The 215,902-nt window shown below is 38.3% G+C and overlaps 3 protein-coding genes and 2 pseudogenes across 19 annotated transcripts; 3 read left to right on the forward strand and 2 right to left on the reverse strand.

Annotated features, from left to right (window-relative positions):
• Positions 1–4,671: 4,671 nt before the first annotated feature.
• LOC101712420 (sperm flagella and cilia-associated protein 2-like) lies at positions 4,672–18,985 on the forward strand (annotated as a pseudogene).
• Positions 18,986–24,708: 5,723 nt separating this feature from the next.
• Positions 24,709–60,618, reverse strand: Dck (deoxycytidine kinase). 2 transcript variants are annotated; one of them, XM_004871743.3, is made up of 7 exons: positions 57,234–60,618; positions 54,618–54,733; positions 38,631–38,824; positions 32,036–32,183; positions 29,183–29,298; positions 27,596–27,686; positions 24,709–26,115 (listed from the first exon to the last, which is right to left on the reverse strand). In XM_004871743.3, exons 1-7 carry the CDS (start codon positions 57,325–57,327, stop codon positions 26,089–26,091), a joined length of 786 nt encoding a protein of 261 aa, XP_004871800.1. In that variant the 5' UTR covers positions 57,328–60,618; the 3' UTR covers positions 24,709–26,088. The 2 variants fall into 2 exon arrangements, with proteins under 2 accessions (XP_004871800.1, XP_087040694.1); XM_087184568.1 differs by having other exon boundaries at positions 57,123–60,618.
• Positions 60,619–60,755: 137 nt separating this feature from the next.
• Positions 60,756–147,580, reverse strand: Mob1b (MOB kinase activator 1B). 3 transcript variants are annotated; one of them, XM_004871742.4, is made up of 6 exons: positions 140,023–140,255; positions 95,398–95,564; positions 83,779–83,872; positions 79,560–79,693; positions 70,615–70,778; positions 60,756–66,605 (listed from the first exon to the last, which is right to left on the reverse strand). In XM_004871742.4, exons 1-6 carry the CDS (start codon positions 140,034–140,036, stop codon positions 66,528–66,530), a joined length of 651 nt encoding a protein of 216 aa, XP_004871799.1. In that variant the 5' UTR covers positions 140,037–140,255; the 3' UTR covers positions 60,756–66,527. The 3 variants fall into 3 exon arrangements, with proteins under 3 accessions (XP_004871799.1, XP_021105466.1, XP_087040708.1); XM_021249807.2 differs by lacking the exon at positions 140,023–140,255 and adding an exon at positions 108,856–109,314; XM_087184582.1 differs by lacking the exons at positions 60,756–66,605; positions 140,023–140,255 and adding exons at positions 66,620–68,610; positions 147,474–147,580.
• On the forward strand, positions 119,400–120,117 carry LOC147830279 (protein lin-28 homolog A pseudogene; annotated as a pseudogene).
• A 46,022-nt stretch (positions 147,581–193,602) lies between the features above and the next one.
• Positions 193,603–209,379, forward strand: LOC147830280 (endogenous retrovirus group S71 member 1 Env polyprotein-like). 14 transcript variants are annotated; one of them, XM_087184536.1, is made up of 4 exons: positions 193,603–204,232; positions 204,352–204,508; positions 204,585–204,676; positions 206,894–209,379. In XM_087184536.1, exons 2-4 carry the CDS (start codon positions 204,433–204,435, stop codon positions 207,362–207,364), a joined length of 639 nt encoding a protein of 212 aa, XP_087040662.1. In that variant the 5' UTR covers positions 193,603–204,232; positions 204,352–204,432; the 3' UTR covers positions 207,365–209,379. The 14 variants fall into 14 exon arrangements, with proteins under 14 accessions (XP_087040662.1, XP_087040667.1, XP_087040659.1 ...); XM_087184541.1 differs by having other exon boundaries at positions 193,603–203,015; XM_087184533.1 differs by having other exon boundaries at positions 193,604–204,508.
• Positions 209,380–215,902: the final 6,523 nt, after the last annotated feature.

Raw genomic sequence — 215,902 nt, forward strand, 5'->3', positions numbered from 1 at the left:
AAAAGGATGGAAAATGACTCTCCATGCGACAGGAACCCAGAAAAAAGCAGGGGTAGCAATCTTATTTGCAGACAAAGTAGATTTCAAACCAAAACTAATTAAGAGATGAAGATGGTCACTACATCCTTGTGAAGGGAACAACCCAAGAGGAAGACATGACAATCCTAAATATATATGCACCAAATACTAATGCCCCCAACTGTACAAAACAAATATTAATGGACATGAAAAAGCAAATAAGCACTAATGCAATTGTAGTGGGGGAACTCAATACCCCACTATCACAAATAGACATTATCTAGACAAAAAATTAACAATGAAATTCAAGAACTGGACCAAGCTATTGAACAAATGGACTTAATCAATATTTAGAGTGTTCTACCCCACAAAATCAGAATACACATTCTTTTCAGTTGCATGGGTCATTCTCCAAAATGGATCACATGCTACCTCATAGGATATGTCTAAGTCAATGTAAAAGAATTGAAATTACCCCGTGTATATTATAAGACCATAGTGCAATGAAATTGGAGATCAGTAACATGAGAAACTGCAAAACTCCTACAAACACCTGGAAATTGAATAACACCCTCCTGAACAACCAATGGGTCACAGGGGAAATTAAAGAAGAAATTAGACCGTTTCTACAAGTAAATGATAATGCCAGTACAACATACAGGAATCTATGGGACACAATGAAAGCAGTTCTATGCGGGAAATTCATAGCAGTGAATACTCATACTAGGACAACAGAGAGAACTCAGATAAATAACCTAATGCAGAACCTCAAACTCCTAGAAAAAGAAGAGCATAACAAACCTAAAGCCCACACAAGAGAGGAAATTATAAAGATCCGAGCAGAAATCAATGCAATGGAGACTAAGAAAAGGATCCAAAATATTAATGAATCAAAGAGTTGGTTTTTTGAGAGAATAAATAAAATCAATAAACCTTTAGCCAGCCTTATCAAAAAAAGGAAAGAAAAGGCTCAAATCCATGCAATTAAGAATGAAAAAGGTGAAGTCACAACAGACCCAGCAGAAATCCAGAGGATCATCCATACCTACTTTGAAAACTTGTACTCTAATAAAATGAGAAACACAGAAGAAATGGACAGATGCCTAGATACATATGAATTTCCAAAGTTAAATGAAGAAGATATAGAAATTCTAAACACCTCTGTTACAATGAGTGAAATTGATAATGTAATAAAATATTTACCAACAAAGAAAAGCCCAGGTCATGATGGATTCACTGCTGAATTCTACAAGACATTTAAAGAAGAACTAATGCCATTACTCTTTAAACTTATCAAGAAAATTGAAAGGGAAGCAAGTCTTCCAAATTCATTCCTGGAAGCAAGTGTAAGTTTGTTTCCAAAACCAGGGAAAGACCCAACCCAAAAAGAGAACTACAGGCCAATCTCCCTAATGAACATAGATGCAAAAATCCTCAACAAGATACTGGCAAACAGAATACAGAGGGTCATCAAGAAGATCATACACCCCGACCAAGTTGGATTTATCCAAGGGATGCAAGGATGGTTCAATATTCATAAATCAATAAATTAAGTACACTATATTAACAGAGTCAAGAACAAAAACCATATGATCATCTCAAGAGATGGAGAAAAGGCAGTTGACAAAATCCAACACCCATTCATGATAAAAACCCTACAGAAAATTGGAATAGAAAGTCTTTATCTCAACCTGATTAAGGCTATCTATGAAAAAACAACAGCCAACATCATACTAAATGGTCAAAAACTGAAAACTTTCATGCTAAAACCAGGAACATGACAAGGATGCCAACTATCACCACTCCTGTTCAATATAGTTCTGGAAACATTAGCCACAGCAATTAGAAAAGAGAAAGACATAAAAGGAATAAAGATAGGAAAGGAAGAAGTTAAACTGTCATTGTTTGCTGATGATATGATACTTTACATGAAACACCCAAAAAACTCTACCCAAAGACTTTTTTACTTAATTGACAGATTCAGTAGAGTAGCTGGATATAAGGTCAACACTCAAAAAACAATAGCTTTCTTATACACAGATAGCAGACTCACTGAGAGAGAAATTAGGGAAACAAGCCCTTTTACAATAGCATCCAAAAAAATGAAATATCTAGGAATCAATCTAACAAAGGAAGCAAAAGACCTCTATGCTGAAAACTACAGCACCCTGAAAAAGGAGATCACAGAGGATATAAGAAAATGGAAGGACATCCCTTGTTCCCAGGTAGGAAGAACCAGTATAGTGAAAATGGCCATACTTCCAAAACTACTGTATAGATTTAATGCAATGCTGATTGAAATTCCAACAATATACTTCACAGAAGTAGAGAAAACAATTAAAAAATTCACTTGGAACCAGAAGAGACCTAGAATAGCAAAAGCAATTCTGGGCAACAGAGATATGGCTGGGGGTATCACAATAGCCAACTTGAAGCTATGCTACAAAGCTACTGTGATAAAAACAGCACAGTACTGGCAAAGAAACAGACCCAAGGATCAGTGGAATAGATTAGAAGATGCAGAAACAACTTCAAACATACTCAGCAACCTCATCTTTGACAAAGGAGCCAACAACCCTCATTGGAGGAAAGATAGCCTATTTAATAAATGGTGTTGGAAAAACTGGATTTCAACCTGCCAGAGATTAAAACTAGACCCATATCTATCACCATGCACTAAACTAAGATTGAAGTGGATTAAAAATCTAAATATTAAGACAGAAACACTAAACTTGCTGGTAGATAAGTTAGTTAGAACTCTCAAGGACATTGGCATAGGAAAAGACTTTATGAACAAAACCTCAATAGCATGGGAACTAGCAGAAAGAATCAACAACTCTGATTTCATTGTATTAAAAAGCTTTTGCACTACAAGAGAAACCACCAACAGAGCTAACAGACAACCTACAATATGGGGAAAAAATTTTTAGCAGCTGTAACTCAAAGGGATAGAATATATAAAGAACTGAAAAAAATCAGAACCCCTAAATTCAAAGACCCAGTTCAAAAATGGGCATCTGAAATGAAAAGACATTTCTCAGACAAAGAAGTAAAAGCAGCAAATAAACATATGAAGAAATGTTCAACATCACTGGTCATTCGAGAGATGCAGTTGAAAACAACACTGAGATTCCACCTCACCCCACAAAGAATGACTGCTATCAAGAAATCAACCAATAACAAATGCTGGCGGGGGTGTGGAGAGAAAGGAACCCTTCTGCATTGTTGGTGGGAGTACAGACCGGTGCAACCACTGTGGAAATCAGTTTGGAGATAGCTCAAAGAACTACGGCTAGAGGTCCCATTTGACCCAGCTATTCCCCTGCTGGGTATTTTCCCAAAAGAATTAAAAGAATCATACCACAGCGGTATATGTGCAGCCATGTTTATTGCAGCACAGTTTGTAAAAGCTAAAGCTTGGAAACAGCCCAAGTGCCCATCAACTGGAAAATGGATAAAGCAGATGTGGTTTTTTTTTATAAAATGGAGTACTACTCAGCCATAAAGAATGAGAAACTAGAGTCATTTATAGCTAAACGGATCCATATTGAGGCCATACTCTTAAGTGAAATAAATAAGACACACATGTGTAAATACCAAATAGTTTCTCTAGTGTGAGAAACTGAGAGTATAAATAAGGATTTAAAGGATTAATAACTAATAATTGATACTTTGAAATAGGAAAAGGTCCAAAGGGGTAGGGGTGGTGGGAGGAGATGGGGAAAGGAAAGAATGGACAGGAAAAATTACGAAAAAAGAAAAAAAATGGAAATGAAGTCTATGTAAATAGGGCAGGGTGGAGGGGGTGAAGGGTGCATAGGTAATGGGGAAAAAATAAGAACCAAGATACATCATGTAGAGGTACAAGCAGCCAATGATTAATGTAAACATATTGTATACCTAAAATGTACCAATAAAAGAATTTAAGCAAAAAAAATAAAATCACAAAAATGGATAGAGTCATAGGTAGGATATGTTAAAAATTTTTTTTAAAGCTATAGCAAAGGATAAAACTCCCAAAAAAGATAACATTTAAAAAATAGGCAAAGCTATAAGCACCAAAGATACACATTTTATCTTGTGGTTTTTAGTCAGTTTTTATTATTTAAAAGCTCTTTTTCTTTTCTTTTTTTTTTTTTGCGGAACCAGGGATCAAACTCAGGACCTTGTGGTTGCCAGGCATACGCTGGCACCACTGAGCTAAACCTCCAGCCCCAAACAGTTTTTATTTTCAAGTGAAAGGGATATTCAAACAATACATAGTCCACTTGTGACTAACTCACTCTATTTGTTTATAGATAACCCACAGTGGGTGCGCTCACAAATCAAAGCAGATTTTGTGTACTGCACTACATAATATAAAGAATTGTGCTGGCCTAGGGATAGTGGCACTAAAGTTAGGTCCATACCTTCAAAGAACTTGTAACCTAGCTTAAAAGAGAAAGGAGAAACAAATAATTTAAAGCTACAATGGATCCTTGAGTTATGACAGCCTCATATACGAACAACTTGGGTTACAACTGGAATTTTAATTTTAACTTACAACTAAAGTCTTGAGTTACGACCCAAATGCTGGCCACTTGGGTGATTGCAAGCAAAGACTCATGGTGCCAGAAAAACATGTAAGGTATGTAAGTGTCAGTCTGAGCCCAGATGCATGTGTTTGTGAACGTGATTTTGGTCAGTGCTTTACATAATCGCTATGATTACTGCTATCAGAATGACCCCAAAAAAGCTATAAAAGAAGCTAAGGAAGGAAGAGAAGGTAAAGAAAGTAATCGCAATCTAAAACGAAAAGGAACTTGTGGAGAAATATGAGTGTGACGTTCATGTGACTGATCTGGCTAATATGTACACCATGTTGGAATCCACCATCTTGACAATCTTACAGAGAAACGATTTGTATAAAGAAGCTAGTGTTGCTAAAGGTGTTACTCAAATTAGTCACAATCAACAGTATTAAGACAAGGTAGAAAGGCTACTAATAGTGGGGATAAATGAAAGGCAGATGGCAGGTTATAGCCTGAGTCTATAATTTGTGAAAAAGCCAGGGCTATAAATGTAGATCTCATAAAAGATAATCCATCAATGAGAGATAATGGTGAAACATTTCATGCCAGCAAGGGGTGGTTTCACAATTTTAAATTGAGAACTGGGGTTCTTACCATAACTAGGCTTGGTGAAGCAGCCACTACTGATAAAAGGGCTGCTGAAAATTGCATACACCACTTCAAAATGATGACACAGAGAAATGCTTCTTGCTCTCATCAAGTTTTCAACTGTGATGAAACTGGCCTTTTCTAGAAGAAAATGCCCAGGAGAACATACATTATCCATGAAGAGAAGAAAATGCCAGGCCACAAGCCTATGAAGAATAGGCTAACCTTATTGCTATGTGCCAATGCGAGTGATGACCTCAAGATAAAGCCTCTCTTGGTTCATACTCTTAGACCCCTAGAATGTTCAGAAAACATAAAGTCATGAATAATAGGCTAGGGGTCATGACAAAATCTAACACAAAAGTCTAGGTAACAAGAGTACTTTTTCTTGAGTGGATCAGGGAGGCTTTCTGTCCTACTGTTAAATATCTAGAGGACAAGGGTTTACCACTCAAGGGCCTTCTCATCATGGACAATGCTCCTGCTCACCACAAGATTTAGAAGAATAAATGGCTGAAGAATTCCCATGGCTCTCAGTCAAGTTCCTCTCATCTAATACAACTTCTCTACTGCAGCCTATGGAACAGCAGGTTATAGCTAACTTTTTATGAAGCTATACATCAAGGAAGTGTTCCTGAAGTGCTTCCAGATGGTCTCAGATACAGATTTAACCCTTAAAGAGTTCTGCAAGGAATGTTACAACATTCTTTCCTGTGTGGGGTTGAGAAATCCTAGGCCAGTGTCTCTTTAAGGACACTGAGATGTGCCTGGAATAAAGTGAGTCCTAAAATTATACAGGAAGGAGACTTTGAAGGCTGTGTGGAGGAGCCTGGGCCTTCAATTGACCCTGTGACTAATGACACTGTCACTATACCAGAGTCCATAGGCTTGCAAGTAGACACTGGTGATGTTGAGGAACTGGTGGAGGAACCCTCAGAGGAAATGCCTGCAGAGGAACTTCAGGAACTTCTGTCTAAACAACAGAGAATGGCAGCTGAGGAGCTTTCTGAAGAGGAGGAGGAGTACCAATAATCAGTGCAGCAAATTTCTTCTTCTGAAATAAAGGGAAGCCTGAAAAAATGGGCAGACCTACAAACATTTGTAAAGAAGACACCCCAGACAGAGAAAAAGGCAATTGATGCATTCACTTGCTTAATGACAATGTCATGTCACACTACAGAACAGTGTTAAAGAAAAGACAGAAACAGACAAGCTTAGACCAATGTTTAGTTCTAAAAAAAAAATTGGGGAAGGATGGTTACTGGGGATTTAACTCAGGACCTTGCACTTGCAAGGCAGGCACGGTGCCACTGAGCTAAATCCCAGGCCCTAGTTCTGAAAATTTTGAGACCTAATGAGCCAGAAGCAGGTCCTAGTGGACTACAGACTCTCCCAAGGAGAGAAAGGAAACCAGGAGCCAGATTCCTGATGTTCTTATGGAAGGGGTCTCTCCTTCCAAACAATAACCACCTTCCATTTCATCTTTCCTTCCTGCAAGCCAAAGATGTCAACTTGAATGGTGAGGACAGTATGAAATTGTTATTTCTGGTAAGCTAGGCACATTTTATAACTTTTTGGTGAATATACTAAGAAAATTATTGGTGTTTCTGGCAAATTACACACATTATACAACCCTTTTTATTATGAAAAAGTTAAGGGTTGCTTTGGGAGGTTCAGAATACATTATGAGTATTTCCACTATTATGGAAAAATAGTGTTGACTTACAACCAACTTGAGTTACAACCAGTCCTCATGAATGAATTGAGTTCATAAGTCAAGGGTTATGTATATGGTAGTGACTGGTAGACATTTGAGTAAAACATTGTGCTGTAACAATGAAGAAAGTAACCAACTGCATGGAGACATAGGGGAAGACTTCATCAATGAAGGGAACTTTGAAATTGATCCTGAAAGTGAAGCAGAAAGTAGCTGGGAAGGAGTAGAGGTAATGAGGCACTCTAGGAAGATAGAAAAGGTTTTGTAAAACCTGCAATGAACAATAAGCTCAATGTGCTCTGATTGTGGGGAAAACAATCAGAAAGCAGGCAAAGAGAGTTGATGTAGAGAAGCTGAGGGGAGCATACCATAATAATTATATATAAGTACATATAACCTCTGCATCCTTAAGTATATTTCTCTCCTACTCTTCTTTCTCATTATTACCTTCCCTTTGCCTAAAAGCAAAAACAGAAACTCAAAAGCCTACTGGACAGGAAAAAACATGAATTAAACTTTCAGTTTTTTATGGTCTCTCAAGAAATAAAAAAGCCAAAGGCTGAGGTAGAGGTGAGAAAGAGTTGGAAATCTTCTAAGTAAGCTTCAGGACTGGGGGTAGGGGTGGTACTTGAAAAACAAGAAAGGTAAAGGTCCAGGAATATAGAGAAAAACACTGAGTGCTGATTAGTCTCAAGTGAGGACCCCACAATGATGCCCTGCCTGTGGACATTAGCTAGTCAGTAAAGTTGGTCAGCTTATAAAGTGTCCCTTGAAGACAGAATGGGACTGAATATAGAGAGTTTGGATGTCCTGTGTGGAGAAGGACAGCTAGAGGACCTCTCCAACAATGTACAGGGAAATGGAACCCAGCTGGAAATGTCTGTCTTTGGGAATGCTGTGGACACACCACAACTGTCATTCATATATATATTATTCATATATAATAATATATAATTATATATATATACATATATATATGTATATATATATATATAATATCATGCCAAGGAATTTGAAGTGATCCTCAGTTCCCAAACTTTATATCAATTGCTCCTATTCATGATGTTCTCAATGAAAAGCACTGTTAAAAATAGCTGTGCTAACCAGACATGGTGGTCCACACCTCTAATCCCAGCACTCTGGGAGGCTGAGGCAGGAAGATTGAAATTTCAAATCCAGACTGGACAACTTAGTGACTTACCAAGACCTTGTCTCAATACAAAAATTTTTAAAAGGGTAGGGCAGCAGCTCAGTGTCAAGGTCCTGAGTTGAAAAAACTAAGCTATGATGATGGATATTAGAATAGTAGCTATGCTTGGGAGTAGGTAATGCCCAAGAAGACATATCTAAGAGCTTTTAATATGGTGCTGGAAATATTTTGTATTTTGAGCTGTATATATATGTTTGTGCATGTAAACTTTTAAATGTTTGTAGTAGATCTACAATCTCTATATAAATTATATGCCAATTTTTAAAAAGCTAGCCTGAACTTTTCTTCTATTCAACCACAACCTCCTTGGACCTACACTGTTCACATTCCTCTTTTTTACTCCTCCACAAACAAACTCACAGATTCAACAAAATTCCAATGCCAGATACCACATATGCAAAGTCACAGGAAACAGAAACACAAGTATTTTTAACTGGTGGGGAGATCAAAGAAAAGTAAACAATGAACTGCAGCTTCATCAAATATTTACAGAACAGTACAAAGCAGAAGAAAATAGCCAGTAATCAAGATATATGTTAGGATTATATTTGTTTTAGAGCAATTTATTTTCATATTTGCAATTGGTTTTTAAGTCTTTAAGTCTAACATTTTGTTAAGAATTACAATAGAATCTTGGTTAATGGTAGTTTTAGAAAACTATAATTTGTTTTCTAAAGTATTTTTGGAATTTCTTTCTAAAATACTCTTTCCTTTTGAGACTTTGTATCTGTATTGCCTGGTGATCTATATGTGTTAAAGCATTTGCCAAATATCCAAAACACTAGGAAAATATATTTGAGCTCCTTTCACACTTTTCTTTACTCTCACATGTGAGGGACTTCTTTGTTTTGGAAAGGCACTGTGGAGAATTATCTTGCTCCTACTCCCTCACCTCTCAGCAGAAGCACTTTTTGTGGAAGGGTAAAGAGCACCATAGAGTCATAGGCCAATGGTGAGTAATATCAATGACCTGTGAGGAAAAATCCATTAAGCAACCTTCTGCCAGAACCTGCACTTTGAGGAGTTTGGGGTTAGCAAAGGAACTAAAACCAGCTGCTGCAAGACAGGTCAATTGTTATAAGGGCCCATGTCACATTCACCAAAGAGCACCATTTGGTCCCATAACCAATGGCTCTTCTGGAGGGATTCTATAAATGATTAGCTTGTAGCAACATAAAGCCAAAGAGACATCAAAGAGAGGAACTTGATAGTATTCATAGAACTTAATCCCAACTTTATTAATTTCTCTTAGAAAAAAGTGACAAAGAAAACAAAAATTACTCCATCCCTTCTAAATACATCAATCTAGAATTGCTTCTGTTATTTATAAATTTAAAACTCTTTGCCATCTCTTATCAGCTTATCATCTTAAGCTCTTATCATTTCATTACGAGTGCTCCATGACAGAAGAGGTGTGTTATCATGGATAGGGACACACTGCATCCAGAACAGCTAATGTGAAAGTCATGGCTTTCAAAACTGGATCTAAAACAGAGGAAAACATCTAGCTCCCCAAGGAGTTGTCAGGCTTAAAGATGTCTTGCAGCCTGGAATAACCTATACAGACATAAAGTGTGAGGAAGGCAGTGTCACTAAGTGGAAAGATCAGAGGCACTGGATCCAGAGAGCGTGCTTAAATCTGAGCAGTGCTGCTTTGACTAAGTTAAGTCCTTTGAACCTCAACTGTCTGGTCTAAATTGTAGCAAAAATTGAATATTAATATCTGTAAAGGCCTAGTCAGTTAGCAGATATCCAAACCAGATATCCAAACCATGATGGCATACACCTACAGTCCCAGTGCTTGGGAGGCTGAGGCAGGAGGATTACCACAAGTTCAAGGCCAGCCTGGGCTACATATCGAGATCCTGTCTCAAAACAACAAAAACAGATATCCCATAAATGGCAACTTGTCTTGAGGGTTTTTTTCTTTCCTCATTAGTCATTTTTAATTCACTTACTTAACAAATATTACTGAGCACTCTAGTCTCTTTATCTCTCCATCAGGACCTTATACTTACCAGGGAGGCATGGGTTCCACTGAGCTACATCCCCAGTCTCGGGGATGGAACTCAGGACCTTCAGAGAGGAAGAGAAGGGGAGAGAGGATCAAACTCAGGACCTTGTACTTACCACGCAGACGCCAGCTCCACTGAACTACTTCCTGGTCTTGCTCTCACTTTCTCCACTGAGCTACATCCCCAGCCTCTCTCTCACTCTCACTTAATTAGTTTCAATTGGAAGACTGTGGCTTGAGCTCATGCCAGAAGATTTGTATCAGATGCAGGGCTTCACTTGATTTCATGAAGTTCCAGAAGAATAGAAGATGGCATCCTCTGGTATTAGGTGTGGGGCTTGGGTACATGAAGATCTCATGCCAGAAGAACTGAAGACAACATTCTCCGTGATTAGCAGATCCCAAGCCATTTGCAAAGGTGTTTTCCAGTGGCTATCTGAGTGGAGAAGTTCTGCACAAATTTGAACTTCAGGGTGATTTTTCAGAATTTTCAGACAGCAGGATTTCAACAGCCATCTCTCCTGCTTGGAGCCAAGGCTTCACCTTCTGGGGGTGGAGTTTGATAAGAATATGGCCCAAAGCATCATCACAGAAAAACCTGAAGCAGCAACAAAACTCCTATATCAAGTGTTCATTGCTCTTCAGAAAAAGAAGAGTGGGCTGACTGGAGTATAAGTACCAACCACACAAAGTCTGGCAAGCTTAAAATTTCAAAGCATGAAAAGTGAGGCTTCCCAATAGAAGATGACAAAGTGAAATAATGGCCCAAATCCAAGCAGCTATCATACAAATTCCTAAACCTGCACCAAACCGCACTCTGAAAGCACTTGAGGCTCAAAAAATGATGAAAAAGCAACAGGAGGCACCAGGTGTCACTGAAGAGACCATGAAGTTTGAAGCATTAAAAAAAAAAAGATCTCCAGGCAAAAGAAAGTGCACTCAAGACTGGTTTAGATATAGCGGACCATACAACCACCGACTCCACCTACTCAGATGATACTACGTTAAAAGAAAATCCAGAAGCCCCTAGAAGATGCTTTTGCACAAGAGCAAAGGGAGAAAAGATGGTGGAGGTTGTTAATGGACCAGTTCATTGCCCACAAAGCACAGGAGGAGGCTTACCATGAAGAGCAGCTGATACACAGGCTCATGCAACAGTGCCAACAGGAGTACAATTCATGCATGTTCAGCCTGAAAAAGTTTTATGGCAAAACAGAATTTTCAGAGAAAAACAATATGAGGAAAAATGGCTTAAAGACTTCCAGGATGCTCTTAATCAAGAAGCAGCTTTGGCAAAAGAAGCCAAGATTGATTTTGAAGAACAAATCCTCAGAGAGAAAGAAGTTCATGAACAGATTGTTGTAAAAAGAGTTCAGGCTCATTACAGGAAGTATTATAAAATATGCAGAGAAATTTTGGATCAAATACTTGATTTGTCCACTAAAGTAGGAGGCTATTGAATGTTGACAAATAATCTGATTCCATTTAAAATGTGTGTAATTGGAAGGAATTGTTTTTTCATGGAAAGCCCATATATGGAGAAAACTTTATTAAGCATATGCCTGCCAATCCCTCTAAAGAACAACTTAGAGAACTGGATAAAAGAGGCTTGCTAGATAGCAAAGATTAGGAAGAAGATAAGAACATGGTTGGAGTGTGAGCTGTACCAGAAGAAATGATGGATAATTTACCACCCACCCTCCAACAATTCCATACTGGGCCATGCACTTCACAGACTCATTGAAAAAATCTCTTCCTTCTCCTCAGGTTGAGCCAACAGAGCCTGAACTGCCTTCACTTGCTATTAAAGGATGCTTATTGGGGAAAACACTTAGTGGGAAAACTATCACTTTAAAGAGTCTACAAAGAGAGTTGTCTATTCAGGTAATTTGTATAGGCACTCTTGTCCAAGAAGCTATCCAAGCATTTTATGACATTGAAAGGTCAGTGATGAGCCGGGGATTTAGCTTGGTGGTTCCACTGCCTGCCCTGCAAGCAGAAAGACCCGAGTTCGATCCCGGGTAACAAAAAAAAAAAAAAGAAAAAGAAAAAGAAAAGTAAGTGAGGACCTACCAATTCAGAAAGAAGGTAGAGAGTTTCCATCAGATCTGCAGGAGAACAGTAAAGAAAGCCAGGACTCACACAATGTATCTTCAGATGTTCCAGTTTCAGGTAAGCCATTACCAGAAATGGAAGGTAAAACTACATCTAGTACACATACTAATAGAACACCAAAAACTGAAAGAAGTCAAATCAGGTGATAGTGATCATTTCTCTAAACTCACTGTACATGCCCAGCTTGGTGCAAAACCGTAATTGCTGAAGAAAAGAGCGAGCATTCCAGACAGGTTATTAGTTAACATCAGAGTAAATGCTATTAATGAGATGCCTGTGAATCAAGGGTGGATTCTTGATGGTTTTCCAATGATATTAAACCAAGCACATCTTCTAGAGGAAGCTCTCAACGACTGCAATAGAAACCTCATAGAAATGGAGGCAAAGAAAACACAAATATCCACATTGGCTGTGGATCCTATGGCTTCAAAAGAAGTACCTCTTCCCTCTTCTGCATTTGATTTTGTCATATTACTAGATATTTCAGATACTTTCTTGCTGATTCACATGAATGATATCATAGCTGAAGAATTTTCACGTGAAACGGCTCATAAAGATGTTGGTCAGCATGGTGCTGCTGAAACCAAGATAACCATGGGTACCAGAACTTAAAAGATCATATACAAAAGAGAATTACAGGCTTCTTGGACAACTGGCCTTTGTTGGAACAGTGGTTTTCAGAACCAGAAAATATTTTGAAAAAAATCAATGCTGAAATAGAGCCTTTATGCCAAAAACTAAAGAAAATTTTGCAATTCAGAGAGTGAAGAAAGAGAATAAAGGTAATTGTATTTGTTATAATTTAAGCTTATATTACCAAAATATATGCTTCTAATGACTTTAGAAGGAAATTAAAGTGTGACTGCAAAGTTTAAAAAATACTCTGATAGGTCTTCCTGTCTTTTCCTTGACCATTAATATCATGTCTTTTAGCCTTTCACCCAACGAATATCAGTAGAAGAGAATACCTTCAACCAAAATCCTACCATCAAGTATAAATTTTCTTCACCAATCACCATCATCTAGTATAAATTCCAGTAATTCATAACATACATTCTTATTCCAATCTGTCCATACTACCAGCCATTCATACCAGTGATCCAGTCTCCTGCTAAAATCTTGGCTTGTCACATATAAATCCTAACTTGTCATGTAGCCTTCACAAAAAAATACTACTATTTACCTGGCAGGGTTATTGTGAGGACTAAATGATAAAAACTGTAAAGGTCCTTTGTAAACAATAAAACCTTTTACAGATACTCCCTGAACTGTCTTTACAAGCAAGTTAGGCCTGGGAAACAAAATTTATCTTCGTTTTTAAGTCATTCTAAATGTGTATTCCTTTATATATCACTGACTTCATAATCACAAATTTAAATAGAAGAATATATCCATACTCTTTCCTAGTGGCAAAATTATTTTCTATTACTATTATACAAATGACCAAATTTACAATATAAGTTTTTCTCAAACTCTTGGAAAAGGAAAAAAAAAAAATCAACTTTGGGATAGCTATGAAACAGTGAATTTCTTCTTTAATGCAGTTATGTAAAATAATTATATGGCTTAAAATATGGCTGGCTTTAAATGAATTTTCTACTGTAATTTTTATAATTTATATATATATACATTAAAATATATAATCAATTATAATAAAATACTGAGCATTTACTTAACATTTATTAACTTAATTCTTCAGTTACAGAAAAATGATAATTTAACAATAAAGAACAATTAGCGCAGAAAGCTACTAAAATTATAAAGGCAAAAACCTCCACTTCATGGCACACAATACCTGACAATGGATTTTGCTAAGTTATTTTACCCAATAACAAAAATGTTTTAGAATTCTTTGTATAAACTACAAATACTGTAAAATTGGTTAAATTTTATAATCTGTCTATGTGTATGCTCATTTAAAACTGATCCATATTCTCTAACATTCACAAATAAATAGATAACTCATCTAACTTAATTAACTCATCTAACTTAATACATTAATCTTAAAATCTGTCATTCCCAGGATTATTTCTATGTTCCTCTTCCCTGAGCATTCATATTGTTTTTTTTTTCCTATGGATTTTATTCTAAGGAACCATAAAAATCTGTGCATAGAAACATATGCATCCGTGTGGAGTCTGTACAGTGTATGCGCCCTTCTCTGATTTGTTTCTCTTGGTAATGGATGGGAATCAGGACAGAAGACCCATCGCTTCCTCACCCCTATCGAGGCAGAGAGAAATGCATCCTGCCTCTTGTGCTGCATGTACCCACCACATTAAATGAAAATACACACTGTTTCACTTACAGTAGGTGTCCTTCCAATTTTCTTCTCAGCAATGAAGTCTGGAAAATCAAAGAAATCCTCTTTTCCACCTTCTGAGCACCTTATATTTTGTGAAAGATGCAGGCGCAAGAGTTGCCAAATCAGATGGACAGAGAGTGCCAAATAGGGCTTCCTGGCCAATCTAAAAATAGCAGGTGGTAGTAGGCAGACACACCATTCTCCTTGCTTCCCCTAAGAGTGAGGCAGATGGCTTGTTCAAAGTTAATAGAGAACACAAAGAACCATAGCCCCTCTTGCCCTTACAATCTAGAGAGGTGCTCAAGTAGAAAATGTTTATGTTAAGGATGATGTGAAAGTCACGGTGAAGTTATCTCTACATTTCATATAGAAAGGTTCCCATACGTGATTTACATTTGTCCTGAAATAAAAACTGACCACAACACAGGCATCAAGAGATGCTTTTGCTTTCTATTCCTTTGCTGGAGCTCTCTGAATACTATTAACATTTGTATGTGTCATAATTTACAGAGTCCTTTCACAGATTTTGTTACTGGCTCCTTACAACAAGCCTGAACCTTGGGAAAGGTTCTAGCATTACAATTTGAAAAATGAGGAAACAGGCTCACAGCAGTGAAAGCTACCCAAGGCCCAGGTATACAAGAGGCTGGCCCATGATCACATCTCACACTGTCACACCCATCTCCCTGAAGAGTCCAACGTTAAAAGTCTCTCATGGATTAACATTCCTTTCTGCTATTGGGGAGCAACTCCTAAGGCCTTTCTATGAAATGACTTGAAGTTCTGCTGAAGCACAAATTTTGACCCTACAATGTAAACAGCAAGATGAGGAAGCAAGCAATTTATAGTGTGCTTAGCACAGCTCCTGTGTATTAAAATGTCGTTAGCTGCTGGTCATCTTATATTAGACAACTTTATGACATAATAAAAATTTCCTTAAACAAAATTCAGAAGAGAAAGTGAATTGCCTCAACTTGTGATACAAGAACAAAAGGATAGGAGCTAAAAAATAAATGTTAAAATGGTAAATAAGAAAGAATAATAAATGGTAAATAAGAAAGTGAAATGCTAAATTCAGGAATGACTTAGGCCTATGCTTCAAATAAATCATGGCTACTATTCATGGCTAGAAGCCACAGAAAACCAAGCAACTGCTCCATCTAACAGACAAATGCAAACACGTGTATCTTGTATATTTTAGGGGAAAATGTTAACGGTAAAATTTCTGGGTCAGAGTCCTTTGCAACTACAAAATTTCTACAAAGCCGGGCATGGTGATACATGCCTGTAGTTCCAACTACTCAGACAGGAAAGGCAGGAAGATCACCTAAGTCCAGGAGTTTAAGGCCAGCCTGGGCAACATAGTGAGATCCTGTCTCTCTTAAACAAAAAACAAACAAAATCTCCAATATATGAATTTCTTAGTCTGGTGTGGTGGTGCATGCAGGAGGATCACAAGTTCAAGCCCAATCTGGGAAATTTAGCATCTTAGCAAGACCCTATCTCTAAATAAAAGTAAAAGTAAAAAAGGGCTGGGGATGTAGCTCAGTATAGGGGCTCTGGGTTCAATCCCCAGTACCAGAAAAAGTTTGCCTAATATTAATTATATAATGATAATTTCTTTATAGAGATTCATCTTTCAAGATCATTATTTGTCTAAAGAAATCAAATAAGGAGTTGCTATGAACACTCAGTTTTGTTATTTTAAAGGTGAGTAGCAAAGAAACAGCTTAAAAGGCAGTAATGTGTAAGTGGTTTTCTCTAAAGGTAGCTTACAAATTCATTTTCTTCTCATATTTCCTGTACTTGTCAAACTTTACGGAATCTAAAAATGGAGTTTTAATTGCGCTCAAAGGTAACTGAGACATACAAAAATTTGCACCATAAACTTTAAAGGAAGCTGGGTGTAGTGGTGCACAGCTGTAATCCCTGCACTCAGGAGGCTGAGGCAGGAGGTTCGCCACTATTAAGTAAGAGTCTTGCCAGGTATTACCTGCACACTTCCCCCAATGGCATTCTTTAACTATCCGAAGAGTTCTAAGTCCTGAGCAGGTACGAGGTCAGTACAGGAAATCTGCTTGCAGCCGACAACCATGCCCTGGCAGGAATACCCAGGTAACTGTTGGAGTGGTGTTAGGAAACAAAGTATTCTACCCTTTCTATCACCTCTCCAGGCAGAAATATTGGACTGGTGACTAATCATAATATTCTTTTACCAAACGACAGAATAGGCTTCTCACTTTTGCAAAAACAGAAAGAACAAGAGCAATTTCTAAACAAATATAAAGATAATTTTTATATATTGAGAATTCTCTGCAATGCAACCTATCTTTCATAGATTAAAAAAAAAATCCTTAGCTACCTTGCTTACAAATAATACATAATAATCACAGCCTGTCAATCCATGTACTTCCCAAGATAAGGAAGGTCTCTTGGTGTGAGGAGTATCAGCACCAAATTCTGAGGTTTTTCTGTAACAAGTATTTATGATTTATAATCAAAGAACAATAAAGCTACTTTTTTTAAATTAGCAGAACTTTTAAATTTAGAAACAACTATAATTTTTAAACATAAATGGGGACATGAAAAGCATTTTTAACATCATTTGAATGAAAATACAGAAAAGGAAAATGCTAAGAACATGGATAGCAATCTGATCTCCTTTATATAGCTTTACACTTCCTCCAGAGGGGATATAATTGCTAACAACTTAGTCTTTCTTTTATCAGTCCCTATATGCAGTAGGAGCTTAATAAGTAGCAGCTAAATTAATAAATTTAATATTCAATGAACTGTCTGCTTCATTTTTATGCCGAAGACATTCTCCCAAGAATTTCAATCTCCACAATAATCCCACTCCCCAGGGGTAACCACAATAGATTGAGGAACCTCATTCTACACATATACTCTGCACGCTTAAGAAGGGAGGAAAGAAGGGAGGGAGGGAGGGTGAAGGAAAGGAAGGAGGAATCATACCGTAGCTATTTCCATTTTAAAATATAGTATCTTACTACAGATAATTATACCTAATTTATTATTTACAATAACTGCACAAACTTACCAGTTATCCAGATACTTTCACCAATCAAAACATTAAATGTAAAGAAATAGGGCTGGGGATTTAGCTCAGAGGTTCCAGCGCCTGTCTCTCAAGCACAAGGTCCTGAGTTCGATCCCCAGTACCAAAAAAAAGAAAAAAAAAATGTAAAGAAATAATGTACTAATAGTAATGGCTAACATTTATTGAGCACTGTTCTAAATGCTTCAGATACTACATGTTTAAACTGTGTAATTTATAGCCAGATAAAATTACTGATGGCCCTCTTATAGATAAAGAAATTAAAAAACATTCCTGTCCAAGATTATGACTTTCCCAGTGTTAGAACATCTGTAGCAGCACTTTGTTTTAGGAGCCTATGCTCTTAACTACTACTTCAGTGATGTCAAAAGTATTAAAGGTAAATTTGGGCTTGATGATGACTGCTGGTGTACTCTGAATATACACACAACAGGACATGTTCCTTGAAATTCCCCCAGAATCTTTTGTACTGAGAAGTGGCTTCAAAGTAACCATACTGAGAGGTTTTAGGTTTAGTTTAAGAGTAGGCCATTAGTCAAAAAATTTTGAATTAGTGAAAGATACGAATTTCCTTCACATATATTTTATAAGCTGAATAAGAAAATAGATTTAAGTGTCTACTGTTACTTTTATGACCAAAGCAACTTTTTTTCAAGTTTGGCTACCCAGCTTATCCATTAACTTGTCACTAAATGATTTATGGACATTTTTTTACAAGTACAGTATCAAGGCGCCAGGGATTTTGCTCAGTCGTTTCGCTGCCTGCTGTGCAAGCACAAGGACCCGAGTTCAATCCCCAGTACCAAAAAAAAAAAAGAAAAAGAAATGGTGCAAATAAAAGTACAGTATCTTCACATACACAATGTGCATCACATTTAAAATATGTGGCTCAGACTGTAACTTAGATCTGAATGTTTTGAATAATGGTAAAATGTAGCAGCTGTTCTGAAGGGGATAAACTCAGTCAGCAGTGTGAAGTTAGCCTGTTATGAGTCCCCTACTTTACAAGTGCTTCACTCCTGCCGTGGTTCAGATGTCTCTGTGCTCCCACATGCACACCAAGACTCAGTCCCCAACACAGCAGGGTGGGGAGGTGGGGCCTCTGGGTTCAGCCCTTGTGAATTGACTTATGTGCCACAAAACATGCTGAGTGGGTTTGTACCCTTTTGTGCTGCCAAGTATTCCTCCCGAATGGACAGTGGGGTTCACAGGGCCATCCTTGAAGTGGAAATTGGGCCCTTACAAAACACCAAACCTGCTACCACTGTGGTCTTGAGCTTCCCAGAACCCAGCACTAAGAAAGTAGATATGTTCTTTATAAATTGCCAAGTCTGCAGTATGCTGTTACAGAGACATAAAACAGACTAAGACAATTTACTAATCCAGCAACCAGTTCACATTAAGCATTAACAATAACTTTTGCCTGTACTGACAATTCTGTTCCCAAGCAAGTGGTAGCTAGTATCATGAGTATTGCATAACATGTCAACATCAGACAACATTCAAATTTACTGTTAACACAAAATGATTCCACTGTGGTTGACAGTAGCAGCAAGGACAAAAATGGCAGATTTAGGAGACGCTTAACCTTTGACTGAATCTTATTAGAGGATAATGGTAAAAACAAATAGTGCAAATGCACACATGCATCCACACTCACACATATAAGTACATCACCACCACCAAATAAGCAGCACCACAGCAACATTTTGAAGTCATTCTAAGGAATATTAAAAGGTATTATGTTTCAGAAGATATGCTTGGATCAATAAAAGACCTGGTTTCACCTACCTCTGCTACTGAATAATTTTCTAGAGCATGGTTTCAAGTAAACTTTTATCTTGAAAAAATAATCATCTGCCAAAGCTTCATGTAGTTCCACAGAATAGTATAAATAAATGTAAGCTCCTTTGCACACATGATTGCTAAGCAAATGGTAAACAGTCTTGCAAGACAGCTCTTAATGTTCAGTGTAATGAGTGAGCAGTAGAACATTAAATTTCCTGGTCACCAGTTAAGCATAATTACCTCATCTAGTACTACATCATAAAACCCCAACAATTAATATTATTCAATCAAATACCTACAGAAGCAACTGGAGTTTTGTAGACATTATTATATTAAAATAACTTTAAAGGTACTACTTTTGATTGTTTATATTTAATTCTACAGCTCATTTTATTTTCCCCTGCACCTGTTCACATAAAGTCTTATTCAATGCAGGGCCAGGGATTTAGCTCAGTTGGTGCCGCTGCCTGCCTCACAAGTGCAAGGTCCTGAGTTCAATCCCCAGTACAAAAAAAAGTCTTAATGCAGTATTTCTTCATTGATGAGGCAAAGCAAAAGACCTCTCATAAGCTCCCATCTTTCCAAGCCACTCATAATCAAAATGATGCTGCTTGGATTACTGCCATAGCAAAGAATCAAGTTTTGGGTTTTTTTCCTCTTAAGTTCTTTTATTGGTACATTTTAGGTATACAATTTGTTTACATTTATCATTGGGTGTTTGTACCTGTACATGATATATCTTGGTTTTTATTTTTTTCCCCATTACCTGTGCACCCTTCACCCCCTCCACCCTTCCCTATTTACATATATTTCATTTCCATTTTTTTTCTTTTCTCATAGTTTTTCCTTTCCCTCCTTTCCTTTCCCCTTCCCCTCCCTTTCCCCTACGTCTTTGGACCTTTTTTCCTATTTCAAATGATCGATTACTCATTTTAATCATTTTAACCCTTATTTACACTATCAGTTTCTCACACTAGAGAAACTATTCAGTATTCTCACCTGTGTCCTATTTATTTCACTTAAGAGTATGGCCTCGATAGGCATCCATTTAGTCATAAACGACTCTAGTTTTTCATTCTTCATGGCTGAGTAGTACTCCATTTAAGAATCAAGTTTATAATAACCTCATGTGGCAAATGACTACAACTGCTGATTTTTTCCTGTTAAATTTTATTTTTTATTATTATATATATTTATGGGGTACAAAGTGATGTTATATATATATATATGTGGGATGACTAAATCAACTAACATATTACTTCAAGTACTTTTTATAGTGAGATATTTGAAATTTATTCCTAATAATTTTGAAATATACAATGCATTATTATAGTCACCACGCTGTGCAACAGATCAAAAAAATGTATTCTCCTGAATAAATTGAAAAGTTTTATACTCTGAACAATATTTAACACTGGAGGGCCAGGGGTTTAGCTCAGTGGTTCCACCACCTGCCTCACAAGCTTAAGGACCCGAGTTCAATCCCCGGTACCAAAAATATATATATTTAACACTGGAACTTTGTACCCTTTGACCAACATCTTTCCATTCTTCCTACCTCCCAGCTTCTGATAATCATTCTACACTCTACTGTTTGATTGCTTTAGATTCAACATTATAAATGAGATTGTGTGGCATGTTTGTCCTTTTGTGACTGGGCTATTTCAAAATGATAGGATTTTATTCTTTTTAAAACTGAAATTAAAGGGCCAGGGATTTAGCTCAGTGGTTCTGCCGCCTGCCTCAAAAGTGCAAGGTCCCGAGTTCGATCCCCGGTACCAAAAAAACAAAACAAACAAAAAATTGAAATTAAAAAACAAAACAACAAAAGAACAAAACAACCTGAAATAATATCCCATTATCTATGTATACCACATTTTCTTTGGTTCCTTATCTTGGTTACCATGAATAATGGTGCGGTGAACATGAATGCAGAGATCTTAACATACTGACTTTACATCCTTTGGACATATAACCACAAATAGGACTGTTAGGTCAATGTGATAGACCTATTTTTTTTTTTTAGGAACTTTCATATTTTTTTCCACAATACTTTCTCACCCACAGTGTACACAGGTTTTCTCTCCTCAGGTACTAACTCTCCTATCTTTTTGATAATGGCCTTTCTCACAGGTGTGAGGTAATGTCTCTTTTGGGTTTTAATTTGCCATTCTCTAACAATTAGTGGTGATAGCATGTTTACTGTTGGCCATTTGTCTTCTTTAGAGAAATGTCTACTCAGGTCCTTTGCCCATGTTTTAACTGGGTTGTTTTCACATTACTGGATTTCTGATTTATTTTGTATATTAGTCCCTTTCAATATACAGGTTGCAAATATTTTCTCACAATCCCTAGGCTGTCTCTTCACTCAGCTCTTTCTTTGCTGGGCAGAAGCATTTGAGCTTAAAGTAATCATGTATCTATTCTTCCTTTTGTTGCCTGAGCTGTTGGGGTCACATTCAAAAATTCATTGCCAAGATCAATGTTGTCTTAGTATGCTATAGAAGTAACTAAATTGCTTTGCTAAATTGTTACCTGGTGTATTGTAACCATATAAGTGGCAAAATCCATGATCCTCTTGGTGGATCAGTCTTGCTCAAAAATGTGTTATTAGATGGTACAATAGACATTAGTTTGCACACTATATTAAAATTTTTAATAGTTCTGTATGTATACTGAAAAAATTCTAAAGATGTTACTAAACTACAATTCTTGGTTTTGGCATTACTAAATTATGGGCTTTCTCCCAAGTGGTTAATCACATTGGCTTATAAAAAGAGGGGACTCTGTGTTTGCCTCCTGATATACCTTCCTGGTAGAACTAAGCTTCTTCACAGAAATATTGACCTTTTAGGGGAGGAGGCTTTTTTTAATTACCTTGGTCACTGTATTTTAGTCAGTCTTCTGTACAATCTGGATTTGCTTTGCTCTCGCTGGCTTGTTCTATGTCTGATTATAAGCTTTATAACTATTTGTCAAAGTTCTAACGTTTTAGGGTGCTGCCTACAAAATAGGTTTGCACTTCACAGTGGACTCTAGATAGACTCAGCCTAAGAGCCACTGTCTGAATCACTGATGTTGCTGACTTGGCAAGAAGTTTTTATGACACTGACTTTAATGCTGTCACAACCCCTCCTACATGAGACATGTTCTGGTTGACCAGCACCAGGGAAAGCTACTTCACACAGCCAAGGGTCAAGGCTAAGTCCACACAAAAACTTGCACGAGTTATAGGACACTGTGGAAAATGGCTGAAATTTGGCAACAACCAAGATGTCCTTCAGTAGGTGAGTAGATAAATTGGTATATTCAGATACTGAGATATTTATTGAGCCCTAAAAGGAAATGAGCTATCAAGCCAGGAAAAAGGAAGAGAAAAAAACTTAAAATGTCTATCACTAATTGAACAAAGCCAATTTGAAAAGCCTAAACACTATGATTCCAGCTTCTAGAAAAGACAAAACTATGGAAACTGTAAAAAAAAAAAAAAAATTAGTGTTAGGCAGCTCCAGGGGAATGCAGGGATGAGCAAGTAGAGCGCAGAGGACTTCCAGGGCAGCATATATTTGTCCAAACCCACAGAATTCAGAACACCAAGAATGACACCTAAGGTAAAGCATGGGCTCTGGGTGAATGATACCACAGGCTCATCAGTTAACAAGTGTACCAACCCTGGTGGGAGATGCTGCCAAGTCTAAGGGGGATGCAAAATGTGAGAATGCTTCATTTTCTGCTCAATTTTGCTATGAACCTAAAACTGTTCTAACAATAAAGCATTTTTTAAACATCTACTAGTTTGAAAAAAACGGGTAAAATCCAAATGAGGTCTATAGTTTAGTTAATAATAGTGCAGTTAACTTCTAGTTCATAACATACAATAGTTAAATAGTGCTATCACTGCAGGAAGCTGAATGACAGAAAAATGTGATATTTTACATTTTGTGAGTCAAAATTTTTCCAAAATAATTCCTTATAAACGAGATAAAAAGTTTGTCAGATGGTTATTTACCAGTATTAACAAACATTTTTGTTTTGTTTCATTTTTGATGCTAGGAACTGAACAAGGCTCTACACATGCTAAGCATGTGCTTCACCACAGAGCTTCAGCTCCAAGATCTGTAAAGATATTGTTTTAAATTATCTAACAATTTTCTGGAGGCATTAAATTTTCTATTTTTAAATCACATTGTGACTCTCTCTGTCCTTCAAAATCATAGACCTAATTTCTAGGTGGCTCAATATATAACTGCTACAAATTTCAGGCACTGCAGAAGATAAAAGTTCTGGATGAAAAAAATGTCTATTAATTACCTTCTTAGGAGACTACATTATAAAGGGCAAAACATAAACTCTGATGGACGATAATATCTGAGAAATGGGATCCAAGAAATAATGCAGACCACTAGACTCAATTCTTATATGCCCACCACACTAGCACAACTTTTTAGTCATGACAAATAAAAAATAAACTTTTATTAGCTTTGCAATTCTACAGATTAAAAGTCGTGAAACAACATTTTTAAAGATCACTGAAAATCAATGGCTTTTGTTTCCCTAATAGAATCAATGTAATTTATGTAGAACATTTTTATCTTTTTTTATTAACTTTTTACACAAAAATACTTTTTTATCGTATAAAATATTTAATCATTTCAATGAGTTTATCTCCATGGTACCATAGTTCATGAAACTGAACTTATTTGTTGACATATTTAATTTTAGACAAATCCATTTATACCAAAAAACCAAAAAGCTACATAAGACAATTTAAATATTTAAGGTTATTACACATCTGCAATTAAGTCCTCCTTTCAAAGACCAGTGCACTTGGACTGGTTAACCCCCTAAGTTATCATTTTTTAATAAGAAACCAAAAACAAAAGATATTTTAAAGAAGTTATAAAAAATTAAAAATAAATAAGTTATTTTCAACACAGAAGTGATTCTCTTATTTCAAAAAAATATAAAACTTTTCTAAAATGTAAAATAGCAAGGTTAGTTACATGGAAAAACTATCGCATACCTCAACTTTTAAAAACTAGGAAAAAGACCTCTTTAATTATGTAACCAAGACCTAGGATAAATCCTTGCAAATTTTTACAACTCCTCAAACAAGTAGTTCAATGGTGAGTGCACTGTATTAATGGGAGCTTTTAAAATTTTATTTCCTAGTTCAACAAAAAATAATGTTTTGTGATATATATGAATCAAGGTCATTTTTATCAGTTATATGTTTGAAAAAGGGGAAAAAGGCAAAATCCTACAAGGTAAAGCAAACTATGAAACAAAGAGTGACCACAACATTCTCAAAGTAGAAATGTGTCCTTTATTTATTTATTTTTTGTACCAGAGATCAAATCTTGCGCTTGCAAGGTGAGTATGGCTCCACTGACCTAAATCCCAGGCCCTTTTATTTTAATTTTAAAATAGTGGGCTCCTAATGGACCCAGACAACAGGGAAAACAGAATGAGGAAGGAAATGAGGCGAGAGAACACAGACTAAAGGGCCAAGAAGACACTCCACCTCAGCTTCAGGTTCTCTTTTGACTTCTCACCAAGTATGAAGATAGACTCTTCATTCTGAGTACAGGAATAACAGGAAATAAAATGGAGAACTATCACTATGTCCCACTAGCATATCCTATAAAAATGGAAAGAAGTTCAGGGATAACTATACTTCCTCCTCAAGCAACCTAAGGGAAATCATAGTTTAAACAAATCTTTTAACTGTAATAAGAATACTCCGTTTCAAAACAAGTCTAAGAAGGGAAAAGCAGGAAGCTATTTTAAGTTGCATGCAAATTGAATATATTCATGTAATAACTTTTCAACTACCTTTTAAATATAGAAAAATTTCCCCCTTAATCCTCCAAAAATCTCATATAGAAGGATGAAAGATATCACCCATATTGCAGGTGAAAAATCAAAGTAGAGAAAAGATTAAATGATTTATAAAATAGGCTTTGCCAATACCATACTGGGAACAAAGCCTAACCTGCTCCTCCACAAGTATGTTAGATACATTAATAAATATCGGTGAAGTCGTTAAATATTAAACTTGGTCTTATCTTCAACATAAATTAGAGGAATCAGGGGCACTTGATAAAAAACACTTGAAACCACAGAGGCCAGAAGTCTAACGAAGTGGTAGAATGCTTACCTCCCACACATGAGGCCCTAGGTTTGATTCCTAGCACCTCCAAAGGAAAAAGAAAAAAATTCAGAATCCTTACTCTAGAATTCCTTAAATTCTACTTTTCAACCTTTAATAGGTATACTAATTTGAAGTTTCCAGTTAAGAAACCGGTCACTAATAAGGTGAGATGCATCATGGGAAAATGTCACCCTGCTGAGGTAACTAATGAAGGGCAAAGACAGGAGGTTGGGGCTTTTATAACACTGTTTAGCCACTATACTGATTCTGGGGCCATCTACCTCCAGACTCCCTGTTGGGAGTGGTTAGTAAGTATCTGGCTTTCTATGTAAAAGAAGGGAGGAAGCAAAGTAGAGAAATAAGTCACAAAGTTTTACACAGGATTAATAAAAATATCTTTTCTTTTCCTTGGAACATAAATGATTGAAAACTTGAGCCTTCTAAAGACCCAGGTGTGAATACTGAGCTATGAAGATACACAAAGCTGAAGTATCTGGAAACATTTGGCTGCCTGTAGTCTTCTGCAAGATCACAAAGTGCTCAAAAATTCTTTGACCTACAGAAAGGAAAATAATATTTATATATATCCTTGACAAATTTAGGGTACTAATATTCATCTTCACTTGAGTATACAACAGTTGAAGACCCATTCTATCACAATGTCATGCATAGCATTTACAGAGCTTTCCACAGAAATATCATCAAATACTTCAGCAGAAAAAAGAATGACCTAAGAGCCCATGTAAGGAGCTATTTAATTTATATCTAAGACTGATGCTATCCTAAAATAGCCATAGTTTTATAATCTATTTAAATATCATACACCAGTTGTACCTGCAGCTTTAATACCGTTAATAACTACTTCAGTATAAACAACTTTGCAGATTAAACATGGTAGATTTGTAATGTTCCTGAGCCACAAATTTAATCATATACTCTAACAATGTAAGTGTGTGGGGAAAGTTATGTAACTTGTGACTGAACCTAGGCAAAGACCAACACCACAATGCAAGACTCTTAGAAAAAAATTACATTGAAAAGACAAAAAGATTATTGCCTTGTGACATTGATAGTTGCCTGTTAGTACAGTGACAATTTTGTTTTAATAGTATTATAAGTGAATTCTATATTTTTAACACCATTAATAGTAAAGAGGCTGCTTGACACATGAATTTTCTAGATATGCCTTACATGATGGGGAAAACAACCGTTTATTATAGTGGTGTAAAATGCTGAGGTCTTCAAACTATCCAGCTATCTCTCTTACAAATGGATGTCAAGTCCTTACTGTAATAAACAGCAGACATTTTGTAAAAGGACAAGGAAAAAAATCAAGTTTCTCTCAAAACTGAACAAAAAATTAAGGCTCTTCTTTAGACCTTAAATCACAAAGTTAATTAATGCAAGTATAGGGATATTTGTTATATAATTCCCTTTACTGCTGTCTCAAATGTTCATCAACATTCTCTACTTATGCCTTTATCAGTATGGTACCATTCAGAATACGACCAACTCCCAATTATTGGAGGGATAAATTAATTTTGATTAAGACAATGATTCAATGACTAAGCAGTTTCAATTCATCTTTGACATGTTCCCAAACAAAATTCAAAAGTAAAATCTCTTAATCTCAAAGCCTCAGCTAAAAACAGAAAGCCTTATCCTACAACTTTAAATATATTCCATAATGAATTTTTAGTTTATTAAACTGTTTATTATTAAAGTTTACCATTAAAATATTTAGATAAGAGGGGAGGAAGGGAGAACAAAGCAAGAAAGAAGGACAAGAAAGAATGTATTACTGTAATTATCCCTGTCTTACAGATAAAGAAACAAAAGGATAAAGAAGGTCCTTATTTTAGCTCAGGCCACAAAGCTGGAATGTAAAATCAGGTTAGAATCTAAACAGTGTAGTCTTCCACAGCTTTTAACCACTTCTTAATGTAACTTTTGTAAGCTTTTCTGTCAGATAATTTTCTCACAAGTTAGTATACCTTTTACACAAAACAAATACTAATTTATCTGTCTACCTCTACCTTTTCAACTAGACTTTCATGATTGTCTTTGAAGTCTTCATTAACATCCAATGTTAAAATAGGCACCTCTTGCAGATACTCAAAGTTGGTTCTGTTTAAAAAGAAAGAAATGAACAAAATTAGACAAGCAATAAACAAAACAAAAACATTAAAAACTCATTCGTATTATCACTGGAAAATCAAAATGCTGTCAATCACTAAAGTTACTTTGCAAGTAACACAACAGACAGCCCCTTCTCATGTGGATTTACTCTATGTAAATGAAAAATCTTAGACACAATAAATATGTAAAACTAGGCACTGTAACATGATGCTCCTCAAAGAAAGAAACCATATGAAATGGAAATTGCATCTTAAAGGTGGGGTGGGCTGAAGATGTAGCTCAGTGGTAGAGCAGTTGCCTAGTATGCACAAAGTCGAACTCAACTGCCAGCAATGCCAGAGAGGTGGCACACTAAAACTCAGAGAAGTCATGTGAGGCTCTGAGGCTGCCCAAGGTTACCCACTAAGAATGAGACTACACTTGAGCCACGAGCTAATGACAATCCACATGATTAACTCAACAACTATGCAACCTAACTCTCAGTCATGATCTAAGAAACAAGTCTGAAATATACATATTCTAAGGTTTCCTTCCAGTAATGCCTGAGACTGCACATAGATAAACCCCATATGTACTATACTGGTTTGTTCCTGTATATATACATACAAATTTAATGGCTCTTCTACATTAAAAGTGATTTTTTAAAAATTAGGTTGAGAATGTTTACTTTTCCACATAAAGGAGGAACTTTATGGCCTCTCTTTGGCAGATGTGAATTCCAGCACTACTCACTACTCCTGCGCTTTGGGACCACTGTGAAGGAAAATCAGGGTGACCTGATCACAAGCACTGTACTCTGTGACAGTTGATCTGATACAGAGAATGCTGCAAGTGACTCTCAGATGGTAGTTATACAGCATGTATACGCTGGACAAGGGGTGATTCATATCCTGGCTGTACCAGATAGGACAGGTTAGGGCAGAACACAGGATTTCATCATAATACTCAGAATGCTAAGTCTAACTATATTGCCCAGTCTCAAACTGCTAGGCTCAAGTGATCCTCCTGCTTCAACCTCATAAGCAGCTAGGACTATAGATAAGCCCAGCCTGGTGAACAATTCTAAACTTATGAATTGTTTATTTCTGAAATTTCCCACTTTCTATTTTCACACCAAAGTTATTGTTGGGACTTAGAACTGTGGAAAGTGAAACTGCTGGTAATAGAGGACTACTGTATCACAGTAACTCCTCTGACAGAGTACCAACACCTAATGTAAACAGATACGCTCTTACTCATCACATAAGTAAATCCATGTGTTATACTCTCAATACCACTAGGAGATACTAGTTATAAAACCCTGGGAAAAAAATGAGATTTTATTGCACTTCACTCAAAATCCATATCTAATTCTAGGAGACATAAATAAATAAATGGCTAAAAATAAAAAAAATTATATCTTGCCATTCACATCTTCAAAATGTGAGATTAGAACCTGATAAAGGTGTTGAGAATGAACAGCACATAGGAAGGAGCAGGCTTACTTCAGTGTCCTATGCAGGAGCCAGCTTTCGTGCTTATAGTGAAGCTTCTCTAAATATTCAAGAGGGATGCCTTGCTCTTCAGTTCTTCCTCGTGAATGTATCCTATTCAAGCATTTCTAAAGTAGGAAAAATAAAAACACAGGAAACAATTATTTGCCGTTTGCTTGTTTGCTGCCATCAAAAGTTTCTAGTGTCTTTAGTTAAGCTAGCCAAAATATATTTCATTCCTTCCAAAATAATGAAGTAGTTTATTTTCCCCTCCAACTGCTTTTTCTGTAATTTGGTGGCTAAGCAAAATTTGGTGGCTTCTAAAAGAAGTCAAAATAACTTAAGTTTTCAGTATCCACACATAAAACATACTAACTGACGCAGGTTTGGTAGAAAGACAAAGAAAGTTCATAAAATATCTACTTAAAATTTTTATAGGACAGCTAACAGGTGTGTTAATCTTTGTTGCTAACCAAACTTGACTGTAAAATGTCTGTGTTCCATTAATGTAAAACCACTAAAGGCTGTGGCTCCTAATATGGTGAAAGCTCTACACCATCATGACCATAAAGAACTTTGGGGGCAGGGATTTAGCTCAGTGGTTCCGGTGTCTGCCTTGCAAACGCAAGGTCCCAAGTTCAAACCTCAGCACCAAAAGAAAAAAAAATAACTTTGGGATGTTTTATACTATCCTGACCTTGTATTATTGTGACTTTTAAGCACTACAATACAGCTAGCAGGGTAACCAAGGAACTGAATTTTAAAATTTTATCTGATTTTAATAACTGTAAATTAAATAGGCACATTGGACAAGTGGCTCTAGATCATTTCCCTCAGAAAAGAACATATACAAATTTATGCACAATTTGTAGGAGTTCATAGACTCTTAAAACTTTATTCATGCATCCAAAGATATAAGAACCTCCAAGTAGAGAAGTGGTTGGCTAGCACACAGAGCCATGAATGGAAGAAAGAGGAAGAAGAACTTGCAAATAAATAACATGCATTATTTATATATCACAGCGTATAAGCTGTGCTTCAATGTCCACATCATGAGATCAAAACATACTGTTTAATTTTTTTTAAGTTTATTACAGCAAAAGACTCACTGCCATTAATGTCCCTTAAAATACCTCCCCTCACTTCAAACACAACTATCATCCTAGTGTTTTCTAAAGCAGCTCTGGAGTCCTCTTTCATGTCTTGAGTTGCACTGCCCTAGCTGTCTTGAATTGTTCAAAACTTTTCCCTTTCACAGTCTTTTTTGACTTTGAGGAAGAGCCAGAAGTCACCAGTACCAGATCCAGTGAATAAGGAGGATGAGAAGACACACCATCCTGTTTTTAGGAGCTCCCATTCCATTAGATGGCACTTGGCAACAGCAGTCACCATATTGTTTATCACCTCATCGAGGTATTCACAAAACGGGACTCCAGAACTCCTTCAGAAAGTAGCAAGGATGATGGGATAAATGTCTGCAAAGTGAGGGAGAGTACTTTGTAAGGGATTTAATGTGTCTTTTACTGTACTAATTTTTAAAAATGTAAACATTCACCCTTATATTCTGAGAAAATTTATATTCTCATTTCAATAATTAATCATCTAATCAAAAAATATATAAAAAACAATACTGATGAAATAAAATAGTAGTTTTGTGTGAGTTTATAAGGTATTGACTAAATATTTCCAACAGAATGAAATCATTAGTGCTCTTTATGTTCTTTTGCAACATCTGTAGTTACTATTTATGTAATTAAAAATAATTCTTTTCAAAAATAAAAATGAACCTCCAAATTATTATAACTGCTAAATTCTGGCTTACTTGACATGAAAAATTGAACAAAATCATCCTAGTTTCTTTGCAAATTTAGTTTCAATAGTAACACAGTATTCTAACAGATTTTGGGCTAAAAGTTACGACATTTACATTCATCAGAGCCTACCTTGTGACTTACCAAAGAAACAGAAATAAAAAATCAGAGAAACAATGTCAATGCAAGCATCAAAATCAGAACCTTCCTATTAAATGCAAGATTTTACTATTCAGATTAGTCTTATAAAAGGAATCCACTTGATCTTCCCAGATTCATTACATAATATAATATATAGTTATTGTTACAACCCATCACTGAAAGGGAACTTCCCTGAACCTATCTGTGTCTGTCTATCTATCTCTCTCTCTTTGTAGTGGGGATTGAGCCCAGGGCCTTTGCACTAAGACACATCTCCAGTACCCACCTACACACACTTTATTTTGAGACAGGGTCTCACTAAGTCAGTTTCCCAGGCTAGGCTTGCAATCCTCCTGCCTCAGCCTCACAAAGTGTCGAGATTATAGGTGTGCACCACCAAGTTGAGGTTCTAAGTCTCTTCGTTACTGTAGCTGCCACTATCCCCTTGTAACAAGTTACAAACAACCTTTTATAGTTGCTTTTATGCTTTCTGGAAATGAATATTCGCCAGCTTTGCCATTCATTTAGCAAATGTTTACCAAGTTTCTACTGTGCATCCAGACTTTGTTGTAAGTACTGCAAATTCAACAATAATCAAAATATCCAAGTCCTGCATCATGAAACCTATGCTTTAGAAATTGCTTAAGAATGTTCCTTAGTCTAGCTATGACACAATGAGAGCCTAGAAAAGTCAGGAAGAAATAAAAATGAAAAATAAAACAGACCTGAGGAAGAACATGGAAGGGCCTACAGGAGCAACTTGCCAATCTGGGCTTCTAGTTTGCTGAGAAAGTACAATACTTCTACATTCAGAGTTGTGGGTCTAGCAGCATGGAGGTGAAGGTGGTTTCAAAGAGTTCTAAATATTACTTTAATTTTTCAAAGGAGCAAACAAATCTTTACAGGGCCTCACCTCTGGAGCAGCTCGAAGATAAATGATTCCGTCCAGTTCAAGACTTTGGCCAAACTGGTTATTCATCCAGTCATGCCAGTCTTGATATATTGTCCACTCTGTCTCGTTCATGCAGTCAGATTCATACAAATTAGATGCAAAAATGTACCTGGAAAAGAGTCTTCATTAACACACACACCATTCCAGCCCAGAGGAAGGGGCTTCCGGGCCACCATTCCACAGCTCCCAGCCCAGGGGAAGGGGGTTCCGGGCCACTGTTCCACCAATCCCAGCGCAGAGGAGATGGGCTGGGCAGGTGCCAAAAGCAGCCCCCCCCACACCAATGAAATGAGAAAACACATAAACAAGTCTCAAAACCAGACATTCAGATCACCTACAGCAACCCCAAAGGAAAACAAGATGGAACACTCTGATACTCAACCACCTGGACTCCCTGAACTAGCAACAAAAGAAGATCTGGAAAAAATGAAATCAAAAAAATTTCTCAGATAACAGCAGAGATTGTGCCCATAGTGCAAGACATGAATAATAAATCTAGAGAAGACACAGATAAAAAAATAGAGACACTGAGGAACATGATGGAATCCCAACACAGGAAACAAATGGAATCTATAAAACAGATGCAAACAGATTTCCAGGAGATTAAAAACTCAATTGAAAGGCTACACAGCAGAACGAGCCAATGTGAGGACACAATTTCAGATATAGAAGATAAGATTGCAATTAGTGACCAGGAAAAGAAAAACTTCTTCAAAATTGTAAGGGAACACGAGAAATCAATCCAGCAGCTGCTAGGCGATGCAAAGAAGAATAACATAAGACTGATTGGAGTCAATGAAGAAACAGGAGAGAGTGCAGACGACATAAAAAAAACTGTTCACAGAAGTGATGGCAGAAAACTTCCCAAGCAGGGGAAAAGAACTTGACATACAGATAAGTGAGGCATATAGTACTCCAAATAGTCTTCATCAAAAATATCAACACACAGGCATATAATTGTTAAGATTCCAGAAACCAAATAGAAGAACAAAGTTCGACAAGCAGTTAGAGAAAAGAAACAAATCACATACAAAGGAAAGTCCATCAGAATCACAGCGGACTTCTCAACACAAACCATCAAGGCAAGAAGAGCTTGGAGTGACATATTCCAAGCCCTAAAGGAAAACAGCCTCCAACCCAGACTGATGTACCCTGCAAAACTCTCTTTCAAAATTGATGGAGAAATAAGATACTTACATGACAAAGAGCAACTTAGGAACTTCATGAATACCAAACCAGCACTCCAAAAAATTTTAGATAATATCCTAGGAACAGATAATGAGGATCACAACCCCAAGAAGCACAGCAGAATGAATCCATCAGGCGCAACAAGAAATTAAATGTAAAGTGGGAAAATCCAACAAAAAAAGTCATGACAAGGATAAGTCAATATGTATCAGTTATAACCATCAATGTTAATGGTCTCAATTCACCAATCAGAAGAAACCGACTGGCAGAAATGGATCAAGAAGAAAAATTCAACAACATGCTACATACAAAAAATACCCTTAATTCAAAAAGAAACTCACAGATTGAAAGTTACAGAGTGGAAAACAATACTCTATGAGACGGAAACCCGAAAAAAAGTAGGTGTAGCTATCCTCTTTGCAGATCAAGTAGATGTCAAACCAACACTGATTAAGAGAGACAAAGAAGGACACTACATCCTTGTAAAGGGAACAATCCAACAGGAAGAGATGACAATCATAAATATCTATGCACCAAACACTAGTGAATCCAACTATATAAAACAAATACTAACAGACATGAAAAGTCATATAGGCACTAATACAATAGTAGTGGGGGACCTCAATACCCCACTATCACAAATAGATAGATCAACTAGACAAAAGGTAAGTAATAAAATACTAGAACTCAATTGAATGCTTGAACAAACGAACTTAACAGATATCTACAGAGTGTTCCACCCCACAAAATTAGAATACACATTCTTTTCAGCTGCACACGGGTTGTTCTCCAAAATAGATCACATACTCAATCATAGAACGAGTTTAAATAAGTGCAAAGGAATTCATGTTATCCCCTGTATATTATCAGACCATAGTGGGATGAAATTGGAGATCCATAGCAAAAGAAATGGCAAAAATTTCATAAACACATGGAAATTGAACAACACACTTCTGAATAACCAATGGGTCACAGAGGAAATTAAAGAAGAAACCAGACAGTTCCTTCAAATAAATGACAATGATAATACAATATACTGCAATCTATGGGACACAATGAAAGCAGTCTTATGAGGGAAATTCAGAGCAGTGAATATGCATATTAGGAAAACAGAGTGAGCCCAATTAAACAACTTCATGCTGAAGCTCAAGCTTCTAGAAAAAGAAGAGCAGGACAAACCCAAAGCTCATACAAGGGAGGAAATTATAAAGATCAGAGGAGAAATCAATGCAATGGAGACTAAGAGAACGATATAAAAAAATCAATGAAGTCCAGAGTTGGTTCTTCAAAAGAATCAACAAAATTGACAAACCCTTAGCCAACCTTATCAGAAAAAGGAAAGAAAAGGCCCAAATCCATGTAATTAGGAATGAAAAGGGTGAAATTACAACAGACCCAGCAGAAATCCAGAGGATCATCAATACCTACTTCAAGAACCTATACACCATTAAGATGGACAACACAGAAGAAATGGACAGATTCCTAGATACATACAAATTACCAAAGTTGACCGAAGAAGACCTAAAAATTCTAAACAACCCAATAACAACCAATAAAATTGAAAACATAATCAAAAACTTACCAATTAAGCAAAGCCCAGGTCCTGATGGCTTCACTGCTGAATTCTACAAGACATTCAGAGAGGAACTGCTGCCACTACTGTTTAAACTCTTCAATGAAATTGAAAGGGAAGCAATACTCTCAAATTCTCCTGGAATACTCCTGGAAGCAAGCATCACCTTGATCCCCAAAGCAAAGAAAGACAATCTCACTAATGAACATAGATGCAAAAATCCTTAATGAGATACTGGCAAATAGAATGCAGAAGATTATCAAGAAGATCATAAACCCTGACCAAGTGGGATTCATCCCAGGGATGCAGGGATGGTTCAACATATGAAAATCAATCAATGTAATACACTATATCAATAGAGCCAAGGACAAAAACCATATGATTATCTTCATAGATGCAGAAAAAGCATTTGACAAAATCCAACACGCATCTATGATAAAAACCCTACAAAAAATTGGAATAGACAGTCTCTATCTCAATCTGATAAAAGCCATCTATGAAAAACCAACAGCCAATATCATACTAAATGGTCAAAAACTGAAATCCTTCACACTAAAATCAGGAACAAGACAAGGATGTCCACTATCACCACTCCTGTTCAGTACAGTTTTGGAAACATTAGCCATGGCAATTAGACAAGAGAAAAAAATAAAAGAAATAAAGATAGGAAGTGAAGAAGCCAAATTGTCATTATTTGCAGATGACATGATACTCTATACAGAAGACCTCAGGAACTCCACCAAAAGTCTTCTAGACTTAATAACCAAATTCAGTAGAGTAGCAGGATACAAGGTCAACACACAAAAATAAACAGCTTTCCTCTACACGAACAATAGACTCACTGAGACAGAAATAGGGCCGACAATTCCTGTCACAATAACATCCAGAAAACTGAAATATCTAACAATCAACCTTACAAAAGAAATCAAAGACTTCTATTCTGAAAACTATAGCACTCTGAAAACAGAGATTGAAGATGATATCAGAAAATGGCAAGACATTTCCTGTTACTGGGAAGGAAGGATCAACATAGTGAAAATGGCCATACTTCCAAAACTGCTATATAAATTCAATGCAATCCCAGTTGAAATCCCAGCAGCATACTTCATGGACCTTGAGAAAACAATCCAAAAATTCATTCAGAATACGAAGAGACCCAGAATAGCAAAAGCAATTCTAGGTAACAGAGACATGGCAGGGGGTATCACAATCCCCCACTTGAGACTATACTACAAAGCTACTGTGATAAAAACAGCATGGTCCTGACAAAGAAACAGACCTGAGGACCAGTGGAACAGATTAGAAGATGCAGAAACAACTCCAGACACACTCAGTCATTTCATCTTTCATAATGGAGCCAAACACCCTCACTGGAGGAAAGATAACCTCTTTAATAAATGGTGCTGGAAAAATTGGGTTTCAACTTGCCAAAGATTAAAACTAGACCTATATCTCTCACCATACACTAAACTAAAATCAAAGTGGATTAAAGATCTAAATATTAAAACAGAAATGCTGAACTGGCTGGAAGAGAAGTTAGGTAGAACTCTTGAAGACATTGGGATAGGAAAAGATTTTATGAACAAAACCTCAGTTGCCCGTGAACTAGCACAAACACTCAACAAGTGGGATCTCTTCTTATTAAAAAGCTTCTACATGGCAAGAGAAACCAACAGTGTGAAGAGACAACCCACAAAGTGGGAAAAAAATCTTCACCTGCTGTTCCTTAGACAAAGGTCTATCTCGAATCTATAAAGAACTTAAAAAAAATCAGACCTCCCAAATTTAATGATCCAATCTGAAAATGGGCATCTGAAATGAACAGACATTTCTCACACAAAGAAGTAAAAATAGCAAATAAACATATGAAAATGTGTTCAACATCACTGGTCATTTGAGACATGCAAATGAAAACAACTCTGAGATTCTACCTCACTCCAGAAAGAATGGCTGCTATCATGAAATCAACCAATAACAAATGCTGGTGGGGCTGTGGGGAAAGAGGAACCCTGCTCCACTGCTGGTGGCAGTGTAGACTGGTGCAACCACTGTGGAAATCAGTATGGAGATACCTCAAAGAACTAGGACTGGAAGTCCCATTTGACCCCGCTATTCCCCTGCTGGGGATCTTCCCCAAAGAATTAAAAGAATCATACCACAGTGATATATGTGCACCCATGTTCATAGCAGCACAATTCATAATAGCTAAAACTTGTAAGCAGCCCAAATGCCCATCAACTGGAGACTGGATAAAGAAAATGTGGGTTTTTTCTAAAATGGAGTACTACTCAGCCACAAAAAATGAGAAATTAAGAGACATTTATAGCTAAATGGATGCACACTGAGGTGATACTCAAGTGAAATAAACAGGACACACATGTGTAAATACCAAATAGTTTCTCTAGTGTAAGAAACTGAAAGTGTAAATAAGGACTAAAAGGTATAATAGATAATATGAAATAGGAAGAAAAGGGGCAAAGGGGAAGTGGGAGGGGTAGGGGAAAGGATAGAAGGGAATTAACATGAGAAAATGAAAAAATGGACACAAAGTGTAAATAAGGAGGGATGGAGGGGTTGAAGGGAGGGCAGTGGAAGGGGGAAAAATAAGAACCAAGAGAGATTATGTAAAGGTGCAAATTTCCAATGATGAATGTCATTATATTGTATACCTAAATTGTACCAATAAAATAAAATTTTTTAAAAAATACACACATCACTCCAGGGGCGGGGGAATCTACTAACTGAACACGAACATTCTCCTAAACCCCACGTCAGACAGTCCCTCAGACAGCAGAAAACACGAGAGCCTCTCCACCTACAGGAAGAACATTCTTGGCTGGCAGCTCTCAGACTGTGAAGACTCCTGAAGTCCTCAGATGCCTCCTGAGGTTCTGGAAAGCCAGATTACTTCATATACTACTATATTTCAAGCATAAAAAAAGACTGAATATGGGAACATAAACCCAGCTTTCCTTTATTAAGTCAGGCATTAAAGAGATCTGCAAACATGTACAGTAATGCTACTTGTCTCACGACCCTTTGTTTTGAAAAACATAACTTTTTGTCAAAAGTAGATTATCTATGTTAACATGAATTTTGTTTTCTTTAAAACAGGGTCTCCCTAAGTAGTTCAGGTTGGCCTTAAACTCACTATGTACCTAGGCTGTCCAAAGCCCAGTCTCAAACCCACAAGCCTGCAGCCTCAACCTTCCAAGTGCTGAGGTTACAGGTGTGTACCAGCAGGTCCAGCTTCCATGCTAATTTCTACCAACATAAATATCAGCAAGATAAAAAGTGCTTTGAACACAATAATTTAAGAATGGAAAGGGGTCCTGAAACCAAAAATCTGAGAAGCCCTACTCTGAACTCCACTGGAGGTCAAAAGAATCCTGGCATATCCACAGCAATTCTAAGACCCCCCCCCAAGAAATGTTTATCCCCTTGCTCCAGGCAACAGTTTAGGGTACATATCCAGATTTAACCAGAGCAGATGAGAATTTTAAAAGGGTTGGAGAAGGAAAAAATTTTCTGCAAATTTTAATTAAACAATCATCTTACTCTTCTTTAGTTTCCATGGAAGCTAGAGGTTATAAATGCTAGAACTTCCCAATGCCATTAGTATAGAATGCTGAATGTATTAAATGTAATTTCCTATCTTAAGTCCCCAACTCCTCCTCTAAAACTATTTGTGGTTCCCAGGAAACAAGAAAAAAGGAAAGAAAGGAGGAAAAGAAAAAAGATGTCCAGTTCTAAACCAAAACCCCAAACAGCCAAATATAAGCCATTTATACATACCTGTCACTATACACAGATCGCTCAAAAAATAACACAGGTTTCTCTGCATCTTTGAGCTTGCCATTGACAGAGGAGAGCTGAGCACGTATTCGACTGAGACAAGCATAGGATTGGAAGGTAAAAGACCATCGTTCAGGTTTTGCATACATCATCTGAAGAACATTCCCACCACTTTTCTGAGAGGTTGTCAGTTCCTACATTGAATTTTCAAAAGGAAACAAGAAGCAAGTTAATGATCAATAGTTACTTTAACTTTCTAAAGGTTCAAAACCAGAAGTTACACAAATGCATCATGGTTAGTAAAACCAAGATGATTAAATTCCCTTTCCTCATTCTCTTTCCCAGTGTATTTTTCAGGTTACCTGAGATTGAACAAATCTTTAGCTTTTTCTCGCAAGAGGTCACAGATGACCCACGGAAAAAATTATTTGGTCAAAATAAGACTTTTTACAAGTTTTATTAGTAGACAGGCATGGTGATGCACTCCTATAATTCCAGCACTCAGGAAGCTAAGACAGGAGGACTGCCACAAGTTCAAGGCTAGCGTGGGCTACACAGTGAATTCAAAGCCAGCCTGAACGATATACTGAGACCTTGTCTCAAAAAACAACAACAAAAATTTTCAATTAGTTGTCAATATTTAAAAGCTAAATAAAAATAACTGGATTTATATATTCTTTTAAAAATAGAAAAATCAAGCAATATGGTGCTTGCATTTACTCATGGAAAAACTGGCTAGTCAAGTGAGGTGTATGCTCCCATTTTTCAGTCTCTGCCATTCCCTACTGATTCTTTAACAGATCCTCAGAGAGGCCAATGAGGGGGCCACATCCCGATGAACAAATGATAAGTTAAAAATAAGCTTGAAATGAATTGATGGCACAGAATCTATCACACATCATGGCTCACTTAGCAACACAGGGCAGGAGGGCAGGTGCTCACCCTCACAATCCTGTGGCTGGTGTGGCTCACTGCTGGCACCTAGCACCATAAGCAAGTATCACACTACATTCTGCTCTCTGGGAAAAGATAAAAAGTAAAGAATCGAAGTAGTTTCCACTGCATGTACATCACTTCTGCACCATCAGAAAGTCAGAAATATCATAAATGAAGCCATTATCCGTCAGGGTAAGTGGGGCCTCTCTGTATTCAGTTAGCGCCCAGACCTTTTAAGCACTCAAGTTTATACTCCAATCTTCTGATGTGACAGAACAGATCCCCCTCAAAATTTTATAAAGTAGTAATCGTACTGTTAGAACTAGTATTGTGTATAACTAATATTTAATAAAAATAATTACACATTAAAAATCATTTTCCTGGGGCTAGGGATTTAGCTCAGTGGTGCTGCCACCTGCCTTGCAAGCGCAAGGTCCTGAGTTTGATCCCCGCTACCAAAAAAATAAAAAAATAAATGATGTTTGGGAAAACTGGTATCTACATGCAGAAGATTAATCTAGACCATCTCACCATTACTAAATTAAAACCAAAATGGATCAAGATCTAAAAATGAAAATAGAAACAATTTGCTAAAAGATAAAACAGGTAAAACTATTTGCAGGCATGGTGGCTGACACCTATAATACCAGTACTTGGGAGGCTGAGGCAGGAGGATTGCTGCGAGTTCAAGGCTAGCCTAGGCTACAATATGAGCTCAAGGCCAGCCTGAAAGTACACAGTGTGAGCCTGTCTCAAAAAAAAAAAAAAGATAAAGCTCTTTAAGACAGGCATAGGCAAGAACTTTCTGAACAGAACCCCAATGGCACAAGAAATAGTACCAACAATCAACAAAAGAGATAATGTCAAATTAAAAAGCTTCTGCACAGCAAAAGAAATAACCAACAGTGAAGAGACAGCCTACAGAATGGAAAAAAAAGTGTTTCCAGCTACTCCTCAGACAAAGGACTAATATCTAGAATATATAAAGAATTTAAAAAACTTAGGCCCTCCCCCAAAATAAAAGACCCAATCAAAAGTGGGCAATTAAAATGAATTGACATTTCTCAGAAGTATAAACGGCCAATAAAGATGTGAAAAGATATTCAACATCTCTGGCCATTCAAGAAACACATACTAAAACAACACTAAAATTCCACCTTACTCCAGAAAGAATGGCTATCATCAAGAAATCAAATAATGGGCCAGGGATTTAGCTCAGTGGTTCCGCCACTTGCCTCACAAGTGCAAGGACCAGAGTTCGATCCTTGGTACCAAAAAAAAAAAAAAAATCAAATAATAACAAATGAATCAAATAATAACAAATGGTAGCAAGGCTGTGGAGAAAAGGGAACCCTTCTACACTGTTGGTGGGAATGTAAACTAGTAAAACCACTATGGAAATCAGTGTGGAGATTCCTCAAAATACTAAAAGTAAAAATTCCATCTGACCCAGCAATTCCCCTTCTCGGTACCTTCCCAAAAGAGTTAAAATCATATTACAATGAAGTATACATATTTGTGTTTATAGAACAACTCATAATAGCTAAATCTTGGAAGCAGTCTGTATGTCCATGAGCAGATAAATGGATAAAGAAAATGTGGTATTTATACACGATGAAGTACTACTCTGCCATAAAGCAGGATAAAACTGAGTCATCTGTTAAGACAACGGATGCACTTTAAGACCACTTAGTTAAGTGAAATAAATCAAACAGCTTAAATATCATATGGTTTCTCTTACATGGGAAATCCAAACCATAAGTAAGTTAAAAAGAAAAATAGAAGATAGATAATAAGAAAGAGAGAAAGAGAGCTTTTGTAAAAGGGAAGGGAACTAAGAGATAGAGGGAGGGAGGAAGGAGAGGGGATGAAAATAGAATTAAGACGTGTTATTCACATGTATCAACTTCCCATGATGAATGTACTCATTACATACTGTAAACAAGTGCTAACAAAAATAGAAAATTTTTAAATGAAGTTATTTTTATTAGAAAAGAACTTTTTTTTTTGGTGCCAGGGATTGAACTCAGGACCTTGTGCTTGTGAAGCAGGTGGTAGAACCACTGAGCTAAATCCCTTACCCTTAGAAAAGAACATTATTGTCTTGGTTACTTTTTCTTGTTGCTGAAACAAAATACCCAATACCCAAAGTTAAAGGAGGAAAGGTTTATTTTGGCTCACAGTCTGTAAAGGTTTCAGTCCATAACTGGCTGGCTCCAAGGCATGGCAGAGGGGCATTTCAGAGGAGAATCAGTTCATGGTGGGAAAAGGCAGAAGGCAGAAGGCCCCAAGCCACAAGCAACCAACTATAAGTAACTAGCAGCAAGCCTTTTTCTGTTCCTTATATCCAGGCTACCTTTCCTTAGGGCAGGTAGCACTCACACCCTTAATCCTAGCATTCTTAATCCTAGCATTGCACCATGAATCAATCACACACTCTAGATCCAGCCACCCCTGAAAAGCCTACCAATGACCACATGAGGCTTTTAGGGGCCATCTAAACACAAACCATAACAATTATGTATTTTGTTTTCCTATTCTACTAAGCACTGAATTTTAAAATCAATCTAAAGACAAGTTTTTGTATATGAAAAAAAGCGAACATAATCGCACAAGCCTCTGTTCTACATATAAAAATGTCAGGTATGCACATTTAAGCTGCTCTTTGATCTTATGCTATTTATTTTCAGTTTTGACATACCCTGTAGTTTTTCCATCTCTTCTTTTGGTGTCCAGTATTAAGTCCCTTCCTTGCCAGCTACTTCTAATCAGAAAATTAAGTTCACTAGACATCTGTGTGGAAGTATCTTGTGATTAAACTACACTAACTTTAACGAAATGCTTTGCAACCTCCATTTTGGCCAAACAACCTGTATCCTACCTTATTTCTCAGCTATTTGCGTGTCCTTTACCCAGCACTTTCAAATCCTGCAAGTATTGCCTCCTCAAAGGAAGAGTTAAATCAGTTTGATAAGCACATTTTCCCCATGTTCCCCAGCCTCCCTTGTAACTAACTGTGGCCTTCTAATTAACTGAGCCATACTGAGTTTTCGCTGATGGCAGTGGAGCAGTATAGCACTTTCACGGCTGACGCACACAAACCCCTCAAGTATGATTATTTCATCTTTTTTGACCAGATAGAAGCAAAAGGACACCAGAGCCCTAGAGCAGCAGCTATCAACTTCAGTTCTAGATCAGAGGTCCTCAATGTACAGTCACCCTAACAACTGGGTGTGGTGGCACAAGGCTATGACCCCAGCAGTCAGGGAGGCTGAGGAAGAAGAATCAAGTTCAAGGCCCGCCTGGGCAACTTAGTAACTTAGCAAGACTTTTCTCAAAGAAAATTTTAAAAAATTAAAAAGGGAAGGGGATGTAGTTCAGTACAAAAGGCCTGGTCCGGTCCCCAGCACCAAACACACACACACACACACACACACACACACACACACACACACACAAGCAGACCTATTAAATTTTCAGGCTACCTCAGACCTATTAAGTCAGAAGTAGATAGGGTGCAAACCTGTGGTTTCCCAAGTCTTCCTGGGGATCCTAATGCCATGAACACGTAAAGCAATGGCCAAAAGTGAGAAGGGGGTAGGTCCTGAAGCCCTGCACTATACATGATCCAACAAACTTGTACTGTTCTCTGACTGAAAAACAAACTTTTAGCATCTTGAAACACAGATTTATAGTTTATTATAACAATAAGTGCTACCTTAAATCCACCTGTTCAATACATTCAATAAAATCCATCAGGACTGAATTTGGTTCAACTTGTTTCATTTGAAAGTACAGGTAATATGTCCCTTATCCACGACACATGGGACTCGAATATCTCATGTGCTAGGATGTTTTTGGACATTATGTCTTGGGGATCAGAACAAAGTATAAACACAAAACTCACTTGTTGCATATACATCCTTATACACACATAACCCACGTGTTACACATGTAACCCATTGGCTTATGTAGTGAACAGAAGTTTGAAACTTTTTGTGAAGCCAGAATAATTCAACAATCAAAAAGATGATGAAAACATTTTTTATTTTTTTGAGACAGGTCTTGCAATAGATAGATAGATAGATAGACAGACAGACAGACAGAGTTCAGGCTGGCCTTGAACTCACTATGTAGCCCATGCTGGCCTCAAACTCATGCCAATCCTCTTGGCTCAGCCTCCTAAGTACTGGGATTACAGGCATGTGCCACCACATCCAGTGAAAACAATTTATTTGATAATAAAGAATACTAGATTCAATTCCTCAGTTATATATTCAAAATACCGCTTTACTATGTTATTAACTGTAACTATGTATTTTTTCTTTTGGCAAGGAGTTGAGACAGGGTCTCTCTGTGTAGCCCAGGCGTCCTCAAACCTGTGGTGACCCTCCTGGCTCAGCCTCCTGAGTGCTGGGATTCCAGGTGTGCGCCACCATGCCCAGCTCATAACTGTAACTATATATATTTTCTTTTCCAATGTTAATTTTCACTTTAAAAATCTGAGTTCTTTATCTCTTTACATCCACTCAAATAAGGACCTTTTAAATTTTAAATAAGTATATTTTTAAAACCATAGGATATTTTGCTAAGTGACATATAAGTGACACACAAGGACAAATATTATCATTCCACTTCTGTGAGGTATCTAAAATCATCAGACTCATAGCAAGTAGAACAGTGGTTACCAAGGGCTGAGAAAAGGGGACAGAGAGAGTGGTTGAATTGGAATAGAGTTTTAGTTTTGAAAGATGAAAAGGTTCTGGAGATCTGTTTCACAACAATGTAAATATACTTAACATTAAATTGTACACTTAAAAATGGTTACAATGAGGGCCAGGGTTTTAGCTCTGGTTTCGCTGCCTATTGCACAAGTGCAAGGACCCAAGTTCGATCCCCGGTAACAAAAAAAAAAAAAAAATGGTTAGAATGGTAAAATTTTATGTTAATAACAAAAAATTAATAAAAGCCATGCCTCATGTCTATAATCTCAGCACTTGGGAAGCTGAGGCAGGAGGATTGCCTTGAGTTTGAAGTCAGCGTAGGCTACATAGTAAGTTCAAAGGCAGCCTGAACTACACAGTGAGACCTTGTCTCAAAAAGAAAAAAAAAATAATAATAATAATAAACACGGGCCGGGGATTTAGCTCAGTGGTTCTGCCACCTGCCTCGCAAGCACAAGGTCCCGAGTTCGAGCCCCAGTACCAAAAAGAAAAAAAATAATAATAAACATCATATACCTTCTTTTAGTTGAATTTCTCAATAAATGTAATCTGTCTTAACAAGACAATTTCAGTCTATTAAAAGAACTCAGAGGTTCAATCCTGACTTATGACCTCATTATAAAAATAATAATCAGCTAATTCTAAAACTACATTAATTAAAACTTAAGCAAAAATCTATAATAGAATTTTATACATCTGATACTTCTGGAGAGCAGTTTAATGACATTTTTTTCCCTAAGATCTATACCATTTGGTCCAATTAACTCAACTTTTAGAAACTTCCATTTGGCTCTAAATCATATCCATTGTCACTTCCTGGTAGAGTATTTTGCCATCTTACAGGAATCATAGATTATTGGTAAAATAAGTGAAAAATATAAATATCAAGATACAAAAATAAAAGAAAAAATATGTCATTGTTTCATAGACAAGTATATTCACAACTTCTTTCTCAGTTACTAATTTTGTAGTGTCTTCTTGGTGATAAATAACACACATGCTAAGGACTCAGCCACCCAATAATGTATGCATATTTCAAACATCATGTTGTATACTATATGTTTCTTCAACTTAAATTTTTTAACATTTAAAAACTTAAACAATACTTCAGAATTAATAGCAGTGATCCTCCTGAACAATTTAGCTCAGGTGGGGCTGGAGATTTAGCTCAGTGGCACCACGCCTGCCTTGCAAGCACAAGGTCCTGAGTTCAATCCCCAGTACCAAAAAAAAAAGAATTTAGCTCAGCAAAGAAAAAAGGACAGAAAGATCTCCCTTAACAGTCAGGTATCTCAAAAATAAGCTAAAAGGAAGCAATTATATGAAAGCTTTAGACCTAAGTGACAAAAATCACCAAATAAAGGACATTCTTATTAGTTTTTTTAAATGTTTTAATATAAAAATTGATAATCATCTAAGTGGTAGGTTTTAAATATCTTCTTTACCAGAGGAGAGGAAAGGAAAAAAGAAACTATATAATCTTTTAAATACCTTGCCTGTTGTTATTTTACCAAAATTAGTGGTAGCCTATCAAGAGGATAGCAGTATTTCAGACATTACTGGGGGGGGGGGGGGCAGGGCCAGGGATTTAGCTCAGTGGTTCTGCTGCCTGCCTCCCAAGCGCAAGGTCCTGAGTTCAATCCCTGGTACCAAAAAAAGAAAAAGAAAAAGAAAAGAAACAGGCAAAACAAAAGAAAACAAGCTAAGCTTGCGGTACATATTTAGTTGAGGAAAGAGTGAGAGGTACCAATAAACCAAATCTTCCAGCTCTACCCCCACGAAGTACAATCAAATAGATGACATCTAATGTAGGAATGGCCAGGGTCACTGTTCACAGGGTTCTAAGAAAGCTGGGATTTGGACAGTATATAATTCACATTGTAATTCCAAGGCATAGATCAGGGTGGGTTTGAGGAAGAAGGCTTCAGGGTGAAGAAGAACCCACTTCTTGAGTTTATAATAGAGTCCAGAAAAAAGAAAACATCTTAAGATATAGGGCAGCTAGCCAGCTGCCCACCCCCTCACATTCTATAACTTATCCCTGAAAACACTGCTCCCATAATGTATGAAAGTCCGCCAGCAAGGACAGGAAGACCAGCAGTGTAACAGCCCTCTATACACTCAAAAGATAAAAGCTACCCTCCAAGAATTTGTATCAGAATGCAATAAAGATAATCACACTATGACATCACCAAGACAAGACCGGAATGCAATGAACTGATGAGAGAATATGCTGTGGTATGCTAGTTATAAAGAAAAGCCAGTTTGAAACTCTGATTCTAGTACATGAAAAAAATGTCCCAGCACACTGGCATGAGTACAAAGCCATAAGGTTTAAAATGAAGACAGATATATCAAATGTGTCATTGCCTAACAACATGAGTCATTAACATAATCTAACTCTCTGCACTCTGACTCCAAGTTCAACAAAGCTTACAATATATCTTCCCAAATGTATTAATACAAACAATCCTTTTCACCCTCTCCTCTGACAACATAACTAAAGGGCTCAATACTGATGAGGGAAGTAGTTGACTAGGGCAATGATTTTAATTAGGAGGCATCTCACAAATTTGAATCTGGTTGAAGGAGACATGACTGGAGAAAGATAAGCAGAAATTCCTATAATAATGACAATGTTCATTTCTTGACCTGGGTAATTGGTATAAAGATATTAGCTTTAAAACTGTCCCTCTGCCAAGTAAGGTGGCTCATGCCTATAGTCTCACCACTTTGGAGCCTGAGGAAGGAGAACTGCCTCAAGTTCAAGGTCAGCAGGGCTACGTAGTGAGTTCAAACAGCCTAAACTACTTAGTGAGACCCTGTCTCAAAAAAGCAAAAAGCAACAAAATTGTTCTTCAAACTATATAGATTTCATATACACTTTTCCACAGCTATTATCACAGCAATTAAAAATGCTGAATGAAATAAAAAACAAATATATTCACCCACCTTAAAATTCTAAAGCTAACCCTGCCTTTCCCTAAAGAGCAGAAATATAAATTTCTTTTTTTCTCCTTAAATTCTTTTATTGGTACATTTTAGGAATACAATACGTTTACATTTATCATTGGGTGCTTGTACCTGTACACGATGTATCTTGGTTCTTATTTTTTCCCCCATTACCTGTGCGCCCTTCACACCCTCCACCCTTCCCTATTTACACAGATCAATTTCTTAAGAAAATGTGGTCATGTAGGGAGAAAGTTCTGTTAAAATTTAGTTCTAGATCATCTAAAGATTGGAGTATATATACTTAATTGGGCCCCACCAGACCTAAATTTAACTATATTTGGCAAACAGAAGCATGTCAGAAAATACGTTCACTTATTCAAAATAATATCTCCTATCTTGCTTTCTCCACCAGCTTTCCACCAGCCACCAGGACAGGGTGAGGAGGACCTCCCCTCCCTCCACCCACCACACAGGCCCACCAGCTGATGGCTGGGCCTGGCAGGCACCTCCAACAATACTCCCCCCCACCCCAGGCCTTTTGGCTGTGCAGCTACTTGGTTACACACTGCAGAGGCACAGGGGGACAAAAGCCATTGTCCTGAGCTCCAGAAGTGAACAACAGAGAAGAGTGCCTGTCTCAGGCTCCCTGATGAAAACAAGCCCGCTGGAAAAGTGAAGGGCATTTCTGCAATAAAGGCACACCAGACCACCGTGATTGGTAAATTGGAGGGATTATCAGCTCCCAACGGAAACTGAACTTTCTTCAGGGGAAAAGCAGCTGAAACATGCAGTAGAAAATTGCAGAGTGCAACCCTGCAGGAGGACAGGGAGCTCAACTGGGGACTTGCAACCAGAAATCTGCCCAATCTCACGGGTCTGGGACTAGCTTACTGAGACTCATTGACTTATAACTGCACACTGCTGCCCACGTTGTCTACTGTTACAGGAGAGATACACCTTGAAGGAGGTCCTTTATTTTTTAAAGGTGATAGATTAATAACTACCACAAATTGTCATTCTTTAAGAGGTATTTGATGCTATGGTGTTGCTGATTGTATGGCTTGGGCTAAGATGTCGTGATTGATCTAAACAGTTTTCCTTTCTGGTATAATGAACATGACATAGCCTCAGAGTCATTAGAAACTCAAAACCTGAAGACCAGCTGTATCTGGTAGACACCTCTGATAAGCAATCATTCCATAAGGGTTTTAAATAAACCAACAAAGATACTTACAAAAAACAACTTCATAATATCAACCCAGGAACTAAACCAGGGACAGTACCAAAAACAAAAATGAGAAGACATTTAAGCAAGTCACAAACCCAGACTTGCACCCTACAAAAGGCAATTTCTGGGGGAAATAAGGTGCAAAAGTCTGATAATCAACCACCTGGACACCCTGAACTGATAGCACAGGAAGGAACAAAACAGATGAATGAGGCTCTAGAAAAATTCAAAGCAGAAATAATCTACCAAATAAATACAGAGATGGTGAGCAGAGTAAAAGACATGATTAGAGGCTCTAGAAGAGAAACTGATAAAAAAAAATAGATGAGCTCAGAAACATGCTGGAAGCCAGGAATGCCCAGCATAAGAAAGAAATGGAAACCACGATCGCCAACATAAGAAAGAAATGGAATCCATGAAACAGATTCAAACAGATATTCAGGAGAGTAAAAACTACATTGAAAGCATGCAGAGCAGATTAAAACAATCTAAAGATAGAATATCAGATATAGAAGACAGGATTGCGGTGAAGGACCCTGAAAACAGAGATTTCTTAAAAATAGTAAGGGACCAGGAGAAATCAATTCAACAGCTGCTAGATAATGCAAATAAGAATAATATAAGACTGATAGGAGTCCATGAAAAAACAGAAGAAAGTACAATTGACATAAAAAAACTGTTCACAGAAGTAATAGTAGAAAACTTCCCAGACAGAGGAGGAGAATTGGACATACAGATAAGCGAGGCATATAGAATTCTACCCAGCCATGATCAAAAAAAATCTACACCTAGACATATAATAGTCAAGATCCCAGAAACCCAAAAGAAGAACAAAATCCTACAGGCAGTTAGGGAAAAGAAACAAATCACCCATAAAGGAAAGCCCATCAGAATCACAGCAGACTTCTCAACACAAACCCTCAAATCAAGGAGAGCCTGGAGTCAAGTATTTCAAGCTCTAAAAGAAAACAACTTCCAAACTAGACTGTTGTATCCAGCAAAATTATCTTTCAAAATCGATGGGGAAATTAGATACTTCCATGACAAAGAACACCTGAGAAATTTTAGGAACACCAAACCAGCACTCCAAACAATTCTAAGCAATATCCTACAAAAAGGCAGCAAATGTTACAACTCCATGAGGCTCAACAGAGGGAAGCCACCAGACAAGGTAAGAAATTAAAGGGAGAGGGGGAAAAAGAAATAAGAGCCAACAACAGTAAAACATCATGACAAGGATGAGTCAATACCTCTCAATTGTAACTATCAATGTTAATGGCCTCAAATCACCAATCAAAAGAAGCAGACTGACAGAGTGGATTAAGAAGCAAAATCCAGCAATATGCTGTATACAAGAAACACACCTAACTCAAAAGGAAATCCATAGACTGAAAGTAAAAGGATGGAAAATGGCTCTCCACACGACAGGAACCCAGAAAAAAGGAGGGGTAGCAATCTTATTTGCAGACAAGGTAGATTTCAAAACAAAACTAATCAAGAGAGACAAAGATGGTCATTATATCCTTGTGAAGGGAACAATCCAAGAGGAAGAGATGACAATAACAAATATATATGCACCAAATACTAATGCCCCCAAATATAAAAAACAAATATTAATGGACATGAAAAACCAAATAAGTACTAATACAGTTGTAGTGGGGAACTTCAATACCCCACTATCACAAATAGACAGATCATTTAGACAAAAAATTAACAACGAAATTCTAGAACTGAACCAAGCTATTGAACAAATGGACTTAATCAATATTTACAGAGTGTTCCACCCCATAAAATCAGAATACACATTCTTTTCAGCTGCACACGGGTTATTCTCCAAAATAGACCACATCCTAGCTCACAGGACATGTCCAAGTCAATGTAAAAGAATAGAAATTACCCCCGGTATATTATCAGACCAAAGTGCAATAAAACCGGAGATCAATAACATGAGAAACTGCAAAACTCCCACAAACACCTGGAAATTGAATAACACCCTCCTGAACAACCAATGGGTCACAGAGGAAATTAAAGAAGAAATTAGACAGTTTCTACAAGTAAATGATGATGCCAGTACAACATTTAGGAATCTATGGGACACAATGAAAGCAGTTCTATGAGGGAAATTCACAGCAGTGAATGGCCATATTACGACAACAGAAAGAACTCAGATAAATAATCTAATGCAGAACCTCAAACTCCGGGAAAAAGAAGAAAATAACAAACCCAAAGCCAGCACAAGAGAGGAAATTATAAAGATGAGAGCAGAAATCAATACAATGGAGACTAAGAGAACGATACAAAAAATTAATGAATCAAAGAGTTGGTTTTTTAAAGAATAAATAAAATCGATAAATCTTTAGCCAAAAAGAAATCTTTTTCCTTATCAAAAAAAGGAAAAAGACTCAAATCCATGCAATTAAGAACAAAAAAGGGGAAGTCACAACAGACCCAGCAGATATCCAGAGGATCATCCATACCTACTTCGAGAACCTGTACTCTAATAAAATGGGAAACACAAAAGAAATGGACAGATTCCTAGATACGTATGAATTGCCAAAGTTAAATGAAGACGATATAGAAATTCTAAACACCCCAATACAATGAGTGAAATTGAAAATGTAATAAAATGTTTACCAACAAAGAAAAGCCCAGATCCTGATGGCTTCACTGCTGAATTCTACAAGACATTTAAAGAAGAACTAATGCCATTACTCTTTAAACTCATCAAGAAAATTGAAAGGGAAGCAAGGGTTCCCAATTCATTCCTGGAAGCAAGTGTTACTTTGATTCCAAAACCAGGGAAAGACCCAACCCAAAAAGAGAACTGCAGGCCAATCTCCCTAATGAACACAGATGCAAAAATCCTCAACAAGATACTGGCAAACAGAATACAGAGGGTCATCAAGAAGATCATGCACCCTGACCAAGTCGGATTTATCCAAGGGATGCAAGGATGGTTCAACGTAAGTAAATCAATAAATGTAATACACTATATTAACAGAGTCAAGGACAAAAACCATATGATCATCTCAATAGATGCAGAAAAGGCATTTGACAAAATCCAACACCCATTCATGATAAAAACCCTACACAAAATTGGAATAGAAGGTCTTTATCTCAACCTGATTAAAGCTATCTATGAAAAACCAACAGCCAACATCATACTAAACGGTCAAAAACTGAAAACTTCCACGCTAAAATCAGGAACAAGACAAGGATGCACACTATCACCACTACCGTTTTATATAGTTCTGGAAACATTAGCCACAGCAATTAGAAAAGAGAAAGACATAAAAGGAATAAAGATAGGAAAGGAAGAAGTTAAACTGTCATTGTTTGCTGATGATATGATACTTTACATGAAACACCCAAAAAACTCTACCCAAAGACTTTTTTACTTAATTGACAGATTCAGTAGAGTAGCTGGATATAAGGTCAACACTCAAAAAACAATAGCTTTCTTATACACAGATAGCAGACTCACTGAGAGAGAAATTAGGGAAACAAGCCCTTTTACAATAGCATCCAAAAAAATGAAATATCTAGGAATCAATCTAACAAAGGAAGCAAAAGACCTCTATGCTGAAAACTACAGCACCCTGAAAAAGGAGATCACAGAGGATATAAGAAAATGGAAAGACATCCCTTGTTCCTGGGTAAGAAGAATCAATATAGTGAAAATGGCCATACTTCCAAAACTGCTATATAGATTTAATGCAATGCTGATTGAAATTCCAACAATATACTTCACAGAGCTAGAGAAAACAATCCAACAATTCATTTGGAACCAGAAGACACCTAGAATAGCAAAAGCAATTCTGGGCAACAGAGACACGGCTGGGGGTATCACAATACCCAACTTGAAGCTATACTACAAAGCTACTGTGATAAAAACAACATGGTACTGGCAAAGAAACAGACCCGAGGATCAGTGGAATACATCAGAAGACGCAAAAACAACTTCAGACATACTCAGCCACCACATCTTTGACAAAGGAGCCAACCACTCTCATTGAAGGAAAGATAGCCTATTTAAAAAATGGTGTTGGCAAAACTGGATTTCAACCTGTCAGAGATTAAAACTAGACCCATATCTATCACCATGCACTAAACTGAGATCTAAGTGGATTAAAGATCTAAATATTAAGACAGAAACACTAAACTTGCTGGACGATAAGTTAGGTAGAACTCTTGAAGATATTGGCATAGGAAAAGACTTTATGAACAAAACCTCGGTAGCATGGTAACTAGCAGAAAGAATCAACAACTAGGATTTCATCTTATTGAAAAGCTTTTGCACTGCAAGAGAAACAGAGCTAACAGACAACCTACAATGGGGGAAAAAAATTTTTAGCAGCTGTTCCTCAGACAAAGGGCTACTATCTAGAATCTATAAAGAACTGAAAAAAATCAGACGCCCAAAATTCAAAGACCCAATTCAAAAATGGGCATCTGAAATGAACAGACGTTTCTCAGACAAAGAAGTAAAAGCAGCAAATAAATATATGAAAAAATGTTCAACATCACTGGTCATTCAAGTGATCCAGATGAAAACAACACTGAGATTCCACCTCACCCCAGAAAGAATGGCTACTGTCAAGAAATGAACCAATAACAAATGCTGGCGGGGTTGTGCAGAGAAAGGAACCCTTCTTTGTTGTTGGTGGGAGTGCAGACTGGTGCAACCACTGTGGAAATCAGTATGGAGATACCTCAAAGAACTAGGACCAGAGGTTCCATTTGACCCCTCTATTCCCCTGCTGGGTATCTTCCCCAAAGAATTAAAAGAATCATCCCACAGTGATATATGTGCACCCATGTTCATAGCAACATAGTTTGTAATAGCTAAAACTTGGAAACAGCCCAAATGCCCGTCAACTGGAGACTGGATAAAGAAAATGTGGGGTTTTTTATAAAATGGAGTACTACTCATCCATAAAGAATGAGAAACTCGAGTCATTTATAACTAAATGGATGCATATCAAGGCCATTCTCTTAAGTGAAATAAGACACGTGTAAAAACTGAACAGTTTCTCTAGTGTAAGAAACTGAGTGTAAATAAGGACTAAAAGGATGAATAACTAATAACTGATACTTTGAAATAGGAAAAGGTCCAAAGGGGTAGGGGTGGTGGGAGGGGAAGGGGAAAGGAAAGAATGGAAAGGAAAAATTAGGAGAAAAGAAAACAAAATAGAAATGAAGTATGTAAATAGGGGAGGGTTTAGGGGTGAAGGGCGCACAGGTAATGGGGAAAAAATGAGAACCAAGATACATCATGTAGAGGTACAAGCACCCAAAGATAAATGCAAATGTACTGCATACCTAAAATGTACCAATAAAAGAATTTAATAATAATAAATAATAATAATAATAATATATCCTGAAAGTCTATGATCTTCCTAGCAACTCCTTCTTGTGTATGTGACTTACCTTCTAAATACTGAAGTACCATATGCAGGAAACCTCATAATAGCTCAAAATAATACTTTTCTTAATCTTGTCTTTCTTGGATTAAACACAGTAACTTTCTAGGACATGTTTTCATTTTTAAAGATTTCTTCTTTCAATTTCAATTCTCATTTTCTCAGAAATAAAAATCTTAGCAATCACATTCTGATACAAACACAATCAAAATTTCTACTATAAAAAATGAAATTTAACTGCTATTCCCTTCCTTTTTCACTTCCAATGCAGTATGCACAAGTTCTGGGAAAATGAAAGTTGGTGCCTGGAATCACAGTCTAGTAAGAATGGCAGTACTATACAGAAAAATGAGAGAAATGCTTTTCCCTAAGACAAAAGGTTAGAAAGATAAACTAATAAAAAAAATTCAGCAACCGGGATAGTGTTTTTTGCTTTGTTTTTCTTGTTTCCTTGTTTTAAAAAAAATGAAAAAAGCCACTCAAGAAATTTAATTGGCAATTTAATTTATAAAAACTTTATTAGTGCTTTTAAAAATCTTTTTAAACTTTACTTATATTTTGCATAAATCTTAAATGCATCTTTACATATATATTCATACACCCAGATGAAAATCCAAACTTAAAGCCAGATATAAGTTTTACTGAAAGAGGGATAAAAGCAAAGCGATTAAATATGATCCAAAAGGTTTTTATTTTATTCACTTAAGTTTTATCTTCATACCTCAAATTCACCTTGAGTGCTCTGAACGTTGCACCATCTGGCAACAGGCTCAGGAACCACCTCCCAGTCCTCGCAGACTTGCTTTAGGATATTCACAAATGTTGACTTTCCCGCAGCTGTTGCAAGAGGAAAGGTAAAATTGAGGAAAGAAACCAGGAAAAGAAAAGCCAGACAGACAGTCATCTACCTTGCAAAAGATAAAGAATAACAAACAATATAAAAACAAGAAAAATAAAACCAAATGTCCAACTTCCTATACTTCTTCCCTTTTTCTTCCTCATCCTCCCCCTCTCAACCCTTTCCCTCCCTCTCTTTTTCTTAATGAAAACTGAAAGAGGTCTCTATCCAAATGGGTGGAGCACATTTGTTTGTTATTATTTTTAGCTTAGCAAAGCCATGGAACAGAGGAATTAAAATCCCGGTGAGATTTTAGGAAACACGTTATGGTAGGAGAAACAATCCTCCTAGGCCTGAGGGAGAACTTCCTGGGAAGCACTTAACTAGCTGAGTGACTTCGGGCAAGTCCCAGAACCTCTCTGACCCTATTTTCTCATAATACCAGGAAGACAGCAGCACTATTCTCAAGGAATGTTATGGCTTGTGTCTTGATATACTCCCAAAGCCTCAGGCAGTCATAGGTGGTGCTTTTTCAGAGTTGACTGGATCGAGGGTGTGTGACACTGGGATTGATACATGGTGCAATGTTAGGCTAAAGGGCACTAGGATTAAGGCTGTGAGTGCTACCTGCCTTAAGTAGCCTGGATAAGACAGAGGGGATAGAAAGAGCTGCGGTTGTCCCTTGTTTTGCTACCTTCTGCTCGCCATGAGCTGTTGACCCTCTGCCACCACCACCCCCTCCTCACCCCCCCACTCCCCCACCTCCCCCTGGAGCCAGCTGATTATGGACTGAAACCTCTATAAACTGTGACTAAATAAACCTTTCCTCCTTTAACTTTGGGCACCAAGTATTTTGTCTCAGCAACCAGAAAAGTAACTATGACAAGGAAAAGTGTGTGAGAATCAGTAAACTATCACTACAATGGCAGGGATTCCAGGCTCTTGCATTTTCAAACACTGCCTCTCTAATGGCTTCATTCTTTTAGTCTACAAACACGATCAGTTCTTTTGTACCTAAGACTAATGAAGAAGTAAACAACTCTAAAATCAATATGAAAACACTTCCAATGCCTACAGTTTTAGGACGAGAAATAATGTGATTATTCGTACTACATGGCACACAGAAACCATGGCGAAGAGAACTTATAACACAACTGCATTTGTATAACTACTGACTGCTCTGGAAACAGTTAAGACAAACTGGAGATGGAATGACACATTAAAAACTTATCAGCCAGGCATGATAGTACACACCTGTAATCCTAGCACTCAGGAGGCTGAGGCTGGGGGATCACTGAGAGTTTAAGGCCAGCCTGGGCTATATAGTAAGTCCGGCCTGAACTACAGAGTGAGGCCCTCTACCAAAAAGCCAACAGAGAAAGACAGAAACAAACAAAGAAAAATTATTTCAGGAGTTGAGAAGATTAAAGATGCTTGGGAGAAAATGGATTTCTTTTTTTTTGTTACTGGGGATCGAACTCTGGTCTTTGAACTCTGGTCTTTGTGCTTGCGAGGCAGGTGGAGGAACCAGAGCTAAATCCCCGGCCCTGGATTTCTAAATATGATACGTTGCCTAACTGGGGTTATCTGTTCACATTTCCCTTTAAGATACTTTGTTTACTAGTTTCTCCTGTTTACATATGGTCTTAACCACTAAAAGGCTGTGAGAAATCATAGCAGTAAACACGCATCCTCAAAGAACCTATACTGCTAAAAGGAAACAGGGATCTTTCCCAGTGGGGCCTTTAAACTGGAGCAATAAAATAGGCTTTCTTTGAGGGAGTCTTCAGCTTTCTTGTATTCTTCGGAACGCTTAAAGCACCTGCTTGCTTTGCCTTCTCAAAAAAGCGACTGTGCTTTGAATGTGCCAAACTGTCTGCTGTAATGCATGAATGGCCAGTACTCACGTTGCAGCCAAAAGAGTAAAAATTCTACCAAAACAGGAAGCGTCAAGAGTAGGTTTCCTGTAGTAGGGAATATACAAAAATAGGAATTCGTGTTCACCTTGCAAAATGACATCCATGGTGCAGCATGCGCCCATGAAGGTTAGGAACAGAAACGTTAGCCAGTTAGACCCAGAGTTTACTTGGATGTGGGTAAGGGGATGAGGAATCCTTGCTATTAAGACCAGCAGAAACCTCTTTTCATGTATTTGAATGCTCACATTACTTGTATTAACAATGATTAAAAACTGGAAATAATCCCAAAGCTGCAAAACTGGGGAATAAATTGTGGCAGATCCATGCAATGGAATACTGTCCATCAATAAAAAGGGGAGCTACAGAAACAGGCACATCCACAACGATGCTACAGGAGATCAACTAGACAAAGGCCCGCGTCTCCGCGCGTCCTAGGGGCGCCGAAGCGCGCAGCGCAAGCGACTCTCACCGGAGCGACCGGATGGGCGGCCGGCCTGTGCCCCCGGCCGCACAGAGCTGCAGCCACAGGGAGGCCGGGAGGCGGCGGGGAGTCCGGGTCGGAGGGTGGCGGGCTCCTTACCGATGTTCCCTTCAATGGAGATCTTCGTGACGCCGCGGGAGCCCTCGGAGCTGGGCGTAGGGGACGGGCACACTCTCTTGGGCGGAGTGGCCATTCTTGTGGTGCGGCGGTCTCTCGCGTCGGCGGCGCGGAGGGCAAGAAGAGCGAGGCGCCGAGCTCGCGCGCTGAACCTGCTCAACACTCCAGGGTCGCTCGGCGCCGCGGCCTGGTTTGACTTTGGCGCGCGGAGGCGGCTGCGATGGGGCGGGCCTGGGCGCGGCCCCGCCCACAGGGCGCGCTTTCTTTACCGCCCCACGCGCTCTCCCGCCGGCTGGCGGCACGGCCGTGCGTGCGTGGCCACGTCAGGTCACGTGGGTTTAAAGGGCGGGAGTTCGACAGTTCCGTAAGCGCAGGCGCGGTGGTCGAGCGAGGAAGTAGGAGAAGGGTATTCTGCTGGCTCGTGGGAAGGAGAGGGCCAAGGATGGGACTAGACTCACAGCTTGAGTCCGTGTGGTGGAGTCGGACGGGGTGGCACTGGGGGCTCAGGAGGGGCAAATTGTCTATCGAAACGAAAGGGCTTGCTACTTTTTACCTTGTAACTATCCTCAGTCCTGAAATGCATCTTAAAACTGTTGCCAAAGAAGGGGAAAATGGTGACTTCATTTTCAAAAATTAAAAGCAAAATATTAAAATGAGCCCATGGGAACTTCCATATATTATACGGTTATTTTATGAATATTACTGGTTGTCCCCGCAGTGATTAGCAGCTGGACCCCTTAAAGGCTCAAATAATTGTCGTCAGGTCTGGCAATGGATTGGGGGAAAATGGGGGGGAAGCTACTAGATGTCATATTCCACACCCAAACTTGGGGGACAACGTATTAAATGAAATTTCAGCAACTAGTGAGCGAAGTAAGGCAAACTTCTGAGAACTTTAATAGGGACAAATCTCACTCTGTATCTTTTGAGTTTTGGAAGTGTGGAGTAAAAATTCCACATGATTCACACAAGTCACTAAAGAAGTGTAACACCCTACCAAAGAAGCCCGGCGAGTGGCACATGACTTTGATCCCACAGGAGGCTGAGGCAGGAAGATCTGTGCGATTTCGAGGCCAGCCTGGGCTACATATGGAGTTGAGGGCAGTCTGAACTACATAACGAGGACCCTCAACCCCCAGAAAAAAAGTTTAAGCCCTGGAAAATCAAAAACTAGTTTTAAATCCCAGCTCTGCCAGTGTCTAGTGAGAACGTGAGTTCCTCTCTTAAAAGTATACTTCAAAAATATAAAGGAAGCCAGGCGCAGTAGTGCACACCTGTAGGAAGATCGCCGTGAGTTCCAGGCCAGCCTGAACTGCATAGCGAGACCCTGTCCCAAAAAACAAAACAAATATAAACGAAGCAAATGAAGGGAATAGAGAACCCAGCTAGCTCTCTTAGCGTTAAATCCAATATGATGTCCCATTTTCCTACAGTCTGATATAGCAAGGAAGAGACTCTAGAAAAGCACTTTTCAAGACACCTTCCACCATAATCCCTTACCTGAAACCTTTATAGGCAGATGTTTTGGAATTCAAAATCTTACCAAAAATTACAGTGCATATGTTGCATATAAGTAGCCACTTACAGAGGTGTTAAATGTACTGATATTTTGCAGTGAAACAGGGTTTTCACTTTAAGTGAGATAGACTTACAGTTCAGTTTGCATTGAATTCAGTTGTTTCCTAACCTCCAGAAAATATTTTCAACTTGGTGTGATGGTGCATGCCTGGAATCCCAGCACTCTAGGAGGATAAGGCAGGAGGATCACAAGTTTGAGCCCCGCCCAGGGAACTTTTGAGACACTGTTTCAAACTTTTAAAAAGGGCTAGGGATGTAGCTGTGTGAAGGACCTAGGTTCAGTCACCAGTACCAAAAAAAAATTTCCCCCCAACTTTGTAGATTTTAGAACTGCAGATAAAAGAGTATTAAGCACCCACCCAGTCAGAGGAGTGTTCCTTGCCAGAAATCTTACTACCCCTTCAGTTTGGGAATTCTTCCCTTGTTCAAACTGTAAGGAAAATAGAGTTGTGTATTGGGGAGGCTGAGGCAGGAGGATAGCTTGAACTCAGGAGTTGCAGGCCAGCAAGACCCCATCTCAAAAAAAGTCTTGTTAATATAGATTTATTATGAAAACTCTAAACCAACCCACTCAGAAAATGAAAACAAAGGCAGAAAAAGTAAAAGGCCTTTAACACTGATTATAGTAATAGACAGATACAGCCTATCATTTGTCCATACCACACCAATACTTCTGTGTAGCATTTAGCAGCGTAAGCGTAGTTATAAATTTCCCCTTGCAACTTTCTTTATTGTCTAGAAAACAAGGATTCAGAAGCCATCATAATAAAACATGAGTGAGAGTCAGGATGCTTCTAACAAATCTGAAATGTGAAAGCAAAATAACATACTAGAAGAGCACAAGAGCCATAGCTTAGCGAAGGAAGATATATTTTGCTGCATGCTTATAAAGGTAAACCGAGCTCATTAGGAAAATGTGATGCTGAATTCATTACTTTGAAACAAAAACAGCCCAGCATGGTAACACATGCCTGTAGAATGTGTTACCCACTTGGGAGGCTGAGGCAGGAGGGTCACCTCAAGTTCAAGGCCAGCCTGCACTACATAATGAGTTCAATACCAACTCTAAACTACATAGTGAGACTGTGTCTCAAAAATCAAAAAAGGAAAAGTATGTACAGTCTTTTGGTAAAATTTCCATTAAGCACGGTTGTTTAAAACTTTAAAAGAATAATCACTTAGACCTTATGTGTTGCCAAAAATGCATCATTCCAAGCACTGTTATATGAAGAATTAAAAATTTACATTCAAGACAATAGAGGTAAGTTAACCTAATTACCAAAATTAATTTTTACTGTACACGAGTATGTATTTCTTTATATACAGCACTTTGTAAATACTGTTAACAAGCAAAATAATGAAGTGATTTTAAATCATGCAGACTGTCCACATCAGCATGGACTGGCATTTCGACTCCCTGTCTTTTCCATAAATACCATTAGTGACTTAAGACGGGAGTGGCCACTACCATCAAAATATAGTTACTCTGAAAAGTCCAAGCACAAGTGCCTCTGAAATACATACTTCTAATAATGCTCTAAATACACATTTCCTTTCAGAATTTAAGTATCAGGGTGATTCTCCAGTATTGTTCATTAGTATTTAATGATAAAGACGAAGTATTAGATATTATCTTAGCTTGAAGGAAATATCCACAAATCATTGTTTTGCCTCATTAACTTCAAGTTCAGGCATTTTAAGGCTTTTTAAACCAAGATCAAATCAATGATGAACAATTTCTAAGCATTAGTTTTCTAGTCTGTAACACAACAATACACTAACATCCAGAGTTGTGAACACTACAGAAAATAATGCTGAAGAGCTCTGAAATGCTCAGCATATCCCATACGACTTCAGTTTCTCATGGAATGGGCTTACTGTGGGACTACCTATTGTAAAATATAAATAACAGCAATGCAGTCAGGATTCATGACCAAACATAACTTTATTGATTTTTTTCTTATAAACATTGTTTCTTCCTTTTAAAAAATCTAGAATTTAAATACTTCCCATCCCAAGTCTGTATACAGTATTTACAACTTTCAAATAAAACATATTACAGATACGATATTCAGATCCCCCTTTAAAATAAAAATGATGACAAACTTTGATCAGTAACTACAATTTATGTAATCTTGGCACAGCTTAAAATAGAGCAACCATGTTGCATTTCATATTTTAGACTATTTCTCCCCTTCCAGCTATGTACTTTTTCTCCTGGTGGTATTGGGGATTGAACCCAGGAATCTTGCGTACAAGACAAGTATTCTACCACTAAGCTACAGCCGCACCCCTTTTTATTTTTTATTTGACAGTGTCTCACTAAATTGTGCAAGCTGGACTCAAACTTAGAATCCTCCTGCCTCGGCCTCCTTAGTACCTATAATTACAGGCAGGCACCACCATATCCAGCTTCCAGCTATTAATCTCTGGGACAGCAGGATCTTTATCTTTGTGCACTCTCTTAAATACCTGCACAATGTAAATGCTGTCCCATGCTACTAACACTTGACAGCAGCATTATGCCTCTTCTTTTCTCTTCAGAAATGATTCCTATTTAAAATGTAAGTGTTCTCATATTTAGTGTATTCTCTCTCAACCTAGATTTCATGACACTGCTTCTAGTGGTGATTTTAAGTAACGAAAGTATAGGAAAAATTCAAATAGAACAAAGTATTTCTTAAAAGGTTAGTGTCCTTACCACCCTGGTTATGCATGTACAAAAATAACAAATACAATTTAGTGGGTGTAAAAAGCTGTTTTCCCATAAACAGTCATTTCTGCAGACCAATTAAAGGAGAAAAGTTCTCTCATGAAAACGCACTGATCTATTCTAAACATGCACAACTAAGTGTTTCAGAAATAAATAAAAACTAAACTTGTGCAAAACTTTAAGAATCATCCATGTATGGTATATGAAAGTTTATTATATCACTAATAAGCTCAGTTTCGGTAACACATTTAAAGAAAGTTATCAACCATAAAAACTGATGTGACAATAAGTACTTCAAAATCACTAACAATGAAAACCTACCATATCAACCTAAATGGTTTATTTCCATGTGTGTGCACGTGTATGTGCACGCACACATTAGTCCCTCAAAGGGAGATGAATAAGAAAACACAGCTGGAAAAGGTCAATGATTTTACTACTGTTCAGAATAGAAATATATGCAAAAAGAGAAACTTGCTTTACAATTATAAAACACAGAGCACCCAAAATTCTAATCTGTATTTTATCTTTTGCAAAAATAAATTAACTTAAAGTGGCAGACTGGGAGGGCATTTTAACACTTTCAGAATGCTTATTATTATGAAATCCTGAAAATTTCAAATCATCTGCAGTCAGAATTTTGTTACATGTTAAACTTTTCCATTAAATCGTGAGACAGCTGTACCTCTATCATCTCAAACACAATTAAGATGATAGCTGGACCAAAGTCATTCTTACAGTAAATCTTAACATTAGGACAAACCTTGAAATTTCAATTATTTTAAGAGGTCCTCAAAGTATAGATCTGTTCATAGGAATTGGTATATTTTTTAAAATCCCAGGTAAGTTTCAAAATAAGAGAACTCTGCAAAATATGCAGACATATTTCCGATTCACAAATAATTTTTGGCCCACATTTTTCTGAAAAACAAATTTTAAAGTTTTAAGTGATATATGAAATAGTTATAAAATTCTCAGTATTTTGTGGTATCTAGGCTTAAAACTGAGCATAATTAGTACATAGAACTTATCCCAATTTGCTTGTGCAACAATCCCCAGTCTTTAAAGTCAAATTGTTCATTTGAGAAAAAGTATGTTTTAAAAAAGGATGGAGGTAAAAGCTTTGTTTCCTTAAAACTATTTTAAATATTGAGTCTATTTTTCCATATTCTCCAACTCAAAACTATCATACAGTAGTCACAGGTAGAATTCAAAAGTTTTCAGGAAAGAGGATTAAAAACTAGAAAACAAGTTCTAGAGAAAAAATTAGGATTTTAAAAAAAAGTTTAACTGTAAGACAGTTAAAAGAAAATTTTTTAAAAAGCCTACACATCCAAATGGTACTGTCCACTCGAAAATAGTGACACCAAGAAACCAATGATGCAAATAATGCTTAAAACATTCTCTTCTACCGATTCAGAGGCTATGACATTCTTTTTAATTTCCCTAGTGGCTTCTCAAAAAACAACCAAGTTACTAGATTGGGTTTGATGATTAAGATAGGTTGTATTAAGCTGCCAAAAAATTTTCTGTGCAACTAAAATGATGAAGTGGTTGTCTTGCATAGTCACAAGCTAATTCTCATAGCATCTCTAAAGGAATTCTAAAAGCATTAAGATTTGCAGGATAGCTGTAATGAGTAGTCCTTCCAAGGGAACTACTCTGAAGATCAACTGATTTGGATGTTAAGGTATGACATACCCATTTTAAAATAAAGTTCTACAACTTAAATACATTCATCTCATAGTCTACCATTTTAGTGGTTATCAAAACCTCTCTCAGAGAGGGTGTAGACAAAGCTATAAAAGAAATCTGTCATTTTCCCATATGCAGGAAAAATGTTAATACATAAAATGGAATCTGAAGATTACATATGTAAAATATAAATACCCACATCATCTCTATTTCCTGGTAAGAGATTTTAGTGCTTCATCTATCCTGATTAGCCATGCAGTAACACAGTATGAAATATATTTTACCCTAACCATATCTTCTACCCCAATACATTTTATGCTGACCATTTAGAATTTACAAACGATTAACAGGGAAAGTAGAGGTAAATTGTGCGATACATTATCCTCCAAAGCCACCAACTAACTAATACGTGCTTAATTGTTTCAGTGTTGGTCTACTGCCATGGTTTTTATAGGAAATGGAAGTCGGCAAATGAAAGCCAGGAGCACCATCTACTGCTGATTTTAAAAATCTCACTCTTTCTGGTATTAATTTTTCTCCACCACCACTAGTCCATCATTTAAAGTAATTTCTCAAACTTCCATCAATTCAACATTTAAGCAAGTTGCTATGAGTGCTAATAATACCTTGTTAAATTACTACTTTACATTTCACGGGATGCTGTAATCAAAAAAGGATGAGAAAACTTCTGCTTTACAACTCTGTATAAAGAAAAGGGGGAAAATAATTTGGTTATAAATTAAAGATCTGAAAAGAATCTAAATAGACATTTATAAGCAAGCTCTGCACTAAAGTCTAGCTTTGATCCTTATTTTGTAAAGGGCATCTTCCTCTTACATGTAGGAACCAACCAAAGCAAAGCAACTTTATTAAGTCAGTTCTTCTCCTCTGCTCTGGTGAGAGTTTCCTTTCTTGCAACAACCTAACACCATGTACGATGCCAGGCATCTCCCTACTCTTTGTTACCACATATAAACACATACATATATACATACATATATATATATATCCATATATGTGTGTGTATGTGTGTATGTATGTATATGTGTATATATATATATCCTTGCTTCTCAATAACTGAATAAATGAATACTCAGAAACAGGCACCTGAGATTCTGGCAAAGTAAAAGCAAATTCCTGTCCACATACAGCGGGAAAGTAAATCCTACTACCAAATATTAATTTGTGGAAATATTTTCCCATTTCTACAGTGTACTACTATATAAGGGTTAAATGAACAAAAACAATTTTCTTATTCTCTCTATATTTGGCTACTGCAATCCTTTTGTTACTAGACTGACAGGAAACCATTTGATATGGAAGACTAGTTGAGGAATTGTGTTTCATTTCCCTTATATAGATAGGACTCAAAAATCATGATATCAAATGTCTGAACCAGCCCACAGTGGTTACTATTATCTATTCTGTGTTCTAAAAGGTTTGTTCTAAGAAAATCAGCTAGCTTTTGTTGCCACGTATAATTAAACATTACTAGTAAACATTTGCTTCTGTTAGGCCCTCCTGTTACTTCTACTGTTGATACTTAGTACATTAACTGCTAGAAATGAAATGGAGAAAAAGGCAGTTCCTAGTGATCCAAATTGTAAAAGTGTTAAACTGTATCACTCACTGCTCTACTTATTGACAAAAACAAACTTACCTTCTTTTCTAGCATTTTTAATCTATTCAGAGCAAGGACTTCTGTTCTACAAGCATGTTTCTAACTGGAGGAATGGTACATATTTCTAACTGAAGAAAGCAAATTTACCAAAAATGATAAAACTAAAACTGGAAATCTGAAAGGGTATTTCTCAAGAACAAAACTGAAGTGAAAAAATTACTATTTATTTTTAAAACTAAGTTTCTGAACTTCTTATTGGTAGTACTAATCCAGTAGGAAGTCCTGGCAACTAAAATTTTAACTACTGAATTAGCATTTGCATTGTTTGATATCAGTGCAAAGAAAAAGATTCATTTCACAATAGAAAAATCAGAAGTCAAAATGCTTCAAACTGGGCCTATAATATGCAAAGAAGGTACTATATATCATTTCAAAATGACAGGAAATACCAGATCCATTCACTGAATGGAAATGCTGAAAAAGTGATCAGTTTTCTCAAACAGTCCTTAAATCCATGCTTAATGTCTTTCCCTAAAATCAATAATGTATTTTTAACTTCTCATGGAAGTTGATTCCTAAAAGAAAGTAACTGATTAAAATCTTAACATCATTCTATTCAAGAGTTTTAAGACAAAACTTTCTAGAACTTAATTCCACATATTTAATTCCATCCCTAACTCCCCATACAAACTAATCCCCTTCCCTAGCCAAAAACACTCTTCTACCCCCTACTCTTCAAAGTAAGTGGTTATTCTGCAGACTTATGGCTCATTTGGAAACTGCTAAGAAGCCTTACAGTTGAGAATCACCTCTGAAGATGGCAATCCTGTACATAACCTGAAGTTTAGTACCCACAGTGCAGTTAACATGCAGAAAGAAGCCAAAATGCAATAGATATTACATTTTAACATCCTCAAGTTTCAATATCACAGATATTAAGAATGGAAAAAGACCTGAATATAGTATTTTAAGCATTTGTTGAATAGAATATATTACTGTCAATATCAAAAATAATTAAGAAATACTAATTTTTTTGTTTTATGCATACCTTTACAAATGTTTCTTCAATGTAGTAAAAGCTGGAGAACACCAATTTAGGTAAACTATGGCTTTTTATCATAGATTATTTTACAGTATGCACCAGTAAGTGCCCTGGATAGTAATCTTAATATTGTTTCAAGCCCTGTTCAGTTTTGTCTGTGCTTTGCATCTCAGAAGTGAGCCTGCCAAGGCACTTAAAAACAAGTCTCTTGGGGACTTCACAATGTGCCAAGATTTATACAACACAGAATCCCATCCATCAGCATTTTCTTCCAGCACACAGTATTATTAAAACTCCTTGGGCCAGGGATTTAGCTCAGTGGTTCTGCTGCCTGCCTCACAAGCGCAAGGTCCCAAGTTCAATCCCTGGTACCAAAAAAAAATCCAAAGTCATGTTTAAAAAAAATACTGTAAGCCACTAAGACAAAAACTTACTCCTTTCAAATGGAGAGAATGGTTCTTGGCTTCCTCTACCAATAGAGTATGTTTTAAGATATTCAGAACAAAGAAAAGAGAACCCAACAAGCCACCCAGACCCAAGACAAAATCCAGATAAAATATGACAAACACCCCAAACACACTCCACACAGCTTCATTTGAGGAACAGTTTGCATAGCTCTGCATGCTTTTATCTATCCTTTGAGGTGAGCTTTTCAATCAGTTCTTGGAGTGGTGCAAGTTCCCTTCTATCAATAAGGTTGAACTCCTATGCAGAAAAAAGACAAAAATATTATTTGCCTCTCATTCCACAGCAGATTACAATTGACATCTGTTGAAGATTAGCTTTTGAAATAAAAGATTTGAAAAAAATTTTGAGTATTTGCTCTGTGTCCAATGAAATCACTCAACCTCTCCTGATACTATGTTTTTACATCTAATATTAAGTCCTAACAGCAAATAAATACATGACAATATGTTCAACATCACTGGTTATTCGAGAAATGCAAATTAAAACTACGCTGAGATTCCATCTCACTCCAGAAAGAATGGCTGCTATCAAGAAATGAACCAGGCTCAGGATTTAGCTTAGTGGCACCATGCCTGGCAAGTGCAAGGTCCTGAGTTCAATCCCCAGTACCAAAAAATGAAATCAATAACAAATGTTGGAGGGGCTGTGGGGAAAAAGGAACCCTTCCCAACTGCTGGTGGGAGTATAGACTGGTGAAACCACTATGGAAATCAGTGTGGAGATTCCTTAAAAAACTAAAACTAGAGGTTCCATTTGACCCAGATACTCCTCTTCTTGGTATTTTCCTGAAAGAATTAAAAGCATCATACCACAGCAATATATGCACATCCAATGTTTATAGCGGCACACTTTGTAATAGCTAAGCTAAATCTTGGGAACAGCCCAAATTTCCATCAACTGATGAATGGATAAAAAAGCATATGTTTTTTATACAATGTAGTACTACTTTGCCATAAAGAAGGATGTGCTTCAGACATTTATAGCTAAATGGATGGATCTTGAGACCATACTCTTAAGTGAAATAAATCAGACATACATGTTTAAATACCACATTGTTTCTCTGATGTGAGAAACTAAAAGTGAAAATAAGGACTAAAATGTGTAACAGATGTTGGGAGATGGGAAGAAAATGTTCAAATGGGAATAGGAACAAGGAGGGAGGAGGCAGAAGGAGGGGGCAAGAAAAAAAGTGAAAATAGAAGGAAAAAAATGGAAACTAAGCTTTTGTACATAGGGGGGATGAAGATGGAGGGGAGGGGGGGAAAGACACGGATATACCATGTGCAGGTGCAAATTCCCTATAATAGGTATCATTATGTATGCTTAAAATGCACCAATAAATGTTTTGTTATTTTTTTAAAAAAATATTTAATCCCACCCTCATGACTAAGGACGAAATGTAATCATTGATGTTAACCATGTTATGTAATTCCTGGCACAAAGTAAAATTTAATACATGGGAGTGGCTGCTCATCTTTTTAAATAACCTAGGCACCATTTAAACATTATCAACCAAGTAGGGATTTTAAAAATGTAGTTTATCATGCAAACTTGAGCATTACATGAAGAGTAAAAACTTGATTATAAATAAATATATCTGAGGAGGCAGGGATTTAGCTCATTGGCACCACGCCTGCCTCGCAAGCGCAAGGTCTTGAGTTTGATCCCCGGTACCAAAAATAAATAAATCCATAGGATCTCATAAAATATGGTATGAGAACAACACGAATAAGTAGAATACACAAATGACAAAATCCTGCAAAGAACAAATGAGAACTGCCAGGTTAATTTGTGCTTTGGGGTGATTGTGCTTTGTTTGGGGTACTGGGGATTGAACCCAGGGCCTTCCAATGCTAGACGTATGCTCTATCACTGAACTACAATTGCAGCAATTAATCCGTGCTTCTTCTGAAGTTCCACCTTAGTACCAAAAAAAAAAAAGAAAAAAGTCTCACCCTTGTGACTCTCACCTCCTGATTTAATTCATTTATTACATGTGCCGAACAACTCAATAAGAACAGAGAAGCATTAAGGTGCATTAAATTAGCAGGCTCACTCCTAAGATTTGTGGAGTATGGGCCAAGAACACAAAGGGACACATATCAAGTGACTAAAAGTATTAAATTTACATTAAGCTGATGTTTTAAATAAATCACTCTGTGCTCTTACCTTGACAAAATATACCTTCATAGTGATCAGGAAAACAAATTCAAATTTATAATTCTTCAGATTCCTCGGATTACTACACAGAAAATAGTAACAGAAAGAGACCCCTCAGGAAACCTTCCTGCTCTTTTTTTTTTTTTTGAGTCAGGGTGTCACTAAGTATCCCAGGCTGGCCTCAAACAATCCTCCTGCCTCAACCACCTGAGTGCTGGGATTACAGGCATGTGCCACCATACCTGGCTCTCCCTGCTCTTCTAACACCTAGCTCCATCCTGAACCTCAGAGTGCCTCATGCAAGCAATTATGGACACCCTGGCTGACATATCTGGGTAATATCCACATATCCTTACAAAAAAACCTGTCATCTGGCTACTCTTCAGGCCTATAAGTATACCTATCAGAGATGTGTTCTATCCTCCAAAGAATAAACTCAACGAAAAGCATCATAGACCCTAACGATGCACTTGGGACCTCGGAGGCAGAGAATTCCCGGATCTCAGGTATTCCAGGATACCCTAGAAGAGATCTAGGTAAGTATTTGGTCGGAGCTACAGCTAGAGAAGGACCAGGGCAAGATTTTCTAAGTTACTGGGCCCAGAAAAGGTACCATTCAATCAAAGAGTGATACTATATAACTAATAAATTCACAATTTCCTGAAATGTCGTTATGATCAGATACGGTAAATGCTATGTATCAATCCCCTACTACTTGCTAGGACTTAGAAAACATAGTGCACTCTATGACTATAGAGAGCAAAGTAAAACTAACCCTTGTACAGGGAAAATATACTCTTCTAAACCACTAAAACCCCATCTTTAGCAATCATGTTCTACCCACGCCATAGCACAGATACAAATTCTAGGATGTTTCTTGTGTTCCTGGAAGCCCACAGATGTAGTATTCTTCAAAGCAACAGTTTTGGCAAATTATAACATCTTAAAAAGTGTTTCTATGATGAAAGTGAGATATAAAATATTTGCCTTCAGTGTGAAAAGTATGTATAGAGGGAAAATGGACACTTTTTTTAGTGTAGATGGGAAGTAAAAAAGGCATTTATACACATATGCCCACAGATACACATACACAACATAACTTCAAACTTTGTGTTTCTTCTGGTTACCCACTCTCAACCTCTACACCAAAATAATAGATACATGCATACATATATACACAAACTGGTCAGCTCATCCATTTCCAACACTTTCTCATTTTTGCTTATTATTTCTCTAATTAGAGAATTAGGTAAGAATATTCTCACTAATCTTAGTCTACATGTGTAAAGCCAGTTCTTTGAGGTCTAAACATAACTTGCAAGATCGATCAAAGACTAATGGACCTCTAGAACAGAAATACACTCTGGGTTTTTCTTCCATCATACTTAAAATTACTTAGAATGTGGTTTGAAAAAGGAGAACAAAAGAGGTACAATATTCAAAGTGTCCGGGACAGATACAAATAAATGGAGGGTTAAAGAGCATGGAATTAGTACTGAAGGGCTCATGAGATCAAATTCATCTCCAGATCTACCCAACTACTCAGATTCCTTATCTAGCCCTGCACATGGCCTGGTAACTGAAGCAAACACAAAGCAAGACTTCATAGAGCCATTTTAGACTTGCTTGCCATCAACCTGAGGACTAATGAAACTCAGAATCAAAATGCCAGTCTTTCTCATCCCAGAAAGCATAGGAGATGCAGACAAAATGGCAAGTTCTATCCTGACAGTGTACACAGTCATCACAGAGCTCTGAAGGTAAAGATATACACTGAGCTGTGATGGCGAACCTTTTAGAGACAAGTGCCCAAACTACAACCTAAAACCCACTTACTGCAAGGATCCAACACTACAATTAGTTTTGTTTTTTTTTTTTCGTACCGGGGATCGAACTTGGGACCTTGTGCTTGCTGTGCAGGCCTTGGAACCACTGAGCTAAATCCCCCCTGCCCCCAAATACTGAAGTTTTAGCTTAGAAAACACAACTCACATATTAACATCTTTTGCCTTAAAAACAAGTATCAGGCATGCCATAGGTTCACCACCATTGCACTAAACAGTAAAGGCTTCTTAATCCAACCTACCTGGACAAAAAATATAAAGTGCTTGAAAGATGTATTGAGATGTGCTTCCTCCTGAAGCTGGATCACAGGGTCAAAATGTTGATGATAAATGTGAGCATAAACCCTAAACAGACGTTTGAGTATAGTTTTTGCCACAGACATGAAGTTCTTTGGGAATGGAACACCTGGTAAAGAGATAAACAATGCCCTCTATTAAATAAAAGAACAAAGCACCATGATTTTATTATTGGCATCAAATCGCAACATAAATTGATAAGGCTGAAAAGAAGCGGTATTTATGAATTACTATTTTATATACCTGTGATGCCTTTCAAAAGTTCTCAACATGTAATGAAAATAATTCTGGTTTCTGTGGCGTAACAACTAGTCTTTATCAGAGCCTGCTGTACCCTAACATACTACTACTTTACTAAAATGAAATGTTCTTGCCGTCAAGTCATAATACAAATATGTGCTCAATAGGAATGCACTGTGTTCAGTTCTGTTTAAAATGCTTGTAAGCTATTTCAGACTTTTTCTAAACAAATTATTGCATTACTACTCCAGGTTTATATTGGTCCCCAAGTTAAGTGCAATCTCTGTTCAATTAGGCTATTTTGTGAATCACAGCATTTTTACAGCCTTAAAGAGATATAAAACTAGAAAATATATAATCCCTGTGGAGAAAAAAGGGTCCTTATACATTGTTGTTGGGAATATAGACTGGTAAACCATTTTGGAAAACAGTATGGGGGTCCTAAAGAAATTAAAAACACTGCCTTGTAAGTGCAAGGTCCTGAGTTCAATCCCCGGTACCAAAAAAAAAAAAAAAAAAAAAAAAGAAGAAATGAAAAACAATTACATGATTCTGCAATCGCATTTCTGAGTGGTACATACCCGAAGGAAATTAAAACACCACATCACTAATATCTGCACTCACATGTTCACTGCAGCATTACTGACAATTGCCACAACATGGAAACAATCTAGGTATCCAACAACACATGAATAGATAAGGAGTTGTGAGATACTCACCCACACAGAAATAATATTCATTCAGTGTTACAAAGGCAGAAATCTTGCCTTATATCACAACATGGATGGACTTGGTAAACATTATGCTAAGTATAAGCCAGGCACAAAAGCAAAAATTTTGCACAATCTCACTGACATTGGAGAAAAAAATATTAAATAAAACTGTAGTCATCCCAGTACCAAAAAAACAAGACTGTAGTTATCAGAGGTGGCAGGTGGAATATGAGATATACGTCAAAGGATACAAAGTAGCAAATACTCAGGATGCGCAAGTCTAAAGCTCTAATGCACATGATCACTATATTTAAAATAATGTATAAAATTTTTTAAAATTAAAAAGTCATATTCTTTATTAAACTAGCTAAAAGTTCCAAACTGGCATAACAGCCAAATACTAGTACTGCTAGGTTTCATGTCTTAACTTTGCCCACTGCTCATTTAAAAATATAGGTCACAAGGGAACACAAGACAAACCAAAATGAGAGTATTCTATAAAGTAATGTGCACTTTTCAAAAATATCTTTATGAAAGACCAAAAAAGACTGCAGTACACATATTCCAGAAGACCAAGGGAGATATAATAGGAAAAAAAAAAAATCAAAGATTTTCTTTTGTTATTAAAGGATATTATATCTAAAACCTGAAACAAATGAATAACATCTACAGATTACAGAACAGTATATTGGTGTTAATTTCCTGATTTTGGAAGTTATACTCTGATTTTCTAAGGAAATACATATTAAATTACTTCTGGATAATGAACTAGAAGTAACATTCTCAAATGAGTCAGGAAAATTAATGAATAGTGGAATGGGGGAGGAAAAAGTAAAATAATATAGATGAAGAATCTATAAATCTTTGTAGGACTCTTGCAAATTTTCTGAATGTCTGAAATTGGTTCAAAATGATAAGAGATAAGGTGAGGACAATTATTCAAATCCACTAGTTTATATATACATACATATGTAAGACAAGTCTTGAAAACTAGCTCATTCACTGTAAAAGTTCCAAAAATGGTTAACATATTTTTAAATGTTAAAATACTTCATAACTATATTGTTGTCTTCTCTACCACACCCCTCTTTCAAAAACTGAAATAAAATGTAGTCAAAAAAGTTGTCTTAATAATATTAGAAGAGCAAATTCTTCGCTTTCTTCAGAAAACAGTTGTAATAAGTTTGAGAAGGTAAGAATATATAAACTGTCTAGAAGTGAACAATTTCTACTTGAAAAATCTCCCCTTAAAAATAAATGTAAAAAAGTAAAAGTCAGGCCAGGGACTTAGCTCAGTGGTTCTACCACCTGCCTTGCAAGCACAGGGTTCTGAGTTTGATCCCTGGTACTAAAAAAGAAAAAGTCATTCAAACTTAATAAAAAACCAACCCCTCAAATCTTATTTTCTTTTTGTTTTCAAATTCCTTAAGATTCATTTTCTGGGTCATAAAATCAAAACTTTCTCTTTGCCACAAATATAAAACTATATACAAGCCATATAAACTTGTTCCAAAAGTAAGAATTAAATGGCCCAAGAACCACTGCACTGAAGCCAAGACTGCCCCCAATGCCCTAGAATAACCACGTGGAGGCCAGCTGCCCCCAGGGCACACAATGGGGGGCGTGGGGGGGCGTGGTTATGAACTCCAGAAGATAGAGCAGAAGTAAAAAACACAAAGGGCCTCTCTGAGGCTCCTCAATGGAAATTGAAGCCCACTGGGAAAGTGAAGAAAATCTCTTCAATAAAGGCACACTGGACCACCATGGTTGGTAAGCTGCTGCAATCAGCACCTCCCATAGAAACCCTGACTCACTTACAGGGAACGGCAGCTGGAACCTACAGCAGAACCTTACAGAGTTCAATCCTGCAAGAGGTCAGGGACCTCAACTTGGGCCTTGCAACCAGAAATCAGCCTGAATCTCAGTGGACTAGAGCTGGCTTGCTGAGACTCATCGACTTACGTCTGCACACTGCTGCCCACGTTGTCTACTGCAACAGCAGAGACATACCCTGAATGAGGCCCTTCTATACATATCTATATATAGATCTCTATATATCTTATTTTCTTGTATTTTTCTCTCTCTATCCCTTCTTGTTTTACATTTCTCTCCCTCTTTGTTCCTGTCCTATTTAGGATTGTTTTTCTCTCTCTTTCCTTCTCTCGATTGTCATTATTCTCATAAGAAGGTGAATACATTTTCTAGCTTCCCTATTGCTCTTAGTTTGTTCTGTTCTTGGCTTTGTTTCTTTGCTCTGTCTTTTCCTCTTGTCTTCAACCGTTTCCCAAAATTTGCATAATTTTCCTTTGTCCTCTAGCCTCACTTCTAACATTTTCCTCTCCTTCTATCTCCCTATCCCTCCCTGCCCAACTCCTTCTAAGTCCTCATCCTGAAGGGTAAATTTACAATACTGAAGGGTTTATTTGGGCTTGCTTCGGCAACAACTATACTAAAATTGAAGGGTCTATTTACTACAAACATATTTTGTACTGGTCCTCAATTATAATCTAGTTCATCTGGATAAAGGTAGATTACTAGCTACCACAAATTGTCATTTTCTAGCCTGTGTTTGATGCTATTGTGGATGCTGATTGTATGACTTCGGCTAAGGTGTTGTGATTGATCTAATCAGATGTCCTCCCTGGTATACTGAAAATGAGACTACCTAACAGGCATTAGACACTCAAAGCCTAAAGACCAGCTATACCTTGAAGATATCTCTCAGAAGCAATCATTCCATAAGGGTTATAAATACAAGCAATGAAGATACTCACAATAAGCAATATTGAAGTATAAGCCTAGGTATTAAACCAAAAACAGCACCAAAAACAAAAATAGAAATGAGAAGACACTTAAACAAGGTACAAACCCAAACGTCCAGCTCACCACAGGCAAATTCAGGGGGCAACTAAATGGAAAACTCTGATAACCAAGCACCTGGACACCCTGAACTGATAGCATAGGAAGTAACAAAACAGATGAACGAGGCTCTAGAAAAATTCAAAACAGAAATAATTTCCCAGACAACTACACAGAGGGTGAGCAGAATGAAAGATACAATTAGAGACTCTAGAACAGAAACAGATTTAAAAAAAGATGAGCTCAGGACAATGATGGAAGCCAAGAATGCCCAGCATATGAAAAAATGGAAACCATAAACACCCAACATAGGAAAGAAATAAAAACCATGGAATGGATTCAAACAGATATCCAGGAGATTAAAAACTCCGTTGAAAAGTATTCGCAAGACCATGAGGAATCGATCCAGCAGCTGCTATACGATGCAAAGAAGAATAACATAAGACTGATAGGAGTCCACAAAAAAGCAGAAAAAATAAAAATAACATTAAAAAAACCTGTTCAAAGAAGTAATGGCAGAAAAACATCCCAAGCAGGGGAAAAGAATTTGACACATAGATAAGTGAAGCACATAGGACTCCTACTGGCCATGATCAAAAAAATCCACAACCTGGACATATAATAGTCAAGATCCCAAAAACCCATCAGAAGAACAAAACCCTTCAAGCAGTTAGAAAGAAACAAATCAAATACTAAGGAAAGCCCAACAGAATCACAGTAGACTTCTCAACACAAGCCCTCAAGTCAAGGAGAGCCAAGAGTGAAGTATTTCAAGCTCTAAAAAAAATAAATTCTAACCTAGATTGTTGTATCCTGAAAAATTATCTTTCAAAATTAATGGGGAAATCAGATATTTCCGTGATAAAAAACACCTGACAAACTCCATGAATACCAAACCAGCACTCCAAATAATTCCAAACAATATCTTAGGAAAATACAATGAGAGTCACAACTCCATGAGGTCCAACAAAGTGAGGCTATCAGACAAGGCAAGAAACAAAAGGGAAAGCGGGTAAAAATTTTTTTAAAAAGAGCCAACAAGAAGAAAATATGACAAGGATGAGTCAATACATATCAGTTATAACCATCAACATTAATGGCAATTCACCAATCAAAAGACATATACTGGTAGAATGGAATAAGAAGCAAAATCCAACAATATGTTCTATACAAGAAACACACTTGGTTTAAAAAGAAATTCATAGACTCAAAGTAAAAGGATGGAAAAAAAATTCATGCAACAGGAACCTAGAAAAAAAGCAGGGGTAGCTATTTTATTTGCAGACAAGGTAGATTTCAAAGCAAAACTAATTCAGAGAGACAAAGAAGGTCACTACATACTTGTAAAAGGAACAATCCAAGAGGAAGAGATGACAATCATGAATATATATGCACCAAATATTACTGCTCCCAACTATATAAAACAAATATTAATAGACATGACAAACCAAATAAGCACTAACAAAACTGTACTGGGGGACCTCAATACCCCCCCGTCACAAATACACAGATCATCTAGACAGAAAATCAACAACGAAATACTAGAACTGAACCAAACTTTTGAACAAATGGATTTAATAGATGTGTACAGAGTGTTCCACGCCACAAAATCAGAATATACATTCTTTTAGCTGCACACGTCATTCTCCAAAATAGACCACATGCTAGCTCATACAACAAGTTTAAGTAAATGGAAAGGAATTAAAGTATCCCCTATATATTATCAGATTACAGTGCAATTAAATTGGAGATCAATACCCTAAGAACACCGCAAGAACAAACACATGAAAATTGAATAATATTCTCCTGAACAACTAATGGGTCACAGAGGAAATTAAAGAAGATATTAAAGAGTTTCTACAATTAAATGATAATGCCAATACAACATTCAGGAACCTATGGAACACAATGAAAGCAGATCTACAAGGGAAATTCATAGCAGTGAATGCTCATAGCAGGAAAACACAGCCAGCTAAAATAAACAATCTAATGCTGAACCTCAAGCTCTTAGAAAAAGAAGAGAAAGACAAGTCCAAAGCTCCTACAACAGAGGAAATTATAACGAGCACAGAAATCAATGGAATGGAGACAAAGAGAACAATACAAAAAATATCAACAAATCAAAGAGATGTAACTCTATCTTCACCTCCAGTCACACCTAAAACCTCAATGGTCCAGTGATGCTGTGTGTGATGCTCCAGGACAAGATTACACCAGCTGAGGGCTGGGGATTTAGCTCAGTGGCACTGCGCCTGCCTCACAAGCCCAAGGTCCTGAGTTCAATCCCTGGTACCAAAAAATAATAATAATAATAATAATTCCACCAGCTGAAGACACCCTGGGAAGAACAAAATCTTCATCTGAATAGTTCCTCATTGTTCTAGGATTTTTGCTGCCAGTGCCACCTCTGCCCTTTGAGTCACCTTTTATATCTGGCACTCTCTGGATGTACTAAACTCTCTCTGCCCTGAGTCATCTGTTACATTTGTTTCTCCTAAAGTACTGACTAAAAGTGTTGCAAATTCAGGGACTTTAGTCTTTGCTCCCCAGAGCAGCACTCATCAGGCCCAAAGCTCAGCTTCTTCTCTAAGTCTTATTTCTTCTATCTTTTCTGTCTATATATCAATTAATACACCTTGTGCTGTTGTGGCTTGCAGGAGACTTGGACTTACTGTACCGTTTCTAGTAATGGGACCTTTTCCTCTTCCCTACACAACTTTATCAAAAAAAGAAAAGAAAGGCTTAAATCCCTGCAATTACTAAACAAAAAGGGTCAAATCACAAAAGATCCAACAGAAATCCAGAGGATCATCAATACTTACTTTGAGAACATATTCTCTAATAAAATAGAAAACACAGAAGAAATGGACAGATTCATACATACATATGATTTACCAAAGCTGAATGGAGATATAAAAATTCTAAACACCGCAATTTCAATCAGTGAAATTGAAATCATAATTAAAAACTTACCAACAAAGAAAAACCTGGATCCTCATGGCTTCACTGCTGAATTCTGAATTCTAAGGAAATTTAGGTAAGACCCAGGGACCAGTGGAATAGATTAGAAGATGCAGACACAACTCCAGACATACTCAGCTACCTCATCTTTGACAAAGGAGCCAAACACCCTCACGGGAGGAAAGATAGCCTCCTTAATAAATGGTGCTGGAAAAACTAGATTTCAACCTGCCACAGATTAAAACTAGACCCTATCTTTCACCATGCACTAAACTAAAATTGAAGTGGATCAAAGATCTAAATATTAAAACAAACACACTAAATTTGCTGGAAGATAGGTTAGGTAGAACTCTTGAACATTGGCACAGGAAAAGACTATGAACAAAACCTCAGTAACATGGGAACTAACACAAAGAATCAACAACTGGGATATCATCCTATTAAAAAGCTTCTGCACTACAAGAGAAACCACCAACACAGCTAAGAGACAACCTACAATATGGAAAAAAAATTTTTACTAGCTGTTCCTCAGAGAAAGGATGACTATCTAGAATATATAAAGAACTTAAAAAAAAAAAATCAGACCCCTAAATTTAAAGACCCAATACAAAAACGGGCATCTGAAATGAACAGACATTTCTCAGACAACGAAGTAAAGGCAGCAAATAAACATATGAAAAAAGGTTCAACATCACTGGTCATTCAAAAGATGCAGATGAAAACAACACTGAGATTCCATCTCACCCAAGAAAGAATGGCTGCTATCATGAAATCAACCAATAACAAATGCTGGCAGGGTTGTGGGGAGAATGGAACCCTTCTCTATTGTTGGTGGGAGAGTGCAGACTGGTACCACCACTGTGGTGATCAATATGGAGATACCTCAAAAAACTAGGATTAGAGTTCCCATTCAACCCAGCTATTCCCCTGCTGGGTATCTTCCCAAATGAATTAAAAGAATCAGATCACAGCGATATATGCATACCCATGTTTATAGCAGCTCAGTGTGTAATAGCTAAAACTTGGAAACAGCCCAATTGTCCATCAACTGGAGCCTGGACAAAGAAGATGTGTTTTTTTTTTATAAATGGAGTACTACTCAGCCATAAAGAATGAGAAACTGGAGTCATTTACAGCTAAATGGATGCAAATTGAGGCCCTACTCTTAAGTGAAATAAAAAGGACACATATGTGTAAATACCAAATTGTTTCTCTGGTCTGAGAAACGGAAAGTGTAAATAAGGATCAAAATGTATAACAGATAATGTGAAATAGAAAAGGTCCAAAGGGGAAGGGGAAGTAGGAAGCATAGAGGAAAGGAAAGAAGGGAAAAGAATAAATATGAGAAAAGGAAAAAATGGAAACAAAGTCTTTGTAAATAGGGAGGGGCAAAGGGGTTGAAGGGAGGGCTGGGAAATGGGGAAAAAAATAAGAACCAAGATATATCATGTAAAGGTACAAATTCCCAATGATGAATATCATCATATTGTATACCTAAAATGTACTAATAAATTTAATGAGAGAAAAAAAAAGAAGTATGAGCTAAATATGATGTGGTGCCGTCATTAGTTGCCTACCTAATCTTTTTATCATTTAAAAATATAGGTAGGTTTATCTCAGTGTTTATAATAAACTTGGTATAAAAAAGATAGGACATTCTTAAATGCATAACATCAGAACTATTTTGAAAGGTACACAAACCCAGTGTGATTCTGGAACAGGAACAAATCTCTACAATCTTCTACTGAGAGAGTTAACTTGATCTTCACAATTCTTAAACAACAAAATGTAGTAATATTTTACTTAGGAGAATCATGAAAAACTTAACAAATAAAATGCTTAAGTCAAGAGAAGTAGATCATATTTTTCTAATAAACCTATTCTTTCAACTAATACGCATTTAAAAACATTAAAAGATGAGAAAAAGTATTTACACAAGATAGCCTGCTTATTTTATGACTGGGTTAACAAACTTTGTGCCTTGCTTGGAAACTGTAACATATACAGATGTCAATGCAGCTTTGTAGAGTTCTCCAACTAGACAGGGAGGGAAAAGTGAGAGAACTCTAGAAATCAGATAAACCATGATGGATACTAATTACATAAAATAATTATACCAATTTTTGATGGAAATAATGTCTCATCATCCAACTGATCCTGGACCCAAGTCATAAGGTAATCAATATACTTCGGTGCAGAACACTTAATAGGTTTCTTTATGTTTGTTCCATCTGCCCAATGATATTCATATCTGCAATGGAAGGAGAAAAAGCAAACAGAATATCAGATACAGTACACATGGGGCCAGGGATTTAGCTCAGTGGTTCTGCCGCCTGCCTTGCAGGCTCAAGGATCCAAGTTCGATCCCCCGTACCAAAAAAAAAAGAAAAAACAAAAACAAAAAAATACAGTACACATACTTTTACATTCTCTATATACAAATACTATATATACAAATAAGTGTTAAACAATCCAAATAAAGCCATGTAGTATTTTTAAACTGCCAATGAGCTGCTTTGTATCTATTACAACCCAAGCTAAGCAAACATCGCAGACTTACCTTTTACATTTGCACACTTTCTTTGTGTTTGAACTTTTCTCTTTTTTTTGGTACCAGGGATCGAACTCAGGACTTTGCGCGCCTGCATGGCAGGCGGCAGCACCACTGAGCTAAATCCCCGGCTTCAAACTTCCTTTCTCAGATTTCCCTCATATCAAGTTGTTATGGCTTGTGTCTAGATGCCCCCCAAAGCCTGATGTGGTTATAGGTGGGGCTTTTCGGAGGTGGGTGGATCTAGAGTGTGTGATACTGGGATTAATTCATGGTGCAATGCTAGGCTCAAGGGTACTAGGATTAAGGGTATGAGTGCTACCCACCCTAAGGAGTCTGAATAAAATAAAAGGGGCAGAAAGATGGCATTAAGACCTTTTGTAGCTTTGCTACCTTCTGCCCATCATGAACTCATGTGCCACTCTGCCTTAGAGCCTTCCAACTATGGACTGCAACCTCTATGAACCACAAGCCAAATAAACCTTTACTGCCTTAACTTGTGGGTCTCAGGTATTTTGTCTCAGCAATGAGAGAAAACTAACTAAGACATGAGTAGAATCATATATTATTACAAGAAAAAAATTTGCTTACTTCTCAGTTGTATGATACCCTTGAATTTAATGGTCTGCTTCCTAAAAAGCATTTTTTCTTATGCAATACAATTATTTTTAACTTGGAGGGCCAGGGATTTAATTCAGTGCTTCTGGTGCCTGCCTTGCAAACAAGCACAAGGACCTGAGTTTGATCCCCAGTACCAAAAAGTAAATAAATAAATAACTTGGAGCTTTAGTGTAAAGGATGCAGAATGACACAGAAACTCCAAAGATTAATAAAAAAGAGAATTATTCAATATTTCAGTACAATAAACATGCACTTAAAAAATCTGCAACTCAAAGATGCTCCTAGGTTTGGGTATTAACAGAATATGATCTTTTGACTTAGTAAACATTTAATGTGCACCTAGCATGTAAGGAAAATAATATTAAGAGCTAGGCACACTTAAATGAAAGACACTTCCCTACTCTCAAGGAGAATTAGTTTAGTAGAAAATTTTTGACAACTAAAAAGCTGGGCATGGTGGTGTACCTCCAGTACTGAGCGATCTGAAGCAGGAGGATCACTGCAAGTTCAAGGCCAGCCTGGACTACATCTCAAAGGAAAAAAACCAAACCCAAGATAAGAATTCATCCATGTTTATGAAAGAAACCTTAGTATTCCACCCTCACAATAAAGTTTTTTATCATGTTAATGATTTTCAGGTGTAAAAGTGAAAAGTAGACACATTAAACTGAAGAATCATATTCAATACACTGAAGTGGTTTTTTTTAAAGAAATCAACTTTCATCTTTATTTTTGAAAAACATCTGTTGCTGATGCTTCTAGAGTTGACAACTATGATTCCCTAATCTTTTTCTTGTTTATACTTGAGACACTTTCCTTCATTTTGTAGTTCTATCTTCCCTCTACCCATTTGTTTACTCTAATTTTGAGAGAACTTGTCTTTGAAATTTTTCTGTTATCACTGTATGAACTTGTAAACTACAACTTCAACACATTTACCATATTTTAATAATAATAATCAGTAACTGAGAACCAAGCCCTGTGAGCCATCATTCAATACTACTTTGTAAGGGGCTAGTGCTAAGTACAAGATGAGCACACCTAATCTAAAATCTGAAATGCTTCAAAATCTTTTGAATGCTGAAAAGCTCTCACAAATGGAAAATTTCACACTTAATCTCATGTGATGGGTCAAGGGAAAATGTCAAGTGCACTAAAAATACTTAACATTACTGTACTTAAAATTATAATAAAATTACCTTCAGTTTATGTATATTAGGTTATAATAGTTTCTGTTGCTGAGACAAAATACCTGACATACAAGAAGGCTTTATTTTGGCTCATGGTTTCAGAGTTTTCAGTCCATGGTCAGTGGACTCCAAGGCAGAAACATCATGGCAGAACATCAGGGTGGATAAAAACTGCTCAACTTACAGCAGCTGGGAACTAGAGAAGGCTGGAAAGAGCCAAGGAGAAAGGAGCCACAGACCAGATATGCTCCCCAACGTCACACCTCCATAATCCCCTTAGATATACTCAGGAGTGTGCTTTCCTAATCCCCTAAGCATCTCTCAAGCCAATCAGGATAAACCATCACAAAGGTTTATATGAAACATAAAATTATTTCTATCCTTAGACTTTGAGTTTCATCCCTGAGACCCCATGTACATGCAAATATCCCAAACTCCAAAACAACTCATATCCCAAGCACTTCAGGTAAGTGATACAGATCTCAAATAAATCTGGAGGAACCTGCTTTCCTAGAAGGCACTGCTGTTTCATTCCTCAATGCGTACCTAACCATATATAGTGACAGCAAAATTGAAAACACCTACTTTCACTAGTGAAACTTAAGTATCTGAAGTAAATACCAGTAACACTAACCGGAATTAACAAGTACTAAAAGGCATTTCATTTTTAAATGCCCCTTTTCCTTTAAGAAATTTTCCCAAAATAACAAGTAACAGAAATTCATATTCTTTGATGAAATGAGGAAACTCTTGTCTCTGAACCACTATATTTAAAACTGAAAAGCACTAACAAATTCATGTAAAATCAAATGGGATTAGGAAAGACAAAAAGAGGCACCTGCAACAATGACCAAAGAGGACAGTTCTCTAGAATAAACACCCAACTACACAGGAAGATGTCTAGCAGGAACAAGGGGGTTGAGAGGCACTGGATTTTGAATAACTGCAGCTGTCCATCCCTGGGGCCTCAAAAGAGAAGAACCAGACACAGCTTTGTGCCTTTTTCTTTACTGAGAAGCTAACTTATGTTTGAACTCTAAATATGGTATCTCCATATCTTTCCAGACTTCTTATACAGTACCTCTGCTATGAATTCCTTGATTGTTCATTTGACTAAATTCTTTACATTCATGACAGTTCAGAAGGCAGTATTTTTGTGGTGAATGTTGTAGTATGAAGTAATATATAATGCATGAAAAGTCTTTTATTTAGTTATCATTTAAAAGAACAGCAGTTGCCATTGTTATTATTAGTAACAGTAACAATAAAAGCTAGTTTCAAAAATGTATTAAGTCCAACTAATATTTATTGTTAACTAGGTGGTAATATCCTTGCACAAGAGATGAACAGAAAAACAAATCTAACAGGATAAATAAGGCAAGTATGGGCTAGGAGTATATAGATCCATGATAGAGCACTTGCTTAACACACAGAAGGTCATGGGTTCAATCTCACGGGGGGGAGGGAGGACAAATGGCATAGGAAGTATAATGTAGTAAAAAAATGCAATCATTATAAAAGTAAAAAACCTAAAAAATAAATAGATCACATCTATTCTGAAGAAATCAGAAAGCTTCAAGGAGAACCACTTGATATGGGACTTGAAGATGGATAAGACTTGATTTTATATGCTAACAAGATAGAGAAATGCAAGACAAGAAAATGTCCAAGAGAAAAACAGATTAAACAAGTTTTCAGAAAGTAAGTAATGGAGGGAACAGCAGGTATTTTTCATAATCTAATGTAGATAGACCAAAGAATATACAAGAGTGTACACAAAAAAGGCAGGATGGAAGACAATACAGGGAGGGTCATAAAACTCAAACTAAGGTATCTAGACTTGATATATCAAGTCAGTGGCAAACCACTAAAGGAACTGCTAAATAGAAAAAAAAAATCACAGTCAGAAACTTCCTTCTTATCTAAGAATTCATTTAAAATAAAGATAAGAACTGATCATTAACCATGCCTTACTTTGGTCCAGCTGACATGACTGGACAACTCTCTTCTGTACAGAAGTCTGTGATGGTTCCATAAAGCATGTTGATCTGATTGAAGAAATCCACAGCTGCAAAGCAAATATCCGTTACATGTAAAACAGAATGGTTAGGATTAAATTTTAATTTTATTTATGCAGAATCTAAGGCTTATCAGTATTCTCTCTATAAAGAACAGATGAAAAGCACACACAACAAAAGCTTCATTATGTACTACATTGATATTAGGAGCCTGTGTTGATCAAGTGATTTCACTGAGAGTAAAAAGGCAAGCAGAAATTATTCGCTTCACATATAAAAAACAAAAATCTTAGAATATATATAAAAAAACTATAAATAAATAAGAAAAAGACAGCAGATTTGAACTGTCATTTTACAAAAGAAGTTTCTAGATGGTCAAAATTCCTATGAAAAGATGTTGGCAATCATGGAACTACAAATTTAAATGACAGTAGGATATCATCCCATAGTCCCCCAAAGGGCTAAAATGTATTGGAAAATACAAGGAGCCATATCAAACACATTCTTAAACAAGCACATATCAAAGTTCACAAAACAGTATGGTCTTAGCAGAGCAATGGGACAAAATAGATCAGAAGCAGATGTAAGCATAGATGAAACACTTGACTTATGACAAAGCAGAATAGCAGGCAAAGACAGTCTTTTCATAAAATATATGATATGAGTCAACTGATTATTGCTATAGAATATTTTTTATTCACTTACAACATATCCCAGAACTAATTCCAAGTGGACTGTACTTCTCAATGTGAAAAATAAGACAAAGTGTAAATGAGCATGGAAAACTATGTCTATGCTATGGCACAGGTATAATCTTAAGAAGTGCACAAAACCTACTAAACATAAAGGAGTAGTTTTCGTGTTCATAGCTTTCATAGTTTCACTACATTTATTCCTAGATTTTCAATATTTTTCATATTCAAAATTTTTTACATTTACCTCAGAGCAAACCATCTTACTAATTTACCTGTTAGTAATAACAATCGTGGTGCAATAGCAATTATGGTCTTTTAGATTTTCAATATAGTACATATTCACAGTGGCTATATATGAAAAGATCAGCCTTTTTCCTGCCTCACTGGATTAGTTGAGTCCATTGAAATGGTGGTATAGCCTGGGCACAGTGGCACACACCTGTAGTCCTAGCACTCGGGAGGCTGAGCCAGGAGGATTGCTGTGAGTTCGAGGCCATCCTGGGCTACATAGTGAGTTCAAGACCAGCCTGAAGTACATAGCGAGACCCTGTCTCAAATAAATAAAAATAAGTAGTGTGTAATATCCTTGACTCATTCTTAATGTAAGAAAATTCTTTAATATTTCACTTATTGTTGCAGCTTTTTGGGCAAATAAGCTTGAAAAGTTCTCATCTATCAAGTTTTTTACACTATGAATTTTGAATTTTATCAAATGCTTTTTCTGCATGTATTGAAATAAACATTTTTCCTCCTTCATTTGGGAAAAAGTCATGAATTAGAATGATTAATTTTCAACTGTTAAACCAACCTCTGTGTTCCCTGAAAAGCTTAAGTTGGTCATAATGTGTTATATCTTGAAATGTGTTATACTTTTAAAATATTGCTAGATTGAATTTGCCATTATTTTCTATTAAGATTTTTATACCTCAGTTCATTTCAAAGGTTTAAATGAACCAGTTTCCTTTCTTATAATAGCATGTAGCGCTCATAAAATATTATTTTTTTCTACTCTGTGTTAAGAGTCAAAGGCTAGGTTTATCACTTCCTTAAATTTTTGATGGAAATTTCTTTGTAAGAAAGTTATAAATTATAACTTTAAAAAAATAGTTATAAGACTATTCAGATTTTTTCATTTTTGGTACCAGGGATCAAACTAGGGTCCTTGCACTTGCACAGCAGGCGGAGAAACCACTGAGCTAAATCTCCAGCCCTCAGATTTTTAACTTTGTTAAACAGTGTTACCTTTTTGAACAGTGTTAACTTTGATAAATTTTATGAGTTATGGAGTTTTTCTATTTTAAATTATTTGCTGATAGGGGTTATTTGTCCCCTTTTACTTCTTGATTAGTCTTACTGATGGATTTCAAATTTCATTAGGCTTTTCAAAGCATTAACATTTTTGTTTTGTTCTCTTTTTGTACCTATGTTTTCTATTTTACTGATGTATGTTCTTATCTTTACTGACAACTTTTTCTTAACTGTGTATTTAATTTGTTGTTGTTTTCTAACTTTGGAAATTCATGCTTAGCTCATTTCTTTTCATATTTTCCTAATATATATATATGAGGGTCTAAATGTCCCCCTTACATAGTGTTAGCTACATGCACAAGGATCTACACATAGTATTTTTATCATATTTTAATACAAAATATTTTCTTCTTTCGACTGAGATGTACTCTTTCCAAACACATAGATTTGCTACTTTTTGGTACTGGTTTCTAGCTAAGTCTATTATGGCCAGACAGTGTATTCACTTTAAATTTTGAAAACGTGCATGTGTGTGATCTGAGTTGCTTGGGTCATATGCCCCTCGGGTCAAGTCTTAACTTATGTTGCTCAAATTTTTCAAATTCCTTACTGATTTTTTTCTTCTACATTTCTTACCACTTACTGAAAGTGTTAACATTTCCCACTATGACTACAGATTTCTATTTTGCAGTAAGACCCTGTCTTATATATAAATAAAATAAAACGGAGGTCTGCGGAGGCCTACTGAGGTCACGAGTCGCGTGGAATGTGCCAAAACGGCCCACTGCAGACAGGCAGCCACCTGGTTCCACACTAAAAAGACAGAGAGGACACCAGACCACCAGACCATGGTACTGGGTCCCACCACTCCCGGCCCAGAGGTAGGGGCTTCTGAGCCGCCATCCCACTGCTCCTGGTCCAGAGGAAGGGGCTTCCTGGCCACCATCCCTCCTGTTGCTCCCAGCCCAGAAGAAAGGGTTTTGGGGGCACCTTCTGTCCCACCGCTCGCAGCCCAGAGGAAGGGGCTTCCAGGCCACCATCCCTGCCGCCGTTCCCAGCCAAGAGGTAGGGGCTTCTGAGCCGCCGTCCCACTGTTCCTGGTCCAGAGAGGAAGGGTCTTCCTGGCCACCATCCCTCCCACTGCCTCCAGCCCAGAGGAAAGGGCTTTTGGGCCACCTTCTGTCCCGCCGCTCCTGGCCCAGAAGAAGGGGCTTCTGGACCACCATCCCTACCGCTGCTCCCAGCCCCTGTCCCACCTCACCCAGCTCAGAGGAGGTGATCCTCGCAGGCACCAACAGCACCCCCTTGCTCCCCCAGTCAAAATGAGAAAACACGTAAATAAGTCTCAAAACCAGACTTCCAGATCACCTACAGCAACCCCAAAGGGAAATGAGATGGAACACTCTGATATGAAACCACCTGGACCCACTGAACTGGCAACAAAAGGGGATCTGGAAAAAATGAAATCAGAAATAATTTCTCAGATAACAGGAGAGACTGTGATCCTGGAGCAAGACATGATTAATAAATCTAAAGGGGAGCTGCGGAACATGATAGAATCCCAACATAGGAAACAAATGGAATCCATAAAACAGATGCAAATAGATTTCCAGGACATGAAAAACTCCATTGAAAGTCTACAGAGCACAATGAGCTACTGTGAGGACAAAATTTCAGACATAGAAGAAAAGACTGCAATTAATGACCAGGAAAAGAAAAATTGCTTCAAAATTATAAGGGAACACGAGAAATCAATCCAGCAGCTGCTAGGCGATGCAAAGAAGAATAACATAAAACTGACTGGAGTCAATGAAGAAACAGGAGAGAGTGCAGATGACATAAAAAACTCTTCACAGAAGTGATGGCAGAAAACTTCCCAAGCAGGGAAAAAGAGCTTGACATACAGATAAGTGAGGCATACAGGACTCCAAATAGCCTTGATCAAAAAAAATCTACACATAGGCATATAATTGTTAAGATTCCAGAAACACAACAGAAGAACAAAGTTCTACAAACAGTCAGAGAAAAGAAACAAATCACATACAAAGGAAAGCCCATCAGAATCACAGCAGACTTCCCAACACAAACCATCAAGGCAAGAAGAGCTTGGAGTGACATATTCCAAGCCCTAAAAGAAAACAGCCTCCAACCCAGATTGATGTACCCTGCAAAACTATCTTTCAAAATGGATGGAGAAATAAGATGCTTTCATGACAAAGAGCACCTTAGGAACTTCATGAATACCAAACCAGCACTCCAAAAAATTTTACACAATATCGTAGGAACAGACGTTGAGGATCACAACCCCAGGAAGCAAAGCAGAATGAACCCATTTGGCACAACAAGAAATTAAATGTGGAGGGGGAGAACACAACAAAAAGAAAAAGTCATGGCAATGACAAGTCAATACATTTCAGTTATAACCATCAACGTTAATGGTCTCAATTCACAAATCAAAAGAAATAGATTGGCAGAATGGGTCAAGAAGAAAAATCCAACACTATGCTGCATACAAGAAACACACTTAATTCAAAATGAAACTCATAGACTGAAAGTCAAAGGGTGGAAAACAATACTCCATGTGACGGGAACCCGAAAAAAGCAGGAGTAGCTATGCTCTTGGCAGATCAAGTAAATTTCAAACCAACACTGACTAAGAGAGACAAAGAAGGACACTACATCCTTGCAAAGGGATCAATCCAACAGGAAGAGATGACAATCATAAATATCTATGCACCAAACACTAGTGCACCCAACTATATAAAACAAATACTAACAGACATGAAAAGTCATATATCCACTAACACAATAGTAGTGGGGGACCTCAACAACCCACTGTCACAAATAAATCAACTAGACTAAAAATAAGTAATGAAATACAACGCAATCGAACTCTTGAACAAATGAACTTAATAGATGTTTATAGAGTGTTCCACCCCACAAAATCAGAATACACATTCTTCTCAGCTGCACATGGATCATTCTCCAAAACAGACCACATACTCACACATAGAGCATGTTTAAGTAAGTGCAAAGGAACTGAAGTTAACCCCTGTATATTATCAGACCAGAGTGGGGTGAAATTGGAGATCAATAGCAAAAGAAACTCAAAAAATTTCATAAACACGTGGAAATTGAACAACACACTTCTGAATAACCAATGGGTCACAGAGGAAATTAAAGAAGAAATCAGACAGTTCCTTCACTTAAATGACAATGACAATACAACATATTTCAATCTATGGGACACAATGAAAGCAGTCTTACGAGGGAAATTCAGAGCAGTGAATACGCATATTAGGAAAACAGAACAAGCCCAATTAAACAACCTGATGCTGAACCTCAAGCTTCAAGAAAAAGAAGAGCAGGACAACCCCAAAGCTCATACAAGGGAGGAAATTATAAAGATCAGATGAGAAATCAATGCAATGGAGACTAAAAGAACGATACAAAAAAATCAATGAAGTCCAGAGTTGGTTCTTCAAAAGAATCAACAAAATTGACAAACCCTTAGCCAACCTTATCAGAAAAAGGAAAGAAAAGGCCCAAATCCATGTAATTAGGAATGAAAAGGGTGAAATTACAACAGACCCAGGAGAAATCCAGAGGATCATCAATACCTACTTCCAGAACCTACACACCATTAAGATGGAAAACACAGAAGAAATGGACAGATTCCTAGATAGATACGAATTACCAAAGTTGAACGAAGAAGACCTAAAAATTCTAAACAATCCAATATCAACCAATGAAATTGAAAATGTAATTAAAAACTGACCAATTAAGAAAAGCCCAGGTCCTGATGGCTTCACTGCTGAATTCTACAAGACATTTGGAGAGGAACTACTGCCACTGCTGTTTAAACTCTTCAATGAAATTGAAAGGGAAGCAATACTCCAAAATTCATTCCTGGAAGCAAGCATCACCTTGATCCCCAAAGCAAAGAAAGACAATCTCACTAATAAACATAGATGAAAAAATCCTTAATGAGATACTGGCAAATAGAATGCAGAAGATCATCAAGAAGATCATACACCCTGATCAAGTGGGATTCATCCCAGGGGTGCAGGGATGGTTCAACATATACAAATCAATCAATGTAATACACTACTTTAACAGAGCCAAGGACAAAAACCATATGATTATCTCCATAGATGCAGAGAAAACATCTGACAAAATCCAACACGCATCTATGATAAAAACCCTACAAAAAATTGGAATAGACAGTCTCTACCTCAATCTGATAAAAGCCATCTATGAAAAACCAACAGCCAATATCATACTAAATGGTCAAAAACTGAAATCCTTCACACTAAAATCAGGAACAAGACATGGATGTCCACTATCACCACTCCTGTTCAATACAGTTTTGGAAACATTAGCCACGGAAATTAGACAAGAGAAAGGAATAAATATAAGAAATAAAGAAGTCAAGTTGTCATTGTTTGCAGATGACATGATACTCTATATAGAAGACCCCAAGAACTCCACCAAAAGTCTTCTAGACTTAATAACCAAATTCAGTAGAGTAGCTAGATACAAGGCCAACACACAAAAATCAATAGCTTTCCTCTCCATGAACAACAGACTCACTGAGAAATAGGACAGACAATTCCTTTCACAATGGTATGCAGAAAACTGAAATACCTAGGAATCAACCTAACGAAAGAAATCAAAGAACTCTACTCTGAAAGCTATAGCACTCTGCAAAGAGAGACCGAAGATGATATCAGAAAATGGACAAACATCCCCTGCTCCTGGGTAGGATCAACATAGTGAAAATGGCCATACTTCCAAAACTGCTATATAGAATCAGTGCAATACCAATTGAAATTCCAGCAGCATACTTCACAGATCTTGAGAAAACAATCCAAAAATTCATTTCGAACAAGAAGAGACCCAGAATAGCAAAAGCCATTCTAGGTAACAGAGACATGGCAGGGGGTATCACAATCCCCAACCTGCAACTCTACTACAAAGCTACTGTGATAAAAACAGCATGGTACTGGCAAAGAAACAGACCTGAGGACCAGTGGAACAGATTAGAAGATGCAGAAACAACACCAGACACACTCAGCCATCTCATCTTCGATGAAGGAGCCAAACACCCTCACTGGAGGAAAGATAGCCTCTTTAACAAATAGTGCTGGAAAAATTGGGTTTCAACTTGCCAAAAGACTAAAACTAGACCTATATCTCTCACCATGCACTGAAATAAAATCGAAATGGATTAAAGATCTAAATATTAAAATAGAAACTCTGAACCAGTTGGAACAGAGGTTAGGTAGAACTCTTGAAGACATTGGTGTAGGAAAAGATTTTATGAACAAAACCTCAGTTGCCCGTGAACTAGCACAATCAACAAGTGGGATCTCTTCTTATTGAAAGGCCTCTACACAGCAAGAAAAACCACCAGCAGTGTGAAGAGACAACCCACAATGTGGGAAAAAATCTTCACCTGCTCTTCCTCAGAAAAGGTCTACTGTCTCGAATCTATAAAGAACTTAAAAAAATCAGACCTCTCAAATTTAAAGACCCAATCCAAAAATGGGCATCTGAAATGAATAGGTATTTCTCAGACAAAGAAGTAGAAATAGCAAATAAATACATGAAAAAATGTTCAACATCACTGGTCATTCGAGAGATGCAAATGAAAACAAAGCTGAGATTCCACTTCACTCCAGAAAGAATGGCTGCTATCATGAAATCAACCAATAACAAATGCTGGTGGGGCTGTGGGGAAAGAAGAACCCTGCTCCACTGCTGGTGGGAGTGTAGACTGGTGCAACCACTGTGGAAATCAGTACGGAGATACCTCAAAGAAGTAGGACTGGAAGTCCCATTTGACCCAGCTATTCCACTGCTGGGGATCTTCCCCAAAGAATTAAAAGAATCATACCACAGTGATATATGTGCGCCCATGTTCATAGCAGCACAGTTTGTAATAGCTAAAACTTGGAAACAGCCCAAATGCCTATCAACTGGAGACTGGATCAACAAAAATGTGGTTTTTTTATAAAATGGAGTACTACTCAGTCATAAAAAATGAGAAATTAGAGACATTTATAGCTAAGTGGATGCATATTGAGGTAATACTCTTAAGTGAAATAAATAGGACACACATGTATAAATACCGAATAGTTTCTTTAGTGTAAGAAACTGAAAGTGTAAAGAAGGACTAAAATGTGTAATAGGTAATGGGAAATAGGAAGAAAAGGGGCAAAGGGGAAGGAAGTGGGAGGGCTAAGGGAAAGGATAGAAGGGAATGGGATTAATATGAGAAAATGGAAAAATAGGAACAAAATCTTTGTAAATAGGAAGGACTGGAGGGGTTGAAGGGAGGGCTGGGCAAGGGTGAAAAATAAGAACCAAGAGAGATTATGTAAAAGCACAAACTTTCAATGATGAATGTCATTATATTGTATACCTAAAATGTACCAATGATAAGAATGAATAATCGATAATGCAAAATAGGAAGAAAAGGTCCAAAGGGGTAGGGGTAGTGGGAGGGGTAGGGGGAAGGAAAGAAGGGAAAGGAAAAATGCTGAGAAATGGAGAAAATGGAAATAAAGTCTTTGTAAATAGGGAAGAGTGGACGGGGTGAAGGGAGGGCTAGGAATGGGGAAAAAATAAGAACCAAGATGCATTATGTAAAGGTACAATTCCCAATGAGAAATGTAATTGTGTTGCATACCAAAAATATACCAATAAAAGAATTTAACAAAAAAAAATAAAATAAATAAAACAATCATCTGTATTCCTATAAATATATATCTTCTCAAATTCTCAAGCAGAAGGGAATGCATATTTGTGAGTTTAAGGCTCAGCTTTATGCACTCCTTGCATTAACTATCCTGAGCACTGCCATCCTTTATAAAACCAAATTTCCAGAGCAGCAAAAGAAAAGACTATAAAAGATATCAAAGTTCGTTATCAATCAAAGTAGGACAGGATTGAGCATTACATTAAATTTAATCCCCAGTTTTCTTCTGCTCTTTTACCTCAGTGAGCCAAGATTTACTAACGACTCTACAACAATAATTCTTATATTATCTTCCACATAAGTGAGAACTTATGCTTTTTGAAACAGACACACAGGTCTGAATTCCAACTCCTAAGCTTATCAGTTGAGTTACTTAATCTCAGTGAACTTCACTTATCTACCTTCAAAACCAAATTTATCATGGAGCACTAATGTGACTACCATAAAATAGGAATTAGTTTCCTTCTCAAACTAAGATTCAGTCTCAGAATTCTGTGGCATATCATCTTTATACGCTATCCACTCTGCTTTTTGCAGAACCCTAACCCTGCTTTCTGTCCTCTTTAAAAGTTATAATTTCCTTATCTTTCTTCTAGTAAAATGTCTAAAATCAGACCTCGGCTTAGACAACCTACTGAGTATGTACATTTACTATTAATGTACATGCAGCAAGCATACTGAAGCCAAAAGGCCATTAAAATATCAATCTTATCAATAACTCCTTTACTCAATTATGCACTCAAAGTGTTTTCCTAATAAGTCAGTGAGGAGAAATAACTGTAGTCTCAAACACTAGTCAGATGATGAAATGTAATTTGGAAGCATTATGATCAATAAGGAAAATTTTAGAGTCCAACATTTTACTCAAACAGTATTTTTTCGAAACAGAATTATACATTCTAAGTAGATATTCTACAGATTCAGTCCCAAGTAATTTTTGTCCAACTAGAACTGTGAAATGCCTGTAAAATTTTAAATGTTCTCAAAGTTCTCGGCATTTCAGTAGTATAGATTCAGATCTAGCAACTGAGACAGAGAAAATACAAGCAGAAAAATGATTACTTGCTTTTATGCTTAAAAATGAGAATCTCTTGTACAGAAGCTCCATTCTTACATGTTTTTCTTATTATTCATTAAGTTTATTGGTACATTTTAGGTATACAACATGATGACATTCATCACTGGCAATCTGTACTTTTACATGATACATCTTAGTTCTTATTTTTTCCCCATTCCCCTGCCCTGCCTTCAACCCCTCCACCCCTCCCTATTTACAAAGACTTTGTTTCCTTTTCTCATATTTTTTCCTTTCCCTTCTTTCCTTGCCCCTTCCCTCCCATTTCCCCTTCCCCTTTGGACCTTTTCTTCCCATTTCACATTATCTATTATACATTTTTTTTTTTTTTGGTACCAGGGATCGAACTCGGGTCCTTGCGGTTGCACAGCAGGCGGGGAAACCACTGAGCTAAATCCTCGGCCCCTATTATACATTTTGATCCTTATTTACTTTCAGTTTCTCACACCAAAGAAACTATCTGGTATTTACACATGTGTGTCCTATATATTTCACATAAGAGTGTGGCCTCAATGTGCATCCATTTAGCTATAAATGTCTCTAGTTTCTCCTTACATTTTTAAAATTAGTAAATGAACTCTCAAACAAGTAGTACACATACACAAGTAAAAAAATTGTTTTAAATGTATGTGCATATTAGAAATTTATTCTGATTATTATCTTTGAAGTGCCACCAAACCATCTTACTCATCAATAAAGCAAACAAATCACTTTATTTCAAATAGCTACTCTCTTGATCTAGGAGGAAAATCATATTATAATAATACAGCTCTTGTGCAAATGTTGTCACAGCAAAGTTTTATGACCTATCAATAAGATCTGGTTCCTAAATGTTATTAGTGAGTAGTAGCTCAGTTTATAAATCACTGACATTTCAAATTACAAGATACTATCAAGTGTTTAGAAAAATACTGTTTTTCTTTTCCTTAATTAAAACCTACACATTTAGAAGTTTTCAATTAAATATCATTTTAATTTAATTCATATAAATTTCCTTCAATTATAAAACTCATCAGTTTTTCACTGATGTTTTAAAACTCTGAACCTTTTATTCCCCAACTTACTCTAGCTTAATTCCCAAGAATGTATTTTACTTACATGGTTTTTTCCCCCCTAGGAGTTAAAGATTATCTCATATCTTACTAATTGCACAAAATCACTGCTGAATTCTTTTAAAAAATAAGTTGAATTTAGACAAATAAATATGCTGAGAGAGGCAATTTAACAAAATGATTAGACTCTGAAATCTATACCTATATATGAGGCTTGCCATTCAATAGCTGTATAACTTATGCAAGCTACTAATCTTTCTGTCTTAGCTTCCTTTATCTATTAAACTAGTATAACTACCTACATCACAAGGTTATAAAGATGAAATGAAATCATACATGTAAAAAAGACAACAGAGTGCCAGACATGTGTCTGGCAAATATTACCCCAGTGAAAATAATAAATCTGCTTTATAATACACTATAACAGCAAACAATTTCTTAAAACTTCATTTTTAGCCAGACATGGTAGTAAATGCCTGTAATCCCAGCATTTAAGAGTCTGAGGCAGGAGGATCACCATATGTTCAAGGCCACCCTGGGCCTGGAATACATAGCGACACCCAAAAAACAAACAAAAAACATTTCATTTTCAGAAATTAAATACCATAAAGCCTCAAGATGGATTATGGTATGACTGTATTGCAATACTAGGTTGCTAACATATCCTGCAATAAAGATCACCTTAGCACTGTCCTGCAATGAGACTACTAACCTAATTCAGAGAAACAGGAAGGCTACTTACTGTTAACTGCAACCCACTCATTCAGATCTTCTCCCTCAGGAAGCATGACAGCCATCCTGAGGTTGCCACTGCCAAGGGTAGCTTCTGCATGTTTTAAGAGCTCATACTGGTGAGAACCCTCTGGTATATTTTTCTTTGGTTTAAAAGTTTTAGAAGAGCGACTGCCACTATAAACAAAAAAGAAGAAACATAAAGATATTTCAATTTTTAAGGCAAGATCATCAGAGTCCACTATGCTATATCACCAGATACAATAATATATAGTTGATCTTAAATAACAGCAAATATACTTTTAGCATTCAACGTAAACTGTATTGGCTACTTAAATTCTGGTAATATAATTGCTATAACTAATGCATTCTCTACTCAAAAGACCTATAAACTTTCTTCTACATTCCCTACTCTAACTCAGAAGAAAAAAAATAACTTTGCTACAATTAATCTAGCTCTTCACAACAAATTGATGACCTAGGATTATTAACTGTAAACTACAAAGACAACTACTTCCATTATTATCATTTTATTCCTTCTTCACTCCTATTCTCTCATTCTAACAACAAATAAATTTATATTCTTATAAGAAACATAGAGATATAATGCTCTATCTGTAAACAGAAACATATAGCCAGCCAGGGTGATGCACGCCTGTATCCCAGCATCCTGAGAGACTGAGACAAGCAGATGGCAAGCAGGAGCCAGCCTGAGCAACTTAGCAACTTGGTGAGACCTTGTCTCAAAATTCTACAGGACAGGGCACACTGTGGGATGCAGTTCAGTGTGAGACATTCTTAAGCTTGGACAGCCTGGGCAATATAGTGAGTTCAGGGCCAGCCTGAACTATATAGTGAGACCTGTCTCAAAAAAAAAAAACAACCTCAAAACAAAACAAAAAAATTAGTTAAAAAAAGATTAAAGGGCTGGAGACTTAGCTCAGTGCTCTCAGTCAACCATGTATGCCAAAGGTGTCTGTATCATGGTGGGGCGGGGGCCGGGGGGTTAAGATATATGAATGCACAGCTTCAAAATTTTTCAGAAGCATAAAGCTGGCTTATCACCCCACTCTCAGAAGAGATAACACTTACTAGAATCTTATATTTCTTCCCACTCTATGGCTGTACAAACTTAAGAATGTTTGCGCATACTTCCGTGTCTTTTTACACAACAGGAGCACACAGTTGTATACTAAATAATGTTTTTCATTTAATACATCAAGGAGATTGTTGTACATTAAGGCATAATTACATCTACCATATTCCTCTTGAACATTCATAAAACTTCCTGCTCTGCCCATATCACAATGTAGTTAACCAGCCCCTACTGATAAACATAGAAGTCATCTCCAGTCACTGGATACTGTAAACCATCCTGCACGAAGCATCTTTATGCACATGCATATATGAAAAGATCCCTAGACCTGCTGCTAACTGGCAGGTACACTTTCAAATTTTGTAAAATGTTTATTTTTCCCCAAATAAATTACATCATTTCAGGGCTAGGGATTTAGCTTAGTGGTTCTGCCGCCTGCTTCCCAAGAGCAAGGACCCAAGTTCAATCCCCGGTACCAAAAAAAAAAAAAAATTACATCCTTTTAAAATCCCAGTAACAATGTATAAAAATAGCTGAGCTTTAAGGACAGTGATTAAATTGCTAATTTCTTTTTCCAGCTCCCAACACAGCTCACAACCATGGGGAATTTAGGGCTTTCTGCCTGAAAACTGAGTATCACACTGTGTATAAAGGGGTAGTGTATTAATAGGTCACAGTATAACCTGAGGCCATTGCTTTTCAAATAAACATCCTAGACATTCAGGTTTGTTTTCCCTGGTCCTTTTGCTCCTACTTGAAGGCAAACCAATTTTCAGAGCAAGACAGGGTGGCCTATCTAGTAAATAACTCAGGCCTAGAAACATCTCTGAACATGTATCTCTTATAGTCTTCCAATTTAATTTATCTTTTATAAATTTAAACATCATATGATTCCTCTTTGAGATCATACAGAACATGTCAGGTTCCATAATGACACCAAGATTAATTCCCATAAACCATTTCCTACCATCTCACCTATCACAATGCTTAAACTCTTTCACTCCAACTATTAATGAAGTTATTTTCTAAGTTGGAATGCAGAATCTTAAGGTTGAAGGACAGAAGGGTAAGAGGAGTATATTTACAAAGATCTAAAAATCAAGACACACTAGTAGTGGTTAAAAGAGATGTATGTCAGATATGGTGGTGCACACCTGTAATCCCAGCAGTCAGAACGAGAGGCAGGAGGATAGCTGTGAATTTGAGGCCAGCCTGGACTACACAGTGAGTTCAAAGCCAGCCTGAACTATATAACAAGACCCTGCTGCCAAAAAAAAAAAGAAAGAAAAATAGATACTTGTATAAATTTGATACTGAAGAGTATGACAACTTATTCAAAGTCACAATCAAATTAACATCTATTAATTTGTATCAACAGTTCCATGCCTTTAAGGTTAAGTGATTTTCTGACAACACAGCTAATTACATGGCAGAACTGGGATTCAGTCAACAGTCCATTATTTTGAACAGCTGAATCTCAGCACTTTACTGAGTCTTACTTAGCTTCCTCATCTATAAAATGGGAGTGGTAACACCTACATTACTAATGAACCCTGTGGCAAGAACTCTATCAATATTAGTTCTCTTTGTTCTGCCTCTAGGTACAGAGCTGATACTCACATCAGTGGCTCCTCTACAAGTCTAATACTAAAGAACAGGCACTGGATAAATATTTGCTAAATGATAGTTCCAAGGATCTTCAAGTTGAGGATTTCTACTTGGGACAGTAATGACGGTAATTATTGTTTATATTTCCTGAAGGATTTGTGCTCAGAAGTATTTTATATGCAGCATCTCATTTAATCCCCATTAACTATGATATACATGCTACTATTTTCTTTATTTTATAACGTGAAATACATAATTTACCCAAGATTATAAAAGCGGTACATTAAAGAACTTAGATTTACAATAAGCAGGATCACTTTTTATTAAAAAGCTTCTGCACGGCAAGAGAAACCACCAACAGTGTGAAGAGACAACCCACAATGTGGGAAAAACTCTTCACCTACTGTTCCTCAAAGGTCTACTATCTCAAATCTACAAAGAACTTAAAAAAAATCAGACCTCTCAAATTTAAAGACCCAATCCAAAAATGGGCATCTGAAATGAACAGACATTTCTCAGACAAAGAAGTAGAAATAGCAAATAAACATATGAAAAAGTGTTCAACATCACTGGTCATTTGAGAGATGCAAAGGAAAACAACTCTGAGGTTCTACCTCACTCCAGGAAGAATGGCTGCTATCATGAAATCAACCAATAACAAATGCTGGCTGGGCTGTGGGGAAAGAGGATCCCCGCTCCACTGCTGGTGGGAGTGTAGACTGGTGCAACCACTGTGGAAATCAGTATGGAGATACCTCAAAGAACTAGGACTGGAAGTCTCATTTGACCCCACTATTCCCCTGCTGGGTATCTTCCTCAAAGAATTAAAAGAATCATACCACGGTGATATATGTGCACCCCTGTTCATAGCAGCACAATTTGTAATAGCTAAACTTGGAAGCAGACCAAATGCCCATCAACTGGAGACTGGATAAAGATGTGGGGTTTTTTATAAAATGGAGTACTACTCAGCCATAAAAAATGAGAAATTAAGAGACATTTATAGCTAAATGGATGCACACTGAGGCGATACTCTTAAGTGAAATAAATAGGACACACGTGTAAATGCCAAATAGTTTCTCTAGTGTGAGAAACTGAAAGTGTAAATAAGGTCTAAAAGGTATAATAGATAATGTGAAATGGGAAGAAAAGGGGAAAGGGGGAAGTGGGAGAGGTAGGGGAAAGGAAAGAAGGGAATGGAATTAATATGAGAAAATGAAAAAATGGAAACAAAGTCTTTGCAAATAGGGAGGGATGGAGGGGTCGAAGGGAGGGCAGGGGAAGGGTGAAAAATAAGAACCAAGAGAGACTATGTAAAGGTGCAAATTTCCAATGATGAATGTCATTATGTCGTATACTTAAAATGTACCAATAAAATAAAATTTTGAAAAAAAAGAACTTAGATTTAAATCTATAAAACCCATTTTCAACTCTGGGACTCTGGTACAACATGTACTTAACAGTTGTTGAGGGCCTGGGTTCAGTCCTCCTCACCTAAGTAAACAAACCTCATTCTCTTACCCACCATGCAATACTAGTCAGGGTTTTACCCTTATTTTATTTTCTATTCAATTTTTTCTAACAATTTTCTTCATGTATTACCATATTTTAATGAAATTACAATACAAGACTAATTCACACTAAGAGTATGACACATTTTAAAAGCAATCTTCAAAATGTCTAATTCTGGGGCCAGGGATTTAGCTCAGTGGTGCTGCTACCTGCCTTGCAAACACAAGGTACTGAGTTTGATCCCCGGTACCATAAAAAAGTCTAATTCTGTTTCCTTTCCTCACACTCTAATTTACATGAATACTTATCATGTACTTTGCCATGAGGGAAAATTCAAACTCCATCTGATAATAATTTCTACTTAATGTTTGCCAAATACATTCATGCTTTCAAACAGGCTGATATACACTTCAAAACGTGTTAGTTGTTCAAAATGGAATGTGTCCTAGAAATAAGTCTAAAAGCTCTAACTAATGAAAAGAATTTTTTTTTTTTTTTTTTTTTTTTTGGTAACAAGGATCAAACTCAGGACCTTGGGCTTTCGAGGTAGGCAGCAGAACCACTGAGCTAAATTCCCAGCCCCTGAAAAGATGATTTTAATTTAAGAAAGACAGCAGTGTGAATAAGCATCCTCAGTACTGATAGGTAGTGCTATTATTTTTGTTACTGTTAGAAAAGTGAGAAATCCTTAACCTGGCTGGAAAACAATAAAGAACAGTATCAGCAGAACAGAAATTAAGAAATTCTGGTAAGACTTAAAAGCTTATAATATGTGGTGACAGGGAAAGAAATCTTTAAACACCTAGGGTTCACATACCTAGTAGAGGTCAGTGTGAAGATAAAAGTGATTACCTCCAAATTCATAATTTGGACTATAGGAGAGAGACACTGGGGTACTTCAGGAGAGACTTTGTGGCAACTTGACCAGAGTTTGCTGAATCCCAATAATCTCCTCTGCTAATCTTTTACTTAGAAGTAGGAAAGTGTCAGTGGCTTTATAACATTAAGCTAGCTTAGAACAGGGGACATGGGAAGACTGCAACCTCACCATCAGGGTCTGGGACCCCAAAAGCGAGAACCTACAGCATTCCTGTGTAGTCAGCCTCATACTCCTTCCTATTTCCAAAAAAAATCTCTTGTAATAAGACTGTGTTTACCAAGAAGGAAACTAAAAGCCAAGAGTATAAAACACACAAGTGAGCAGACAACTCCAAATCATCAAGTATTTCTATACCATGAAAGAGCTACAGAACTATAATACCTTTAGGAAAGAGACGCTATTATTTCCTTGAAACATAGGCAATTACAAAAAGAAACATCGTGGCACACACTTGTAATCTCAATTTGCAGGAAGCTGAGGCAGGAAGATAAGTTCAAGGGCAGCCTCAACACCTGAGATTCTGTGTGGAAAAAAAATTAAAAGGGATGGGGATGGGGGCAATGCACTTTCCAGTCCCCCTTCTGTCTCTCTTAGACAGAAAGCTACCTTTCTCTCAATAAATTCTTCCTACTCAAAAAAAAAAAGGATGGGGATGTAGATCACCGGTAAAACAATCTTGGGTTAAACCCCCAGTCCTGAAAAGAACAAGAAAAACAAAAATTTAAACCCAGGGAAGGGTAGAGGGACTGAAGTTCTTTAACAAGGGAGGTCAAGTCAAAAGATAATGTCTCTGGGTCAGTTAATAAAATAATCTGTGTTTCAAATATGACTGATTATAACAATGGCTGCACAACCCTAGAAAAATACTAAAACACATTGAATTATATACTTTAAATGGATGGTTTGTGAATAGTATGAAAATAAAACTAGTGTTTATTTACAGGGCACTAAAGAAAGGTAAACATTGACACAAATATGGTCAACTGATCTTTGACAAAGGAAGAAAGGCAATTTTCTGGAGAAAGTGGTCTTTTCAACAAATGGTGTGGAAATATTCAAAAATATGAATATGCAAAATATTAAAATATGCAAAAAATAAAACAAATCTAGACCAGATCTTACACTTCTCACAAAAATTAATGTGAATACAATCTTATGTCTAAATATGATATACATATTTATAATGATACACATATTATAAAAATACAGTATTATAGAACTTCTAGGAGAAAATCTATACAACTTTGGATTTGGTAGTAAGTTTTTAGATACAAAACCATCGTGAAAGGAAAAAAAATCAGTAAACTAAAATTTACAAAATTTAAACTTCTGTCAAAGACACTAAAGAAAATTAAGAAAAACCACAGACTGGCAGAAAAACTTTTGCAAACTATATAGATTATTATATAATAAAGGATTTGTGTACAAATATACGAAAAGCACTTACAATCCAATATTAAGAAAACTACCCGATGAAGAAATGGGTAAAGGAGATGAACAAACTCCAACAAGGATGAGCAGATGGCAAATAAGGACATAAAAAAGTGCTGACCATCATTAGTCATGAGAGAACTGCCAATCAAAACAATGAGCTAGCACTGCATGTTTATTAGAATGGTTACCATTCAAGTGTCAGAAAGTATAAATGCTAATGATGGGGAAAAGTTTTAGGCTGCTTAGTAGATTAGCTGTTAAAAGTAGTTGTAGAAGCAAAATAGGTAGTGTATCCCTTCAAAAACTTGTCTTAGCCCGTTGATTTTGTTGTCTAAATTGAAGGTTATATAGCTCCTTTGATCTGTAGCTCTACTATAGATAATGTCTTAGAAACAAAGTTGCAAACCTTGAGTCAATTTGTGATATATGTGCCCTAACTGTCCTGTTTGTGCCTGTAATCAGTGATAGAAACCACCTGTAACCATTAAGCAGAAACTGGAATTTTGTTTGCTCAGCAAAGACCACTAGGGATGAGATAATGGATAAAAAAGATATAAGAAGGCAACACTGAACAAAGGGTGCACGGAAAGACCAGACTGGTTTCTGGGGGTCCCACCTGCTTGCAAGTAGAACTTTTATTATTTTACCCGAATTCTGTGTCTCCATGTATTTCTGTGATTTTCTGGAACATTTGGTTTCCTGACCAGGAATCGGGAATGAAATAGCCCTTTTGGGCATCGGCCGGAACCCCACCAGAGGGAGCGGCTGTCTGTTTCAAGAGGAAAGGCACGCGCCTGGAACTAATTTCCTAGGCTCCCCAACAGAACATGGAGACCCGCTCACCAGCTGCGGATCATTCAAACCCGAGACGGAGGACGACAGAAGGAGGGTTGCTGCTGTTGGTGTCTCGTCTCTCTTTCCTTTGCTGGGTGAGAAACCCGGGGAAACCCCCTAGTCATTAACATTTGGTTTCGCTTTGATTTCACTTTGTGAATTTGTATTTTGTAACTTTGGGCAAATACAGCACAGGGGCCTGATCACCCCTTGTGCTTTGCCATTTGGAAAGATAGCTCCTCCCATTTGTTTTGGTTCACTTTGTGAACTTTGGGCAAAAATAGTGCAGGGGCCCAATCACCCCTTGTGCTTTGCCATTTGGGGAGGTAGCTTCTTTCATTTGTTTTGGTTACGGTTAGGGGGTCACCAGGAGGGAATGTGATAACTTCTGAATAAATGTGTGAGTGAAAGAGTTCTGGATAGCAGAGTGAGTGGAACGAGCTGTGGTACCAAGACAAGGGGGAAGCGCTTGCGCTTAAAGAATCCTCCCCGAGTCGCGGAACTTGTATGTGGTCTGTCACAGAACTTGTGTGTGGTCGCATTTAACAAAGGCACAATGGTGAGCTTAGGCGACAGCCCACCTTAGCCTGAATGGACCTTAAAATGGCTGAGAAGCCTGCAGCCAGGCAGGAGAATGAGTGATTTCCCCACCTTGGTTGTCGTGCGTCTCCATACAAGGATACCCATACACACCAACACTCTGATCGGCCGATCGTGGGGACAGAAACGTCTCGTCCTACTGTTCTGAAATGCAGGCTTAAGAATTTTAAGAAAGGTTTTACTAGAAATTATGGTATTAAGATGAAACCCCAAAATCATAGAACCTTTTTTGAGTTAGAATGGTCCACACTTTGCCCATCTTGGGCAACTGAGAGATCCCTAGATGAGGGTCTCGTCTCATCCATCTGGCTAACAGTCACCGCCCCTGGACAGGAATATCCAGATCAATTTCACTATATTGATTTATGGCTCAAATTGTGCCACAGAATGCCTCCTTGGCTTCATACATGCACCCTGGAAGCAAAACAATATCCTGGTCCTCCATCAGAAAGAGAACAATGCTGCAAAGGAACTGGTCCTTTCAGATCCAGACTGAGAGAATTTAGACTTTCCCCCTTCTTTTGGGTTGCTAAATTCACAAGTACAGAGGAGGTAGGGACAAAAGCATGAGAACTATTTGGCTTTGGAGCACCAGAGGGTACATGCTGTGGTCAGACTCAGAGAGGATCGAATAGGGCTTACACTCAAATTGGGAAAAAAAACTGAAAAGAGAAAATAAGTAATGGATTGAAAACAGCTAAGAAAGCTCTGAAGGCCATAAAATAAAGCCAAAGAAAGTAAGAAATTTTACGAGAAATCAAGTTACAAATTTTAACTAATTGATAAATGTATCTGTGTTTCAGTTTGAGTTGATGTTTAGTTGGTGTGCTTAAAATATTTATTGTACATTGCAAATTCTTCAATTGTAATTACAGGGTTAATTTGCTCTTTTCTGCACTTTGTTGATAAAGAACTCAAAGTTACTAACGTTCTATTGGCACCCAAATTTGAAGTGTAACAATCTGAGAACAAAAAAGGGACACTTTAAAATTTTAAGAGCTAAACACAAGTTTATGATAAAGTCTATAGTGAGATAAAAAATATTAAAAGCTATACAATTTTGATATAAAAAACATTTTTGCATGTTTGCCTTGTTAGAAAAATAGAGATACACAAGACCAGAAGGCTTATGTATGTCAAAAGATGAGTGAAAGTGATTTATCAAGAAATTATATATGTTTGTTGGTTTCAAGTTTGTTAAGAAAAGTTGAAATATGTTTATATTGCTTGTCATCAAAGGGTTAAATTCTAAGTATGTTACTATAATATGTGTACATTGGTCATCTTCAAAGAGTTTAAGCCAGGGATGTAGCTCAGTGGTTCCCGTGCCTGCCTCCCAAGCAGAAGGACAGGAGTTCAATCCCCAGTACCAAAGAGTTTAAGAGCCAACAGGTTACAATATGACCTCCTCCTTTAGAGTGAGTTAAAAAAAAAAGACTGTTGGGAAAAGGCACAAATAGACCAAGGTGTGGTATTTGAGATTTGACTTTAAAAAAAAACAAAGGAGGCTAGGTCCAGAGAAAAATAAAGTCATTTATTCTCTGCCAAGACCCCTCTAAAATACTTCAATTATTTGATTCCATCTTTGCTATCCATCGTCCTAATTGGGAGGACTGTAAAGAACTTTGTAGAACACGAGAAATCCAGATGCTTGGCATGAACAGCAGTTTCCAGTAAATGTGTGGCCCGACTGGAATCCCAATACCACATGCAGGAAAGCTTAAGCAATTATCGGATGGCCCTCCTGGCAGGGATAAGAGCTGCCAGTAAAAGGCCTATAAATATGATTAAAGTGCTAAAAACACAGCAGGAGCCCGATAAGAGCCCTGAGAGATTTTATGAGCGGCTCTTCGAAGTTTACAGAATATATATACCTTTTGATCCTGCTGTTTCAGATAACCATCAGTTAATATGACTTTTCTGACCCAGTCAGCTCCAGATATTAGAAGGAAAATTCAAAAGCAAGAAACTTGGGAGGGTATGAATGTAACACAACTGTTGCAATTGGCTAGGAAAGTGTATATGAACAGAGTCAGTGTGAGAGAAGGAACGAGTTAAAAGGGAAGATGAACGAGATAAGAGGCAGGCCAAGTACATAGCAGTGGCTATGGGAGCCAAGGTAGAGAAAGAAAAAGAAAGGGAACAAAATCAGAAGGAAAGCAAAAGAGAGGTTTAAACATGAGGACTTAAGATTGTGACCAGTGTGCATACTGCAGAGAGAAGGGACATTGTAAGAACAAGTGCCCATAGCTCAAAGAAAAGAAAAAGCAGAAATTAAAGGAAATATACTGGTACGCTGTTACCTGTGATGGAAGATAGTGTCTGACACAGACCAGGCTTGATGGAGTTAGGCCCCCACGAGCCCATGGTCAATATAATGATTGGGGCCCAAAATATGTCCTTGATGGTAGACAGCGGAACAGAGCACTATGATTTACTGTTATGCAGCCTGACCCAAAAACAATGCTGGGAAGGCACAAAAGGATTGTTGCTGCGCTTACAGGAAACTGAATATAAGGTATCATGGAAGAAAGCCCAGATTTGTGTACAGCATGTTAAATATTTAGGATTTCAAATAACGCAGGGCATTGGCTATCTAGGAAATGGAAAAAACAGGTTATTAGTGCCATTCCTGAACCCCAAACAAAGAGAAAGCTGAGGGACGTTTTTGGGGCAACAGGCTTCTGTAGAATTTGGATTCCTGGTTTTGCAGGGATCACTAAACTTCTTTATGAAGCCTTAAAGGGAAAAGAAGAAAATCATTTACTTTGGGCTACAGAACAAAAAGATGCTTTTAAGAAACTAAAACTGACCTTAGCAGCCACCCCTGCTTTAGGCATACCGGATGTAAAGCGGCCTTTTACTCTGTATGTGACTGAAAAACCCACATGCCCCTTGGAGTGCTGACCCAAGAAGTAGGCCCATGGAATCAACCAGGGGCATACCTGTCTAAGAATTTAGATCCAATAGCAAAAGGATGGCCTCCTTGTCTTTGGGCTTTAGCAGCCTCAGTTCTGCTGATTCAAGCAAACAAGTTGACTTTAGGTCAGGAACTGATTGTGCAGGTTCCACACGCAGTACTGGAACTGCTGAACACAAGGGCACATCGATGGCTCTCAAACAATTGGGTTACTCAGTACTAAGCCCTTCTCTGTGAGAAGCCCCACTTGCAGATTTTCCTGTAAAATCTTTAAATCCTGCTACTTTTTTTTTTCGGTACTGGAGATCGAACTCGGGACCTTGTGCTTTGCAAGGCAGGCAGCAGAACCACTGAGCTAAATCCCCGACCCTAAATCCTGCTACCTTCTTGCCAATGGAGACAGGCCCTCCTGATCACAACTGCTTGAGTGTCACCTATGAGCTCTTTTCCTGCCACCCCAACCTGCAAATGACACCCTTGTCCGATGCTGACCTCGTTCTGTCCACAGATGGGAGGAGCTTCGTGGAAGATGGGGTTCATCATGCTGGATATGCAATAACCACAAAGGATGAGGTGGTCCTAGCTGGGGCTCCTTCCTAATAGCTGGTTGACCCACCATACTGAGCTCTGGATGCTCATACAGGCACTCCAATGGACGAAGAGTAAGAAGGTAAATATATATACAGACTCTCGCTATGCATTTGCTACACCGCACATCCATGGCATGATTGAGAGCAAGGTCTTCTCACAGCAGAAGGAAAGCAAATCAAGTATACACAGGAAATTGTACAGTTGCTAGAGGCAGTGTGGGTACCTAGCAAAGTTGCAGTAATACATTGTTCAGGACATCAGAAAGGCAGAGACTTCATTGCACCAGGTAATAATAAAACAGACCTGGATGCTGGATGTCAGTAAAGACAACACACTCAAAGCCCTGTTCTCACCACTCTGGAGGCTGGTCAGTCAATGCACGAAGAATGGGAGCACTGACAAAGACAACATGGACCATTGTGCTATGCCAGATCACCATTGCTCTAAGTTTCTCTGTTTTTGAACTGCGGATGTTTAAGCCTAGTGCTGAAAAATTTCATGAGCAATATGTGACTCTTAAAATGGTAGAATGGGAACCGGAAGGCTATCCATTTACAATGTTCTTTGATGCCTGCCCAAAGGAACATTATGGGGAACCTAGGGTAACTTCTGACTGTGGGGGCTATTCTAATGAGAAATTACATTGCAAAGAGAAAGCAAAAGTTTGGATCAATGGCTCCCTTGTTGGACGAACCACTGGTAATTGTGACAACTGTAAACAAGGTCAATGTAATCCTATATCTATGTATATGCCAGCCCTATGGGATGCTGTTTGGCTACAAGGAGTAATATATCAAATTTATATAGGAAGCTATGCATTCACTTCTGAAATACCCCTCCAGGGTTACTGAAAATGGTACATGTTTCCTTGGAGGACAAAGGGACAATGACATAAACAACACTTGTACAAATCTAGTCTTGTTAAAGGAAGAAAACAATATGTTTCATTAGGACAAAAGAAATTAGAAAACATCGTGAAAAAAATTCAAGACACAATTCAGGCTTTGGAAACCCAACTAGATTCACTGGTTAATGTCATATTACAAAATAGAGGTGCTCTCGATTTGCTAACAGCCCAGAAAGGAGGAATTTGCTTATTTGTCAGTGAAGAGTGTTGTTATTACACTAATAAATCTGGTATAATACAGGAATCACTAGACAAACTGAAAGATCAGATCATGGATCTTGGTAATGAATTTGGTACAGGAGAACCATCCTATGGAATTAACTTTGACAGGGTGGAAAACTTGGATAGGACCTCTTTTAAGTCCCCTTCTTGTTATAATATTAATATTAATTGCCGGGGATTTAGCTCAGTGGTTCCACTGCCTGCCTCGCAAGCTAAGGACCCGAGTTCGATCACCGGTACCAAAAAAAAAAAAAAAAAAAAAAAAGAGAGAGAATATTAATGTGTGGTCCCTGTGTCATTCAGTGGATTTCAAAATTTATATAGCAGCGTACTGCTGCCACTCAACCCTACCAAATGCTAGTGCTAAGAAATGTAGATAAACTAGATAGAATATATTATGGATAGAAGAATTATCCTGAAGTAAACAGAGGGAAGAATGATGGGGTAAAGTTTTAGACTGCTTAGTAAGTTAGCTATTAAAGTAGCTGTAGAAGCAAAATAGGTAGTGTATCCCTTCTAAAACTTGCCTTAGCCCATTGCTTTTGTTGTCTAAAGTGAAGGTTATATATAGCTCCTTTGATCTGTACCTCTACTATAGATAACATCTTAGAAACAAAGTTGCAAAGCTTGAGTAAATTTGTGATATATGTGCTTTAACTGTCGAGTGTTTGTGCCTGTAATCAATGATAGAAACCACATGTGTCTAACCATTAAGCAGAAACTGGAATTTTATTTGCTCAGCAAAGACCACTAGAGATGAGATAATGGCTAAAAAGGAAACACTGAACAAAGGGCACGTGGACACTGACTAGACCAGCTTCTGGCAGTTCCACCAGCTTGCATGTAGAAATTTTATTATTTTACCTGAATTCTGTGTCTCCATGTATTTCTTTCCATGATTTTCCGAAACACTGATGCAGAAGCAGAGCAGCCTTAAATCTCATTCGCTCTTTGCAGGAATGCAAAAGTGGTTCTGTCAAGGTAGAAGACAGCTGGACTGTTTCCAAGCTAACATAATCTCCACTCAATCTAGTAATCACGCTTGTAGGCACATTTCCATTTGATTTGAAAACCTATGTCCACACAAACACCTGCAAGCAGATGTTAATAAGAGCTTTAATCGCAATCCCCAAAACTGTAAGCAACCAAAAGGCTCTTCAAAGGGAAATTTGATGAACTGTGCTACAACCATTCAATGGAATATTGTGTTCAGTGATGGAAAAGAAAAGATCCATGAAGTCAGAAAAAGACAGACTTAACTGAATACTGCTAAGTGAAAGAAACCATCCTGAAAAATCGATATACTATATGATTCCAAATATATGATATTCTGGCAAAATAAATAGTAAATAATAGTTGCCAGGGGTTCAGAAAGTGGAAGAAGACATGCTATACTCCCAAGGAAACTGAAAACCTATGTTCACATAAAAACTTGTACATTTTTATAGCCAGCCACATAATAGGCAAAACATAGAAACAATACAAAAGTCCACAATGTGATAAACCGTTAAGTGAAAAGTGGTATATTCACACAATAGTGTTCAATCACAATGAATAATGAAATACTAAAGCACACAACATGGATAAATCTTACAAATATTTTGCTAACTGAAAAGAACTTAGATAAAATGGAGCCCACTAAAAACATGTATATATCAGGAAAAGAAAAACCTGTACAAATATTTTAATACTAAATGAAGCACTTTAATACTAAACGAAAAGGTATATAATTCTTTTATTCTCTCTGCAAAAAATAGCAATCCCTAGCCAGGCCTGGTGGTGTATGCTTATAATCCCACTACAATGAGAGGCTGAAACAGGAGAATTTGAAATTCAAGCCCAGTCCAGGTAATTTAGTGAGACTTTGTCCATCAATTAATCAAACAATAAGGACTGGGAATGTAACTCACTGTGAAGCCTCTGGGTTCAATGTCCACTACTGCAAAAAAAAAAGAAAAAAAGAAAAAGGGATCCTATTTTACTAACTCACTGACATATGTACTAAAAAAAGTATGTAGTTGCCGGGGATTTAGCTCAGTGGTTTTGCCACCTGCTATGCAAACGCAAAGACCCGAGTTCGATCTCCGGTACCAAAAAAAAAAAAAATGTACATAGTCAAAAAAAGGAACAAATTGACAGTGGACGGGTGAACAGCGGAGAAATAGTCTCTCCAAGATTTGGTGTCCAGCTGCTGAAATATAGCAACATGAGGGAAAAAAGGAGGGAAGTGGGTACCCAGGGCCCAGCAAAGATCTGAAGCAAGAATTGAAGCCTATGGGGAGAGCAAAGAAAGAGACTTTAATTGGAGAGAAGTAAGTGGCATGTGGCGCTTTCTACCTGAGCCTGGACTCACTGTGTGGGGAAGGGCAGCTCAAACCTGCAGACACACACTGACTGACTACTGACGACCCCAAAAGCCTCCACAGAGAAAAGCACCAGTGGAACGGAGCAGTGGATGCAGCAGACTGGAGTGGCTGGTGAGTTATTCCATTTCAGATATTCCCCAAGAGAGGGTGATTAGCCAGTAGCCATTTTGGAAAGGGGCCAACTGAGCTCAGAACTCAAAGTAGCTGAAGACTGGCTCCATCATGGTGAGGCAAAACCAAGTTCAAGTCAGCAGGAGGTCAAGGAGCTGAGTTCAACCCAGCAGGAGCCACACGGAGTGTTGCAAGCTGAACAAACTAAGTTCCAGCCTTACACCCAGAAACTAGCCTGGACTTCAGAACTAAAGGTACAGCCTTGCTGGGATTATCCATTACCCCACTATAAATCTAGGGCTGGCTTGTTGGGGTTAATCAACACGGATCTGGGCTCTGTGTGCCCAATTTGTCTACCAGTGACAGCAGAGACACTCCTTGAAGTTGACTTTTCTTCCTTTTGTTTTACTTTTCTTTTTGTTCTTGGCTGTTCTTGTTTTTTGTATAAGTGTGAACTCTGATTCTAGTTTTTCTTTTGTTCTGTTCTGTTATTTCTCCCTTCTCTCTTTCCCTCCTATCTTATGCACCAGTTTCCCAAAGTTTGTGTATATTCTTTTGTCCTCCAGCCTTACTTCTAATCCCTTCCTCTATTTCTATTTCTCTATTTTTCCCCCAACCCCTTTTAAATTTTTTCAGCTGAGAATAAAACCACCATGCAGAGGGCATGTTTACTATACACAATTTTCTGGTTCATTTTAGATTTTGTTATATAACCACAAATCTAATTAATGGTTAAAGGTGGCAAATTAATAGTTACCATGGTTTGGCAGTTTCTAGGCTATGATTGATGCTATTGTTATTGCTGATTGTACTACTTTAGTGGAGGTGACATAATTATTCTAATCAGTTGTTCTATCCAGTAAGCCAAGACCAAGACTGCCCAAGAGTCACAATACTATAGGCCAGTGCCAAAGAATGAGGGGCTAGGCCAAATAGGCAGCAACTTTCATCCCCAACAAATTGAAAAGGTAAGCTCTTGCAAAAAAAAAAAAGATTTAAAAAAAGATACAGATTTTTAAAAATAGGAAAATGATGGACACCATGAATGTTCAACATAGGAAAGAAATGTAGTCCATGAAACAGATTCAAATAGATATCCATGAGATTAAAAAAAATCTACTGAAAGTGCAGAATAAGCCAATCTGAATACAGAATATCAGATATAGAAGATAGGTCTGTGTTAGCATCCATGAGAAAAAAAGATTTCTCAAAAATAGCAAGGGATCATAAAAAAACCAACGAACACCTGCTAGATAATGCAACAACAAACAGTAAGATTGATCAAAGTCAATACAAAAGAAAATAGTGCAAACGATATAAAAAAACTGTTCACAGAAATAATGGCACAAAACTTCTCAAGCAGAAAAAATTATTTGACATGCAGATAAGTAAAACATATAGAACTTCAATTAGCAATGATCAAAAAAATTTATACCAAGGTATATATAATAGTCAAGGTTCTTTTCTTATACTTTGTTTTGGTGGTGGTGGTGATGGTGTTGGCTTAGTATTTATTTTACTGCTTGCTTTTAAGTATAAACACTGTTGTTGTTTATTATTATTGTTTATGATTTTTCTTTCTTTCTTTCCTGTCTGTCTTCCTGACCAGTTTCTGAAGGCTTGGGTTATCTTCCTTTCCCTTCAGCTTTGCTTCCAATCTCTATCTCTTCTTTTATTTCTCTATTTTTTCCATTTATCCTTTTTAAGTTTTCTCCACCATTGAGTAAAATCACTCTACTGAGTGGATATTTATTGTATATAATTTCCTGATTTGTCTTAGATCTTGTTGTATATTGAGCAAATATTTACTGTACATTATTTTCTAATTTATCTTAGACCTTCTTATATAACTTAAACCTTGTACCTATAGCTAAAACTGGCAAATTAATAGTTATCACACTTTGACATTTTGTACTCCTTGCTTGATGCTATTGTTGTTACTGACTGTACTACTTTAGCCAAGGTGACATGGTTGTTGTGACCAACTGATTCTCCTTGTATGCCAATACCCTGATTGTCTGGGGCTCATAAACAATACTATAGTCCAGTACCAAAGAAGTGAGTGCTAGGCCAAACAGGCAGCAACAATTCATCGCTAATAAATTGAAGAGGGAGGATCTTGGGACAGGCTCAAAAGCAAAAAGCTAGATGTGCCTATAAGACATCTCTGAAAAGTAGCCATTTCACTATGAGGTCTTGATACTAGTAATAATGCTACCTACCATAAGCAATTTACCAGCCTCATCTCAGAAAACAAACAACAGAAAATGAGAAAATACGGAAAGAAGATACAACCTACATATAGCCCCCAACTCACACAAGGCAAATCAAGGTGGCATTGTGGTGGAAGAAATCAAAAACCTTCCAGATGAATCCTATGAAATGGTGGCAGTGGAAGTAACAAAACAGATCTGTAAGTCTCTTGACAAAAACAAAACAGAGATAATTAAAGAGATGATAACCATTATGAAGGAAATGATTAGTGATCTAGAGTAGATACAGAGTTTTAAAATACAGGAGCTTAAGGCCGGGGATTTAATTCAGTAGTTTTGCCGCCTGCTGCGCAAGCACAAGGACCCAAGTTTGATCTCCGGTACCAAAAAAAAATTAAAAATTAAAAATTAAAAATTAAAAAATAAAATAAAAAATACGGGACCTTAGGAAAGACATGAAACCATGAATGCTCAACATAGAAAAGAACTGGATTCCATAAAGTAGACTCAATTAGAAATTCCAGAGATTCAAAATTCTACAGAGTCAACCAATGTGAAGATTAAATATCCGATCTAGAACACAGAGTTGTGGTTGGCGATCATCAAAGAAAGACTTCTTAAAAATGGCAAGGGACCACAATAAAAAAATCAATCCAAGAGCTGCTAGATGATGCAAAGACAATATAAGACTAACCAGAATCAGTGAAGAATCAGAAGATAGCACAAAGAGCATAAAAAACCTCTTCACAGAAGTAAAAGAACTTGAGACACAGATAAGTGAGGCATGTAGAACTCCAAACAGTCATGATCAGAAAAAAAAACAAAACTATACCAAATCATATAATAGTAAAGATTCCAGAAATGCAATACAGGAACTGATTATTAAAAGCTGTTAAGAGAAAAGAAACAAATCACCTATGAAGGAAAGCCCATCAGAATCACAGCAGACTTCTCAACAAAAGCCATCAAGTTAAGGAAAGCTTGGAGTGAAGTATTTCAAGCTTGCCCCCCCCCAAAAAACACAAACTTCCAATCCAGATTGATGTACCCTGCAAAATTATCTTTTTAAATTGATGAAGAAATAAGGCACTTTCATGACAAAGAACACCTAAAGAATTTCATGACTGCCAAACTAGCAGGCCAAAAAGTTCCAAAGGGTATTCTAGAAAAAGACAAGGAAGACAAGAATTCTAAGAATTTCAATACAATAAATAAATAGAAACAACAACAGGAAAAAAACATGGCAAGGATAAGTCAATACATATCAGTTATAACCATCAATGTATGGTCTCAGTTCACCAATCAAAAGAAACAGACTGGCAGAATGGATCAAAAAGCAAAACACAACAATATGCTGCATATAAGAAACACATATGATTCAAAAAGAAATTCACAGACTGAAAATCAAAGGATGGAAAACAATACTCCATGCAACAGGTACCCAGAAAAAAGCAGGAGTAGCTATTTGCAGACAAAGTGGATTTCAAGCCAAAACTGAAAGAGAAAGTCACTACAAGCTTGTAAAGAGAACAACCCAAGAGGAAGAGATAACAATGATAAACATATATGCAGCAAATATCAGCATACCCAACTATATAAAAAAAATTATACGTGAAAAAATCATAAAACATGAAAAACCAAATAGTACTAATACAACTGTAATGGGGGACCTCAATAATCCACTGTCAAAAATAGATCAACTAGGCAAAATAATCAAAGAAATTCAGAATTAAACACAACTTTTGATCCAATGGCCTTAGTGGATGTCTACAGAGTGTTCCAACCCACAACATCAGAATACACATTCTTCTCGCACACAGGACAGTTTCCAAAACAGATCACATACTAGCTCATAGAACATGCTTAAGTAAATACAAATGAATTGAAATTATCCAACCATATTATCAGACAATACTTGCAATGAAATTGGAACTCAATGGCAAAAGAAAAAACAAGAACTTCATGAACACATGGAAATTAAATAACACCCTCCAGAACAACCAATGGGTCACAGATGAAATGAAAGAAGAAATTAAACAATTCCTACAATTCAATGATAATGCCAATACGACATACCAGAATTTATGGGACATAATGAAAGCAGTCATACAAGGGAAATTTGTAGTGGTGAATTCCCATATCAGAAAAACAGAGCAACCTCAAATAAACAACCCAATGTTGGGCCGGGGATTTAGCTCAGTGGTGCCACCACCTGCCGCGCAAACGCAAGGACCCAAATTTGATCCTAGGTACCAAAAAAACACAACCCAATGTTGAAACTCAAGCTTCTACAAAAAGAACAGCAAGGGTCCAGGGATTTAGCTCAGTGGTTCTGGAGCCTGCCTCCCAAGCTCAAGGTCCTGAGTTTGATCCCCAGTACCAAAAAAAAAAAAAAAAAGAGCAAGTCAAGTTCAAAGCTCATATGAGAGATGAAATTATAAAGATCAGAGCAGAAATTAATGCAACAGAGACTAAGAAAACAACACAAAGAATCAATTAATCAAAGAGTTGGTTCTTTGAAAGATTAATAACATTGACAACCCTTAGCCAATCTTATCAAAAAAAGAAAAGAAAAGAGGGTCAGGGATTTAGCTCAGTGGCACCACCTGCCTCGCAAGTGCAAGGTCCTGAGTTTGATCCTTGGTTCCCCCAAAAAAGAAACACGGAAAGAAAAGACCCAAATCCATGCAATCAGGAATGAAAAGGGTGAAATCGCAATGAATCCTGCAGAAATCCAGATGACATCAATACCTAATTCAAGAACCTGTATTCTATTAAGATAGAAAACACAGAAGAAATGGACAGATTCCTAGATACATATGAATTACCAAAGCTGAATCAAGCAGATATAAAAATTCTAAATAACCCAATATCAGTCAATGAAATTCAAGAAGTAATAATAATAATTTAAAAACTACCAACAAAGAAAAGCCCAGGGTCTGACATATTCACTGCTGAATTGAGAAGATCTAATGCCACAACTCCTCAAATTCTTTAATGAAATTAAAAGGGAAGCAATACTCCAAACTTATTCCTAGAAGCAAGATTTACCTTGACACAAAAATGAGAGAAGGATCTAACCAAAAAAGAGAACTATTGGCCAATCTCCTTAATGAACATAGATGCAAAAATCCTCAATAACATACTGGCAAACAGAATGCAGCAAATCATCAAGATTATATGCCATGACCAAGTAGGATTCATCCCAGGGATGCAGGGATGGTTCAACACAAGCAAATCAAAAAACATCATATACCACAATGACAGAGGAACAAAAACCACGTGATTATCTCAACAGATGCAGAAAAAGAGTTTGACAAAGTCCAACACCCATTTGTGATTAAAAAAAAACTCTACAAAAATTGGAATAGATGGTCTTTATTTCAAACTGATAAAAGCCATCTATGACAAAGACCCAATCCAAAAATGGACATCTGAACTGAATAACACACTTCTCAGAAGAAGTAGAAACAGCAAATAAAAAGATGAAAAAAAAATTCAACATCAATGGTCGTTTGAGATATACGAATTAAAACAACACTGAGATTCCATTTCACTTAAGAAAGAATGGCTGTTATCAAGAAATGAACCAATAACAAAAGCCAGCAGGGCTATGGGGGAAAAGGAACGCTTCTCCACTGTTGGTAGGAGGGTAGACTGGTGCAACCACTGTAGAAATCACTGTGGAGATTCCTCAAAGACCTAAAACTAGAGGTTCCATTCTACCCAGCCATTCTCCTTTTGATATCTTCCCAAAAGAATTAAAAGCAACAAACCACAGTGATATATACACATCCATGTTTATAGCAGCACAGTTTGTAACAGCAAATCTTGGAAATAGCCCAAATGCTCATCAACCAAGGCATTGATAAAGACAAGGGTTTTTTATACAATGGAGTACTACTCTGCTATAAAGAAGGATAATAAGCTTGAGACATTTCTAGCTAAATGGCTACACTTCGGGACATGCTCTTAAATGAGACAAATCAGACACTCAAGTTTAATTACCACACTGTTTCTCTAGTGTGAGAAAGGGAAAGTGGAAATGAGGACCAAAATGTGTAATAAATATTGGGAAATGGCAAGAAAATGTTCAAATGAGACAAGGAAGGGGGAGGGGAAAAGGAAAGAAGGGACAAAAGAAAAAGAATAGATGGAAAACAAGGAAGGGAAGAGGGGTCAAGGGAGGGGAGGTGAATGGGAACAAAAAGAAGAAGCAAGATATATCATGTACAGGTACAAATTCCCTATGATGAATGTTATCATTATATACGTCTAAAATGTGACAACAGATGTTTTCCTTTAAAAAAAAAAAAAAAAAAAGTAAAAGAGCTAGGCATAGTGGTGCATGCCTGGAATCCCAGCACTCAGGAGACAGAAACAAGAGGAACAACACTGCAAGTTTAAGGCCAGCCTGCACTACAAACCAAGTCCCTATCTCAAAACAAACAAAAAGTAAACCCCCCCAAAAAGTTTACCCTAATCTATACCTTTTCTCTCAGGCTGTCATAAGAACTTTAATTTTCTCCTGAAATCTTCTATTAGCACTGTATTTATTTTCTAATCATAATGATAAATCCTGTTGGCTAAAACCATGCATTCAGGATAAACGGAAGTTGTTTATTCAATGGAAAAAATATAACAGCTTATATTCTACATAGTTTATTCTTTTTCTATTACTAACAGAAAGCTTTTATCATATTTGTGAATGATCTAAAGTTCAACTGGGCATGGTGGAGCACACCTGTGAGCCCAGCACTTGGGAGGATGAGGCAAGAGGATCCCTGCAAGTTCTAGGTCAGCCTACACAGTAAGCTCAAGGGCAATCTGAACTACATAGTGAGACTTTTTCTCAAAACAAAAAAAACTGATTTAAAGTTCAAACCACTGTACTTATAAGAAATGCAATGCATTAAATATTTTTAAGAAAATAAAAAACCCATGCTAATGCTTATAAAAACTGATAAAGTATCTCAAGAGCTACCTTTATTTCTTTTGTGTTTTTTGTAGTACTGGGATCAAACTCGAGACCTTTCACTTGCAAGGCAGGCGCTGGAACCACTGAGCTAAATCCCTGGCCTACCTTTATTTCTTTTAATAAATGGCAATGTTGCCAAGCATGGAGGCCCATGCCTATAATCCCAGCACTGGGGAAGCTGAGTTAGTACTGCCTCAAGTTCAAGGACAGCCTGGGCTACATACTAGACCCTGTCTCAAAAAATAAAAACATAGGCCAGGGATTTAGCTCAGTGGTTCTGCCGCCTGCCTCGAATGCAAGGTCCTGAGTTCGATCCCCAGTACCAAAAAAAATTTTTTAAATAAAAACAACAGGACTGGGGATTTAGCTCAGTGGTTCCGGTGCCTGCCTTGCAAGCACAAGGTCCTGAGTTCAATCCCTGGTACCAAAAAAATAAATATAAATTTTTAAAAAAGAAAATTCCTATTATAGGATCAATATCAAATCATTCTGACAGATACTTATCAATCAAGTTTTACCATGATAAGATAAAAAGTACTAAATAATCTGTCATCTCTGTGGTTAGTTTAACATCAAAGGTATTAAGTTTTCATTTGAACAAGGCCAAGGATTTAGCTCAATGGTGCCCTGGCCTGCCTCAAAAGCCCAAGGTCCTGAGTTCGATCCCCCCAGTACCAAAAAAAAAGTTTTCATTTGAACAAAAAAGAGAGATATCAAAGACAAATGTCACTATCCAAAGAAAGGCAGAGAGAAGAAAGAGGGAGGACAGAAGGAACAAATTTTGTAAGTTGCAGCACATAATGTCAGAGTAACTAGAAATTAAAACCGGGTACTGAGACTACATTTCATATCCAAAAGTGGGATTTCAAATTAATCTACTAAGAAACAGAAAAAATGGTTAGGATTTTATAATCAGATATCAATTAGAAAGGTAGACAACATACATGTGGTAGTAAATGTCTACTACTGCAGTTAGAGTGATATAAAACACAATAGTTCTATTTAGATAACCAGATACAAAGTTCAGATACTTTTAAAGGCCAATTAATGCTACTGCAATGCCCTAACCTTTTTTATTAATTTGAAAACAAAAATTATTCACTTACAATTAGATGTCAGAGACATTTCTAATTGATACTCTAGCAAATATTGATCCTCTGTGGGTGTATAATATCAACATTTTTTCTTTAGAATATTTTGATGAATTATTAATTTCAATTTTATGAGTTTTATTATACTAAACAATGAGCACTTAACAGGTAAAAATGAAAGATAAAATACTGAATTTTAAGTTATTATTTAGTGTATATAAAAGCGTCAAAATTTTCAACATTGACTTTTTTGTATAGTCTAAAAAATAACAAATAAATTCCTATATGAACTACAATGAAAATACCAATAGAACTCTACAAAAAAAAATCTTTACTTCAATTATCACACCTAAGGCAGTCTTCATACATAAAAACTGCATGTCCATGCACACATCTCACTAACACAGACAACATATGTGCTTATTTTCCTTTCTTGTGTGGCAGGCGATTCTTATTACCTCTCGTCCTGTTTTGTCAGGAGCTTCCTACTATACTGTACAATGTGCACTTAGTGGGAAAATAAGATATTAATAAAATATCAAACATATAATAAATGCTTAGAACAGACATCAACATTTTCATATCAGCTGTTTACTTGCTTACCAAACCTAAAAGATGGAGCCCCCCCACTGCTATTGTGTGGGGGAAGATGCAGCAGCCTCTTCTCCAAGCTACCCCTTTGCCTCCGGACTTCACTGGGGCTAGCAGCCGCCCAACCAAGGGCCCGGGGCCACGGGCTCAGCGGATGACCACGGGCTCAGTGTCCAATCAGCAGTTTGCAGGTGGCTGCGCCAAGGTGCCCGAGGAGGCGCCCAAGGAGGCGCCAGTGGACGCAGCCCGGGCGGCAGACGAGCCCCAGCTGCTGCACGGTGCAGGGCATCTGTAAGTGGTTCAACGTGTGCATGGGGTTCGGCTTCCTGTCCATGACTGCCCGCACTTGGGTTGTGCTTGACCCCCTGGTGGACGTCTTTGTGCACCAGAGTAAGCTGCACATGGAGGGTTTTCGGAGCCTGAAGGAGGACAGTGGAGTTCACCTTTAAAAAGTCTGCAAAGGGCCTGGAATCCATCCGTGTCACCGGTCCCGGTGGGGTGTTCTGTACTGGGAGAGGTGACCCAAGGGGAAGAACATGCAGAAGCGTAGATCCAAAGGAGACAGGTGCTACAACTGTGGTGGTCTAGACCATCATGCCAAGGAATACAAGCTGCCACCCCAGCCTAAGTGCCACTTCTGCCAAAGCATTAACCATATGGTGATCTCATGTCCACTGAAGGCCCAGCAGGTTCCCAGCTCCCAGGGGAAGCCAGCCTACTTCCTCGAGGAAGAAGAGATCAACAGCCCTGCCCTACTTCCGGAGGCCCAAAATTGAGCACAATGGGTGGGGGATATTCTTTGTTATCAGGAAGTTTCAAGAAGCAGGCATCAATCGGCAGTGGAGAAAGTGGGGTTAGGGTGGGTTGGGGTAGCTGGCACTGCCATGTATCCCAGGCCAGGGTTCCCAGCATCACCATCTTCCTTCAGTGGGGGGAAGGGGTGAGGCAAAGGAACTCCAACCATGCTCTATCCAAGTAAAAGTGAGGGCTTTGGGAGAGCCACCCTAGAACCTGCGTGCTGTATCTGAGGCTTTACCCCCACAAGGATAGGGAAGTTGTTTTCCTTTTGAAGAAGGATATGTAATAATATTTCCCTTGCCAGGGAAATCAATTAGGTATGAGATCAAATTAATGGACCCAACCTACAAGCTACTACATTCTGTGGGAGGGAATCTCGGGAGCAATGTGGGGTTTTTAGCATCTTTTTTTCCCTCATAACCCAATCTTGGGACGTGGTGCTGGGAACTGTTCCAAGCAATGTGTTATGATGACAGGCAAAAAGGGTGGTTGGGAGAACAGTTGCAGATCTGCTGCTCCTCACTCACTCTCATCCCTTCCTGGGCCAATGTGATTTTATTTATTTGCTCCTTTAGATGACTGCACCTTGGGTCCCACTTTCTCCAGGATGCCAACTGCACTGTGTGCGAATGACGTATCTTGTGCATTTTAACTTTTTTTCTTAATATAAATATTCTGGCTTCGTATTTTTGTATATTTTAATCTAAGGCCCTCGTTCCTGCACTGTGTTCTCAGGTATAAGAGCAATCTCAGGGATAAGTCGGCAGCAGCTCCGGGTCTGCACAGCAGGAATACTTTTTGTTTCTATCACTACGGAGAGCAAACATTTGGAGTGCATAGCCTATCGAAGTGAACTACCTCATTTCTGCCAATGAGAGCTGAGTCTTCTGCCATAGTACCTTCTTGAAATCCCCTCCATTTTTCATAGGAGGATAGGTTTTAAAGGGTCTGCCCCATGACTTGATCTTCTACTGGAAGACTGAAAATTAGTCCAAACAGGAAAAGGTGGTGCAGAGAAGTTAAGAGAGGCTGGGCCAGGTAAAAGGCCCAGAGAGGAAGCTGAGGTTAGGTGATGTGATGGTTGTCTAATCATACGGCAAGGGGCTAGCTTTACATATCTGATCCATTCTTCGCTAGATAAGCCTAGCTCTACAATGCACAAAAGGGTGTGTGTGTGTGTGTGTGTGTGTGCGCTTATACATTTAAAAAAAGTGAGTTGGTAATGCTGTTTTAATACCAATACCCTTGTGCCCATTATGTGCTGTGCAGGAATGGCTACACGAAGCAAGGACTAAAATTCGGAACCATTCAACATTCTTGGCTTCCAGCGAGACCCATAAAAGAGGGCCTCAGTGGTGCTGGGAGCCAGTGTCCTGCCCTGCTGCAGTAGCGACTAATAGAAGAGAAAAGGGGGGTTTCGTTTACGTGCTGTGAGATCACTGCAAATCTACCTCACTGTGTTGAGACGAGACAAATGCAATAGAACGCAATGGGTAGTGTGTGTCTGATCCTGGTTTCTTGTCTCCCTCAAATGCTGTCCTCCTCTTAATTATTATATTTGTCTGGGCTTTGTAGGACTTTACTGAGTCTCTGAGTTGGTGATTGCTAGGTGGCCTAGTTTGTGTAAATATAATGTGTTGGTCTTTTCTCCATGTTCTTTTGGGGTTTGTTTACAAAATTCTTTTTGTGTTGAGAGAAAAATAGCCAAATCATCTTTGACAGAAGGTTCTGCACCAGGCAAATGGATCTGAAAAATAAGTTCGGGGAGGCTCTTTTTGAAGTGGGGATCATGAACCATCTTTTCTTCTGTAGTCCCCTTTTCCTTATCTCCTATTTGGGACCAAATCTGTCCTAAAAATCTGACTCCTACCTTTTTCTCTCCCCTAAAGAAAAACTACACACCCACACACATACATATTTAATTCTTGGAGTATCTCTGCAACTCTTAAGAGACTTATGCAGAAACCTTGAAGGAGCAAGGAGCCTCTACCTCTTGTTCCCAACCTCCTGAGTCAAGACGGTTATTTGATACAATTCATGCCAAGCACCTGCTGTCTGGATGGATCAAACCTACTGAGTTTGTAATCCTCGAGAAAAGGAAGTGGGGGCCTTGGGGGGCCTTCTATGTTAAAGTGGGGTCAGGAGACCAGGAAAGGGAGTATGAATGTATATTCAAGTCACTCAGGAACTTTTATGCAGGTGCAAGAAACTTATGTCAAAGTGGCCTCAAGATTGTTTAATAGGAGACAGACGAATGTAACTCCATGTTTACTGCTAGAAACCAAAGCTCTGTGTGAAATCTTGAATTTATGGAGAGGGATGGAGGGGGGAGGGGGGGAAAGTATGTACCTGTCCTTTCCCTGAATCCTTCATGCCATTCCTGAACTTCCCAGGACCAAGCCACCTTGGGCTTTGGTGACCCCATCACCAGGGTGTCTCTTTGATGGTTGATTTTGCTGTACCCCTTTACACTTACTTCCTTTCCTATTTTCTAATCATTTCCTAACACGAGTGCTGACTGTTCCTTCCCTTCTCCTTTCCCCAGGAAAATACAATGAATAAAAAGTCTTATTGGTACTTAAAAAAAAAAAAAAAAAAACCTAAAAGATAACATCAGAAATAAAAACCTATGTGAACTACAATGTAAATACATATAAAAGTCTATCACAGAAATCATCTTTGCTTCAACTGTCACAACCAAGGCAGTCTTCACACATGAAAACTGCATGTTCCACACAAGTATTGCTTATACTGATAGCACATGTTTTGTTTTCCTGTCCTCTTTTGTAGGGCACAGTTGAATATTTCTGGTTTTCCTATTGTTGTAGTAGGTCTTTGTGATGCTGTGCCTGCCTGTTCACCTGTCAGCTCACCAGTGTGCTCCAGAATATATTTGCGTAGTTCCTGGGACAGAAACATTTTGGTTTTCCTATGTTGTAAATGATCTCTTATGAGTTCCAGTTCCAATCTGCTAAGAAAATGTCTCCATAGTATTTTGCACTTATTATTTTCTTTGTAAACTATGCCACAGATATTTAAGATCAAGTAAAACATAAACATTGGCCAACAATCTGTGTTTTGAGTGACATCATAGTTGCTGCATAACTCATCAACAACATCTACTCCACCTTGGTTTTGTTGTAGAAAGTTTCCATCTCAGGCTTCCACTTTGTTGAGGTTTCTCTATCAATATTTCCATCATGGTGCAATGCTGACATCAGCAGTACCAGTTTGTTTTTCTTTGCCATATATGAGGTCAACGTTCTATCTTTCTGAAATCCAAAGACTGTACTCTACAAGTCTCTATTTTAAAACTGTTAACATTCATTTGGAATTTCTGCTTTGTTCCTGTGTTCAGTTCCTACGCTGGTTAACTTGTGCTATTAGCAAATGTGACACTGATTGGAAACTGGTGAATCAATTGCTGAATGTCACATTCCAATTAGTTTGGGATCCCGGGGATTTAGCTCAGTGGTTTCGTCACCTGCTGCCCAATTAGTTTGGGAGACAGGAGCAACAAGTCTGTTCACAACATCATTTTGTTTATTAATATATGAATAAGGACCTGGTGGCTGAGTTTCATGATAAATTTCTAAACTGAAAGCATAAGTCTTCACATCCACAAGAGTATATATTTTTATGCCATATTTTGAAGCAATTGTTTTGCATATACTGCCTGAAGCTACAGCGACCATGAAATGCTGCAAAATGTTCATCAATAGTCATGTACTCAGATGATAAAATTGTTTAACAACTACTCACAAATCTCTCAAACAGCAAGCAGATAGCAGCCAGATTATCAATTCTTTTTCTTGGGGTGGGGGGGTTGTTTGTCATCAAGCCTCAGGCAATTTTGAAGGAAACCAAATCTCATTGTCACTGTTATTCTACAAATCTCATGCCCATACCCATTGCTTCTATATTCCTGCAATTACCAGGAAAAAGCCCTAAATACAGCAGATCTATGAAATGCTTTCAGTTCAGCTAGCAAGGTGTCATAATGAATGCATTTCTGAGTACACCTACTGGTTCATACAAAACCTTTTACTTGTATTTCATCATTTGTGTATTGAACATCTTGAAGCATCTGGTCTGTTACAATTTCCAACAATGATTGGCAGTGCTGGCATTCTGCCCAATAGGTATCACCCCAGTCAAGATCCTCACTATGTTGTCGGACCTAGTTCTAACACTGGATCATTCCGTTTGGTTGCATGACCACTTTGTACCATTTCAACTAGTCAAAATATATGCTCAACATTGCTGTTTTCTTTGTCATCTGAATCAAGGAAGTCTGCATTCCCCATGTCTGTATCAGTTGATTCTTGCTCCATTTCACTGTCACAGGAACTTTGGCTCACATGGTCAACATCGAAGTCATTATCATCATCCACACAAGAGTAATCTGATGACTCACTTTCAACCTCCTCCAAAACTTGCAAATCTGTTTTTTCATGGCCATTGTCCTGAATTGGGCTACTTCTACCAGAAAAATCAAAAGAAAAGTTTTTTAAAACAAATCCTAAATGCACAGAAATTTACCAATGAGCATCTCATGGATAAAATCTGTTGCTGCTTTGGAGCTCTTATACACTCCTTGCTGTTCTGCCAAATGGTGAAGGCACAGATGGGTTTTGCTTTCCCCAGGTGCAGCTACTGTGAGTCACATCCATATTCCATTATGATAAGGGCCAGGGATTTAGCTCAGTGGTTCCGCTGCCTGCCTCCCAAGCGCAAGGACCCGAGTTCGATCTCCGGTACAAAAACAAACAAACAAAAAATTACACATATTCCATTATGGTGAAATATATTTGCATAACAGAAGTGGTGTGGGTGTATTTTACCCCCTGTGATGCTCAGGTAAACATGCAAAACCTGTTAGCCAAGCATTATGTAGGTAAAAATCCTGGTTTGCCACATTTGCACACATACACACACAGTGCCATTTGTTCTAACAAGTGGGTAAACACAAAGATTGCTTCCTATATCCCCCCAGGCACAGCTACTGAAGATGCACAGCTGGCTACTATTATGCTAAAGTACAAATTTAAAATAGAAAAGTATGGATGGGTTGTTGTAACTCAATGTTATGCTCTATGGGTTTAAGAAGTAGTTATATCCCCAAACCCCCTCTACAGTATACACAGATGGCATCTGTACTACCACCATCCTGAAAAAAGACCAGAAGCTGAAAACTTATTCTGTGAAAAGAGCAAAACACAATGTCTTTGGCTTGATGGACACTGATGAAAAGGTGAATCTGAGTAACCACTGTTGAGACCCCTTTTCTCTTCCCCCAATCAGGATTCCAAAAACCTTCAGCAAGGATAACAACCTCCAAGCAAACACCAAAAAATTTTCTCTGGAAAATCAGACTATATCTGATACAAAGACCTAGAAAGCTATTTATACAGGAGTTCTGCAAAGAAAACAGCCTAGCCATACTGCCTTCAGCAAAGCCCAAAGTGACATGCACAGAGACCCAACTCTTTTTTCAGCTGTTCTAATTGTAGACAAAATCAGAAAGCAAAAGCATTACTAGACATATGAACAAGCTACTAATGTGAAAGACACCTAAATAGAAAAGCAACTTCGAGGACAAACTGCAAAATCAAATGTAAAGCAAACAAACCAAAAAAATCTAACAATATCCTCAACAGTACAAAATAAATTGCTTCATGAAACAAGAACGTGATATTACAAAAAAGAATTTAAATAAGACTCCTAAAATTTTTGAGACACAGTAGCAGATATGAAAAATATAAGGAATAGAAAATAAAACTAATCTTCCACAACATAAGGCATAAAATCAAATAGAAAAAGAAAACCAGCCAGGTGTGGTGCACACACCTGTAATTCCAGTGATAGAGTCCTCCTACCAGACAAAATGGTCCCAACGGTCCTATATTCTAAAATGGCTCCCATTCCTAAAATGGTTCCTGATTACAGAAATGAGCCACTTCCGAAAAGTGAAACCTACTCCCTCTGGAGAAGCAAAACCTAACTTGTTGCTCCATCCTGCTACCCATGTGATCTTCCCCTTCCAATCACCCGGCGTCCAGTTTCTCAACTCTCAGATACTCTTCCCGCTGCACCACCCTATATAAACCTCACACCAGTGAGTCTCACCCTCTCTTGCCATTGTTCGAGGTAACCTGGCAGCTCCTTCCCAATAAAGCCCTGCCTAAGGTGCTCCTGTTTCGGCTCATTTTCTTCCACCCAATACCTGGGAGGCTGAGGCAGGAGGATCACTGCAAGTTTGAGGCCAGCCTAGGCTACATAGTGAGTTCAAGGCCAGTCTGAACCACACAGGGAGACCCTGTCTCAAAAAAACAAAAAAAGAAAACCAGAAAATGAAGGCGTCTAGAAAAATGAAAACTAAAATCTGTGGGAAAATGATTTCAAATCTAGAATTCTACTGTCCTCTAACATACTGTCCAGAAAATATAAAAGTAGAATATATTTTCAGATACATGAAGTCTCAAAATATTTATACTCCTCTTACTTCTACAGAGCTTTTAGAGGTACATCAAGAAAGAAAACATAGGCTCTAGAAAACAAAAAAGTCTGTAACAAAAGGAACCTTCAGGATGAATTCAAAGGCAATTTCAAAAATGACAGCTATGTAGCTAGACTAGGTAATATCATCCAATACATACAGGAGTAGGTCAGAGAGCTCTAACAAAGACTTGATGAAGATGATAAAGTGAAAGAATGTGAATGTATGTGAAAAACATTTGGGGATGAAAGAATGAGTATTCACTAAATTGAGAAAAAAAAATTCCAGAGACAGCCTAAAGTTGTTCAGGAAAAGGAAAATAAAATTATAACACAGTACTTGGCTCAACTGTTCAAGTTTATATATGCAGTATAATTAAAACATATGGTAAACTTTTTAATTTTTATTTATTATAATAAAAGATACATTGCTATTAATACCCTCCCTCAGTTCAAACACGCTTAGTCCATCATTCTTTCCACTTTCTGAAGCAGTTCTAGAAGGCCTCTTTCATGAATGTCTTTAATTGTACTGTTCTGGTGGCCTCAATGTCCTGAATGGATTCAAAACATGTATCTTTCATGGTCACTTTTCCTTTGCAGAAGAGCCAGAAGGCCCAGAGTGCCAGATCTAATAGATAAGGTGGATGAAAACACACCTGTTTTCACAAGCCTCTACCCACTGGGTGGCACCCAGCAGCAGCATTTGCTATACTTTTAATTGCACCTCATAAACTTACACTTAATTGCTTCAGCAAGTGGCAAAAATTCTGGGGTGAGTGTATTTGAAGTGAGGGGGCATAATCTGCGGGGATTGATGATACTTGTCATTTACAATGATAAAATTTTTTAATATAAACATCTACTGCATATTTTGATCCTATCTCATAGTATTAACTATGTATACTGAGAAGGTGGCAAGAGGCATCCATCCACATGTACCTCACCTACAAAAGGGAGACTATGATGCTGCAGAGACCAAAAGGTGAAATATTAGTGCAATGCCTGGAACAAAAAAAAAAAAAAGAAAACCATGTATTACTGCTTATCTCAAGCCATCATCTATTTCATATGACAAAAACTTTATTTCTTCAATTGAGCAAATGAGGTTGAAATTGAGGAATTGAACTTATCAACTAAGAAAAGTCCAGGCCCTGATGGCTTCACTGCTGAATTCTACAAGACATTTAGAGAGGAACTACTGCCACTACTGTTTAAACTCTTCAATGAAATTGAAAGGGAAGCAATACTCCAAAATTCATTCCCGGAAGCAAGCATCACCTTGATCCCCAAAGCAGAGAAAGACCCAACCAAAAAGGAGAACTATAGGCCAATCTCACTAATGAACACAGATGCAAAAATACTTAATAAGATAATAGCAAACAGAATGCACAAGATCATCAAGAAGATCATAAACCCTGATCAAGTGGGATTCATCCCAGGGGTGCAGGGATGGTTCAATATACGAAAATCAATCAATGTAATACACTATATCAATAGAGCCAAGGACAAAAACCATATGATTATCTCCATAGATGCAGAAAAAGCATTTGACAAAATCCAACATGCATTTATGATAAAAACCCTACAAAAAATTGGAATAGATGGTCTCTACCTCAAACTGATAGAAGCCATCTATGAAAAACCAACAGCCAATATCATACTAAATGGTCAAAAACTGATATCCTTCACACTAAAATCAGGAACAAGACAAGGATGTCCACTATCACCACTCTTGTTCAATACAGTTCTGGAAACATTAGCCACGGCAATTAGACAAGAGAAAGAAATAAAAGAAATAAAGATAGGAAATGAAGAAGTCAAATTGTCATTATTTGCAGATGACATGATACTCTATATAGAAGACCCCAAGAACTCCACCAAAAGTCTTCTAGGCTTAATAACCAAATTCAGTCAAGTAGCTGGTTACAAGGTCAACACACAAAAATCAATAGCTTTCCCTACACCAATGACAGACTCCCTGAGAGAGAAATAGGGCAAATAATTCCTTTCACAATAGCATCCAAAAAACTGAGATACCTAGGAATCATCCTAATGAAAGAAATCAAAGACCTCTTCTCTGAAAACTATGGCACTCTGAAGAGAGACTGAAGATGATATCAGAAAATGGAAAGACATCCCCTGCTCCTGGGTAGGAAGGATTAATATAGTGAAAATGGCCATACTTCCAAAACTGCTGTATAGATTTAATGCAATTTCAATTGAGATCCCAGCAGCATACTTCATAGACCTCGAGAAAACAATCCAAAAATTCATTTGGAGCAAGAAGAGACCCAGAATAGCAAAAGCAATTCTAGGTAACAGAGACATGGCAGGGGGTATCACAATCCCCAACCTGCAACTCTACTACAAAGCTACTGTGATAAAAACAGCATGGTACTGGCAAAGAAACAGACCTGAGGACCAGTGGAACAGATTAGAAGATGCAGAAACATCACCAGACAGACTCAGCCATTTCATCTTCGATAAAGGAGCCAAACACCCTCACTGGAGGAAAGATAGCCTCTTTAATAAATGGTGCTGGAAAAACTGGACTTCAACTTGCCAAAGATTAAAACTAGACCTGTATCTCTCACCATGCACTAAACTAAAATCAAAATGGATTAAAGATCTAAATATTAAAATAGAAACTCTGAACCAGTTGGAACAGAGGTTAGGTAGAACTCTTGAAGACATTGGTGTAGGAAAAGATTTTATGAACAAAACCTCAGTTGCCTGTGAACTAGCACAAACAATCAACAAATGGGATCTCTTCTTATTAAAAAGCTTCTACACAGCAAGAGAAACCACCAGCAGTGCAAAGAGACAATCCACAATGTGGGAAAAAATCTTCACCTGCTCTTCCTCAAAGGTCTACTATCTCGAATCTATAAAGAACTGAAAAAGATCAGACCTCCCAAATTTAAAGACCCAATCCAAAAATGGGCATCTGAAATGAACAGACATTTCTCAGACAAAGAAATAGAAATAGCAAATAAATACATGAAAAAATGTTCAACATCACTGGTCATTCGAGAGATGCAAATGAAAACAACACTGAGATTCCACTTCACTCCAGAAAGAATGGCTGCTATCATGAAATCAACCAATAACAAATGCTGGCGGGGCTGTGGGGAAAGAGGAACCCCGCTCCACTGCTGGTGGGAGTGTAGACTGGTGCAACCACTGTGGAAATCAGTATGGAGATACCTCAAAGAACTAGGACTGGAAGTCCCATTTGACCCCGCTATTCCACTGCTGGGGATCTTCCCCAAAGAATTAAAAGAATCATACCACAGTGATATATGTGCACCCATGTTCATAGCAGCAGAGTTTGTGATAGCTAAAACTTGGAAACAGCCCAAATGCCCATCAACTGGAAACTGGATAAAGAAAATGTGTTTTTTTTATAAAATGGAGTACTACTCAGCCATAAAAAATGAGAAATTAGAGACATTTATAGCTAAGTGGATGCACATTGAGGCAATACTCTTAAGTGAAATAAATAGGACACACATGAATAAATACCAAATAGTTTCTCTGGTGTGAGAAACTGAAAGTGTAAATAAGGACTAAATGTATAATAGGTCATGTGAAATAGGAAGAAAAGGGGCAAAGGGGAAGGAAATGGGAGGGCTAGGGAAAAGGATAGAAGGGAATGGGATTAATATGAGAAAATGGAAAAATAGGAACAAAATCTTTGTAAATAGGGAGGACTGGAGGGGTTGAAGGGAGGGCTGGGCAACGGTGAAAAATAAGAACCAAGAGAGACTATGTAAAGGTGCAAATTTCCAATGATGAATGTCATTATATTGTATACCTAAAATGTATCAATGATTAGAATGAATAATTGATAATGCAAAATAGGAAGAAAAGGTCCAAAGGGGTAGGGGTAGTGGGAGGGGCAGGGGAAAGGAAAGAAGGGAAAGGAAAAATGCTGAGAAATGGAAAAAATGGAAATAAAGTCTTTGTAAATAGGGAAGGGTGGAGGGTGTGAAGGGAGGGCTAGGAATGGGGAAAAAATAAGAACCAAGATGCATTATGTAAAGGTACAATTCCCAATGAGAAATGTAATTGTGTTGTATACCTACAATGTACCAATAAAAGAATTTAATAAAAAGAAAAGAAAAGAAAAGAAATATAGGGAACAGAAATTGTCTGGAAGAATATTAACTTGGCATTAATATAAGAGGCCAAGACACTCCCATGACTGTTCTTAGAGGTCCAATGCTGATGGGAATCCAAGGAAGTGAGCAGTCTCTCACTGGTGTTGAAAACACAGTGTACAAGGCAGGGAGGAACACATGCCTGGCATAAGCCAGTGCTTCAAAGAAAGTCTGTACAAGGTATCCACAAAACTGTGATAAAGATCTAACAAAGAGGTACACCAAACCTTTCTGTGTATAGTAACCACCTTTCATATTTTCTCTAAAATTTTTAGAAGGGAAAAATCAGAGTAGGATAAGGGGAATCATTTACATCCCACCTCCCTCCATGAAAATACTTAAAAATATCACTGATTGTTTAAAAAAATTGTTTTTGGTTACTGAGTATTAATATATACTAGACACCATGCTAAGTGGCAGGGATTAAAAATAAAATTTTTTTGCAATTGCCCCATCTTCAAAATCACATTGTGATGGGAAGTATACTCTTTTCAAAAAGGGATATGTATAACAAGGACTATAAAGGGCCCTGAAGTAGCATCTAACAAACCGTGAAGGTGACACAAGCAAGGGGAAAAGTGTTAGATCCTAAACTAAAGAAATGAGTGTGGCAAGAAGAGCTGTCCAGCCAGAATATCAAGAAGAGCACTTAAAAAGGCAGGCCAACCTTCAGGGAGAAGCGCAAGTTGAGAGAAAAGCAAGTGAAATGGCCAAGTCCTGTGGCAGGGGAAGTGGTCAAGGTGGAAAGGCATAGCTGAGGCTGGGGTCGTGAGGAAACACATCTCCCAAGGAGTCTCCTCAGCAGCTTCCAGCACACTCCACTCTCCATCAGACAAGCCCAAGTGAACCACAAAGAAGGGGGAGGGCCAAAGCTCCCAGCCACTTCCTCTCTGTATTAAAGATACAATGCTACAGATGAGCAGCAGAGGCAGCAACACCAAGAACACAAGAACAAGAACAAGCAAGGTAGGTCCCTAATCCACCCAACAAAAAACAGCCTCTGCCAAAAAAATACAGAAGCACAAATCTGCAAAGTTCCTGTTGTTTTAAATAAATGAACACAGTAAACACATTTTTATAACTGTTATAAATATTGGCTGCAACTTTCACATCTACATCCAAGTAAGTTTGTATACTCAAGGCAACATCAAGGATCTTTTTTCTTTTTTTTTTTGAGACAGTTCAAGGCTGGCCTTGAACTCACAATGATCCTCCTGCCTCAGCTTCTCGAGTGTTGGGCTGACAGGTGTGCGCCACCATGCCCAATCAACATCAAGGATCTTTAACCATTATAAGTTAGTGGATTTGGATCTAATGAGTTAAAAATACTAAGGAATATATCTATGAAACACGAGGGTCTTCAGTTTTAAGATTCTTAAGGGGAGAGAGAGCACATCCTAATTATTTCTGGAGCCCTATTTTTCTTCCTCAACTGCTAGTGCCTAACACTGTAGGAGTTGTCCAATAAATGTTTCCTGTATTATGCATTAATGCCATGCATTTATAAGATGGCTAAAATAAATGTGGAATGTGGAAAACTTTCAGACACTGGGCTTGGAAATTTCACAAACAAGGATAACAGTGTTTATACAGGACTCTGGTGTATATACATTCTGCCATTCAGTTCTCACATTAATCCAGTGGAATAAGCATTCCATTCTCCCAGGAGACAGAGAAACAGAGGATAAGAAACTACGCTGTCATCTGCCCAAGGTCACATCACTGGTAACAAACCAAAGAACTTGAAAGCAAAGTCTCCTCACTCCTGGCCACTGTTCTCCCCAGGACAACCTTCAGTTAATCTGTACATGGATATATTCTACACACATATAAAATGTATTTGCCACAAAGTATACAGTACTAACATGCTGGGAAATATAATGAACAAATTTAAGAAAGAGAAATCACAAGTATTTACAAGTATGCAAAGACAATAGAGAGGCCCGGTAAGGGGCCTCAAACAATCTCTGAAGAATAGAGGATGCTTTATATCACATCCCAAAGATTTTTCATCTTTACCTTATAATTCCAATCATTTAAATCAATACCCAGGTTGCAACCCATTTAAAAAAAGCTTCTGAAACCGGAAAGTACTTTCAAATCACTTCAAGATCTAATTAAAATATATTCTAATCCAAGAGTTGGGACTTGAACTATTTATTTCATTTCTAACATGCTCCTAGGTGAAACGGAAGCTCCACATTTTAAGGACCTAAGGCAGATTCTTAAGGGTTATAGTTATGTAGAGATAGGAATCCTCTTCATCCTGAAATTACTTTCTATTGCCAGAGGGCCAAGAGGAGCTTTTTTCTGCCCTATAAAACAGCAACAGAATTTTTTTTCTAAATGCTGAATGACATATCATTTTCCAAATAAAAAACTAAGAAAGGACCAGGCCCAGTGGTACATACCTGCAATCCCAGATACTCAGGAGGCTGAGGAAGGAGGATTACAAATTTAAGGCCAGCCTATGTAACTAATACAACTCAAAGAGACCTTGACTCAAAATACAATATAAAAAAAGAGTTGGATGTGTGTGCATGCCTGTAATCCCAGCATTCTGGCAGGCTGTGGCTTGAACATCACAGGTTCCAGGCCAGCCTGGGCAACCTGATGATTTTGGAAGACCCTGCCTCAAAGTAAAAAAATAAAAATAATAAAAGAGGGGGTGCTCACTGCAAAGGCCATGGATTCAATCCCCAGTACCACAAAAAAATTAAAAGGGCTTGGGATATAGCTTCAGGGTAGAGTACCCCCGAGTTAAATCCCAGTAACACATACACTTTTACACACACACACAAACACACACACGCGCGCGCGCGCACACACACGCACACACACACAAAACCTGAAAAAGTTCTCGGTGGTGCATATCTGAGGCTGAGGCAGTATTACTGGAGCCCAGGACTTTGGGCCAGCTTGGGAAACAAAGCCAGAGCCAGCAGGATGGAAGAGAGACTCTCAGGGTGCCACCGGACAAGGCTGACCAGAGACTAAGACTAAGTCCAGGGTTGAAAGACCTTGACTGATGAGGGCCCTTCCGAGTCCTTAACAATAGGACATAGACACAGGCAACAACAGACCTTAGGTAACACTGCGCTTGGCACTGGCGCCCTGTGGACTGCACCGCTTTTCCTATTTTTAAGTGACCCACACTCACTCTGCACACCATGTTTCTTTTCTTTTTGTGCCTTTAATAAATGTGAAGTCTCAATACCTGTAAAAAAAAAGGCAACACTGTGCAATCTGTTTGCTGTTCACTGATTCAAAAGTACCATTTCTAGGGCCGGGGATTTAGCCCAGTGGTTTCGCTGCCTGCTGCGCAAGTGCAAGGACCCAGGTTCAATCCCCGGTACCAAAAAAAAAAAAAAAAACCCACAATATCTGGCAGGATGTAAGGAATGACACTAAGCATATGTGAACAAATTATAACCACATTTATTTTTTTAATTTAAAAAAAAAATTTTTTTCTAGACAGGGCCTCACTATGTAGTTCAGGCTAGCCTTGAACTCACTGTGTAGCCCAGGCTTGCCTTGAACTCCTGCCTATCCTCCTGCCTCACCCTCCCAAGTGCTGGGATTACAGCCATGCACCACCACAGCCAGCTATAACCACATTTAAACAGAGCTATTTCAATAGTCAAATTTAATGTGCCAAGGTTCTGGCAAACAAATGGACTCTCTAAAGAGTAAGTGGGTCATGCTGCTGCTCATCTGTTTGAAACATGAACCAAAAAACAAGGTACCAGAAAAACTACCTTAAAATACTTTCCTCCTACTATTTCTACTTAACTACTCTTCATGCACACTGAGTTATACGCTTACACTAAATTATACCATTACCTATTTCTACAAAGAATACATTTTAAAATTTTCTTTTAATATCCAATACTACAACTATTGAACTATTCTCATCAAATTCAATTTGAGAACAACAAAAGGATTTAGGCCTGGTGTGGTGGTGCACACCTGTATTCCCAGCACTCAGGAAGCTGAGGCCGGACGATTGCTGCAAGTCTGAGGCTAGCCTATGCTATCTATTGAGTTCAAAGCCAGCCTGGACCACACAACAAGGCCCAGTCTCAAAAAAAAAAAAAAGGATTTAGGCAGGAAGATAGAATAAGAAGGGCAATAAAAGAATCTCAAAAAAATATAATAAGGGAAAAAGAAGGCTAGAATGAACACCATGATGTTTGGCTTAAAATTGGTGGATGGTATGAATTCACTTAACATATGCAGTTGATAGATTTAAAACCTGGATGTAAATGTGTGTGGGTATCTATTTTCTACCAGTATTGCCATGTTTTAGGTGCAGAACATCTCCCAAAGGCCTCATATGCTCATCGGCAAGGCTTGGAAAAGGTGACTGAATGAATCATGGGGGCACGGCTGACTTGAAAAGGCAGCACTGTGGAGTGACCTGGAAGGGTAATGTCCCTCAAGGCTCCTCCCTTCTCTCTCAGTTTGCTGGTTGCCAAGATGTGAACAGCTTTCCTCTTCCCAGGCTCCTCTGCCATTCGGTTCTGCCTTGAAGCCAGCAGAACAGAACTCTATGAGCCCAAATAAACCTCTAGGCCTTTAAATTGTAGATGTTGGGCATTTTGCTCCAAGGATCAGGAAAGCGACTAGGAAAAGTATCCAATGAGATGGTCTAGGGATAACACATCTATAATGATGAGCACACAGATCATCAAGATTTTCATGGGGTTTTTTTTGTTTGTTTAGGTACTAAGGATTGAACCAAAGGCCTTCTCACTGAGCTACATCCCCAGCCTTTTTTTTTTTTTTGAGACTAGGTCTCACTCGGATGCTAAGCTGCCCAGGCTGGGATCGAACTTCCAATCCTCCTGCCTCAGCCTCCCAGAGTGCTAGGATTACAGGTGTGCACCATATAACTCAGCTTAAGAGTTTGGCTTCTAAATACCATTCTCCACTGAATGGAACCAAGGACCTAGGAGAAATGACCACCCCCTGGGCTGAGGCAGAAAGTTTAAGATCAATCTGGAACATCTTGTGACAGGAAAAAGATGTACCCAGAAAAAGATGGGGAAAAAAATCAAGATAACTTACAAGTCGTCCTATGGCCAAACCGCCCTGAACATGTGCAATCTTGTCTGATCTTAGAAGCTAAGCAGGGTCAGGCCTGGTTAGTATTTGGATGGGAGAACACACAAACCAGTATGAACAAGGGTTCCTACCAGCCAAAACAGGGGCAATCTGAGAACCAAAATAAATACTAGTTACAGATTCTAGTTCTCTGAGTAACACAGAAACCCAAGTGTCCATACTGTCTTAATCAGTCTGGACTGCTATGCCACAACACCTCCAGCAGGCTAATAGAAAACTGAAACTTGTTGTTCACAGTGACAGAGAGAGCAGACCAAGACCAAAGCATCAGCAGATTTGGTGCCTAGTGAGATAGTGCCTTCTTAGATCCTCATGTAGCAAATAGGAAAGGGTCTAGCAACCACCCTCAAAATAAAACAGCTGGGGAATGTAGCTCAGGGGTCAATCCCCAGGACTGCCAAAAAGCAAACAAACAAAAGTCTACTGAATAACACCTTTTAAGAATATATAGGTCTGGAAAAAAAATATATAGATAGATAGACAGATCTGGGCCGGGATTAAGCTCCGTGGCACCACACCTGCCTTGCACATGCAAGGTCCTGAGTTTGATCCCCAGTATCGCAAAAAAAAAAAAGAAAGAAAGAAAGAAAGAAACACAAGATCTAGATGTCTAGGGTTCAAATAAGCATTTACTGGCTACATGACTTTGAGCACATTATGTAACTTCTTTGCCAATTTCCCTACCTGTAATATGGGATTCCTACTGGTTATTGAACTGAGTTAATTATTTAAAGCACTTAGTGTCTGGCATTAAGCAGTCAGCAAGGTATTATCTTATTACTTATTAACTTATTTTACAGATGAAGATGCTAAAGCACTAAAATTAATTAAATCATCTGCTTGAAAACAAAGATGTTGGTTAGGGGAGGAAAGGGTACAGAGGGAGGGAGACAGACATGAACATGGCTGGAATCCTGGGTCCAGTTTCCCAAGTTGCCACTGCTATGAAAGACAGGTGAAGGTACTTCAAACAGTGCTCAGTAAGTATTTCCTTCCTTTCCAAAGACCTGGTTTATATTCACTCACATCCCTAACCTACTTTTTCTAAAAGATTCCATTTAAAAGTGAACTGTATTCAGGGTTGGGGATTTAGCTCAGTGGTTCCAGCGCTTGCCTTGCAAGCGCAAGGTCCGGAGTTCGATCCCCGGTACCAAAAACAAAAAAGTGAACTGTATTTATTGTACCTCTAATCCATCCAAGTAGCCTTACACTAGGAAATTACATTAGAAAACCAAGTAACCTTACATTCATAAAGTGTTCTTTTCCAAGACAACTATTTTTGTAGATCCCATCAGTCAGAAGAGAACTTAAAAGTAACAGAAACAAGAACACTCAATATACCTTTTGGTTACTGAGAAGTCACTTTTATCCTAAATTTATCTGCATAAATTTTCTATACATAAAATACCAGGAGAGGAAAACCACCAAGTCAAGACTTAAATTCCAATTGCAGCCAAGCCAATAATCAGGTTAGCAGTAGACTAGCAACATGAAGTTGGTGGTTTTCTCTTCAGAAAAAAGGTAAATAGGCTGTTATTGCTAGCTCCAAACTAGCTCCAAAATTCTACAGCTTCTTGCACAAACTTGAAAAGGGACAATTCACGATTTCATGTCTCAACGTTTCCTCTGCCTGAACTCTCCTAGTTCCCCTGGCTCTTTTAGAGAACTCTTATTCACCTTTCACTAAATATCACCCATTTCTCCGATTAAAAAAACCTTCCTACAACTTAAAACTGCTCTCTAGAATTGTAACACATCATTATAGATGCTTTTGACACACTGTCTACCCTCTCTGGAGTCCCCACATCTTGCACAGCACCTGACACACAGCAGGTGTTGAGGATATGTTTAGAGACTTGAGTCCACAAAGTTGAGTGAGGTTCCTATGGAGTTTACCCACCATCTGTGAGTCTCACTGACAATATAGAGGCCAGTGTCCAACACAACCCAAGCTTCATCTCAGCCATTTACACATATGCAATGTAAATTTATCCTGAGCCTCTATACAAAAGCTACACAAAGATGTCAGATGATCTGGGCACCCGTGAGGATCATCCAAAGCTATGACTCCCCACTGAAAAATCTCCTTGCTCAACTGTTCCAGAGCAATTATGATCTTCCACACTGCAAAATTTACTGATCTTTAGTAAAGCTCTACTAAAGAAGGGATTTTTGTCTGTCTTGTCATAAACGATACCCGGTGTCTGCGTTAGTGCCTGGTACAGTGAAAGCTTTTTTAATCAATAATTATTTCCTTCTGTCTTCTGAGTCATGACTCATCACCTTACCACCCTATCTCTCCAAACCTTGTTTCCTCTGCTCTTACCAACTTAAGAGTAGCCCTCCCCATAAATTTCCAAGAACTAGAAGAAAATATTTGTTCATAAATCTTAAACTTTCTTTCTCTGCTTTCTATTAGTTCAGAATAATACTTAGGAGAGCCGAGGATTTGGCTCAGTGGTTTCGCCGCCTGCTGCACAAGTGCAAGGACCCGAGCTCGATCTCTGGTACCAAAAAAATAAAAAAATAAAAAGAATAATACTCAGGAAACTATACCAACAAACAAACAAAAAAAAGATAAGATAACCAAAACTTTGTTCTTTCACTTTGATAATGATTATTTCTTTGTGGTCTTCACTTTGGATTTTAAACTACTCATGGACAAAGATCAAAACTGAAAGTGTTTAATTAATGTTTTTGGATTGTCATACATATGGACTTAATGTGTTGACAATGTATTAACTGTAACATGTGGCCTGGCTGAAAATTGTGCCTCAAATAGTGCAAACCCTCGAAGGTGCTATCTACACTAGTTACAGCAAGATGTTCTTAACTAGCTAATATCCTTCAGGAGCAGTGAACTAATCTGCCACATTTCTGAATCTGTTAACTACTGAGCCACATTAAAAAAAATAGGACAGTACTGTATTTGTATTCAGAAAAAAGCACCAAAACCTTCTCCATCTCCTAGCTTCAGCCAAATATGGCTCTTTCCTGCTTCAACCAACTTAGTTTGAGTTCCAAGAGACACAAGCCCATCAGTACAGTCTTGGATATCATCTACAATGCTATTTCAAAGACAGCTTTTAAATTCTTGAGAATAGAACATGAGCAATGTAAGATTACACTTAAGATGAGAAGTTTTAGGCTGAGATGCCCGGATATGCAGATGAGAATTAAAATGTGGAACAGACTTGAAAGTCATTCAGTACTCTCATCTAGGTCTATTTCAATGTGACAAACTAAGAGTCAACTTTTAGGATGAACCAAAGAAAGAACAGCTCAAATACATCAAGCAGGTCGACACAGCCAAGCCCCCCAACCCCGCCCTGCAAGCATACTGGAAACTCACAGAAAGTCTGCCTGGTAGTTTGCTTTCTGTGATAGCTCTGCTTTGCTTAAACACCCTAAAAAGAATTAATATTCTAGATATAAAAATATTCTAGATATGAAAATTAATATGATATAAATTAATATTCTAGATATGATGAAAATAAGGATGAATTAAATTCTGAGGCTTCAGTGACCGATGTAGTAGCTAAACATTACGGGAGGTGGGGAAGGACATCAGAACAGAAAATCTTCAAATGCTGCGTTCTCCACATGAGTAAAGGAGGGTATGCGGTGGGTCTCAACTTGCGAGTTTTTAGGAGCTTTCTAAACATGAGTGAGTCAGGAAGTTATTCTTCGGGATGGAGCCCTTTTGGGGAGGCCCCGAGGCTCATCTGCTGCCCTGCACCTTCGTGTGCCCGGTCTTCTGCCCTTCCCCGCCTGCCGCTGGCCCCAACCACCCGGGCCGCTCCCGGACCTCCGAGAGGTTGAAACCAACTCAGTATGCGCGTTAGGCGATGGCGAAAAGACGGCGCCCACGCCCCGAGAGGCCTACCGCCTGGGCTTCACAGTCAGCCCCATGGCGCTGTCTTTACAATATGAAACCCGTCCTCCGCAGTTTGCGAGGCGGCTTGCGGACCGCCAGTGCCCTCGTCCCTGGGCGGTCACCGGGCGGTCACCGGGCCCAGGCCGGGCGGCGGGGCACCAAGGCCTGGCATTTGCCGGACCGACAAACAAAGGCGGCGCGCCCTGGCTACTTACAACAAGAAGCTCATGTCGGCCACGGGCAGACTGCGCGGCGGGCAGGCGAGGCGGCGGCAGCCGGGAGGCAAAGCACGGGCGAGCCAACGGCGAGGAGCAGCGGAAGCAGCAGCGGCGCCCGGCCAGAAACGGCTGGCCTTGCGAGCTCGGACCACCAGCGCGAGGTATGGAGGGCCGGGCCAGGCGGGCTCTCAAGCCCCGCCCCCGCGAACTCTCGCGAGAGCTGAGGCCCCGCCCCAAGTCATGTCGGGGCGATCGGTGGAGCTCCGCGGGTCCGCTGCTCTAGGAGCGAAAGAGAGGGCTTCGGCTCCCGGGTGCCGGCTCAGAGGCAGAGCCCAGCAGAAGGTCCGGAGGCTATAGAGCCGCTTTCTCCGCTGGCGTTAAGCTGGAGGCGGTTCTCTGGTTGGAGCAGTGTGGCGTTGCTTTGTGGAGGACAAGACAGGAAAGGTGCGACCGATCAGGCTCTGTCCCGGCCGGAGGAGCCGAGCTGGAGGCGGCAGGAAAGCGGAGGGAGCGGGGGCGACACGGACCCCGCGCGACGAGGAACCCGCGCGACGAGGACGGAGCCACCGAAGCTTCTGGAAGCCGCTGACTGCTCTCCCGCGCGTGCGCAGACCTGCAGGCTTGTCGGGTCCGGGAAGGATCGCTTAGGAACGCGCTCCTGCGTGAGTCCCTGCGGCGGTGTCCGTGGGGACAAGAACTGTGAAAACGGAAATGGCCTCCTACACTTAACGACAGCCTCCAGATGCACGAGGAAGGTTTCAAAAACCAAACCAAACTACGCACAGGTCTTACCCAACTCGGGCTTGTCACTCCAAAGGGCAAATGCTGTCGAAGGAGATGCAAATAAGAAATATATTTTATTGCATTTATACACTGTTAGTTTGGTAAAATGATATAAAAATTTTAAGAAATACTGGACTCTTGTGCTACCTCAGAAACAGCAGAGGACATTGGAATACTTTGAAACTTAAAGGTTCAAAAGATACCAGGAAAGGAGGAGAGACGACTTAAAATAATGAAAATAATAGATTTATGGTGTAAAAGTCCTGTGCTCCAGATCTGGATATGGTCCTATTATTACAGTGTGCGATCCTTTAAGGGCTTCTAAAAGAAATTATCATTACCAGGTTAGGAAGAGTAAGTGTGTAATATGTCAGAGACTCCGTTTAGACCCATTGATGATGAAGATTCTGAGCCAGGCATGGTGGCACATGCCTGTAATCCCAGCACTTGCAGGCTGAAGCAGGATGATTATAAATTCAAGGCTATCCTGAACTACATAGTAATACCCTGTCTCAAAAAAATCAAAATAGATAAAATGAGTGTTTGGAATTATTACGTGATCCATAAGATACCTTCCTATTATAAAGTTACATCCTTCAAAAGACTGGTCCACAGTTCTCAGCTGCTCCATGATTAGGCAAAATTCACGTGCATCCCATCACACTGCATCAGGAAAAAGGAGACTGCGGACATCCCTGTTGAGTACTTCTTTGTGACACCACTGGGTAATAAAATTCACATATATTGATTCTAAAAATGTATCATGTTAATAGTACAGTGTCCTAGTAGGTTAGACTTTAAATCAGCAATGACTATCATAAAATTATTCAGTATATTGATAATATTGGGAATTTCAAAGAGGTTATATGCAAATAAAAATTTCAGTATTCTTGCAGTGCAAGGGATTGAACCCACTAAAATTTCAATTTTAAAAAGTTAATTCTTGCCTGGGTGTGGTGGTGCATGCCTGTGATCCCAGCACTTGGGAGGCTGAGGCAATAGGATTGCCATGCCTGAACTACACAGTGAGACCCTGTGTTAAAAATATATATATATATACACACACATTCTGATCAAAATCTCATAGTCCTTGTTTGAGAAACAATATTATTAAAATTTGTATTCTGTCCCTCAAGTTTTTAAAACCTTGAAATTTGACATGGACAGAATAGAATACATGTTCTCAAACGTTTTTTTTTTAGACAGCCTCTCTATGTACTCTAGGCTGACCTTGAATTCACTATATAGCCCAGGGTGGCCTCAAACTCAGCAGTCCTCCTGCCCCTGCCTCCCAAGTGCTGAGATTAAAGGTGTTCAACACCTTGCCCAACAAACATCTTTAAATATTCATTTAAGTTACTTTCTTGTCAAGTTTATTTACATAAAGATAAAAAAACATAAATGTCATACAAAGCTATGAAATAAGCACAATACTGTTTAATGCTGAAAGACAAGAGCCTTAGAGCAGATGAGGTTAAGAACAACCTCTCTGGAGCCAGGGATTTAGCTCAGTGTTTCCGGCACCTGCCTTGCAAGTGCAAGGTCCTGAGTTCAATCTCTGATACCAAAAAAACAAAAAAGAACACTCTCTCTAAGGAGATAATATCTTTACTGAGACTCAAAAGAAGCAGCCAGCCATGCAAAGAGGTAGGGGAAGAACATTTTCTGGTATAGAGAATAACAATGCAAATTCACTAAAACAGAGAGGGCCGGGGGTTTAGCTCAGTGGTTCTGCTCAGTGGTTCTGCCGCCTGCATCTCAAGTGCAAGGTCCTGAGTTTGATCCCCAGTACCAGAAAGAAAAAAAAAAGTCCATAAAACAAGAAGGAGCTTCATATGTCCATGAGGCCAGACACAGAAGGCAGACTGGGACTTCCAGACCTACACAAGTCATTTATATTTTATTTTAAGAGCAACTGAGAAGTCATCAGAGAGATCAGGTAATAAGATAAAATTAAGCAATCCAAATAACATTTTGTTGTTGTCATTCTGAGACAGGCTCTTGCTGTGTAGTTCAGGCTGGTCTTGAACTTACTATGCAGCCCAGGCTGGCCTTGAACTTGTGACAATCCTCCTGCCTCAGCTTCCCAAGTGCTGGGATCACAGACATGCACTACCTTGCCCAGCTAAGAAATTTTTAATCTTGACGTAAAACCAACAGCACCTGGAATTGATTGTCAGCATTAGAGGAGTCAAGCATGATGCCTATGTTTTTGGCTTTAGCAACTGAGGATGATGCTGCCATTGTTGTAATAGGGAAGATGTGAATCATGAATTGAGTAAACCAGAAGTTCTGTCTTGGACATGTGCACTTAGGGATGTCTTTTAGACATCAAAATAGTGATTAAAGGTAAAGTTTTGTCCACTTCATGAAGCCATAGAAAGACCTGAGCTAGACGCATAAATGCAAGAGTCAGCAAGTTCAAAGCCATCAGAAGAGCTTTTTGTTTTGTCTTGTTTTTGGTTTTTGACTCAAAGTCTTGCTATGTTGTTCAGGCTGGCCTTGAACTTACTGTGTAGCCCAGGATGGCCTTGAAGTTACAGAGATCCGCCTGCCTCAGCCTCCCTAGTGCTGGGATTACAGTCATGTGCCACCACATCCAGCTATGAGCTTTTAAAAAGGAATTTATATCCCAAATAAAAGTAGATGAGCAAAGTATAACCTTTAGACTTATGTGTTTCTTCTTTAGTTCTCTTCCCAGAGTAGGACCAGAATCTGATAAAGCCTGAAGACATAATTTACCAATTTATAGGAAAAACAGAGAACAAAAGAAGGCCAATGTGGTGGTACATGTCTGTAATCCTAGCCTCTTGGAAGGATAAAGCAGGAGGATCACAAGTTTGAGGTCAGACTGGGCAATATGGTAAGGTCCTATCTCAAAAAAATTTAAAAAGGGCCAGGGATTTAGCTCAGTGGTTCCTCCGCCTGCCTCATAAGCGCAAGGTCCTGAGTTCTATCCCCCGTAACAAACAATAAATAAAATTTAAAAAAAAAAAAGACTGGGGATGTAGCTCAATGCAAAGGCCCTGTACCTAAAGGAAGAAAAAAGGAAAGGAAAAAAAGTGTAAGAAACTGTTAGCTTTCCATTGCTCTGACAAAATACCTGAAAATTAATTTAAAAGAGGAAAGGTAGCTGGGCATGATAGGACACGCCTGTAATCCCAGCACTCAGGAGGTTTAACCAGGAGAATTGCTGCAAACTCAAGGTCAGCCTGGGATACATAGTGAGTTCAAGGCCAGCCTGCACTATTCAGCAAGACCCTGCCTTAACACCCACTCCTCACCCAGAAAAAAAAAGGTTTATTTTGGCTTGTGGTTTTGGAAGTCTCATTCCATGGTTACTTGGGCTGGTGGTGAACCAGGGCATCAAAAGTCTACAATAGAGCAAGATGCTCAACTCCTGACAGTCAGGAATCGAAAAAGACAAAAAAGTGCCAGGGTCCCAGCACTCTTCCCAAGGGTGTGCCCTCTCTGACCTAGCTTCCTCCCCCGGGGCCTCAACTCCTAGAACAGAGATGGCGAAACTTTTAGAGATGAACTGTAACCTTCTTGCAAGGTGCCAACACTGCAATTAAGCCTGAATACTCAGGTTTTAGTTTAGGAAAGACAACTCACACACTAACATCTTTTGTTTTAAAAGAAAAACAACATGTGTGCCATATGTTCACCAGCACCTCCAGATAACACTAAATTATCTATGAACCAAGCCAGGCCCACTATTAGAATCCTAGAGATTGAAAGAAACATAAGAGAACATTACCTAAGTGCTGTGTGTAGTCTCATTTGCACCCTGATCCAAATAAGCTCCTGAAAAACGACAGTAACCAATGTTTATGCTGTTTATGACATGCTCGAAATGAGAACACTGCATTTTTATTTGTGTGATTATGATGTTGTAGTTAGGCTTTTTAAAAGTCCTTCTTTTAAGGGCCAGGGATTTAGTTCTGGTTCCACCACCTGCCTCGAAAGCACAAGGTCCTGAGTTTGATCCCCAGTACCAAAAAAAGTCCTTCTTTTAGAAAGACATACTGAAATATTTACAGATGAAATAATATGCCTAGAATTTGCCTCAGAATAATACAAGAAGGAAAAAAGAAAGTATAGATGACATAAGATTGGCTGCAAATTGATCACTGTTGAAGCCAAGTAATGTACATGTAGGCAGCATGAGACAGTGCTGTGCACCTCTATTTGGTTTAATGTCCCATGACAAAAATGAAATCAAAAGGCCCTGATTTGAAAAAAACCTAGAGATTCTGTTAGTGATTGGGCATTTAAAAGCTTCTGGAAATGAAGATAATCTTTATGCCCTCACATTAGGCCAGCGTTTTTCTGCCTACATGCAAAAATACTCTTTTGCCTATAAAACTAAAAGTAGAGGCTATTAATGTCAGGGAAGAAATGCCAGTTCAAACCCTCGGACTGAACTAGCCTTAAAAGTTCTTGTGTAGCTGTTCTTTTCTGATTCAGAAACATGATCCAGCTGTGGCAGAGTAGATATATGAACAGCAAGTACTAGAAAAGGTGTAACTGGGCAATAAATCCTCAGGAACGTGATGAAATGCAGTGTGTTCTATAGGAATGTTAAATAGCATAATTTTAGATTAGTGCATTACTCCATCTAATTAGTTCATGTGTAAGATTGTTTTTCTAGCCACTAATGACTGAATATTTCTATGGGCCAATCACTGTAAGAGTTCATATATTTTGTTTTTACATCAGTTATTGCTTGTACTTCCCTATGAGGTTGATATTAAGTATTTTTCCAGTTTTATAGACAAGGAAAATAATGCTGCAAGATTATGTAATTGGCTCAAGATCACAGCTAGTAAATACAATCTGAATGAAAAAACTAATATTTCCCATCTTTCTCTCCATTCCAGAGGGACTGAATTCGAATGAACATATTCTAAGTAATGTTTGGTATGCCATACAATCCCACTTTATATAGCTAGCAATTTGACCTGACCCTAGGTTCATGGACTTTGGTGTATCTCTTTATTACCAAAACCCATAAAGCTTCAAAATAAAAAGGTTCTTATTTATAATAACTCTTTATTTAAAATGGAAGAAGGGGGCCGGGGATTTAGCTCAGTAGTTCTGCCGCTGCCTGCCTTGCAAGCGCAAGGTCCCAGGTTTGATCCCCACTACCAAAAAATAAATAAATAAAATAAAATGGAAGAAGGAATCTTTCATTGACCACAAATCTAACCCAATAGCTCCTCTTCAAGCTATTTACTGTTTGAAGATGGGATTCATGCAACAGAAAGGCTATATTGAGAAGAATAAGACTGATTTATCCACTCAACAAGCATTTGGTGAGGGTCTGCTATGGGCTTCTATGAGAAAAAATAAAAAACAGAAGGAGGGTGGTGGTGTGGGTGCCATAGTCCATGCCTCGTGAGTCCTACTGGTTACTGGGAGATAAAGCAAAATTTAAAGTTATATAAATGTCATATAGGGAACACCCATGTCGTATGTGTATATATATTCCAGGGACTCCAACTGTTTTGGTGGTCAGAGAATTGGATCATAGGTATTCAAAATCAAATTGTGTGTACTTACTCCTTGCATTTAAATTCTTGTTACATTTATAAACTGCATAACTTAGTAAAACTTTTGAGTCTGTACTCTTTGCCAATTCATTCTCAGTGTTAAAGAACCACAACATAGAAATTGATGTTTGTTTTCTAGAAGCCAGTCACTTCCAACTTTTTAGCAAGTGCTATATTCAGTATCATTCTGAGGATCTCAGTCCAGAAGATATACATTATGAAAGGCTTCTTGCATGGATTTGGTACTTGCTCAGTAAATACTGAGTTGTCTTTCTTGATCTGTCACTTTTGCATTGCCCATAATTAATTGATTGACTAAACATAAAACCTCATAGCTACTTCTTCAATAAACTGCATGCGGAGAAGCAAGTGGGAGGACACCTTTTGAACCTGTTCAAAGCTGTTTCTCCCAAGCCAAGGACACTGTCAAGGTCAGAAAGTCTAAAGTTAACTGTTCCAACTGTGTTTGGCTTGCTTCATACAGCACACGGGCTCAAGACTCAATCGCAAGCTGCTTGACTCCACTGTGCTCTCCCTAAGTGTGTTTGCCTCCAGTGTGTGTTGTGCACAGGACATGGTAACTAAGCAGCTTGAAAGTGTATTTGGAGACCAAACAAGTCTCTCCTGGCATCTCATGAAAACCTAGGAACTATGTGGGGGGGGGGGGGTGCTGCTGAGTTTGTCAGATAAGAGGCCTTTTAACCTTGCCTAAGTTTCCCAGAAAGCAGGCTACTTATGTGCTGTCAAAGATCAAGAGATGCTGTTTCAGGAAGCCTATGTTTTTATCCTAACCATCCCCCACAAGGTCCTTTAGCTTGAAGGACCATATATAGGCATAGAGAATATCTCAACTGGGTGCAACTTAAAAATATCCTAAGAATCGCCAGCTGTTCCTTTCATCCACAGAAATCCACAGTTGCTTTCTTTAAGTAGTGCCTGCTCCCCAGAGCTGCAGCCCTTTGGGCTGTGCCCTAGGCACTTCCCCCATTCCTGTTCCCTTCCTCAAAATAACAAAAAGCAAGATTGATAAATGATAGTTATGAATACTTTAGGGTTTGCATCACTGTAAATAATGTCATGAGGAAGTCAGACCTTTGTAGGAACCCTTACCTATCAGACTGCTGGCATTCAAGGATCCCAGGCAGTCCCTCCTCCTGGTCATTTGCTCTTTCTTGCCCATGGCCATTACACTCCTCCTTCATGGCATTTTTCATGTGTTTTCCATAGTTGTCATAGTCACAGCCATAGCAGCCTGATTGGGCCACAATGCACTTACAGCTGGAGACAGGAGATACTGCTTCTTACAACACAACACAGTTACCCAGTCCTGTCCGAACAAGAATCTGGTCCCAGAAAGTCAAACTATTGGTTTCACATCAGGAGAAATATTCTAGCCACCCCCAAGTATCACTATACTTGAAGTTTCTATGACAAAAAAGCAACCAGGAAACACTCGTGGGGCAAAAAACCAAGGTAATCAATCCTAAGTATTTCTAAATCCCTTATTTACAGGCTGTACTCTGTGTTTTCACATTAATCATTTCATATGAACTAAAAATAGATTTAGCAGTAGAAAACCTTAATGTGCAGGAATATCTTCTGCCCAAAATAGAGCTTTTTTGTGTTTTTTAAATTTGTACATTTTAGCAATCCCCCACCCACCCCACCCCAGGTACCTGGGATCGAACTCAGGACCTTGTGCTTTCCAGTCAAGCACTGTACCACTGAGCTACATCCCTGGCAATTTGTATATTTTAGATATACATAATGATAACATTCATCATAGGGAATTTGTACCTGTACATGATATATCTTGCTTCTTTATTTCCCCCATTACCCTCTCTTCCTTTCAACTCCTCTTCTGCTTTGTTTCCATTTGTTCCATTTTTTTTCTTGTCCCTTCCTTTCTTTTCCCCTCCCTCTTCCTTGTTCTTCTCATTTGAACATTTTCTTTCCATTTCCCAATATCTATTATACATTTTGGTCCTTATTTACACTTTTGGTTTCTTATGCCAGAGAAACAATGCAGTAATTAAACATGTGTCTGATTTATTTCACTTAAGACTATGGTCTCACAGTGCATTCATTTAACTAGAAATGTCTCAAGCTTATCTTTCTTTATGGCAAAGTATAAAATTTTATTAACATTTCACCGGGGATTTAGCTCAGTGGTTCTGCCGCCTGCCTCGAAAGCGCAAGTTCCCAAGTTCAATCCCTAGTACCAAAAAAATAAATAAATAAATTTCTTTTTTATCCATTGATCAGTTAATGGACATTTGGACTGTTTCCAAAATTTAGCTATTACAAACTGTGCTGCTATATACATGTGTGTGCATATATCGCTGTGGTATGATGCGTTTAATTCTTTGGGGAAGATACCAAGAAGAGGAATGGCTGGGTCGAATGGAACCTCTAGTTTCAGGGGCGTTTTTTTGTTTTTTGTTTTTTGTTTTTTGTTTTGGTACCAGGGATCAAACCTGGGACCTTGCACTTGCAAAGCAGGTGGCAGAACCACTGAGCTAAATCCCCAGCCCCTCTAGTTTTAGTTCTTGAGAAATCTCCACACTGATTTCCCCAGTGGTTGCACCAGTCTACACTCTCACCAAGAGTGGAGAAGGGTTTCTTTTCCCCCACAGCCTCGCCAGCATTTCTTACTGGTTAATTTCTTGATAATAGTCATTCTTTCTGGAGTAAAATGGAATCTCAGTGTTGTTTTAATTTGTATCTCTCAAATGATGATTGATGTTGAATATTTTTTATATATTTATTTGCCATATCTACTTTTTCATCAGAGAAGTATCTTATTCATTTCAGATGCCCATTTTTGGATTGGGTGTTTTAATCTGAAGGGTCTGATTTTTGTTGTTGTTGTTCTTTATATATTCTAAATATCAGGCCTTTGTCTGAAGAACAGCTGGCAAAAATTTTTTCCCACACTGTGGGTTGTCTCTTCACTCTGTGGTGGTTTCTTTTGCTGTGCAAAAAGCTTTTTAATAAATGAGATGTTAGTTGTTGATTCTTTGTGATATTTCCTGTGTGATCAGAGTTTTGTTCATAAAAGTTTTTGCCTACACTTATGTCATCAAGAGTTTTACCAGCAGATTTAGTGTTTCTGTTTTAACATTTAGATTTTTGATCCATTTTTATTTTACTTTAGTGCATAGTGAGAGATATGAGTCTAGTTTTAATCTTCAGCATGTGGAAAGTCAGTTTTTCCAGCATCATTTATTAAAGAGGCTATCTTGATTGTCCTATAGTTCTTTTTTTAGGTTAGCTCCTTCTCTCATTTTTGTGTTAGGGTAAATCTTGCTTCCAGGAATGAGTTTGGGAGTATTGCTTCCTTTTTAATTTCATTAAAGAGTTTGAGGAGTTGTGGCATTAGGTCTTCTCTAAACTTCTTATAGAATCATCAGATTTGTCAGGACCTGGGGTTTTCTTTATTGGTAGTTCTTTGGGGTTTTTGTTTGTTTGTTTTTGTTTTACTTCTTCAATTTCATTGATTTATATTGGATTATTTAGAATTTTTATATCTTCTTGATTCAGATTTGGTTATTCACATGTACCTAGGAATCTGTCTATTTTTTTGTGTGTGTTTTTCATCTCATGAGAATACAGATTCTTAAAGATGATCTGGATTTCTGCAGGATCCATTGTGATTTCACCCTTTGCATTCCAACTTGCATGGATTTGGGTCTTTCCTTTTTTTTTGATAAGGTAGGTTAAGGTTTTGTCAATGTTATTTAATCTTTTAGAGAACCAGCTCTTCAATTCATTTATTCTTTGTATTGATTTCTTAGTCTCAATTGCATTAATTTCTACTCTGATTTTTATAGTTTCCTCCTTTATACATGCTTTGGGTTTAACATGCTCTTCTTTTACTAGAACCTTGAGGTTCAACATTAAGTTATTTATTTGAGCGCATTTATTGTTGGATCTTGTTTCTTGATCCATTCTGCAAATCTTTTTTTTTTTTTGGATTGGTGAATTGAGACCATTCACATTGATGGTTATCACCAATATGTATTGACTTATCCTTGTCATGTTATTTTCCTGTTGCTGGCTTGCCTTGCCTGGTAGATTTATTTTGTTGGGATTCTTGTCTTTGTTTTTTGTTTTTGTTTTTGTTTTTTGGTACCAGGGATCAAACTCAGGACCTTGCGATTGCGAGGCAGGCACGATGCCACTGAGCTAAATCTCCTTTGTTTGTTTTTTTGTTGGCTTTTTTTTTTTTGTAGAATATCCTTTGGAACTTTTTGGAGTACTAGTTTCATGATCATGAAGTTTTTGTCTCCCCACAACACCTCCTCTGGGGATTGAACACAAAAACTTGAGCTTATGAGGCAGGCATCCTGCCACAGAGCTAAATCCCAGCCCTGGTCATGAATTTCTTTAGGTGTTCTTTGTCATGAAAATAACTTATTTCTCCATTAATTTAAAAAGATAATTTTGCAGGGTACATCAATCTGGGTTGGAAATTTTGGGGGGGTATTTTTTTTTCAGGGAGTTGAAATATTTCACTCCAAGCTCTCCTTGACTTAAGGATTTGTGTTAAAAAGTCTCTTGTGATTCCAACGAGTTTTCATTCATAGGGTATTTTTTTCTTTTCTCTAACAGCTTTTAATAATCTGTTCTTGTGTTGAATTTCTGGAATCTTTAGTATTGTATGCTTTGGGGTAGTTTTTTCTTGATCATGACTATTTGGAGTTCTACATGCCTTATTTATTTGTATCTCAAGTTCTTTTTCCATGCTTGGAAAGCTTTCTGCTACTACTTCTGTGAACAGCCTCCACCCCCAACCTGTATGGAGGATCAACTCAGGACTTTGTGCTTTTGAGACAGGCACAGTGCCACTGAGATAAATCCCCAGCCCTGTGAACAGGTTTTTTATGCCCTTTACGCTGTCTGCGGATTCCTCACTGATTCTAGTTAGTCTTATTTAAGTCTTCTTTGCATTGTGTAACAGCTGTTGGATTGATTTTTTGTGGTCCTTTGCTATTTTTAAGAGGTCTTCCATTTGATGATGACCAGTCACAACTCTGTATTCTAGATCTGATATTTAATCTTCACACAGATTGATTCTGCTATGTATACTTTCAGTAGAATTTTGATCTCAGATTTCTAATTGAGTCTACATTATGGAAACCAGTTATTTTCTATGTTGAGCATTCATGGTTTCGTGTCATTCCTAAGCTTATGTATTTTTAAAATCTGTATCTACTCTATATTCACTAATAATTTCCTTTATTATGGTCATCATCTCTTTAATTATCATTGGTTTTGGGGGATGTTTTTGGTACTGGGGATCAAACTTGGGACATTGCACTTGCGAGGCAGGTGGCAGCACAACTGTTTTGTTTTTGTCAAGAGCCCTCAGTTTTATTTTTGTCAAGAGACTTATAGATCTGTTTTGTTACTTCCACTGCGACCATTTCATAGGATTCATCTGGGAGGTTTTGTTGTTTTTTTTTTTTTAGCAGCATGTAGAAAGTGGTTTTATTATAGGGATGGCTGTGTTGGTTCAGCATTGGAAGATCCACCCCCAAAAGTAATCATTTTAACAGAGGAAAGGAGAAAGCCATATGATCCTGTCACTAGTTGGAGAAACAGTATTGGACTAAATTCTACAGCTGTTCATGGTAAAAGCTATCAGGAGACTAGAAGTAGAACAGAACCTTCTCAACAGATCAAAGACATGTACTCCATACTTCCAACAAAAGCTCCTTCTATGAATGGAGATGATAACAATGCTTTCTCCCTAAAGTGGGGAACAAGGGCATATATGCCTACTCTTCATCTGTCCATTAGACTTTGAAACAGGTCTAAATGAAAATAGTCTGGCAATAAAATGACACAACTAGGATAGGATTGGCATGGCAGAAGCAAAATCTTTACATGTAGATGAAATGATCATCTACAGAGAAAATACTAAGAAATCTCTAGGAGCCCTTAGAACTTGTACTTGAATTTAGCAGGATTAGAAAACACAAGGTATATATAAAAATTCAGGTCTGTGTATACTTGCTATAAATGAAGAACTGGATATTGAAATTTAAGTTATGTAGGAGTACAAAGGACCCAGAAAAGCCAAAAACAGTGTTGGAAGACATTTAGCACCCAATTTTAAGACTTTTTCTAAAGCTACAGTAATCAAGGCAGTGTTGGTGTAAGGAAAGACATACAGATCATTTGAATAAAACAGAGAATCTAGAAATAGAACCACACATATATGGCCCACGGAGTTTTGAAAGATTATTTAACATTAGCATTTTATAGAATATAAACTCAATTCAAGAGCCGAGGAAGAGATAGTGTCTTCAGCAAACGGCACTAGAACACCCGGTATCCGTATATAAAAAATTAACCTCAACCCTTATTTTCCATACATGAAAATAACTTGAAGGGATCTATGAACCTAAATAAGAAAGCCTAAAAGTATAAAACTTTAAGAAGAAATTATAAGGGAAAATATTTATGAATTCAGGGTAGGCAAGAACTACCTAGGATACAAAAAACATGATGTATAAAAAAAAATTGATAAATGAGATTCCATCAAAATTGAGAACTTTAAATGACATCATTAAAATGAAAAGTAGTCCTTAAACAGACCATATTTACAATGCATATAACGTATGACCAGAATATATAAAGAATTCTTAGAGCTCATTAATAGACAACCCAATTAAAATGTAGACATAAGAAGATGATAAATAGCCAGTATAGCACAAGGAATGGTGTGCAATTGTAGAATCAGAAAAATACTAATCAGTACAATAATAAGATTGAATTGTACACTCAGGGAGATGAAGTCAAAAGTTTTAAAAGCCTTGTCATGAATTTTTCTTTTTGTTTTATTCTCCCCCTTTGCATTTAATTTGTCATGCCCAATGGATTCATTCTGCTGGGTTTCCTGGGGTTGTGATCCTCATTGCCTTTTCCTAGGGTATTGTCCAAAATTTTTTGGAGTGCTGGTTTGGTATTCATGAAGTTCCTGAGGTGCTCTTTATCATGAAAGTATCTTATTTCTCCATCCATTTTGAAAGATAGTTTTGCAGGGTACATCCATCTGGGTTGGAGGCTGTTTTCCTTTAGGGCTTGAAATACATCACTCCAAGCTCTTCTTGCCTTGAGGGTTTGCATTGAGAAGTCTGCTGTGATTCTGATAGGCTTTCCTTTGTATGTGATTTGTTTCTTTTCTCTCACTGCTTATAGAATTTTATTCTTCTTTGAATTTCTGGAATCCTAACTATTATATGCCTATGTGTAGATTTTTTTTTTGATTAAGGCTAGCTGGAGTCCTATATGCCTCACTTATCTGTATGTCAAGTTCTTTTCCCTTCCTTGGGAAGTTTTCTGCCATCACTTCTGTGAACAGTTTTTTTATGTCATCTGTACTCTCTCCTCTTTCTTCATTGACTCCATTCAGTCTTATGTTATTCTTCTTTGCATCGTCTAGCAGCTGCTTGATTGATTTCTCATGTTCCCTTACAATTTTAAAGCAATTTTTCTTTTCCTCCTCACTAATTGCAATCTTATCTTCTATATGTGAAATTCTATCCTCACATTGGTTCATTCTGCTGCACAGACTTTCGATGGAGTTTTTAATCTCTTGGAAATCTATTTGCACCTGTTTTATGGATTCCATTTGTTTCCTATGTTGGGATTCCATCATGTTCCTCAGCTCCTCTATTTTTTTATCTGTGTCTTCTCTAGATTTATTAATCATGTCTTGCACTAGGGTCACAATTTCTCCTGTTATCTGAGAAATTATTTCTGATTTCATTTTTCCCAGATCCTCTTTTGTTGCCAGTTCAGAGAGTCCAGGTTGTTGACTATGAGATTGTTCCATCTCATTTCCCTTTGGGGTTGCTGTAGGTGATCTGGAAGTCTGTTTTTGAGGCTTGTTTATGTGTCTTCTCATTTCCATGGGGGGGGGTGCTTCTGGCGCCCACACAGCTTACCTTCTCTGCCCTAGGAGCTTGGAATGGCAGCAGGGGAGCTTTCTTCCGGGTGCTGGGACCCGCTGCGCTTCACTGCCCTAGGAGCCTGGGATGGAGGTGGGGAGCTTCCTTCCGGGTGCTGGGACCGGCTCACCTTCTTGGGCCTAGGAGATCTGGGAGGTTTTTGATTTCTTCCACCATGGTTCTACCTTGATTTGCCTTGTGCATGTTGGGGGTTATATATAGGTTGTATCTTCCTTCCGTTTTTTCTATTGTTTGTTTGTTTGTTTTCTGAGATGAGGCTTATAAATTGCTTATGGTAGGTAGCATTATTACTAGTATCAAGACCTCGTTGGGAAATGACTACTTTTCAGAGATGTCTTATAGGCATATCTAGCTTTTTGCTCTTGAGCCTGTCCCAGGATCCTCCCTCTTCAATTTATTAGGGATGAATGGTTGCTGCCTGTTTGGCCTAGCACTCACTTCTTTGGTACTGGACTATAGTATTGTTTATGACCCCCAGACAATCAGGGTATTGGCAAACAAGGAGAATCAATTGATCACAACAACCATGTCACCTTGGCTAAAGTAGTACAATCAATAATAACAATAGCATCAAGCACGGAGTACAAAATGTCAAAGTATGACAACTATTAATTTGTCAGTTTTAACCATAGTTGCAAGATTTAAGTTATATAAGAAGGTCTAAGATAAATTAGAAAATAATGTACAGTAAATATTCGCTCAATATACAACAAGATCTAAGACAAATCAGGAAATTATATACAATAAATATCCACTCAGTAGAGTGATTTTACCCAATGGGGGAGAAAACTTTAAAAGGATAAGTGGAAAAAATAGAGAAATAAAAGAAGAGATAGAGATTGGAAGCAAAGCTGAAGGAAAAGGAAGATAACCCAAACCTCCAGAAACTGGTCAGGAAGACAGGCAGGAAAGAAAGAAGGAAAAAACAAAGACAATAATAAACAAACCCCTAAAACAGTGTTTACATTCACAAAAAACAAACACAAACAATAAAATAAAAACCAAGCGATGACCAAAAACAAAAACAAAGAAAAACAAAAAAGAAATTTCTCTGTGATTTCAAGCCTATGGTAATCTTCTGAAGTCTAACATTTTATGGGAGTATGCAACTCAGGGTGTGATTCTGCTCTTGATGGTAAACAAAAGAGGCAGTCAGAGTCTAGATCTGTGCTGAATAATTCAGCAAGCTTGAAGTAAGAATCAGGCAGAGTGCTGGTTCTGGTACACTACTTCAAGTCCACAGAAGTTCAGGCTGATCCTGGCCTCAGGTTGTGGGGTTGAGGTCGGAGTCTTTTTTTTTTCCATTAAGTTTATTGATACAGGCAGAGGAGGCTTCTGGGCTGCCGAAGCACCACTCCCAACACAGAGAAGGCTTCTGGACCGCCTTACCACCACTCGCAGCACAGAGGAGGCTTCAGGGCCACCTTATCACCACTTCCAGCTCAGAGATGGTGAGACATTTGGGCTCCAAAAGCACACACACACCAAAGCCCCCCTCCCTTGTTTGAAAAGACAAGACAGGTAAAAAAGTCTCAAAACCAGACTTCCATATCACCTACAGCAACCCCAAAGGGAAATGAGATGGAACACTCTGATATGAAACCACCTGGACTCAGTGAATTGGCAACAAAAGAGAATCTGGAAAAAATGAAATCAGAAATAATTTCTGAGATAACAACAGAGATTTTGCTCATACTGCAAGACATGATTAATAAATCTAGAGAGGAGCTGAGGAAGATAATGGAATCCCAACATAGGAAACAAATGGAATCCATAAAACAGATGCAAACAGATTTCCAGGAGATTAAAATCTCCACTGAATGTCTACACAGGAGAGTGAGCCAATATGAGGACAGAATTTCAGATATAGAAGATAAGATTGCAATTAGTGAGGAGGAAAAGAAAAATTGCTTCAAAATTGTAAGGGACCATGAGAAATCAATCCAGCAGCTGCTAGACAATGCAAAGAAGAATAACATAAGACTGATTGGAGTCAAAGAAGAAAGAGGAGAGAGTGCAGATGACATAAAAAACATTTCACAGAAGTGATGGCAGATAACTTCCCAAGCAGGGGAAAAGAATTTGACATACAGATAAGTGAGGCATATAGGACTCCAGCTAGCCTTGATCAAAAAAAAATCTACACATAGGCATATGATTGTTAAGATTCCAGAAACTCAACAGAAGAACAAAGTTCTACAAGCAATTAGAGAAATGAAACAAATCACATACAAAGGAAAGCCCATCAGAATCACAGCAGACTTCTCAACACAAACCCTCAAGGCAAGAAGAGCTTGGAGTGATGTATTTCAAGCCCTAAAGGAAAACAGCCTCCAACCCAGATTGATGTACCCTGCAAAACTATCTTTCAAAATTGATGGAGAAATAAGATACTTTCATGGCAAGGAGCACCTTAGGAACTTATGAATACTACACCAGCAGTCCAAAAAATTTTAGACAATGTCCTAGGAACAGACAATGAGGATCACAGCCCCACAAAACACAGCAGAATGAATCCATTGGGTGTGACAAGAAATTAAATGCAATGGGAACAATCCAACAGAAAGAAAAAGTCATGGCAAGGATAAGTCATTACGTATCAGTTATAACCATCAATGTTAATGGTCTCAATTCACCAATCAAAAGAAATAGATTGGCAGAATAAGTCAAGAAGCAAGATCCAACAATATACTGCATACAAGAAATACACTGTCATTGGAATATATGGGACACAACGAAAGCAGTCTTATGAGGGAAATTCATAGCAGTGAATATTCATATTAGGAAAGCAGAATAAGTCCAATTAAACAGCCTGATGCTGAACCTCAAGCTTCTGGAAAAAGAAGAGCAGGACAAACCCAAAGCTCATACAAGGGAGGAAATTATAAAGATCAGAGCAGAAATCATTGCAATGAACACTAAGAGAATGATACAAAAAAAAAAAAATCAGTGAAGCCAAGAGTTGGTTCTTTGAAAGAATAAAGAAAATTGACAAACCCTTAGCCAACCTTATCATAAAAAGGAAAGAGAAGGCCCAAATCCATGCAATTATGAATAAAAAGGGTGAAATTACAGTGGACCCAGCACACATCCAGAGGATCATCAATACTTACTTCAAGAAGCTATATGTCAATAAGATGGAAAACACAGAAGAAATGAACAGATTCCTAAATACATATGAATTACCAAAGTTGAACGAAGATGACCAAAACATTCTAAACAATGCAATATCAATCAATAAAATTTAAAATGTAATCAAAAACTTACCAATTAAGAAAGGCCCAGGTCCCGATGGCTTCACTGCTGAATTCTACAGGACATTTAGAGAGGAACTACTGTCACTACTGTTTAAAATCTTCAATGAAATTGAAAGGGAAGCAATACTCCTAAATTCATTCCTGGAAGAAAGCATCACCTTGAACTCCAAAGCAGAGAAAGACCCAACCAAAAAAGAGAACTATAGGCCAATCTCAATAATGAACATAGACATAAAAATCCTTAATCAGATACTGGCAAATAGAAAGCAGAATATCTTCAAGGAGATGATACACCCTGACCAAGTGGGATTCATCCCAGGGAAACAGGGATGGTTCAACATATGCAAATCAAAAAAATGTAATACACTATATCAGTAGAGCCAAGGATAAAACTAATATGATCACCTCAATAGATGCAAAAAAAAATCATTTGACAAAATGCAACACACATTTATGATAAAAATCCTAAAAAAATTGGAATAGACAGTCTACCTCAATCTGATAAAGTCATCTATGAAAAACCAACACTATATATCATACTAAATGGTTAAAAACTGAAATCCTTTACACTAAAATCAGGAACAAGACAAGGATGTCCACTATCACCACTCTTGTTCAATATAGTTTTGGAAACAGCGACAGCAATTAGACAAAAGAAAGAAAAGAAATAACGATAGGAAATGAAGACGTCAAATTGTCATTATTTTCAGGTGACATGATACTCTATATAGAAGACCCCAAGAATTCCACCAAAAGTCTTCTAGACTTAAAAACCAAATTCAGTAGAGTAGCAGATACAAGGCCATTGAACAAAAATCGATTGCTTTCCTCTACATGAACAACAGACTCACTGAGACAGAAGTATGGCTTTCACAATAACATCCAAAAAACTGAAAAACCTAGGAATCAACCTAACAAAAGAAATCAAAGAACTCTTCTCTGAAAAATATAGCACTCTAAAAGGAGAGATTGAAGATGATATCAGAAAATGGAAAGACAACCCCTGCTCCTGGGTAGGAAGGATCAACATTTTGAAAATGGCCATACTTCGAATACTGCTATATAGATTCAATGCAATCCCAATTGAAATCCCAGCAGCATACTTCATGGACCTTGAGAAAACAATCAAAAAATACATTTGGAACAAGAAGAGACCCAGAAGAGAAAAAGCAATTCTAGGCAACAGAGACATGATGGGGTATCACAACCCCCAACTTGAAACTGTACTACAAAGCTACTCTGATAAAAGACGGCATGGTACTTGAAAAGAAACAGACCTGAGGACCAGTGGAACACATTAGAAGATCCCAAAACAACTCCAGACACACTCAGCCACCTCATCATGCACAAAAGAGCCAAACACCCTCACTGGCAGAAAGATAGCCTCTTTAATAAATGGTGCTGGAAAACTTAGGTTTCAACTTGCCAAAGATTAAAACTAGACCTGTATCTCTCATCATGCACTAAACTAAAATTGAAGTGGATTAAAGATCTAAATATTGAAACAGAAACACTAAACCAGCTGGAACAGAGGTTAGGTAGTACTCTTGAAGACTTTGGAGTAGGAAAAGATTTTTGAACAAAATCTCAGTTGCCCGTAAAGTAGCACAAACACTCAACAAGTGGGATCTCTTCTTATTAAAAAGCTTCTGTACAGCAAGAGAAATCACCAGCAGTGTGAAGAGACAACACACAATGTGTGAAAAAATTTTCACCTGCTATTCCTCAAACAAAGGTCTAGAATGTATAAAGAACTTAAAAAAATCAGACCTCCCAAATTCAAAGACCCAATCCAAAAATGGGCATCTGAAATGAACAGACATTTCTCAGACAAAGAAGTAGAAATAGCAAATAAACATATGAAAAAGTGTTCAGCATCACTGGTCATTTGAGAGATGCAAAGGAAAACAACTCTGAGGTTCTACCTCACTCCAGGAAGAACGGCTGCTATCATGAAATCAACCAATAACAAATGCTGGTGGGAGTGTGGGGAAAGAGGAACCCTGCTCCACTGCTGGTGGGAGTGTAGACTGGTGCAACCAATGTGGAAATCAGTATGGAGATACCTCAAAGAACTAGGACTGGAAGTCCCATTTGACCCCGCTATTCCCCTGCTGGGGATCTTCCCCAAAGAATTAAAAGAATCATACCACTTTGATATATGTGCACTCATGTTTATAGTAGTACAATTTGTAATAGCTAAAACTTGGAAAGAGCCCGACTGCCCATCAACTGGAGGCTGGATAAAGAAAATGTGATGTTTTTATAAAATGGAATACTACTCAGCCATAAAAAATGAGAAATTACAGTAGTATGAATCCCAGAAATATCTGGGAGCAAACTAGTGAGAGTGGAGGGGTATGCCCACCAGCTACCAGCTTGGCCGTGTGGATAGAGTGGTTGTGGTCTGACTGCATCCAGCTCGCTCTGCCCACTTGTGTCCAGGACAGTGACACAGACATGGTGAGTACTCCCCTGGGAATGCCGACCAGCCGCCAGCTTGGCCACATGGGCGCCTGCAAAAACAGCCCCCATCCCTGCCTGCCCCCCCGGGGCTCTGGCCTCTTGCCTGTGCAGCTAATTGGTTCCACACTGTAGAGGCACAGGTGACATAAAAGCCATTGTCCTAAGCTACAGAACTGAACAACAGAGAGAGGGCCTCTCTCAGGCTCCCTGATGAAAACAAGCCCACTAGAAAATTGAAGAGAATCTCTGCAATAAAGGCACACAAGAACACTATGCTTCGTAATTTGGAGGGATCATCACTTCCCATCCAAACCTGGACTACCTTCAGGGGAAAGTCAGCTGGAACCTGCAATAGAACCTTGCAGAGTTCAACCCTGCAGGAGGACAGGGAGCTCAACTTGGGATTTGCAGCCAGAAATCGGCTTGAATCTCGTGTCTATGACTTGCTCACTGAGACTCATTGACTTATAACTGCACACTGCTACCCATATTGTCTATTGTGACAGCTGAGACATACCCTGAAGGAGGCCCTTCATTTGTATCTTTTATTTGTTATTTTCAAAATTACAACTATTTTTTTGCTGTTATTTTTAATTTTTTTCTTCTTTTTTACTCTTTTATAATTTTTTTTTTTTTTTGGTACTGGGGATCAAACTTGGGTCCTTGCGCTTGTGGGGCAGGCAGCAGAACCACTTAGCCAAATCCCCAGCCCTCTTTTATAATTATTATTTTTCTTTTTTCTTTCTCTTCTCTGCCCCCCCCCTCGGTCTCTCTCTCTCTGCCTCACTCCCTTGTTGTCCCACATTGTTCTTCATCTCCCCTTTCTGTTCCTGTTGTGGTCCTAACTTGTATTTCTTCTTTGTCATTTCTTCTCCTTCTTTCTTTTGCCTGTGCCCTCTGACCTTACTGCTAACCTTCCCCTATCCATATACTTACCTATTCCTCCCTGCCCAACTCCTTCTAACTCCCCATCCCAAAGGGTAAAGTTGCTATATTGAAGAGTTTATCCACCAAAAACATATGTTGGGTTGGTCACACAGTTAATTCACACAGTAAAAGGTCATAGATTAATAATTACCACAAATTGTCATTTTCTAAGACATACTTGTGCTATTGTGTTGCTGATTGTATCACTTGGGCTAAGGTGTTGGGATTGATCTAATCAGTTGTCCTTCCTGGTATAATGAAAATGAGATTGGCTCAGAGCCATTAGAGACTCAAAACCTAAAGACCAGCTATATCTGGAAGACATCTCTGAGAAGTAATCATTCCATAAGGTTCTAAATACATCAACAAAGATACTTACAATAAACAACTTCAAAGTATCAACCCAGGAACTAAACCAAGGATAGTACCAAAAACAAAAATGAGAAGACATTTAAGCAAGGCACAAACTCAGACTTCCACCCCACAAAAGGCAAATTCTAGGGGAATAAGGTGGAAAAGTCTGATAATCAACCACTTGGACACCCTGAACTGATAGCACAGGAAGTAACAAAACAGATGAATGAGGCTTTAGAAAAATTCAAACCAGAAATAATCTCCCACATAACTACAGAGATCGTGAGCAGAGTGAAAGACATGATTAGAGGCTCTAAAACAGAAAGAGATAAAAAAAAAATAGATGAGTTCAGAAACATACTGGAAGCCATGAATGCCCAGAATAAGAAAGAAATGGAAAGCATGATCGCCCAACATAAGAAAGAAATGGAATCTATGAAACAGACTCAAACAGATATTCAGAAGATTAAAAACTCCACTGAAAGCTTTAAGAGCAGATTAAGAGAATCACAAGATATATTCTTATCAGATATAGAAGACAGGATTGCAGATAAGGATCATGAAAACAGAGATTTCTTCCAAATAGTAAGGATCATGAGAAATTTGTCCAGCAGCTGCTAGATGATTCAAAGAAGAATAACATAAGACTGATAGGTGTCCAAGAAAAAACGAGAGAAAGTACAATTGACATAAAAACTGTTCACAGAAGTAATAGTAAAAAACTTCCCAGACAGAGGTGGAAAATTGAACACACAGATAAGTGAGGCATATAGAACTCCAACTTGGGGCCAGGGATTTAGCTCAGTGGTTCTGGCATCTGCCTCGCAAGCACAAGGTCTCAAGTTCAATCCCCAGCACCAAAAAAAAAAAAAAAAAAAAAAAAACAAAGAACTCCAACTAGTCATGATCAAAAAAAGATTGTACACCTAGACATGTAATAATCAAAATCCCTGATACCCAACAGACGAACAAAATCCTACAGGCAGATAGAAAAAAGAAACAAATCACCTACAAAGGAAAGCCCATCAGAATCACGGCAGACTTCTCAATACAAACCCTCAAGTCAAGGAGAGCCTCAAGTGAAATGTTTCAAACCCTAAAAGAAAACAACTTCCAACCTAGACTGTTGTATCCTGCAAAATTATCTTTTAGAATGTATGGGGAAATTAGATACTTCCATGACAAAAAGTAACTTGAGAAATTTCATGAACACCAAAACAACACTCCAAGCAATTCTAAACAATATCTTAGAAAAAAACAATGAAGTTCACAACTCCAGGAGGCCCAACAGAGGGAAGCCAACAAAAAAAGTAAGAATTGAAAGGGAAAGGGGGAAAAATTAGAAATGAAAGAGGGAATAGCAGGAGGAGGCTCCCTAGCTGCCATTCCACTGCTCCCATGGCAGAGGAGGTTAGCAAATCCCAGCACCCAGGAGGAAGCTCCCCAGCTGCCATTCTACCATTACTAGTGCAGAGGAGGGAAGAGGAGGTGAACCAATCCCAGCACCCAGGAGGAGGCTCCCCAGCTGCCATTCCACCACTCCCCGCTCCCAGGGCAGAGGACATGAGCCAATCCCAGTGCCCAGGAGGAGGCTCTCTGGCTGCCAATGCACCACTCCCAGGGCAACAGAGGTGAACTGCATGGGTGCAAGCAACACCCCCCCATCCCCCATGGAAATGAGAATACATGTAAACAAGCCTCAAAAACAGACTTCCAGATCACCTACAGCAACCCCAAAGGGAAATGAGATGGAACACTCTGATACTCAGCCCCCTGGACTCCTTGAACTGGAAACAAAAGATGATGTAGAAAAAATGAAATGAGAAATAATTTCTCAAATATCAGCAGAGATTGTGCCCATAGTACAAGACGTTATTAATAAATCTAAAGAGGACACAGATAAAAAAATAGAGGAGCTGAGGAACATGATGTAATCTCACCATAGGAAACAAATGGAATCCATAAAACAGATGCAAACAGATTTCCAGGAGATTAAAAATTCCATTGAAGTCTACACAGCAGGATGAACCAATGTGAGGACAGAATTTCAGATATAGAAGATAAGATTGCAATTAGAGACCAGGAAAAGAAAAATTGCTTCAGAGGTGTAAGGGACCATAAGAAATCAATCCAGCAGCTACTAGATGATGCAAAGAAGAATAACATAAGACTGATTGGAGTCAATCAAGAAAGAGGAGAGAGTGCAGATGACATGAAAAAAATGTTCACAGAAGTGATGGCAGAAAACTTCCCAAGCAGGAGAAAAGAACTTGACATACAGATAAGTGAGACATATAGGACTCCAACTAGCCTTGATAAAAAAAAAAAGATCTACACAAAGGCATATAATAGGATTCCAGACACCCAACAGAAGAACAAAATTCTACAAGCAGTGAGAGAAAAGAAACAAATCACATACAAAGGAAAGGCCGTCAGAATCATAACAGACTTCTCAATGCAAACCCTCAAGGCAAGAAAAGCTTGGAGTGATTTATTCCAAGCCCTAAAGGAAAACAGCCTCCAACCCAGATTGATGTACCCTGCAAAACTATCTTTCAAAATGGATGGAGAAATAAGATACTTTCATGACAAAGAGCACCTTAGGAAATTCATGAATACCAAACCAGCACTCCAGAAAATTTTAAACAATATCCTAGGAACAGACAATTCAGATCACAACCCCAGGAAGCCCAGCAGAATGAATCTGTTGGGCATGACCAATTAAATGCAAAGGGGGAGAATACAACAAAAAGAAAAAGTCATGACAAGGCTTTTAAAACTGTTACCTTCATCTCCCTAGTGAGTGTATAATTCAATCTTGCTATTGTACTGATTACTATTTTTCTGATTCTAGTGTTGCACACCTTTCCTTGTGCTGTACTGGCTATTTATCATCTTGTGTCTACTTTTTAATTGGGTTGTCTATTAATGAGCTATAAGAGTTCTTTATATATTCTGGTCATAGGTTATATGCATTGTAAATATGGTCTAAGGATACTTTTCATTTTAACGATGTCATTTAATGTTCAAAATTTTGATGGAATCTCACTTATCAATTTTTTTCTTTTATACATCATATTTTTTTGTATCCTAGGGAGTTCTCACCTACCCTAAATTCATAAACATTTTCCCTTATAATTTCTTCTTAAAGTTTTATACTTTTAGGCTTTCTTATTTAGGTTCCTAGATTTTTTTCAAGTTATTTTTATGTATGGATATAAAGAGTTGAGGTTAATTTTTTTAGATACGGATACCAGGTGTTCTAGTGCCGTTTGCTGAAAACACTATCTTTTCCTCTGCTCTTGAATTGAGTTTATATTATATAAAATGTTCATGTTAAATAATCTTTCAAAATTCAGTGGACCATATATGTGTGTTTCTATTTCTAGATTCTCTGTTTTATTCAAATGATCTATATGTTTTTCCTTTCACCAACACTGCCTTGATTACTGTAGCTTTAGAGGAAGTCTTAAAATTAGGTACTACACGTCTTCCAACACTGTTTTCTTTTTCTTTTTACTTTTCTAGGTCCTTTGTACTCCTACATAACTTTTAAATTTCAATATCCAATTCTTCATTTATACCAAGTATACACAGACCTGAATTTTTATATATACCTTGTGTTTTCTAATCTTGCTAAATTCAAGTACAAGTTCTAGGGGCTCCTAGAGATTTCTTAGTATTTTCTCTGTAGATGATCATTTCATCTACATGTAAAGATTTTACTTCTACCTTGCCAATCCTATCCTAATTTTGTCATTATATTGCCAGACTACTTTGGTTTAGGCCTATGTTTCTAAGTTTAATAGACAGATGAAGAGTATGCATATCTGCCCTTGTTCCCCACCTTGGGGAGAAAGCATTCTATCTTTTCCATTCATGTAAGGTGTTTTTGCTGGAAGAATGGAGTACATGTCTTTGATCTATTGAGAAGGTTCTATTCTACTTCTAGTCTGCTGATAGCTTTTACCATGAAGAGCTGTACAATTTAGTCCAGTACTTTTTCTCCAACTAGTGACATGATCATATGGCTTTTCCCTTTTCTCTGTTAAAATGATGGCTTTTGCAGGTGGATCTTCCAAAGCTCAACCAACACTGCCATCCCTATAATAAAACCACTTCCTACATACTGCCACATCTGACTTCTAAGAGTTTGTTTTGTTAAACAAATTTCTATCTATGTTCATACTTTTTTCTTCTATTATCTTTATCCAGTTTTAGGATTAACACAATGTAGATTTCCTAAAATGTGAGAAGAAGTGTTCCTTCTTTTTTTTGCTTTAATGTCAGATATAATTCATCAGTTAAAATGTATATAAGCCTGTTGTTGTTATATAGGTAGGTTTTCAAGCTAGGAATATACTTTCTTTAATAGGTGCTTTTCAAATTTTATATTTCCTCCAGAGTTAGTTTCATTGATTTGTCTTCCAAGGTACTTCTTAGGAGCTGTCCAATTTATTGCAAAAAAGATTTTTGTAATATGCTTTCTATATCCTTTTGAATTCTGTAAAATCTGTGGTAATGTCTCCTAGATCTTGATATTATAATTTTAAAAATGTACAATTGATATTGTGTAATAGGCAGAAAAGGTGTAAAGGAGCAGGCAAAGTGGGAGGGGTGGGGGAAAGGAAAGAAGGGAAAAGAAAAAATAAGAGTAAAGGGAAAAAATGGAAACAAAGTCTTTGCAAATAGGAAAGAGTGGCGGGGGTGAAGGGAGGGTAAGGGAGGGGGAAAAAATAAGAACCAAGATACTCATGTAATGGTACAAGATCCCAATGATGAATGTAACTGTATTTTATACCTAAAATGTACCAATAAACAATGGGAAAAATATAAATAAAGTTCAAGGGAACTATTACAATAAATTCAATCAAATTAAATTTTAAAAGCCAATAAAAGTAAAACATCATGACAAGGATGAGTCAATATCTATCAATTATAACCATCAATGTTAATGACCTCAATTGACATATCAAAGAAATAGACTGGAAGAATGGATTAAGAAACAAAATCCAGCAATATGCTGTTTACAAGAAACACACCTAACTCAAAAAGAAATTCATAGTTTGAAAGTAGAAGGATGGAAAACAGTTCTCCATGTGACAGGAACCCAGAAAAAAGCAGGGGTAGCAATCTTATTTACAGACAAAGTAGATTTCAAAGCAAAACTAATTAAGAGAGACAAAGATGGTCTCTACATCCTTGTGAAGGGAACAATCCAAGAGGAAGAGATGACAATCATAAATATATATGCACCAAATACTAATGCCCCCAACTATACAAAAAAAAAATTAATGGACATGAAAAACTAAGTAACCACTAATACAATTGTAGTGGGGGACCTCAATACCCCACTGTCACAAATACACAGATCATCTACACAAAAAATTAACCACAAATGAATAGAACTGAACCAAGGTATTGAACAAATCAACTTAATAGATGTTTACAGAGTGTTCCACCACACAAAATCAGAATACACATTCTTTCAGGCTGCACATGTATCATTCTCCAAAATAGACCATGTGCTAGTTCATAGGACATGTCTAAGTAAATGTAAAAGAATTGAATTTACCCCCTGTATATTATCAGACCATAGTGCAATAAAACTGGAAATCAATAACATAAGAAACCACAAAATTCCCACAAACACATGGAAACTGAATAACACCCTCCTGAACAACCAATAGGTCACAGAGGAAATAAAAAAGAAATTAGACAGTTTCTACAAGTAAATGATAATGTCAGTACTACATACAGAAATCTATGGGACACAATGAAAGCAGTTCTATGTGGGAAGTTCTTAACAGTGAATGCCCGTATTAGGAAAACAGAGAGAACTCAAATAAATAACCTAAAGCAGAACCTCAAGCTCCTAGAAAAAGAAGAGCATAACAAAACCAAAGCTCATAGAAGAGAGGAAATTATAAAGATCAGAGCAGAAATCAGTGCAATGGAGCCTAAGAGAACGATACAAAAAAATAATGAACCCAAGAGTTGGTTTTACAAAAGAATAAATAAAATCCATAAACCTTTAGCCAACCTTATCAAAAAAAGGAAACAAAAGGCTCAAATTCATGCAATTAAGAATGAAGAAGTTGAAGTCACAACAAACCCAGCAGAAATCCAGAGGATCATCAATACCTACTTTGAGAACCTCTACTGTAATAAAATGGAAAACACAGAAGAAATGGGCACATTCCTAGATACATATGAATTTCCAAAGTTAAATGAAGAAGATACAGAAATTCTAAACACCCCAATTACAATGAGTGAAATTGAAAATGTAATAAAACATTTACCAACAAAGAAAAGCCCAGGTCCTGATGGCTTCACTGCTGAATTCTACAAGACATTTAAAGAAGAACTATCACCATTACTCTTTAAACTCATCAAGGAAATTGAAAGGGAAACAGTACTTCCAAATTCATTCCTGGAAGGGAGTGTTATTTTGATTCATAAACCAGGGAAAGACCCAACCCAAAAGGAGAACTACAGGCCAATCTCCCTAATGAACATAGATGCAAAAATCCTCAACAAGATACTGGCAAACAGAATACAAAGGGTTATCAACAAGATCATACACCCTGACCAAGTTGGATTTATCCCAGAGATTCAAGGATGGTTCAGCATTCATAAATCAATAAATGTAATACATTATTAACAGAGTGAAGAACAAAAACCATATGATTATCTCAATAGATGCAAAAAAGGCATTTGACAAAATCCAACACCCATTCCATGATAAAAACCCTACAGAACATTGGCATAGAAGGTCTTTATATCAATCTGATTAAGACCATCTATGAAAAACCAACAGCCAACATCATACTAAATGGTCAAAAACTGAAAACTTTCATGCTAAAATCAGGAGCAAGACATGGATGTCCACTATCACCACTCCTGTTAAATATAGTTCTGGAAACATTAGCCACAGCAATTAGAAAAGAGAAAGAAATAAAAGGAATAAAGATAGGAAAGGAAGAAGTTAAACTCTCATTATTGGCTGATGATATGATACTTTACATAGAACACCCAAAAAACTCAGCCAAAAGACTTCTAGACTTAATTGACAGATTCAGTAGAGTAGCTAAATATAAGGTCAACACTCAAAAAAACAATAGCCTTCTTATACACAAATAGCAGACTCATTGAGAGAGAAATTTGGGAAATAATTCCTTTTACAATAGCATCCCCAAAAATGAAATATCTAGGAATCAGTCTAACAAAGGTAGCAAAAGACCTCCACACTGAAAACTACAGCACCCTGAAAAAGGAGATCACAGAGGATATAAGAAAATGGAAATCCATCCCTTGTTCATGGGTAGGAAGACCCAATGCAGTGAAAATGGCCATACTTCCAAAACTACTATATAGATTTAATATAATGCTGATTGAAATTCCAACAATATACTTCACAGAGCTTGAGAAAACAATCCAAAAATTCATTTGGAACCAGAAGAGACTTTGAATAGCAAAAGCAATTCTATACAACAGAGACATGGTGCAGGGGTTGGCATCACAATCCCCACCTATACTACAAAGCTACTGTGATAAAAACAGCACAGTACTGGCAAAGAAACAGACCCAAGGATCAGTGGAATACATTAGAAGATGCAGAAACAACTTCAGACATGCTCAGCCACCTCATCTTTGACAAAAGAGCCAACCACCCTCATTGGAGGAAAGATAGCCTATTTAATAAATGGTGTTGAAAAAACTGGATCTCAACCTGCCAAAGATTAAAACTAGACCCAAACCTATCACCATGCACTAAACTAAGATTGAAGTGGATTAAAGATCTAAATATTAAGACAGAAACACTAAACTTGCTGGAAGATAAGTTAGGTAGAACTCTTGAAGACATATGCATAGGAAATTCTTTATGAACAAAACCTCAGTAGCACAGAAACTAGCCAAAAGAATCAACAACTGGGATCTCATCTTATTAAAAAGCTTCTGCACTGCAAGAGAAACCACCAGCACAGTTAAGAGACAACATATGATGTGGGAAAACATTTTTAGCAGGTGTACCTCAGACAAAGTACTACTATCTAGAATCTATAAAGAACTAAAAAAAAAATCAGACCCCCCAAATTCAAAGACCCAATTCAAAAATGGGCATCTGAAATGAACAGACATTTCTCAGACAAAGAAGTAAAAGCAGCAAATAAACATATGAAGAAATGTTCAACATCACTGGTCATTCGAGAGATGTAGTTGAAAACAACACTGAGATTCCACCTCACCCCAGAAAGAATGGCAGCTATCAAGAAATCATATTGAGGCCATTCTCTTAAGTGAAATAAATAGGACACATATGTGTAAATACCAAATAGTTTCTCTAGTGTGAGAAACTGAAAGTGTAATTAAGGATACACATGGATGAAATGGCCTAATAACATTTCTTGGATTGTGTTTCCATTGCATGTCATATGACTGTATAGAAATTTAAATTAGGGTGGGGCCGGGGATTTAGCTCAGTGGTTCCCCTGCCTGCCTCACAAAAGCAAGGATCCAAGCTTGATCCCCAGTACCAAAAAAACCAAAAAAACAAATTTAAATTAGGGAGAAGCTTGGCTTATGTGGAGTCTCCTAGCTAACTGGAGTTTTTTTCCAAACCACTATTTGTTCAGTGTTGAGCTTTGGGATGTTTCTGAAGCAAATCATGTCCTCTGGTTTCTTGTTGTTGCTTGTGGTGCCTTTTTAAGTTATAGGGGAAAACGTTTAAGTGCTTTTCAGTTTTGTTTTGGTTGAGTTCTACTGTATTTGAATATTATTGTAGTTTTTTCCCATGCATTGTTCTTCTTTGAATGCTTTTAATTTTTGTATGTGTGTGTGTTTGATAATAAAGTTATTTTAATTTTTTTAAAAAAAGAAAACAAATAACAAATGCTGTCGGGGGTGTGGGGAGAAAGGAACCCTTCTCCATTGTTGGCGGGAGTGCAGACTGGTGCAACCACTATGAAAATCAGTTTGGAGATAGCTCAAAGAACTAGGGCTAGAGGTCCCATTTGACCCAGCTATTCCCCTGCTGGATATCTTCCCAAAAGAATTAAAAGAATCATACCACAGAGATATATGTGCACCCATGTTTATAGCGGCACAGTTTGTAATACCTAATGCTTGGAAACAGCCCAAGTGCCCATCAACTGGAAACTGGATAAAGAGATGCAGTTCTTTTATAAAATGGAGTACTACTCAGCCATAAAGAATGAGAAACTAGAGTCATTTATAGCTAAATGGATGCATATAGAGGCCATACTCTTAAGTGAAATAAATAGGACACATATGTGTAAATACAGAATAGTTTCTCTAGTGTGAGAAATTGAAAGTGTAAATAAGGATTAAAAGGATTAATAATGAATAATTGATATTTTGAAATAGGAAAAGGTCCAGAGGGATAGGGTTGGTGGGAGGGGAAGGGGAAAGGAAAGAAGGGAAAGGAAAAATTATGAGAAAAGAAAAAAAAATGGAAATGAAGTCTATGTATATAGGGAAGTGTGGAGGGGGTGCAGGGCACACTGGTAATGGGGAAAAAAAATAAAATCCAAGATACATCATGTAGAGGTACAACACCCAATGATAAATGTAAATGTATTGTATACCTAAAATGTACCAATAAAAGAATTTAAGGAAAAAAATGAGAAATTAGAGACATTAATTGCTAAATGGATGCATATTGAGGCGATACTCTTAAGAGAAATAAATAGGACACACGTGTAAATTCTGAATAGTTTCTCTAGTGTGAAAAACTGAAAGTGTAAATAAGGATTAAAAGGTATAATAGATAATGTGAAATAGGAAGAAAAGGGGCAAAGGGGAAGGGGATGTGGGAGGGGTAGGGAAAAGGGAAGAAAGGAATGGAATTAATATGAGAAAATTAAAAAATGGAAACAAATTATTTGTAAATAGGGAGGGATGGAGGGGTTGAAGGGGTTAAGTCTTTCACCCTCTACACTCTGGGTGTCTCTTGTTTGCCTGACCATAGCTCCCTGTCTCTGGACATCTGTGGTTGTCCCTCACCCAGTCACTGTGAGATTTCAACAATAGGAGCCCTGAGATGGAGCCAATCCACAGCTGTTCTGAGTCCTGGGTTTAGTTGGCCCCTCCCTAAAATGGCGTCCAACCACTCACCTCTCCATGGGACACAGCAGTCATTTGGACTGGAATCACTCACTAGCTGTTGTAGTGCACAGGATCCACTGCTTTGTTACACTAGTGTGTGTCTTCCTGGAGGCCTCACTGAGTCTCTGTAGATTTGATCCTCCTCTTTTGTGCCACAAGCCAGGAGACAGGAGAAAGTGCAGATTGCCCCTTCCTTTTTCTATATTGACATCTGTCTCTTCACTTTCTCTGTGGGTTCCAATTTTTCCTTCAGATCCTTCCTGCATGCAGGGATCCACTTCTCCTTTTCTTTGCTTCCTTAAGTTGTTATTTTTCCAGTGTTTCGATTTTAAATCTTGGAGAGGCTGATTTGTTGGTCTATTATCTTCCCAGAATTCTCCTCTTTGCTCTTGTTACCCAGGATTGCTTTTGCTATTTGTGGGTCTCTTCTGGTTCCATATGAATTTTACATTTTTCTGTGAGGAAAGCTATTGGTAGTTGATTGAGATGTAAATCTATATATTAGTTTTTGAAGTTTGGCCTTTCTCACTATTATTGGTTCTGCCTATCCAGAAACAGGGGACATCGCCCCATTTTCTGGTGTCCTTTTCAATCTCCTTTTTCACAGTGCTGTTGTTTTCATTGAAGAGGTCTTTCACTTCCATGGTTAGGTTAATTCCTAAGTATTTTATTTTTCTGATGCTATATAAATGCTACTGTTTTCCTAATTTCTTTCTCAGTTCATTACCATTATACAGGAACAGTATTTATTTTTGTTGGTTGAATTGGTATCCTGCTATACTACTGAATTGGTTATGAATTCTAGAAGTCTTTCAGTGGAATATTTTGGGTCTTCTCTGTAGAGGATCATGTCATCTCCAAATGCTGAGCCTGAAGAAGGCCTTTCACCTTACCCTACTCCCTTTCTCCTCCAAAGACTATATAGTTAAACAGACACAGTCTAAGATTTGTTTGACTAAGACTGTAGGCCCTGGATGGCACAGCCCCAGGAGACAGTTACATTATGTATCCTTCTTCCTTGTTCCTTTTCTGCACATGCCCTGATCATGCGGCAATCACCCTGTGTTCAACCTAGACCACATAGGGCACATAGCAAGAGTTACCCCACCTTCTCTCTTGTTTGTCTTACATTATAAATAAAGAGCATTCTGGACTCCAGGCAGCCATTAGCTCATCAACCTGTGGTTCCACCTGGTCCCAGCTTTCAAGCTTAATCTTGGTATGTATCTTTCTTTCTTGTTATTTTTCAATTTTCTTCATCTCCCACCATTCTCCTCTGCTTCAGACCCTATTCTGTGTGGATTGTGGCATCCAAATAATGATAATTTGACTTCTTCCTTTCCTATACATACCCCTTTTATTTTTTTCTTTTGCCTAATTGCTCTATTTAATGTTTTGAGTACTGTACTGAACAAAAGTGTTGAGAGTTGGCACCTTTGTTTTCTTCCTGATTTTAGAGGGAAAGCTTTCAGCTTTCCCCCATTTAATAAGCTGTTGTCAGTAATTTATCATAAATAGCTTTTATCAGATTTTTTTTGAGACAGGATCTCACTATGTAGCCCAGGCTAGCCTTGAACTTGCAGTTATCCTCCTGCCTCAGCTTCCCAAGTGCTTGGATTATATGTGTGCACCATCAGAAATATACATATTTTCTTGGGTTTTTATCATGAGTGTATGTTGGATTTTGTCAAAGTCTTTTCTTTGATAATCATGTGATTTCTGTCCTTGCTTCTGTTTATGTGGTTATTACATTTATTGATTTGGGTATGTTGAACTATCCTTGCATCCTTGGGGTAAAGCCTACTTAGTCACATTGTATTATCTTTTTGATGATTTGTTGCATTCTGTTTGTCAGTATTTTGTTGAGGAATTTTGTGTCTATGTTCATTAATTAGATTGGCTGTAGTTCTCTGTTTTGATTGGATCCTTGTTTGGTTTTGGAATCAGGATAATGCTGGCTCCCAGGAATGATTTTGGGAGTACTCCTTCCTTTTCAATTTCTTAAAGAATTTGAGGAGTATTGGAGTTAGATCTTCCCAGAAGTTTTTGTAGAATTCAGCATTGAATCCATCATGTCCTGCACTTTTCTTAGTTGATAGGGTTTTTATTACTGCCTCAATTTCATTGCCTGTTATTGGTTTATTCAGGTTTAAGTTTTGGCAATTTATATGTATCTAGGAATCTATTAATTTTTCTAAATTCTCTATTTTATTTGAATATACATTTTTTAAGTAGTTACTAATAATCTTCTGGATTTTGGTACTATCGTAATTTTTCCTTTTTCATTTCTAATTACACTGATTCAGATTTTTTCTTTCCTTTTTTGGTAAGACTGGCTAAGAGTTTGTCTACTTTGTTTATTCTTTCAAAGAACCAGCTCTTTAATTCACTGATTCTTTGTATTGCTTTTTAGTCCCAATTTCACTTGTATCTTTGTGCTTGTGAGGCAGGCAGCAGAACCACTGAGCTAAATCCCCAGCCCCCAATTTCACTAATTTCTGCTGTAATCTATATAATTCCTTTCTTTAGATTTCAATTGTTCTTGCTTTTCTAGGACTTTGGGTTTCATCATTAGGTTATTTATTGGACTTGTTCTGTTTTTAAGATGTGAGATGCAGCTATAATCTCCCCTCTTAGGAGAGCTTTCATTGTGTCCCATACATTCGGGTATGTCATATTGGCATTATTTTTTGATTCGTGGAACTGTCCAATTTCTTCCTTGATTTCTTCTGTGACCCACTCACTGATTATTCAAGATGGTATTATTTAATTTCCATGTGTTTGCACAATTTCTGTGGTTTCTTTTGTCATTGATTTCTAGTTTCATTGTGCTATATATAATAATATGCATGAGATACTTTTGATTCTTTTAAATGTACTTAAACATGCTTTATAGGCTGGCAAATCATTACTAATACAATTTTTTAGAAAGTTCTATGTGCTGATGAAAAGAATATATATTCTGGAGCTCCCTGCCTCCATCCCAGGCTCCTAGGGCAGTGAAGCTCAGCAGGTCCCAGCACCCAGAAGGAAACTCCCCTGCTGCCACCCCAAGCTCCTAGGGCAGAGAAGGTGAGCCGTGGGGGAGCCAGAAGCACACACTTCCCCGTGGAAATGAGGAGACACATAAACAAGCCTCAAAAACAGACTTCCAGATCACCTACAGCAACCCCAAAGGGAAATGAGATGGAACACTCTGATACTTAACCATCTGGACTCTCTGAACTGGCAACAAAAGAGGATCTGGGAAAAATGAAATCAGAAATAATTACTAAGATAACAGCAAAGATTTTGCTCATGGTGCAAGACATGATTAATAAATCTAGAGAGGACACAGATAAAAAAATAGAGGATCTGAGGAACATGATGGAATCCCAACATAGGAAACAAATGGAATCCATAAAACAGATACAAACAGATTTCCAAGAGATTAAAAACTCTATCGAAAATCTGTGCAGCAGAATGAACCAATGTGAGGACAGAATTTCACATATAGAAGATAAGATTGCAATTAGTGAGGAGGAAAAGAAAAATTGCTTTAAAATTGTAAGGGAACCTGAGAAATCAATCAAGCAGCTGCTGGACAATGCAAAGAAGAATAACATAAGACTGATTGGAGTCAAAGAAGAAAGAGGAGAGAGTGCAGATGACATAAAAAACTGTTCACAGAAGTGATGGCAGAAAACTTCCCAAGCAGGGGAAAAGAACTTGACATACAGATAAGTGAGGCATATAGGACTCCAGCTAGCCTTAATCAAAAAAAATCTCCACATAGGCATATAATAGTTAGGATTCCAGAAATCCAACAGAAGAATAAAATTCTACAAGCAGTGAGAGAAAAGAAACAAATCACATACAAAGGAAAGTCCATCAGAATGACAGCAGACTTCTCAATGCAAACCCTCAAGGCAAGAAGAGCTTGGAGTGATGTATTTCAAGCCCTAAAGGAAAACAGTCTCCGACCCAGATTGATGTACCCGGCAAAACTATCTTTCAAAAGGGATGGAGAAATAAGATACTTTCATGATAAAGAGCACCTCAGGAACTTCATGAATACCAAACCAGCACTCCAAAAAATTTTGGACAATACCCTAGGAAAAGGCAATGAGGATCACAATCCCAGGAAACCCAGCAGAATGAATCCATTGGGTGTGACAAATTAAACGCAAAGGGGGAGAATCCAACAAAAAGAAAAAGTCATGACAAGGCTTTTAAAACTTTTAACTTCTTCTCCCTAATGAGTGTATAATTCTTATTATTGTACTGATTAGTATTTTTCTGATTCTACAATTGCACACCATTCCTTGTGCTATACTGGCTGTTTATCATCTTCTTATGTCTACATTTTAATTGGATTGTCTATTAATGAGCTCTAAGAATTCTTTATATATTCTGGTCATACGTTATATGCATTGTAAATATGGTCTGTTTAAGGACTACTTTTCATTTTAATGATGTCATTTAAAGTTCTAAATTTTGATGGAATCTCATTTATCAATTTTTTTTCTTTCATACATCATGTTTTTTGTATCCTAGGTAGTTCTTGCCTACCCTGAATTCATAAATAATTTCCCTTATAATTTCTTCTTAAAGTTTTATACTTTTAGGCTTTCTTATTTAGGTTCATTGATCCCTTCAAGTTATTTTCATGTATGGAAAATAAGGGTTGAGGTTAATTTTTTATATATGAATACCGGGTGTTCTAGTGCCATTTGCTGAAGACACTATCTCTTCCTCGGCTCTTGAATCGAGTTTATATTCTATAAAATGCTAATGTTAAATAATCTTTCAAAACTCCGTGGGCCATATATGTGTGGTTCTATTTCTAGATTCTCTGTTTTATTCAAATGATCTATATGTCTTTCCTTACACCAACACTGCCTTGATTACTGTAGCTTTAAAAGAAGTCTTAAAATTGGGTGCTAAATGTCTTCCAACACTGTTTTTGTTTTTGTTTTTGGCTTTTCTGGGTCCTTTGTACTCCTACATAACTTTTGAATTTCAATATCCAGTTCTTCATTTATAGCAAGTATACACAGACCTGAATTTTTATATATACTTTGTGTTTTCTAATCCTGCTAAATTCAAGTACAAGTTCTAGGGGCTCCTAGAGATTTCTTAGTATTTTCTCTGTAGATGATCATTTCATCTACATATAAAGATTTTGCTTCTGCCGTGCCAATCCTATCCTAGTTGTGTCATTTTATTGCCAGACTATTTTGGTTTAGACCTATGTTTCAAAGTCTAATGGACAGATGAAGAGTAGGCATATATGCCCTTGTTCCCCACTTTAGGGAGAAAGCATTGTATCATCTCCATTCATAGAAGGAGTTTTTGTTGGAAGTACGGAGTACATGCCTTTGATCTGTTGAGAAGGTTCTGTTCTACTTCTAGTCTCCTGATAGCTTTTACCATGAACAGCTATAGAATTTAGTCCAATACTCTTTCTCCAACTAGTGACAGGATCATATGGCTTTCTCCTTTCCTCTATTAAAATGATGACTTTTGGGGGTGGATCTTCCAATGCTGAACCAACACTGTCATCCCTATAATAAAACCACTTTCTATATACTGTCAGATCTGACTTCTAAGAGTTTGTTTTGTTAAACAAATTTCTATCTATGTTCGTACTTTTTTCTTCTATTATCTTTATCCAGTTTTAGGATTAGCACAATGTTGAGTTCCTAAAATGAGGGGAGAAGTGTTCCTTCTTTTTTTCTGCTTGAAGTGTTTGATATAATTAGTCAGTTACAATGTTTATGAGCCTGCTGTTGTCATATAGGTAGATTTTCAAGCTAGGAATATACTTTCTTTAATAGGTGCTATTCAAATTTTATATTTCCTCCAGAGTTAGTTTCATTAATTTGTCTTCTAAGTTACTTCTTAGAAGTTGTCAAATTTATTTTAAAAAAGATTTTTGTAATATGCTTTCTATATCCTTTTAAATTCTGTAAAATCTGTGGTAATGTCTCCTAGATCTTAATATTGTAATTTTAAAAATGTATAAATGATATTGTGTAACAGGAAGAAAAGGTCTAAAAGAGCAGGGGAATTGGGAGGGGTAGGGGAAGGGAAAAAAGGGAAAGGAAAATATAAGAGGGAAAAAAATGGAAACAAGGCCTTTGCAAATAGGGAAGGGTGGAGGGGGTGAAGGGAGGGCAAGGGAAGGGGAAAAAAATAAGAACCAAGAGACTCATGTAATGGTACAAGATCCCAATGATGAATGTAACTGTATTTTATACCTAAAATGTACCAATAAAGTTAACGGGGGAAAAAAAGAATATATATTCTGTTGCTGTGGGGTGGAACACTCTGTAGATTTATTCAAAGGTTTGGCTCAGCCAGGCACAGTGGTGCATGCTTCTAGTTAACTTGGGAAGCTGAGGCAGTAGGATTGTCATGAGTTGGAGATTAGCCTGGGCTACATAGTGAGTTCAAGTCCAGTATGAACTATACAGAGAACTTGTCTCAAAAAAAAAATTTTTTAAGTAAAGGTTTGGTTCAACTCTGATATTACTTTGTTGATATTTTCTCTAGTTGATCAATCTACTTGTAACAGTGTGGTATTGACATCCCCTACTATAATTGTTTTGATGTTTATGTGATCTTTTATATCCATCAGTGTTTGTTTTATGAACTGGGAAGACAGTGTTCAGCAAATATGTGTTTATAATTGTTTTTACATCCTGTTGAATTGTTCCCTTGACCTTCTTTGCCTTTTCTGATTTGGTGTTTTATTTGTTATTTATTTATTTTTTGAGACAGGGTCTCACTTTGTTAGTGTAGGCTGTACTTCAACTTGTAACCCAGGCTGGCCTTGAACTTGCAGCAATCATCTTGCCTCAGTCTCCTGAGTGCTGAAATTATTGGCATTTGCCACCACACCTGGCTTCTGATCAGTTTTGACTTGATATCCACTTCATCTGATGATAGGATATCTACTCCCACTTGTTTTGGGGCTCCCATTGGATAGAATATTGATTGTTTTCCATCCTTCAGTTTGTAATCTATGAATTTTTTTGAGTAAATGTGTTTCTTGTATATAAAATAATGTTGGATTTTATTTCTTGATCCATTCTCCTAATCTGTGTCTTTTGATTGGAGAGTTAAGACCATCCCCATTAAGAGTTATTACTGAAAGATGTTGACATTCTTGTAATTGCATTATTTTCCCATTGCAGATTCCTTTTTGCCCTTTTGCTTAACTGCTCCCTCTCCTTGATGTGTTCATTCTGTTGGTCTTTTTGGCATTGATAACTTCACTATTTCTTTATATCCTTGAGAACTTTCTGGAGTGCTGGTTCAGTAGTCATGAAGGGATCTTGTAATCCACTCCTTCTAGGACATCTGTCTGGGACATTCTCAGAAGGTTTCTTGGAGAATCTCCTACAAGATCAATTCAGTCAGTCCATAAGTCAGCAACATTTAACACATATGGGTACCATGAATCCATTACCATTATCAGGGTGAAGAGTCAAAGGAAATACATTACAACCTATCTGTGTGGCATAAAATGATTCCTCATCTAACAGGGTTATAGGTAAGAGCTACAGGAGCTTAGCTGGTGAAAGGGCATTATTGTAATATGAGGAAGGAGATACAGATTGAGGGTCATTTTACCAAAACAGCAGCTTTAAAGGCTAAGTATACCTTCTCCAGGTGAAGAAAGGATGATGGAAATTAAAGGCAGAAATTAATGTGCTGGGAGCACTACACTGTAGATCACTATGGCTAGGCCTAACTCACTTCCTCCTGAGGATGAGGCAGGGTCCCATGGGAGGACAATAGGTGACGAGAGGGAATGGTGATGTAAGACTTGGCCAAGAAGAGGACTGTCTTCCTCCCACCCATTTGCCAGAAAACCATCATGCTTGATGTCCTGCAGACCTTAGCTACTCTTCTGGCTCCAGTTATAGACCAGCCCCTTTTACCTCCCCCTGTACTTCCCTTATCTCTACCACTATAAATAAACCCACTACATTTGCCTGGGGTCTTTTTCTCCCAGCAGGAGTTAGAGCCCCACCTAGCCCCACCTTATATCTCTTTGTCTTTCTTAATCCCCACCTTCATCTCTCACTCTGTGAATCCTTCAGCCATGTGGGCTGTGGCATGAATGTACCTTATAAAGCTCAGAGCATGAAAAAATATGTGAATATTCAAAAGAAATACTGTCTGCTACAACCATATGCTTCTTAAGATGAACTCTAATACACACATCCAACAAATACTTCTTATGCACCAACTACATGCCAATTACTTATGTAAACACTGGGGATAAATAGAATACAAAGAAAATCAGGCCCCAGCAAGTTTACATTCTAGAGGGGAGCAGATTTTCTGAATTTAAATTAGTGTGTAAACTTTCTAGTTGTATTCACATTTTAATTATGCCAAATCATGGCATGAAAACAGAAAGTTTTATTAAATGAATTGATTTGTTTTGTTTTGTTTTTTGAAGTGCTGTGGATGAAAAGCAGGGCCTCACACATGCTAGCCAAAGGATTTAACCACTTAACTGCATCCCTGGCTCATTTTTCCCCCCTAAACTGCCCAGGTTGGTCTGGAAGTTGGAATTTTCCTGCCTCAGCCTCCCAAGTAGCTGAGATTACAGGGATGTGCCACCATACCTTGGTCAAAGAAGTATTTTTTAAATTAAGGTATCAGAAATAAAGAGGGGAGGCCAGGTGTGATGGCTGACACCTGTAATTCCAGCATTCAGGAGACTGAGTCAGGAGGATTGCCATGAATTCGAGGCCAGCCTGGGCTACATAGTGAATTCAAGGCCAGCCTGAACTATATAGCAAGACCCTGTCTCAAAAAAAACAAAAAGAAAATAATAATAATAATAATAATAATAATTTAAAAAAATAAAGTAGGGGCAATGCTAGATTCACAGCATAATTACAGATGTCCACCACCCAAACAATAATTCCAAGAGGCATTGGAACTCACTTTAGTTGGTAGCACAGAATCATAAATCCAATTCTATAGGAGGTTCTATGAATATGTAAATCACAGCATTAGCTGTACACTCAGTAGTTGCATGGAACCATGGCAGCCCTGAAAATGGAGCAAGTGAGTGCGTGTGTGTGTGTGTGTGTGTGTGTGTGTAAAGAAATTAAGATAAGCCCACATTTCCATTTCTAGGAACAAAGCCTCCCCTGCTCCCCTGGCTCCTCTCCCTCTGGCAAGCTCTAGGGAATTGTGACATCTGTCAAAATCATTGAAATATCCATACATTTTCCCTGGATCATCACTCCCTTACTAGGCCACACAGTGAGGTTCCTCCTAGGATTCCTATTAGATTACACTGGATGGGACCAAAGATAACTCTTTATCCTCTGTGATGCCCTGGAGCCAGTGTGGCTGTTGGTCCTGCCTGAGCTCAGCAGAAGCTTGCATTGTCATGGAAGCACATGACAGTCTAAGGCTTAGAGTCTAAGCCAATGTAAGAAGGAGACCACAGAATCTTCAGGAAATGAAGGGAGGGAACTAAATAATGGTTTTTTGCTGTATATGTAATTTTCTGCCAGTAATCTTGCAAGACACTTGACATCTCATTTAATGTTCACCACAGCATTGCTACCCAGATGTTATCATCTCAGTGCTATGGATTAAGATATTCAATCACATCTACTATAAGACCTGTAGTAAGAAGTAGATCCATAGCTACCCACATCTATCTAATTCATGTGGAATCAAACTATCCCAGATTATTTTATTATCAAAAATTTGTATTTTAAGTGGTATACAAACACAGCATTAAAGAATATTGAATCACATATTAAGATAGTTCTTCCCTTCTAAATTTACTTTTATTTCTTCTACGTTAAAAAGAAAGATGGGGGCCAGGGATTTAGCTCAGTGGTTCTGGTGCCTGCCTCTCAAGTGCAAGGTCCTGAGTTCAATCCCCAGTACCACAAACAAACAAACAAAAGAAAGGTGGAATATGGTGGTGCATACTTGTCATCCCAGCACTGTAGGAGGCTAAGGCAGGAGGATCACAAGTTTGAGCCTAGCTTGGGCAACTTAGCGACTTACCAAAATAGAAAGTCCCTGTCTCAAAATAAAAAAATAAAAAATGAAGGGCTGGGGATATAGTAGTGCAAAGGCCCTGGGTTCAACCTCAAGGACCAAGGAGAAAAAATAGTGAGGCTTGGCTTTTATTACTTTTGTACATATTTATGAGGAGTATGATAATTTGATGCATGGAAACAATGTGTAATGATCAAATCAGGCTAATAAGCATTTCTATCTATTCAAATATTAATCATTTCTATGTGTTGAGAACTTCCATACTCTACTTGCTATTTTGAAGTAGAGCATAGATCCTTATCACAGTTGCCCTACTGTGCTATAGCAGACCAGAACTAATTCCACCTCTGTGAGAACATGTGGTGTTTATTCTTCTGTGTCTGGTTTGTTTCTTTGCTTATAACTGCAGCTGTCGTGGTTTGGTGCTAGCATGTCTCTAACTCCTCTCCAACACATGGTCTCCTTTTGGGCACCACTCATGAATGAGACCTAGAGATTTTGACTGGCAACAATAGCTAGAGCCCAGAAACAATTTGCTTTTACTGAGTTTGTTTTCCTAGTAAGGAGGAGTAGCATGTGGTACTGGTTTCCACTTATAGTAGTGCTACAAAGTACAGACTGCTGGCTGAGGTCCACAGCTCTAGATCCCACTATCCAGGTTCAGCTACTTTCTAGCTATTTGGACTCAGATGAGTCAGTTAACTCTTGCTTTCCACACTTGTAAAATAGGTTTGATGGCAATTATCTACTTATTTAGGTTGATATATGGATTCCTCAAAGTGTCACATTCACATTCAAGCACTTAGGGCAATGTTCACAGCAATCACTTGGTCAATGAGTGTTCATTATTATGAAGTTTTAAAGAAAATGGACTGATTGGCCAGGAATGTAGTTCAGCAGGCACAGCACCTACCTGGCAAGCATGAGGCCCTGAGTTTGATTCCTGATACCAAAAAAAAGAAAGAAAATGAACTGATTGAAATCAGGGTTTGTTAGCACTGCCACTGCTGACATCATGAGCCAGGAAATTTTTTGTTGTAGGGAACTATGCTGTTTGCTAGAGTGTGCTTTGCAATATCTCTGATCTTTAGAAGCTTATATCTCCCCCTATACCCCCCACTTATAACAAACAAAAATAAGTTGACATTACTAATGTCGCTGGCAGGCAAAATCCCCTGACTGAACACTACTGCTTTAAAGGAAAATACTGGGTAAAAAATTACACTTATAGGTAAAGAGCGTCGAGAGGTACAGGGGAAACTGAAGTGTGGAAAACATTGTTCTGAGTTAATGCTGTTTGAAAATTAACTCTAAAAATCAGAATTTGCTATCTTTATTTGTAGTTTATGAATTACTCTTAAGTTTGTTGTGAAAGCCTAGAAGTATTCATTCACAAAAGGACAAGGCAGGTGTGCTGGCATGGGCCTGGAATCAAGCACTCAAGGTGAGGAAGGAGGGTCACAAGCTGGAACCAAGCCTGACCCTGTCTCAGAACAAAACATAGAAAAAGGATGGGGGTGTAGCACAGTGCAGAGGCCCTGGCACCCCACAAGGAGGTGCAGTGGCAGCTGGTAGTGCAGGAAATTCATCTTTACTTTCCTCTCCCCTCCTTTTCCTTCTGCATTCTCTTCTGCTCAATCCACCACCCAGCAGCCTTCTCTGCACTCATGAGCTGCCCAAGCAATACCTTTGGCCCAGACTTCTTGCACTCTCCCTACCCAGCAGAAAGGTGATCCTCTTCTCCAAAGGCCTTGTTCCCACCACTGTGAATGCATATAAAAATGCAACAGATCCTGTGCTGTTTTCAGCTAGCACCTTCCCAATCACACTATAGACAGCAGAAATGCACACTCTGAAAATTGGAATCAAACTATGCCAGAACAATGAGGGAATTTATTGTTCCCAGAAGTGAAGTTTATAGAGACACAGAAACTTCAGGGTTATGTTAATGTCCACGGCAGCTCTGGCTCTGGTTTGCTATGGGCTCCTAGATCCTGCTTTGCTCTGGGTACAGCTTCATCCTCACTCAGCAGAAAATGAACCAGAACTGTTGTGGACCTCATGTAACCCCTTGGCCATGCTCAGAGGACAGTGAAGATGAGTCTCTGACAGTGGTCTAACCCCCATGCTGAGTTATTTGCATTTAATCATGCAAATAACTGAGTTATTTCCATTTAATCATGCAAATAACTGAGTTATTTCCATTTAATCATGCAAATAACTGAGTTATTTCTACCAGGCAGGTTATTTGCATTTAATCATTAGATGCTTGAAAAATCATCTCTGAAATTCACTAGCTTACAAGGATGTTGGTATATTAAATGAGGTAATAGAAGGGAGGAAGCACTTGGTAACCAGACACATAATTATAAAATCTTTCCTTGGAAAGTCCTTCTTTTCTTTTGTAAAGAATAATGAAGCAAAAAAAAAAAAAAGAATAATGAAGCTACTCAACTGCATCATTCATAGGAAGGTTAATTGAACATATATTCATAGAACAAATATTGTAGATAGGTAAGTGATAGATTTCCCTCTAATTTAGGGTGGCTGCTGTATATAATAGCTACCTTCTTTCCAACATGCCCCTACTCCCACCAAAACAGTAACCTAATACTTGGTCTCCTCCTAACAACTAGTGACATCACAGGCTCCTCCAGTCCCTAACCACTACCTCACTCTACCCCACCTCAACTCCTACAAGCCCCTCTTCCACTCCTATAAAAGGCACTTCCTATCCTGGCCATATTGCTTTTGTCTCTCTTTTGTTCAGAGATAGCCCAGTAGATTGTCCCTACAATAAAGGCTTGTTGTGGCCTGGTCTGGTCTTGGATTTTGGCCTTTTACCTGACATTTCTGGTGCTGTGACTCCAATGGTAGATGGCCCATTAAGGGACGATCCCCCAAGGGATGGAGTTGATTGACCTTTTGGGCTTCTCCACCTGACCATATCTGCTGAGCCCGGACCCTCTCAGGGCTTTCTATCTTTGACATTGCTAACTCTACACATCCATACAGGTCACCAATCTCTGGGTGAGTAGGGAGTTCAGCCTCTCTCTCGTTGGGTTCTCCATCTTGTTCTCATTCTCTCCCTCCAGGGACTTCTTAGAAATCCAAGCACTTGGTCAGAGAGACCCCCTCTGCCACTGGGCCCAGGACCATGCCCCTGGGGGATGCCCCATTGGCCTGGTTCCTCTCATTCTCTCCCTCTGGGAGACTCACTCAGAGACTGTCAAAGGAGATGATGACACTTCTCCCCTTTGTCCTTCTCCCAGGGAGCTGCCTCCACCTCACCCGCTCTAACATGGGGGCCCAACAATCCAATCCCCTGCCCAATGCCCTTGGGCTGCCTCCTGGCACAACTCAAACCCCTCAGATTGTTGGGACCAGACTTTAAGCCAAAAAGACTTGTTTTCTATTGTAATCAGGTTTGGCCCCAGTATAAATTAGATAATGGGTTTCCATGGCCCCAAAATGGCACTTTTGATTTTAACACACTGCGCGATTTACACAACTTCTGTCAGCGCAATGGCAAATGGTCAGAAATCCCCTATGTACAAGCCTTTTCCTACCTATGCTCTCAACCCTCCCTCTGTCAAACGTGTTCTCCTTCTCAAGTACTCCTAGCCAAGCTTTGCTGTCCACCCTTCCTGATTCCACTCTTTCTGATTCCAACACGTTTGATCCAGCAGATCTCTCATCACTGCCACCTCCCCCACCTTATAACCCTGTAAGCTCTTCTTCCCTCTCTTTGTGTGCTTGTCTCTGCCACCTTGTGACCCTCCCATGCCTCCTCCCTCATCTCTGCTATCTTGCATTTCCCCACCCTGCACCCATTCTCATTACCCCACCATTCCAACATCGGCCCCAGCCACACAGATGCCTCTCTGAGAGGTTGCGGGGACTGAGGGCATTGTTTAGATGATGGCTCAGACCACAGCAGAAACATTTTATGCTGCTGATAGCACCAAGCCAGTGGAAACACAGGCTGTCCCCCCAGAAGACCCACAATGAGACTCTCAGCTAGGCCAGGCAGATAGAGGCCGCAGAGACCGTATGACTCTCTGCCTCATAAAAGGTTTTAAAAAGACAGATCACAAGTCTGTTAACTTTGATAAGACTAAAAAATAACTCAGACCCATAAAAAAAAATCTGACACAGTTTCTGTCACAGCTCACTGACGCCCTTCAAAAATATACTAAAATTAATCCTACCTCCTAGGCTAACACTCACTTTATCTCTCAATCAGCCCCTGATAATAAAAAAAAAAGCTAAGAAAGGTTCAAGAGGGTCAAGCAGGGCTTGCACTCAGATTTAAAAAACTAAAGAAAAAAAAAAGAAAGTGATGGATTAAAAACAGCTAAAAAAAAAAGCTCTGAAGAACATAAAACAAAGTAGTGAGAAAAAATACTCCTGACTTTATTTTTTTTTCTAAGTTCTTTTATTGGTACATTTTAGGTATACAATTCATTTACATTTATCATTGGGTGCTTGTACCTGTACATGATGTATCTTGGTTCTTATTTTTTCCCCATTACCTGTGCACCCTTTACCCCCTCCACCCTTCCCTATTTACACAGACATCATTTCCATTTTTTTTTTCTTTTCTCATACTTTTTCCTTTCCCTCCTTTCCTTTCCCCATCCCCTCCCTTCAACCCTTCATCTTTGGACCTTTTTTCCTATTTCAAATTATCAATTATTCATTTTAATCATTTTAACCCTTGTTTACACTATCAGTTTCTCACACTAGAGAAACTATTTGGTATTTACACATGTGTTTCCTATTTATTTCACTTAAGAGTATGGCTTTGATATGCATCCATTTAGCTATAAATGACTCTAGTTTCTCCTTTTTTATGGCTTAGTAGTACTCCATTTTATTAAAAAACCACATCTTCTTTATCCAGTTTCCAGGTGATGGTCACTTGGGATGCTTCCAAGCTTTAGCTATTACAAGCTGTGCTTCTATAAACATGGGTGCACATGTATCGCTGTGGTATGATTCTTTTAATTCTTTGGGGAAGATTCCCAGCAGGAGAATAGCTGGGTCAAATGGGATCTCTAGTCCTAGTTCTTTGAGGTATCTGCATACTGATTTCCACAGTGGTTGCACCACACTCCTGACTTTAAAAGCCAAGGCGAGTGCTATGTTATCCCAAAACAAAGCCAGAGAAACTACAACTGTGCTCTACCAGACATCAAGAGATTTTACAAGAAAAATCAAGTTACAAATTTTAGCTAATTGATAAATGTATTTGTTTCAATTTGAGTTGATGTTTAATTGGGTGTGCTTAAAATATTTCTTGTCCATTGTAAATTCATGAATTGTAATTATAGGGTTAACTTGCTCTTTTCTGTACTTTGTTGATGAAAAAACTCAAGATTACTACCATTTTATTGGCTGACAACCAAATTTAAAGTATAATGATCTGAAAAAAAAGAGGGGACACTAAAATTTTAACAGTTAAAGACAGTTTGTTATGAAAGGTTTATAGTGAGTTGGAGACAAAATATTTAAAAAGCTATAAGTAAAAGATATATTTTTGATATAAAAGGATTTTATATGTTTGTCTTGTTAGAAGGACAAGACCAAAAGGCCTAGGTGTCAAGAAGGTGTGCAGAAGTGATTTATGAAGGAAATATATATGTTTGCTTGTTGGTTTCAAGTTTGTTATAAAAGTTTTACAGGAATAGAGTTTTCATTCCTTCTGATTCTAATTCTACAAGAGATCTCTATTAATTGACTTACAAAAAGTTTTGAACAGTCTTATTCATAATTATAAACCTAAAAATTATAAAGAGATATTATAATTCCATTGGGCTAAATATATTTGAATGCACTCTAGTTTTGTAAATTGTCTTATGTCTTTGTTTATTGTCCAATTGTACAGCTGCTTTGTTTATAGATAAAGATTATTAAGTTCAAGGCATGCTCCCCTTGGTGAACAAAGGAGCAGCCACATGGAAATATTTTCCAGTCTTTGTTCACTAGGGGGACCTCAACAGTTTTTGTCTTACAACAGACTGACCTGATAGCTTTCATAGCCTTGTAAAAGACTTACACCAATAAATATTACTTAAATATATTATTTTGCTATGTTTACATCAGTTGTCATCAAAGGGATAAATTCTAAATATGTTATTATGGTATGCTTACACTGCTCATTTTCAAAGGACTAAATATCCTGTAAAAAACAACAATAGGGTTTTATTTTTTCTGGTGTACTAAATGTATTTATACTTTCTGACTGTACAGGTTTTCTAATATTTGTTTATGATAATAACCTCTTTTTGATTCAGGTATTTGCCTTTTTCATACACTCCAGCTATTTATGACAACAGATACATTTATGGGCTGAGATATCTTCTTTAGATGGCATCCTATCAAAAGATAATAATTTAGATAAAAACTTTTGGTGTTTTTAAAAAATGAGTATGTTTAACAATGGCTATTTTATATCAAGATGGACATTTAAATGTGTTACAAAGGTAAAGTTATCATAATTGATAACGTTATCATATTAAAATATTATTTGTGGCTCTTTTTCTGTTAATATCCTACAGGAATTCAACTACTAAAACAACCATGACTGATAACAATAACAGTTCTCTATATTTTAAATTCTAAAATGTTGTTATTCAGGTAAAATTATAATAGTTAAGTACATTACTCTTGTTACAGTACTAATGCTATTGACCTTCTCTTCTGGGTGTTCAACAACTAAAGTTTGGAGACCAAAACTAAAAAGGTAACTGGGCTATGAGAACAGCCAATATTTTGGCCTCAGCCCCTCAAGGTCAACAAAGATCCAGGATATGAGGGAACCTTCTCTACAGGGTCCTACATCTTTTGTAAGTCACTCAACCTCCTAAACAAGGAGATTGCTGGACACCAGAGGACAATGTACTGTGTGCCAAAGGAGGGTCACCAAGAAAAAATCTCCCACAATCTCACTGAAAGCAACTTGGTCAAGTAAGGCCATGACCCATCCTGACGGCTGACACTAACAGAGGAGCAGAGAGGCTCTATGCATGGTTCCAAAATAATGGCCTGGGGAGATTTAACTGACCTTGATAGATAACAAAAGGTTCATACTGATTGACACAGGTCTCACTTTAACTTAGTCTTAAACACCCGCCAGAAAAAATAACCAAAAAAGGTATAAAATAATAACATAATAATAAAGCTAGATTTAAGAAAAATTAAGACATAGCCCATCCATAAAAATCTTTTGGTTCACTCATGACACAGCCATTTCAAAAAAACCCAAAACTTTGGGGACTAAACAGAAGGGGGAAATCATTAATTAGCTACAAGTGTGTATAGATTCTTTTCAGAAAAATTAAAAGTTCTTTACAGGTGTCCAATCCTAGAAACCACTGGTCTCCAGATCTCTCCTTTTAGATAAGTGTTTTTCTGATTCTGTGGTAACTAATTAACTATCATGTAGTGATTTTAAAAAACCCATAAAGTAAGAGTATTGGGGGAAAAAATCACCCACTTGTCAGCCACAGTCAGGATAAGTTCTATACCAAGAATCTACAAGATTTATTCCTTTTAAAATAATGTGCATCCTTGTTCTTTGTTTATGATGCCTTTTCTCTCATTGTGCTCATATTTTCTGGATACCTACATGTGTCTGAAAAGATCAAGGCTTTTATGTTACACTTGATCTCCTTAAGTTGACCAGTGTCCTTGTTGAGGTTATCAGTTCTCTTTATTTTTAAATATATCTAGGAGGCCTCCAAAAACTGAGAGATACAGGAATAAAACTGTCCTTTACACAAATATTCCATGGCTTTGCTGGAACTATCAACCTAAAATGTGTGTTTTCATGGCCTTGAATTCAAAGAACAAGTCAGGTTCATAGTAACACTACACTCATTGGTATGTTGGCCTCCAAAAGACATTTGCTCAGTTACATACACCTTTTATATTCCAAAAAAAAGATTATAAAGATTATATAAATTGTGTTTATCACTTTTCCACTCATTCTCTCAGAGCAAGGACATACCACATGGGCCCTTAGATTATGAGCTATGATCTCTTACTTCTATAATAGTCTCTTACTTTTATAACAGATGAGCCCCTAAACATCCAGCTGTCTCTGTAAAACCTATGTAAATAATGAAAAAAAATTACATGTCAAGTGAAAAAGACTTAAGACTCAATGGGCCAGATAGATATGACCCCCAAGGTACTAATCAATGGTGGGATACATTTGGTTCCTGGAGCTCATGGCTCCCCCTGGATATTACCACTTTTGGGACCCCTCGGTATTATCTGTCTGATCCTCTGCTTTGGACCATGCTTGTTTCGCTGTTTTCAAAATTTCTTGCAGGAATGCATGAGGACATTTACCAACCAGTCACAGAGCTCATCATGGTGGGGTACCAGCCACTGTGGAAGAGGGAAAAAGCAGCCACCTACCACTGCTCCCATCAGATCTAGGTTTAGCCCTAATCTTCACCCCTTTGTCAGCTTGAAGCAGCTCCAGAAGAAGAGACCTTTGCCCAACAACCATAAAACAAGAGCCTGAAATGATAGATTGCCCTCCAATTTAGGGTGGCTGCTGTATATAATAGCTACCTACTTTCCAACATGCCCCTACTCCCACCAAAACGGTAACCTAATACTTGGTCTCCTCCTGACAACTAATGACATCACATGCTCCTCCAGTCCCTAGCCACTACCTCACTCTACCCCACCTCAACTCCTACAAGCCCCACCCCTACTATAAAAGGCACTTCCTATCCTGGCCATATTGCTTTTGTCTCTCTTTTGTTCAGAGACAGCCTGGCAGATTGTCCCTACAATAAAGGCTTGTTGTGGCCGGGTCTGGTCTTGGTTTTTGGCCTTTTACCTGACAGTAAGTTAATTAGATAACTTTTAGGCAGTTAGACAGGACCCTCAAGGTGCCAACCTTCAAGGCACTAGTCCTCAAGGTGCCAGCCCTCCAGGAGCCAACACAACAAGAAGCCAACATGGAGAACAATTGAGGCATATTCACTGGTTAGCATAATAAAAAGAAGAGAGAACCCAGAAGGAAGCTCCCCACCTCCATCCCAGGCTCCTAGGGCAGAGAAGCTCAGCCAGTGCCAGCACCCAGAAGGAAGCTCCCTGCCTCCATCCCAGGCTCCTAGGGCAGAGAAGCTCAGCCAGTCCCAGCACCCAGAAGGAAGATCCCCACCTCCATCCCAAGCTCCTAGGGCAGAGAACCTGAGCCAGTCCCAGCACCCAGAAGGAAATTCCCCTGCTGCCACCCCAAGCTCCTAGGGCAGAGAAGGTGAGCTGCTTGGGTGCCAGAAGCACCCCCTCCCATGGAAATGAGAAGACACGTAAACAACTCTCAAAAACAGACTTCTGGATCACCTACAGCAACCTCAAAGGGAAATGAGATGGAACAATCTGATACTCAACCACCTGGACTCTCTGAACTGGCAACAAAAGAGGATCTGGGAAAAATGAAATCAGAAATAATTACTAAGATAACAGCAAAGATTTTGCTCATGGTGCAAGACATGATTAATAAATCTAGAGAGGACAAAGATAGAAAAATAGAGGATCTGAGGAACATGATGGAATCCCAACATAGGAAACAAATGGAATCCATAAAACAGATACAAACAGATTTCCAAGAGATTAAAAATTCCATTGAAAGTCTGTGCAGCAAAATGAACCAATGTGAGGATAGAATTTCACATGTAGAAGATAGGATTGCAATTAGTGAGGAGGAAAAGAAAAATTGCTTCAAAATTGTAAGGGAACATGAGAAATCAATCCAGCAGCTGCTAGACAATGCAAAGAAGAATAACATAAGACTGATTGGAGTCAATGAAGAAAGAGGAGAGAGTGCAGATGACATAAAAAATTCTTCACAGAAGTGATGGCAGAAAACTTCCCAAGGAGGGAAAAAGAATTTGACATACAGATAAGTGAGGCATATAGGACTCCAACTAGCCTTGATCAAAAAAAAATCTACACATAGGCATATAATTGTTAAATTTCCAGAAACCAAACAGAAGAACAAAATTCTACAAGCAGTGAGAGAAAAGAAACAAATCATATACAAAGGAAAGCCCATCAGAATCACAGCAGACTTCTCAAAGCAAACCCTCAAGGCAAGAAGAGCTTGGAATGATGTATTTCAAGCCCTAAAGGAAAACAGCCTCCAACCCAGATTGATGTACCCTGCAAAACTATCTTTCAAAATGGATGGAGAAATAAGATACTTTCATGATAAAGAGCACCTCAGGAACTTCATGAATACCAAAGTGGCACTCCAAAAAATTTTAGTCAATACCCTAGGAAAAGACAATGAGGATCACAACCCCAGGAAACCCAGCAGAATGAATCCATTGGGCATGACAAATTAAACACAAAAGGGGAGAATCCAACAAAAAGAAAAAGTTATGACAAGGCTTTTAAAACTTTTGACTTCATCTCCCTAATGAGTGTATAGTTCAATTTTATTATTGTACTGATTAGTATTTTTCTGATTCTAGAATTTCACACCATTCCTTGTGCTATACTGGCTATTTATCATCTTCTTATGTCTACATTTTAATTGGATTGTCTATTAAAGAGCTCTAAGAATTCTTTATATATTCTGGTCATAGGTTATATGCATGGTAAATATGGTCTGTTTAAGGACTACTTTTCATTTTAATGATGTCATTTAAAGTTCTCAATTTTGATGGAATCTCATTTATCAATTTTTTTCTTTTATACATCATGTTTTTTGTATCCTAGGTAGTTCTTGCCTACCCTGAATTCATAAATATTTTCCCTTATAATTTCTTCTTAAAGTTTTATACTTTTAGGCTTTCTTATTCAGGTTCATAGATCTCTTCAAGTTATTTTCATGTGTGGAAAATAAGGGTTGAGGTTAATTTTTTATACACAGATACCAGGTGTTCTAGTGCCATTTGCTGAAAACACTATCTCTACCTTGGCTCTTGAATTGAGTTTATATTCTATAAAATGCTAATGTTAAATAATCTTTCAAAACTCAGTGGACCATATATGTGTGGTTCTATTTCTAGATTCTCTGTTCTATTCCAATGATCTATATGTTTTTCCTTACACCAACACTGCCTTGCTTACTGTAGCTTTAGAGGAAGTCTTAAAATTGGGTGCTAAATGTCTTCCAACACTGTTTTTGTTTTTGTTTCTGTTTTTATCTTTTCTAGGTCCTTTGTACTCCTACATAACTTTTAAATTTCAATATCCAATTCTTCATTTATACCAAGTATACACAGACCTGAATTTTTATACATACCTTGTGTTTTCTAATCCTGCTAAATTCAAGTACAAGTTCTAGGGGCTCCTAGAGATTTCTTAGTATTTTCTCTGTAGATGATCATTTCATCTACATACAAAGATTTTGCTTCTGCTATGCCAATCCTATCCTAGTTGTGTCATTTTGTTGCCAGACTATTTTGGTGGGGACTAGGTTTCAAAGTTTAATGGACAGATAATGAGTAAGCATATCTGCCCTTGTTCTCCACCTTAAGGAGAAAGTATTGTATCTTCTCCATTCATATAAGGCATTCTCGCTGGAAGAATGGAGTACATGTCTTTAATCTGTTGAGAAGGTTCTGTTCTACTTCTAGGCTCCTGATAGCTTTTACCATGAACTGCTGTAGAATTTAGTCCAATACTTTTTCTCCAACTAGTGACAGGATCATATGGCTTTTTCCTTTCCTCTGTTAAAATGATGATTTTTGGGGGTGGATCTTCCAATGCTGAACCAACACTGCCATCTCTATAACAAAACCACTTTCTACATACTGCCAGGTATGACTTCCAATAGTTTGTTTTGTTAAAGAAATTTCTATCTATGTTCATACTTTTTCTTCTATTATATTTATCCAGTTTTAGGATTAGCACAATGTTGAGTTCCTAAAATGAGGGAAGAAGTGTTCCTTCTTTTTTCTGCTTTAATTGTTTGATATAATTTATCAGTTAAAATGTATATGAGCCTGCTGTTGTCATATAGGTAGGTTTTCAAGCTAGGAATATATTTTCTTTAATAGGTGCTATTCAAATTTTATATTTCCTCCAGAGTTAGTTTCATTAATTTGTCTTCCAAGATACTTCTTAGAAGTTGTCAAATTTATTTCAAAAAAGAGTTTTGTAATATGCTTTCTATATCCTTTTAAATTCCATAAAATCTGTGGTAATGTCTCCTAGATCTTAATATTGTAATTTAAAAAATTTATAACTGATATTGTGTAACAGGAAGAAAAGATCTAAAAGAGCAGGGGAATTGGGAGGGGTAGGGGAAGGGAAAAAAGGGAAAGGAAAAAATATGAGAAGAGGAAAAAAAATGGAAGCAAGGTCTTTGCAAATAGGGAAGGGTGGAGGAGGTGAACGGAGGGCAAGGGAAGGGGAAAAAATTAAGAACCAAAATACTCATATAATGGTACAAGATCCCAAGTATGAATGTAACTGTATTTTATACCTAAAATGTATCAATAAACTTAATGGGGGAAAAAAAAGAGAAGAGGCACTACTTCCCCTAGAGATAGGTAGCTGTGATTGATATTCTAAATGGAAAATTCCTTGTATGTGACTTGTTTTCCCATTTGATCCCTGTTTCATCAATATTACCTGTGTGAGAGCCAGGGATTTAGCTCAGTGGCTCTGCAACTCCCTTGCAGACACGAGATCCTGAATTTGATCCCCGGTACCAAAAAAAAAAATTACCTGGGTGACTGTACGTGTAAACTTTTTTTTTTAAGCTTACCTTTCATTTCTTTGCAAATTTATTTTTAGCTGATTCATAAAAACTTAATTTGTACATATTTATGGCATACAATGTGATGTTTCTATCCACACATCCACTGTGTAATGTCTAAATCTCCTCACACATTTATAATTTTTTTATGGTGAAAACATTCTAGCTTTTTGAAACATACAATAAAGTATAATTGTCTGTTATCACCTATTGTGTGAGAAGCATGGTTGTAAGAGAATGAAGCATAGTGATACAAGAGGGGCCAAGAGAATAAAAGCTCTACAAGGACTAAGAGGAATGATTTCATGATATGGATGTTAACACTTTATTGTGAAAGGAGGCAAAAACAATGACATGGATCCAGGCAAGTCTGTAGGTTTGGTGGAGAAAGTTTTAATCCTAGTTCCTTGGTTTGAATTAATAGTCCCTGTTAACCTTGAAGCGTAGAGGTGAGAAGATCAGTGTTTAAAATAGGCTTTGTCTATCTAAGCTTGTGTGTCTGATTTACTTCACTTAATATTAGGTCTCAAGATGCACCCATTTTCCCTACAAATGACCCATTTTTTTACTTCTTTATGGCAGAGTAGCACTGCACTATGCACAAATACCACACTGTCTTTACCCATATATCCGTTGATGAACATATAGTCTGCTTGCAAGAATCAGCTACCCCAATTGTACTGCCAATAAGAAATTGAGAAATAGATCTTTTGCTAAAGAAAAGGAAAACAAGAGATTGGGGGGAGCACAAAAAAAGAATTAAGATGTGTTATTTACATTGTACTTGTAATCTTATTGGTTGGCCATGGTTTTGCCCCACCTCATGCCCACCTTGTAAATTTCCATTGGTTCTTATAGTTTTGTCCCACTTTGTACTTGCCTCACCACATAGCTTTGCTATATAAAACATCTTTGAAAAGTGGAGGGGGTGGGCAACCCACTTTCCAGTCCCCCTTCTGTCTCTCTTAGAAGCTATCTTTCTCTCAGTAAATTTTCCTACTCTTAATCTCCTTTGTTCCTAGAATTCATTCTTTGATTTTTAGAGAACACGAACTCACATTTCAGATATCTAGTAGGCTTGAGAGTTACATCTCTTCCCCCTATATCACAAATATGAGGAGAAAAAGGCAAATAAATCCTAAAGGTAGTGCTTTAATAGATTAAAAAAAAAAAAGCCAGGCATGGTGTTGCCTACCATCTCTGCCACTAGGGAGCTCAGGAAGCTGAGGCAGGAGGATTGCAAGTTTGAGGCCAGTGTGGGCAACTGAGCAAGAGTCTGTCTCAAAAATAAAAAAGGATGGGGATGAAGCTCAGTGGTAGAGGACACCTGGATCCAATGCCCAGTAGTAAGAATAAATAAAGGGAATGGGTCAGAAAATGTATTCACAGGCAGTGGTGAGGACTCTAAACTCCAGCCTGCTCTGAAGCACAGGAGTAGAGCCCATGGAGTTGCTGGCTCTGCACTGCCTTAGAATAGGTGTTTCTACTTTCTCCAGTCCTCTACCTGGAAAATCATTGCCCATTTCTAAACCAGATTGCCAGGATGGAGAATTGGATCAAATTAGTTAATAACCCAGCATTTAGGGGATAAACATAAAATAGTATATTGAGATACCATTTGGTGTTTTAACACTTGCACACATTGTATAACGTTCAAATCAGATTAAAATATATTATCTACTCAAACATTTGTGATTTCTTTATAACAGAACTATCCAAAATCCTTTCTCTGGGCTGTTTGGATATGTAGCACACAATCATTACTTGTGGGCCCTACTCTGCAATAGCACACCTGAATTTCTCCCTCTGGTCCAGCTGCATCCACAGTAGTATTCCTTGATCAGCTCTCCCTGATTCTTCCTCTCCTCCCCACCTCAGAACAACCATTTTACTTTCAAGTCCCAGGAGATCTAATTCCACATATGAATGAGACACACCATATTTACCTTCTTTGCCTGGCTTAGTTAACTTCATACAATGGTCTCCTGTTCTGCCCATGTTCTGCCCATGAAGTGGGGGACTTCATTTCAGGTGAGTGGTCCACTAATGGCTGTTTGTACCAAGTTTTTTTTTTTATTCCTTAAATTCTTTTATTGGTACATTTTAGGTATACAATACATTTACGTTTATCATTGGGATCTTGTACTTCTTCATGATGTATCTTCGTTTTTGTATTTTCCCCATTCTCCTGACCTCCATTCAACTCCTCCAACCCTCCCTATTTACAAAGATTTTCTTTTCATTTTTCCCTTTCCCTGCTTTCCTTTCCCATACTCCTGCCCCTTCCCCTACCCCTTTAGACCTTTTCTTCCTATTTCACATTATCAATTATACATTTTGATCCTTATTTACACTTTCAGTTTCTCACACCAGAGAAACAATTTGGTATTTACACATATGTGTCCTATTTATTTCACTTTTCAAAACTCAGTGGACCATATATGTGTGGTTCTATTTCTAGATTCTCTGTTTTATTCCAATGATTGATATGTCTTTCCTTACACCAACACTGCCTTGATTACTGTAGCTTTAGAGGAAGTCTTAAAATTAGGTAGTAAATGTCTTCCAACACTGTTTTCTTTTTCTTTTTACTTTTCTAGGTCCTTAGTACTCCTACATAACTTTTAAATTTCAATATCCAATTCTTCATTTATGGCAAGTATACATAGACCTGAATTTTTATATATACCTTGTGTTTTCTAATCCTGCTAAATTCAAATAAAAGTTCTAGGGGGCCCTTGAGATTTCTTAGTATTTTCTCTGTAGATGATCATTTCATCTACCTATAAAGATTTTACTTCTACCTTGCCAATCCTATCCTAGTTGTGTCATTTTATTGCCAGACTATTTTGTTTTGGGCCTATGTTTCAAAGTTTAATGGACAGATGAAGAGTAGGCATATCTGCCCTTGTTCCCCAACTTAAGGAGAAAGCATTGTATCTTCTCCATTTATATAAGGCATTTTTCCTGGAAGTATAGAGTATATGTCTTTGCTCTGTTGAGAAGGTTCTGTTCTACTTCTAGTCTCCTGATAGCTTTTACCATGAACAGCTGTAGAATTTAGTCCAATACTTTTTCTCCAACTACTGACAGGATCATATGGCTTTTTCTTTCTGCTTTAAATGTTTGATATAATTCATCAGTTAAAATGTATATGAGCCTTTTGTTGTCATATAGGTAGGTTTCCAAGCTAGGAATATACTTTCTTTAATAGGTGCTATGCAAATTTTATATTTCCTCCAGAGTCAGTTTCATTAATTTGTCCTCCAAGGTACTTCTTAGAAGTTGTCCAACTTATTTCAAAAAAGATTTTTATAACATGCTTTCTATATCCTTTTAAATTCTGTAAAATCTGTGGTAATGTCTTCTAGATCTTGATATTGTAGTTTTAAAAATGTATAATTGATATTGTGTAATAGGAAGAAAAGGTCTGAAGGAGTAGGGGAAGTGGGAGGGGTGGGGGAAAGGAAAGAAGGGAAAAGAAAAAATATGGGAAAAGGAAAAAATGGAAACAAAGTCTTTGCAAATAGGGAAGAGTGGAGGGGATGAAGGGAGGGCAGGGGAAGGGGAAAAAAATAAGAACCAAGATACTCATGTAAAGGTACAAGAGCTCAATGATGAATGTACGTGTATTTTATACCTAAAATGCACCAATAAACTTAATGGAAAAGAAAAAAAAAGAATATGGCCTCTAGGGGCCAGGGATTTAGCTCAGTGGTTTTGCCGCCTGCTATGCAAACGCAAGGGCCCAAGTTTGATCCTGGTACCAAAAAATAAAGAAAGAATATGGCCTCTATATGTATCCATTTAGCTATAAATGTCTATAGTTTGTCATTCTTTATGGCTGAGTAGTGCTCCATTTTATTTTTTTAAAAAATCTTCTTTATCCACTTCCAGTTGATGGGCAATTGGGCTGTTTCCAAGTTTTAGCTATTACAAACTGTGCCTCTATAAACATGAGTGTGCATATATCTCTGTGGTATGATACTTTTAATTCTTTTGGGAAGATACCCAGTAGAGGAATAGCTGGGTCAAATGGGACCTATAATCCTAGTTCTTTGAGGTATCTTCATATTAATTTCCACAGTGATTGCACCAGCCTGCACTCCCACCAACAATGGAGAAGGGTCCTTTCTCACCACACTCCCACCAGCATTTGTTATTGGTTGATTTCTTGATAGCAGCCATTCTTTGTGGGGTGAGGTGGAATCTCAGTGTTGTTTACATATGCATCTCTCAAATGACCAGTGATGTTGAACATTTTTTTCATATGTTTATTTGCTGATTTTAATTCTTGGCCTGAGAAATGTCTGTTCATTTCAGATGCCCACTTTTGAATTGGGTCTTTAAATTTGGGAGATCTGGTTTTTTAAAGTTCTTTATATATTCTAGATAGTAGTCCTTTGTCTGAAGTACAGCTGCTAAAAAATTTTTCCCACATTGTAGGTTGTCTCTTAGCTCTGTTGGTTGTTTCTCTTGCAGTGAAGAAGCTTTTTAATAAGAAGAGATCCCCATTGTTGATTTTTTGTGCTATTTTCATGCTATTGAGGTTTTGTTCATAAAGTCTTTTCCTATGCCAATGTCTTCAAGAGTTCTACCTAACCTATCTTCCAGCAAGTTTAGTGTTTCTGTTTTAATATTTAGATCTTTAATCCACTTCAATTTTAGTTTAGTGCATGGTGATAGGTTTGGGTTTAGTTTTAATCTGTGGCAGGTTGAAATCCAGTTTTTCCAACACTATTTATTAAATAGGCTATCTTTCCTCCAGTGAGCATGGTTGGTCTCTTTGTCAAAGATGAAGTGGCTGAGTATGTCTGGAGTTGTGTCTGCATCTTCTACTCTATTCCGTTGATCCTCAGGTCTTTTTCTTTGCTAGTACCATGCTGTTTTTATCACAGTTGCTTTGTAGTATAGTCTTAAGTTGGGGATTGTGATACCCCCTGCCATGTCTCTGTTGCCTAGAATTGCTTTTGCTATTCTAGGTCTCTTCTGGTTCCAAATGAATTTTGGATTGTTTTCCCTAGTTCTGTGAAATATACTGTTGGAATTTCAATCACCATTGCATTAAATCTACATAGCAATTTTGGAAGTATGGCCATTTTTTCTATATTGGTTCTTCCTACCCAGGAGTAAAGGATGTTTTTCCATTTTCTGATATCCTCTTGGATCTCTTTTTTCAGAGTGCTGTAGTTTTCAATGTAGAGGTCTTTTGCTTTTTTTGTTAGGTTGATTCCTAGATATTTCATTTTTGGGGTGCTATTGTGAAAGGAATTGTTTCCCTGATTTCTCTCTCAATGAGTTTGTTATTTGTGTACAAGAAGGCTATTGATTTTTGAGTGTTGACCTTGTATCCAGCTGTCAGGAGCAATGCTACATAATTTTAGGGAAAATCATTTGATTAGGCCTAGTTCTTCTGCCTATAGGCCAGCTATGGCATTCTGAGACATAATTCCATTTTGGCCTCCAGTCACAACTGAGACCTCAATGATCCCGTGATGCTGTGATGCTCCAGGGCAAGACCACACCTGTGGGAGACACCCTGGGAGGAACTAAATATTCATTTGCATAGTTCCTCATTGTTCTTGGATTTCTGCTGCCTCCCAGTTTTTTCTTACACCTTGTTTATCCCAATGTGAGGTACTGAACTCTCTGCATTTCATTTGTTATATTTGTTCCTCCTGAGGTACTGAATAAAAGGTGCTGCAAGCTAAAAGTCTTTGTCTTTGCTGCCCAGAGCAGCACTGATCAGGCCCAAAGCTCAGCTTCTTTTCTAAGTCTCAGTTTTCCTTCCTTTCCTGTATAATAAGTTAATTTGCCTTGTGCTGTCATGGCTCGCAGGAACCTAAGACTTACTGCAGAGGTTCTAGTAATGTTCCCTTTCTCTATTCCCTACATCCAGCTATTCTACTGAATCTGTCAATTAAGTTTAGAAGTCACTTGATGGAGTTTTTGGGGTCTTCTATGTAGAGTATTATATCATCAGAAAATAATAACAGTTTAACTTCTTCCTTTCCCATCTTTATTCCTTTTATTTCTTTCTCTTGTCTAATTGCTGCGGCTAATGTTTCCAGAACTATACTGAACAGGAGTGGTGATAGTGGACATCCTTGTCTTGTTCCTGATTTTATTTGTTTCTTTGTTTGTTTATCAAACTTGGGACTTTACACTCAGAAGACAGGCGGTGGCACCACAGAGCTAAACACCTGGCCCCCTGTTCCTGATTTTAGCTTGAAAGTTTTCAGTTTTTGACCATTTAGCATGGTGTTGGCTGTTGGTTTTTCATAGATGGCCTTAATCAGGTTGAGATAAACACCTTCTATTTCAATTTTCTGTCGAGTTTTTTTTGTCAAGAATGGGTATTGGATTTTGTTGAACTCTTTTTCTGCATCTATTGAGATGATCATATGGCTTTTGACTTGGCTCAGTTAATATAGTGTATTACATTTATTAATTTACATATGTGAACCATTGCATCCCTGGGATAAATCTGATGTGGTCAGGGTGTATGATCATTTTGATGACCCTCTGTATTCTGTTTGACAGTATGTTGTTGTTGCATGTTGCTAGTATGTAGGATTTTTGCATCTATGTTTATTAGGGATATTGGCCTGTAGTTCTCTTCTTTGGTTGGCTCTTTCCCTGGTTTTGGAATCAAAGTAACACTTGCTTCCAGGAATGTATTTGGAAGTATTGCTTCCCTTTCAATTTCATTGAAGAGTTTAAAGAATAGTGGTGATAGTTTTTCTCTAAATGTCTTCTAGAATTCAGCAGTGAAGCCATCAGGACCTGGGCTTTTCTTTTTTTCTTGGTACCAGGGATCAAACTCAGGTCCTTGCACTTGAGCAGCAGGCAGTGAAACCACTGAGTTATATCCCTAGCTGCTTTTCTTATTTGATAAGTTTTTGATTATGTTCTCAATTTTACTGATTGTAATTGTGTAAGACTCAGATGAGACTTAACACAAGTAACACCATCTTGTTACAGGCCCTCCATCTTGTCCCTGTGGGTTTCAGGTTCACTATAGGACATAGAGTTCCTGGAATGTACTTATTTATCTGTTAAGACACCATGGAATGTACTATTGTTTCTGTGTAAGGAACATCCTGTTTGCTAAGTAAAGAACATCTGCAACCCCCCCCAACCATCCCCTAACTGCAAAAATTCCACTTCTGTAGTTCTGCTTGCTAAGCACCCCTGCAGCCCCTATAAAATCTTTCAACTCCCTGAGCTTGGGGCCCTCTCTAAGCTTGTTTGCTTGGAGGGTGCCATCTGGCTAGACTAATAAAGGTCTGTTTTATTTTTCCAACTTGTCTGGTGTGTTCCCTCCTGGGAGTTCTTCAGTGCAGTCAGCTCCTCAGAGCATTTGGTAAGGCCCTTGGTCTTACATTTTGGAGGCCCCAGCGAGATCCACGGGTGGGAACCCCCGATTCGGCCAAGACTCTGTGGCAAGATCCAGCAGGAGACTTGGGTACAGACCTCAGAAAACCTCTGGAGGTAAGTTTTCAGCCAGTTGCAACCATTTGTTAAGTGAGGAGTGAGGTGGCTGATGACCCGGGAAGCCTCCCCTGACCCTGAGGTTCCTGAAGAGGAGCAAGGGAAGATTTAGTTTCAGTTTGTTGTGGCACCCGTTTGTCTCACCTTTTATGTGTTAGTGTTGTGTCTGATTTTACATTCTTTTCAGTCCTCATCAGGAGCAGAGTGATGGGAGGATCCTGCTCTACTGGGTCCACTCTGCTTGACTGTTTTCTCACTAATTTTAAATTGGCTTTTTCTCCAGAACAAGAAGATGAATATGGGGAAAAATTTTCTCACAAAAGACTTCGCTCTCTGTGCCAACTGGAATGGCCAGCCAAAGGGACTTTTGACCCCAGTATTTGCCGGAAGGTATGGGGCAAAGTCACCGGTCACCCTGGCCACCCAGACCAATTTCCCTACATAGACATCTGGGTTCAGGCTTGTGAGGAGCCCCTGGCTTAGCTGCAGTGCTGTTCTCTTTGAACAGACACTCACATTTTAGTCGATGCCCTGAAAGGACCCCGGGGACTTAAGACCTGGGCTCCCAAGCCAGTACTCTCACAGGAACCTGACCCCCTAGATCCCTTGGGAGGGCCTCCACCCTATGTGGAGCCCTCCACCTCCTCAGATGAATCCCATTCTAGACCCCAAAATCCTTTCCTTCCTCCCTCTGTTCAAGCTTCAGCTCCTACCTCTCTCTATCCTCCTCTTCCTGAAGGGCCCCACTCCCTGGACTCGGTGACTTCTCCCCCACACATGTGAGCTGGGGCTGCGTATGGACCTAGTGAGGTCCCCACGGGGAAAACTAGTTCGGCTCCTCTCTTTCCCCTTTGGGAGACTGAGCAAGGTCACTATGTTTATATCCCTTTCACTACCAGTGACTTATACAATTGGAAACACCAGAATCCTCCTTTTTTCAGAGAAGCCCCAAGCTCTAATCTCTCTCCTGGACTCTATCTTTCATACCCATGATCCTACTTGGGGTGATTGCCAACAACTCCTCCAGGTCCTTTTTACCTCAGAGGAGAGGGAAAGAATCTGGGGACAAGCTGTAAGGTTGGTATTAGGCTGAGCAGAGGGCCCCCTAGACAAACAGCAGCGGGCTTGTATTGAGGCACAACTCCTGCCCACTGGACCCCATTGGCAAGTTAATTCATCGGGTGGGAGAGAGGCTTTTCAGAACTATCGTCAGCATCTCCTGGCCGGCCTGAGGGGAGCCACTTGGAAGCCTACCAATTTGAGCAAGGTAAGTGAGGTCCTTCAAGGAATCCCCTTCTGCCTTTTTGGAGCATCTGTTGGAAGCATACCATACATATACTCCAATCTATCCAGACGTCCCTGCAAATCGGCAGGCAATAAATTTGGCATTTGTTACCCAGTCAGCCCCAGACATTAGAAAGAAGCTGCAAAGGCTAGAAGGATTTGAGGGAGAGAATAGAGAAAAGTTGATGAGTGTAGCCATGAAGGCATTTAACAATGGGGATCCCCTAGAAGAGAGAATGGCCAAGAGACTGGGAAAAGTGACCATAGCCACCTTGGCTGATGGAGGATTTGTCCAGAAAGAAAGACCTGAAAACAAAGGAGGGAACAAGGGGAAGATCCAACCCTTATTAGAAAAAGACCAGTGTGCCTATTGCAAGGAAAAGGGCTATTTTAAAAGGGATTGTGAAAAGCTAAAAAGAAAAAGAGAAAAGGAGGCTCAAAAGGAAAAAGGTGGAATCCTCTTAGTAGATGAAGAAGATTGACGGGGCTAAGGCTCATGGCCGCTTAACCCTAATGAGCCTATGGTGACTTTGGAAATAGGGGGAACAGATGTCCTGTTCCTTGTGGACACTGGTGCAGCCCACACTGTCCTGAAGACCTCCCCTTGGAACCCTCACATCCTTAAAAACCTCCATTACTGGAGCCACAGGAAAGTTGGCCTCCTACCCTTGAACCACTAAACGAACTGTAAATCTAGGAAAAGGCATGATCACCCATTCCTTCTTAGTTATCCCTGAGTGCCCATACCTGTTGCTGGGAAGAGATTTGCTACAAAAATTGGGGGCTGTTATTTCCTTTGAGCCTGAAGGAGGGACTTTTGAACTCAAGCCACCCTCTGCCATTATGGTAATGGTTCCCCTAGAAGATGAATTTAAATTGCTAAAGGAGGGTGCAGAGCCCCCTGAACAGAAGTGGGACTACCTTCAGAAAAAGTTTCCCCGGGTATGGGCTGAAACCAATCCACCTGGGATGGCCAAACACCATGCCCCAGTGGTGGTTCAATTGTTGACCTCTGCTACTCCCGTCTGTGTGTGACAGTACCCCCTCCAGCTGGAGGCCAAGGTGGGGATCTCCAAACACATTCACCAACTCCAGGAAGTTGGCATCTTGGTCCCTTGCCAGTCAGCCTGGAATACACCTCTGCTTCCTGTGAGGAAGCCTGGCACCTCAGACTTCAGACCAGTACAGGATTTGCAGGAGGTAAACAGCCAGGTGGAGACAGTCCACCCAATGGTACCAAACCCCTATACTCTGTTGAGTCTCATCCCTCCTGCTCATGTGTGGTACTCGGTATTAGACCTCAAAGATGCATTTTTCAGCCTGCCCCTAGCACCAGTGAGCCAGCCCCTCTTTGCCTTCAAATGGACTGACTCAGACACCGGGACTACCAGACAGCTGACATGGACCTGGTTGCCACAGGGATTCAAGAATTCCCCCATTCTGTTTGGAGAAGCTCTCAGCAAAGATCTACAAGAGGTAAGGAGAGTTTTTCCCCAAGCAACTATTCTTCAGTATGTAGATGACCTCCTAGTGGCAACTTTGACGGATGAAGAGTGTCTTTCAGCCACCGAGGGCCTCCTGGAAGTCCTCCAAGACCTGGGATATCGGGTGTCTTGGAAGAAAGCTCAGCTCTGCCAGACCAAGGTAACCTACTTGGGCTATATTCTTGAGAAAGGAAAGAGGAGGCTGGCAGAATCAAGAGTATCAGCAATTCTCCAGATTCTGGAGCTGAGCTCAAAGAAACAGGTGTGGGAATTCTTAGGGGCAGTTGGGTATTGCAGAATTTGGATTCCTGGCTTCACTGAGATTGCCAAACCCCTACATGAAGCCACTGCAGGGGAAATACGCCCCTCGAATGGACTGAGGCTTGCCAGCAGACATTTCAATTACTTAAGACTGTGCTTGCATCGGCACCAGCCCTGGCATTGCCAGACTTAAACAAGTCCTTCACTCTGTATGTAGCGGAGAGAAATGGGGTAGCCAAGGGAGTGATTACTCAGCTTTTGGGACCATGGAAGTGGCCAGTGGCATACCTCTTGAAGAAACTAGACCCAGTGGCCAGAGGGTGGCCTACCTGTCTGAGGACGGTAGCAGTAGCTGCCGCTCTAACCCGAGAGGGTGACAAACTGACATTCGGACAAGATTTGACTTTGATCACTCCCCATGCCATTGAGCCCTTGTTGAATAGCTCACCTAGCAAATGGCTGTCTAATGCCAGACTGTTACAATATCAAGGACTCTTGTTAGAATAGCCACGCACTAAGTTTGCCACCACCACTAGCCTCAATCTGCCTACTCTACTCCCAGAATCTGACAAACAGATGCCCATCCATGATTGCCTCGAGACTCTTGAAAACTTGAGGGGAGGGTGTCTGGATTTAACAGACCAGGTCCTCCCCCATGCAGAGACAATGCTCTACACTGATGGGTGCAGTTTTGTGAGTGATGGAGTGCAGTATGCTGGGCGGTGGTGGTCAACCAGAACCAACAGGTGGAATGGGAGCAGGGGCTACCCCAAGGGACATCAGCACAGAGGGTTGAGCTGATTGCTTTGACTAAGGCTCTAGAACTGGGGAAAGCCAAAAGGATAAATATTTTCACTGACAGCCGTTATGCTTTTGCCACCGCCTATGTACATGGGGAGATTTATCAGAATAGAGGGCTACTGACCTCTGAAGGAAACGAAATTAAAAACAACACTGAGACATTGGCATTGCTACAAGCCATCTGGTTGCCCTGAGAGGTTGCCATCATCCATTGCCATGGGCACCAAAAGGGGTCTAGCCCCAAGGTGATTGGTAATAATGCTGCTGATCAGGTAGCAAAACAAGCTGCCCCAAAATCAGTGGGGAAGCAAATGGTTCTGCTTCCTATGACAGTACTCCCAGAAAAACCTAAATACACAGATAAAGAAGTAGCAGAAATGAACAGAAAATGCTGGACTCAAGGTAAACATGGGTGGTGGATGACTAATGATGGAAAGGTGGTGCTCCCAGCCGCTGTAGCAGACACTTTGCTGTGCAAACTACATGAGTCCACCCACCTCAGCGAGAAAAGGATGATGGCTGCCCTGCGACCCCATTTCATCAGCAAGGGATTGGCCCAAAAGGCCCAGGACATGGTGAGGTGGTGCCCCATCTGCCTCAAGGTAAATGCAAATTGGGTGACCAGACCCCCTGGGGTCCGACACAGAGGATTAACTCCAGGAGAACATTGGGAATTGGACTTTACTGAAATGAAGGCTGGCATGTATGGGTATAAATATTTACTAGTTTTTGTGGATACCTTTTCAGGATGGATAGAAGCATACCCCACTAAGAGAGAGAGAGCTGATGTAACTGTCAAAAAGCTCTTGACAGAAATAGTTCCTCGTTTTGGCTTGCCCCTAGCCCTGGAGTCTGACAATGGCCCAGCCTTCGTGGCTAAAATATCTAAATTGATTGGTAAAGCTCTAGGGATAAAATGGAATTTACATTGTGCCTATAGACCTCAGAGTTCAGGGCAAATAGAGAGAGTGAATTGAACTTTAAAGGAGGCCCTAACTAAATTATGCCTGGAGACTGAACTAGGTTGGGTAGAGCTTCTCCCCTTGGCTCTTCTTCGCACTAGGTGCACTCCTAAGCTACCCCTCAATCTGTCACCCTTCCAGATCATTTATGGTTGATCTCCCTTGATCATTCCCCTGGTTGATTTGGAGTTGGGGGAAAAGCTTTCCCACCTCCAGCTCCTTAAGTCTTTAAAGGCTGTCCATCAGCTTCAGTCAGAATTACATGATAAATTGAGAAAGACCATGCCTGACTCCAACAAGAAACCTCTACAACCCTTGCCTTATAAGCCGGGAGATTTGGTTTTTATTCGCAGGTTCAACTCCAAGACCCTGGAACTCCGTTGGACGGGACCATTTCCCTTTGTCCTGGTGACTCCCTCAGTGGTGAAGGTAGCTGGACAGTCTGCCTGGATCCACCTCAGCCATTTGAAGGCGGCATCCCCCGAGGAAGTGTCGTCGACATGGCGCATCGACCAGAACAAAGAGGACCCCCTCAAGATAAGATTAATCAAGGACTGAGATGGGTAATTTGGGGATTTATAGGAACCTTGGTCCTGTTGGCTCAGGTACAAGGAGACATTCAATGGCTGGCGCCTTTCAGCCATGCCCCCCAAAATTGGACATGGTCTCTCAAAAATTCACTTACTGGAGCCCTGATTGCCATTGTCACAACAGACAGACAGCCCATCTTTCAGGTTGACTTGTGTGATATAGGACTGGTTACTGGGACCATGGGAGTGTCTGACATTGCAGGACTATGTTCAGATTCTCCCTTCAACCCCTGAGGGAAAACGGGGATGGTCTACACTTAACAGAGAAAGGGGTCTCCAGACCATAGATATTTATGCATGTCCTATAGGTAAAGACCCAAAATGTAATGGGGGGCCAGGATACCATTGTTACTATTGGGGCTGTGAGTCCATAGCCCCATGGAAAAATAATGACCAGTATTTAGCCTTGGAGTGGTGAATAGCTAGTAGCTCATGCTCCCTGGGACATTGTAACCCCATTCGGATAACGCTAAAACAATGGCAAAAACCATACAAAGAATGTAAGGAAGGTAAATCTTGAACAGTGGCACTGAATGCAAATGGGCAGGACCCAATGACAGACATCATCATTCAGCGAATTCCAGTAGTGACACCGCCCAAACCAGTGGGAAACCTTTATAAGATATTGAGCCCCCAAAAAGACAGTGGCCAACCCCACAGGTGCCGAGGAAATTCCACTTCCTTGCTGCCAAGAAACAAAACACACACTCACCCCACCAGCCACCCAGGTAACACCCTACCCAACAAGGTGCCCATAACTGCCCCAGAGTCCCCAATCCAACCATACTTTAAAATGCTGGATGCTATGTTTATGGTGTTAAATGGATCAAACAATAATGTTACTAATGAATGTTGGATGTGTCTAAACCCAAAGCCCCCATATTATATAGGAATAGCAATCAATGGAACTTACACTGAAACCAGCCAAGATGGCTGTGATTGGAAACAGACGAGGTTGTCAATAGGGGATATACATGGAAGAGGGTCCGGTGTTAAAAACCCTAAGTTCACCTCATCTTACTTGGACAGTGCTTGCTTTTACCAAACAGCTTCCACAGAACCTGATAAGTACCTAAGGACAGAAAACAACTCATGGTGGGCATGCACAGGAGGCATAACTCCTTGCCTCTCTGTTGCTGTCCTACAAAGGGAGCCCAAGGTTTTTGTGCTGGTCCATATCTTGCCCCAGGTATTTATACATGGTGGAGAACAGGGATGGGAATATTTGACCAGGAAAGTCCACCCTATAAGAATAAAGCATCATCCTGTCCTCATCCCAGTACTGGCTATAGGAGGGATTGCAGGATCCGCAGCTCTAGGAGCAGCAGCATTGGCGGTGCAAGACATCAACTTTAAGGCCCTAACTCAACAGGTGAAGATAGACTTGGGCCTGATCACTAAATCAGTATCCCATCTAGAAAAACAAGTGAACTCCTTGGCGGAAATGGTCCTCCAGAACCACCGAGGTCTCAATATCCTGTTCATGAAAGAAGGCAGGCTGTGTGCAGCCTTAGGAGAACAGTGCTGTTATTATGCCAATAAATCAAGAGTTATTCGAGACACCCTGGCTACAGTGAACAAACATTTGCAAGAAAAATATGACTGATTAGAAGAAAATTCTGGGTGGTATCAGCCTTTGTTTAACTGGTCTCCCTGGTTGACTACCCTTGTTTTTGTCCTTGCTGGACCCCTGTTAATCCTGTTACTAGCTTTGACTTTCACCCCATGCATTATTAATAAACTTATGGCCTATGTAAGGGCCCAGGTAGGATCTGTTCACCTAATGGTTCTAAACCAACAGGCTAGGTACTGTCCTGTACCTCATGATGAAGAAAGCCATGCATAAGATTACTTGCTTGCATAAAATCAGTGGGGAATGTAAGACCCAGATGAGACTTAGCACAAGTAACGCCATCTTGTTACAGGCCCTCCAACTTGTCCCTGTGGGTTTCAGGTTCACTACAGGACACAGAGTTCCTAGAATGTACTTATTTATCTGTTAAGACACCATGGAATGTACCATTGTTTCTGTGTAAGGAACATCCTGTTTGCTAAGTAAAGAACATCTGCAACCCCCCCCCCCCAACCATCCCCTAACCGCAAAAACTCCGCTTCTGTTGTTCTGCTTGCTAAGCACCCCTGCAGCCCCTATAAAACCTTCCAACTCCCTGAGTTTAGGGCCCTCTAAGCTTGTTTGCTTGGAGGGTGCCATCTGGCCAGACTAATAAAGGTCTGTTTTACTTTTCCAACTTGTCTGGTGTGTTCCCTCCTGGGAGTTTTTCGCTGCAGTCAGCTCCTCAGAGCATTTGGTAAAGCCCTCGGTCTTACGATTGGGGTGTTTAGAATTTTTATATCTTCTTCATTCAACTTTGATAATTCATATGTATATAGGAATCTGTCCATTTCTTCTGTGTTTTCCATTTTATTGGTGTACAGGTTCTCAAAGTAGCTATCCATGATCCTCTGGATTTCTGCTGGGTCTGTTGTGACTGTACCTTTTTCCTTCTTAATTGCATGGATTTGAGCCTTTTCTTTCCTTTTTTTGATAAGGTTGGCTAAGGGTTTATCAATTTTATTTATTCTTTTGAAAAACCAATTCTTCGATTCATTGATTTTTTTGTATCATTCTCTTAGTCTCCATTACATGGATTTCTGCTCTGATCTTTATAATTTCATCTCTTGTATGAGCTTTGGGTTTGTCCTGCTCTTCTTTTTCTAGGAGCTTGAGGTTTAGCATTTGGTTGTTTATTTGGGCTTGCTCTGTTTTCCAAATATGAGTATTCACTGCTACGAATTTCCTTCATAGAACTGCATTCATTGTGTCCCATAGATTCCTGTATGTTGTATTGTCATTACCATTTAATTGTAGAAACTCTCTAATTTCTTCTTTAATTTCCTCTGTGACTCATTGGTTGTTCAGGAGAGTGTTATTCAATTTCCATGTGTTTGTGGGGCTTTTGTGGTTTCTTATGCTACTGATCTCCAATTTTATTGCACTGTGATCTGATAGTATACAGGGTATAACTTCAATTCATTTGCATTTACTTAAACATGTCCTATGAGCTAGCATGTGGTCTATTTTGGAGAATGACCCATGTGCAGCTGAAAAGAATTATATTCTGATTTTGTGGGGTGGAGCACTCTGTAGACACCTTTTTTTTTTTTTTTTTTGGTACCGGGGATCGAACTTGGGTCCTTGCGCTTCCACAGCAGGTGGTGAAACCACTGAGCTAAATCCCTGGCCCTGCAGACACCTATTAATTCCATTTGTTTAAAAGCTTGGTTTAGTTGTATTATTTCATTGTTGATTTTTGGTCTAGATGATCTGTGTATTTGTGACAGTGGGGTATTGAGGTCCCCCACTACAATTGTATTAGTACTTATTTGGTTTTTCATGTTCCTTGATATTTGTTTTGTCTAGTTGGGGCCATTCATATTTAGTGCATGTATATTTATGATTTTCATCTCTTCCTGTTGGATTGTTCCCTTTACAAGTATGTAGTGCCCATCTTTGTCTCTCTTAATTAGTTTTGGTTTGAAATCTACTTTGTCTGCTAATAAGATTGCTACTCCTGCTTTTTTCTGGGTTCCTGTGGTGTGGAGAACTGTTTTCCATTTGTATTTGGTTCATAAATATTTAGAATTGTCATCTCTTCCTCTTGGATTGTTCCCTTCACAAGGATATAATGACCATCTTTGTTGCTCTTAATTAGTTTTGGTTTGAAACCTACTTTGTCTGCAAATAAGATTGCCACCCCTGCTTTTTTCTGGGTTCCTGTTGCATGGAGAACTGTTTTCCATCCATTTACTTTCAGTCTATGAATTTCTTTTTTCTTTTCTTTTTTTTTTTTTTTTTGGTACTGAGGATCAAACTCGGGTCCTTGGGCTTGCAAGGCAGGTGGTGGAACCACTGAGCCAAATCCCCAGCCCTCTGTGAATTTCTTTTTGAAATAGGTGTGTTTCTTGTATATAGCACATTGTTGGATTTTGCTTCTTAATCCATTCTGCCAGTGTATTTCTTTTGATTGGTGAATTGAGACCATTAATATTGATGCTTATTATTCATAAATATTGACTCATCCTTGTCATGATGTTTTACTGTTGTTGACTCTTTTATTTTTTTCCCCCCCGTTCCCTCTAGTTTCTTGCCTTGCCTCTTGGCTTTGCTCTGTTGAGCCTCATGGAGTTGTGACTCTCATTGTCTTTTTCCAGGATGTTGTTTAGAATTGTTTGGAGTGATCGCTTGGTAGTCATGAAGTTTCTCAGGTGTTCTTTTTTGTGGAAATAAAAATATTTGTGGAAATATCTAATTTCCCCATGGATATTGAAAGATAATTTTCCAAGATACAACAGTCTAGGTTGGAAGTTATTTTCTTTTAGGGCTTGAAATACTTCACTCCAGGCTGTCCTTGACTTGAGGGTTTGTGTTGAGAAGTCTGCTGTGATTCTGATGAGCTTTCATTTGTATGTGATTTGTTATCTTTTCTCTAACTGCTTGTAGGATTTCGTTCTTCTGTTGGGTTTCTGGGATACTATTATATGTCTAGGTGTAGATTTTTTCTTTGATCATGGCTAGTTGGGATTGTATATGCCTCACTTATCTGTATGTCAAATTCTTTTCTTCTGTTTGGGAAGTTTTCTGCCACTACTTCTGTGAACAGTTTTTTTATTTTAATTGTACTTTCTTCTGCTTTTTCATGGACTCCTATCAGTCTTATGTCATTCTTTGCATTATCTAGCAGCTGCTGGATCAATCTCTTGTGGTCCCTTTCTATTTTTAACAAATCTCTCTTTTCATGGTCACTAACTGCAATCCTGTCTTCTATATCTGACATTCTATCTTCACATTCGCTCAATCTCCTGTGAATACTTTCAGTGGAGTTTTTCATCTCCTGGATATCTTTTTTTTTTTTTTAATCTGTTTCTGTTCTAGAGTCTCTAATTATCTCTTTCATTCTGCTCACCCTCTGTGTAGTTATCTGTGAAATTATTTCCTTTTTGAATTTTTCTAGAGCCTCATACATCTGTTTTGTTACTTCCTGTGCTATCAGTTCAGGGTGTCCAGGTGGTCGATTATCAGATTTTTCCACCTTGTTTCCCCCAGAATTTGCCTTTGGTGAGCTGGAAGTTTGTGCCTTGCTAAGGTGTCTTCTCATTTCTAATTTTGTTGTTGGTCCTGTTTTTTGCTTTAATTCCTGGGCTGATACTTCAATATTTCTTATTGTATCTTTATTATTTGTGTTTAGAGCCCTTATGGAGTGATTGTTTCTCAGAGATATCTTCTAGGTATAGATGGTCATTTTAGGCTTTGAGTCTCTAATGACTGTTAGGCAATCTCATTTTCAGTATACCAGGGAGGACAACTAATTAGATTGATCATGACACCTTAGCCCAATTGACAAAATCAGCATCAACAATAGCATCAAACATAGCTTAGAAAATGACAATTTGTGGTAGAGGTTAATCTGTCACCTTTAACCGAGTGAGCTAGATCAAAATCTAGGGCCAGCCCAAAATATGTTTGTAGTAATAAACCCTTCAATATAGCAAATTTACCTTTCAGGGAAAGGATTTAGAAGGGGTTGGGGAGGGAGGGTTAGAGAGATAGAAGAAGAAAAGGTTAGAAGTGAGGCTAGAGGACATGAGAAGATCATGCAAATTGTGAAAAACTGTTGAAGACAGGAGGAAAAGACAGCAAAAGAACAGAGACAAGAACAGAACAAACTGACAACAGTAGGAAAGCTAGAAATTGTATATACCTTCCTATAATAGTGACAGTCAAGAGGACAGAGAGAGAGACAGAATTCAAAATGGGACAGGAGCAGGAATAATGAGGGAGAGAAATGCAGAGTAAGAAGGGAGAGGGAGAGAGAAAAAAGAAAAAATAAGTGAAAAAACAAAAACAAAAAAAGGAAAAGGGTCTCCATAAGGATATGTCTCTGCTGTTCTGGTAGACAATGTGGGCAGCAGTGTACAGATCTAAGTCGATTAGCCTCAGCAAGTCCACTGTAGTCTGCTGAGATTCAGGCTGATTTCTGGCTGCAAGGTCTAAGTTTAGGTCCCTGACCTCCTGCAGAATTGAACTCTGCAAGGTTCTACTGCAGGATCAAGCTGTCCTCTCCCCTAAGTGAGTCTGGCGGTTTCTATGGGAGGTGCTGATCCCACTAACTTACCAACCATGATGGTCCAGTGTGCCTTTATTGAAGAGATTTTCTTCACTTTCCCAGTGGGCTTCAATTTTCATTGAGGAGCCTCAGAGAGGACCTCTCTGTTGTTCACTTCTTCTTTATCTTCTGGGGCTCATAACGATGGCCTTTATCCCCTCTGCCCCCCTGCCATGGTGCCTCTGCAGTGCAGATTCTGATACTGTGTGACCCACATGGCGTAGTCCATCAGGGCTGCTGCTGGCGTCCACCCCAAGGTTCATCCCAGCTGCTGCTGATGTACTAGGTTTTCATTACCCATTCATCAGCTGATGGATTCTTTCCTCTTTCTGTGTCTGGGCTATGTGAATAGTGCTGCAATGAACATGGAAGTGCAGATGTCTCCCTTCATTATGATTTCATTTCCTTTGAATGGAAACCCAGTAGTGGGATTCCTGGGTCATATGGTAGTTCTATTTTTCACTCTTGGAGGACTCTCCATACTCTCTTCCATAATGGCAGAACCAGTTCATGTTTCCAGCTATTGCAAGGGCTCCCTTTCTCCACATCCTCACCAGCCTTGTTATCTTTTGCCTTTTTGGTAATATGGTAATACCCAATCCTTTTTTTTTTCCGTGGTACCGGGCATCATACTCAGGACCTTGTGCTTGTGAGGCAGGCGTGGAGCCACTGAGCTAAATCCCCAGTGGTAATAGCCAGTCTTATACTGGAATCTAGTGCTATCTCACTGAGGTTACATATTGAATTTCCTTGGTGATTGGTAATTTTGAGAATTATTTCATCTGCTTGGCCATTTTTATGCCTTCTTTCGAGAAGTATCTGTTTGGGCCTACAGCTCACTTTTAAAATAGGGCTATTTGCTTTTTTGCTGTTTTTTTTTTTTTTTTGTAGTTCCTTATATATTTTGAAATTCTTATATATTTTATACATATTTTCAGATGTATAGTTTGTAATTATTTTCTTCCATTCTGTAGTTTGTTTCATCTCTTTCACAATTATTTCTTTAGCAAACACTTTTTAGTATGTTGTAAACCCATTTGTCTAATTTTATTTTTACAAAAACTTCTTGCCCATTCTAACGAAGTCTTTGTATAGAAATGAAGTATGGCATCAGAAATGGTGGCTTATGTCTGTGATCCCAGCTACTAGGAGGCTGAGGCTGCAAGACTGAAAGCTTGAGGCCAGCCTAGGCAACTTAGAAAGATCCTGTCTCAAAGTAAAAAGGACTGGGATGCAACTTGGTGGCAGAGCACCCCTGGATTCAATGCCCCATACAAAAGCACCCCCCCACACACACACACAAACAAAAGCAAACACAACTTCCCAGGAAGCCACCCCAGACTGATTCAGAGAAAATAATTTAAGAAAGAATCATGGAAACTGGATGTTGAACAGTTTCCAGGCCCTTAGGCAGTCACCCAGGTCTCACTGTGTGAACCACTGGGAACCTCAGCTGACCTTGCCTTAGTGTTGTTTTCCTCCTATCCATGATTTGTGCTCTCTCTGTTAGTAGTTTTGTGCTTCCCAGAGTCTCCAGTGTAAGGATGAGATCTACCCATATGTTATTAACACTCCAATGCAACTTAGTTTAATGTGCTAATCCTTCAGAAATGTTAATGGTGGGATTTCAGATGTGGAGGTGGTGGAGGGAGGGAAAGTGTTGCTTCCTGACCCCAGCAATCACTAAGGGAATAGCCTCCTTTTACCTATCCATAATGTTGCTCTATATCTAAGTTATACACCACCACACAGAGAGAATTTCAGAAAGAGAGTGCAAAGGAAGTCAAGGGAAATCTAGGTAACACTTAGAATCTTTATATCCAAATCCCCATTGAACAAAAATTTTCATTTTCGGGCTGGGGATTTAGCTCAGTGGTTTCACCACCTGCTGCGCAAGCGCAAGGACCCAAGTTCAATTCCTGGTTCCAAAAAAAAAAAAAAATTTCATTTTCTTTCTTCTTTTTTTTCTCTTAATTAAGCAAATGTAAGAATTTTCCTGGAGAATAATTCTTACTAAGAATTATTCAACATACTCTGGATCTTCATTTGGCAAGAATATTGTAAAAGGGATTACATTGGATTAGAATACTTCAAATTTTTTCTTTGAGACAGGGTCTTGCCATGTAGTTCAGGCTGAACTTGAACTTATTATATAGCCCAGGCTGGCCTCAAACTTTTGGTAATCCTACTGGCTCAGACTCCCAAGTGCTTGGATTACAGGTGTGTGCCACCATACCCAGCTCATCAATAATCTTTTATAATTAAAGACTTTATGAACTTTATGATCCTTTGATATAACACCAATTATTCGCTTTGGTCATTATTTCCCTAGTTTATGATGAGGATTATAGCCTTCACTTTTTTATGAGACATTTTATTTATTGATTAAAAACTGAACTGCTAATGTGTGAAAATGTATGAAAATATATTAAAACATTGAGATACATTAAATATATATTGTTGTGACTTATATGCTTTATGTAAAAGTATTGCAAGTTCAAAGCAGTATTATGCTTGTTAGTAATTACCAATTCTGATTTTGCCATATTTTTCATCAGAATGTTTGGGACACTTCCCAACAAACGTATTAAGACTGTAGAAAATAAAA

Source organism: Heterocephalus glaber, unplaced genomic scaffold (assembly GCF_053883595.1).
Source record: "Heterocephalus glaber isolate CG9 unplaced genomic scaffold, H.glaber_assembly_v1.0 deba00000281, whole genome shotgun sequence".
NCBI lineage: Eukaryota > Metazoa > Chordata > Mammalia > Rodentia > Bathyergidae > Heterocephalus > Heterocephalus glaber.

Excerpts from the sequence above, each read along its gene's own strand:
- Dck (XM_087184568.1), bottom strand. The coding sequence starts at position 57,327 with ATGGCCACTCCGCCCAAGAGAGTGTGCCCGTCCCCTACGCCCAGCTCC. Across the intron at positions 32,184-38,630 it reads CGATCTGTGTATAGTGACAG|GTACATTTTTGCATCTAATT; the intron begins GTATGTATAAAT and ends ACTCTTTTCCAG. Across the intron at positions 27,687-29,182 it reads CTCCTGCATAGGACACTGAA|AACCAACTTTGAGTATCTGC; the intron begins GTAAGCCTGCTC and ends CTTTTTAAACAG.
- LOC147830280 (XM_087184485.1), top strand. The coding sequence starts at position 207,684 with ATGACAGACATCATCATTCAGCGAATTCCAGTAGTGACACCGCCCAAA.
- Mob1b (XM_021249807.2), bottom strand. The coding sequence starts at position 108,935 with ATGAGATTTAAGGCTGCTCTGCTTCTGCATCAGTGTTTCGGAAAATCA. Across the intron at positions 70,779-79,559 it reads ATTATTTCCATCAAAAATTG|GTGTTCCATTCCCAAAGAAC; the intron begins GTATAATTATTT and ends TCTCTTTACCAG. Across the intron at positions 66,606-70,614 it reads ACTTTATATTTTTTGTCCAG|GAGTTCAACCTTATTGATAG; the intron begins GTAGGTTGGATT and ends TTTTCTGCATAG.